This window comes from Salmo salar, chromosome ssa25, assembly GCF_905237065.1.
Source record: "Salmo salar chromosome ssa25, Ssal_v3.1, whole genome shotgun sequence".
Classification (NCBI taxonomy): domain Eukaryota; kingdom Metazoa; phylum Chordata; class Actinopteri; order Salmoniformes; family Salmonidae; genus Salmo; species Salmo salar.
The window spans coordinates 27,174,559-27,413,229 of record NC_059466.1 but is presented as its reverse complement, the minus strand read 5'-3'; the positions used below and the strand labels follow the sequence as shown (position 1 = coordinate 27,413,229).

Below are 238,671 nucleotides of genomic sequence, written 5' to 3'. Positions count from 1 at the left end.
GCCACTAAAATCACTGACAACTAAAAATAGTGTTACGCGTATTATTAATATCATAATAACAATAACAAAAGGGGAGGGGGGAGTTCAGATATTAACCCCAAAAGGTTCATCGAGGATCCATTAAGAGGGGTTCTTCTCAGAACTTATAGGGGTTCCTCCACAGTTCCAATTTTAAGAACCCCTAAAGGATACTCCAGGAACCTTTTATTTTTAGAGTGTATAAAGATTACATTTTTTATTTAACTAGGCAAGTCAGTTAAGAACAAATTCTTATTTACAATGACGGCCTAAGGAGGTCTCAGATGCAGATGGAATGTTGGATAAAAGAGTGTGAGAAAGGGAAGAGGGAAAGAGAGATTAGTGTAATGTGAGTGGAGGCTTTATTATAGCAGCTGTGTTGATAATCACTCTTTGCACTTACAGGCCTATCCACCGGATCAGACACTCAGACACTTACACCACTCATACTGACTAACAAACCCATTTGGGTTTGCATCCCAATGGCACCCTGTTCCCTATATAGTGCACTACTTGACCATATCCCATGGGTAGTATTGCACTATGTAGGGAATAGGGTGCCATTTGGGATGCAAACCTTGCCTCAAGCCAAGATACGACTATTACGTATAAGGGTGTGCTAAGCCAGGCAATTTGAAGCTGCTGCCTCTGGTCCATACCTCCTTATAAATATTTTGAAAGTGCTGATACTGCAGAACAATAGTGGATTACAGAGCAGACTCTTTCCTTTCCCTGTCTGAAATGCAGCCAAACCAACCACAGCACAGAGACTGGAGGGAAACTGAAAGGCAGCCAAACCAACCACAACAGTAGCCTCGTCGCGAACCAGGGAAGTTCCATGGCAGAAATCAGTTTGGCCCCTGGCCACGGTCAGGGAGGTGACCAATTTACACACAGAACGTTAACCTGTTTAAAAAAGGTCTTACTCACATCGGCTACGGAGAATGTGATCACACAGTCGTCCGGAACAGCTGGTGCCCTCACACATGGGTCAGTGTTGCTTGCCTCGCAGTTGGGTTTCCCTTTGTAATCCGTGATAGTTTGCAAGCCCTGCCACATCTGTTGAGTGTCACAGCCGGTGTAGTAGAATTCAAACTTGTAGTCAGATATGCCAAATGGAGGGCGAGGGAGAGCTTCGTATGCGACTCAGTGTGTGGAGTAAAGGTGATTTAGAGTTTTTGCCCCTCTAGTTGCACAGGTGACATGCTGGTAGAAATTAGGTTAGATGGATTTCAGTTTTTCAGCATTAAAATCACCAGCCACTAGGAGCGCCACCTCTTTTCTTATTTTTTTATGGCCCTATACAACTTGTTGAGTGCTGTCTTCGTGCCAGCATCAGTTTGTGGTGGTAAATAGACAGCTACAAAAATATAGATAAACTCTTGGTAAATAGTCTGGTCTACAGCTTATAATGAGGTATTCTAACTCTGGCGAGCAGAACCTTGAGACTTCCTTAATAATAGAGATTGTGCACCAACTGTTGTTAACAAAAAGACAACACCCCCTTGAGCTTACCCGACACTGCCGCTCTGTCCTGCCGATGCATAGAAAAACCAGCTAGTTGTATATTATCCATGTCTTTGTTCAACAAAGTTTCAGAGAAACATAAAATATTTATGTTTTTCAGGTCCCGTTGATAGGATAGTCACGTACAGAGCTCGTCCAGTTTGTTCTCCAGTGACTGCAAATTCACCAATAGAACAGAGGGTAGTGGTGGTTTATTTACTCCCCATCGTAGTTGCATCAGGGTGCCCGCAAGTCGGCCTCTATATAGTCATCTCTTTCTCTTACGAGAGTTGGAATTAGGGCCCAGTTCGGGGTGAGCAGTATGTCCTGCGATGCTGACCCGTTGAAGTAGAAATCTTCATCCAAATCGAGGTTAGTGATTGCTGTTCTGATTTCCTATGACTGAAAAGAGCTTCTGGACATGGTTGTGGAAACATTATGTACAAAACAATAGTTAAGAACAGCGAAAAAAATTAATAAAAAAGGAAATCGCAGAATTGGTCAGGTGGCCGTGAACTGGCCACTATATATTCCAGCACAATTTCAACAGCTAGCAGCTCAATTGAGTTAGCATACAAAGTGGCCTAATCTACAGTAGCAAGCAAGCAAGCAAGCTAATATTATATTGTTTAACATTTAAAAATTGTTTTTACTTACTTGAATAGGTTCTCCCACTGCCTCTTGTTTTTGGGTCCTTACAAAAACAAAATAATGGGCAATCTTAAAGATATTTTCGGGTGGAAGCGAAGCAAAGCGCAGCCAGCATCGGATGAACGGCGACATGGAAAAATTCTCACTCACCTGAATGCTTCAGAACATGTCGTGACGTTTGACTTTATCAGCGTATTTTTTTAGTTAAATAAAATGCAGACTGTCAGCCACACTTAAAAACAGTGCTGAACATAACACACAGCACCCCCATGTGTGGGGAGGGTTCTTGAAATGTAACATCTGGGAGCCGGGGGACCATTGAAAACGGTTTTGCAATACAAAATTCTCCAGACCTCCAAGGGAGGCGTGAAAACGATGTGATTTTGGAGGTACGGCAACGCGAAACTAGCTTAACATTGACCAAGGAAAACACCTGGCCTGGTCAAGACCTAGAGAACTATGAGTTTGAGTGTGTGTGTTACAATACATTATTTATGTCTGTGTGTGGGGGTCTGTATCCTACACCACAGCACGTCTATGCTGCTGTCCAGCTTGGTCAGAATGAACACTGTTCAGCTGTTATCAGGCCCATCAACATCAAACTCCCTTGCGACCAAACATGTTGTAAAGAGGATACTTATATTTATACTGAACAAAAATATAAATGCAACAATTTCAAAGATTTTACTGAGTTACAATTCGTATAAGGAAATCAGTCAAATTGAAAGTAAGTCATTAGGCCCTAATCTACGAATTTCAGATAACTGGGAATAGAGATATGCATCTGTTGGTCATAAATACCTTAAGAAAAAAGGTAGGGGTGTGGATCAGAAAACAGTCAGTATCTGGTGTGACCACCATTTGCCTCATGCAGCGTGACACATCTCCATCGCATAGAGTTGATCAGGCTGTTGATTGTGGCCTGTATAATGTTGTCCCACTTCTCTTCAATGGCTTTACGAAGTTTCTGGATATTGGTGGGAACTGTAACGCTGTCGTACGCGTCGATCCAGAGCATCCCAAACATGCTCAATGGGTGACATGTCTGGTGAGTATGCAGGCCATGGAAGAACTGGGACATTTTCAGCTTCCAGGAATTGCGTACAGATCCTTACGACACGGGGCTGTGCATTATCATGCTGAAACATGAGATGATGGTGGCTGAATGACACGACAATGGGCCTCAGGATCTCATCACGGTATCTCTGTATTCAAACTACAATTGATAAAATGCTATTGTGTTCATTGTCCGTAGCTTATGCCTGCCCATACCATAACCCCACCGCCACCATGGGGCACTCTGTTCACAACGTTGACATCAGCAAACCGCTTGCCCACATGACGCCATACATGTTGTCTGCAGTTGTGAGGCCGGATGGACATACTGCCAAATTCTCTAAAACATTGGAGGCGGCTTATGGTACAGAAATGAACATTCAATTATCTGGCAACAGCTCTGGTGGATATTCCTGCAGTCAGCATGACAATTGCACGCTCCCTCAAAACTTGAGACATCTGTGGCATTGTGTTGTGTGACAAAACTGCACATTTTAGAGTGGCCTTTTATTGTCCCCAGCACAAGGTGCACCCGTGTAATGATCATGCTGTTTAATCAGCTTCTATGCCACACCTGTCCGGTGGATGGATTATTTTGGCGAAGGGGAAATGCTCACTAACAGTGATGTAAACAAAATGATAGACATTTGTGCGTATGGAACATGTCGGGGATATTTTACTTACGCTCATGAAACATTGGACCAACACTTTACATGTTGCTTCTATATTTTTGTTCAGTATAGGTCCCAGTCTGCACCCCTTTCACACACCAACCTCCTGAACCCTGAACCCCTAACCCCTTTCAGCAGAAGTAAAGATGCCCAGTTTCCACATCATGGGCCAAATGTGACCCATCATCCGTCAGTTAAATCGTGACAGCCACCACGTCCCAAAGACACACAACCAGAAAGGAAATACTCTGAACGGTGGAGGTAATGGAATGGGGAGGTACTTTCTGAACTTGTGTTTAGTTGCAAAATGTTTTGCTAGTGTGCGCTATTGAACACCAAGTCCCACCTCAAAACAAAGCACTTAGTAAGAACTCCATTCAGCCAACAAGTAGTTTAAAATTGTAATAAAGTTGTCACGTCTTAAGAGAAAATATCTTGGGAAAAGTCATTACTGAACTTAAGAGTGTAGGCTACAGGAGGTTGGTAGCACCTTAAATTGGGGAGGAAAGGCTCGTGGTAATGGCTGGAGTGGAATGGTATCAAATAATTTACATGGTTTCCATGTGTTTGATGCAATTCCATTCACTCAGGTCATTATTATGAGCCTCAACAGTTGTGTAGGCTTACATAAGTTATTGAATAGTTCTTCCAACCCCTTTGGGTTGTGCATTACATATGTGGTGTGTCTCGGGGGGTTGGTTTGTAAGTAAAAATATAAATTGCCATTTATCAGCAAAGAAAATGCACAAATACAGTATCCTCCGTTTAGCTTGTCAAGGATCTTGCATCTATACGGACATACGTTGTTTTTCTTAACCAGCTATCGGTTATGACCTTCTAAAACAAACATTATAGCACAGTAGCACTACTATGACGGTTTCTTTTTTTATGCAGTGTCGCGTAGATAGACTAGTCAAAATGGGTCAACCACAGTATCCAATCCTACTACAGCTCTCTTACAAAATAGATTTTATCTCAATGAGATTACCTTACAAATAAAGCTTAAATGAAAAAATATAAATAAAGGCAACTTCTTCTGGGAAAATAGGTCTTCTATATTGGTGCCAACAAAGGCCTTTTCGTTATGCCAAACTTCTTTCATAAAGTCCAGTTCAAAGTTAAACAAATTCAAACATTCTGTGGTCAATTATAATGACGCAGCCTGCATCCCAAATGGCACCCTATTCACTATACAGTGCACTACTTTTGACCGAAGCCCTAAAGGCTCTGGTCGAAAGCTGTGCAATATATGGGAATAGGGTGCCATTCAAGAATTAATGCCGGGGTTCAGAGCTGCAATCTGGCTATCTGAACCACGACTGCTTTGTCTAGAGCGGTAACAGAATACCTTGGCCTGCCAGCCACCCCACTGCTTCGTCACGCGCACACACACGCACGAACACACACACACACGTCCTTTTCTACTGACATTGTGCAGTCAGCTACCACAGCAGCACACTGACTGACACAAACATACTCCATTCTTCATTGTGATGTTTCACAGAGCAATGTAGCGCCAGGGTGTCACCTTCCACTCCGGTGTCCTCTCTGTGTAAAATGCACTTTAAAATCCTAATTAACTTGAAGCTTGCAAACTTGGATGCAAGTCTTGAAGAAACACATACAAATTATTAAAAGGCCCAGTGCAGTCAAAAATGTGAATTACCTGGGTTTCCTATACACTCACTGGCCAGTTTATTAGGTACAACACCCCGTTCATGAAAATGGTTTGTTCTTACTGACAGTTAGTCACGTGGCCGTGGCGTGCTATATAAAGCAGGAAGACAGGTATCGAGGCATTCAGTTACTGTTCGATTGAACATTAGAATGAGCAAAACGAGTGACCTAAGGGACTTTGAGCATGATCGTTTTTTGCCAGGCAGTGTTTAGGGTTTACCGAGAATGGTGCGACAAACAAAAAAAAAGTCAGTGGCAGTCCTATTGGCAACAACAGCTCGCTTACGAGAGGTCGAAAGAGAATGACAAGAATCATGCAAGCTAACAGGCGGGTAGCAGAATGGCATCTTGGAACTCAAAACTCGTCGGTCCTCATCACGAATGGACTATTGCAGCAGACGACCACACCGGGTTCCACTCCTCTCAGCTAAAAACAAGAAGAAGCAGCTCCAGTGGGCACGCCATCACCAACGGTGGACAACTGAGGACTGGAAAAACGTTGCCTGGTCCGACGAATCCCAGTTCCTGTTGTGTCATGCTGAAGGCAGAGTCAGGATTTGGCGTAAGCAGCATGAGTCCATGGCCCCATCCTGCCTGGTGTAAACGGTACAGGCTGGTGGTGGTGGTGTAATGGTGTGGGGGTGTAATGGTGTGGGGGAAGGTTTTTCTGGTAGACGTTAGGTCCCTTGATAGCAATTGAGCAAGGTTTACATGCCCCGATGAATTCAGGCAGTTCTGAAGGCAATGGGGTTCCGACCCGGTACTAGTCGCACAAAATGGAATATAACATTGCGGATAAATTTCATCTGTACAACATCTAAAGACCTGCATCACTATACTGAGAGCTTTGCCATTTCTATAAGGACATATTTGGGTGAATTTGGAGCCTTTGTTCATATTTCTTCAGGGCTCCCATACTACACAACAAGGATGAGGAATTTGCTGTTTGGGGTAAGTTTCTCAAAAATGGGAAATCACAAAAAAAGTTGTATGGACCCTTCTATAACATGCCATTTACACCCAAAAATGATTTGATATAAATATGGCTGCATTGGACCTTTGAGTTCTAGCAAATAAAGCTGAAGAAATATCATGTAGCATTAGATCCCAAACAAGCCTGAATGACCCACATACTGTCAGACCTGACAAGTCAAGAAGAGTCTCAAACTCTCACTAAATATTATATATCCTGGATATGTCAAACAGACTGGGTTCCAATCCAAATAAATCGAAAATGTAAGACTACGTTTTATTTAAGAACAAAGTGACACATTGCTTATGATAGCATCACTTTTGATATTTTTGTGAAACTCTCATTCCGACAGGGTCGAGCTTAAGACTAAGTTTCCGTTTCAATTCAAACATAGCGTCGTTGAGGCGATTTATCCTGAGGAAGAAGAAACTGTGCTTGACCTAAAGAGGCTCCAGGACTGACAAAGGCACACACACACACACACACACACACACACACACACACACACACACACACACACACACACACACACACACACGAGCGTCAGTGTGTTCCTGCTTGGATCCAGCCAAAGGTTTCACACCTCTGGTTCCCCTGCCTCTCTGTGAATATTCTCACCACAACCTATACAAATGTGTCACTTCAACCCTCTATCCCCTAGTAGAGGCAAGCAGACCGGGGGTGACCACTAACATGCGTCCCAAATGGCACCTTCATCCCTATATGTAAAGGGCCTAGCGTGCCATTTGGGATGTAGCCTATGCCTAAATCACAGTGCCGTAGTTTAGAGAGTGACCCAGCAAAAATGATTGCTGTTGGCAAACTTGACCATGACCCTGGTTTACAGGTTATATAAACGTAAAATAGGGCAGGAGAAGTTTATTGTGTCAAGTTCAACCCATGTCTATCACTTTCACAGCTGGGAGCTGAAAAAGAGAGAGATGCAAAGTTTGGTAACAGAATGACGGTTTGTGCCATCATTTTTTAACCAAACTTTGCATCTGCACTGTTCTTCATGTAAATGTGTTTTTGTACAATTTGATGTGGTATTTGTTAAAAGTATAGTGCATAGCGTTGTCTGTTTTGTTTAACTTTACAATTGGTTTGTTTAACTTTATCATTGTTTTTTGTTTGACATACAATTTAAAGTGAAACATCTGAGTATCAAATCAAATCTTATTGGTCACATACACATGGTTAGCAGATGTTAATGCGAGTGTAGCGAAATGCTTGTGCTTCTAGTTCCGACCATGCAGTAATATCTAACAAGTAATCTAACAATTCCACAACAACTACCTTATACACACACAAGTGTAAAGGAATAAATAAAAATATGTACATATAAATATATGGATGAGCGATGGCCGAACGGCATAGGCAGGATGCAGTATATGGTATAGAGTACAGTATATACATATGAGATGAGTAATGTAGGGTATGTAAACATTATATAAAGTGACATTGTTTAAAGTGACTAGTGATACATTTACTACATCCAATTTTTAATTATTAAAGCGGCTAGAGATTTGAGTCAGTATGTTGGCAGCAGCCTCTAATGTGCTAGTGATGGCTGTTTAACAGTCTGATGGCCTTGACATAGAAGCTGCTTCTCAGTCTCTCGGTCCCAGCTGTGATGCACCTGTACTGACCTCGCCTTCTGGATGATAGTGGGGTGAGCAGGCAGTGGCTCGGGTGGTTGTTGTCCTTGATGATCTTTTTGGCCTTCCTGTGACATCGGGTGGTGTAGGTGTCCTGGAGAGCAGGTAGTTTGCACCCGGTGATGCGTTGTGCAGACCTCACTACCCTCTGGAGAGCCTTGCGGTTGTGGGCGGAGCAGTTGCCGTACCAGGCGGTGATACAGCCCGACAGGATGCTCTCGATTGTGCATCTGTAAAAGTTTGTGAGTGTTTTTGGTGACAAGCCTTCTTCACCACGCTGTCTGTGTGGGTGGACCATTTCAGTTTGTCCGTAATGTGTACGTCGAGGAACATAACTTTCCACCTTCCCCACTACTGTCCCGTCGATGTGGATAGGGGGGTGCTCCTTCTGCTGTTTCCTGAAGTCCACGATCATCTCTTTTGTTTTGTTGACGTTCCTGAAACCACACTCCGAGGGCCCTCACCACCTCCCTGTAGGCCGTCTCGTCGTTGTTGGTAATCCGGATCACTCTGTTACCTTGGAATTGCCCACAGGACTGGACAGTGACTGCCACCCTGCCAAAAATTGTCTGTGGACATTGTCCTCTGTGCTCACCTCCTGAGCCTGCCTGCCTGCCTGTCTTACTACTGAGTCATTAACCGAAATGTTGGTTATTTTCATTTTTTTTAAACAACTAATTGACCGACATCGGTTAAATTATTTGATAAATCAGATCCAGCTTGAACTGTACAATGTAGTAGGGAGTATATTCTACATAGTTTAGCGCATAAAATGTGGTAATGAACTAAAATGAACATAATCCATTGCGCATCTACTTGTCCAGTCTATTTATTTTATGACTGCTACGGAAGAGAGAAGAATGTGCGATCGTGAGGTGATATAGAGAGCAGATGCTGCTTCGCGAGGTATCTCTACCTGAAAATACATGATCTAAGTGATTGATCGTTGGTATTCAGCAGTCATAAAAGTATGCCTTACTTACTTTGATAAAAATCACAATTTTGTAGTTCTTCAGACAGCATAGGCAGCAGCACTATAGAGATTAAATAAAGTCATCAAATAAAACAAATGTAATATACACAACTGAAATATTTCGTTAAAGTAATGTTAAAAAATTATGGTTATATGTGATAAGCGGTACTTGGCAGTTATTAACATTACTTTAACAAAATATTTCAGTTGTGTATATTACATTTGTTTTATTTGATGACTTTATTCATGGGAATTGTATTAATTGTTTTATTCGGTGTTGTTCAACCAACATAATGCATAGTGCATTAAATGGTTAAAGAAAAAAAAGGACTAAAATCCATTATTATTTTTTAATAGTCGAACCGAAAGTGAACCGAACCCAAAAAGCACTAATCGCTCACCACTACTGCCTTTCTGTCCACATAGATGTCTGTCTGCTTGATTGTCTGTGTGTCTGTCTCCCTGCCTGTCCACCTGCCTGCCTTTATGCCTGGCCAGCAAAGGTACACCACCAGCCAACATGCAGGAACACAGCAACACGCAATGTACCGTCCTGGAGCATTATCATAACATTTTCTTATAACAGCTGAAAATGATTAGTTTAATAGCATCCACCTGATATTAGAAACAACAGACTACTACTATAGTACTGTAAGAGATTTGCTGGCAACATTTTACAGTGGGTCACTTCCATGTAAAAAGGACCCATGGGCACCAACGTGACATTCATAGGAGCATATCAAATTGGGTGTCAAATGAAAGCTAAGAGTCTATATTTTGAGAAACTAAGGCACATGCATAGTGCTTTCAAAAAGTATTCATACTCCTTGACTTATTCCACAATTTGTTGTGTTACAGCCTGAATTCAAAATGGATTAAATATGTTTCTCACCCATCACCCCATAATGACAAAGTGAAAACATGTTTCTAGAAATGTTTGCAAATGTATTGAAAAGGAAATAAAAAAAATATGTAATTTACTTAAGTATGCACACCCCTGAGTCAATACATGTTACAATCACCTTTGGCAGCGATTATAACTGTGAGTCTTTCTGGGTAAGTCTTAGAGCTTTGCACACCTGCATTGTACAATATTTGGCCATTATACTTTTCAAAATTCTTAAAGCTCTGTCAAATTGGTTGATAATTGCTAGACAACCATTTTTATGTCTTACAGTAGATTTTCAAGCAGATTTAAGGTAAAACTTTAACTCGGACACTCAGGAACATTCACCATCTTCTTGGCAAGCAACTCCAGTGGAGATTTGGCCTTGTGTTTTAGGTTATTGTCCTGCTGAATAACCTACTCCCAGTGTCTGATGGAAAGCAGACTAAACCAGGTTTTCCTGTAGGATTTTGCGCGTGCTTAGCTCCATTGTTTATTTTTTATCCTGAAAAACTCCCCAGTCCTTAACGATTAAAAGCATATCCATAACATGATGCAGCCACCACTAAGCTTGACAATATGGAGAGTGGTACTCAGTAATGTATTGCATTTACCCCAAACATAACACTTTGTATTCAGGACAAAAAATGTTATTGCTTTGCCACATTTTTTTGCAGTATTACTTTAGTGCCTTGTTGCAAACAGGATGCATGTTTCGGAATATTCTGTACAGGCATCCTTCTTTTCACTCTGTCAATTAGGTTAGTATTGTGGCATAACTACAACATTGTTGATCTTTCCTCAGTTGTTTTCTCTTATCACCACCATTAAACTAGAGTACGGTATGTAACTGTTCTAAAGTCAACATTGGCCTCTGAAGCGGTTTCCTTCCTCTCCAGCAATGGAGTTAGGAAGGATGCCTGTATCTTTGTAGTGACTGGGTGTATTGATACACCATCCAAAGTGTAATTCATAACTTCACCATGCTCAAAGGGATATTCAATGAATGTTTTTTTTTTTTTACCCATCTACCAATAGTTGCCTTTCTTTCTGCGAGGCATTGGAAAATCTCATTGGTCTTTGTGGTTGAATCGGTCTTTGAAATTCACTGCTCGACTGAGGGACCTTACAGATAATTGTATGTGTGAGGTACATTGAAAATGACGTGAAACAGTATTATTGCACACAGTTTGAGTCCATGCAACATGGTAAGCAAATGTCTACTCCTGAACTTATTTATACCATAACAAAGGGGTTAAATACTTATTGACTCAAGACATTTCAGCTTTTCATTTAATTAATTTGTAAACATCTCTAAAAACATAATTCCACTGACATTATAGGGTTGTGTGTGTAGGCCAGTGACAAAGAAATCTAAGTTTTATCCATTTTAAATTCAGGCTGTAACAGAACAAAATATGGAAATAGTCAAGGGGTATATGAACTTTCTGAAGATATACATTCAACCATTTTCCATCCTAAAATTTTGGAATAAGCAAAACCTTTGATTTCTTGTCAAACAGGTGGAAAATGGGTTTTAGAAAACTACCAGAAAGTCTTAAAAAGGTATCAGATATACATCTAAATACAATAATTCTGAACTAGAGACCCCTGCAATCTAATATCAACACATATTTTGTTTAGAATGGATTTTTTTGTCTCCTGTAAGTTTAAGAAACATTGCCTTGTTCCTTGAAATTCCGTTACCAAGTAAGAAGAAGTAACAAGTAAAAGGTAGACCTACCAATTAGTTTATTTTTTACTGACATACATTTTGTTCATGAAGTGATAAAAAAAGATTCTCATGACAGAATGTTTGTTATGTTCAGCAGATATGTGTTTTCATTGACATTTTACATTTACGTAATTTTCTTTCTCTGTCATCTGGTGGTTAAAGCAAGAGTGTGAAAAGTCTGGACAACTCCTCCCTACACCGGACATCGATGGACGTTGAAAAGTAGTTTAAATTTGGTCAGTCTGCCCTGGCATTGATTTCAACGTCCACAGACCTAGGTTTTTGGTCCGGTCTGGAACAACCTTGATTTCAACATCCACAGAGGTCTTGACTGGCCATCATTTGGCCCAAACATTGTTGTCCATGATTGGTTCAGATTTGGTCTGGTCCAGACCAAATCTTAACCAATCATAGATGTCCATGTTTCACTAGTTTGGACAACACACTACATTAGAGTACAGTACATTACAGTAAAGCACAGTAAAGAAAATTAGAGTATAGTTCAGTACAGTCCTATGCTGTACAGTACAGTAGAAGAGGAGTTCTGTGCATCGAAGAGCACGTCAGAGTTGAGTACACTATAATGTACTGAACTCCACCGTGCTGTACTTTGATGTCCAAACTTGTGACACTTGGGCCACGTTTAGACAGCCCAATTATGATTATTTGAAGAAAAAAAATGGCCAATCAGATCAGCTAAACAAAGCCATAGACGTTATAATTGGTTCCAATTTGGTCCGATCCTGACCAACCAAATTTGGACTCGTTTGGTGGCGGAGCGCATTAAAATAATAGCCAGAGTAGAATAATACAGAAATATGCATGCAAAGGAGGATATTGCATATTTATACCTTTGCGTACCTATTTAGGATACGTCACCATGAAGGGAATGACATTCATATCCATTTCTGTGTAGTACAGCTCAAGGATCCATGATTAAATTCCATTATCGGATGTAAAGCCACTTAACTTACTGTAGTTCAATAAAATAGAATAATCCAAATCAAAATATGGCATGGGTGATTCTTCATGAAATCAGGACAAAAAGCATTTAATCCATACAATGGTCCTTTCGAGGAATTACTGTTGACAAACTGTACAGTCATGGCCAAAAGTTTTAGGAATGACACAAATAAAAATTCACAGTCTGCTGCCTCAGTTTGTATGATGGCAATTTGCATATACTCCAGAATGTTATGAAGAGTGATCAGATGAATTGCAATTAATTGACAAGACAAACAAAATTACAAGACCATGGTGATTGCCTACGGAGCTGTGAAGGGAACGGCACCTCCATACCTTCAGGCTCTGATCAGGCCCTACACCCAAACAAGGGCACTGCGTTCATCCACCTCTGGCCTGCTGGCCCCCCTACCTCTGAGGAAGCACAGTTCCCGCTCAGCCCAGTCAAAACTTTTCGCTGCTCTGGCACCCCAATGGTGGAACAAGCTCCCTCACGACGCCAGGACAGCGGAGTCAATCACCACCTTCCGGAGACACCTGAAACCCCACCTCTTTAAGGAATACCTAGGATAGGATAAAGTAATCCTTCTAACCCCCCCCCTTAAAAGATTTAGATGCACTATTGTAAAGTGGTTGTTCCACTGGATATCATAAGGTGAATGCACCAATTTGTAAGTCGCTCTGGATAAGAGCGTCTGCTAAATGACTTAAATGTAAATGTAATTGCAAAGTCCCTATTTGCCATGCAAATGAACTGAATCCCCCAAAAAACATTTCCACTGCATTTCAGCCCTGCCACAAAAGGACCAGCTGACATCATGTCAGTGATTCTCTCGTTAACACAGGTATGAGTGTTGATGAGGACAGGGCTGTAGATCACTCTGTCATGCTGATTGAGTTCGAATAACAGACTGGAAGCTTCAAAAGGAGGGTGGTGCATGGAATCATTGTTCTTCCTCTGTCAACCCTGGTTACCTGCAAGGAAACACGTGCCGTCATCATTGCTTTGCACAAAAAGGGCTTCACGGGCAAGGATATTGCTGCCAGTAAGATTGCACCTAAATCAACCATTTATCGGATCATCAAGAACTTCAAGGAGAGCGGTTCAATTGTTGTGAAGAAGGCTTCAGGGCGCCCAAGAAAGTCCAGCAAGCACCAGGACTCCTAAAGTTGATTCAGCTGCGGGATCGGGGCACCACCAGTACAGAGCTTGCTCAGGAATGGCAGCAGGCAGTTGTGAGTGCATCTGCACGCACAGTGAGGCGAAGACTTTTGGAGGATGGCCTGGTGTCAAGAAGGGCAGCAAAAAAGCCACTTATCTCCAGGAAAAACATTAGGGACAGACTGATATTCTGCAAAAGGCACAGGGATTGGACTGCTGAGGACTGGGGTAAAGTCATTTTCTCTGATGAATCCCCTTTCCGATTGTTTGGGGCATCCGGAAAAAAGCATGTCCGGAGAAGACAAGGTGAGCGCTACCATCAGTCCTGTGTCATGCCAACAGTAAAGCATCCTGAGACCATTCATGTGTGGGGTTGCTTCTCAGCCAAGGGAGTGGGCTCATTCACAATTTTGCCTAAGAACACAGCCATGAATAAAGAATGGTACCAACACATCCTCCGAGAGCAACTTCTCCCAACCATCCAGGAACAGTTTGGTGACGAACAATGCCTTTTCCAGCATGATGGAGCACCTTGCCATAAGACACAAGTGATAACTAAGTGGCTCAGGGAACAAAACATCAATATTTTGGGTCCATGGCCAGGAAACTCCCCAGACCTTAATCCCATTGAGAACTTGTGGTCAATCCTCAAGAGGTGGGTGGACAAACAAAAACCCACAAATTCTGACAAACTCCAAGCATTGATTATGCAAGAATGGCTGCCATCAGTCAGGATGTGGCCCAGAAGTTAATTGACAGCATGCCAGGGCAGATTGCAGAGGTCTTGAAAAAGAAGGGTCAACAATGCAAATATTGACTCTTTGCATCAACTTCATGTAATTGTCAATAAAAGCCTTTGACACTTATTAAATGCTTGTAATTATACTTCAGTATTCCATAGTAACATCTGACAAAAATATCTAAAGACACTGAAGAAGCAAACTTTGTGAAAATTTATATTTGTGTCATTCTCAAAACTTTTGGCCACGACTGTATATTTGACATTTTTATCTAAAAGCATAATTGAGAAATTATTTATCAAAGTTGTGATATTTATGACATCTTGGCCTTAACCAGGTCCAGGGGTGTTGTGCTGCTTGTTAAATAAAGTTTTAATCAAAGTTGAATCAATATCTCAAAAGATCACTTAATGATGAATTAGTATTCTACAATGGTCTAACATTCGGTGCAATCGGAAAGTATTCATTCAGACCCTTTGACTTTTTGCACATTTTGTTTTGTTACAGTCTTATTCTAAAATGATTAAATAAATACAAATCTTCATCAATCTACACAAATACCCCATAATGACGAAGCGAAAACAAGTTTTTTGAAATTGTAGTAAATGTATTAAAACAAATCTGAGGAAAAACCAAGCCATGAGGTCGAAGGAATTGTCTGTAGAGCTCAGAGACAGGATTGTGTCGAGGCACAGATCTGGGGAAATGTACCAAAACATTTCTGCAACATTGAAGGTCCCCAAGAACACAGTGGCCTTCATCCTTCTGAAATGGAAGAAGTTTGGAACTACCAAGACTCTTCCTAGAGCTGGCCGCCCGGCCAAACTGAGCAATTGGGGGAGAAGGGTCTTGGTCAGGGAAGTGACTAAGAACCAGATTGGAGCTCTTTCAGAGTAACAGAGTTCCTCTGTAGAGATGGGAGAACCTTCCAGAAGGACAACCATCTCTGCAGCACTCCACCAAAGGCCTTCATGGTAGAGTGGCCAGACGGAAGCCACTCAGTAAAAGGCACATGACAGCCCGCTTGGAGTTTAAAGGACACTCAGACTATGCTTGCTAACACCATCTGCTCTAAAATTTGCTCAAATAGTAGTTACCTACATCATTCAAGAAGATCTAAATACATATTTCCATGAAACTAATTGAGATCAAATAGTTTAATGCAGACGCAGCTTGGACGTTTCACCCGTAAATAATGAATAATTATAATTTACGATTGACAGTGATGATAATTTGGTGTTCGAGGTTAAAGGGGGCTGAACTGACTGATTTAGCCTTGGTTTCAATCCTGCTCATTAGGATATGCAACTGAGAATGAGATTTGGGTCTTGGAGGCATGCTTTGATGTGGGTGTCTCTTGTGTGTTCGCACGTGGGTAGGGCTGTGAAAGTCATGGAATTTTGGATGACGGTAATTGGCCAGCCAAATGACAGCGGTCTCTGTAATTTTTACTTTTTTTTCTCTCCCTCTCCTCCGCGCCTGACTGCATGTGCTGCCATAGAAATAGAATAAAGCCTGTTCTATTCATTCTATTTCTGTGTGTGCCGGTGCTGCATTGTATGGGGCTCATTTCACACAACACCTTGCTTGTTTCAGCAAGGAGCAACAAAGTTTCATCACATTGCTAAGAGTCCATGTTACTGCAGAGACGGACTCAACCGCACGACTCATAGCCGCAGGAAGTAGGGGTGCTGAGGGTGCTGCAGCACCCCCTGAAAAATCTAACAGCTTCCTGCGGCTAAGGCACAAATGCCCGGCCATCCCGTCCTTCAGTCAGAAGTTAGTTCCAAAAATACACACATATTTGTATTTATTTTTAAATGGTTACAACAGTTATTTTATTGTCATGACGGTCTTCATCCATCACCGTCGGTTACATGGTTATACGGTAATATACTCTACAGGCATATCAAAGTTCCATAGTGGGATGTCTGCTACTTTTAGAGATTTATGATCAAATTTGTAAGCATTACCAACAGAGTGAACGTGAAAATGGATTCAAAATGGTCGCCCTCTGCTGGTGAATTGCAGGACGTGCAATGATAGAAGTAAAAGGAGGGCTGTGATTGGTTACATTGCCTACTATGACAATTTCTCTGTGTAAAATGGTTGATTACTTCAAAAACTAGCAGAGGTCGCACTCTGGAACTTTGATTTCCCCATAGAGTATATTATGTTCAACAATATATTGAAACATTTGCCAAATCAACTACTTACATATTTGTGTTTATATTTGTCAATTCATAAATTAAACTAACAAAATTGTTATTGAAATCAAAATAACACTCATCAGGGCCAGTGTTATTGGCAGGCCTTAGGGGGCCTGGCCCACCCTACCCCGCTACTGTACTTCCTTGCCCATCCAAATAAGATTTTGAAATATTGATCATTTATTTGACCAAGACGCACACTGACAGGAAGACCATCCTTAAAGTTTCACTTTAAAACGCTCGTTTACCAACTGCCTCAGACCACTCATAGAATGGCAGTGATCATTAGATCATTTTTCTCCCTAACGCGTCAACTGGTAGATAGAACATCTCCACTAAACACATAATCAATATGTTTGTCTGTCTGTGACCCTGATAACTTCAAAACAAAGTTGACTAAAGTTGCCAATGTCTTTGAAATTGTTACAAACCGATAAAAGTAGCATATGCTTCAAATGAAAACCTAGATAACTGCACTAAAATATACAGAAATACAGTAGGCCTATAGACTACAATGCTATATATTTCAATCATACTGGCTACTGTCTATAATTTTTTTACTTTATTTAGTGCATTTTTTGGGGTAATGCTTATACGCATTAGAAATAACCGCCACAATATTTGCAACAGTGATGAGTCTTCAGTATTGTGGAATAATTATAATGGTAAAGTAAGATTTGAATGGAGAAAGCTAATCCGAGAGCAGCGCTGCTTTTATTTCGATCCTACAGCGCGAACATTGTCCCTGCGTGGTGTATCTTCGACTGTTGTAGGGACGATGTAAAGTTAAAAACACTCGTAAACCTAAAATCCACCGCTATCGGGAAACTGGGACTAGAACAGTCTAAAGATAATACGGATAAAATCCAAAGCAGGACAAGTGCTGCTAAAACAAGTAGGCCACAGTAAGCAACGTGTCGGGCGATATTTCGCAAGCTGTCAATGACGGTTTATTAATTAATTAATAAATAAAAAGGTGTCTAAAGTCGAGCTAGTCTCTCACCTGAGATGTTTTGCCCTATGCTAAACTATTTATCCAAAGGCTATTCGTGTCTTACACCGCCATATCCTATGCATTTACATAGTTTTCTGACTTATATTTGCCGTGTAAATTTCCCCTTGACATAAAAGATGTTCATTTGTATCCCAAAAATCACTTCGGATAAATACGAAGAGGTTTGAAATCAGTGACAACTGAGGTCCATGTCATGTGAATTGCATCAGGCAAAGTGCGCCACAGTAAAAGTTATGCATCAGATTTCTAAACATCATCGTATGTAATGTTTCAATAAACACTTATGCCTACCATTGTGTTGTGGGTTGGAAAGGAGTTTGAAGCGTTAAACAGCAGCTCCGTGGAAATGGAATCTGACAAATTTTGTGGAACTTAATTTACCCTAGTCTTCCGCTTCCGGGCGGAGTAAAGTAACATAACAAGGGGCGCGCAGCATCTGTCTTCATAACTGGGATGAGATGAGTCTTCCACAAGGATATTTTGAAACCTGCTTGTGGCCAGGGGCGGTTCAGCGCAAATGTTTGCTAGCGTTCTTTTTTACATCCGTTATTGGACAGTGGCAACGCGGAACACTAATGATTATGAACATGGTCTTTTGCCTGCTAATGCCTGCAATGCAGTGAAGAAAACGATATGACAACAATAACGTCTAATGTAACTGGCCCCTGTAACAGTACAACTGGCCCCAGCTTGCCCCCCCCCAGTTGAAATGGTCTAGAACCGCCACTGCTTGTGGCATATGTGTAATGCAAACATCAGTGAAATACAGTAGGCCTATTGTTGACCAACGACTAATCCTGAATCTCTACATACATTCAGTCTGAAACTGCCAACCAAATAGTTTGTTGTGACTTCAAAATGAGGGGTGTTGTACAAAACGAATTCATCAGGGATCATCTCTAACAAATCTAACCAATCAGAATATCAAAGTTCATAACATCATCATGTAGGCCGGTTCTGGCCCAACCCATTGGTTTCTGGGACCAATCAAAACAGTCAGAATGTGTTTGCGTTCTAGAAATTGTCAGGGAGGAAAGCAAATCCGGACTCATTGTGGAGAAGAAATGCTAGTTTGGCTGGAGCGATGTGTATGGGTAGTCAGGCTAGGCCTATTATAGTAGGTTACAATATTAGTGAAATATTGGAATGTACAGGGCATTAGGAAAGTATTCAGACCCCTTGACCTTTTCCCACATGTTGTTACGTTACAGCCTTATTCTATTATTGATTCAATGGTTTTTTCCTCCCTCATCCATCTACACACAATACCCCATTTTTTTAAAGTCTGGGTTCTGACTGGGCCCCAGGACATTCAGAGACTTGTCCCGAAGCCACTCCTGCATTGTTTTGGCTGTGTGCTTAGGGTCGTTTTCCTGTTGGAAGGGGAACTTTCATCTCAGTCTGAGGTCCTGAGCGCTCTGGAGCAGGTTTTCATCAAGGATCTCTCTGTACTTTGCTCCGTTCATCTTTCCCTCAATCCTGACTAGTCTCCCAGTCCCTGCCTCTGAAAAACATCCCCAAAGCATCATGCTGCCATCACCACGCTTTACCATAGGGATGGTGCAAGGTCTCCTCCAGACGTGACACTTTGCATTCAGGCCAAAGAGTTCAATCTTGGTTTCATCAGACCAGAGAATCTTGTTTCTCATGGTCTGAGAGTCCTTTAAATCCCTTTTGGCAAACTCCAAGTGGGCTGTCATGTGCCTTTTGCTGAGGAGTGGCTTCCATCTAGCTACTACCATAAAAGCCTGATTGGTGGAGTGCTGCAGAGATGGTTGTCCTTCTGGAAGGTTCTCCCATCTCCACAGAGGAACTCTGGAGCTCATTCAGAGTGACCATCGGGTTCTTGGTCACCTCCCTGACCAAGGCCCTTCTCCCCCGATTGCTCAGTTTGGCCAGGCAGCCAGCTCTAGGAAGAGTCTTGGTGGTTCTAAACTTCTACCATTTAAGAATGGTGGAGGCCACTGTGTTCCTGGGGACCTTCAATGTTGCAGAAATGTTTTGGTACCCTTCCCCAGATCTGTGCCTCGACACAATCCTGTCTCAGAGGTCTACAGACAATTCCTTTGATCTCATTGCTTGGTTTTTGCTCTGACATGCACTGTCAATTGTGGGACCTTATAAAGACAAGTGTGTGCCTTTCCAAATCATGTCCAATCAATTAAATTTACCACAGGTGGACTCCAATAAAGTTGTAGAAACATCTCAAGGATGATCAATGGGAACAGGATGCACTTGAGCTCAATTTCGAGTCTTATAGCAAAGGGTCTGAATACTTATGTAAATAAGGTATTTCTGTTTTTTATGTTTAATACATTTGCAAAGATTTCTAAAAACCTGTTTTCACTTTGTCATTATGGGGTATTGTGTGTAGATTGATGAGGAAAAATAATAATTTAATTCATTTTAGAATAAGGCTGTAACGTAACAAAATGTGGAAAAAGTCAAGGGGTCTGAATACTTTCTGAATGCACCGTATTTGATTTTCCTCAGAGCAGCACCTGTCAATAGAATAACATACAATAGGATAGGCCTTGTGTAGAGTAGATAGAATGGAATAACTTCATTTTTTCCACAGTGTAGGAGCCAGTTTTGCTTATGTTGCTGTTTTGTTGTTTAGTAGATTATAGTTTGTCTATGTACGTTCTACTTAATTTGCACACAAGGCTCAGGACACAGTTTTTCTAAATGTTTTATCTGGATCAGATTGATCCAGATTCTGTAATCCATGTTTTGCTATCCAGGGGGATCAGATTGATCTGGCTGTTTTTGAGACGATTTTTCAGAAAATAATCGGATAGGATCATGCCATCTACTAGACAGGTTGTGGTACTACCTCTACACTGTCATAGGTAAACAGAGATGAGTAGACTACATGAATAGTGGTAGAGTTACCTTGATTAAAAATGATAGGGCTTGCATATCACTTCTAAGTAAGTAGATGCATTTATTTGACAATTCTCAATATAACAATTGACCACATGCCTATAATGCAGTCAATATATATGAAGATGTGAAATCCCACCTGTGCTAGACTGGTTATCAGGAACTTTTGACTAGGTCAATTAATTGCAGTAACATTTATACTTTTTAGATGTTCATAATCTAAACAACTTTAAAACTTGATGGAATAGTTTAAAGATGAAAAAGTCGTCCCTATAGTTTAAAGCTCCTCCTATGGGCCCAGTTTTTCTAAACTTTTCTAAACGGATTTTCGGCAATTGTGGATTAAATGCTCGAATTTAGTATTTCAAAACTGAAAAATGTGATTCTGATTCTTCTGATTGGGTAATCCAATCCGACCTGTGTTAAATGTTGTTTTTGCATTTCTCAGGACTCAAAGGAAGTGATTAGAATAGTTTTGATTCCCGAAAATCATGATAATCTTGATCCGACTCCAAGGGATGATTTAGATAGGCGAAAGGCACCACAACCGAAGATATTTCAATGAAACGAAGGTGGGGAGGTTTAAAAAACGTTCTTACATCTGAAAACCAAAGCGTTGTGATGTTAAATTGACTGCAGTATAGGAATGTGGTCAGATCTTATATTGAGAAGTGTCAAACAAATGCATGTAGCCTAGCTACCTACTTAAGCGAAATGCGGGGGCTAATATAATGGATTTTATGATCTTTACCTTAATTCATGTAGTTTACACATTTTTGTTTCACCATGACAGTGAACGCGTAGATAACTGTCCAGTACTAGTTGGCAATGATTAGGCCTGTTTAATACAATGAAAATAAGGTTTCTGTGATCTTTATATTTTGGTTTTTGGACCTGAATGACCCTATCCGATTATTTTCAGAAAAATTGATCGTGGATAGCGAAAAAGAGCATTATAGACTAACAGTTTTGAAAAACCCGGTCCTGGTGCCTCCGACATCATGTTTCATATCCACCACAAGACGACGCCATACTACCGCATTCAGCTGCATGCATCCGTCCAAGACAAAAAAAAGATATTGGTCTGTTTTGAGAAAAGTGACTCAGTGAAGTCACAGTCCCACTCACCAGCGCAAAACTCTAATATTCTGGACCTCATTTTAACAAATAAACAATGAAATGGGCTGATTTCATCACATTGGAGTGCTACCTCAAGTGCCACCCCTGTTTCTTAATTATGAAAACAAAAGTTATATTGTCTAGCTTATTTATGAGTGCCTGTTCGAAGAATTTAAAACAGATCGGGAAGGATATAATTGTGATCTATGGGTGACTGTTAGGCTATGTGTGTTTTAAAAGAAAAACAACAAAATTAAAGCTAGAATCCTTAATTGAAACAGTAGCTGAGGGATGGGCCTGGATAAATGTTACCACTCAAATGTATAGACAGATCTATAGATGCAAGGACTGACCATCCATGATATCAAGCATTTCGCTACACTCGCATTAACATCTACTAACCATGTGTATGTGACCAATAACATTTGATTTGATCAACATTATAGTTTTAACCATGTTTTGAGGCTATACAGTGTTTGTTTACATTTACATTGTTTACAAACATTTGAGTAAACCAGACTTATATTTTGGGTTCTGATGAGGTACGACAGTTGAACTAAGCGGATGAGGCATTTATAAGTTATATTCTTCAAGAATAAATGGGTGTAGGCCTCTATATCATTACTTTATAAGTCAAAAACTGTATGTATATCAACTAAGGATTTTTGCTTTAAAGTTCACAACATTGTACAAAATGGATTGTCTTAACTAAGTGGTGCGTTTTTGGCAAAAAATAATAGATTTGTTTGTCTTTTTTTTTTTTTATTGGACATCATTCTGAGGCCCCGGCAAATAATAATACTTGTCTGATACTTACATTGTTATTATTAAAAGCCTAGTAGGTATTGTTATATTACAACAGTGTAGGCCGTATATGTTAATATTTGTATTAGGCTTCAACGGAGTAATAATAAAAACCTTATTATTATTATTTGATTGTTATTCTTAGCCCATTGGTGTTATTGTTAATATTATGCGTTTCCCAAATAAGATAAATAGGTCATATCTGCACTCTACACAGGGGTCAGATAGACACGTGCATGCAGCAGGTGGTCACCCGCAATATGAACGCGCCGGAAGGCTTCCATATCCTAGGCCTATTATTGAAACCAAAAACCATCGCGCTATACACAGCTGGATTTCGACCCAGGACTTTATATCCGCTTCCAAAATTGTGATTTATAACACGCCAATACCAAATAACTAATCAGTGGTCTAACTAATTAATATAAATTAGCATTTTTGCATAAGCAATTAGTGCGATGAAGGTGCAATGAAATGCTACGCGGAATTAGTTCAATCTAAGCGTCCATTCAAGCAGAAGGGTAGGAGACTAGGAGTAGGGGCTCAGTATGTATTCCCTGCTCTGGGACAAGGGCTTCTAATTAGTGCTAGAGAATAGGTCAGATCATCATATTCAAATAGATACGGTGGGTTTAGGATGTTTGCAACCAAACACCAAGTTGAACACAATGCACCCCACTGGGCACACACTGGTTGAACCAACGTTGTTTCCACGTCATTTCAATGAAAGTAAGTTCTACCAATGTGGAATAGACGTTGAAATGATGTCTGTGCCAAGTGGGATGTTCTACAAACTTGGTTTATCTTTTTGCATTTAAAATGTTGTTTTACGAGCAAAACAGTAAAGTATCATATTGTTGAGCACAGAATAAACGAATAATGTTTGCAAAGATATGTTACAATATGTCTACAATATGAAGCCAATATCAGTGTGAATTATGTTTAGACATAGGCAAGTCTAAAGCAATCAGTGCATTTTCTTTAGGAATTAGTTAAATGTTTAGCCAATATGTTTAACAGATAGACTGGTCTTACTGTGTATTATTTAAACCAAAGCTAGCCTAGTAATTATGAGCTGTTAAATACATAAACAAATTGTTTTGTTAAGTCTATCCTAAAATCATATGTAGTTCTAAGTTTCTAAAAGAAGTGAGAACTGTATTCCCTCTTGTAAGAGTAGCTGTCGGTGGTGCTGAAAGCCTCGACCACGTGTGTCTCCGGCTAACACAGTTTACATGGTAACAGAAAGATGTAGTCCGGGAAGCTGCGTGCGCAGCTTGTTCTCGTAGGGGACTTTCGACTGACACAACTTGTCCTGGTTTTATGAAAGAGTCAAGATAAGGTGTTCTCTGTCAGGCAGCACTTTGAGGCGACCAGGTTATGTGGCCACTTGACGGTTACCTACATCACGGAGCAGACCCGTGCTCTGCGTTGCTCCGCCGGGCCATTAGCCTAACCGACGCTGTTAAATATATGATTCAGAGCTGAGCAAACAGTGTGAATGTGGGGTGTTTTTCTCGGGATGTCCGTGTCAGACACTACCGAGTTGAAATGTTGAAAAAAAATAAGCTATTTTAATGGACGTTTACAAGTTTAAAATGTTATGCTCATCATTTCGGCAAAATTGTTTTAATTTAGACTTTTTGTTTAGCATTAAGAATTTAGTTATTTGCGCAATTATCCATACATGTAGGCCTAGGCTGATATAGGCTATATCAATAGGTTTATTTAAAGATATTGATAATTCATCCCAAATGATGTGCTTATGGGTGTATTTCCATTTAGGACTACCCAAATGCCCAGTCGTTAGATTTTAGGCTATAGGCCTAGTTACTCATTTTGTGAATGACCAGACAGTATGGTTTTAGTTCGTGTAGCAGATTGTCTTTCTCATTCTAGGCCTATGGACTAATTTTATAGTCCCACTATAACTATTCTACTTAAATATTCAATCGTTGTCTCGTGGTTCAGTTCTCTCTTGATTGTATGTTGTTACCCCCACTTGTTACGCTGTCTGTCCAACGGTCAACACGTAGATTTTTGGGGCATTATTGAACAGAAGATAGCAGATTTTGGACGTTGGATCGAGGCAGTGAGCCGTGAAACAGGCTTTTGTTAGTGCGCGTGCGACTCGCGTGCTGACCTGCAGTTTGAAAAGAGAGGGAGACTCGATGCTCATTACTTCAGCAGCTCGAGCTCCGTCCAGATTGTACAACCACTGTTGCCAATCAACATCACGCACTGTTAGAGATGGGGACAATAACGCTTACAGATGAGCACTGATGCAGTCAGCAGTGAGCAAAAAAAGAAAGGCAAAGTATGCATTTGGTCTAAATTAATTATTTTTGTTGTTATGAAGGTCCAGTATGTGGCCTTTAATATTTCCAGCAAGGGCCTTATTCTTTCCTTGGTGACCTGACGTGTTTATTGGACTATGTTAGGTGTGTTCAATGTCCCCAAAGTAGCCTAATGTGCAAAATTACATTATTCCATAATTATGAGATTCATGATTAATAAAATCAAACCATGTAAAGAGGACACACGTGGGGAATTGGTTGGGCTTGAGTATTGGTAGTGATTGAATATGTCTTACGCACCAAAGGGTTAATCCATCCTGCGGGTCCACACAGGTCTATGGAGTCCCTAACTGGGGACAGATGGCCACTTTCTTTTGGCCACAAAGGAGCGGAATACAGAGCGCTGGCGAACACAAATGGTCCCATATCACGTGACACTTGAGGCCGTTTTTGCCTGACGTAGATGGACCATATGGCGCGTGCCGGGAGTAAGGCCTGGGTGGGTGGAGCCTGTTCCTGACTGTCATTGGGTAACGCGATGGTGATGGTATTAGCGATGCAGCCATATAAACACACAGGTTCATCTCTCTCTCCCAGTCAGTCACTCGCAGCATCAGCAGCAGCGCTATATAACCCGAGCATCTGTCGGCGCAGCCACATTACCATCCATCCACCGGACCTCACACTTCAGGAGGGGCATGCCAGAGTCATAACAAGATAATTCTGCAAAACATAGGTATTTATTTCTCAATCTTATAATGCAATAACTTATTTATGCAAATGCTTTGGGTGAAAGCAATTGTATGGAGTGCTGTGTGCTGTGATATATCTGTTACATTGCCATAAAGTATAGTTATTTAGCAGTTAAAGATTTTCTGAATAGGCATGAATTATTTATTGATACAAACCTGCTCATATGAGAGTTGATGTGACCATATGTCACCTGTTACAAAAAGGAAACGGGATTCAGATATTCTGATTGAACTCAGTGATGACATTTCATAGATGTTTCAACTGACTGGAGATATAAAATAACGTAATTGCAACAATTATTTTTATCAAGTTGTGGGCTCGTTATGTCAAGCTATTAGGTGATAATTGAATACTTTATCTATTATGCTACTATAATGTTTTTGGTTTATCCTGACCACAAAGTAGTGTTCTACATTTTGCTCTCAAATTCCTATGACGTTTATGATAGCCTATATAATCATTGGTGTTGCAAACGTAATATTGGTTCTTCTGATACAAAATTATTTTTGCTTGACCTAGAGTGAAAAAATTAGTATAGCATAATGCACATTTTCCAAAACGAACTCCTGCTGAATAGGCTATTAGTCAAGTAGGAAATTATGTCCTAAGTGAGTCTGCTCACGGTTGTCTATTTTTATTGACAGATTTCCAATATGACTAAGTCCTACACGGAAGAAACCATGATGTCATCAGATCCCCAGGATTCTGCGACCTGGACTGATGAGTGTCAGGGCTCCCAGGACGAACAGGAAATGGAGAAGAAAAACGGCGCACTCGAATCCATGAACGGGGACCTCGAGGATGACGACGAGGATGGGTTAAACAGGCTGGATGAGGATGATGATGAAGAGGAAGATGAGGAAGAAGAAGGCGACGATCAAAAGCCTAAACGTCGTGGACCAAAAAAGAAGAAAATGACAAAAGCCAGAATGCAGAGGTTTAAGATGAGGCGCCACAAGGCGAACGCTCGCGAAAGGAATCGTATGCACGGACTCAACGACGCGCTCGAGAGTTTGCGTAAAGTTGTGCCATGTTACTCCAAAACCCAAAAGCTCTCAAAAATTGAGACTCTGCGTCTGGCTAAAAACTACATCTGGGCCCTGTCAGAGATCTTGCGGTCGGGTAAGAGCCCAGACATCATGTCATTTGTACAGGCCCTGTGTAAGGGCTTGTCTCAGCCCACTACTAATCTAGTGGCAGGCTGTCTCCAGCTCAACCCCAGAACTTTCCTCCCGGAGCAGACACAGGAGATACCATCTCATATGCAACCAGCAAGTGCTTCCTTCGCCGCCCATCCCTACTCCTACCAGACCCCGGGTCTTCCCAGCCCTCCATATGGTACAATGGACAGCTCCCACATCTTCCACGTCAAGCCCCATTCATACGGAAGTGCGCTGGAGCCATTCTTTGAGACCGCGCTGCCGCTTACAGACTGCACTAGTCCATCATTCGACGGACCTTTAAGCCCACCACTGAGTGTCAACGGGAACTTTTCCTTCAAACACGAGCCTTCGTCTGAGTTCGAAAAGAACTACGCATTTACAATGCACTACCAGGCTGCCGCTGGACTGGCGGGTCCACAGGGACACGCGCCCCTTTACGCGAGCTCTGCGCAGCGGTGTGAGATACCGATGGAAAACATTATGTCGTACGAAGGACACACTCATCACGAGAGAGTCATGAATGCTCAGCTTAACGCTATATTTCATGATCCGTGAATACATTAAACCATCAAAGACTGATAAGAGTGCGTCATGATATGATATCCTAGTGCCACTGATGCAAAAGAGCAATTTATTATCCTCTTGATTCTATCATGTAGCCTATGTATTTATTGTTGTTACTGCCTTTAGGAGAAGTGCGGATACATATGCATATTCTCTTTCACTTTATGTATTGTATTCTATAGCGCTTCTATAGGTCACATTGTGGAAATAGTGGTGACTATACTCAGAATGTGTTGATTATCCATGCTACAAAATCACAAGCAATAATTTGGAAAACTATGCAATTTTTAAACGAATAACTAGGCCAATAAATTAAATAATAAAGATTTCTATATTTTTCAACCAGTATTGTACATCTCCCATACTGAATTATTTTGTTGTGATTTTGTACAGAATTATGAATTGCTTTTTTTTATAAAGTCGAGTCGTATTTCATTTCACACAACTCCATGTTGTTAATGTTTTATAAAATAGTGTTATGTCATGTTTATATGATACAACCGTTTTATAAAAAAAGTTATGTATACAGAGGCAAGTGCTAATACAAATCGGTTGCCTTAGCAATTATTTAGCCTACTGCAAGTCATGCAACGTTGCACAATATTGATAATTTTATTTTCCCCAAAACATTGATAGCCTACTTAAAAGTTTGATAATGCATAGGGGCCTACTACTTGCAAAGTATCCTAAACGCCTAATTGTGTATACAACGCTTCACCTGGAAATGCTCATTGCATAAAACGAAGTAGGCCTACTAATTATTTCATTTCAAAATTCAACCGTGGCCCATCTTCAAATTCATTATCAGTGCAGCACATTTTGGAACATATCAGGCACCTTCTTATTGCGCCATTGCATGCATGTCCAAATCAGTGCAGAAGAGCTATTTGCAGCATGATGCTTATCTTCAATGTGTGCCGACTGTATATTGTTTGTAAACATTTTATAATGTATGATGTTTTCAGGACGCATAGGGACTGAGTGCCATGGAGTTATACTCATATGTTCTTTATTTGCATTTTGTTTTTAGTTTTAAACTCTCTTCCGATGTGATTCAAGTGTACATAAGTCAGTGGAGATAAATGTATATCTCATGAGGCGCACTCAATTATTATTGTAAAATAAAGTGAATGAGTAGCCTACAATTTATTTAATTATTATCTGGATCTACAGATGTAGGATCTTAGTTTGATCATTCCTTTGTTGCGGTGAATTTCCTACACAGAAAATGCAAACCTGTAGTCTATTTTAGGTTTAAAAAGTCTTCTTAAGTTTGTAATTTCCACTTTGAAATTTCAGACTTGATTTTCCCTAACGAAAAATGTATCAACCCCTACAAAAATGTCCATTAATTATAATCCACATAATAATCCACATTTCCTATTGCTGCAGGATAATTTTCCTGCTGTAGCAAACTGGCTCAAATTGATATCCTACATCTGCATTGACAATGACGGAGCTAAACAGAAATAGCAAACTTTGAGCAGGACTGATTTGGCCAACATTACGTTGACAGGTGTGGCTCAATCATCGACTATATGGTTCTTTATAATAATAAAATTGCATAAAAACCTAAATGAAAACGTATAGCCTATGACTAAATCTGTCAAAAACCAGAGTTAAGGCACAATTAGTTTCAGTGGCTTTCCCCTCAGTCCCTCAGCCTGGTCGCAAAATAACCTCGACTTCGTTGAGACCCACATTCGACACTTCTTGGATGTCCAAATTATTGAGACATTCTCTAAATATGGGTTTCCGTCAAATCTTTATGCATGGAGATTGACTATTTCTCTGCCCATATGGATAGGCTACTAAATCAATATATCCTATATTGTCCTAGGCTATATTATGAATTTTAGATGCATGAAATGAAAAGCATCTTGATATGAGAAATATTAAGACATCCATTTGTGATTAACATTTAGGCCTAGGCTATATGAGTGAACACGAGCACATCCCCTTAGCCAGCATTTATTTACCTAACGTTGTATATCAAATACTGAAGGACAAAACGAGCGTTTTTCTGCCATGCCACGAATAGCTAAAGTAAGTCAAGGGGCATTCACATGCCACCATGGTTTCTTCCCAAATGACACCCTATCCCCTATATATAGTGTACTACTTTTGACCGGACGGAACACTATGAGCCCTGCACAAGTATAGAAGGGTATAGGGTGCTATTTAGTACGAACACCATCTCGTATGCAAACCGAGCAAGTCACAGATGTTACTTCTGCTGGGGAGGTTTTTAATTTATGAAAATGATCTTGTTTATGCATGAACACACTGGCTGCATCTATAACCCAATACTTATATCATAAGGGAAAACACCAAACAGCGAGCCAACTTCATGATAGACATTCTGAATGGTGCTTCTTTATTCACTGTTCATGTTGAATAACCATTAGAGATTTTTCCTTGGATATCCGTCCTTCCTCAATATCAGAATCTTCACTGAATCGTTTAATCATTTGATTATAAGCATACATTTAGATGGAAGTAAACACTCACAGCATGCTTTAAACTGGAATAATAAAACGAAAAAATGAAATCAATGTATGTACTCCTGAAATCTGTATATCGTGTGTCCCCAAAATACAAATTTATTATTTCATAAATGCACACAGTTTTTATTTATTTATTTGAGAGATATCCTGGTCGGTTGGCTGTATACTATGTCAAATTGGGAAACTGGCATCCCTGTGCCATCTGTAACTTTATGAATGGGTACGCAGGGTTCCTTTGTTAAATCAGGAACTGTCCATGGTGCTGCTAAGGAAATTGGCGCATTAGCCTTGTCCAGGTATATAGGCCTATACCCGTATTACTCGGTAGAATATACAAGGATATTTTATTGAATTAAAGACCTATAAAGGCCACTGTTCTATAATTACTTTGATTAGTTCGTAAACCTCCAACATTGAGGTAAAGTCAATGACATAATGGACAGGACAGACAGGGTCCTGAAAAATATAAAACCATTCCTGTGCGTAACTCAAACTTTACGCACCAGCTCTTTGGATTCGGTGCATAGGCCAAGCATGTAGACGAATTTAGAAATGAACCATAGCATGATACAAATGATGGTCTAATGACTGGCATGTTGGCTGCATGAAATATAAACACACCATACGTTATATCCCATAGGCTCTTGACAGAGATTTTCTTTTGAACTTTTCTTGTGGGCGCGTGCCCGGGAGGAACACTTCACGGGCTGCGCTCCGCCTGGTGACTTGAAGTAGGCAGGGGGGTCATGGCTAGATTGATTACAGTTTATGTCACATTTACGTCAAAACGTAACATTTTTGCATTTTAGCTAATCCTAACCATTTTCCTAACCTTAACCTAATTCTCACAACCTGCTACGTTAATTATCCCAACCTGAATTCTGACATAAACTGTATCCCATCTAGTCATCACTACATAACTAGGCAGAGTGGGAAGTTTCAACTGTTGGACCTGCCATAATAACCTTACCGTCGTGTGCACGCGCCCATGCAAGCAACCCAGTAATAGCCTACAAAGCAGGCACCATTGTGGAATAAGACTTAACCGTTAACGTTTTTAAATGTTTGAGTCCCCTCGAAAATCGATAAATGAACGGGACGCATTGTCAAAGAGCCAGGAGGAGTTGAGTGAGACGCCACCGGGGTCTCCCGTGAGTACAGGCAACCATGGGAAGAAGAACAAGAGAACGCAACAACCAAAACAACCCGATAAACGCTCGGTCTCAGCTGCACAGCTTTGCGCGGAGGAGTCGTGTGAGCAAGAACAAGAACAGTCAGAGAAACAGTACACCGATTACGACACAGACGAACCGATAGTGAGAGGGATATTTCAAATAGGGAAGAAGAGTCACGACGTCCTTCTGTCATCGACGAGGGTGACATGGAGTCTTATTCAGCCAGAGACCCCTACAGGTGAGCTCACTGTTTCACCATTATCCATGACAATTGCAGACGGGGTCTGTTTCTTCTACCAGTGCCGCATGCCGACCAACATAGCCTACATCAGACGGAGGGGAATCATAAAACATAATATTTTCACATGAAGACATAGCTAACCGTTTCTTGACTTTAGTGAAACAGAATCCCCCCATGAATTCGTGAATTTCGGACATTTCCTACATGGCTTGTAAGAAGTAACACAAAGGTATTTGAGAAAAGAGGGTTGTAAGTGTTTCATTTATCTGTAGGTTAGATTCCAGATAAGATTGACTCCTTGATACGGTAGATGAACCAAGAAAAGGTGCAACATCAATGACAGCCTATCAATTGCAAGCCATGAAGTAAACATACTTGGCTCTATGTATACAGACATCAAATATTGACAACAAACAAAACGGTATAAAATGTATTTTTGTTATAAAACAAAGTATATTTTGTACATTTTGCGTAGGCCTATACTATAGCCTACATATAGCCTATTATTCGCACAGTATGTGATGTAGGCTTATAGGCCTATTGACTGTTACTAAACCTATTATAACAGTTTGCCTTTTAAACCTATCAATATTCAAAACGTTATTGTTTGATATTTTATTTATTTGGTCTTCAAACTATGTTACACAGCAGTCTAAATCAGTTTCAGTCTCCCTTGTCAATGGTGACATAAATGGGAGTGAAACTCAATGGCCAGCCCATGCTGTAGGGTAAATGACTATTTTTTGGTGAAATGATGTAGGTCTAGGTTACCAAATATTATTCTGGAAGAAGCAGACAGATCTTACTTTGTCTTGTGTTATATTGCTGTAAATAAATTATATTATGTGCTGCCTCTTGAAGAGCTTAGCCAGCCAATAGCCTAATAAGAATTCTTTATTTATTGTTGGCCGCTCGGCCAAAGTATACGGAAGATAAAATCATTAAACCAGTTAGGAAAAATGTAGAAAGTGCCTGTTGCCAGAAAGTCATGTGTAACAGATGTGTCGGTAATAGACTCCGTCTCTGACCGGCCGGCTGGCCGACTATTGTGACCACCTAAAGCAGGGCATCTGGCGCTCATGTGGACAGTTAGTTTGCATCCCAAATGCCACCCTATTCCCTTCATAGTGCACTACTTTTGACCAGAGCCATATATACTGTAAGGAATAGGGTGCCATTTGGGGAGCAGACCTAGAACATGTCCAAGTAAATGATACTCACACATCGCCATCTGCATCTCCACACTGAAGGATGGGTACATGGGACAACGTGTGATCATCATGGGGGTGGTATAGGAGGCCCTACTTACCTTATCAGTTTCAATGGAGAGGGCGGTGGGGTTGTAGCCATGTTTCTTGTGCACAGACTTCAAACATAGAATCAGATGTGTCCAAATGGTTGATCAGATGAAACAGTTCCATCAAAACAAAATGAAAAAAAGGAAACATATGGAGAGTTTGAACTAGATATCCATCCCTTTCATATTTTTTTGTGTTGTTGTTGATTTGTACAGTATATATCGCTCAAAAGCATCAATTGCTTAGTGCAAAACAGATTGGGTTTCATTTTGCTTAATAATCTTTACAGGCAATACCTTTTGGTTATGTGTGATCCAAGCTAATGTTATTAAGCCAGCACTCTCATTACCCAGAAAGCATCAGTCTAATAACCCCCTATGGCCACTACCAAATGCTCCAACAAAACTGCCAAAAAACCACAGGCACATGTCTGATTCGCTGGCGGTTGTCTATTTGACTGGGTTTGAGATTCTGTTCTGCCCAGGGATAGCAGATCAGATCTGTACAGTGGTCTCAATTTCAATCATCATTTGAAAGATGGCTCACAGTAGCCTATATATTTGACATGCTGAAGTTATGCCAGTGTTCAAAGAAATGCAATGTTATGCTGTTTTGATAGACATAAATTAATATTAAGTTATAAAAGGCATTCTTTAGGTACTGAACATATTCAAGTAGCTATAATATACTAAATTCTTATACTTATTTATCTGATGCTCTCATATCGTTGAGAGGCAATACTTTTAATATCACAGTTTCAAACACTAAATGCATCAACTCACCACAGATAATATTCATAGTGAATTAAAATTTAATGTAAACCTACTGAAGCGTTGTGTTTGCCCAGAGGCTCCTACAATAGCTTGACCTTGAGACCCCTGGCTTTGCTTTCATTGGCCTTGTTTACTGTGATTGGACCTTGGCCTGAGGTTACTGTCTTTAGTACGTGTATGTGATCCCTGCTGGGATTGAACCCACAACTTTGGCAGTACTAGGTGTCTTGACCTAGGCAAGGAGAACAGTAGAGATTTATTTAATCTGTCTCCTGGCCACAGCATTTAAACTAGATAGCATGTTAAACACTTTTATTTGTCAAATGCCTCTTATTGGATGGATGTCTAAGAAAACAACAAGATTTAGATTGACACACAGTGAATGTTTACAAAATGCAATTTAACTTCATAAAATGTTATGCTCCCTTTTATTTCACTCTGTCCTAGATATCCTTCCATGAGGTTCAGTCACTGTGAGAGGGATATGACTTCTCTGGCCAGTTCATTTGTGGGTTGTTAGATGTAGGGTGTTGAAGTGTTAATTTGATGTTCAAAAATATCCTGTTTTCCCAAGACTCTGAGACTGTGAGGCAGATCTTGGCTCGTCAGGTCCTCTGTCACTGCTACTTGTCAGTCTGTCCTCAGTTTTCGGGAATTAATTGCACCACAGAGGTTCTTGGGTCTACAGTGCATTCGGAAAGTATTCATACCCCTTGATTTTTCCACATTTAGTTATGCTACAGCCTTATTCTAAAATAGATTAAATTGCTTTTCCCACCTCATCAATCTACAAACAATACCCCATAATGACAAAGCAAAAACAACTTTCAAGAAATTTTGCAAATGTATTACAAATGAAAAACGGAAATGTACCTAAGTTTTCAGACCCTTTACTCAGTACTTTGTTGAAGCGCCTTTGGCAGCGATTACAGCCTCCAGTCTTCTTGGGTATGACGCTACAAGCTTGGCACACCTGTATTTGAGGAGTTTCTCCCATTATTCTCTGCAGATCCTGTCAAGCTCTGTCAGGTTGGATGAGGAGCATCGCTGCAAAGCTAAATTCAGGTCTCTCCAGAGATGTTCGATCGGGTTCATGTCCGGGCTCTAGCTGAGCCACTCAAGGACATTCAGAGACTTGTCCCGAAGCCACTCCTGTGTTGTCTTGGTTGTGTGCTTAGGGTCGTTGTCTTGTTGGAAGGTGAACATCCGCCCCAGTTTGAGGTCCTGAGTGCTCTGGAGCAGGTTTTCATCAAGGATCTCTGTACTTTGCGCCGTTCATCTTTCCCTCGATCCTGACTAGTCTCCCAGTCCCTGCCGCTGACAAACATCCCCACAGCATAATGCTGCCACCACCATGCTTGACCGTAGGGATGGTGCCAGGTTTCCTCCAGGCGTGACGCTTGGCATTCAGGCCAAACAGTTCAATCTTGGTTTCATCAGACCAGAGAATCTTGTTTCTCATGTTCTGAGAGTCTTTAGGTGCCCTTTGGCAAACTCCAAGTGGGCTGTCATGTGCCTTTTACTGAGGAGTGGCTTCCGTCTGGCCCCTCTACCATAAATGCCTGATTGGTGGAGTGCTGCAGAGATGGTTGTCCTTCTGAAAGTTCTCCCATCTCTACAGAGGAACTCTGGAGCTCTGTTCATAGTTACCATTGGGTTCTTGGTCACCTACCTGACCAAGGCCCTTCTCCCCCGATTGCTCAGTTTGGCTAGGGGACCAGCTCTAGGAAGAGTCTTGGTGGTTCCAAACTTCTTCCATTTAAGATGATGGAGGCCACTGTGTTTTTGGGGACCTTCAATGCTGCAGAAATGTTTTGGTACCCTTCCCCAGATCTGTGCCTCAACACAATCCTGTCTCGGAGCTCTACGGACAATTCCTTCGACCTCATGTTTTGGTTTTTGCTCTGACATGCACTGTCAAGTGTGGGAATTTATATAGACAGGTGTGTGCCTTTTGAAATCATGTCCAATCAAATGAATTTACCACAGGTGGACTCCAATCAAATTGTAATAACATCTCAAGGATGATCAATGGAAACAGGATGCACCTGAGCTAAATTTCAGGTGTCATAGAAAATGGGTCTGAATACTTATGTAAATAAGATATTTATTTTTTATAAATTAGCTAAAGGCTCTGGGTATCACTTTTATGGTAGTTCACTCTTGTGACCAGTTTACTCAAAACATTGATATCAGCTAATTGTCAGCATAAATCTCAAGAGAAAGGGATGAGGCTTGACGGCTAATGTAACATGAGCATTTGTAGGCTACATACCGGTTGAAATATGAGCTTGTGAAGGCTACAGTGTACATACAGTGCCTTCAGGAAGTTTTCAAACTCCTTGACTTTTTCCACATTTTGATGTGTTACAGCCTGAATTTAAAATGGATTCAATTGAGATTGTGTCACTGGCCTACACACAATACCCCATAATGTCAAAGTGGAATTATTATATATTTCTTTATTAATAAAAGATGAAATATTTTGAGTCAGTAAGTATCCAACCCCTTTGTTAAGGCAAACCTAAATAAGTTCAGGAGTAAAAATTTGCTTAACTGTAACGATGTACGCTGAGAGTCGGGAAGCAAGTTCAGGGAGTGAATATTTTTAATAAATAAATGAACAAAACAAGAAACACAAACAGCGCACTGACATGAAACAGCAACAATGACGACTGGGGAAGAAACCAAAGGGAGTGACATATAAAGGGCAGGTAATCAAGGAGGTGATGGAGTCCAGGTGAGTGTCATTATGCGCGTAACGCTGGTGACAGGTGTGCGCCCTAACGAGCAGCCTGGTGACCTAGAGGCCGGAGAGGGAGCACACGTTACATTAACAAGTCACATAATAAGTTGCATGGACTCACTCTGTTTGCAATAATAGAATTTAACATAATTTTTTAATGAATACCTAATCTCTGTACCCCACACATACAATTACCTCTAAGGTCCCTCAGTCGAGCAGTGAATTTCAAACATAGATTCAACCACAAAGACCAGGGAGGGTTTCCAATGCCTCGCAACAAAGGACACTTATTGGTAGATGGGTCAAATGTATAAAGCAGACACTGAATATCCCTTTAAGCATGGTGAAGTTTTCAATTACACTTCGGATGGTGTATCAATACACCCAGTGGCTGCATTATGTTATGAGTATGCTTGTCATCGGCAAGGACTAGGGATTTTTTTCGAATAAAAATAAACGGAATAGAGCTAAGCACTGGCTAAATCCTATAGGAAAATCTTGTTCAATCTGCTTTCCATCAGACACTGGGAGACAAATTCACCTTTCAGCAGGACAATATCCTAAAACACGAGGCCAAATATACACTGGAGTTGCTTACCAAGATAACATTGAATGTTCTTGAGTGGCCTGGTTACAGTTTTGACTTAAATCTGCATTTAGATCTATGGCAAGACTTGAAAATGTCTGTCTTCAATGATCAACAACCAACTTGACAGAGCTTGAAGAATTTAAAAAAGAATAATGTACAAATATTGTACAATCCAGGTTTGCAAAGCTCTTGGAGACTAACCCAGAAAGACTCACAGCTATAAATCCTGCCAAAGGTGATTCTAACATGTGTGGACTCAGGGGTGTGAATACATTTAAATTAGATATTTATGTATTTCATTTTCAATAAATGTGCAAAAAAAATCAATTTAATACATTTGGAATTTCAGGCTGTAACACAACAAAATGTGGAATAAGTCAAGGGGTATGAATACTTTCTGAAGGCACTGCACATGTTCCCAGACCAAGGTCTTCAACCAGCTCTTATTTTTCATCTTGAGTTCAGGATTGACAGGGACATCTAAACCCATGCTGAGGCCCTATAGTCTGCTAATGTCTCTGACTGCTGATGTGTATATCTACTCCATATGCTGTGGGTTATGGCTGTATAGGGACCAGATCAATACAAGACATCTGTTGACACACAGGGTCATATATGTAACATGAAGTATCTCCTCTCTAGTCGGACTACAGATCTACATCATACGTATATCCACTGTCTCCAGAGATCTTATCAGATAGATAGATAAACCTGTAGTAGGGTCTCTCTCTGCTTTAATGGATTTACATTCTCATCTAGTGAACATATTGGGAATACCTAACAAATAGCAGCCATTCAATTTGTGTTATAATTCAGGATATAAATATTATTTTGAAGAAAAGTTGTTGGTCACCATGCACTAAATATGAACACAAAAAATATATATTTTTTATAATATCAAAGTCTGTGATATTGATGGAGTTCTATCGGAGCCAAAAATAATATAATGTGGTGTCCCATAAGGCTCCATACTATATGGTTCCTGATATATGTAGATTAAAATAATAATAATAATAATAAAAACTATGACAGGCACTCTGGTCCTTTAGAACAGTCCTGAGATATACTGTATCTTATATACATGTACAGTGCATTCGGAAAGTATTCAGACCCCTTGCCTTTTTTCACATTTTGTTACGCTACAGCCTTATTCTAAAATGGGTTAAATATATATATTTTTTCATGAATCTACACATAATACCCCACAATGACAAAGTGAAAACAGGTTTTTAGAAATGTTTGCAAATGTATATATATAAAAAATTATATATATACTTTATTTACATAATTATTCAGACCCTTTGCTATGAGACTCGAAATTGAGCTCAGATGCATCCTGTTTTCATTGATCATCCTTGAGATGTTTCTACAACTTGATTCAAGTCCACCAGGGATTTCAAGTCAATTGATTGGACATGTTTTGGAAAGGCACACACCTGTCTATATAAGGTCCCACAGTTGACAGTGCATGTCAGAGCAAAAATCAAGCCATGAGGTCAAAGGAATTATCTGTAGAGCTCCGAGACAGGATTAAATTGAGGCACAGATCTGGGGAAGGGTACCAAAAAATGTTTGCAGCATTGAAGGTCCCCAAGAACAGAGTGGTCATCATTCTTAAATGGAAGAAGTTTGGAACCACCAAGACTCTTCCTAGAGCTGGCCACCCGGCCAAACTGAGCAATCGGGGGAGAAGGGCCTTGGTCAGGTAGGTGACCAAGAAGCCGATTGTCACTCTGAATGAGCTCCAGAGTTCCTCTGTAGAGTTGGGAGAACCATCCGGAATGACAACCATCTCTGCAGCACTCCAGCAATCAGGCCTTTATGGTAGAGTGGCTAGAGGGAAGTCACACCTCAGCAAAAGGTGCATGAAACCTGGCACCTAGGCAGAGTTGCAAAGAAAAAGCCATATCTCAGACTGGCCAATAAAAAGAAAAGATTAAGATGGACAAAAGAACACAGACACTGGACAGAGGAACTCTGCCTAGAAGGCCAGCATCCTGGAGTCCCCTCTTCACTGTTGATGTTGAGACTGGTGTTTTGCGGGTACTGTTTAATGAAGCTGCAAGTTGAGGACTTGTGAGACGTCTGTTTCTCAAACTAGACACTGATGTACTAGTCCTCTTACTCAGTTGTGCAGCGGGGCCTCCCAATCCTCTTTTTATTCTGGTTCGAGCCGGTTTGCACTGTTCTGTGAAGGGAGTAGTACACAACGTTGTACGAGATTTTCAGTTTCTTGGCAATTTCTTGCATGCAATAGTCTAAATTTCTCAGAACAAGAATAGACCGACGAGTTTCAGAAGAAGGTTTGTTTAACTTTGTTTACACTGTATTTCTGAGCAATTTGATGTTATTTTAATGGACAAAAAAATGTGCTTTACTTTCAAAACAAGGACATTTCTAAGTGCCCCCAAACTTTTGAACGGTAGTGTATGTAAATGTGATATTTCCGTTTTGGGGTATTGTGTGTAGATTGATGAGGGAAAAAAATGATTGAATCCATTTTATAATAAGGCTGTAACGGAACAAAATGTTGAAAAAGTCAAGGGGTACTTTCCAAATGCACTGTATCTACAGTCGTGTGCAAAAGTTTTGAGAATGACACAAATATTAATTTTCACAAAGTTTGCTGCTTCAGCATCTTTAGATATTTTTGTCAGATGTTACTATGGAATACTGAAGTATAATTACAAGCATTTAATAAGTGTCAAAGGCTTTTATTGACAATTACATGAAGTTGATGCAAAGAGTCAATTTTTGCATTGTTGACCCTTCTTTTTCAAGACCTCTGCAATCTGCCCTGGCATGCTGTCAATTAACTTCTGGGCCACATCCTGACTGATGACAGCCCATTTTTGCACAATCAATGCTTGGAGTTTGTCAGAATTTGTGGGTTTTTGTTTGTCCACCCGCCTCTTGAGGGTTGACCACACGTTCTCAATGGGATTAAGGTCTGGGGAGTTTCCTGGCCATGGACCCAAAATATTTATATTTTTTCCCCCGAGCCACTTAGTTATCACTTTTGCCTTATGGCAAGGTGCTCCATCATGCTGGAAAAGGCATTGTTCGTCACCAAACTGTTCCTGGATGGTTGGGAGAAGTTGCTCTCAGAGGATGTGTTGGTACCATTCTTTATTCATGGCTGTGTTCTTAGGCAAAGTTGTGAGTGGGCCACTCCCTTGGCTGAGAAGCAACCCCACACATGAATGGTCTCAGGATGCTTTACTGTTGCCATGACACAGGACTGATGGTAGCACTCACCTTGTCTTCTCCGGACAAGCTTTTTTCCGGATGCCCCAAACAATCAGAAAGGGGATTCATCAGAGAAAATGACTTTACCCCAGTCCTCAGCAGTCCAATCCCTGTACCTTTTGCAGAATATAAGTCTGTCCCTGATGTTTTTCCTGGAGATGCTTCTTTGCTGCCCTTCTTGACACCAGGCCATCCTCCAAAAGTCTTCGCCTCACTGTGCGTGCATATCCACTCACACCTGCCTGCTGCCATTCCTGAGCAAGCTCTGTACTGGTGGTGCCCTGATCCCGCAGCTGAATCAACGTTAGGAGACGGTCCAGGCGCTTGCTGGACTTTCTTGGGCAACCTGAAGCCTTCTTCATAACAATTGAACCGCTCTCCTTGAAGTACTTGATGATCCGATAAATGGTTGATTTAGATGCAATCTTACTGGCAGCAATATCCTTGCCCGTGAAGCCCTTTTTGTGCAAAGCAATGATGACGGCACGTGTTTCCTTGCAGGTAACCATGGTTGACAGAGGAAGAACAATGATTCCAAGCACTACCCTCATTTTGAAGCTTACAGTCTGTTATTCGAACTCAATCAGCATGACAGAGTGATCTCCAACCTTGTCCTTGTCAACATTCACACCTGTGTTAACGAGAGAATCACTGACATGATGTCAGCTGGTCCTTTTGTTGCAGGGCTGAAATGCAGTGGACATGTTTTTGGGGGATTCAGTTCATTTGCATGGCAAAGAGGGACTTTGTAATTAATTGCAATTCATCTGATCACTCTTCATAACATTCTGGAGTATTTGCAAATTGCCATCATACAAACTGAGGTAGCTGACTTTGAGAAAATCAATATTTGTGTAATTCTCAAAACTTTTGGCCACGACTGCATACTCTGCTCACCAGCCTGGCTTGTGTCTCTCTCTGTCGAAATATGATTCTGATTTGAAATGACATGATAGGTACAGCCTTTCATTTGGGGCACAAGAAGGAGCTCAAAGATTAAGCATAGATGCAGACTTCTAGAAAACAATATTGCTGCCAGATGGAGACAAGCTTCTCTCCAGCACTGCTTCTGCTCCTGGCAGACATAGGTGGCATAGCAGCATCATATAATCTACTATAATTCATTTATGGTAAAAAAAAAATACATCCATTTAATTTGACATCCCGAAATGACAATGTCTTCAACATTGGCAGTAATACAAAAATTGTCGGAATATTCTCAGATATTCCTTTTTGTTCAAATTTGTATTGTGCATTCATAAATTAGGATCTCTCTGTTGGGTTCTTCTTCATTCAATGTGTTAATGTGTGATCTCAAGTGTGTCTTAGTTCACACTACAACGTGTTGTTATTCACTACAGATTTAACTGCTATTTGTCTCATTTCAGCTGTTGTTGTTGATTTTTGTTGTTGTTGGGACATACAGTAGAGTGCTCTCAGGCCCAGATAACTCTAGCTCACATTGTCATGTTGTCAACTGTCCAAGCATAGCCAGTCTTTGCCAGGTCAGTGTAGTGCTCCTCTTTGCCCCCATGTTGTGTGGGCCATGTGGTTCACAGTGTGGTACCTAGGATCATATTTTCCACCTGTGCCTTCAGAGGCCTGCCTGCCGAGACACACACACACACACACACACACACACACACACACACACACACACACACACACACACACACACACACACACACACACACACACACACACACACACACACACACACACACACACACAAACAGCAAAACCCAATATTTACATTTTTATATTGCTGTTGTCAAGCCCCCATGAAGCAAACAGAGCAGACGACAGGGTCTGTTTGTTCCCTTTGTGCAATTAGACTATGACACTGTCTGTCTGTCTCTGTCTGTCCCAAATGGAACCCTATGCCCTATATAGTATACTACTTTTGACCAGAGTCCAATTGACCAGGCCCATTGGACTGGTCTAAAGTAGTGCACCATATATGGCATAGGGTTCCATTTGGGAAAGACACACTTTCTATCTGTCCCTCTTGTAGTACGGAGGGGTCACACACGTTCTGAACCCTCGCTGTGGTTACTGTACTCACTGTACCGTTCAGCTAATTAACTTTAACTGTCATAAATTGTAGAGCAAATATGGGCAGAAATTAGTCCTTTCAGTCTGTCATGTGCACTTCCCACAATCATGGCGAATTGTGTTGACTCTGTGGATGAAACTACACACAATAGTATTTCTGGTAATTGCAGTCCATCACTCTAAGCATTTCTATCACCACACACACATGCCTTACAGTGAACAGCACAGGTTGTAACTAGGGCTGTCAAATGCTATTGAAAAAAAATTGAGTGAAGCGCAGGATTTGCTGTGATTAATCGCAATTCATCGCAAATTCAGAATTTGCTCAAATTCAGGTGTAATTTAAGATTTTTTCATACAAAAAAAACATTACAAGAATATTGATGTTGATTTCGTCTAATGACACGTTTAGCAAAATTAGGCAAATTTAAAAAGCACACTTTCTTTAACCTTATGTCGACTTGTTTTAACATTGCATTGTTATTTTTAGCTGTATAGATGATGTATTTGGTATGTTTTCAGTGTATCTTGAATGCTTTCAGACAATCACAATCACAAGAAAAAAAAGTGCACTAACATTAACTTGGGTTAACTGATTAACTCTGAAAGCCCTAGTTGTAACATAATGACTAGTTGTTAATAGTAGTAAGTCATCCTTTTTTTCCAATGTCTGCCAAAAAAGGGAGGGGAAAATGCACCAGTCTGTTTCACTTCAAAGACTTCAAGAAGATAGATAAAATTTGAAAAAATGTATAATTTCAAAAATACTCCACATCCTCTGCAGAATATACAAATACATGAACATTTCATTAAGTTGCAATTCAATGCCATGACACATCTCTATATATCATTATATTGCCTATGCACAGTGTGACAATACATCCCATCCAAACCAACCATTTCCAAATCCAAAACATTACACTAATTAGTTTCACAGATTCAAACCCCTGCCAAACCCCTAAATAACCCAAACTAAGTTCCAAACAACTCAGCCAACTTTATGAATGGACCTGTGCCTGAAAGAAGTCACGGGCAGCCAACCACTGTGTATGGAGTTTTTATATGGCGCGTTGCAGCACCTGAAAGAGTTGGCTTGTGCATAAACGGCGAAAACAATTAGCGTCAAGCAGATAAGTCCCCCTATAATCCTGTTTATGGTCGGAATCAGGCAGATGTGCTTAGATTGATCCAGACAGGACAGGGCGCCAGCACCAGTTTACTGTAATCCCACCTCCCCCCTCTCCTTCCCTTGTACATCACTGTATTACTGGAGGGAAGGAAACGGGTGAGGGGGACTCTCCCCCCTTTCTAAAGCCTCAAACTATCCCCCCTCTCTACCCCCTTTTCTGAGCGCCTTTTCCCTTGTACCCTAATATATCACTGTTGTTAATATGGCCCTGTTTGTCATTGGTCCCTGTCTACAGCCAGCTCATTCTGTCAATCGGGGGAGATTATCTTTATTCCCTCTAAATCAATTGGATATTTTTGTAGGGGCCAACATTACAGCCAGCACTCAAAGTATTTGAACAATTTCAAATCGTATTTGGACCCAGGTCTGGAAGAAGCCTGATCACCAGGAACAGATGGTGTCAGCCGGGGTGTCCCGCTAAGCTCAGCAATGTGAGAGGATAGATGGTAGTTAATGTTCTGAAACACTGTCTGAGGAACAGGCTGGGGCCGGGGCTGGGGATCTTCCTAATGAAGAAAGCGTTTCACATGAGGAGAGACAGACTCATTTAGAGTAGAGAAGGAGTCACAGTCAGGACAGTTGGCCATCTTGGACAAAGAACCCAGATCTGTTTAATAGGAGTTGTGTCTGATCTTGATTGTCTTCAGCAGGAGGGCCAGGGAGAATGAGACACTAAACAATCCTGTGATGTCACACTCTGTCAACACATTACCCATTAAGAGTTAAAGATCCAATGAAGCTGTTTTTATCTCAAGATCAAATTATTTCTGTGTAACAATTAAGTACCTTACTGTACTGTAATTGTTTTCAATTAAAATGGTCAAAAAGAAACAAAAATTGCTTCTTTACAAAGGGCAATTTCTCAAGCAACAATTTTGCTAGCATTGTCTAGGGGAAAACTGAAAATGAGCTGTTATTGGCAGATAGGTTTAGAACTCTATTTCTTATTGGTCTATTAACTAATTTACCACATGGTGATGTCACCATGGAAGGCCAAAACTCAATCCCACCAAAACAGGCTGACATTTCAGGCAATCTTTTCAAACAGCTTTTACACTAAAAGGGCATTATCATAATTTTCACAATTTCACATTATTATTCCAATCTCATAGTGTGGAAATAAATATTATATAAAACACAGGAAAATCACGTTTTTCACTGCACTGGGCCTTTAACACTTTTAAAGCTATTATCGCTCAGAACTAAAGCTATTTCTTTGTTCAAGTATAGGCCTAAGCCTTTATGGTGGCATTGTAGTAAAGGGTTCCTGCACTTCCAGAGCATGTCTTTGCTTCCTGTGTATCTCCAGGTCAGTCGGAGACTCTGAGGCGTACAGAGTATGTGCAGCTGAAGGATGTGTTTGCAGTGAAGGAGAAGAGACATCGGCCAGCAGACAGGGGGCACTCTCTTGGGCATCACTCTGTTCCAGTGTAAGAAGAATGGACCCAAGCTGAAGGACCATGCCATTCACTTTAACAACATGAATGTGGACCACTGTGAGATCTGGTTTTTAAAAAATGAAGGAGATACTCAGTGGTAAGTGTGCTTCACAAAAAATACTTTAAACATATGTGACTGGTTTCTCTGACAAAGATTAAGGCTAGTTCTAGACTCAGTGGCGATTCTGCTTTTAAGACTGAATCTAGGTCTGTTAAACTGGCTCATATAGTATTTGGTTTGACGGAGTAAAAAAGATGGAGAACATCAACTAATGTAGTGCATTTTTATGTGGACTCAACCTATGGCCCCAAACTTAATTGTACTACCCTAAGTGGGCTGTGCTTTTGACAAATATTTGAACACCAAACATATCAGGGAATATATGTTCTACAGCAGTTTGCAGTGATGTTGTAAAGTGCAATCAAACATTTATGATGCCAACAAGCCCACAAAGATTTTGAGACATGCTCTAATAAAGCAATACATTATCGATCACTATAGTCACTAGGATATCACAATCTTTTTACAGGTTGTCACACAAAGACATTCTCCAATATCTTCCTGTTGTGATTTTTTATGACTTTTTTAAGCAGCACCCCTGTGTGGTTATTGGCTCTGTGTGTGTCTCTAGGAAGTGACCTGGCATGATGGGGACACCTGTCTCTGAGGACCCTGCTGGGTTGGACCATCTAGGCAGCCTGTCCTCCTCCCCTCTCCACCCACTGTCTCCCCCTGTCAGTCCCGTAGAAGGAAAGATAATTACTAACTACAGGGTGGCCACCATCAACCTGTTCTTCAGGCCCTTGTGGCCAACACCTCCACATCGTTCTCCCACCCTCCTCCTCTCCAGCGTAGTCTAGGGCAATGACATGGCCATCACACAAAAAGAGTGCCCATATCCAACACCTTTCAATTAATCTACTACATGCTGCCTCATCAGACATAATATCCTTGACAATCTCAAATATCCACCCCAGAAATGTTGCCTAATATACAGTACAGTGTGTGCATAGAATGCATGTTGGAGTTTCTGTAAGTGAAAAACCTGGTTTAGAGATAGCTCTACCAGGTGCAGCTTAGACAAGCACTAGAAAGCTAGACAGTCCCAGTTAGTGACACTGTCTGCCTGTACATAATGCTGTGTTAACACAATTCAGCGTAATCCCTGTAACGTTCGTTATAGCAGCAGCCAGCTAATACTACGTGATTAGTTCTGCATTAGTCATCTGAGATTAAAGGGGATTGTTGTTATGTTAGCTCAATCTAGCCGGCATTACACCATCTCTCCTTTCACAGGCCTGTCCGCTCTGTTATAGCCCTGTACTGTTCTGTTCCTCAGGCAAACCAAGGATGTGTCCAAAATGGCATCCTATTCCTTATATAGTGCACTACTTTTGACCAGAGCCCTATGAACCTGGTCAAAAGTAATGCACTGCGTAGGGAATAGTGTGCCATTTAAGACTCAGTACAACTTTGGCAAAGCCGACTTTTAAAGTTGTACCTCCCTCAGCCTTAGGAGGATCCAAAGCCTTGGCTGTGTTCCAAATGGCCCCCTATTCTCTATATAGTGAACTAATTTTGACAAAGGCCCATATGCGTCTGGTCAAAAGTAGTGCACTATGTAGGGAATAGGGTGTCATTTGGGACGTTGGCCTAGGGTTTTCGTGTGAGAGGGCTGCGAGTACTTTGTACTTTAACATGAATTTATTAACATAATTAAAACAACATGCCTTGAGGCGGCCTACAGGACACTGAATAGCCTTATTTATGAAGAAAAAAACATACAAAAACAATCATTAATTGATTCGATATTGTCTTCTTTTAAAAAACAACAATTTGATATTATCTGGCATATTTGGGTTATTATGATGCAGAATGGATCATCTTATGAAACTAAGCCTGGGCCCGTATTCAAAAAGCATTTTAGAAGAGGAGTGCTGAACTACAAGCAGTTTCATCTTTTATCATTGTACAGAATATTTTTCTCCAAATGTAACACAGTGGCAGTGCATGTGCAATACTAAATTAAATCAACAAGAGATATTGGTTGTTATAAAACCTGCATCTCATTACACTCAGGTGCTGGGCGAATATGGTTCGACACAGATTCATATACTAAATAAATATATGGCTCTGGTTTGATCTGACAAAGATCCACTGCGGCTCGAAATATTGACCCTGTTATTAAAAGGTGGTATTAGGAGCATAATGCAGAGCCCTTAGCCTTCACCTGGCACAACAAGGCCTAAGTAAGTACAAAGTAAATTAAGGGCATAACAGACCTTGTCCTTATCAACAATAAACATATAATGTTATGTACGATTAAATAATAGCCATCAACTACATGAATCATGCATATATTCATATAGGCTCTATACAAAGAGTTAAAACATAAAGGGTAAAAAAAATCCTCTCCATTCTGTTGTTAAACAACTTAGCTAACGGGTTTATGTAGTTCTCACACTGACTTATCAATAGACATATGAATTCAGTTTAGAGGACAATGGTCAATGGATCAACTCTAAGTTGAACTCTGAGCTTTTCCCCCTCTCTTTTTCTCCTCTCTCTTTCGTTCTCTCCTCCACTCTCTCTTTTCCTCCCCCCGAGGGCCTTTAGCTACGACAACAATAAAGTTCAACTTGATGCAGGAGTGTGACCATCCACTTTGACAAGAGCACCAAGGCCATATTATCTGTCCAGAGAGGGGAGACGGCCTAGTGTGGGCTATGAGGGGCCTGGTTGGTCTGATTGACCTGCCCAACACAGGACCCACTAATCTGTGAAAGAAAGGGGGCTTTGAAAATGCCATGGAGGTGATTGTAGGATTGTAGCTCTACACAGCGTCGCTCCGCTCGCACAAGGCAAGGGTATCAGAAAGACACGGACATCCTGCCTTGAGCCTTGTACAGGTGCTGCCATTGTTAGCGCTGGCCTCTACACATGCTGGTCTGTCTGTGACCAGGCCTGTGACATTACCAGACGACTGATGGCTGGTTTAATCTGGTGGCTGACACCCTCAGCTGGACCATGCCACCTCATGTGTCAGACCACATCACATGGCTTGTCACTGCGATGGCCCAGCAATGACCACAGCACTGGCCAAGGCAATGCCTCCATTTGGTTTCCAGCATTCAGAATCCATCTCTAGGAAAGGAGAGTGAGGGGTTGATAAAAAAGGCAAGGAGGGAGACGGGGTTATACAGCAGCACCTTTTGTGTTTAACTGTCAGCTGGGACACTCCCTTCATTGTGCAACGTTATTAGAGGCTCCCTGGGAAACGAGGGCGCAGGGATACACCGTTCCCACTGTAACAGGTGAGAGCTCCTGTAATCCAGCATACCACAGTTTAAATTCCCCCTGTGGGAGAAATTATTCAGCAGCACCACTGACTTAACAACAGCCTTATAATAAAATAAAAGACACACCCCTGTGGAAAACAGAGAGAGAGAGAGAGAGAGAGAGAGAGAGAGAGAGAGAGAGAGGAGGAGCTAGAGGAGGAGCTAGCACACCGTCCTTTATGTTCCATTGTGTGAGGCTATCAAGGTATAATTTTAACAGGCAGTCATGCGCGGCGCAGACCAAGGTGACATGTGGCCCAAAGTAATGTATTTCTCTCCCAGGCAGGTAAGTCAGTTAGCTAATGTGGGAAGCTAATGTAGTAAAAGGTAGCAGGATGCATCTGTTCTTCAGGACACACACACACACACAGAACCTGGCTAAGGCTGTCTGGAGGAAGTCTAATGAAGGAGCTGAGAGACAGAGACTTCACATCTCAGAGCACACAGGAGCCTAATATCCACCACTTAATGTGACACTGAAACTGTATTATCACCTTCTATCAGAAAGGATAAAAACATCTGGGGCTGTATTTATAAAGCATCTCGGAGTAGGAGTCTCTGAGTAGGAGTCTCTGAGTAGGAGTCTCAGAGTAGGAGTCTCAGAGTAGGAGTCTCTGAGTAGGAGTCTCAGAGTAGGAGTCTCAGAGTAGGAGTCTCAGAGTAGGAGTCTCAAAGGATCTCCGCCTGTCCTTAGAACCTTATTTATCATATGCAAAATGTTTAGTACAATCAGTTGCATAAAGTTCATGAATTAAATTGCTTTACAGCAGATGACCTATTTGTCAATGTGTGCCCAGCAACCTCCCCTCTCCTGATGTGGTCATATCCTCTGTAGGATATTAGTACTCTTCCTGGTTGGATGAGTGTATGAAGGACATTACCCTGGTCCTTGCCTCGTAGCTGACTAGATGAGTGTAGAATGTTAGCCTGGTCCCTGTCTGGTAGCTGACTAGATGAGTGTAGAATGTTAGCCTGGTCCCTGTCTGGTAGCTGACTGGATGAGTGTAGAATGTTAGCCTGGTCCCTGTCTGGTAGCTGACTGGACGAGTGTAGAATGTTAGCCTGGTCCCTGTCTGGTAGTTGACTGGATGAGTGTAGAATGTTAGCCTGGTCCCTGTCTGGTAGCTGACTAGATGAGTGTAGAATGTTAGCCTGGTCCCTGTCTGGTAGCTGACTAGATGAGTGTAGAATGTTAGCCTGGTCCCTGTCTGGTAGCTGACTAGATGAGTGTAGAATGTTAGCCTGGTCCCTGTCTGGTAGCTGACTAGATGAGTGTAGAATGTTAGCCTGGTCCCTGTCTGGTAGCTGACTGGATGAGTGTAGAATGTTAGCCTGGTCCCTGTCTGGTAGCTGACTAGATGAGTGTAGAATGTTAGCCTGGTCCCTGTCTGGTAGCTGACTAGATGAGTGTAGAATGTTAGCCTGGTCCCTGTCTGGTAGCTGACTAGATGAGTGTAGAATGTTAGCCTGGTCCCTGTCTGGTAGCTGACTGGATGAGTGTAGAATGCTAGCCTGGTCCCTGTCTGCTAGCTGACAATGTAGGATGGGGCGTGTAGGATAGGGTGGCAGGTAGGCTAGCGGTTAGAGCATTTGGCCAGCAACTGAAAGGCTGCTGGTTCAAATACCCGAGCCGACAAGGTAAAAAATCTGTCGATGTGCCCTTGAGCAAAGCACTTAACCTCAATTTGCTCCAGGGGCGCCGTATTACTATGCTGATCCTGTAAAACAACAGATTTCACTGCACTTATGTGACACTAAACATATATATATCTTTGTTATGTTACTTCGGTCCCTGTCTGCTAGCTGCATGGATTAGTGTAGAATGTTACCCTGGTCCCTGTCTGCTAGCTGCATGGATGAGTATAGAATGTTACCCGGGTCCCTGTCTGCTAGCTGCATGGATTAGTGTAGAATATTAGCCTGGTCCCTGTCTGCTAGCTGCATGGATTAGTGTAGAATGTTACCCTGGTCCCTGTCTGCTAGCTGCATGGATTAGTGTAGAATGTTACCCTGGTCCCTGTCTGCTAGCTGCATGGATTAGTGTAGAATGTTACCCTGGTCCCTGTCTGCTAGCTGCATGGATTAGTGTAGAATGTTACCCTGGTCCCTGTCTGCTAGCTGCATGGATTAGTGTAGAATGTTACCCTGGTCCCTGTCTGCTAGCTGCATGGATTAGTGTAGAATGTTACCCGGGTCCCTGTCTGCTAGCTGCATGGATTAGTGTAGAATATTAGCCTGGTCCCTGTCTGTTAGCTGCATGGATTAGTGTAGAATGTTACCCTGGTCCCTGTCTGCTAGCTGCATGGATTAGTGTAGAATGTTACCCTGGTCCCTGTCTGCCAGCTGCATGGATTAGTGTAGAATATTAGCCTGGTCCCTGTCTGCTAGCTGCATGGATTAGTGTAGAATGTTACCCTGGTCCCTGTCTGCTAGCTGCATGGAGTAGTGTAGAACGTTACCCTGGTCCCTGTCTGCTAGCTGCATGGATGAGTGTAGAATGTTACCCTGGTCCCTGTCTGCAAACTGCATGAATTAGTGTAGAATGTTACCCTGGTCCCTGTCTGCTAGCTGCATCAATTAGTGTAGAATATTACCCTGGTCCCTGCCTGCTAGCTGAGTGTATAATGTTACACATTAACAGGCTTTCCATTAACTCACCATGTGTATCCATGGAGACACCACCTTCTCGTCAACTCCTCTGAATAGATACCAGTCCCTAGCTCAACCTAGCATGGTCAACAATGTTTTCTGTTGTTGGTCTTTGTATACTTAGTTTGGTGAGGTGGAGAACACTTCCCCCTGGGCGAGTCAAGTCAATCAGTTAGAGGGTGAATTGTGTGGATATAATGTAGTAATATGAATTAGTGGGTGAGTGAGTGAGTGAGTGAGTGAGTGAGTGAGTGAGTGAGTGAGTGAGTGAGTGAGTGAGTGAGTGAGTGAGTGAGTGAGTGAGTGAGTGAGTGAGTGAGTGAGTGAGTGAGTGAGTGAGTGAATAAGGTGTGTGTGATGGATACAGAAAGAAAGTGGATCAGGTAGTTGGTGATTGAGTGATTTCATTTGATCATGGAAGACCGTAAGTAAGTTAGATGAGTAGGAGAGAAAGAGAGCATTAACAGTATGTTAGATGTAAGTAAGTTAGATGAGTAGGAGAGAAAGAGAGCATTAACAGTATGTTAGATGTAAGTAAGTTAGATGAGTAGGAGAGAAAGAGAGCATGAACAGTATGTTAGATGTAAGTAAGTTAGATGAGTAGGAGAGAAAGAGAGCATTAACAGTATGTTAGATGTAAGTAAGTTAGATGAGTAGGAGAGAAAGAGAGCATGAACAGTATGTTAGATGTAAGTAAGTTAGTGTGAAAATAGTGTGTGAATGAGCATGTGTTATGTGGGAGAGCATATAATAGGGAGTGTGTGTGTGTGAGCTCTCATCACCGTGGGAGAGCGTGTGTATATATCTGTCTCCTCTCTCTCTGCGGAGGATGAAACAGAGAGAAGCAGATGCTGTCCTCCGTAACAAAGGTATCACAGCCGTATCACTTTCACTGGAGGGAGTACCAGTCCTGTCTTAATGTATCCCCCCCACAGACTGGACCCTTCTGTCTGTCTTTCTGACCGCATCTGTCTGTCTGTCTTTCTGACCGCATCTGTCTGTCTGTCTGTCTGTCTGTCTGTCTGTCTGTCTGTCTGTCTGTCTGTCTGTCTGTCTGTCTGTCTGTCTGTCTGTCTGTCTGTCTGACTTCAACTGTCTGTGTATCTGTCTTTCTCTCTGTCTGTCTGTCTGACCGCGTCTGTCTGTCTGTCTGTCTGTCTGTCTGTCTGTCTGTCTGTCTGTCTGTCTGTCTGTCTGTCTGTCTGTCTGTCTGTCTGTCTGTCTGTCTGTCTGTCTGTCTGTCTGACTTAAAACTGTCTGTGTATTTGTCTGTCTGTCTGTCTTTTTTTGGAGGCCTTGTCTGTCTGACTCACCAAACCCCACACTAGAGCTGTTATCAGTCAGTGTTGAAGCACAGAACACGTGTCGCTGTCTGACACATATACACCGCATTTATAAAAGAAAACTCACCAGCAATATAAACACAGGATTATCACCTACAGTGAAAACACACCAGCAATATAAACACAGGATTATCACCTACAGTGAAAACACACCAGCAATATAAACACAGGATTATCACCTACAGTGAAAACACACCAGCAATATAACACACAGGATTATCACCTACAGTGAAAACACACCAGCAATATAACACACAGGATTATCACCTACAGTGAAAACACATATGCTGCTATGCATCTCTTCACTGTACTTAAAGTATGTTATTTTTTTGTAATATTATGGTTTATAATGTACTTAGTGCTAATGCATATTCATAAAGTTCATAATGGTAACCTTTTGTGTTAGTAACCAGAGACGCATTCCCGTTAGTCTTTTTGGATTATTTAAGGATTTCCAAATACAGTATTTGTTTATTTTTTGTATTCATATTTTTTTATTAACCCAAATCACATGCAGATAACGATTTCTATTATATTCACAACACAGTTCTTATATTCACAACACAGTTATTATAGTCACAACACAGTTAATATATTCACAACACAGTTGTTATATTCACAACAGTTATTATAGTCACAACACAGTTATTATAGTCACAACACAGTTAATATATTCACAACACAGTTATTATATTCACAACAGTTATTATAGTCACAACACAGTTATTATAGTCACAACACAGTTCCTATATTCACAACACAGTTGTTATATTCACAACAGCTATTATAGTCACAACACAGTTGTTATATTCACAACAAGTTATTATATTCACAATTTATATTCAGTTGTTAAAGTACTGTGAATAAATCCTGAAGAATTATGGGGTATTTTTGAAATTGGCCTACATCTACAACTCTCTGTGGGTGAATTGGATTATGAAAACTAATACAGACTGGACACACACAGCCTAAATAATCCCAAATATCTAGTCAATTTATCCAGCACGGAGGGAGGATTGGGTTTGGTTGGGGGCAGAGCACATATGGAGGAAGGGATGTGTGTGTGTGTTGGCGCCAGATCCAGAGCCTCAGCACGGTGATCCCCCTGCTTGAGGGGGTAAATCTGGAGATGGCCGGGTGGGGAAGGGACTCGGTGGGGTTTCGTGGAGGGACTGGGCTGGGGGCTCCCCCACCGCTAATGCGTTCTAATGCCAGCTCCTGACACAGCGCCAGATGCTCCTGTTTGGCAGGGCATCTGAGGATCTGAAGAAAGGTCTGGGGTGTTGGGTTCGCCACCCGTATGCCATACGCCCAGGAGAAGGAGCACAAGATGGGGACAATATGGGGACAAGACAAGTTCCAGCCTACACAACTCAGTACTATGTTAGCCTGGTCCCAGATCTGTTTGTGCTGTTTGGCCAACTCCTATGGTCATTGTCATGTGGCGTGTGTCTTGACAATGACCATAGGAGATGACAAGACAGCACAAACAGATCTAGGAACCAGGCTAGTTCTCCATATCCTGTATGCCGTCTTTTAGTTCACTGCCTCTCCTGGGCCTTCCAGATCATCCAGGATCCAGCCCCTTAGAGGCCCTACGAGGCCCTGACCTTCCTCAAACCCAGGGTCCCCGGCCTGGGCTCAGCCAGGAGGATCATGGCCCCCTCACCAGCCAGGCAGCCAGCCAGTGAATCAGTCAGCCAGGGATTTTCAGCAGGGAAAAAATAAGACATCTGTTCCTAAAGGATTAGCAAATATTCTGTGCCCTTCTGAAAGCCTGTCTGTGTCCGAGTATTGTCATTGGAGCAATCACTGAGCTGCATATGTGCATTACATCTCTCTCTCTCTCTGCCTCGTGAATACTCACCCTCCCAGTGTTTTTGAACTCATTAAATGGGAGATTAACAGCTCACAGCCAAATGAAAAAGAACAGGGACAACACAACATTGGTGTACCAGGGCTGAGGCTGAGTAATTGGCCACAGCTATAATAGCCATAGGTTAAGTCCAAATGGCTCCCTCTTCCCTATAAAGTACACTACTTTTGACAAGGGCCCTATGGGGATAGGGTGCCATTTGGGACTTTACCATATTTCCCATCATATCCCCATTGTGATCGTTAGCCCACCAGAGGGGACGAGGCTCTTAGTCTTCCCGGTAGGACAGAAGCTTTGTTTTCCAATAGGAATCACTGAGAAACCTGACCTCAGCTCCAGGTAATTTACTGGTGATTATGGGAAAAGTAGTCCCTTGTGACTTGTGGCTGTCTCCAGGGGTAGAGAGAAGCCCTTAGCAGGTCTAAACAGATGCTCTGGTGACTGAATCTCGACCACAGCCACAGGAGCCACACGTCCTCTCCTCCTGGTTCTCTCTGTCTGCACTTAGTGGTGGTCAGAGACAGATGTAGTCACTGTGTTGGGTGACATTTGTGTGTGTGTGTGTGTGTGTGTGTGTGTGTGTGTGTGTGTGTGTGTGTGTGTGTGTGTGTGTGTGTGTGTGTGTGTGTGTGTGTGTGTGTGTGTGTGTGTGTGTGTGTGTGTGTGTGTGTGTGTGTGTGTGTGTGTGTGTGTGTGTGTGTGTGTTGGGTGACATTAGGCTAGCCTTATGGTCCTCAGAGGTAACACAGCATTAAACCCATGAGTCAGCGACCTCAAAGACATCATCATCGGATGCAAACTTGATGATCTCATGTTGTTTTCCACAAGTCCACAACATGGACAACATCACTCTCTAATTGCACATACAGTAGCTTGTCAATATTCAGTCAATGTAGCACCATCATTGGTTATGTCACCCAAGCTCCCGCGATTGACCAGTTTTCCATGTCATGTTAGCAACATGTAAGTTAACTCACATACACTTCATATTTTTAAGGCTGATTCTGAGGATGCTAAACGAACAATTGAAAAACATAGCTTGCAAGCCTCTTTCATCTAGCAGGAACTAGGTGGTAAATGTACCTGTTGGTGTATTTTTTGGTGTACTGAAGTGACCCAATAAATCAATTTTTCTGTTGTGTGTACACTGTGCGTGTACATGAGTTACCCAGTGTTGATGGTAAACATTTCCTAGCGGGGAGAGAGAGAGGACTTAGTTAAACCCTGATTGAAGAGAGAGATCCCTCCCCAGCCTGGCTACCCAGCCTGCCGTGTTGCTATGGTACATAATCCTCTGTAAATTCTGAAGCCTGTAGGAAAGCTCTACTGACGACTGGACTGAAACATAATATTCTGGATTGTATGGAGACTCATGTTGGTTTCATGTTGTTTTAGAAAAGAGAAGGCCAACAAGATTTGCAGTCATAGGGTTCCAGTTACCTATGGTTACTTACAGTGTAATGCATTAGTTACTTAGATACTGTACCTAAGAATAAAATGTTACTATAATGCTATACTCCACTATATGGTGTTTACTTAAAAATAATAGCTATAATGGACAATCTAGTGTTCGTGTTGCCAATTACCTAATAAATAGACCTAGCTGTAAGACCGATATGTGGATCAAAGTGTCTCTTTCGATATGATATGAAAAGCAGAGTGTTTTGTGTATCTGTCTGTGTCGGACAAAGTGTGGCTTAGTGTGTGTCTGTAGTCCCCTCCTCTCTGTGAGGCTGGGGGCTGTGTGAAGTTAGCTGGGGGGTGATGAGAAACTCCCATGGCCACCTCTTAGCCTCCTTAACTTCCCCTGTTCCTCCCCCCAGTCCCCCTAGCCTTCCCCTGGCTTCCTCACCCTCCTGAGCCTCCTGGGCTGAGCCTCCTGATCCAACCCCCTGGCCTACCCTGGTCCTCCTGAGCCCCAGCCACAGCCGAAACTCAGACAGCAGTGACAGCATCCTTCCTGCACCTGCTCCCAGCATCAGGGCCTCTGAGCCCAGTAGGAGTGGGAGAGGATAGAGAGACAGGAGTGGTACAGTGGGCCTGGAGATCATAGGGGGAGGGTTGAGAGAAGTGGAGTGCAGGGTAGGAAGGCCCAGTAAGGCTGGAGATGTGATCCTGCTCTCCAGCCTCATCTGTCTATCCTCTAGAGCAGTGGTTCCCAAAGTTTTTATTGTCCCGTACCCCTTCAAACATTCAACCTCCAGCTGCTTACCCCCTCTAGCACCAGGGTCAGCGCACTCTCAAATGTTGTTTTTTTTGTCATCATTGTAAGCCTGCCACACACACACTATACAATACATTTATTAAACATAAGAAAGAATGTGAGTTTTGTCACAAGTCAGCTCATGAGGTTGTATCGTGGGGTTGTATCTTACATATAAAACCTTATTTGTTCATCGAAAATTGTGAATAACTGTAAGGTATGCGTAACTGGCTGCAGGGAAGTCAGGCGCTGGAGAGCAGAATTTGGGTAGCAAACTGAGCCTTTTATTACATCGAACAAACACACGGCACTAAGAACACTAAACAAATACGGGTTGACATAACCCGGTGCAAACCAGTCTAAAGTGCACATACACGTAACAACAAACAATTCCACACACAGACATGGGGGGGAACAGAGGGTTATATACACGTCAAATAATGATGGAATGTAAACCAGGTGTGTGGGAAAACAAGACAAAACAAATGGAAAAATTAAAAGTGGATCGGCGATGGCTAGAAGACCAGTGACGTCGACCGCCGAATGCCGCCCGAACAAGGAGAGGAACCGACTTCGGCGGAAGTCGTGACATTACCCCCCACTTGACGCGCGGCCCCAGCCGCACGCCGACACAGGGACGACCGGGAGAGCGAGGTTCAGGGCGATCCGGACGGAGACGGTGGAACTCCCGCAGCATTGAAGGGTCCAACACGTCCTCCACCGGAACCCAGCATCTCTCCGCTGGACCGTACCCCTCCCACTCCACGAGGTACTGAAGGCCCCTCGCCCGACACCTCGAATCCAGGGTGGAGCGAACGGCCGCACCTCAGACTCCTGGAGCGGACCAGCCACCACCGGCCTGAGGAGAGACACATGGAACGAGGGGTTAATACGGTAATCGGGGGGAGCTGTAGCCTGTAACACACCTCGTTCAGTCTCCTCAGGACGGTGAACAGCCCCACAAACCGCAGAACCAGCTTCCGGTAGGGCAGGCAGAGGGGCAGGTTTTGGGTCGAGAGCCAGACCCGGTCCCCCAGTGCGAACACCGGGGCCTCACTGCGGTGACGGTCTGCGCTGGATTTCTGGCGCAGCACGGCGCGCTGAAGGTGAACATGGGTGGTGTCCCATGTCTCCTCCGCGCGCCGGAACCAGTCGTCCACCGCAGAAGCCTCGGTCTGACTCTGATGCCAAGGAGCAAGAATATCCCAGTACGCACTGGAAGGGGGAGAGGTTAGCGGAGGAGTGGTGAAGCGAGTTCTGGGCCATCTCTGCCCAGGGCACGAACGCCGCCCACTCCCCCGGCCGGTCATGGCAATAAGACCGCAGAGACTTACCCACATCCTGGTTAACTCTATCCCCCTGCCCGTTACTCTCTGGGTGAAAACCTGAGGTAAGGCTGATCGAGACCCCCAGACGTTCCATGAACGCTCTCCAGACCCTCGAAGTGAACTGGGGACCCCGATCGGACACTATATCCTCAGGCACCCCGTAGTGCCGGAAGACGTGTGTAAACAAGGCCTCCGCAGTCTGCAGGGCCGTAGGGAGACCGAGCAGAGGGAAGAGACGGCAGGACTTGGAAAAATGGTCCACAACAACCAGTATCGTGGTGCTACCCTGTGAGGGAGGAAGATCGATAAGGAAATCGACCGAACGACAGGTGCGACCAAGGCCGTTGTGGAACGGGTAAGGGGTGTAGCTTACCTCTTGGCAGGTGCCTAGGAGCCTTACACTGGGTGCACACCGAGCAGGAGGAAACATAAACTCTCATGTCCTTAGCCAAAGTGGGCCACCAGTACTTCCCACTCAGACAGCGCACTGTCCGACCGATACCTGGATGACCCGAGGAGGGTGACGTGTGGGCCCAATAAATCAGCCGGTCACGGACAGCAGACGGAACGTACAGACGCCCAGCGGGACACTGGAGGGGAGCGGGCTCTTCACATAACGTCTGCGTCCAGCTCCCACACTACCGGCACCACCAGGCAGGAGGCCGGGAGTATGGGGTTGGGATCCATGGGCCGCTCCTCTGTGTCATACTGCCGGGACAGTGCGTCTGCCTTCACATTCTGGGAACCTGGTTCGTAAGAAAGGGTGAAAACAAAACGGGTGAAAAACATGACCCACCTTGCCTGGCAAGGGTTCAGTCTCCTCGCTGCCCGGATGTACTCCAGATTGCGGTGGTCAGTCCAGATGAGAAAAGGGTGTTTAGCCCCCTCAAGCCAATGTCTCCACTCCTTCAAAGCCTTGACAACAGCCAACATCTCCTGGTCCCCCACGTCATAGTTTCGCTCTGCCGGGCTGAGCTTTCTCAAGAAGAAGGCACAGGGGCGGAGCTTTGGTGGCGTACCCGAGCGCTGAGAGAGCACGGCTCCTATCCCAGCCTCGGACGCGTCCACCTCCACTATAAACGCCAAAGAGGGATCCGGATGGGCCAGCACGGGAGCCGAGGTAAACAGAGCCCGGGAGCCGAGGTAAACAGAGCCCTCAGGTGACCAAAAGCCCTGTCCACCTCAGCCGACCACTGCAAACGTACTGGGTCCCCCTTCAGTAGTGAGGTAATGGGAGCCGCTACCTGACCAAAACCCCGAATAAACCTCCGGTAGTAATTGGCAAACCCTAGAAACCGCTGCACCTCCTTTACCGTGGTGGGAGAACGGCTGAAATGCGGTCACTCTCCATCTCCACCCCTGAGGTGGAAATGCGGTACCCTAGGAAGGAGACAGACTGCTGGAAGAACAGGCATTTCTCAGCCTTGACGTACAGATCATGCTCCAACAGTCGACCAAGCACCCTGCGCACCAGGGACACATGCTTGGCGTGTGCAGCGGAGTATATCAGAATGTCATCAATATACACCACTACACCCTGCCCATGCAGGTCCCTGAAAATCTCATCTACAAAGGCTTGGAAGACTGATGGAGCATTCCTCAACGAGGTACTCATAATGCCCTGAGGTAGTACTGAACGCCGTCTTCCACTCGTCTCCCTCCTGGATACACACCAGGCTGTAAGCGCTCCTGAGATCTAGTTTGGTGAAGAAGCGCGCCCCGTGCATTGACTCAATTGCTGTGGCTATGAGAGGTAGCGGGTAACTGTACCTCACAGTTATCTGGTTTAGGCCTCGATAGTCAATACATGGGCGCAGACCTCCCTCCTTCTTCTTCACAAAAAAGAAACTTGAGGAGGCAGATGAAGTAGAGGACCGAATGAACCCCTGACGCAGGGATTCGGAGACATATGTTTCCATAGCAGCCGTCTCCGCCTGTGACAGGGGATACACGTGACTCCTGGGAAGTGCGGCGTCTACCAGGAGATTTATCGCACAATCCCCGCTACGATGGGGTGGTAATTGAGTCGCCTTCTTTTTGGAGAAGGCGAGAGCCAAATTGGCATGTTCGGGGGGAATGCGCACGGTGGACACCTGGTCTGGACTTTCCACCGTAGTAGCACCAACGGAAACCCCTAAACACCTCCCCGAGCACTCTTGCGACCACCCTGTGAGAGCCCTCTGTTGCCAAGAAACAGTGGGGTCATGACAGGTTAACCAGGGTAGGCCTAGCACCACGGGAAATGCAGGAGAGTCAATGAGGAAGAGACTGATTCTCTCCTTGTGACCCCCCTGCGTCACCATGCCCAGGGGAGCGGTGGCCTCCCTAATCAAACCTGACCCTAATGGTCGACTGTCTAAGGCGTGAACTGGGAAGGGCATAGCCACTGGAACAATGGGGATCCCTAAACTATGGCCGAATGATTTGTCTATAAAATTCCCAGCCGCGCCTGAATCGACGAGCGCCTTATGCTGGGAATGCGGGGAAAACTCAGGAAAAGTAACATACAAAAACATGTGTGTAACAGAGGGCTCTGGGTGAGAATGGTGCCGGCTCACCTGGGGTGACGCCAGAGTGCCCTGCCTGCTGCCTCGACCCCCAGAGGAACCAACCCGGCACCGACCGGAAGTGTGATCTCTGCGGCCACAGATGGTGCACGAGAAGGAACCTCCTGGATGACGCGGTCCATGGCGGCGCCGAGATGGTGAATCAACGCCATGTGCTCCTGGACGCGCTCCTCGACTCCGCTACCAGAGGTACCTGCTCCTGCTGACTCCATACTCGGGTGTGGAATTCTGTAAGGTATGCGTAACTGGCTGCAGGGAAGTCAGGCGCAGGAGAGCAGAATTTGGGTAGCAAACGGAGCCTTTTATTACATCGAACAAACACACGGCATTAAGAACACTAAACAAATACGGGTTGACATAACCCGGCGCAAACCAGTCTAACGTGCATATACACGTAACAACAAACAATTCCACACACAGACAAGGGGGGAACAGAGGGTTATATACACGTCAAATAATGATGGAATGTAAACCAGGTGTGTGGAAAAACAAGACAAAACAAATGGAAAAATGAAAGGTGGATCGGCGATGGCTAGAAGACCGGTGACGTCGACCGCCGAACGCCGCCCGAACAAGGAGAGGAACCGACTTTGGCGGAAGTCGTGACAATAACTCACCACAGGTTAATCTAGACGTTCCGCTAGCGGAACACCTGCTCCAATATCCAATGATAGGCGTGGCGCGAATTACAAATTCCTCAAAAATACAAAAACTTCAATTTTTCAAACATATGACTATTTCACAGCATTTTAAAGACAAGACTCTCCTTTATCTAACCACACTGTCCGATTTCAAAAAGGCTTTACAGCGAAAGCTAAACATTAGATTATGTCAGCAGAGTACCAAGCCAGAAATAATCAGACACCCATTTTTCAAGCTAGCATATAATGTCACAAAAACCCAGAAGACAGCTAAATGCAGCACTAACCTTTGATGATATTCATCAGATGACACACCTAGGACATTATGTTATACAATACATGCATGTTTTGTTCAATCAAGTTCATATTTATATAAAAAAACAGCTTTTTATATTAGCATGTGACGTTCAGAACTAGCATACCCCCCGCAAACTTCCGGGGAATTTGCTAACAATTTACTAAATTACTCACGATAAACGTTCACAAAAAGCAATTATTTTAAGAATTATAGATACAGAACTCTATGCACTCGATATGTCCGATTTTAAAATAGCTTTTTGGTGAAAGCACATTTTGCAATATTCTAAGTACATAGCCCAGCCATCACGGGCTAGCTATTTAGACACCCGGCAAGTTTAGCACTCACCAATATCAGATTTACTATTATAAAAGTTTGATTACCTTTTGTTGTCTTCGTCAGAATGCACTCCCAGGACTGCTACTTCAATAACAAATGTTGGTTTGGTCCAAAATAATCCATCGTTATATCCGAATAGCGGCGTTTTGTTCGTGCGTCCCAGACACTATCCGAAATGGTAAATCAGGGTCGCGCGCATGGCGCAATTCGTGACAAAAAAAATCTAAATATTCCATTACCGTACTTCGAAGCATGTCAACCGCTGTTTAAAATCCATTTTTATGCGATTTTTCTCGTAAAAAAGCGATAATATTCCGATCGGGAATGTCCATTTAGCTAAACAGAGGAAAGAAAACAAAGCTTTCGGTCGACGCGGGCACGAGCCTGAGTCTCACAATACTGTAACCAGCCACTACCCAAACGCGCTACTTTGTTTCAGCCAGAGCCTGCAAAGCCACGATTCAGCGTTTTGCCGCCTTCTGAGAGCCTATGGCAGCCGTAGGAAGTGTCACAGGACAGCTAAGATCCTCACTCTTCAATAAACAGAGACAAGAAGAACGACACCTTGTCAGACAGGCCACTTCCTGCATGAAATCTTCTCAGGTTTTTGCCTGCCATATGAGTTCTGTTATACTCACAGACACCATTCAAACAGTTTTAGAAACTTTAGGGTGTTTTCTATCCAAAGCCAATAATTATATGCATATTCTAGTTACTGGGCAGGAGTAGTAACCAGATTAAATCGGGTACGTTTTTTATCCAGCCGTGAAAATACTGCCCCCTAGCCATAACAGGTTAATTTTGTATTTGTATTAATTATGGATCCCCATTAGCTACTGCCAAAGCAGCAGCTACTCTTCCTGGGGTCCAGCAAAATTAAGGCAGTTTATACAATTTTAAAAACATTACAATATATTCACAAATTTCACAACACACTGTGTGCTCTCAGGCCCCTACTCCACCACTACCACATATCTACCGCAATCCCAACCCCTCTCATCACCCCGAGAACACCATCGACAGGGTCTGGGAAACGGGTCAGAATTGGAGGAATGATGGATGGCGCTAAATACAGGGAAATTCTTGAGGGAAACCTGTGTCAGTCTTCCAGAGATTTGAGACTGGAACGGAGGTTCACCTTCCAGCAGAACAATGACCCTAAGCATACTGCTAAAGCAACACTTGAGTGGTTTAAGGGGAAACATTTAAATGTCTTGGAATGGCCTAATCAAAGCCCAGACCTCAATCCAATTGAGAATCTGTGGTATGACTTAAAGATTGCTGTACACCAGCGGAACCCATCCAACTTGAAGGAGCTGGAGCAGTTTTTCCTTGAAGAATGGGCAAAAATCCCAGTGGCTAGATGTGCCAAGCTTATAGAGACATACCCCAAGAGACTTGCAGCTGTAATTGCTGCAAAAGGTGGCTCTACAAAGTATTGACTTTGGGGGGGTGAATATTTATGCACGCTCAAGTTCTGTTTTTTTGTCTTATTTCTTGTTTGTTTCACAATAAAACATATTTTGCATCTTCAAAGTGGTAGGCATGTTGTGTAAATGAAATGATACAAATCCCCCCAAAATCGATTTTAATTCCAGGTTGTAAGGCAACAAAATAGGAAAAATGCCAAGGGGGTGAATACTTTCGCAAGCCACTGTATATAGTACTGTGTGCCTCCCATAGTCTGTTCTGGAGTTGGGGACTGTGAAGAGACCTCTTGTGGCATGTCATGTGGGGTATGCATGGGTGTCCGAGCTGTGTGCCAGTAGTTTACACAGACAGCTCGGTGTATTCAACATGTCAATACTTATCATAAATAAAAGTAGTGATGAAGTCAATCTCTCCTCCACTTTCAGCCAGGAGAAATTGACATGCATATTATTAATATTGGCTGTCTGTGGACATCCAAGGGCCAGCAGTGCTGCCCTGTTCTGAGCCAGTTTGTCACGCCCTGACCATAAAGAGCCCTTGGTTCTCTATGGTATAGTAGGTCAGGGCGTGACTAGAGGGTGTTCTAGGTTTATTATTCCTATGTTGGTGCTCTTGGTATGGTTCCCAATTAGAGGCAGCTGAGGTTCGTTGTCTCTGATTGGGGATCATACTTAAGGGTTCCCTGTTTCCACCTGCTTTGTGGGATATTGTTTTGAGTTAGTGCATGTTGCACCACTGATGTCACGGTTTGTTGATTGTTGCCTTGTTTTGTTTGGAAGTTCGCACTAATAAAAGATGTGGAACTTTAATCACGCTGCGCCTTGGTCCGTCTCTCCACACGTTCGTGACAGAATATCCCACCAATAAAGGACCAAGCAGCATGAACATGAGGTGAGGAAGTTTTGGACTTGGGAGGACATGAGAGGATGCGAAACCCTTCCTTGGCGGCAGACGGAAGGAAAAAATGGAGGACAGCGATGACGCCAGGGTTCGTGCCCACAGAAAGCCCAAGAACAACCCCAAGATTTTTTTTGGGGGGGCATGAGGGGTGGTTGGCGGAGCTAGCGGTCGAGCAGCGGAGAGTGCCAGAGCCTGTGTTGGAGTCGATAGAGGAATCTAATGAGAGATACTGGAGAGAGGTTTGCTGCAGCGCAGGCGCGCTGAAGAGCGCCTTCTCAGCCCGGTACCATCTGTGCCGGCTCCACGCTCCAGGCCACCAGTGCACCTCCCCAGCCCAGTACGTCCTGTGCCTGCTCCCTGCACTCGCCCTGTGTCTCCTCCTCGCACTCACCCTGAAGTGCGTGTTCCCAGTCTGGTACGTCCTGTGCCTCCTCCTCGCACTCGCCCTGAAGTGCGTGTCCCAGTCCGGTACGTCCTGTGTCTCCTCCTCGCACTCGCCCTGAAGTGCGTGTCCCCAGTCCGGTACGTCCTGTGCCTGCTCCTCGCACTCGCCCTGAAGAGCATGTCACCAGTCCGGTGCAACCTGTGCCGGCCCCACGCTTCAGGCCTCCAGTGCGCCTCCCCAGTCCGGTACGTCCTGTGCCAGCTCAACGCACTCGCCCTGAAGTGCATGTCACCAGTACGGTGCAACCTGTGCCGGATCCACGCATCAGGCCTCCAGTACACCTCCCCAGACCGGTCCGTCCTATGCCTGCTCCCCGCACTCGCCCTGAAGTGCGTGTCACCAGTCCGGTGCCACCTGTACTGGCTCCACGCACTAGGCCTCCAGTACACATTCACAGTCCAGCGATGGTTCCCAGTCCGGAGCTTCCGGTGACGGTCCACAGTCCGGAACCTCCTACAACGGTCCACAGTCCGGAACCTCCTGCGACGGTCCACAGTCCGGAACCTACTGCGACGGTCCACAGTCCGGAAACTCCTGCGAGGGTCCACAGTCCGGAACCTCCTGTGACGGTCAATGGTCCGGAGAGTCCAGGCACGACGTCCAACCCAGCTCCAAGGCCAGAGCTTTCTTCTGCGCCGGTGCCCAGTCCAGGCACGGCGTCAAGTCCAGCTCCATGGCGGGAGCCTTCCTCTGCGCCGGTGCCCAGTCCAGGCACAGCGTCCAGTCCCGCTCCAAGGACAGAGCCTTCTGCTGCACCGGTGTCCAGTCCAGGCACGGCGGCCAAGCCAACCCAGCCCAGGGTTGGTAACAGGCTGATTGGTCGGCTATTTGAGCCAGTAAAGAGGGCTTTACTATTCTTGGGTAGCAGAATGACTTTAGCTTCCCTCCAGGCCTGAGGGCACATGCTCTCTAGTAGGCATTCATTGAAGATGTGGCAAAATCGTCTGCTATTATCCTCAGTAATTTTCCATCCAGATTGTCAGACCCCGGTGGCTTGTCACTGTTGATAGCCAACAATAATTTTGTCACCTCTTCCATACTGACTTTAAGGAATTAAAAAGTACAATTCTTGTCTTTCATAATTTGGTCCGATATACTTGGATGTGTAGTGTCAGTGTTTGTTGCTGGCATGTCATTCCTAAATTTGCTTGTCTTGCCAATGAAAAAGTAATTAAAGTAGTTTGCGATATCCATGGGCTTTGTGATGAATGAGCCATCTGAATCAATGACTGAAGGAGCCGAGTTGGCTTTTTTTCCCATAATTTCATTTAAGGTGCCCCAAAGCTTTTTACTATCATTCATCTTTGTCTCATAGTGTAGTTTATTTTTATTTTTATTTAGTTTAGTCACATGATTTCTTAATTTGCAGTACGTTTGCCAATCAGTTGGGCTGCCAGACTTAATTGCCATTTCTTTTGCCTCATCCCTCTCAACCATACAATTTTTCAATTCCTCATCAATCCAAGTATCATGACACAACGCGAGACCCAGATGCAGACACAGGAGGCAGATGGTTGGAGTCTTACAATGGTTAATAATCCAAAAGGAGTAGGCAAGAGAATGGTCGTGGACAGGCAAAAGGTCAAAACCAGATCAGAGTCCAGGAGGTACAAAGTGGCAGAAAGGCTCGTGGTCAAGGCAGGCAGAATGGTCAGGCAGGCGGTACAGAGTCCAGAACAGGCAAGGGTCAAAACCGGGAGGACTAGAAAAAAAGAGAATAGCAAAGGCAGTACGGGAAAAAATGCTGGTTGACTTGGAACATACAAGACGAACTGGCACAGAGAGACAGGAAACACAGGGATAAATACACTGGGGAAAACAAGCGACACCTGGAGGGGGTGGAGACGATAACGAGGACAGGTGAAACTGATCAGGGTGTGACAGTACCCCCCCCCCCCCCCCAGGGACGCCACCTGGCGTCCTACCTGGGAGCATACCTGGTTGACCGGGGTGTTGGCGGTGATGAGGGCTGGATCCAGGATGTCTCTAGTGGGAACCCAGCACCTCTCCTCCGGGCCATAACCCTCCCAGTCAAACAGGTACTGGAAACCCCTGCCCCATGGTCGAACACCCAGGAGACGTTTTACCGTGTAGGCCGGATGGCCATCAATGACACGGGGAGGGGGGTACAGGGTAACACAAGACGGACAGCAGTGGAACTCAGGACTCTAGAGATGGGAACAGGAACAATGAAATGAGGGGACAGTTTGCGGGACTCTACCTGAAGGGGCAGGTCCCGTGTGGACAGCCATACCCTCTGTCCAATGCGGTAGCGGGGACCTGGGGTCCGGCGACGGTCCTCTTGTCGATGATACCTGGAGTTGGTCTTGCGAATAGCCGCCCTGGCGCTTCTCCACATACGTTGACAGCGGCGAACAAACATCTGGGCCGAGGGTATGCTGACCTCCTGTTCTTTTTCCGGGAAGAGTGGAGGCTGATACCCCATGGAGCACTTGAATGGAGAGAGACCCGTGGCCGAACAGGGAAGGGTGTTCCGAGCTCCAGGTAGTGGGATTGGTTGAGACCAGGCATCTCAGGGTGGTTTCCAGGTCTTTGTTGGCTCGCTCCAACTGACCGCTAGTTTGGGGATGGAATCCGGATGACAGACAGGACGACGACCCAATAAGGGTACAGAATGCCTTCCAGAACTGAGACGAGAACCCCGATTGGAGACCATGTCTACCGGGAGTCCATGGATCCGAAAGACATGCTGCACCATAAGCTGTCTTCTTGGCAGAAGGTAGTTTAGGGAGAGGGATGAAATGGGCGGCCTTGGAGAACCGATCAACAACTGTCAGAATGACAGTGTTGCCATCAGACGGAGGGAGCCCAGTGACAAAGTTCAGAGATATATGAGACCAGGGACGATGAGGGACCGGTAGAGGGTGAAGGAGACCAGAAGGAGCTTGCCATGGAGTCTTGTTCTGAGCACACACTGTGCATGCGGCGACGAAGGCAGAGACGTCAGGAACCATGGTGGGCCACCAGAAATGTTGTTGGAGGAAGGCTAGTGTACGACGGGACCCTGGATGACAGGTCAGCCTGGAGGAATGAGCCCATTCCAGGACCTGGGACTGGACTGGGTTAGGGACAAACAGCCGGTTAGCCGGGCCCCCTTCAGGTCCAGGCTGGGAGCGTTGCGCCTTGCGAACCAGGTTCTCAATACCCCAATCCATAGTGGCAGCAAGGCATGAGGTAGGGAGAATGGTTTTGGAAGTCAAGGGTGTGGCAGAGGAACTGTACAGGCGGGAGAGAGTGTCAGGCTCCACATTTTGTGACCCTGGGTGGTAGGAAATGGTTAAGTTGAATCTGGTAAACGGGAGGACCTGCCTGGAGTTGAGGCGCTTGGCTGTACGGAGGTATTCCAAATTTTGATGGTCGGTCCAGAACAAGAATGGCTGTTCTGCTCCTTCCAGCCAGTGCCTCCACTCTTCCAACGCCATCTTAACCGCCAGGAGATCTCCGTTTCCTACATTGTAGTTCCTCTCTGCAGGATTGGGACGATGGGACAGGAAAGCACAGGGATAAAGCTTTTGGTCCTGGGCAGATCGCTGGGACAGGATGGCCCACACTCCAACATCCGAAGCATCAACTTCCATCACAAATTGACACGAGGGGTCCGGATGGATGAGGATGGGTGCTGTTGTGAACCGATGCTTCAGGTCCACAAAGGCTTTGTTGACAGCAGGAGACCATTTGAACGGTACCTTGGGAGAGGTGAGTGCCGAGAGGGGGGCCGCCAGGGTGCTGTAGTCCCAAATGAAACGTCAATTGAAGTTTGCAAAACCAAGAAACTGTTGCAACTGCACCCTGGACGTTGGTTGAGGCCAATCCACCACTGCTTTCACCTTTCTTGTATCCATCTGAACATTGCCCTCAGCAATGACATATCCCGCAAAGGTGATTGTAGAGCGGTGGAACTCACACTTCTCTGCTTTCACGAACAGTTGGTTCTCCAGGAGGCACTGAAGGACCTGTCTGACATGAAGGACATGTTCTTGTGCAGATCAGGAAAAAAACTGGATGACGTCAAGGTACACAAACACAAACCGGTTTAGCATGTCCTGAAGCACATCATTGACCAAAGCATGACCCCGTACTCATAATGTCCACTGGCTGTGTTGAAGGCTGTCTTCCACTCATCCCCCCGTGTATCCGAACCAGGTAGTAGGCATTTCGAAGGTCCAACTTGGAAAATATGGTGGCCCCCTGGAGAGGTTCAAACGCCGAGGAGAGGAGAGGTAGGGGGTAACGATTCTTGACAGTAATGTCGTTAAGTCCTCGGGAGTCAATGCACGGACGCAGGGTCTTGTCCTTCTTCTCCACAAAGAAAATCCCTGCGTCGGCAGGGGATACAGACGGACGGACGGCCCCAGTGGTCAGAGACTCCTCTATGTACTCCTCCATAGCTTTGGTCTCTGGTTCAGACAGAGATTACAATCGACCCCGAGGTGGTGTAGTGCCTGGGAGAAGATCAATGGCACAGTCATAAGGACGGTGCAGGGGAAGGGAAGTAGCACGTGCCTTACTAAATACCTCCAGGAGGTCATGATACTCAGTGGGAATGGCAGAGACATACACAGTCTTGTTAACCTCTCTAGGGTAGGTGGCACCAAATCGTCCCACCTACGTAACAGCCAGTGTAATCCCGTGGCGCGTTATTCAAAAACCTCAAAAATACAAAAACTTCAATTTTTCAAACATATGACTATTTTACACCATTTTAAAGACAAGACTCTCGTTAATCTAACCACACTGTCCGATTTCAAAAAGGCTTTACAACGAAAGCAAAACATTAGATTATGTCAGCAGAGTACCCAGCCAGAAATAATCAGACACCCATTTTTCAAGCTAGCATATAATGTCACATAAACCCAAACCACAGCTAAATGCAGCACTAACCTTTGATGATCTTCATCAGATGACAACCCTAGGACATTATGTTATACAATACATGCATGTTTTGTTCAATCAAGTTCATATTTATATCAAAAACCAGCTTTTTACATTAGCATGTGACTAGCATGTGACTAACATTCCCACCGAACACTGCCGGTGAATTTACTAAATTACTCACGTTCACAAAAACGTTCACAAAAAGCATAACAATTATTTTAAGAATTATAGATACAGAACTCCTCTATGCACTCGATATGTCCGATTTTAAAATAGCTTTTCGGTGAAAGCACATTTTGCAATATTCTCAGTAGATAGCCTGGGATCACAGGGCTAGCTATTTAGACACCCAGCAAGTTTAGCACTCACCAAAGTCAGATTTACTATAAGAAAAATGTTATTACCTTTGCTGTCTTCGTCAGAATGCACTCCCAGGACTTCTACTTCAATAACAAATGTTGGTTTGGTTCAAAATAATCCATAGTTATATCCAAACAGCAGCGTTTTGTTCGTGCGTTCAAGACACTATCCGAAAGGGTAAATAAGGGTGACGAGCATGGCGCAATTCGTGACAAAAAAATTCTAAATATTCCATTACCGTACTTCGAAGCATGTCAACCGCTGTTTAAAATCCATTTTTATGCCATTTTTCTCATAAAAAAGCGATAATATTCCGACCGGGAATCTGCGTTTAGGTAAACAGACGAAAGAAAATAAAGCATGGGGTCGACTCGGGCACGCGCCTAAGCCCATAGTACTCTGATCGGCCACTTGCCAAAAGCAATAATGTGTTTCAGCCAGAGGCTGCCTCGATATCGTTCAGCTTTTTCCCGGGCTCTGAGAGCCTATGGGAGCCGTAGGAAGTGTCACGTTAGAGCAAAGATCCTCAGTCTTCAATAAAAAGAGCCAAGATGAAACACAACTTGTCAGACAGGCCACTTCCTGCATGGAATCTTCTCAGGTTTTGGCCTGCCATTTGAGTTCTGTTATACTCACAGACACCATTCAAACAGTTTTAGAAACTTTAGGGTGTTTTCTATCCAAAGCCAATAATTATATGCATATTCTAGTTACTGGGCAGGAGTAGTAACCAGATTAAATCGGGTACGTTTTTTATCCGGCCGTGTCAATACTGCCCCCTAGCCCTAACAGGCTAACATCATGAGGAAGACGACTTGGAAAAGGCTGTACTGATTGAAGGCAGTGGGAATGGCAAAATGGGCTCCAACCCAGGATGGAGCTTGTGGTCCAGTCAATCACAGGATTGTGTTTTTGTAGCCAGGAAAATCCCAAAACCACTGGAACATGGGGAGATGCAATGAGGAGGAACTGTATGGTCTCACTGTGGTTACCAGAAAACCGTAATTGAATGGGCACAGTACTATGGGTGACTTCCCATAGTACAAGTGCATGTTGTAAAAGCATTACATGGTCGCTGCCATATCATTGCATAGTGCAGAAAATACACGAGAGTTCAGGGGCCTTGCTTTAACAAACGTAATTATTTTCACAGTAGTGTCCAGCAAGAGCCTCTCGGTGGATGCTGCAGTGTACCCAAGTGGCGTCGGGAGCAACTGCTTGCACGCGCGTTACCACTCCTCTATGTCTCCCTGTCATGGCTTTTGCGCCGTCAGTACAGATACCAACATGAGCAGCAGCTACGTTTGGCTACATACGGACTGTAAGTGGAAGACCCGCGAGAGACTAATGGTTAATGTGACTGGATGTTAATTATTTGACTAGGCTACCTGTATTTGACATTGTGTTGTTATTACACTGTGTCACTAGATGGTTTAATTTTATTTTTGGCTGTGAAACGAGGCTACTCAGGCGAGAAAAAAAACTGTATAGCCAAATGTATTGCCCCATTGGAAAATAAAAATGGACTGTTTGAATTTATTTTTACTTAAAAAATATATATATTATAAAAAAAAAGAAAGAAGTGAATCACATTTTTATTTGGCGTACCCCCGACTGCATTGTTCGTACCCCAGTTTGGGAATACCTGCTCTAGAAGACTGGAGAAAGCACATCTCCAGGCTTGCTGTACCTTCCTGAGCTCCTCTCCTCTCCCGGGCTGGCAGGCTGAGGCTCAGGCTGGGGCTCAGGGGGCATAGGGCTCATTAGCGTGTCGAGGTCAGGACCTTCAGGGACCAACCACCAGGGAGCCAGTGGATTAGAGTAATGAGGGGGATAATGGAGACAATGATGGGGATGAGAGGTTCAGCATGCTGCCTCTCCCTATCGATTCCTGGGTCTCCACCAGGCTCCAGGAAAGCCAGGAAGGAACACTCCCTAATTCTGTCTAGTTCTGATCCAGTGTGGAAGCTCAGTAGCTCAGTGGCTGGGTGCTTAGTGGAGGGCAGGGTGGAGAACAGACAGAGAGAGGGCGTGGGGGAGCTCAGAGAGAGAGAGAGGGCAGAGGGAAGAGAGAGAGAGGGCAGGGTGAAGAGAGGGAGAGGGCAGGGGGAAGTGAAGGAGAGGGCAGGGGGAATAGAGAGAGAGGGCAGGGTGAAGAGAGGGAGAGGTCAGGGGGGAGAGAGGGCGAGGGTTGAGGGAAGGGGAGAGAATTAGACAGAGAGTCATGACTCCCCCCTATCTCCCTCAGCTCAGACTCTCTAGCTGCAGTTCAGGCTGTGTAAGCGAGAGCTTCAAACCTACTGACCTTTAGAAGTAGAGTGGACTCAACTCACTCTTTGTTCAGCTGATTTTATAGCAAGTGCCTCAGACAAAAGCTCAATACACAGTGATAAAACTGATCATGCCTGATAGGGATGGCAGCTTTTACTGACTAACAGATGTGCTTGACCTGGACTGGAAATCCCAGTGAAGCAGATATTTACCTGTTTGTTTGCCCTTTTTAATTCTGTTGTCCTCTGCTTCTGTTTTTGCTGTCTCTTTTTGGTGTCTACACCAGGACTTTGTGATATAAAATGGCTTTATAAATACATTTGATTGATTGATTATCCCCTTGTCTTCTTGCAGGTTTCCAGAACAGGCCCAAGTCCCTGAAGGTGTTTGTGAACCCTACCAGCCATAAGAAAGAGGCCTATCAGATCTACAGAGACTATGTTGCACCACTGTTTCAGCTAGCAGACATCAAGGCTGATGTCACCAGTAAGTGTCCCATGAGACTGTGTGCGTGTGCGTGTGCGTGTGTGTGTATAGCAGCAGCTGTACTATTCTGGTGAGTCTAAAGTGCGTCTCACACTTAATAACAGGAGCAGTGTCTCCTCTCCTTACTGAGTAACCTGACCCATGGGAGGGGCTAGGCCCATCTGTTCATCTCCTCCCCCTCTCCTCCTACCCCTCTCCTCCCTCTTCTCACCTCTCCCCATCCTCATCTCCTCCTTTCCCCCTGCTCCTCCCCCTCCTCCTCCTCCTGTTCCTCCCCGTTCCTCTCTCCTCCTCTTCTCCTCATCCTTTTCCTCCCCTCCCCCTCTCCGCTTCCTCCTGTTCCTCTTTCCCCTCCTCCTCCTGTTCCTGTTTCTCCTTCTCCTCCTCCTCTCCTCCTCCTCCTGTTCCTCCTCCTCCCCCTCTTCCTCACCTCCTCTTCCTGTTTCTACTCCTCCTCCCCCTCCCCCTACTCCTTTCCTCCTCCTCCTCCTCCTGTCTGTGTATTGTGTATGTGCGCGTGTAAGTGCTTGTGTAAGTGCGTGCATGCTTGTGTGTGTGTGTGTGTGTGTGTGTGTGTGTGTGTGTGTGTGTGTGTGTGTGTGTGTGTGTGTGTGTGTGTGTGTGTGTGTGTGTGTGTGTGCGTGTGTTTGTGTGTGTGTGTGTGTGTGTGCTCTAATGAATGCTACTATCTGATTCCAGAGACTTCTAAAAGCCAACTGTAATAGAATCTGGTTGTGTCCCAAATTGCACAATATTCACTATACAGTGTAATACTTTTGACCAGGGCCCTTAGGGTTCATAGAGCTCTGGTCAAAAGTAGTGCACTATGCAGGCAATAGGGTCCCATTTGGGACGCAGCCCTTCTTTCCTGAGGCTGTGTTCTCCCCGTGGGGAGGGCAGGGGATGAGTGGTCGACGAGGAGCCATTAAAACATACTTTACCTAATATAAATTAAATATCTCATTCTGGGCCCTGGCTGGAAGCTGGGAGCTGTTCTGGAGTCTACAATACACTGCAGTGGCAGTAGGGACCAACTGGGTTTGATGATGTTATAATTTCTGTTATTGATGATGTTATTACTTCAATGAATTGTGATGGCGACAAATGTGTCCGCAATTTACTTTAACAAGTGAATGATAATGTCATTTGGACAATATAATGACAGTTAGGTAGAAACAGAGAGAAATCCTGTTTTAGTAAGCATATAGTTGTAATATTTAGAATAATAGTTGCATAGAATATCTAATGCATGACTAATCATTGAATTGATGTGAATTTATGTATATGGGCCATTTCTTCTGGATAAAAAAAGCATCTCTGCATAGTCCCTGTTTTTACTGTATGTACACAACATACATCAACATCATCTTGATATGACAATACAACTGCAGTACTGGTACCAGGGAAGCAACATTCCTACAGGTCATTTTTGGCTATAGTATATTTCTTTCCGGATAGCAGGATATGTTCAAGTCCCTGTTTTTGCTGTACACTGAGTGTACAAAACATTAAGAACACCTTCCTAATGTTGAGTTGCACCCCCCCCCCCCCAACCTTTTATGCCCTCAGAACTGCCTCAATTCGTCAGAGCATGGACTCTACAAGGTGTCGAAAGCATTCCACAGGGATGCTGGCCCATGTTGACTCCAATGCGTCCCACAGTTGTGTCAAGTTAGCTAGATGTCCTTTGGGTGGTGGACTGCTCTTGATACACACAGGAAACTGTTGAGCTTGAAAAACCCAGCAGCGTTGCAGTTCTTAACAGAAGCCTGTGTGCCTGGCACCTACTACCATACCCCGTTCAAATGCACTTAAATATTTTGTCTTGCCCGTTCACTCTCTGAATTGCACACATACGCAATCCATGTCTCAATTGTCTCAAGGCTGAAAATTCCGTCTTTAACCTGTCTCCTCCCCTTCATCGTCACTGATTGAGGTGGATTTAACAAGTGACATCAATAAGGGATCATAGCTTTCACCTGGGTGTTTTGTACACTCAGTGTGTAATGTCGTGTGTGTAGGTGGCAGGGAAGTCAGGCGCAGGAGAATCGAACTTGGTATAAATGGAGTAGTTTAATAGCGTTCAATAAAACTCCAAAAACCAAAGTACATAATAAATAAAAGTGGGTACAAGAACCCGTCGCGCACCAATCCATAATGCACGAGCATACAAACAAAACAATCTCTGACAAGGACATGAGGGGAAACAGAGGGTTAAATACACAACATGTAATGAATAGGATTAGAACCAGGTGTGTAGGAAGACAAGACAAAACCAATGGAAAATGAAAAATGGATCAATGATGGCTAGAAGACCGGTGACGTCGACCGCCGAGCACGGCCTGAACGAGGAGAGGCATCGACTTCGGCAGAAGTCGTGACACAGTGTATATGTCCACCTAACATTTCCATGTAACAATACAACTGCAGTGTAGGCATTGGTACCAGAGACATAGACCAGGAATGAAATATCCATGTGGTCCTTCAGATAGATTTAATTTTTTTAAAGAGAAAAAGAAGTGACTTTTATTTAATTAACTGCCTTGTTCAGGGGCAGAACGACAGATTTTTACCTTGTCAGCTCGGGGATTCGATCCAGCAACCTTTCGCTTACTGGCCCAACACTCTAACCAATATGATACACATTCTCACACAACAAATCCTCATCTGCAAGTGTCACATCCGTCATGGTGGAGCCTGTGATAGTTTTTGTGTGTGTGTGTGTGTGTGTGTGTGTGTGTGTGTGTGTGTGTGTGATGGGTGTGTGTGTGTGTGTGTGTGTGTGTGTGTGTGTGTGTGTGTGTGATGGGTGGGTACAGCTGGGACTAACCTGCTCCGACAGAGAGGAGGTGCCCCAGAAATGCTAAGTGGGGCAAGGCCATGTAACGCCATCTGTGGTATAGAACCCCGTTCCCCCATATTCCTTGGCATCTTCCTTTGTGGGTGTGTGTGTCGGGTGGGGGGTGAGGTGGGGGAGGGGTGGGGGGTGATTGTATCTGTATGTGTGTTAAGGACAGCGATGCAGAGTGACAGTTACCTAGTCTCTGGAGAACTGGGTGGGGATACGGGTGCTCCTCTCCCTGGCGTGCCACCCGCTATCCTTCCTGTCTCCCCCACACCCCCACTGTGGATATGCCCACATCCCAAATGTCCAATGTATCAACTCGCTCCAGTGCTGTTGTACATCATAGTAGTCTCACTGTGTCCCTCGGATGTCCTTCCCCCCCGGAAGTTTGACCTCTTTCTGCCTGAAAAAACAGATTTAGGATTTAGAATAACACACCAACTACACATGTTATTACAAAATAATGAACATCAGTGTTGCAAAGGATTTAAAATATCCACACCAACTACACATGTTATAACAAAATAATGAACACGAGTAGTGGCGTTACTGACCTTGTTTTGCATAAGTGAGAGAAGCATTAACACTCTGGAGGCAGCCTCTTTGCATTGCTTCTCTTTTCTTCATACAAAATGCAAACAGCATGCAAGTATAAATTGTACTTTACAGCCACCCCCATATGTTCATCAGCCATGTGCCAAATGAACATTGGATAGAGATACTAAAAGCCATGTTTTTGTGCCAGCCCAGCCCTCTGATTTCATCTTTCATTCACTAACACATTTATTTATGTTCTCTTGTCTTTCTCTCTTCACAGTCACTGAAAGAAAAGGGGCACGCTTTATCCATTCTGTGCAGAATCTAACTTGGATGAATATGATGGGTAGGTTTGCTTGCCACACTATCTGTTAGATGGTCCATATAAATCCTCTCCATAAAATATCAGACAGAAAGAAAACCAACCAATACACTGATCTGAGCCAGTGCTCCCAGTACGGGAATGCAGCTGCAGCAGACTGATACATCTAATCTCATCTAAGGCAATTAATAAAGCCAATCACTTTATTCATTTTTTTTATTCAGGGGTTAGGTAGGTAAATAAAAACACAACATTGATATGGAGTTGAGTAATCAGCATGGTGAGATTCCAATGAATACAAGGTATTATACTGGGCAGTGATGTGAGGGTGGAGCGATGAGGGTGGAGGGATGGGGATGGAGGGATGAGGGTGGAGGGATGGGGATGGAGGGATGAGGGTGGAGGAATGGGGATGGAGGGATGAGGGTGGAGGGATGAGGGTGGAGGGATGGGGATGGAGGGATGGGGATGGATGATGGCACAGAGTCAAAGTCAGATGAGGAAGTAATCCCATGTCTGTGGTACGGTCTGTTTTGTTTATCCTCTTAAAGTGGCATTTACAGTAGCTGTAATAAAAAGTTAGAGAGAGATAGAAGGAGAGAGAGAGATAGAAGGAGAGCAAGAGAGAAAAGGAGAGAGAGAGGAGTGAGAGAGTAGAGAGAGAGACGGTGAGGGAAGGGAGAGTCCAGGTTTAAAAAAATTAGTGATAATACTATGATTAGAACAGTGTGCCGGGGGACCAAGTCGACCCAGCCGAGGCAGTCTCCTTTAAAGGAGTGTGTGGGTGTGTGTCCTCTCCAGTGTGGGCACGGCAGGTGGCACTTTAATTACTTGTTCTGGAAGCAGTGATGAAGTACCTTCCATCCAGCAGACTGCTGGTGTGTGCGTGTGTGTGTGTGCGTTCTCTCCCTGTCCGTGTGTGTGCATGTGTGTGAGTGTGTTTTTACACCACACTGCCACACCATAGCTCCCATGTGTCTGCATTATAGTCACAATTAGATCCTCTTAGGTAGCTCCGGACTCCTGTTAAACCAGGATTGCTGCATTGGTGTCGCTTAGCAGATCAGCACAGACTAGTCTACACCACAACCTCACACTTAGGAGGGGTAGGGGAGAGAAGGGTAGGGTGCAGGGTGGGGAAGGAGGAGGAGGGAGGTAGAGGCAGGAAGAAGATGTAGGGGCGGGAGGTAGACAGGGGTGGGAGGTAGGCAGTGGTGGGAGGTAAGCAGGGGTGGGAGGTAGGCAGGAGAGGGAGAACGGAAAGACGGAGGGATGTCTGGCTCATGCTCTGCTAGGCAGGTCTGATATGAGGGACAGATGGAGCAGGTGTGAAGGGTGACTGGTGGAAAAGCTGAGCTCATGATCCTTCTGTCCTGCTCTCACAACCTCATTACTGTGGCCCACATATATTAGACACATTACGACACGTATACACAAGCAATATCTCAATGAATATCTCAAGATTTCTTACATGATAAGAACAAATGTGTATTGTGTACTGTAGGTTGTATTGTTTGGATGTATGGTTGACGTTAAGAGTCAGACATATGTTATGCTCCTCTTATCAAAATTAAATATTCTGTTTGCATGGCAAAATCACTGGGTAAGTCCCTGAAGATTCAAGCTAAGCTACTTAACCCAACATAGCCTTGTTCGGTTGTTTGCAGACCAGGATCATCATTAAGCAGGGAAGCTGTGGTATTACTAATACAAGTGTCATGCAATGTCTAATTGATTTGCAATATCCCCAAACTATTCGGAGACAGGCTTCATAACATGCACTTCAATCAGAGTCAGAACCTGATTGTACAGGATTCACACAAGGCTTATTTCATACAACATCTGTAAGTTTTAGATGTCCGTCTCTATGGAGCTCTTTTTTACTTTGGTTAGATAGGAATTGTGTCTAGCTATATAGGAAGCTTTCACAGACTGTGTGGAAGACGTACAGTATATTCCCCATAGAGGATGAGGTTTTCTAGAGTAGTCCGCTTAAGGAGAGGCTTTCCGTGTGGAAGACATATTCCCAATAGAGTATGTGGTGTTATAGATTCAAGGTCCTTCGCAATGGTCTGATTCTAGATCATTTCCTCTTTGTCTTGTCAACACCAGCTTAATTAACCCCAGAAGACTGAGAAGTGGTGCGAAGGCATAAAACGCTAATCACGTATGTCTTCATTAATAGATCATAACTCATTAATCTCTGCTTTTAAGGAAAAAAGTATATTTTTTACCACTGTTTTTCCAGGAAGTCATGCAGGGTGTGACAGCATGACAGCCTCAGTCCCTGTTACATGGGTGGTAACCCAAATGGCACACTATTTTCTTAACAGTGCTCTACTTTTGACCGGGGCCCGTAAGGCTCTGGTTGAAAGTAGTGCACTATAAATGGAATAGGGTGCCATTTGGGACACAACCATGGAATCGTGGCGTGTGTAACACAATAGGAATGTCAGACACTACTGTAGGCTGTTGCGATGTGTGTAATTATTTCCAGATCTCACATTAGTGTTAATTATCAGCTCCTCAAATTAAAACATTGTATTAACAGAGCTTTACTGCCTTTTACCGATTTTATTACTGCCTTCCTGCTTGGGGGGGTGGATAGGAGATGAGAGGTAGTTTAGTGGAGAGCCTGTGTTCTTTAATAGAGGGATGTATTGCCAGTGTATCACCAAGCAATGACAGAACATTAGGCAGAGCGTAGAGGAGAATGATATGTCATTACACATCTTTGGAACACGATGAGAACTTGAGGTCAAAGCCTGGCTCCTATCTAATGCCTCAGCTATATAACCTGTATATAACCTGAGTCTGTCATACACTGTGAGGTGGGCCTCATCGGCTCAGGATATGACAGACGAATTCCTTGCTGCTGATTAATAATGTTTTCAGTGAGTGAAACATATAAACACTGAATCTAATAATCAGTTCAAGGAATCTTAGAATTTTGACCACATTTAGTGCTGACATTTAGGTACAAATTGCTTTGTTTTGTTACCACTGCTAGGTAAACTACAGCTCAATATCAAAACCTTAGTAACAGGCATGTCATCCAATGGGAGGGGCCAATAAAATAGCATAAAATAATTTTACACAATATAATCACCCTTTAATTACAACCAGCCATGGATTGGAGGCTAAACTAATCTTTTTAGGAGCAGTAATATAAGGTCTTGTTCAAAAGCATTTCTGAAATGAACTGTAATAAGCTTTCATCAGTGTACATGTATTAGTAATGTGCTTATTGGAGCTTAATAGGCTCAGGCTTACAGATTTGAACAAATTCCTGGAAAATGCTGCATCCATGACATAATCTGACTATTCAATACTTTAATGGGAATTATAATTTCAATTAATTGAAATGGATTCGACTTATATACTAAACAGGTCTAGGTCAACCAGCGCTGTAGTAATGATGAGTGTAGAGAGTAGGCCTGTGTGTGTGTGTGTGTGTGTGTGTGTGTGTGTGTGTGTGTGTGTGTGTGTGTGTGTGTGTGTGTGTGTGTGTGTGTGTGTGTGTGTGCGTTCTTGCATGTGTACCCACCTGTCTGTCTGGCCCTGACCTGTATTACAGACATGTTCTCTGTTCAGTCAGGTGATTAATATGATTGATTTATCTTGCTATGTCAGTATGTCATGTTTACCTCAGCTACGTAGGCTGAGAGGAGGAAATCCTTACTCAGGCATTTACCCTGAGCTGCATTGAAGTTCACTGTTTCATGCTCTGTGTGTGTGTGTGTGTAACGTTGTATTTTATCCTTCAGGGTGGTGTGTGTCAGCGTCGACAACTCGTGGCCGATTTATGCGTGTGCTGTATCTCATACATGTGTGTTTTCTCCAGGGTTGTGGCTGTCGATGGGGACGGCTCGGTGGCCAAGGTGGCCCATGGGTTGTTGCTGCAGGCCCAGATGGAGTCAGGCAGGGACACCGACTCCATGTTCACGCCTGTCCAAGCATCAATTCCTCTAGGGCTAATACCAGCAGGTGAAGAGCAATGGTGGCAGCGCACACACACACAACAACAAACACACGCACACACACACACACACGCACATGCGCAGGCACACACTCATGCACACACAAGCAGACACACACACTCCAGCAGATGAGGAGCAAGGATGGCTTGACCTCTCTGTTCTGCAGCTGTTCTCAATCCTCACCCAATATTTAGAACAGCTTATCTCCGGGTGATGAGAGGACCATGTAGTTTATGAAGTGTACATCCGCTAATGGAACACCATGTTGGTTTGAATGGTTTTAGCTTGTATGCTATTACACACCATCAGTCCATAAAGGTCATGTGGTTATAAATGTTTTCTTGAAGCATAGCAGAGGCTTCTCAAATTTGAGCATTGTGAAATTGTGTTAATAGAGCAAAGTGATTTCTTAGCCAATCAAAACATATATTTTGTAACTAGGCAAGTCAGTTAAGAACAAATTGTTATTTGCAATGACAGCCTAGGAACAGTGGGTTAACTGCCTTGTTCAGGAGGAGAACGATAGATTTTTACCTTGTCAGCTCAGGGATTCCATCTAGCAACCTTTTGGTTACTGGCTCAACGCTCTAGCCACTAGGCTACCTGCCACCCCATGATTCAGGACCATGTAATTGACAAACATCACAATATTGTCCAATGTCAATGACATTTCCATAGAGGGAGTTATTTACTTCTCCATTGAAAACAAACTGGTTGTTCAAGCAAGTGTATCAATTTCAACTTGGTTGAATTGCAATTTGGTTTGATTGCACTGGGAGCGAATTGCCTTGTATTTGAGACGGAACCACAATTATACTTTTGCTATTCCACTTTAAAATTGTGAAAATTTGCTGTCCATCAACCATTGAACATGCATGTGGCTCAGACATTGGCTGAGTGTATGCCTCATGCAGTAGATGATGGTTATAGAGCAGGCAGGTCACCCCGTGATACAAATCAGTATTCGTCATCCATCCATGTTTGAGGACGTCGGGAGATGACGTGGAAACCGGCCACTAGGGTTTTGGTTTTGCTGGGGTGTTGTGGATGGGGATGGTAGATGGTGTAAGCATCTGATTCCAAAAGTTGCATGTACGAATCCAGCGATATCAAGTTGTTTTTGACATTTTGGTTTTAAGCCTATCCAAAACCTAAGAAACTAGTTGTACCCCTTGACTTATTCCACATTTTGTTGTGTTACAGCCTGAATTCAAAATGGATTAAAAAAAAAAGAATTCTCACCCATCAACCCACAATACCCCATAATGAAAAAGTGAAAACATGTTTTTAACATTTTTTGCAAATGTATTGAAAATTCATTACAGAAATATGTCATAAGTATTCACACCCCCAAGTCAATACTTTGTAGAAGCACCTTTAATAGCAATTACAGCTGTGAGTCTTTCTGGGTAAGTCTAAGAGCTTTCCACACCTGGATTGTGTAACATTTGCCCATTAATCTTTTCCAAATTCTTCAAGCTTTGTCAAGTTGGTTGTTGATCATTGCTAGACAACCGTTGTCAGGTCTTACCATAGATTTTCAAGCAGATTTAAGTCAAAACTGTAACTCGGCCACTAATGTATTATATATATATATTTTTTAATAAAAAATTTTACACCAATAGGTGCCCTTATTTGCTAGGCATTGGAAAACCTCCCTGGTCTTTGTGGTTGAATCTGTGTTTGAAATGCACTGCTCGACTGAGGGACCTTACAGGTAATGAATTGTATGTGTGGGGTACAGAGATGAGCTAGTCATAAATAAATCATGTTAAACATTATTATTGCACACAGAGTGAGTCCATGCAACGCATTATGTGACTTCTTAAGCAAATTCTTACTCATGAACTGTTTTAGGCTTGCCATAACAAACGGGTTGAATACTCATTGACTCAAGACATTTCAGCTTTTATTTTGCAATTAATTTGGAAAAATTTGGAAAAACATATTTCCACGTTTACATTATGGGGTATTGTGTGTAGGTCGGGGACCCAAAAAATCTCAATTTTATCTATTTTAAATTCAGGCTGTAACACCACAAAATGTGTAAAAAGTCAAGGGGTGTGAATACTTTCTGAAGCAACTTTATGTGACAAAACAAGCAAGTATAGTGTAGAGAATCATTGTACCATCTAAACCGCTGTGAAATATATTTTTCATAACCCCAAATATTGTATTTTCAGCTGTTTGAAGTTGGTGTACAAAACCGAAAGTAAAAGAGGCAGAAAATAAAACATACAAACAGCGCACATAAAATAGATCTACCACTTCTTACACTTGCTTTCAATGAGAATGACAGATCTATAACTCACATTTCTATGTGAGTTTGGTCGGGTCGCCCAAAAAGTTACATATTGCAACTTTAACACTTCGAAATTTGACGTTTGCAACAACTTCGAAATTTGACATTTAAGAAACATGGATGAACGTCTAATTCTGATGTGAGACTGTGAGATCTTGTAGTACAGAGAGCTCATCACTCCAATAATTTGTGGAATAAACCCTCATAGCCACACATACACACACACACACACTCACGCATCATGAGTGGCCCTACACACCACAGCCGACAGCGAGGGTATCAACAACGCTGCCATGGGCCAGTCCGGCTTTTTGGGCCAACAGTTTGACCTTCACGTGTCATTCTAGGCTGTGGTGGTGGGTGGTAAAATGGAGTGCTGTTGTTAGCAGCCACTCTGCACTCACTGCAAATTGGTCGCTCAGAGGTCACTGTTTCTCTTCATTAGTGGGTGTTCTCAAGGGAGTATTTGTGAACAGTTTCTTGTCACAAACAGGAGAGAGAGGAGAGATAGGCACCGCTGTACCATGACTATGTCACTCCTGAGACTGAAGGAGGGATGCTATCATGTCTCCTTTGTTGAAGGAAATAATAAATAAACTCCACAGTTTATCAAAATGGCACCATTTGAATTTAGAAAATAGTTGGAATTAGGGTACTGTCAAAGTAAACCATTATATTCATAGTCTCAATAATATCCATATTTATTATATATCTTACAGTTTTTTCATTTAATGAATTTATTTGTCTGCTGAGATTTAAAAATTGAGCTAAGGGCGGCAGTCTAGCGGTTAGAGCATTGGGCCAGTAACCGAAAGGTTGCTGGTTTGAATACCTCAGCCGGCAAAGAGAAAAATCTGTAGATGTGTCCTTGAGCAAGGCTCTTTGCTCCATGAGTGCTGTACTACTATAGCTGTACTACTACTTGAGTGGATGGTCAGGGGGCCGGAACATAATGTAACGAGGGTCGTCTAAAGGAGACCAAGGCGCAGCATGTAGAGTGCTCATATTTACTTTTAATGAATATATTTTTGAACAAAACAGCAAAACGACCGACAGTTCCGTCAGGTGAAATACACTAAACAGAAAACAACTACCCACAAAACCCAGGAAGAAAAAAACCCTACTTAAATATGATCTCTAATCAGAGGCAACGAGTATCAGCTGCCTCCAATTAGAGATCAACCCAAACAATCCCAAAATAGAAATAAAAAACTAGAACTAAAACATAGAAATAGAAAACATAGAACCCAAAAACACCCCCTGTCACGCCCTGACCTACTCTACTATAGAAAATGTCATCTTACTAGGGTCAGGACGTGACACATAATTACAAATAATTTGTACACTGCAAATTGGCTGCAAAAAGCTCTAACATATATAATATTTGACTAAAACATAATCATTTCAAACCTTGCTTACATTTGTATACAATCACATACATCTCTCTATTACACGTGGGAATACTTTGGAACAGATTTACAAAATTAAAATCACTTGGAGCTGATTTGCTGGTGTTTTTACAGTATATTAAGTCCAACAATGAAAGCAATTATAAAAAAAACAAACAACTGTATTTATTTTTTGCAATCAAAAAACTCAGGGGCCAAATAAAATCCCCTGCGGTCCAAATTCGTCCCACGGGCTGCCAGTTGGGGTAGGCTGCTGTAAAACAATTAATTTCACTTTATATTTATAAAAAATAAAATAACAAATTGTTCATTTTTTACTAAGAGGACTACAAATACATTTTTGTATCTTCAAAATATGGGCTACCTAATGCGTTGTGCATGCTAATCAAGCTAGCATTTCTACATACTAGCCTATTATACACCCAATTGGTGCAGTGTATGTGACAATACATTTTTTTTATTTTTTTTTAAACAGCTGTTTTGTATGTATAGCATAGAAGCTCCGGAATTCTAATTAATTTGACTGGTTTAAAGGGTTTCAGGGGGACTGTTAATTTCTTTGAAATTCCATTGTTGGTGCCGTTAGTTTCCACTTCCTGAGTCTCTCCTTAGTCTCCCATCTCTATCTCTCTCTCTCTCTCTCCTCTCTTTCTCTCCCTCCTCTCTCTCTATCTATCCCCCCTCTCTCCCTCTCTCTCTCTCTCTCTGTCATGCTTGACTAGACTAGCGAGTCATTGCATCCAATTCATCTGCCGGCCCGGATAGGGGCGGGGAGACATTAATGAGATTATGAATATTCATGATGTCTGCTTAATTAAGTTAATTGTTCTGCAGAAGTGCCTCACACACTTCCAAGGACATTTTTTTCTCTCTCTCTCTCTCTCTCAATTCAATTCAATTTAAGGGTTTTATTGGCATGGGAACATATGTTAACTTTGCCAAAGCAAGTGAAGTAGATAATAAACAAAAGTGAAATAAACAATAAAATGAACAGTAAATATTACATTCACAAAAGTTCCATAAGAATAAAGACATTTCAAATGTCAAATTATGTGCAAATAGTTAAAGTAGAAAAGGGAAAATAAATAAACATAAATATGGGTTGTATTTACAATGGTGTTTGTTCTTCACTGGGTTGCCTTTTTCTTGCGGCAACAGGTCACAAATCTTGCAGCTGTGATGGCACACTGTGGTATTTCACCCAATAGATATGGGAGTTTATCAAAATTGCGTTTGTTTTCGAATTCTTTGTGAATCTGTGTAATCTGAGGAAAATATGTGTCTCATATGGTTATACATTTGGCAGGAGGTTAGGAAGTGCAGCTCAGTTTCCACCTCATTTTGTGGGCAGTGTGCGCATAGCCTGTCTTCTTTTGAGAATCAGATCTGCCTACGGTTGCCTTTCTCAGTAGCAAGGCTATGCTCACTGAGTCTGTACATAATTAAAGCGTTCCTTAAGTTTGGGTTAGTCATAGTGGTCAGGTATTCTGCCACTGTGTACTCTCTGTTTAGGGTCTCTCTCTCTCTCTCTCTCTCTCTCTCTCTCTCTCTCTCTCTCTCTCTCTCTCTCTCTAGCTCTGTCTCTATGTCTCTGTCTCTCTCTTTTCCTTCTCTGTCTATCTTCCTCCCCTCCTCCTGCATGTTAGCTCTCTTCATCCGTCATGCTGTTGTATGTATGAGGAAGTGTGTGTGCCTTTTGGGAAGGGGAAATTAACGAGGGTGAATTATGGAATTACAGTCGCTGTTGATAATATGAGCACCACACACAACAATGGCTAGGAACAATAGATGTGAACACAACTGATGATGGAAAACACTACATTATCATCTACACTAGTTCCGTTGTAGTATTAGGGAAATCTCATGTGGTATTTATCTGCACTGTAGATACATTGGATTATAAGGGACAAAAGCATTCCATGCAATGGAGTAAAGAATATATGAATCACACTATGCAAATGATTAGTTAATATGCATAATATGCCATTACAATGCTTACGCCTAAGCATCTAAACATTTTGAAATGTCTTAGTCCAATCAATACATTGAATGAATAACTGTAGCAATGAAGATCTAGATCACTATAAAACAAATCGTATCATTGGGAACAACTTTGTTACAGTAACAGTGTAATCGTAGCAGTGAACTGGAAGGTCAGAGGTCAGCACTATATAATATCTATTGGTGGCCAAGCTGTCTGAGTATCACCCGTGTATTCCGCGCTCTGCGCTGTCGAGGCCTCTACCACATTTCATAGGAGAGGAGGAACAAGTCAATCCCTCACCCAGCCACTCAAGCCACTCAAGCCACTCACTCACTCACTCACTCACTCACTCACTCACTCACTCACTCACTCACTCACTCACTCACTCACTCACTCACTCACTCACTCACTCACTCACTCACTCACTCACTCACTCACTCACTCACTCACTCACTCACTCACTCACTCACTCACTCACTCACTCACTCACTCACTCACTCACTCACTCACTCACTCACCCAGCCACTCACCCACCCAGCCTGTCCTATCTGTCTGTACTGTACTCCTTTACAGACATCAGTTCTCATATCCTGTTAATCTGAGCAAACAACATGGCAGATAGCAGCTTGAAAGGAAATGCCTACTCACCTAGTGACAGAGACAACCTGCTCTCACCTTCTCTCTCTGCTATCTCTCTGCTATCTCTCTCTCCATATCTTTCTCTCTCTCTCTTTCTCTCTCTCTCTCTCTCTCTCTCTCTCTCTCTCTCTCTGCTATCTCTCTCTCCATATCTTTCTCTCTCTCTCTCTCTCTCTCTCTCCTACTCTCTCTCTCTCTCTGTCTCTCTCTCTCTCTCCTACTCTCTCTCTCTCTGTTCTGTGTGTTTGTCTCTGTCTATAATCAGTACAAACACACTGACACCTGTTCTATCCCGTCCACCACTGCCAGCAAGGTAAACTCAGCCTAATTGGCACCAGACAATATTAAGTTTAATTAATAAATTATTAACCCTAGCTACCTCATCTACAAATAGTAGGATACATTGTGTTTGCATAAGGTTTCTTGTCTTTTGTGTCATTGAGAATCGTGATAGCTTGCTACATTCATATGGCTTACTTCTGCAATTATGAAGCTCAGTCATAGGTTTGGTAAATAGGAGAATTGATAGGAGAATGAGTGAATGTAAATAGTAGAAATACCTGGATGGTGTAAACATTTCCCCTTTGAGAACTACTTATTGTTTGACGACAATATCATGTGTATGGCATTCCACTGATGTTGTTCTGCATCTCCTTTTCTCCAGGCTTCACTGACACGGTGACGTGTTCTGTCCGTGGCATATGGCACCTTGTTACCACTGCAATGCACATCATCATGGGTACGTTCTCATGTTCTCCTGTATTATCCCATTTAAGATGTAGACATCACTACAATGCTATTGATAATAGAGCTGCTTCATAACACAGAGACCTTGAGCAATGGAACAGGGATCTAATACAGCTCAAATATCCACTGAGTGGATTAATATGTAAATGGTATGCATATTTACTTTACAATTCCACCAAGTTGTGTGTCTGCGTGCGTGTGCGATCCTCACATAAGGTATGGGTTTCAGTATTATATGGTGCTCCTTCGCCACAATAGAATGGTTGGTGAGGAACTAGTGGTTGGCGCAATCTGGTCCTTAATTAGCTCCATCGCTGCAATTGAGGGATGTGGGAGGCCCTGAGCAAAGCTGCTGGTATTGTCTTCTGACTACTAGATCTGGTTAACAGGCCCCCTGGAAGAATGAACAGTCCCTGGAGAACAAGGGGGAAGGGCTGTCATCCTGTCCCTCACCCGTTCTCTGTTTTTTTCTCACGGAGTAGATAGGGCTTTCTCACACTCGCTGAGGCTCTTGTGACAGACTCTTAACATAAATGTTATCAATTCTAGTAGCTGGTTTGGGCAGGTGTTATTTGGTTCTGGTGTTCGGAGATTACAAACCTTACCATACGTCTGTCTGTCTGTCTGTCTGTCTGTCTGTCTGTCTGTCTGTCTGTCTGTCTGTCTGTCTGTCTGTCTGTCTGTCTGTCTGTCTGTCTGTCTGTCTGTCTGTCTGTCTGTCTGTCTGTCTGTCTGTCTGTCTGTCTGTCTGTCTGTCTGTCTGTCTGTCTGTGAGGTTTGAAGTTCCTGGTAGTGAATTGTCTGTTGTGTTGGCGGTGCTGTGTGAGCTTCTCCCAATTTAGGTTGACAGACAAGAGGATTGGGCTGTGAAGAGATAAGAGACAATAGCAGGGTTTACTGGAAACATGCCACACAAAATATAGTTTCTAGATTGAATGCCCTCTTTTCGTGGACATTCAAACAATATGTTTATTGCATTAGCTGTATCCCTGTTATAAATGCAGTATAATGTATAGTAAAATCAGTTAGAAATGTTATGAAAAAATAGCAACTCTGCGATGGTGTTGACAGAGAGGGCTGCCTCGCTTCTAATCCTTAGGAAACGTTGCAGTAAATAGTTTTTTATGTGTTTTTTCTTACTTTGTTAGCCCAGAAAATCTTAAGTGCCATTACATACAGCCGGGAAGAACTATTGGATATCAGAGCGGTATTACAGTTTTTCTCAGTCGCTTTGGTTCATTTTTCACATCATCCCTAACATGTGCAAAATAATAAGTGCATTTCTCAGAACAATTTGTACAAACTGCAATATACAATAGATGTGTTTCTAAAGCTAGTCAGTCACTAAAAATCCTTAGTACATCTCTCAAAAGTAAATATTCATGTCAATGATCATGTCAGTGTCATCAGAATGATAAGTCATTGAGTTATTGTTCACGAACAAGGTCGTCAAAATGTTTAGGCATGTTGTCAATGGAACTGTGTACTTTGACAGTATTACCTGATGTAAACTTAGGCTACAGTTTGGATGACAGTTACTGTATTGAAAATGCACAAGGCTGCACTTCTATGGCATATATTAATTTCAACAGTACTATTTACATATTACTGTATGTGGGTTATTGATTGAAAGAGACTGGACAACCAGAGGGGCACAAAGGAAGAAAAACTAAATTAGAAAGAAACACAGGAAACCACCCCTAAAGCACAACTTTGCCTGCAGCACTGTTCTAGTGCTGTCTCTACACATCCAGACGTTCCTGTCTGTCGGCCCACATATTCTCATCCACATCACACCGGATATTTTCCCTTCCAATGCAACGTGGAAAGAATATTTTGGAATGCCTTATCCATCCTCTGCAGGCGTCTACTGTGATGTCCTCACATGCTGCATCCATTGCAGCCAGCAGGGTCATCTGTGTGTGTGGCTGACGATCGTACACCTTCCACCTCCATGCTGAAAAGAACTCCTCAACTGGGTTAAGGAATGGTGAATAAGGTGGGAGGAATTCTATGAGCATCCTCGGGTGTGTCACAAACCATTGCCTTATGATGTTTGATCGATGGAAACTCACATTATCACAAATGACTACATACTTTGGCAAATCCTCTCTAAACAGACCCCTCTCATCATCAGGGATGAGAGCCCTGTAGAGAGTCTCTAAAAAGTTGAGTAGATGCTGGGTGTTGTATGGCCCTATAAGGGGGATATGGGTTAGGACACCATGCTCCGAAATAGCAGCACACATGGTGATATTTCCTCCCCGTTGGCCTGGCAAATCCACAGTAGCTCTGTGACCGATGATATTCCCACCCCGCCTTCTGCATTTGGTCAGGTTGAAGCCAGCCTCATCCACGTATACAAAGTTGTGAGAGGGTTCACTTGATTCCAACTCCATTATACACTATATCCCAGAACACACAGTTGAATTTGTTTTGGTAAGGAAGAGTGACATAAAATGTACATATATTGCATGTTCCTTCCACAGCAATGGAAATGTGTGCAGTTTATGCTTACTGTACTATGTATCACTATAAAATGTTACTGTAAAGTAGTTACAAAGATATATGTTTTACCTGTACATACTGGTACCATAGCTCCTTAACTCTGTCCTCATTCCTTTGGAATGGTACACGGTACAGCTGTTTCATACTCATCTGGTTTCTATGGTTGAGATGCTAACCGTATGGATGTTTTCAAAGACATCGTTGTCTTCTATAATGGTCCTTTGTATTTCCCTGAGTCTCATGGCATTGTTTGCTCGGACCATGGTGCAAATAGCCTCCTCCTGTTGAGGTGTGAAAAGGCGTCCTCTGCCACCGGTTTGAGGTAATCTTGCAGTCCTATGAGGGGAAAAATGCAGTGATGCATCGCACACTTTCACATAGACAAAAACTATGCGAACACACATTTTACTGTAAAACATACAGGTGGGTGCATGTAAGGGGCAGTATGTATCTGTATAGAGTATATTTCTGTATGCTGTGAAATACAAGTGGACTACTGTAATATGAAGCATTGTAGGAAGTATACAGTATACTGCTTATATACAGTAACTGTGCACTGTACATTGGTGGACATACCTGTTCTCTCTTTGAAACGTTTGAACTATTGAGGACACGGTTGATCTCCCAATATTCGGCTGTACTCTTCGACCCGCCTCAGCCATTGTAAGGCCATGATTGACAACATGGTCTACAATAGTGGCCCTTATGTCATCAGATATGCGCCTATGTCCTCTTCTGCCTCTTCCTCTGTTTTGCCTTCCACCACGCATCCTTGCTCCTCTTCTTCCTCCTCTTGGCTGTTGACCCTGTTAGTTTCCTGGTCCATCCATTATTGGAAAATTGCAACTCTGTGTTGTGGTCTGTCTATATATGCTTGCCAATTGATTCTTCATGAGATGCACCTTTGAGCAATTTAGACAACTGGTTGATTGTTGGTTGAACTAACACTTTACATTCCTTCATGAGTGAGGGTCAATTTCACTAGCACCATTCATCAATTCACGTTTTTGTTCAAAAGGTCTAATAGAAATGTGTAAAACTATGCTTGACAGTTTATGACAAATAGTTCAACAATTTTGCATGTAATGGCTTATGCAAGGAACTAATGCCTAGATGTTTTGAGGGGTAAGACTATTCAACAGAGACCCATCTACTATATTTTGATCAACATGACATGAGCAATTGAAAATGTGGAAAAAAGCTGACACTTGTACAAAAGCAATTGCAATTTGTTCAAAGGAATAAGAAATTGCTTTAATGATGTGCACAAGTGACTAGTTGATTTGGAATTTGTACAAGTAGTATCAAGAATCGCACTTTTGATCTAAGAAATGCACCAAAGTGACTGAGAAAAACTGTACTACGACCAGGAATATGACTTTCCCGAAGCGGATCCTTTGTCCGCACCACCCAGGGCACATGAACTGATTCCAGTGGCCAACCCAAAACAACGCCGCTGGTGGAGAGCAAGTCGGAGCAGGCTTCTAGCCAGACTTCGGAGGCGCGCACACCCCCCACCGCTTCCAAGTATATTACTCGCTAATGTCCATCCCTAGATAACAAAGTTGACGAAATCAGGGCAAGGGTTGCTTTCCAGAGAGACATCAGTGATTATAACATACTCAGTTTCACGGAAACATGTCTCTCTGGGGATATGCTGTCGGAGTCGGTACAGCCACCTGAATTCTCAGTGCATCGCACCGACAGCAATAAACATCTCTACGGGAAGAAGAAGGATGGGGGTGTATGTTTCATGATTAACGACACATTGTGTAATTGTAACAACATACAGGAACTCAAGTCCTTTTGTTCACCTGACCTAGAATTCCTCACAATCAAATGCCGACCGTATTATTTCCCAAGAGAATTCTCTTCAGTTATTGTCACAGCCATGTATATCAAATCAAATCAAATTGTATTTCTCACATGTGCCGAATACAACAGGTATTCCTTATTGTCACGACTTCAGCCGAAGTCGGTTTCTCTCCTTGTTCGGGCGGTGCTTTTCATTTTCCATTTGTTTTGTCTTGTTTTCTACACACCTGTTTTTCATTCCCCTAATTATTGTTCATGTATTTAACCCTCTATTTCCCCCATGGTGTTGTGCGGGATTGTTTTATGTCATGTTCGGTAATGTTGGTGACTGGTTATTTTGACGGGTGCTGTTTTTTGCCCGTGCGTAAAAGTTGATGTTCGTGTGTTTGTGTTTGGGCAAGTGTAGTGTTTCACCTTGCAACATTCATTATTGAGTAAAGTTACGTTGCTCCCAATTCTCTGCTCTCCTGCGCCTGACTGCATACACCAGCTACACCCACCATTATGACACTTACTGTCACAGTATCCACAGAAAATGGTGCCCCTCCTCGGCCGGGCGGCGCTCGCCGGTCGTCGTCGCCGGTCTACTAGCTGCCGCCGATCTGTGTTTCTGTGTTCATTGTGTTTTGTCTGTCTAGGTCCGCACCTGTTGTCATTTCTGTCATTAGTGGGGGGGTATTTAGTTTGTTCCTTTGGGGTTGTGTGTTGTGCGGGATTGTTTGTTTGTCAGCGGGTTTACGCTGTGGCCGTTTCTTCTCTATCGTTTTTATATTGGAGGATTTATTTTCTCGCCGGGCTGCGCCCCGTGCGTGATTTTCCCTTTGTGGATTACCTGTTTCCCTTTTGGGTATTGTGCACTCCCAGTGCCTTTTGATCACCTAGTGTTTGGGTGTGAATAAACTTCGAGCTACTGGCCGATATCTCCTGCATTTGACTCTACTCCTTCCTCCTGCCCTAAGTACCCGTGACAGAATCCCGCACCAGCAGGACCCGAAGCAACTTCAGTAGCTGAGCAGGTGTCGCAGCACGCCGGCCTCCTCCACCGCCTAGGCTCGGCGATGGACCAAGTACTGACCCGACTGGAGAGCTGGGAGAGAGGTACCTCCTCCACCAGACCAGCTCCAGTGGCTCAGCTGGCGCCCCTACCGACACCCCCTGAAGTGGGCTTGAGTGGGATTCGGATTACGCCACCGAGGGAATTTGATGGGACGGCCGCTGGGTGTAAGGGGTTCTTACTCCAAATCGAACTGTACCTGGCGACCGTCCGCCCCTCTCCCTCCGACGAGGAGAAAGTGAGCGTCCTCGTCTCCTGTCTTACGGGTAGAGCCCTGGAATGGGCCAACGCGGTATGGGAGGGCCCAGACTCGGCTCGGGACGACTACCCGGAGTTCACCCGTCGCTTCCGGGCGGTATTCGATCATCCCCCGGAGGGCAAGGCGGCGGGTGAGAGACTGTTTCATTTGAGACAGGGGACGAGGAGCGCTCAGGACTTCGCCTTGGAGTTCCGGACTCTCGCCGCGGGATCGGGGTGGAATGAGCGGGCCCTGATGGATCACTATCGCTGCAGTCTAAATGAGGATGTCCGTCGGGAGCTGGCTTGTAGGGACCACGCCATCACCCTCGACCAGCTGGTGGATTTATCCATCAGGCTGGACCACCTACTGGCTACCCGGGGACGTTCTAGTCGGGGTCTGTTCATTCCACCTCCCAGCCCTCCTGCTCCACTGCCCATGGAGATAGGAGGAGCTGCTCCGAGGAAGACCGGAGGGGGGGGCCTCTCCTGCACCCACTGTGGACGCAGAGGACACACTGCGGACCGGTGCTGGAGGGGTCCCCCCAGGAGTCCGGAGGGCAGGCAGAGCACTACATCAACCCCCCAGGTGAGTCAGCACCAGACACACCCAGAGCCCCCTGTCGACCACATGTACACTTCTGTTTGTTTTCCCGATTTTTTTTTTCTTCCCCTCACTCCCAGTATAAGGCACTAGTTGATTCAGGTGCAGCTGGGAGTTTTATGGACCGTGGGGTCGCTAATAGGTTAGGGATTCCCCTGGTTCAGCTGGACCACCCCTTCCCTGTGCACGCCCTAGATAGTCGACCGCTAGGGTCCGGCCAAGTGGAGGAGGTTACTGTGCCACTGGTTATGACGACGTGGGGGGGTCATGTGGAACCTATCAGCCTATACCTCATCGACTCCCCGGCGTTTCCGGTGGTACTGGGACTCCCCTGGCTAGCCACTCACAACCCTCAGATTTCGTGGAGGCAGAGGGCTCTTAAGGGGTGGTCAAGGGAGTGCTCAGGTGTAGGAGTTTCCATCGGTGCAACCACGGTGGAGAGTCCAGACCAAGTCTCTACCGTGCACATTCCTTCTGAATATGCCGATTTGGCTATCGCCTTCAGTAAAACGAAGGCAACTCAATTACCACCCCATCGACAGGGGGATTGTGCGATAAATCTCCAAGCTGACGCGGTCCTTCCTAGGAGTCATGTGTATCCTCTGTCTCAGGAGGAGACGGTGGCTATGGAGTCATACGTCACGGAGTCCTTGAGACAGGGATACATACGGCCATCTAAATCACCCGTCTCCTCGAGTTTCTTTTTTGTGAAGAAGAAGGGAGGAGGCCTGCGCCCGTGCATTGACTATAGAGGTCTAAATTCCATCACAGTGGGGTTCAGTTACCCACTACCTCTCATTGCTACGGCAGTGGAGTCATTCCACAGGGCGCGCTTCTTCACCAAACTAGATCTCAGGAGTGCGTATAATCTGGTGCGTATCTGAGGGGGAGACGAGTGGAAAACCGAATTTAGTACCACATCTGGCCATTATGAGTACCTCGTCATGCAGTATGGGTTAACCTCTATGGGACCGGCGGGACGAATTCGTCCCACCTACGTAACAGCCACTGCCATCCTGTGGCGCGATTTTCAAAATCTTCAAAATCATATTACTTCAATTTCTCAAACATATGACTATTTTACAGCCATTTAAAGATAAGACTCTCGTTAATCTAACCACACTGTCCGATTTCAAAAAGGCTTTACAACGAAAGCAAAACATTAGATTATGTCAGCAGAGTACCAAGCCAGAAATAATCAGACACCCATTTTTCAAGCCAGCATATAATGTCACCAAAACCCAGAAGACAGCTAAATGCAGCACTCACCTTTGATGATCTTCATCAGATGACAACCCTAGGACATTATGTTATACAATACATGCATGTTTTGTTCAATCAAGTTCATATTTATATCAAAAACCAGCTTTTTACATTAGCATGTGACGTTCAGAACTAGCATACCCCCGCAAACTTACGGGGAATTCGCTAACATTTTACTAAATTACTCACGATAAACGTTCACAAAAAGCATAACAATTATTTTAAGAATTATAGATACAGACCTCCTCTATGCACTCGATATGTCCGATTTTAAAATAGCTTTTTGGTGAAAGCACATTTTGCAATATTCTAAGTACATAGCCCAGGCATCACGGGCTCGCTATTTAGACACCCGGCAAGTTTAGCACTCACCATAATCATATTTACTATTATAAAAATGTCATTACCTTTTGTTGTCTTCGTCAGAATGCACACCCAGGACGTCTACTTCAATAACAAATGTTGGTTTGGTCCAAAATAATCCATCGTTATATCCGAATAGCGGCGTTTTGTTCGTATGCGTTCCAGACACTATCCGAAATAGTAAAGAAGTGTCGCGCTTGGCGCAATTCCTGACAATAAAATTCAAAGTATTCCATTGCCGTACGTCGAAGCATGTCAACCGCTGTTTAAAATCAATTTTTACGTCATTTTTCTCGTAGAAAAGCGATAAAATTCCGACAGGGAATCTCCTTTTCGGCAAACAGAGGAAAAAATCCTAAAGGCGGGGGCGGTCGGGGTCACGCGCATAAGCTAGTGTCTCTTGATGGGCCACTTGAGAAAGGCGATAATGTGTTTCAGCCTGGGGCTGGAATGACGACATTCTCTTTTTTCCCGGGCTCTGAGAGCCTATGGACGACGTGGGAAGTGTCACGTTAGAGCAGAGATCCTTAGTAAATGATAGAGATGGCAAAGAAGTTCCAGAAATGGTCAGACAGGCCACTTCCTGTAAAGGAATCTCTCAGGTTTTGACCTGCCATTTGAGTTCTGTTATACTCACAGACACCATTCAAACAGTTTTAGAAAATTTAGGGTGTTTTCTATCCATATGTAATAAGTATATGCATATTCTAGTTACTGAGTAGGAGTGGTAACCAGATTAAATCGGGTATGTTTTTTATCCAGCCGTGTCAATGCTGCCCCCTAGCCCTAACAGGTTAAAAAATGCTCCCGCTGTCTTCCAATCCTTTGTGGACGAGGTTCTCCGAGACATGCTCGGACAGGGGGTGGTGGTGTACATCGATGACATCTTGATCTACTCCGCCACCCGTGCCGAGCATGTGGCTTTGGTGCGCAGAGTGCTTGGGCGGCTGCTGGAGCATAACCTATACGTCAAGGCTGAGAAATGTGAGTTCTCCAAACGAGCCGTCTCTTTCCTAGGATATTGCATTTCCACCACAGGGGTGGTGATGGAATGTGACCGCGTTACGGCTGTGCGTAATTGGCCTACCCCTACCACGTTGAAGGAGGTGCAACGGTTTTTGGGGTTCGCCAATTATTACCGGAGGTTTATCCGGGGTTTTGGTCAGGTGGCAGCTCCCATTACCTCACTGCTGAAGGGGGGTCCGGTGTGGCTGCGGTGGTCGGCGGAGGCGGACAGGGCCTTCCGTCATCTGAAGGTTCTGTTTACTGACGCTCCGGTGCTGGCGCATCCGGATCCCTCTTTGCCATTCGTGGTGGAGGTGGACGCGTCCGAAGCTGGGGTAGGAGCAGTTCTGTCACAGCCTTCGGGCGCTCCTCTGAAGCTCCGCCCCTGCGCTTTCTTTTCTAGGAAGCTAAGCCCGGCGGAGCGCAACTACGATGTGGGGACAGGGAGTTGTTAGCTGTGGTCAAGGCTTTGACAGTGTGGAGACATTGGCTTGAGGGGGCACGTCACCCTTTTCTCATCTGGACCGACCACCGTAACCTGGAGTACATACGGGCAGCGAGGAGACTGAATCCTCGTCAAGCCAGGTGGGCTATGTTCTTTACTAGGTTTCAGTTCACCCTTTCATACATTCCGGGTTCTTGGAACCGGAAGGCCGACGCACTGTCGCGTCTCTATGACACCGAGGAGAGGACCATCGATCCCGCTCCCATACTCCCTGCGTCCTGTCTAGTGGCGCCGGTAGTATGGGAGGTGGATGCGGACATCGAGCGGGCGGTTCAGTCAGAACCCATTCCGCCTCAATGTCCCGCGGGTCTGAGGTTCGTTCCGCTTGGTGTTCGCGATCGCCTGATCCGATGGGCCCACACTTTACCCTCCTCGGGTCATCCTGGGGTGGAACGGACAGTGCGAGGCCTGAAAGGGAAGTACTGGTGGCCCACCTTGGCTGAGGATGTAAGACACTATGTCTCTTCCTGTTCGGTGTGTGCCCAGTGCAAGGCTCCTAGGCACCTGCCTCGAGGGAAACTACAGCCCCTCCCCGTTCCACAGCGACCTTGGTCTCACCTCTCGGTGGATTTCCTAACTGATCTCCCGCCATCTCAGGGGAACACGACGATCCTGGTTGTTGTGGATCGGTTCTCGAAGTCCTGCCGTCTGCTCCCGTTGCCCGGTCTTCCTACGGCCCTACAGACCGCGGAGGCCCTATTCACCCATGTCTTCCGGCACTACGGGGTGCCCGAGGACATCGTATCTGATCGGGGTCCCCAGTTCACCTCCAGAGTGTGGAGGTCGTTTATGGAGAGGCTGGGGGTCTCGGTCAGCCTGACCTCGGGTTTCCACCCCGAGAGTAATGGGCAGGTAGAACGCATCAACCAGGATATGGGCAGGTTTCTGCGGTCATATTTCCAGGACCGGCCAGGGGAGTGGTCGAGGTTCGTGCCATGGGCCGAGATGGCCCAGAACTCTCAACGCCACTCCTCCACTAACTTGTCACCTTTTCAAGTTGTATTAGGTTATCAGCCGGTCCTGGTGCCTTGGCAGCAGAGCCAGACGGAGGCCCCTGCGGTGGAGGAATGGGTACAGCGCTCTCAGGAGACCTGGAGGGCTGTCCAGGAGTGCCTGAAGCGGGCTATCGGGCGACAGAAGGAGAGCGCTGACCGCCGCCGCAGTGAGGCTCCCGTATACAATCCAGGGGATAGAGTCTGGCTCTCGACCCGGAACCTGCCCCTCCGCCTGCCCTGCCGGAAGCTGGGGCCGCGATTTGTGGGGCCGTTCAAAGTCCTGAGGAGAATAAATGAGGTGTGTTATAGGTTACAACTCCCTTCATATTACCGCATTAACCCCTCGTTTCATGTGTCTCTCCTCAGGCCGGTGGTAGCTGGTCCACTGCAGGACGCTGAGGTGCGGGAGGTCCCTCCGCCCCCCTGGACATCAGGGGGGCCCCGGCGTACACAGTCCGGGCCATCCTGGACTCCCGACGTCAGGTAGGGGGCCTGCAGTACCTCATGGACTGGGAGGGGTACGGCCCGGAGGAGAGGTGCTGGGTTCCGGTGGAGGACATTTTGGATCCCACTATGCTCCAGGAGTTCCATCGTCTCCGTCCGGACCGGCCGGCGCCTCGGCCTCCGGGTCGTCCCCGAGGCTGGCGTCGGCGCGCTGCGGGAGCCGTGCGTCAGGGGAGGGGTACTGTCACAGTATCCACAGAAAATGGTGCCCCTCCTCGGCACCGGTCGTCGTCGCCGGTCTACTAGCTGCCGCCGATCTGTGTTTCTGTGTTCATTGTGTTTTGTCTGTCTAGGTCCGCACCTGTTGTCATTTCTGTCATTAGTGGGGGGGTATTTAGTTTGTTCCTTTGGGTTTGTGTGTTGTGCGGGATTGTTTGTTTGTCAGCGGGTTTACGCTGTGGCCGTTTCTTCTCTATCGTTTTTATATTGGAGGATTTATTTTCTCGCCGGGCTGCGCCCCGTGCGTGATTTTCCCTTTGTGGATTACCTGTTTCCCTTTTGGGTATTGTGCACTCCCAGTGCCTTTTGATCACCTAGTGTTTGGGTGTGAATAAACTTCGAGCTACTGGACGATATCTCCTGCATTTGACTCTACTCCTTCCTCCTGCCCTAAGTACCCGTGACACTTACAGTGAAATGCTTATTTACAAGCCCTAACCAACAATGCAGTTAAAAAATATATATAAAATACCTTACAAAAAATTAAAATAAATAAATACAAGTAACAAATAATGAAAGAGCAGCAGTAAAATAACAATAGCGAGGCTACATACAGGGGGTACCAGTACAGAGTCACTGTGCAGGGGCACCGGTTAGTCGAGGTAATTGAGGTAATATGTACATGTACAGTGCAAGTCGGAAGTTTACATACACTTAGGTTGGAGTCATTAAAACTTGTTTTTCAAACACTCCACAAATTCCTTGTTAACAAACTATAGCTTGGGAAGTCGGTTAGGACATCTACTTTGTGCATGAAAAAAGTAATTTTTCCAACAATTGTTTACAGAGAGATTATTTCACTTATAATTCACTGTATCACAATTCCAGCGGGTCAGAAGTTTACATACACTAAGTTGACTGTGCCTTTAAACAGCTTGGAAAATTCCAGAAAATGTTGTCATGGCTTTAAAAGCTTCTGATAGGCTAAATTACATCATTTGAGTCAATTAGAGGTATACCTGTGGATGTATTTCAAGGCCTATTTTCAAACTCAGTGCCTCATTCTTTGACATCATGGGAAAAAAAGGTTTGGTTCATCTTTGGGGGCAATTTCCAAACACCTGAAGGTCCCACGTTCATCTGTACAAACAATAGTACCAAGTATAAACACCATGGGACCACGCAGCCGTCATACCGCTCAGGAAGGAGACGCATTCTGTCTCCTAGAGATGAATGTACTTTGGTGCGAAAAGTGCAAATCAATCCCAGAACAACAGCAAAGGACCTTGTGAAGATGCTGGATGAAAACAGGTACAAAAGTAACTATATCCACAGTAAAACGAATCCTATATCGACATAACCTGAAAGGCCGCTCAGCAAGGAAGAAGCCACTGCTCCAAAACCGCCATAAAAAAGCCAGACTACAATTTGCAAATGCACATGTGGACAAAGATCGTACTTTTTGGAGAAATGTCCTCTGGTCTGATGAAACAAAAATAGAACTGTTTGGCCATAATGACCATCATTATGTTTGGAGGAAAAAGGGGGATGCTTGCAAGCCGAAGAACACCATCCCAACCATCAAGCAGCATCATGTTGTGGGGGTGCTTTGCTGCAGGAGGGACTGGTGCACTTCACAAAATAGATGGCATCATGAGGTAGGAAAATGATGTGGATATATTGAAGCAACTCAAGACATCATTTAGGAAGTTAAAGCTGGGTCTCAAATGGGTATTCCAAAAGGACAATGACCCCAAGAATACTTCCAAAGTTGTGGCAAAATGGCTTAAGGACAACAAAGTCAAGGCATTGGAGTGGCCATCACAAAGCCCTGACCTCAATCCCATAGAACATTTGTGGGCAGAACTGAAAAAGCATGTGCGAGCAAGGAGGCCTACAAACCTGACTCAGTTACACCAGCTCTGTCAGGAGGAATGGGCAAATGTTCACCCAACTTATTGTGGGAAGCTTGTGGAAGGCTACCCGAAATGTTTGATCCAAGTTAACCAATTTAAAGTCAATGCTACCAAATACTAATTGAGTGTATGTAAACTTCTGACCCACTGGGAATGTGATGAAAGTAACCTGTTAGGGCTAGGGGGCAGTATTGACACGGCTGGATAAAAAACATACCCGATTTCATCTGGTTACCACTCCTACCCAGTAACTAGAATATGCATATACTTATTACATATGGATAGAAAACACCCTAAATTTTCTAAAACTGTTTGAATGGTGTCTGTGAGTATAACAGAACTCAAATGGCAGGTCAAAACCTGAGAGATTCCTTTACAGGAAGTGGCCTGTCTGACCATTTCTTGAACTTCTTTTCCATCTCTATCATTTACTAAGGATCTCTGCTCTAACGTGACACTTCCCACGTCGTCCATAGGCGCTCAGAGCCCGGGAAAAAACAGAATGTCGTCATCCCAGCCCCAGGCTGAAACACATTATCGCCTTTCTCAAGTGGCCGATCAAGGGACACTGGGCTTATGCGCGTGACCCGACCGCCCCCGCCTTTGGGATTTTTTTCCTCTGTTTGCCGAAAAGGAGATTCCCTGTCGGAATATTATCGCTTTTCTACGAGAAAAATGGCGTAAAAATTGATTTTAAACAGCGGTTGACATGCTTCGAAGTACGGTAATGGAATATTTAGAATTTTATTGTCACGAATTGCGCCATGCGCGCGACACTTCTTTACTATTTCGGATAGTGTCTGGAACGCACGAACAAAACGCCGCTATTCGGATATAACGATGGATTATTTTGGACCAAACCAACATTTGTCATTGAAGTAGCAGTCCTGGGTGTGCATTCTGACGAAGACAACAAAAGGTAATCAAACTTTTATAATAGTAAATATGAATATGGTGAGTGCTAAACTTGCCGGGTGTCTAAATAGCGAGCCCGTGATGCCTGGGCTATGTACTTAGAATATTGCAAAATGTGCTTTCACCAAAAAGCTATTTTAAAATCGGACATTTAACGAGTGCATAGAGGAGGTCTGTATCTATAATTCTTAAAATAATTGTTATGCTTTTTGTGAACGTTTATCGTGAGTAATTTAGTAAAATGTTAGCGAATTCCCCGGAAGTATGCTAGTTCTGAACGTCACATGCTAATGTAAAAAGCTGGTTTTTGATATAAATATGAACTTGATTGAACAAAACATGCATGTATTGTATAACATAATGTCCTAGGGTTGTCATCTGATGAAGATCATCAAAGGTGAGTGCTGCATTTAGCTGTCTTCTGGGTTTTGGTGACATTATATGCTGGCTTGAAAAATGGGTGTCTGATTATTTCTGGCTTGGTACTCTGCTGACATAATCTAATGTTTTGCTTTCGTTGTAAAGCCTTTTTGAAATCGGACAGTGTGGTTAGATTAACGAGAGTCTTGTCTTTAAATAGCTGTAAAATAGTCATATGTTTGAGAAATTGAAGTAATAGGATTTTTAAGGTTTTGAAAATCGCGCCACAGGCTGCCAGTGGCTGTTACGTAGGTCCCACCTAGCCCATAGAGGATATAAAAGCTGAAATAAATCATTCTCTCTACTATTATTCTAACATTTCATATTTTTAAAATAAAGTGGTGATCCTAACTGACCTAAGACAGGACATTTTTACTAGGATTAAATGTCAGGAATTGTGAAAAACTGAGTTTAAATGTATTTGGCTAAGGTGTATGTAAACTTCCGACTTCAACTGTAGGTAAAGTGACTGTTGCATAGATAATAACAGAGAGTAGCAGCGGTGTAAAAGAGGAGGGGGGGGGGGGGTGGCAATGCAAATAGTCTGGGTTGCCATTTGATTAGATGTTTTGGAATCTTATGGCTTGGGTGTAGAAGCTGTTTAGAAGCCTCTTGGACCTCGAGTTAGCGCTCCGGTACCGCTTGCCATGCGGTAGCAGAGAGAACATTCTATGACTAGGGTGGCTGGAGTATTTGGCCATTTTTAGGGCCTTCCTCTGACACCACCTGGTATAGAGGTCCTGGATGGCAGGAAGTGCTGGGCCGATGTACTTGCCATATGCATTACCCTCTGTAGTGCCTTGTGGTTGGAGACCGAGCAGTTGGCATACCTGGCAGTGGTGCAACCAGTCAGGATGCTCTCGATGGTGCAGCTGAAGAACCTTTTGAGGATCTGAGGACCCATGTCAAAACTTGTCAGTCTCCTGAGGGGGAATTGGTTTTGTCGTGCCCTCTTCACGTCTGTCTTGGTGTGCTTGGACCTTGTTAGTTTGTTGGTGATGTGGACACCAAGGAACTTGAAGCTCTCAACCTGCTCCATTACAGTCCCATCGATGAGAATGGAGGCGTCTTCGGTCCTCCTTTTCCTGTAGTCCACAATCATCTCCTTTGTCTTGATCACATTGAGGGAGAGGTTGTTGTCGTGGCACCACATGGCCAGGTCTCTGACCTCCTCTCTATAGGCTGTCTCGTCCTTGTCGGTGTTCAGGCCTACCACTGTCGTGTCATCTGCAAACTTAATGATGGTGTTGGAGTTGTGCTTGGCCGCGCATTCATGAGTGAACAAGGAGTACAGGAGGGGACTGAGCACACACCCCTGAGGGGGCCCCGTGTTGAGGATCAGCGTGGTGGATGTGTTGTTACCTACCCTTTACACCTGGAGGCGGCCCGTCAGGAAGTCCAGGATCCAGTTGCAGAGGGAGGTGTTTTGTCCCAGGGTCCTTAGCTTAGTGATGAGCTTTGAGGGCATGTTGAACGCTGAGCTGTAGTTAATGAATAGCATTCTCACATATGTGTTCTTTTTGTCTAGGTGGGAAAGGGCAGTGTGGAGTGCAATAGAGATTGCATCATCTTTGGATCTGTTAGGGTGGTATGCAAATTGGAGTGGGTCTCGGGTTTCTGGGATAATGGTGTTGATGTGAGCCATGACCAGCCTTCCAAAGCACTCCATGGCTACGGACGTGAGTGCTACGGGTCGGTAGTCATTTAGGCAGGTTACCTTAGTGTTCTTGGGCACAGGGACTATGGTGGTCTGCTTGAAACATATTGGTATTACAGACTCAGACAGGGAGAGATTGAAAATGTCAGTGAAGACACTTGCCAGTTGGTCAGCGCGTGTTCGGGGTACAGGTCCTGGTAATCCGTCTGGCCCTGTTGCCTTATGAATGTTGACCTGTTTAAAGGTCTTATTCACATCGGCTGCGGAGAGCATGATCACACAGTCGCCCGGAACAGCTAATGCTCTCATGCATGTTTCAGTGTTACTTGCCTCAAAGCGAGGTTTGAAGTAATTTAGCTCGTCTGATAGGCTCGTGTCACTGTGCAGCTCTCGGGCTGGGCTTCCCTTTGTAGTCTGTAATAGTTTGCAAGCCCTGCCACATCCAACGAGCGATACCACGACAGCCCTCAAGGAACTTCACTGAATTTACTGGACTTGATGCAAACTGGAAAACATACATCCTGAGGCTGCATTTATTGTAGCTGGGGATTTTAACAAAGCCAATTTGAGGAAAAGGCTACCTAAATTCTATCAGCATATCGACTGTAGCACTAGCGCTGGAAAAACACTGGGCCATTGTTACTATAAAAACACTGGACCATTGTTACTCTAACTCCTATAGGAAGAAACTAAAACAGGAAGTACCCGTGCCAAGGACTATTCAACGCTGGTTTGACCAATCGGAAACCACGATTGTTTTGATCACGTGGACTTGAATATGTTCTGGGTAGCCTCAGAGAATAATATCGACGTATACACTGATTCGGTGAGTGAGTTTTTAAGGAAGTGTATAGGAGATGTTGTACCCACTGTCTATTAAAACCTACCCGAACTAGAAACCGTTGATTGAAAGCAACATTCGCGCAAAACTGAAAGTGAATACCATTGCATTTAACCATGGCAAGACGACTGGGAATATGGCAGAATACAAACAGAGTAGTCATTCCCTCTGCAAAGCAATCAAACAAGCAAAATGTCAGTATTGAGACAAAGTGGAGTCACAATTCAACGGCTCAGACGTGAGGCGGATGTGGCAGGGTCAACAGAAAATCATGGACTACAAAAAGAAAACCAGCCACGTCGCGGACACCGACATCTTGCTTCCAGGACTGTGGGCTCTCCTTCTCCGTGGCCAACGTGAGTAAGACATTTAAACGTGTTAACCCTCCAAAGGCAGCCGGCCCAGACGGCATCATGAGCCGCGTTCTCAGAGCATGCGCAGACCAGCTGGCTGGTGTGTTTACGGACATATTCAATCTCTCCCTATCCCAGTCTGCTGTCCAAACATGCTTCAAGATGGCCACCATTGTTCCTGTACCCAAGAATGCAAAGGTAACTGAACTAAATTACTATTGCTCTGTAGCACTCACTTCTGTCATCATGAAGTGCTTTGAGTGACTAGTCAAGGATCATATCACCTCCACCTCCACATTCAACACCTTAGTACCCTCCAAGCTCATCATTAAGCTTGAGGCCCTAGGTCTCAACCCTGCCCTGTGCAATTGAGTCCTGGACTTCCTGACAGGCCACCCCCAGGTGGTGAAGGTAGGAAACACTGGGGCCCCACAAGGGTGCGTGCAAAGCCCCCTCCTGTACTCTCTGTTCACCCATGACTGCGTGGCCATGCACGCCTCCAACTCAATCATCAAGTTTGCAGACGACACAACAGTAGTAGGCTTGATTACCAACAACGACGCAACAGCTTACAAGGAGGAGGTGAGGGCTCTCGGAGTGTGGTGTCAGGAAAATAACCTCTCACTCAAAGTCAATAAAACAAAGGAGTTTAGGAAACAGCAGAGGAAGCACATCGACGGGACAGCAGTGGAGAAGGTGGAAAGTTTTAAGTTCCTCAGCGTACATATCACTGACACACTGAAATGGTCCACCCACACAGACAGTGTGGTGAAGAAGGCGCAACAGCGCCTCTTCAACCTCAGGAGGCTGACGAAATGTGTCTTATCACCTAAACTTTTACAGATGCTCAATCGAGAGCATCCTGTCGGGCTGTATCACCGCCTGGTAAGGCAACTGCACCACCCACAACCGCAGGGCTCTCCAGTGGGTGGTGCGGTCTGCACAACACATCACCGGGGGCGAACTACCTGCCCTCCAGGACACCTACATCACCCGATGTCACAGGAAGGCCAAAAAGATCATCAAGGACAACAACCAACCGAGCTCCTGCCTGTTCACCCTACTATCATCCAGAAGGCGAGGTCAGTACAGGTGCATCAAAGCTAGGACCGAGAGACTGAAAAACAGCTTCTATCTCAAGGCCATCAGACTGTTAAACAGCCATCACTAGCACAGAGAGGCTGCTGCCTACATACAGACTTGAAATAATTGGCCAGTTTAATAAATGGAACATTAGTCACTTTAATAACGTCACTTTAATAATGTTTACATATCTTGCATTACTCAACTCATATGTATATACTCTATTCTATACTATATATTGCTTCTTAGCCTATGCTGCTCTGACATTGCTTATCCATATATTTAAATATATTCTTATTTCATTCCTTACTTAGATTGTGTGTATTAGGTATTTGTTGTGGAATTGTTAGATATTACTTGTTAGATGTTGCTGCGCTGTCGGAACTAGAAGCACAAGCATTTCGCTACACTCGCAATAACATCTGCTAAACATGTGCATGTGACCAATACGATTTGATTTGATGCAGAACATTTTGTGTACAGTACAAAATGTAATCCTATTGAAACAATCACGCATGCTACAATAGACTTCTATTATTAAACAAATGTTGACCTCAACTATACGAGATAACCCTACTCTTCATTAAATCCTCTCTGTCTTACATTATAGGCCATATGGTGCTGTAATCCATAGCTCTAACACAGAACTAGGAGGGACTTCTAGCAACAGCAATAGAACATGCAGTTCAGTCAGTCCAGTTCTGTCAGCGGTTATGTTGATAGATGATTGGAATTGTATTCAGATTCTTCTACACAGAATAGCATTCACACTTTATTCTGAATAACCAATATGGAGGAGAATCAGATAATTAAATGATGAACAGATTGTCTCCCTGTCTCAGCATCTTATTCAGAAAATGCAAACAAACAACATTTCCGAAGTTTTGACATGTCTGAATCTCATTTTGACATGTCTGAATTTCAAATCTCACCTGATTAGAAACAAGGCAAAAGTAAACATGTTGTCCCTGGCCTTCCCTGTGGCTCATTTGGTAGAGCATGGTGTGTGCAACGCCAGGGTTGTGGGTTCAATTCCCACGGGGGGTGCCAGCACAACAAACAAAAAAAATTCTGAAATGTATGCATTCACTACTGTAAGTCGCTCTGGATAAGAGCGTCTGCTAAATGACTGAAATGTAAATGTCCCACACTAATGATGCAGCGCCCCCCTTGGGCCAATGAGTGACAACAATTCAAGCTCAAACGAGACAGGATATATGCTTGATCAAAGTTTTGAATTTTAGTTTGGCCTATCAGTGTAATTATGTAACTGCCGGATCTATATGGCAAGATGCATCATTCACCCAAGTTTCGTCAAAATCGGGCCGTGGAGTCGGAGATATTGCGTGTGACTAATGAACAAACGTACGGACGGAGACAGATCCACAGTCCCCCTTCCGATTTAATCGTGGGGGACAACAACGATGTGAAAATAGAAATAAGAAAGAAATAAGCGAAAGACAAAGGACAGAGCCCTCCACACAACCTATCCAATTAGTTTTGCAAGAGAGAAAGCTTGGTGACAGCTTGGTAATTAAGTTCTGTCTCCTATGGCTGCTGGGTGCATCACTAACCATGATCAAAAAGGATGCAGCGCCCCCCCTTGGGCTTTTCAGTGTAATTTTGTAAATGACGAATTTCTATGGCTAGATGCATCATTCACCAAGTTTCATCAAAATCGGGCCAGTGGTGTCTGAGATATTGCGTGTGACTAACATATGTAGAGTTGATTACTATAGCACCCCCCTTGGGTCAATCAATATAATTTTGTAAATGCTGGCTCTCTATGGCAAGACGCATCATTCACCCTAGTTTTGTCAAAATCAGGCAGTGGTGTCGGAGATATCGTGTGGGTTAGCTAGACTCATGTCCCTTAGCATGTGCCCGTTACAGCACCACCATGTGGTCGATATGAATGTTCTTGCATATGTGAGTCTGGACAGTGTTTGCAACATGTGTACCAAATTGTGTTATAATACAAATATCCTTTACTGACTTATATGCACTTATGTTCCAGACCACATCCACGTGAATGTTTATTGGTCAATAGCGGCCATGTTGTTTTAGTTACTAGTCTGGAAAATATTGCGCTGAGAGATGTCCGTAGATGTCACATATCAAGTTTCATGTAGATCGGTCATTCGGTGCTAGAACAGTAGCGTTTTTCACAAAATACTAAATGGCGGAAAATCCATCATGGCGGACCTCATGGATCCCTGAGGCCAATTTCTTCCTTGTGAGGAGAGGGAAATTTCATGACTTTCGGTCAAATTTAGCATTTTTTATTTCTTGTTATAGTGCCACCATCTGGCCAATCAGTGTAATGTTGTAAATGCTGGATCTCTATGGCAAGAGGCATCATTCACCTAAGTTTAATCAAAATTGGACCAGAGCTGTCTGAGATATCAAATCAATTGAAATGTTATTAGTCACATGCGCCAAATACAACAACTGTAGACCTTACAGTGAAATGCTTACTTACAAGCCCCTAACCAACAATGCAGTTTAAAATATATGAATAAGAAATAAAAGTAACAAGTAGTTAAAGAGCAGCAGTAAAATAACAATAGCGAGACTATATACAGAGGGTACCGGAGTGAATGTGTGGGGTCACCGGTTAGTCGAGGTAATTGAGGTAATATGTACATATAGGTAGAGTTATTAAAGTGACTATGCATAGATAATAACAGAGAGTAGCAGCGGCATAAACGGGGGGGGGCAATGCAAATAGTCTGGGTAGCCATTTGACTAGATGTTCATTGCGTGTGTGACTAACGAACGTATGAACGAATGCACGGATGAGAACAGACGCACAGATCCACAGTCCCCTCCCCGATTTCATCGTGGATGACAATTAACTGACAGACAAAATGTTTGGGTTATAAGCAAAATAATGTAAACAAGAACACAGAACACTTGATACGAACAGGGAATGGCGATGCTTATTTACGGCGGGTCGATATAGGGCTTGTTGGTTTTCTAATTAAGTCATATTTATGCATGTGAATAAGGCCAACTGGCAGGATGTTTTAGACCTTCATGAATATTCATGAGTTATGAGGTCAGGAGCCATATATTATATGGGCGAGACAGAAAGATGTCAGGAATGTGTATAGGCCAATAAGATGGGACCTGTGTCTGTCCCATCATAAGCCTATATTGCCACAAGAGCAATGGCAATGACCATGGCATAGTCTGATATATTGGAAGTTATAAACCAGAGATTAATAATTGCCCATTTTGATACTGGACTAAACATAGGCCTACACCTGAAGTGAAAGAATGCCATACACGTACCAGTTACATCTCAATCTCTGACAGAGAACCCGTCACCGAGTAGAAGCATGTCATTCAAGCTGCAGCACCAGGATGCCAACTTCATACAGTACATTAATCAATATCTGTCATATCTATTCTTCTTCTCTCTTCCCTCTCTTTGTCTCCTGTCTGTGTTACTATAGGAGGTAGATGTGTGTAGTTTCAGTTCTCTGGGTCGCCTCCTGCGTTTCGGCTTCTCTGCCATGTTTGGTTTTGGCGGGCGGACGCTGGCCCTGGCGGAAAGGCATCAATGGATGCCACCTGGGCAGAAACGGGAGTTCGCTGTGATCAAAACGCTAGCAAACCTCAAGTAAGTCTCTCACTAGAACCCTAAAACTCAACTCTGGACCTCGAAGCCAGTTCCACTGTGCTTTTCATTGTTCCCCTCTAATCAGGGACTGATTTACACCTGGGACATCAGGTGGGCGCAATTCATTATCAGGTAGAACAGATAACCAGCAGGCTCTGGACCTCGTAGGGTAAGAGTTGAATACACCTGCTCTAGAGAGTCACACACACACACACACACACACACACACACACAATGATGCATCTGAAAATTTGGGGATGAAAACTTTTCTATATGTTATCTTTTATAGTGTGACACTGTCCATCACTGAAACCCTGTCTTCTCTAGAAGAGCAAGTGTTGTGGATGACCAACCAGGGTCTGTTCCTCAATGTCAGTATCATGGCCATCCCCTGTCTCTGCTCCATGACCCCCAGGGGCCTGGCCCCTAACACCAGGTATGTGGGTCTCTCTTAACACAATCACCTCCTGCATATGTGAGTACAATACATGCATACAAACCTGCATCCATGCCTGCATGTGCGTGAGTGCATGCAAGCCTGCATCTGTGCCTAGTAATGTATATATGCGTGTGGTTGACTGAGCATTGAGCAATGTGCATGAACTACGTCCTGGACCAGTGATAATGGCATGGGGTTACCGAGCTGCCATGTCGTGCTGTGTTATGCAGGGAAGGCCTGCCCACTCCAAGACCTCTCAATCACGGTTGACAACTCCACGGTGTCCCCCTCCCAGAGAGCAAAGAACCTTGACGTGACCCTGGGCAACACCCTGTCGTTCTCTGCAAAAATCAAAGCAGTGACTCGCTTCTGCAGGTTCATGCTCTTCAACATCCGTAGAGTACGACCTTAACTCACACAGGAAGCGGCGCAGATCCTAATCCAGGCACTTGTCGACTTCCGTCTGGACTACTGCAACTCGCTGTTGGCTGGGCTCCCTGCTTGTGTCATCAAACCCCTGCAACTTATCCAGAACGCTGCAGCTTGTCTGGTGTTCAACCTTCCCAAGCCCAGCCTCCATGCCCGGCCTGTTATCCCCCAGGTAGGGTGAGGAGTCCACTTCCGGTGGGGGGTCGGTACCATACATGGGACATACTAGCCAGTTCCAGGTAATCCAATGAGATTGGGATCAGTGTTTGGATCAGACTACTGAGGTCAAAGGCTTCTAACTGGACTACTGAGCACATAACGACTCTGATTTAAGGGAGTGCCAGAACTTAATTAAAGAGAATGGCAAAGCTTATTAAAGGGAGTGTCAGAGAGGGAGGACTTAAAGACAAGAGCATATGTGGGCACTGCAGGACCAGGCCTCCTAGGTGGCTCAGTCTGTGTCCCAAATGGCATCCTATTCCCTATATAGTGCACTACTATATAGTGATTTATATGGGGAATAGGGTTTCATTTTGGACCCAGCTCCAGTGTGAATCTGGCCACAGTAATGATATAGCATGTAGTAGAACAACAGGCCTCACACAGTGCAGTGGAACCACACTGTGTATTATAGCATCATCAACCTTAACTACACAAGACAGAAACAGTAGGAGTATTTGTAAATATAGCATGGTTGATGTAGACACATTTACAATAAACACATCATGTAGTACTAATGAAGTTGGAACTAATGTATACTGCTGTCTGTTCTGTTCCTGACATTATCTATTCGTCTTCATGGTGACAAATCACGAAAAATATAGGATGTGTTGCTTAATCAACCTGCTTGGATTGAAATGGCCACAGTGATGTAGTATACTGTACATATGAACTGATTTCTCTCTCTCTTTCTCCCCCTCACTCCCTCTGTCTGTGTTTGTGTGTGTGTGTGTAAGATTGAACAATGGAAGCATGGTCTTGATCGCAGCAGGAAACACTTCCAGGTCAGAGTTCATCAAACACCTGAAGAGATACAACAGTGTAAACAATCAGGCGAGGTCACCAGGGCAGGGCAGACCTTCCTTCCACACACACACACACACACACACACACACACACACACACACACACACACACACACACACACACACACACACACACACACACACACACACACACACACACACACACATACACACACACACACACACACACACACAAACACACTCCTTGAGGAGTGGCATGTGTCATTCAGTGAGTCAGTCAGTAAACACACACACACACACACACACATATGTAAACACACACATAAACACACATACACAGTAAACACACACAAGTAAACACACACATATAAACACATGTAAACAGTAAAGAGAGAGAGAGAGAGAGAGAGAGAGAGAGAGAGAGAGAGAGAGAGAGAGAGAGAGAGAGAGAGAGAGAGAGAGAGAGAGAGAGAGGAAATCCCGCTGTCACTAATGGAGTTTGCCGCCCTGTGAGCTTAAGCGGAATTAGCATACTGTCAAGTCAAATTAATCACTGACTGTCAAATTTCCCTAAAACACTTTTCAGGCTAATACAGATTAGTCCATTTAAGAGCCCAGCAGCCCACCTGTCCTGTTTTCCATCCAACACAATCTAATCTAAGCCTGTTTGTTAACCTACATTCTAAATATACAGTTGGCTGTATACAGGGTGATGCTACTGTGTGACTGGGTAGGCAGGGATCACTCACAGTGTGTGGGAGTCTACTGTACCTGAGAAGAGACATTTTATTTTATTGTTCAATAGAACAGGTTTCATAATGTTCAGGGTAAACAAATAGTTAGAGAGGGGATTTCATAACCATACTGTCCGTCCGTCCATCCTTCTTTCTGTCAGTCCTTCCGTCTGAGCAGTTCTAACTAATGTTTATGTTGTTGGGCCATTTTCCATGAAACCAAGCAGGACGTGAAAATGATAAAATGATGACTCAGACAAACAAACGACTCAGACTCTATTTATTGTCTGACTTCTATTGAACGATTTCTGGGAAACTGAGTCTGAAGGACAACTAATGAAAAACATATTTACATCCCACAAAGCTGATGGGGAGTCAGAATACATAAGCCAAACAATGTGAGTTGTGGTAGGAAATGTAGACACACCTGTACTCCATGTACTCCCTGTATCCTTCATCGACAAAAGATAGGCTGCGTCATTCATATGAACTACTTTCATGTTTCCACTGGCTTAACTGGTTTAAACTTTTGTCCAAGACCGGATGTAACCTTGGTGACCAGGGTCATATAACAGCGTCGTTGCTGTTTAGGGAATTGTGTTGTTGGGGACATGTATTCACCCTGTGCATCATCATTGCCCCCTAGTGGTTATAGTTAGAAATGACTGAGACGATGGTCTTGTTTCCTCAGCCCTTCCTTCCTCTATTCCTCACCTCCCTCTCAAAGCTTATTGGAGGTCCTAGGGAGGGGTCTTGGATCCTCCTTGTGTACAACTGGACAATAAAGTAATCTCCTCCTCCTGCTCCTCCTTCTCCTCCCAGTTCAGCTTCTCCTTCGTGGAGACACACACGGTGCGAGCTGTGAGGCTTCGCCCCCACTCTCAGAGAAGCTGGTCTGACGATGTCTGCGAGGACAACGGAGAGTGTGAATCTAAGAACACACCCATAATCTCCTCAGAGGGGACCTACCACTGGAACGTAAACGGAGACCTACTGGAGGTGCCCTCAGAGCTACTCATCAGGTACAGCTCTTGTGCTTGACCTGGCCCAAAGCACCACAGCACCTGCACTGATAAACCTCATACGTTAGTGGCTGGATTCAATCTGTATTGCTGAAGTTCAGAGCTATAGCACGATTGAAATTTAAAGGCAATGTTCCCGTGTTCACAGAGACTGAATTGACGGTAATCGCAGCATATGTCTGCTCAATCAGAAATTACCTTTACATTTCAGTCGCGCTATAACACTGAACTTCAGTGATACGGGTGGAATCCAGCCCTAGGGGTTGTATTCATAAAGCATCTCAGAGTAGAAGTGCTGATCCTAAAAGTGATCCTAGATCAGCAGTCCTACTCTGAGACGCTGTGTGAACACTGGCCGATATATTAGGTACAACTCTATCCTTCAGCTAGTCTAAAGCCCCATAGCACCTACACTGTCAGATAGACCTTCAACCTGGATACAACCCCTGTCTCAAATAACATGTTACCAAGGCAATGACCTAACACTGCTCACTAAGTATAGCCCTACCTGTAATCTCATGGCCATATTACTCTGGGTTTAATTTACACCCCACAAAGAGAGTTCTTAGAGGTCATGTTCAGTATAATTTGACCATCTTTTCGATCATGTATTTAGCAGTACTGTTCAATTGTCTGTCAGATATGGGACATTTAAAACCTCTTCAACTGATTTATTTGCTTCACCACCAGGGTACATCCCCAACTCCTGACCCTGTTTGTTTCACCACCAGGATACATCCCCAACTCCTGACCCTGTTTGTTTCACCACCAGGATACATCCCCAACTCCTGACCCTGTTTGTTTCACCAGCAGGATACATCCCCAACTCCTGACCCTGTTTGTTTCACCACCAGGATACATCCCCAACTCCTGACCCTGTTTGTTTCACCAGCAGGATACATCCCCAACTCCTGACCCTGTTTGTTTCACCAGCAGGATACATCCCCAACTCCTGACCCTGTTTGTTTCACCAGCAGGATACATCCCCAACTCCTGACCCTGTTTGTTTCACCAGCAGGATACATCCCCAACTCCTGACCCTGTTTGTTTCACCAGCAGGATACATCCCCAACTCCTGACCCTGTTTGTTTCACCAGCAGGATACATCCCCAACTCCTGACCCTGTTTGTTTCACCAGCAGGATACATCCCCAACTCCTGACCCTGTTTGGAGTGGACATCGAGGAGGCAGAGGAGGCACACATCAAGTGCAGCTGCATTTAACACAGTCTGTAGAGCGGAATCAATACCATTTAAAACTGTCTAAAGGGTGGAGGAGTCTTTACACATATCAACCTGCACTGCCACTGAATGTAACAAACAGGGTTTCCTACTGTACTCTAGAAGAAACTGTCTTCAGTTTACAGACTGTCTACAGTTAAAACTGTCTACGAGAGGAGTCTATAGACACAACCTAAAAGTGTCTCAATGTAGGGTTGATCTACACTGCTCAAAAAAATAAAGGGAACACTTAAACAACACATCATAGATCTGAATGAAAGAAATAATCTTATTAAATACTTTTTACTTTACATAGTTGAATGTGCTGACAACAAAATCACACAAAAAATAATCCATGGAAATCCAATTTATCAACCCATGGAGGTCTGGATTTGGAGTCACTCAAAATTAAAGTGGAAAACCACACTACAGGCTGATCCAACTTTGATGTAATATCCTTAAAACAAGTCAAAATGAGGCTCAGTAGTGTGTGTGGCCTCCACGTGCCTGTATGACCTCCCTACAACGCCTGGGCATGCTCCTGATGAGGTGGCGGATGGTCTCCTGAGGGATCTCCTGCCAGACCTGGACTAAAGCATCCGCCAACTCCTGGACAGTCTGTGGTGCAACGTGGCGTTGGTGAATGGAGCAAGACATGATGTCCCAGATGTGCTCAATTGGATTCAGGTCTGGGGAACGGGCGGGCCAGTCCATGGCATCAATGCCTTCCTCTTGCAGGAACTGCTGACACACTCCAGCCACATGAAGTCTAGCATTGTCTTGCATTAGGAGGAACCCAGGGCCAACCGCACCAGCATATGGTCTCACAAGGGGTCTGAGGATCTCATCTCGGTACCTAATGGCAGTCAGGCTACCTCTGGCGAGCACATGGAGGGCTGTGCGGCCCCCCAATGAAATGCCACCCCACACCATGACTGACCCACCGCCAAACCGATCATGCTGGAGGATGTTGCAGGCAGCAGAACGTTCTCCACGGCGTCTCCAGACTCTGTCACGTCTGTCACGTGCTCAGTGTGAACCTGCTTTCATCTGTGAAGAGCACAGGGCGCCAGTGGCGAATTTGCCAATCTTGGTGTTCTCTGGCAAATGCCAAACGTCCTGCACGGTGTTGGGCTGTAAGCACAACCCCCACCTGTGGACGTCGGGCCCTCATACCACCCTCATGGAGTCTGTTTCTGACCGTTTGAGCAGACACATGCACATGTGTGGCCTGCTGGAGGTTATTTTGCAGGGCTCTGGCAGTGCTCCTCCTGCTCCTCCTTGCACAAAGGCGGAGGTAGCGGTCCTGCTGCTGGGTTGTTGCCCTCCTACGGCCTCCTCCACGTCTCCTGATGTACTGGCCTGTCTCCTGGTAGCGCCTCCATGCTCTGGACACTACGCTGACAGACACTGCAAACCTTCTTGCCACAGCTCGCATTGATGTGACATCCTGGATGAGCTGCACTACCTGAGCCACTTGTGTGGGTTGTAGACTCCGTCTCATGCTATCACTAGAGTGAAAGCACTGCCAGCATTCAAAAGTGACCAAAACATCAGCCAGGAAGCATAGGAACTGAGAAGTGGTCTGTGGTCACCACCTGCAGAACCACTCCTTTATTGGGGGTGTCTTGCTAATTGCCTATAATTTCCACCTGTTGTCTATTCCATTTGCACAACAGCATGTGAAATTTATTGTCAATCAGTGTTGCTTCCTAAGTGGACAGTTTGATTTCACAGAAGTGTGATTGACTTGGAGTTACATTGTGTTGTTTAAGTGTTCCCTTTATTTTTTTCAGCAGTATATTATGCACAACCTCAGGTTGCACTGCCACTGAATGTTACCAACAGGCATGACTACTGTACAACACTGTGAATGTTAGACATCAAATAACCAAGGACAGACAGACACATTAAATAGAAAAAGTTCATTTTTACACGCCACACACTTATTTATTAAAAATAAAATTATAATTTCATTTTATTGAAATTCAAATTGGAATGTGCCCCCTTTATTTTTGTCATAACTGACAACTTGGTCAGGAAAGGTTGACTCCCTGAATTAACTGTCCTGAACCTTAAAATACAAGCAGTAAAAACATGTTACTATTCCTCATTCAACAACAAAACATCATCATCATCAAGGCATACCACATCTCCTAAACCTGAATGTTCCAATCCCTTACAGCTACAGTAAGAACACAATCCACGGATTCCAAAGATTCCAACAGGGAATCCAAAGGGATGAAAATGTAAAAATTGGAAGGCCAGTGTTCCGTGTGTTGCATTTAAGGCCTGGCATGTCTGCTATGCCTTGAGGAACATTTCTGAGTCACTGAAGAACCAGCTTTTACATTTTTTATTTCTGACTGCATTGAAAACTTCTGCTGGCATGGTGACGAGCAACGAGCTCTCACAGTCTCACTGCATAATCAGATGTTCATCTGTTCTGCAAACGTCAAATTTAGAAGTTGCTCCAAACATCCAATTTCATCCAAGACCTTCCTTCCTTCCTTCCACACACACACACACACACACACACACACACACACACACACACACACACACACACACACACACACACACACACACACACACACACACACACACACACACACACACACACACACACACACACACACTCAGGGTGCTGTCCCCTTGAGGAGTGGCATGTGTCATTCAGTGAGTCAGTCAGTGAGTTGAGTGACACCCAACAACAGCCCCTTTTTTCACAGATGACACTACACTGTCCTCCTCATCCTTCTGTTGTCTTCAGTTCTATACTACATAAATAAGCTTAAACGCCAGTCCCATCCACTTCTATATTTATATATATACACACCTATTGATGATATAGATTTGACATATAGATGTGTATATATCGATATACACTCAACGGCCAGTTTATTAGTTACACCCATCTAATACTGGGTCGGACCCCACATTGCCTCCAGACACGCCTGAATTCTTTGGGGCATGGACACGTTGCTCAATTGGTATCAAGGGACCTAAAGTGTGCCAGGAAAACATTTCCATCACTATTACACCACCGCAACCAGCCTTTACCGTTGACACAAGGCAGGAGGAGGCAATGGACTCATGCTGCTTATGACAAATCCTGACTCTGCCATCAGCATGATGTAACAGGGACCAGGATTCGTCGGACCAGGCAATGTTTTTCCACTCCTCAATTGTCCAGTGTTGGTGATCACGTGCCCACTGGAGCCACTTCTTCTTGTTTTAGCTGATAGGAGTGGAACCCGGTGCGGTCGTCTGTGCAATAGTCCATCCGTGACAACGACCGACGAGTTGTGTGTTCTGAGATGCTGTTGTACTGCACTGTTATTTGCTTGTTTGTGGCCCGCCTCTTAGCTTGCACGATTCTTGCTATTCTCCTTCGACCTCTCATCAACGAGCTGTTTTGTCCACAGGACTGCTGCTGACTGGATGTTTTTTGTTTGTCTCACCATTCTCGTTAAATCCTAGATACTGTTGTGCGTGAAAAGCCCAGGATGCCGGCCGTTTCTGAGATACTGGAACTGGCGCGCCTGGCACCGACGATCATGCCATGCTCAAAGTCGCTTAGGTCACTCATTTTGCCCATTCTAAAGTTCAATCGAAGAGTAACTGAATGCCTTGATGCCTGTCTGCCGGCTTTATATAGCAAGCCACGGCCACGTGACTCACTGTCTGTAGGAGTGAACCATTTTCGTGAACAAGGTGTTGTACCTAATAAACTGGCCTCTGAGTGTATACAGATGAAGTTCCTATGCATGAAGAAAAGCTTCAGCAGTGCATTCATAAATGTTTTGTACTGCGACCGAATCCAAGTAGTCAGGTCTGTGAGACATGGGTCATGTTCATTAGGGCACAGCGTAGCAAAATGTTTTACAATGGAAAATGAGCAGTCCTCAATTAATGGACAGGTACAGATAGTACCTCCTTGTTTCGGTTTATGCTTATTTAACAAGACAATGGAATGTTCCGTTTTCACTTCCTGAGATCTTGGTAGGAAATGAAAACAGGAATGATAAGCCTGTTTCTGTGAGATCGCTTAGCCCATGTTCTAATGTACATAATCCATGTTCTAATGTACATGACATGTTCTAATGTACATGACATGTTCTAATGTACATAGTCCATGTTCTAATGTACATAATACATGTTCTAATGAACATGACATGTTCTAATGTACATAGTCCATGTTCTAATGTACATAATACATGTTCTAATGTACATGACATGTTCTAATGAACATGACATGTTCTAATGTACATGACATGTTCTAATGTACATAGTCCATGTTCTAATGTACATGACATGTTCTAATGTACATGACATGTTCTAATGAACATGACATGTTCTAATGTACATGACATGTTCTAATGTACATAGTCCATGTTCTAATGAACATGACATGTTCTAATGTACATAGTCCATGTTCTAATGTACATGACATGTTCAAATGTACATAGTCCATGTTCTAATGTACATAACATGTTCTAATGTACATTACATGTTCTAACATACATTCAATGTAAACACTCCAATGTTTTATAGTCTCACTGCACCAAACCCAGAGGTAAAGTGTAATATAGTAATCCCACTGACAACACATTTCAAACTTACACTTGCTCAGCCTTTTCCTCTTGCATGTTTTAGGGAAATGACATTTTTTTCTTTCCTTGTCATTCTGAGCCATCACAATTTGAATGGTCCAGCAGTTCTTTCCCTTGGGTTTGGATGATCTCAGTCAAAATGTGCCTCTTAGTCCATGTTGTAGTATAGAACCATTCTGTATTAGGACACAGTCACTCTGTCTTGGTCTCAATCTTAGGATCTACTCTCAGTCTTAGTCAAATGTTTTGGCACATAGTCCCAGCTATCCCTCCTGATCTCATCCTCCTTCTTAAACTGCCTTTTAAAGAAACCACCCTGAGAAGGAAAGAGAACCGGGTTCAGGTTCAGATTACAGTATATACATTGATATACAGCTACCATCTATAAATCTAGTACTTCAAATTATGCATTTTAAGAAAAGGAAGAAGGAGGAGAAGACTGTGATTGGTTTGCACTTTGTAGTGTGTTTGCATCCTGTCTTGTGTGTGATATAAGGGAGTAGTGCTGACCTTCCAGAGGGCAAAGATGAGCAGGGCCAGGATCAGGAGTCCCACCAGTAGACTCAGTACAATGATAAACACCTCCACTGCTGCCTGAGGCTTCTGGCTGAAGTGGGCCTCCAACACAACCTGAGACAAGGAATGAAATACAACACTATTACAGAACTCGTATAATATTTCTATGACCTGCAACAGCATACCAGGTTTTTTACATAGGGCTGTCATTACCGGCGCTGTCCTATGGATACCAGTGTTTATACAGTTTGAAACTCAACAGAGGTACTTGAGGTTACAGAGCTATCCTGACACCTCACTCTACCAGGACATGGACTTGAGTGACCTCAATTGTGGAAAAGGGACATAGTATGTAAGTCGTAATAAGTGTATTCTCCATTAGACTGCTGTATGAGATTAACTTGTTACCTGAGCGATAGGGATCTGCTGTAGGATGATGGTTTGAGGGTCCTCCCTTGGTGATGTGATGATGCCAGTACTCTCCATCAGCATCACTCCATGACGTCCCTAAGAAGAGAGGAAGGAAATCAACTTGAGTAGACAATAGAAATAGAATGACTAGAGGGGGGGCACTCAGACCATCCCGTACACACACTATACACACACCGGTACATTTATGAGACTGAGACTTTGGCCATGTTATGAGATGTACAAGGCCACGTGTAACATAAGTGAAGTGTTTACAGGTGAGAGCTGTAGAACGGTAGGATTCAGCTTCACTTCCATGTGAATGGTGGCTTCTTTCCCAATGTCCATATCTCCTAGTCTACACACCAGAGTCAGGCACAGGTCATCACCATGGGCACAGAACTATGGAGAGAAAGGTTCAAATTCAAGTTGATATTTTATTTGCCATGTGTAATGAATACATTGGAAATCTAACACATCCAAGCTCTCACAATAAAAAACGGAAGGAAATATGCAAACATACAACAATCGGCAATAAAATGTTAATGCTGAAATAAGGACAAAGGGCACAACAAAATGAGTGGTATAGATAACTATATATCAGAAGGGAGGAGGAGGTAGGGGGTGATATTTACCATTTTGCGTTTGCTGGTTTTGGAGAAGAAGAAGACCAGTTCTTTGATGAAAGAGGACTGTGGCACCTCACAGTCATCCTCCACCGCAATGGAGTCGTTTCGAATGGAGCATTCTCCAAGAGACGTCTGACAGATGGAAACGAAAACAAGTTAAACATTCATTAATGTATGCCTATATCACAATGCAAACATGCACATATTAAGTAGAATAATAGAAAATTTTAATAACAGAAAAATCTAATAATATAACAATAATCTAGATGAACGTGACAAGTTATGAATATTCCCAAACATACATGGAAGTCTGTGATGTGGAGTAATCTGTATGGATATGGTGATAGGATCTTGGGAATATCAATCTCCACTATCGTGTTGAGAGATTTGCTTAGACCAATATTGACAACCTATCAAGTGGAGGAAAGTACACAGGTCAGTATAAACTCATTAATTAATTTGAAAGCTCCAACTAAGCTCTAGTGAGTCTATCAGTATCTCATAAGTGTGTACTATACTGTACATACCTTGTAAGTGTAGTTGAATGTCTCTGTGTAGCAATCAACTGGAATAGGCGCCTGGTCACCAAATACAAAGGCTGTTGGAGTCATAAACCTGCAAGGGAGAGCAGTGATTATCTTATGAAGTGCAATAAGATGTATTTAAATATATACTGCCAATGAAGAGCAAGGAACTGTCTTTGTTACTGTAAAATCAGGGGTCGACAAAAGGCGAGCCAAAACCGGCCCTCAAGTGATTTATTTTGGTCCCCCACATTTTTTGCAAAAATTGTTTTTGGTCAAAAAGACTGCAAAATCACCAGGAATTCAGCAAAAAAAGTTTAATTTAGAAAAATCTGTTCCTAAGTGTCATGTGTCAATGTAATGAAGTAATTAAACTATTGTTATTTTCAAATTCAATCTCTTTTTGGGCTTAGTTGTGGTCAGTTTGGTGTGTACAAATGATTATAATTATGTTCCGGCCCCAGACCATCCGCTTTGCCTACCACTGCTGTAAATCAGTGTCTTACCCATGGATGTTGACATCTACTCCATATCTCAGTGGTAACATCAGAGTGGCAGAGTTGTCGTGCAGAAGATCCTCGTTTTCATAATTGTCCCTGGAAAATACACAATGTAAGATAAAAAAAATGTAATTATCTATTTTGATTACATTTTATAGTGATGCAGGCCTAATAACATAGCTCATGCCATTATACTGTTAAAGGACTCAAAACCAAAGAATTTCTAAAACATAAGACTTTGCAGAACTTCAAATTCCTAGTATTGCTCACAGTGAGGAGCATTACATGACACTTAGGCCTAGATTCAATCAGATCAAGCGTTAACCGGCGACAGCCATCACCTCCATAGCTGATGTTTTGGCGATGTCGGAGGTGGAACTGCATTGGAGCTATCAAATCGGTGATAGCTCCAACGAGCCTAATTGATCATTGTCATGACGTCACACCCACCCCACTGGCGTTCAGAACGAGAAAGTTTAGGCTACATAGCAATAATGACAAGCCTAATTGAGATGTAGATTATATCTCACATTCCAGTGTTCAAACTTCTAAACAAGGCTGCATTTCTTAATGCAATTCCATGCAGCCAAGGGCAATGTCCGCTTTAGGTATAATGCTGGGAGCTGCTTGTGGATTTGACAGCTCTAACACAGTTGTTCAGGGGCAGAATGACAGATTTTTACTTTGTCAGCTCGGGGATTTGATCTAGCAACCTTTCGGTTACTGGCCCAACGCTCTAACCACTAGGATACCTGCCGCCCCAATGTATGAAGGAAGACAGGTCTTAATAACTTCACATATATTGTCTTTGAACAAAACTCCAGTTAAGTTCAAGCATGGAATGTTCTAGAGTGTTCTGGAATGGCCAAACATTCCAAAGCCATTATTTACCCAAATGACAAAACACAGACTGCCAGAAGAATTTCTTAACCACACAATCAAACAACTACGGAACAGAACCCAAAAGAGGTAACCTGCAGCACCCCCGGATTTGAAGGATTCAGCTAACTGAGACTTTGTGTTTCCTGTTCCCCTAACAACAGAACAAACACATACACTACATCATATCTCACTGTGTCTCACTGGGCTGTTTTACGATTCTCTGTTTGCCTGTTTGGTTTAATAAGGCTGGTCAGCAGCAAGACGTCACCGACGTTGTAACAAGACGTCAGTTTCAAAAACATGTCATTAGACTCACAGTAGGCTACTGAGGGGAGGACAGCTCATAATAATGGCTTGAATGGAGTAAATGTAATGGTATCAAACACATGGAAACCATGCATTTGATGAGTTTGATACCATTCTATTTAATTCAGTTCCAGCCATTTCTATGAGCCTGTCCTCCCCAATATGGGTGCCACCGGCCTCCTGTGATTTGATTATTTCATGTATTTCGGAGAGAAAATGTGTTCGTGGGTTAGGGGATCGGATCTTAGGTCAGAAGTAGTGTAAGCACATCCAGTTACTTGCAAAAATCATGAAAGAAAGATACTGACAAAGAACTTTGGGTCGAAACATTGCACTCAATAACACTGTCATTCAACAAAGTTGGGTCTGTACTTACCCACTAGCGTTTATGGAGATGCTAACGTCACCAGCACTACTACTCAGGTTCACATCCAACAGAAAACTAATATTGACCTGCAGAAAAGAAGGAAAGTCTCATTAGTTACCAAGCAAGACAACAGCATTAGTTGTGGAAAATGAGACACAGCAGGAACATTGGCACCTAACTAAATAAATTGGTCTGAGTAATTAGTTCAAATTAGTCTTCAGCTGATGGTGTTTCCAACAAGCAGTGAGAACACTCAGATCCAGTTTAATGGAGTAACTTTGGTGTAAGATTGGTGTAAGGTTAGAGTAAGGTTGGAGAAATGTTGGAGTCAGGTTGAGTGTGAAGCCAACCTTGGCCCCAGAGCTGAGGTACAGGTTTCCCACACTGCAATCCACTCCTACTATTGTCTTGTTCTCCTCTGAAATGTCACAGCTCACAAACTTCTCCTCCTGAAAACAATAACAGATAGACGATGGGATTTTGTGAGTTACTTATTGCAATCCAAGAGGGCACAGATTCTTCTGCTTTTTCACAGAGTTATGTCTGTGCAACAACGTCTAAATTACATTGGTGATCATGTGAGAATTTGAATAACTTTGGGTAATCAATACATAAATACATACATCAATCAAACACTTACTGCGTCAAGCACTTTGATGAAGTGCAGGTTACTGGGGAATCGGAGCTGGAGTCTGGGGAGGAATGCATCATCTCCCGTGTTCACCAGGGTTGTGTTCAACATGATGGTCTTCCCATTGCCAAGTGCAAAGTACGGCATGTTGTTGTGTCTCCTGCAATAATAACAGTCTTATTATAAACTGGGTGGTTTGAGCCCTGAATGCTGATTGGCTGAACGCCGTGGTATATTGCATTGTTAACCAGTTTATAATAGCAATAAGGCACCTGGAGGATTGTGGTATATGGCCAATATACCACGGCTAATGGCTGTTTCCAGGCACTGTGCATTGCGTTGTGCATATGAACAGCCCTTAGCCGTGGTATATTGGTCATATACCACACCTCCTCGGGCCTTATTGCTTAAGTATAAAACAGAAAGTCTCTCCTTATACCTGTGACTAGCAGACATCTGTGCTAAAACCACAATGAATCATACCCTCTCGTGTAGGCAATTATTGCCTTACTTCAATTGACTTTAGTCATACAACAAAACATCTTATTTCATACTTCCTTAGACTTGAGTCATATAACTTTTTAAAAAGTGCCAGCTTCATGGTTTCAGAGGAGACCAACAGACTAAACAGTGACATTTATAGAAACAACAGAGAGAAACAACATGTCCCAAATGGCTCTATGGGTCCTGGTCAAAAGTAGTGCACTACATACTGTAGGGAATTGGGTGCCATCTGGGACGTGCTGGTTTCCTGGCTTTTAGGGAATTAGTAATTACACCGTAGGGAGGGGAACTGAACTGAGCTGGCACTGAGACTAGGGCTGCATCCCAAATGGCACAATTTTCCCTACATAGTTAGTGTGACCATTACTTTTGACCAGGACCTACAGTATAGGGGGTGGTATGTGTGTGTGTGTGTGTTTCCTTGACACCACCAGCACTGAGGGCCTCACAAGCCTGCACACAAGCACACCCACACACCCACACCCACACCCATGCCTCATGAATAATCAGATCATGTATTAGCCTGACGGTTAAGCATTTAAGTGTGACCATATTGGTGTAATGGAGGCTCTACTGCCAACACTTGATCTAGGTCCCATGAAGATTGTTTTCCCTCCAGAAATACTGTTTGTTTTTAAATGCTGTACATTTCATTTGTAAAATGAACCTTTCAAGAGCTCAGCTTTGTCTACAGCAGAGATGAGAAATAGAAAGTCAAAGCTTCAAGACAAAAGGTTGTGAGAAAAAGAAAACATATTGTAATTGAACATGATGAAATGCTACTGTACTTACTGTGGTAACACCAGTTGAGCAGAGACATGCAGATTGGTTGAGCAGTTGGCCAATGAACAGTACCGAGCAAACTCTGTCTATGGATAGGAAAGGTGCAAATAAAGTGTAAGATGATGGGGCCTTCCGTACAGTTATGAATCCTCCAGAGGTGTGGACTTGAGTCACATGACTTGGACTTGAGTCAGACTCGAATCACAAATATGATGACTTGCAACTCGACTTTGACTTTAACACCAATGACTCGTGACTTAACCTGGACTTGAGCCTTTTGACTGACTTGGTACCCTCCCCAAGCCCAAATCTAAAATATTACGCTATTAAAAAAAGTGTGCAGCGCATCAACTCTTCATTTAATGGATTACAGTTTGAATCGGACAGCAGTCAATCAAATTGTGCCAGCTGAGAAAAAGTTGCGCGTGGCAGTGCAGAGGAACGTCGGGGGGTGAATTCAGATGGAGCGCTTGGAAAGATGATACCCAAAATTATTATTTTCGGCTATAAAGACTACAAAAAACGGACTGCAACTTGCAAAACATGCGGGAAGAAAATGACAGACAGAGGCGCAACAACTTCCAACTTTGTTCGACATTTGAAGCTGCACAAAGAACGGTAAGTCGAGGCTAATATAGCCGACAGCTATATAATTTATAACTTTACTAGTGTAGCATGTAGGCTAACGTAACGTTAAATCAATGAGCCTCCATACAGTCAGTCAGTGCGGGAACGTGATCATTGCACCCAAGATTGAGCTACAGCTGGCTAGGCAGTTTGTAGCCTAAATCCTGCCTGATGTTACTGCTGTTCCTAAAACCATTGACATATGTTAGCCTACTGTAACCACACAGAGAGGGTGTGGGGTGGGTGTGGGTGTGTGTGTGCGTTAAGGTTGGGCGATTGTGTACAAGCCTACATCGCCCGATTGCGCCACCCATATGTATTTCCATGGAAATATAACATTTATTTGGAAAATAATAAATATATATATTTTTAAAAGCATTCATGATTTGCATAAATGTAATATACTAACTATTACTCTTGGTAAAAATATGAAATGGTATTACATTGGTGAAGAGCACATTATGACTTGTTTAGGACTCAAAACTCAAAGTTTAGGACTTGAGACTTGACTCGGACTTGCCTGTCTTGACTTGAGACTTGACTTGGGACTTGAGTGCTAAGACTTGAGACTTACTTGTGACTTGTAAAACAATGACTTGGTCCCACCTCTGGAATCCTCTACCATACCATGCATATGAGTGGAGAACTGTAGAGCTAGTTTCCCGGACACAGATTAAGCCTAGTACCTGGGATAAAGAGCACTTTACAATGTAGATTCTCCATTGAGCATGATTCTAAAAGCTAGAATCCTTTCATTGAATCAATAACAAAACGGTCACCCCGCCTCGGTTTCGTTGAAAAGCTGAGAGACGGAGAAATGTAACCACTCTCAAATTCATAGACAGAGCTATGGATACCAGGACTGACTATCCATGACATCAAAATTATAGTTTTTCCATTGGCTGCATGGATTTGAATTAAGATAAATCCTATGCAGCCTTGTTTACAAATTCGAACACTGGAATGTGAGGCGTAATCTACACCTCGATAAGGCTGATATAAATCCTCATTATTGATTTTGTTTAATGATTTTCAATTTGAGTGTCATTATTTCTGTATAGCCTACACTTTCTCATTCTGAACTTCTAATGTGAGTGGGATGGGTGTGGATTCGTTACAATGATCTGCATCTGCTCACCGATTTGACAGCTCCAAGTCAGTTTCACTTCCGACACCGCCAAAACATCAGCAATGCAGGTGTCCGCTATCGCCGGTTAACGTTTGATCTGATTGAATCTAGGCCTTAATCTGTGTCTGGGAAACTGGCCCTATGAGACTCACCTTATTGGCCACCAGGTTACCGTGTCCCCCTCTCTGCTGCAGTATGGGTTTCAGAGCAGGGAAAGTGGATCCCCCGTTATGGACAGTGTGCTCTCTGAGGGCGTACGAAACCTCAAAATGGATGGGTGTGAAGATATCTCGGACATCTTTCTACAAGAGGTAAAGAGAAAGAGAAAATTAAAGGATCAATTTACATACAACCTTGAGAAGTGGGGAGCTTCTTGCTTGACCTTGCTAATGGATGTTCTAGGGTAGGTTGTTGTGGGGTCTGCCTGTGCTCTGGCACAATGTTACAGTGTCCTGTGCTGTCTGTCCCACTAAAAGAGTTGGCTTGTGGCCACTGCAGATGTCCCGAAGAGCCTCTCCTCCAGCTCAGACACCTGCCTTTAGCTTAAGAGGGACAGGACACTACAGTAATTTCCTAATTCTGACATAGTTATTTTTTTAAGACAAAGATATCTATTTTATCTATTGCTAAATTGTTGTTAAAAGTATTCGGACTAAGTTGTAATGCTATGATACTAAAAAAGGACTGCTATACATTTCTATGACTGAATGATTGAATACATAACATTGTAAAATAAAGAATGGTATATATAGAGCGAGACGCTTGAATGATTCCTATGTTCCACACTGTCTTATTTCTTCAGTGAGCACACATAGCAGCTATAAACCAGTGCTTCATTAGCCATGCACTCAAAGCTTTCTCCACTCTGTGAGGTTTGGTTTGTTCACAATCGAGAAACAGCATGTGGTGTTCTCTCTCTGTACACATGGAAAGCACACTCCCCAGAGGCCCTTCATTAACATACAGGAGCTCAGAAACACAACACTAAAATTACTCTACTGTATGTGGGTGGAGGTATAAACCAAAACCACAGCTGAACTCTACAGTCGTGGCCAAATGTTTTGAGAATGCCACAAATATTAATTTTCACAAAGTCTGCTGCCTCAGTTTGTATGATGGCAATTTGCATATACTCCAGAATGTTATGAAGAGTGATCAGATGAATTGCAATTAATTGCAAAGTCCCTCTTTGCCATGCAAATGAACTGAATCCCCCCAAAAACATTTCCACTGCATTTCAGCCCTGCCACAAAAGGACCAGCTAACATCATGTCAGTGATGCTGACAGCCGTCATCATTGCTTTGCACAAAAAGGGCTTCACAGGCAAGGATATTGCTGCCAGTAAGATTGCACCTAAATCAACCATTTATCGGATCATCAAGAACTTCAAGGAGAGCGGTTCAATTGTTGTGAAGAAGGCTTCAGGGCGCCCAAGAAAGTCCAGCAAGCACCAGGACTCCTAAAGTTGATTCAGCTGCGGGATCGGGGCACCACCAGTACAGAGCTTTCTCAGGAATGGCAGCAGGCAGTTGTGAGTGCATCTGCACGCACAGTGAGGCGAAGACTTTTGGAGGATGGCCTGGGGTCAAGAAGGGCAGCAAAGAAGCCACTTCTCTCCAGGAAAAACATCAGGGACAGACTTATATTCTGCAAAAGGTACAGGGATTGGACTGCTGAGGACTGGGGTAAAGTCATTTTCTCTGATGAATCCCCTTTCTGATTGTTTGGGGCATCCGGAAAAAAGCTTGTCCGGAGAAGACAAGGTGAGTGCTACCATCAGTTCTGTGTCATGCCAACAGTAAAGCATCCTGAGACCATTCATGTGTGGGGTTGCTTCTCAGCCAAGGGAGTGAGCTCACTCACAATTTTGCCTAAGAACACAGCCATGAATAAAGAATGGTACCAACACATCCTCCGAGATAAACTTCTCCCAACCATCCAGGAACAGTTTGGTGACGAACAATGCCTTTTCCAGCATGATGGAGCACCTTGCCATAAGGCAAAAGTGATAACTAAGTGGCTCAGTGAACAAAACATCAATATTTTGGGTACATGGCCAGGAAACTCCCCAGACCTTAATCCCATTGAGAACTTGTGGTCAATCCTCAAGAGGCGGGTGGACAAACAAAAATCCACAAATTCTGACAAACTCCAAGCATTGATTATGCAAGAATGGGCTACCATCAGTCAGGATGTGGCCCAGAAGTTAATTGACAGCATGCCAGGGTGGATTGCAGAGGTCTTGAAAAAGAAGGGTCAACAATGCAAATATTGACTCTTTGCATCAACTTCATGTAATTGTCAATAAAAGCCTTTGACACTTATGAAATGCTTGTAATTATACTTCAGTATTCCATAGTAACATCTGACAAAAATATCTAAAGACACTGAAGCAGTAAACTAGGTGGAAATGTATATTTGTGTCATTTTCCAAACTTTTGGCCACGTATGTACATATGAATTACAGTATTTAAAACTTTTTCAAAGTGCATACAGTATGAGGGAGTTGTGTGAGATTGATACAGAAATGGGCGACCAAAAGACAAGGCAAAAGCCCCTGAGCCACATGTCATATCAGTCACTCACATTCCCCTACCAGTCCACTTTACTGCTGTACTGTCACGTCTGTTTATAACATTCATTACTGCCATTACCTATTAATTACACTTAAAAAAATACATCAAATGTACAAACACACACAGACGCACACACACCTTCATTGGGATTTCCAGAGTCCAGAGGGGCTCCACCAGACATTTGAGTATTAACCACTCCTCCCCTCCTCTCCTTTCCTCCCAGTCCCGCTTTATTATTATCCAGTTCACTGTGCTCCTTCCCATGTAACGTGATACGTTGTTCTGGACTTCCCAACGTCACATACTGTCCTTATTAGACCCCTTTGTCAGACATAAACTGAATGAGTCATTGGTTGCTGACACAGTTGCTACCCAAATGATGGTCCATCCTGATAAAAACTAGCCAATGATTCATCGACTAAAAGGTAAAACAGGTCTATGACCATCAGACAATGCCTGATGTCCCTCTACTCTACTGACTCATAATGCTTTGAACTCTATCAGTAGCATGCTGACCAGAAGTCCTAGCAAAATGCATAGCACATGGAACAAAAAAGGTTTTTACCAGATATTGTTCATCCTGATCAGACAGGTTTTTTACATAGACAATATATTGGAGATAATATATGACAATTACTTGAAACAATTGAACATTATGAAACATCAAAGATACTTGGCCTGGTCTTCATATCAGATTTTGAAAAGGCGTTTGATAAAGTATGACTCGAATTCATATATAAATGCCTGGATTACTTTAATGGGTTAAAGTTATATACAGCAACCCCAGATGGAAAATAGTAAATAATGGTTACTTCTCAGAAAGTATTGAGCTTTTAAGAGTAAAACAAGGCTGTCCGTTATCTTCATATCTTTTTATTATGGCCATTGAAATGCTAGCTATTAAAATTAGATCCAAAAAGAACATCAAAGGGTTAGAAATCCAGAGGATAAAAACAAAAGTGTTGATGTATGCCGATGACTTTAGTTTTTTCTTAAGTCCACAATCTGGTCCCTGCACAGTCTCATTGAAGATCTTGATCAGTTTTCTAGCCTCTCTGGATTAAAACCTAATTATGACAACTGTACCATATTACGTATTGGATCTTTAAAAAATACAGTGTTTACACTCCCTTGTAGTTTACAAATAAAATGGGCAGATGGTGAAGTAGACATATTTGGTATTCACATCTCAAAAAATATAAATGAACTTACCACAAACAATTTCAATGGGAAGTTAGCAAAAATACAAAAGATTCCGCAACCATGGAGAGGGAAATACTTGTCTATTTATGGAAAAATCACATTGATTAACTCTTTGGTCCTATCACAGTTTACTTACTTACTAATGGCACTGCCTACTCCAGACGACTCATTTTATAAATCATATGAGCAAAAAATATACAATTTTACTTGGAATGCTAAGTCAGACAAAATTAAACAGGCCTATTTATATAATAAATATGAGTTTGGGGGGCTAAAGTTATTAAATATTAAAGCTCTAACCCTCTCACTTAAAGCTTCACTCATACATACATATTACTTAAAACCAAAATGGTTCTCCAATAGATTATTAAGAAAGGCTCATTCTTTGTTCAAAAATGGCCTTTTTACCTTTATACAGATTACAACTTGTCATTTCCGACTAAATGAAAATTACATTTTGTTTAAAGTATCGCCCTTTCTCAAACAAGCCATACAAAGTTGGTTACAATTTCAGTTTTGTCCTCCAGAAAAGATAGAACAAATATTACAACAAATGTTGTAGTTAAACTCAAATATACTGATTAATAAATAAAACATTCTTTATGGAAAAAATTGCAAAAAATGTATTATATTTATTAACGATATTATGAATAGAAACGGAGGAGTTATGTCACATATGCAGCTATCGAAAATATATGTGAATATCTGCTCAATCCAAATTTACAACCAACTGATTGCAGCATTACCACAAAAATGGAGGAGGCAAGGGGAAAAGGGAGAAGTAGGGAACTTGTTTGCCTGCCATATATTAAAGATACAAATTGGCTGAAAGGAACTAGCATAAATAGAAAAATATACCAGTTTCATTTGAGGACAAAAATGTTGACAGCTGCGCCATACAGGTTGCAAAATAAATGGGAAGAGATTGTTGATGTACCAATTCCATGGCACATGGTTTATGAACTGGTACCAAAAAATACACTTCATTCAACACTTAGAGTTTTCCAATTTAAATTATTATATACAATTCTTGCCACCAACAGAATGCTATATATATGGGGCATACAACAATCTCAGCTCTGTAGATTTTGCTGCGAAGAGACAGAATCAATAGATAATTTATTCTGGTATTGCCCCTATGTAGCTTGTTTCTGGTCACAGGTTCAGGAATGGTTAAAAAATCACAACATGCACTGAAAATTAACCTTACAAATAGCAGTGTTGGGCGATCTGGAAAGCCATAGTCAGTCAATAAATAATTAAATAATACTCGTAGGAAAGGTTTTCATCTTTAGCTCACAATCTGTGGATAATACATGTGATAACTAAGTGGCTCAGTGAACAAAACATCAATATTTTGGGTACATGGCCAGGAAACTCCCCAGACCTTAATCCCATTGAGAACTTGTGGTCAATCCTCAAGAGGCGGGTGGACAAACAAAAATCCACAAATTCTGACAAACTCCAAGCATTGATTATGCAAGAATGGGCTACCATCAGTCAGGATGTGGCCCAGAAGTTAATTGACAGCATGCCAGGGTGGATTGCAGAGGTCTTGAAAAAGAAGGGTCAACAATGCAAATATTGACTCTTTGCATCAACTTCATGTAATTGTCAATAAAAGCCTTTGACACTTATGAAATGCTTGTAATTATACTTCAGTATTCCATAGTAACATCTGACAAAAATATCTAAAGACACTGAAGCAGTAAACTAGGTGGAAATGTATATTTGTGTCATTTTCCAAACTTTTGGCCACGTATGTACATATGAATTACAGTATTTAAAACTTTTTCAAAGTGCATACAGTATGAGGGAGTTGTGTGAGATTGATACAGAAATGGGCGACCAAAAGACAAGGCAAAAGCCCCTGAGCCACATGTCATATCAGTCACTCACATTCCCCTACCAGTCCACTTTACTGCTGTACTGTCACGTCTGTTTATAACATTCATTACTGCCATTACCTATTAATTACACTTAAAAAAATACATCAAATGTACAAACACACACAGACGCACACACACCTTCATTGGGATTTCCAGAGTCCAGAGGGGCTCCACCAGACATTTGAGTATTAACCACTCCTCCCCTCCTCTCCTTTCCTCCCAGTCCCGCTTTATTATTATCCAGTTCACTGTGCTCCTTCCCATGTAACGTGATACGTTGTTCTGGACTTCCCAACGTCACATACTGTCCTTATTAGACCCCTTTGTCAGACATAAACTGAATGAGTCATTGGTTGCTGACACAGTTGCTACCCAAATGATGGTCCATCCTGATAAAAACTAGCCAATGATTCATCGACTAAAAGGTAAAACAGGTCTATGACCATCAGACAATGCCTGATGTCCCTCTACTCTACTGACTCATAATGCTTTGAACTCTATCAGTAGCATGCTGACCAGAAGTCCTAGCAAAATGCATAGCACATGGAACAAAAAAGTTTTTACCAGATATTGTTCATCCTGATCAGACAGGTTTTTTACATAGACAATATATTGGAGATAATATATGACAATTACTTGAAACAATTGAACATTATGAAACATCAAAGATACTTGGCCTGGTCTTCATATCAGATTTTGAAAAGGCGTTTGATAAAGTATGACTCGAATTCATATATAAATGCCTGGATTACTTTAATGGGTTAAAGTTATATACAGCAACCCCAGATGGAAAATAGTAAATAATGGTTACTTCTCAGAAAGTATTGAGCTTTTAAGAGTAAAACAAGGCTGTCCGTTATCTTCATATCTTTTTATTATGGCCATTGAAATGCTAGCTATTAAAATTAGATCCGTGGATCTGTGGATAATACATGATTAGAAAGGTTAAATAATTATGTAAAACATCACAGCACAATTTAAAAATATATGGCACATGGAAACCAAACGAGGGTGGTCGATGGTGATAGGTGGGTGAGGGTTGGAATTAAAGAGCTTATGTTTGGTAATGTATTATTATTTTATTGTTATTTGACTGCTTTATATAAAAGTATGTAAAATGTGTATTTAAAATGTCTATGTAAAATGTATGTATATGTAGCAGAAAAGCAGTAAAAAAACTAAAACATTTGTCCTCCAAAGGGGGGGTTAATAAAAATACAAAAAATACACTACAAAAAAAAAGCATGCTGACCTGACCTGAAGTCAGTTCTTTGATGCCTGGCAGTAGCATGCTGATATTTTAATAATTGACTCCACAGTCTAAACTGACTTGAGGTCAGTGCTTTGATGTCAAGCAGAATGACGCCACGCATAGGGTCTTACAATAACTGACTCTGAGTTAGTGATTATAGTGTCTGGGCTGGGGTTCTAAACTGACCTGATGTCATTGCATACCTGACAACAGTTCTCAGTGGTTACAGCTGCTGACCCTCACATCCCGACCCCTTACCCCTGACCTCTTACTCACCCTCATGAATGCCTGGTGGGGGACGCAGGTCAGCTGGTCGTGTCTGGTCTTGACCCGCCCTGTTGTAGTGTTGGACGTCCCGTTTCCGTGGAAATGGAAACGTGAGGGGAAGGACTCCTTGTGCTGCGTGTCTGCTGTCAGATTATACTGGAGCACTATGGGTGAGAGTGAGTGAGGGGGGTGGAGTGTGGGAGGGAGAGAGGGTGGAAAGGAGGGTGAGAGAGGGAAGCATTGAGGTAACAATATTATGTTTCAGAGAGCACCCAGAGTTGACATGAACCAGGGCCCCAGACATACAGACCTAGACCCAGCCTCAACCCCCAGACATACAGACCTAGACCCAGCCTCAATCCCAGACATACAGACCTAGACCCAGCCTCAACCCCCAGACATACAGACCTAGACCCAGCCTCAATCCCAGACGTACAGACCTAGACCCAGCCTCAACCCCAGACATAGAGACCTAGACCCAGCCTCAACCCCCAGACATACAGACCTAGACCCAGCCTCAACCCCCAGACATACAGACCTAGACCCAGCCTCAACCCCCAGACATACAGACCTAGACCCAGCCTCAACCCCCAGACATACAGACCTAGACCCAGTCTCAATCCCAGACATACAGACCTAGGCCCAGCCTCAACCCCAGACATACAGACCTAGACCCAGTCTCAATCCCAGACCCACTTCAATCCCAGACATACAGACCTAGACCCAGGCTCAACCCCAGACATACAGACCTAGACCCAGCATCAACCCTAGACAGCATCAACCCTAGACCCAGCCTCAGCCCCAGACCCAGCCACAACTCCAGACCCAGCCCTAATCATAAATATACTATAGATGGAGAAAACATATTTTGAATGAGGATAACATTGACTTGTGTTTATTTCGCAAGACACTTCAAATTAGTCATTTTCGTTTACTATCAAAGGACAGTGATGTTTCATAGCGATACCAGATAACTTTGAATAACTTAAATCATTTCTGTAATTCACCATTTAAAATCCCACCAAAAACATAATGTTGAGGATCATAGGCGGTTAAAAACATGGTACCCTAGATGGACAACATCATTCTATCTATCAGGACAGGGCTGTGCCAGAGCCTTACAGGCTCTAACAGACACTTTCACCACAGGAATGCTATGCAGAGATAACCCTTGTTAAGGCAGGGTTAACATACTAACCAACTGCCCATGCCTCAGGGACTAGTGATAAGATGGAAGGACTGACAGTGATAAGGAAACAGAAAAAGTCTGTCTCCGACACAACAGTGTTTTCAGTCAACTAGTCCAGGTCAGGGGCTTTCATAACTATTTCCTATACTAGACTTTGTGCATTATACCATTTTACACATACAAACTAGTAGTATAGTAATGCTCACATTACTATAGCATGTTTGAAAAATGTGTTTTTGGTCACTATTAAGTACACACACTCGAACCAAAACTGGCTTTTGTTTGTAAGTGCCACTGCACACATAACCTTCACTAATGTAACGATTAACACAATGCAAACAGACAAGTTGTTTTCACAGTGCAGGGCTATGAGGGAGCCAGGGGCACGGGTAGAGGGTCTGCTCACCTATTGAAGAGGTGAAGTGTCGAGCATGGACCCTGAAGCAGACTGTAGCATTGATGCAGACAGCAGGAAGACCGTTGTCAGAACACAGCGTTATATAGCGGTTTACACTGACAGGCAGGGGCATGAAGGCTTCTACCAATATCACTGGACGAGTCCTGGCACAGGGAGACGACAACATGTCAACAACATGAAAACAACATATCAACACTCTGTGTCAAAACAAATACAATTGTACATTTGCATTAGAATATGGGAGCTACAGTATATGGGCCAGAAGACAAACAAATCTACAACCCAAAAGGTATTACAAAAGGTACAAATGGCCAGGGAACTATACAGGTCAAATACATGGGCCAGGCCACTTTCACTGAGGTCATATTCAGAAAGTTAAATAATGAAATGTAAGATAAAATGTTTACCAATGTCCATTGAAAGCGTAACTTCTATCCGACATCTCTGACATAAATGCAGTAATTCTAGTTTCAGAGACTAGTTATCTAGTGGATGTAATGTGATATGTAACACAGTTCTTACCTCAGAACCACAGCTGAGTCTGAGAGGAAGGCCCCTACTGCTACATCTGTAGTTTAGAGAGATGCAGATAGATAGCTGTCATTACTTTGAACATGCAATTTCCTGCTATAGGCCTATCTGGCTGCAAGGCTCTCTAGACTTGTTAAAGCTCTAAACCAATTTGTTACTCAGTTTAGAACCACTCATAAGACATCAGTGGAATGTTTTTAATTTATTAATTTGTTCATTCAGTCAGTCATTCGGTTGTTCGTTTGTTCATTCAATCCACATCAGCCTGCAGACAAAATGTATTCACACAGTTTACTGCACTGTAACAAAAACTCCTATAAACTTTACAGCAATGTACTGTTAAACCAATGTTTCTTTGGAAGTTATTGTAACATACTGTACTTTTTTTCCTACAGTAACTTACAGGTAACTGTCTGCCAGTAAGCTACCATAAAAACAACAGGACTTATTTTACAGTGTGGTAATAAACTGATGCGTTTTGTTTTTAGATAAGTATTTAACACTTGCGTTACAAATCAATCTATAAAACAACAATTAAAACAAATAACACATGAAAAAAACGAATGAAATGTTTTATTGACAGACAGTACACAATACTTTACAATGTACCAGTTCTAAGAGATGACTAGCTAAGAGATGACTAACTGTCTACATCTCTCTGTCAGTCTACCATATATCCTGTTTAGTTCACAGTGTGTCACTAGTGGAAGACGCGAAGATGAGAAGCAGAGAGTAAGCAGACAACCATCACTAGTGACCCTAATTTAAACCCCAGGATATTCCCACTGCCCAATTTGGTTTTCCCCGGGTAGTAGCCAACACACACACACACACACACACACACACACACACACACACACACACACACACACACACACACACACACACACACACACACACACACACGCCCACGTGCACACATATTTTCCCGTCCCCTGTCCTCAGTTCTGTTCCCACCACCGCCATGTTTTGACGACCTTACTAATTTAAGGCACAGCATGTGTGACATAATAACAGCACATTACAGTGTGTTCTGTTCTAGTCAACAGTAGAGAAACCGAGACAGACTCAAACATTGTACTGGAGGGAAGCACTGTACACAACGTTGACAGTCAAGAAAGTGATCGTTACCTTGGTAACCGTTTTCATCAACATCGATGCCTCCTGACACAGACTGGCCGAACATCTTTAACTCATTACCCAGAACAGAGCCAGTGATCCTCTGATGATGGAACAAGAACAGCTTGATTATTCTTACAGCTAACCCTCTGTACTTTACACACTTCATACACTTCATTTTGTTTCCCAAACCAAGAGAGCTGTCAATGACTACCAGATGTAAGCTGTACAGTACACATTTCAGATTTTTTTCTAGTACGGAGCTTTGAGATTCAAGTAAGGTAATTTATCTGTATTTGGATATACAGTAACTATATTTTCTCCAAGAGGTTGTATTCCCCATTGAGATACATTTATTTACATATACATTGATTTATCTCCATGGTATTCCATAACTAAAAGCTAATTTAAATGTAACTGCTTCATGCTCAGACAGAGAAAAGCAGGAGACCAAACAGTTTAAGGAAATCGTAGCAATTCAGAGTCAGGAACTCTCTTCCGACTGTCTGAGAGCAAAGAGAGAAAAAAAGGCACATTTGATCCTCACGTCCTATCTCCCTCCCTTCCTCCCTCCCTCCCTTCAATCTATTGTCCCTGATCGTTGGTCAGAGGAGGGACACCCTGACCCCTCTTCCCTTCACTCACTCCCACCCTTCATCCTTTCCTTCCAGTAATCTCCTGTCCCTGAAGTCTGCGGACAAACAGCAGCTGGAAGGGACATAGCCATAGCTGAGTACATACTTGAGAGAAGGTCTGAGAGATCCCTGTTTTCCTCCCATTGTAGATATATATAGCCCCACGCAGCTCTTCTTCCTGCGGAGCCCCCACTGCCACATCTGGAACACATTTACAGTCAGTCAGGGGTTAACTTAGGATGCGTCCCAAATTGCACCATATTCCCTATATAGTGCACTACTTTTGATCAGGGCCCGTAGGGTAATGTAGTTAATTAGTGCACTATATAGGAATTAGGGTGCTCTTTTTTTTCCCTCTAACCTTTATTTAACTAGGCAAGTCAGTTAAGAACAAATTCTAATTTTCAATGACGGCCTAGGGACAGTGGGTTATCTGCCTTGTTCAGGGCCGAATGACAGATATTTACCTTGTCCGCTCAGGGATTCGATCTTGCAACCTTTCAGTTACTAGTCCAACACTCTAACCACTAGGCTACCTGCCGCTCCAATTCAGAAAGTAAACCAAATTCCAATTCCAGAGTATCCTAATTGAAAAGCATTGAAGAGAATTGGAATTCTAGAGTACTTCCTGAATTGACAACAATTTAAATGGAATTGACCCCAACCCTGGTGTGTGTGTGGGTGTGTGTGTGTGTGCTGGTGTTGAGGAACTGGCAGTTAGGCTAGTGTAAGTGGCAGTTAGAAGTGTGCCGGGGCCCTGTGATCAGCTGTAGGGGATGTGGTTGGTTGGTTGGTTGGTTGGTGGTATTGCCTCTGTGTTGAGTGGGGCTGGTTTATGGGGTGTTACTTCATACCCAGTTACCCAATATCACCACAGACTTTAGTGTAGTTCCTTCTGACTGGCATAGCTCGCTTTCTGTTAGTTTTAGAGCTGCCAATTGCTCATAGCCTTGATCAACCATCCTGATCTTGCAAGCTTACATTGAAACTAAATGAGAGCGCAGTGGTCCGGTTGGTGGATCAGGCTACATTGCATTCAACTGAAATATGCAGAGATTTTCTTGTGCAACAATTGGGACAGTACCGACTTGGAATATCACCAAGTTCAATTTCACTTTATTTGTATTTATTTTTTACCAAAAACTATGCAGAACATTGGCACATTAGCTAGGGCAGCTGATTTTGTCATCATAGTTTTGCTGTACAGGGTAGCTGATTTTATCATCATAGTTTTGCTGTACTGTGACAAATCATTATAACTTTAAAGATAAAGTAAGAATTGCTTTATATCTTTGCAAAAAAATATGCATAACACTCACCAGCAAAGCCATCATCATCAATATCTCCCAGATCAGTTATGGTCTCCCCAAATCTGGCAGCATACGAGTTGCTTCCCACCAACTGAAACTCTGCTTCCTTCATATTAGCCTTAAACACATTCATTTACAGTCTTAATATTCCTTCTCTCCTCTGCCCAGGGTAATGGCTTGTAAAGTTGATCCGGGAAGAAAAAACGGTAATTTGCTGATGGAGATATGTGGGGGAAGTAGCTAGCTAAGCTCCATGTAATTGCAGTCATTAGGTTGGTAATTACGTAAAGTTACTCATGTCATGCAGAGTTGCCTGGTCCTTAGTAGTACACTATAAATGTAGCAGATATCCTCTGGTTTAGCTTTCCGTAATACAAACTCATCAGTCATAGAAACAGTCCTCAGGTCCTGCTATCATCATGCTGTGTTGTTTTATATCATCTGTACAGTAATATAGTAACTCCAGACTCTTCTTTTTATAGGAAATGACAATAAAATAAAAATCTCTTTACTTGAGCATATTCATTTCTATCAAATTATCTCATTGTTCTGAAAGCTGAATAGTTAGTCTAGATGTTACAACATAGGTATCAGAGCAACTTAATGTTAAGTGATACCAATCATTGGTTTTGAAAAGTTTTTGTTATAACAGTGCACAACACCAGTATTGTATGAGATGCTTAACTACTATCATATTTAAGAACTGCAGAGTTAAGTTGTGAAGATAACAGTATGTGTGTGAGATGTGATGTGAGGTAGGAAGTCTCTATTGATGTTGTTCTCTTTTAACAAATACTGTATCTTCAGGGACAGTGTTCCATATAACAGCCTCACAAAGTTTAGAGAAACATTTCAATAGGTAATGGACCATCAAATTACATTAGATCCAAGGCTATTTGCAAAACTCACACAGCTAGACACATAATAACTGCACAATAACTTTTTTTATGATAGGGGTGAAAGAAAGGTTGTATCTCACTCAATTCGTTTTTCCTCGAATCCTCGCATCCTCACTCCTCACCTCCTTCTCAAGCCACATTGGAAGAGAAGATCCAATGTCCCTCCCCCCTGACCTTCTCCTCCAATGAGTTTTGAGAAGGCAAGAAGAGGAATCAGGGAAATCACGGTTGTCTGTCGTATACTGTATTTTTTATGTGGAGAGTGTGGATTATGATACTTGTAAGTGACATGCCTATCTTAATTGCCCCTGAGGGGACAAATATAAAGTTGTATTGAATTGAAGGAAAAACGAATTGGGAAAGATCCCAGTACTTACGGCTCCTTGGTTGATGTAGACATGGACTTGTCCTTCCTCTCTCACGGTGCTGTACATGGGAGATCCTACCAGTAGATCAGACAGGCCATCTGCATTCAGGTCCACGGCACACACACTGGCACCAAAATACGAGCCGAGCTACAGTATAGGAAAACAGGTTTCAAGTCAATACAGTCAATCAAATCAATCAAATGTATTTATGAAGCCAGCAGTTGTCACAACGTGATTTTGCAGTGAGGAGGTATGATCGAGTTCTGCGTCAAAATCAAGACATTCATTTCCGGTTTCCCAGACAAAGCTTATACCCAGTCCTAGACTAAAGAGCATGTTCAATGGAGATTCTTAGTACAAGACTAGGCTTAATCTGTGTCAGGGAACCTGGCCGTAAAGATATCTGGCTACTAATTCCCACCTTGCTGCCCTTGACTTCACTGATTATCTTCAGCATGTTTTCTTCAGCTCTGAATAGGTAGGCCTGGAGAAGAGGACAGAAACGACCTGGTCACATCAAGTCTTAAAGCCAACTAAGGATGAATGGTAAAATGCATAAACTACTTAGATTATATCACAATACCCATACAGACATGATCTCAAATCAAATCACATTTTATTTAACACATGTGCGAAATACAACAGGTGTGGACCTTACAGTGAAATGCTTACTTACAAGCCCTTAACCAACAATGCTTTAATCTGATTGCTTTCTACTGATAAAATGTCTCCCATCTGTCATCTTAACATTCCTGTGGGACATGTATTTGGTGAGGCCATTAAGAACTAGTAACTTTTACAGTCTTCAAAAAAAATAAAAAAATATTCCTCCATAAAATGTGCACAGAATTGCCACAAGACAAAATTATTCCCCACTTTCTGCAGAGAGATTCATTTACATTTACATTACATTTAAGTCATTTAGCAGACGCTCTTATCCAGAGCGACTTACAAAATGGTGCATTCACCTTATGATATCCAGTGGAACAACCACTTTACAATAGTGCATCTAAATATTTTAAGGGGGGGGATGGGGGTTAGAAGGATTACTTTATCCTATCCTAGGTATTCCTTAAAGAGGTGGGGTTTCAGGTGTCTCCGGAAGGTGGTGATTGACTCCGCTGTCCTGGCGTCGTGAGGGAGCTTGTTCCACCATTGGGGTGCCAGAGCAGCGAACAGTTTTGACTGGGCTGAGCGGGAACTGTGCTTCCTCAGAGGTAGGGGGGCCAGCAGGCCAGTGGTGGATGAACGCAGTGCCCTTGTTTGGGTGTAGGGCCTGATCAGAGCCTGAAGGTATGGAGGTGCCGTTCCCTTCACAGCTCCGTAGGCAATCACCATGGTCTTGTAGCGGATGCGAGCTTCAACTGGAAGCCAGTGGAGAGAGCGGAGGAGCGGGGTGACGTGAGAGAACTTGGGAAGGTTGAACACCAGACGGGCTGCGGCGTTCTGGATGAGTTGTAGGGGTTTAATGGCACAGGCAGGGAGCCCAGCCAACAGCGAGTTGCAGTAATCCAGACGGGAGATGACAAGTGCCTGGATTAGGACCTGCGCCGCTTCCTGTGTGAGGCAGGGTCGTACTCTACGAATGTTGTAGAGCATGAACCTACAGGATCGGGTCACCGCCTTGATGTTAGTGGAGAACGACAGGGTGTTGTCCAGGATCACGCCAAGGTTCTTAGCACTCTGGGAGGAGGACACAAGGGAGTTGTCAACCGTGATGGTGAGATCATGGAACGGGCAGTCCTTCCCCGGGAGGAAGAGCAGCTCCGTCTTGCCGAGGTTCAGCTTGAGCTGGTGATCCGTCATCCACACTGATATGTCTGACAGACATGCAGAGATGCGATTCGCCGCCTGGTTATCAGAAGGGGGAAAGGAGAAGATTAATTGTGTGTCGTCTGCATAGCAATGATAGGAGAGACCATGTGAGGATATGACAGAGCCAAGTGACTTGGTGTATAGCGAGAACAGGAGAGGGCCTAGAACAGAGCCCTGGGGGACACCAGTGGTGAGAGCGCATGGTGCGGAGACAGATTCTCACCACGCCACCTGGTAGGAGCGACCTGTCAGGTAGGACGCAATCCAAGCGTGGGCCGCGCCGGAGATGCCCAACTCGGAGAGGGTGGAGAGGAGGATCTGATGGTTCACAGTATCAAAGGCAGCAGATAGGTCTAGAAGTATGAGAGCAGAGGAGAGAGAGTTAGCTTTAGCAGTGCGGAGAGCCTCCGTGACACAGAGAAGAGCAGTCTCAGTTGAATGCCCAGTCTTGAAACCTGACTGATTAGGATCAAGAAGGTCATTCTGAGAGAGATAGCAGGAGAGCTGGCCAAGGACGGCACGTTCAAGAGTTTTGGAGAGAAAAGAAAGAAGGGATACTGGTCTGTAGTTGTTGACATCGGAGGGATCGAGTGTAGGTTTTTTCAGAAGGGGTGCAACTCTCGCTCTCTTGAAGACGGAAGGGACGTAGCCAGCGGTCAAGGATGAGTTGATGAGCGAGGTGAGGAAGGGGAGAAGGTCTCCGGAAATGGTCTGGAGAAGAGAGGAGGGGATAGGGTCAAGTGGGCAGGTTGTTGGGCGGCCGGCCGTCACAAGACGCGAGATTTCATCTGGAGAGAGAGGGGAGAAAGAGGTCAAAGCACAGGGTAGGGCAGTGTGAGCAGGACCAGCGGTGTCGTTTGACTTAGCAAACGAGGATCGGATATCGTCAACCTTCTTTTCAAAATGGTTGACGAAGTCATCCGCAGAGAGGGAGGAGGGGGGAGGGGGAGGAGGATTCAGGAGGGAGGAGAAGGTAGCAAAGAGCTTCCTAGGGTTAGAGGCAGATGCTTGGAATTTAGAGTGGTAGAAAGTGGCTTTAGCAGCAGAGACAGAAGAGGAGAATGTAGAGAGGAGTGAGTGAAAGGATGCCAGGTCCGCAGGGGAGGCGAGTTTTCCTCCATTTCCGCTCGGCTGCCCGGAGCCCTGTTCTGTGAGCTCGTAGTGAGTCGTCGAGCCACGGAGCAGGAGGGGAGGACCGAGCCGGCCTGGAGGATAGGGGACAGAGAAAATCAAAGGATGCAGAAAGGGAGGAGAGGAGGGTTGAGGAGGCAGAATCAGGAGATAGGTTGGAGAAGGTTTGAGCAGAGGGAAGAGATGATAGGATGGAAGAGGAGAGAGTAGCGGGAGAGAGAGAGCGAAGGTTGGGACGGCGCAATACCATCCGAGTAGGGGCAGAGTGAGAAGTGTTGGATGAGAGCAAGAGGGAAAAGGATACAAGGTAGTGGTCGGAGATTTGGAGGGGAGTTGCAATGAGATTAGTGGAAGAACAGCATCTAGTAAAGATGAGGTCAAGCGTATTGCCTGCCTTGTGAGTAGGGGGGGAAGGTGAGAGGGTGAGGTCAAAAGAGGAGAGGAGTGGAAAGAAGGAGGCAGAGAGGAATGAGTCAAAGGTAGACGTGGGGAGGTTAAAGTCACCCAGAACTGTGAGAGGTGAGCCATCCTCAGGAAAGGAACTTATCAAGGCGTCAAGCTCATTGATGAACTCTCCAAGAGAACTTGGAGGGCGATAAATGATAAGGATGTTAAGCTTGAAAGGGCTGGTAACTGTGACAGCATGGAATTCAAATGAGGAGATAGACAGATGGGTCAGGGGAGAAAGAGAGAATGTCCACTTGGGAGAGATGAGGATTCCAGTGCCACCACCCCGCTGGCTCGATGCTCTAGGGGTATGCGAGAACACGTGGGCAGACGAAGAGAGAGCAGTAGGAGTAGCAGTGTTATCTGTGGTAATCCATGTTTCCGTCAGCGCCAGGAAGTCTAGGGACTGGAGGGTAGCATAGGCTGAGATGAACTCAGCCTTGTTGGCTGCAGACCGGCAGTTCCAGAGGCTGCCGGAGACCTGGAACTCCACGTGGGTCGTGCGCGCTGGGACCACCAGGTTGGAATTTACATTACCTTATGGGCCCTTGTCAAAAGTAGTGCACTTAATAGGGAAAAGAGTGCCCTTTGGGACATAGTCTGTGTCTGCTAAATGACTTAAATGTAAATCGAATGTATTGACGACAAGATCCTTAAAGCTTCTCTAAATAAAAGCCTTCCGACAAGTTTAAAATGTCCTGCATTGCAGGAAAGTTCTCCTGCAACAGGGCAACCAGAGCAAAACCCACATGTATTTTTCAATAGCACATATTTCATACATTTCACCAGTAACATGAGGAATGCCCAATGCATCATATATTTAGCATCACCCTAGTTGGTGATTCAAACACACACTGTATTGTACTTACCACCTTTAGCTTGTCAGGTCATAAGAAGCGAGCCACATATAAGTGTTGGTGCTGTGCTTCTTTCTACAGGCGGGTGGTGGGTTGATAGGGATATGATGGGGGTGAAAGAAAAAACAGGAATGAAATGAACTCTTACCTTACCAGTCTGCCCGTACTGGGGCGCACCGCCAACAATCTCTGTGGAGTCAGGGTGGAGGAAGTGGCCGGCCCCAACCGAGTAGCCTGGTGAGGAAAAGAAGGATCACAATGTAGGTACAACGCCAGTACAGCATTAGTACAACTTTAATATAACCAAAGAATCAGACTAGCAGAGTAGCCCAGCAATGGAAACGTATCACAACGTTAATAGGAATGACTGCAACATTAGTATAACCTTAATAAAACATTTGTAAACCTTAGTACAACTGTACAACTGAACAGGTACTGTAGAACCAGATGGCACTGGTTGATATAAGAGATGAGAAAAACACGCCAGACATAACTGGCGTGATGATTTGCAGTAACTACAATTGAGCAAATATTTACCCCCCCCCCATACCGAGGTAACTGCCATAGAGGACAGTGCTGCTGTCATCCACATAGGCAGACAGGACCTTGCTGGAGGTGTTGTAGACCAGGACAGACCCAGTCCAGTACGATGTCCCTGGGGCTCCCATTATTATCAAGTCCTGAAGAAAAATAACACAACACATACATCAGAGTATTGTTGAGTTTTGGTTTTATGTTTGTGATTTCCCAGTAACCAAAATTGGTTCTGTGAAAGTTCGCAGAACCTTCTTTACGTTGTGGCAAATGTTTGTTCTCATAACATAAAAACGATCCAGTAGTGCTGATCATTATACCATGTTTGTATAAAACATTCACCTGATGTTAAAAGAATGTTCCCAGAACGCTGCTCTCATATTTTGTTGCAGCAGTATGTTCTTAACACATTACTGGTACATTGTGTTACTACATTACCTGGAAACCTAATGAGAACGTTTGGGGAATTTCCTGTGGTGGTTGTTTCAGATGTTGTGCACAACATTTTAGTGAATGTTAGGAAAACATCCCAAGGATATTTCATTTAAAACCTTTTCTGAAGAATGTTTGAATGTTTTTGGGATGTTATCATCCTAATCTTAGAGAGAAAGAAAATGAACTAGAACTTAAAAGGAATCTTAACTAATGTTCTGGGAATGTTCCCAGTTTGATGGGTTGTGTGCATTTCAAGTTTGTGACTTGTGTATGTGTACATGTACCTGTGTATGTGCACATGTGCATTACTAGCATATACATAAACTTTAGGTTTAAACAGAATATGTAGAGGAACTGATACCTCAGTCAGAAAGTTGGATATCCCTGCTTGGCATGATCCATAGTCCTCACCAAACTTCCGTTGGTGATCTGGAGAAAGAGTGGCAGATGCATTTTCATTTTGGCCAATAAAGCAAGCTTACTGTCAACAAGCTCTCAGACTCAGTGCAGGTTGCTTACAGGTGTGGCCTTGGAGTTAGACATGGCGAGAACAAAAACATATGGATACTCGGCCTCGGTTATTGACTGATTTATGTGATTTATAATCCACATTTTCATTTTTCTGTTGCAAAACGTTTTGCTACGGTATGCATTAATGAATAAAAACCAGATATCCTGTAAATGCAAAGCAGTGTACCTTTGTAGCATGGGATGAGTGGTTGAGCCTGTTTGAGGTCAGCCTCGTATCTGTAACAGACACCATGAGGCAGCTTGTTCAGGTTTTCTTTCCTGGAATAGAACACGTTCTTCCAACGGTGCCCACATGCCTGTGGAACGAGAAGCAACACAGATGTTGTTGGAGGAAATGCAACTATTTGAGAGGAGGAATGTAACAACAATGGAATAGTCTACACACAAAATATGTACGTTTGTGTTTAATCTAACAAGTGACATAATGCGAGCACTGTCTAGCAGCTAGTTTCCAAAATAACATTTGATATGTCTGGTAGGGTTGCAAAGGATGCAAGTCTTGTTTCTTGTTTAAGACCAGGCACTACAGGCTGAAATAAAAATGTTGCATCTACCTATCAATTCTGATATTTGTTGGTACTTTGGTCCATTAATATCGGGCGGCAGCGTAGCCTAGTGGTTAGAGCGTTGGACTAGTAACCGAAAGGTTGCAAGTTTGACTCCCTGAGCCTGACAAGGTACAAATCTGTTGTTCTCCCCCTGAACAAGGCAGTTAACCCACTGTTCCTAGGCTGTCATTGAAAATAAGAATTTGTTCTTAACTGACTTGCCGAGTTAAATAAAAAAATATGAACATTTTCAAAACATAAAAAACATCATGAAAAAATACAGTACCAGTCAAAAGTTTAGACACACCTACTCATTCAAGTATTTTTCAGAATGTTTTACTATTTTCTATATTTTAGAATAATAGTAAACACATCAACACCATAAAATAACACATATGGAATCATGTAGTAACCAAAAAAGTGTTAAATGAAAATATATTTGAGATTTTAGATTCTTCAAAGTAGCCACCCTTTGCCTTGATGACATCTTTGCACAACCTTGGCATTCTCTCAACCAGCTTCACCTGGAATGCTTTTCCAACAGTCTTGAAGGACTTCCCACATATGCTGAGCACTTGTTGGCTGCTTTTCCTTCACTCTGCGGTCCAACTCATCCCAAACCATCTCAATTGGGTTGGGATCGGCTGATTGTGGAGGCCAGGTCATCTGATGCAGCACTACATCACTCTCCTTCTTGGTCAAATAGCCCTTACACAGCCTGGAGGTGTGTTGGGTCATTGTCCTGTTGAAAAACAAATGATAGTCCCACTAAGCACAAACCAGATGGAATGGCGTATCGCTGCAGAATTCTGTGGTAGTCATGCTGGATAATTGTGCCTTGAATTCTAAATAAATCACTGACAGTGTCACCAGCAAAGCACCCCCACACCATCACACTTCCTCCTCCATGCTTCATGGTGGGAACCACATATGCAGAGATCATCCGTTCACCAACTCTGCGTCTCACAAAGACACAGCGGTTGGAACTGAAAATCTCAAATTTGGACTCATCAGACCAAAGGACAGATTTCCACCGGTCTAATGTCCATTGCTCGTGTTTCTTGGTCCAAGCAAGTCTCTTCTTATTATTGGTGTCCTTTAGTAGTGGTTTCTTTGCACCAATCGACAATACACGCAGTCTCCTACGAACAGTTGATGTTGAGATGTGTCTGTTACTTGAACTCTGTGAAGCATTTATTTGTGCTGCAATTTCTGAGGCTGATAACTCTAATGAACTCTGTAGCAGAGATAACACAGGTTCTCCCTTTCCTGTGGCGGTCCTCATGAGAGCCAGTTTCATCATAGCGCTTGATTTTTTTTGTGACTGCACTTGAAGAAAATGTCAAAGTAATAATGGACTATCTATTCTCTTAGGTTTTTTTTAGCTGTTCTTGCCATAATATGGACTTGGTTTTTTACCAAATAGGGCTGTCTTCTGTATACCACCCCTACCTTGTCACAACACAACTAATTAACTTTCAATAATGCACATCTGTTAATTGAAATGCATTCCAGGTGACTACCTCATGAAGCTGGTTGAGAGAATGCCAAGAGGGTGCAAAGCTGTCCTCAAGGCAAAGGGTAGCAACTTTGAATCTCAAATATAAAATATATGTTGATTTGTTTAACACTTTTTTGGTGTTAAATGTGTTGTTCCGTAGTTTGATGTCTTCACTATTATTCTTTAATGTAGAAAATAGAAAAATTAAGAAAAACCCTGGAATGAGTTGGTGTGTCCAAACATTTGACTGGTACTGTATATTTTCTTTAGTTTATCATACTGCTGTCATCAACATTTTAATGAATTTGAACAACTTTAAAATGGACATACATCAATCATTTCAAAGCTGACTACATTGAATTGCACTAAAGCCCATTTCATAGAGATTGTTACAAACTGGTCTATATTTAGTCATTTACTTTGAAGAGATGGTGATTGGGTCTAAATAGGCGTTTGCCGTTAGTCTAAATTCAGTGTACTTGTCTTCAACTGCCATTTTCCGAAAGTCAGATTCTTCTTACATGCCCCCCTAAAAAATTCAGCTTCAGAAGCATCTGCATTCACCAAATTGTGTTTGGTTATCCTTAGACATATTCTCCAGACTTGCTCAGAGGGAATTGTTGATATGTTGTACATTTTTGTATCCTAGATACAATTTTTTTTTTGCCGCAATATGCAAATATGTGCATATTTAAATGTTGCCTCGATTGCATATTTCAATAAAATATTTCATCAATGTTTTTATACAAAGAAAGTATTATATTTGTGCCTACATTCAACTGGCAAAAGTTGATTGTGATATGATTAAAGGAAATAAAATACCCTATAAGGGTGTGGTGCCTGGCCTTAAACAAAGTTCACCAATACAAGATGTACCCATCTCATTATTTGATTTCGGTCTCGGAATGGGCACAAAGACTGTATATCACTGGAATTTACAACAATACTGACCATCTGAGAAGGGATTGTAACGTTTGTTTACCCCTACTGGGACTAATCTACATAGCCAATACATGACCATCACTGTAAAGAACTTTATGACACCTGCTGATATAAAAAGGGCTTTATAAATACATTTGATTGATTTATTGATTGACTTAACATACCAATACATGGCCATCACGAGGCTGTCTGGACAGGCTGACTCCGAGCCACTGGTTGTCACTCTCAGAGAAGCATGTCTTCCCACAACTGTCCACACCTGTAGTACAGACACACACACATGCAAGAAAACACACCAACGAGTGAGAGAGAGAACGTGAATTGAGAGGTGGCAATGACCTTTAATAATGCCTTATAAACCCTATGAAAACAATCTGTGGGGCATCCATGTTAAACATGAAGTGGTTCTGGTTAATTTGACCAGCGTGCTTTCTTATAATCCAATGGAAATGGGTCAATGTCAGTGCACAAATCCCCAAAACCACGCTGGTCAAATAACTTGGAAGCAACACAGATTTTTTGTTTGTAAAGTCGATATTCCAAACCTGTTGATATTTGCTGACATTCTCTCTTGTCCGAGATGCTGCACTTATAAATTGCTCCTGGTTCTTTTACGGCTGGGTAGGAAGACGAATTCGCAACTGGAGCTCCGACTAATAACCTATAACAGGCAATATGGAAATTAATATCCCTAACGTTACAGTTTTATACACATGAATACCCCAGCTGTGGGATATGGAACAAAAAAATCCTTCACACTGAAAAACTCAAAAGGCAACATGGATACTCATAATGTGCAGTTTCTGGTGGTTTGTTGTGTCAAAGGGTACTTGTGTTCATAGAATCCCTAATTAACAGTTTTCACACATTTTGGGGCTGAATACCCATTTTGTTAATTCTTCAACAACTAATAGCCTAAATGTGTGTAGCCTATTCAGTTATGGTGTTCTACAGTATGAATAGAGGTTTTAAAAATGCCTACAACAATGTTTGATTCACTTACCATGTGTTTGTCTGGTTCTTGTGTAACAATACAGAATATCCAAATAAAGATCCATTTGGTCCACTGAAACTAATGGGGTGGTCTACATCCAAATTGTAACACTCAGTGAGATTACAGCACCAGAAGTACGAGAGAAGAAAGCTCCAACAGCAAGAAAGATTCCCCGGCGTTTTTCGCTCCATTTTTGTAAAACAAATACCAACTTTTCCAACACGAAGAGATAACAAGTGAAGGCAGATGAAAACAAAATAAAATAAAAACGTAGTTTATTCAAATCCACGGAAACAGAGAAAAGTCGTACATCCCAATACCAACTTTAGAATGGCATTTGGATAGAGTTGAATAGAGACTGGGCGCGCTCAACTCCTGTTGCGCTTCTTCATGCGTCGGTCGTTCTGCATGTACGCAACCTCACATCGTCAGGCTCATGACTCAATTCCGTCACGTGAAACTTCACAAAGTGAGTTAAACTTCTGGCGGACGGCTTGCATGCTGCTACCCAAATTCATCAAACGTAGAGCCCAACCCTCCAACCCACCCTGAAACCTTCTATCCACACCATTAAAACTGAGAGAGATATATGTCCCCTGGATTTAACAGTATCTTGTGCAGGTGACGAATACATTTTAATTTGAATCAAAGCCACACACATACAGTTCCTTCAGAAAGTACTGTATTTATCCACACCTTGACTTATTCTACATTTTGTTGTGTTGCCGCCTGAACCAGGTTTGCCTCTAGGATTTTGCCTGTGCTCAGCTCCATTCTGTTTCTTTTTTATCATAAAAACTCCCCAGTCTTTAACGATTACAAGCATACCCATAGCCATTTTTTTTCTCATTATTAATGTAGTTCCTTGTTGCAAACAGGATGCATATTTTGGAATATTTTTATTCTGTACAGGCTTCCTTCTTTTTGCTCTGTCAATTAAGTTAGTGTGGTGGAGTAACTACACCTGTTTTTTCCTTTCACAGCCATTAAACTCTGTAACTGTTTTAAACAGTGGTGTGAAGTACTTAAGTAAATATACTTGAAAGTACTACTTAAGTCGGTTTTTGGGGTATCTGTACTTTACTTGACTATTTATATTTTTGACAACTGTTACTTTTACTTCACAACATTCCTAAAGAAAATGTTGTACTTTTTTCTCCATACATTTCCCCTGACACCCAAAAGTACTCGTTACATTTTGAATGCTTAGCAGGACAGGAACATGGTTTAATTCACACACTTATCAAGATATCATCCCTGGTCATCCCTACTGCCTTCCTTCTTTTCACTCTGTCAATTAGGTTAGTATCGTGGAGTAACTACAGTGCACTGTTTTCTCCTTTCACAGCCATTAAACTCTGTAACTGTTTTAAACATTGGTGTGAAGTGGTCTAATTCACATACTTATCAAGAGATCATCCCCTGGTCATCCCTACTGCCTCTGATCTGGCGACTCACTAAACACATGGTTTGTTTGTAAATTATGTCTTAGTGTTGGAGCGTGCCCCTGGCTATCAGTATATAAAAAACAAGAAAATGATGCTGTCTGGTTTGCTTAATATAAGGAATTAAGAATGATTTATACTTTTACTTTTACTTTTGATACTTAAGTTTATTTTAGCAATTACATTTACTTTTGATACTTAAATATATTTAAAACCAAATACTTTTAGACTTTTACTCAAGTAATATTTTACTGGGTGACTTTCCCTTTATCTTCTGTCATATTTTTATTAAGGTATCTTTACTTTTACTCCAGTATGAAAATTGGGTACTTTTTCCACCACATGGTGAAATTCCTGAGCAGTTTTCTTCTTCTCCGGCAACTGAGTTAAGAAGGACGCCTGTATCTTTGTAGTGACTGGGTGTATGATACACCATACAAAGTGTAATTAACAACTTCACCATGCTCAAAGGGGTATTCAATGTTGATGTATTATTATTTTTACCCATCTACCAATAGGTGTCTTATTTGCGAGGCATTTGAAAACCACCCTGGTCTTTCTGGTTCAATCTGTGTTGACATTCATTGCTCGACTGAAGGACCTTACAGTGTGGGGTACAGAGATGAGGTAGTCATTCAAAATAATTTTAAACACAATTATTACACACAGAGTGAGTACCTGCAACTTATTATGTGACTTGATAAGTACATTTTTACTCCTGAACTTATTTAGGTTTGACATAACAAAGGGGTTGAATACTGATTGAATCAAGACATTTCAGCTTTTTTCATTTTCATTTAATTTGTAAACATTTCAAAAAACATAATTCCACATTATGGGGTATTGTGTGTAGGCCAGTGACACAACCTCTCAAATAAAACCATTTTAAATTCAGGCTGTAACACAACAAAATGGGGAAAAAGTCAAGGGGTGTGAATACTTTCTGAAGGTACTATAGATGCTGCTGAAATTGATTGTTGGCTATGTGGTAGCACTGGCTGCTCTACTATACATTCATACCAACATAATATTAAAGTCTAATTAGCTTTTTGTAATAGGTGAAGGAATAGAAAAAGTAACTAATACAAAACATATACATTTTTTTTTTTATCTTACTAACAATAAAGTTAATTAAAAACAAATGGAATTAGTCTACTGAAATGTTATTTTAAAGAGCAAATGAATATGGACCATGATTGAGTGTCAGTGTCTGGAGGGAAACTGGGAATGTTATCCTACAGGGCAAGACCAGGAGGAGTGTCTGTCTGTTCTGTCAACAGTATTTCCCATATTGGTCCGTCTAGAACATGACTTGAATTTAAGTTAATGACCTGCTGTGTAATTTGGTAAGAATTTAGCATCTGTCAGGTATTTTCTCCCTCCTTGTTTGTATGTTTGCGTGCATGCGTGTGCGTCTTTGTGTGTGAGTGTGTGTTTGTGTGTGTGTGTGTGTGCATACCGTAGGGCTGTAGCGGTCATGACATTTTGTCAGTCGGTTATTGTCATGCAAAAGACTACCGGTCTCACAGTAGTTGACTGTTAATTAACATAAACATATTTAGCATCTCCATACGTGCACAGGCATGTGTGTGTGTGTGTGTGTGTGTGCATGCAGAGCTAGTGTTGGTCTTGCCGGTGGTCTGCTGGGCTAATTGCCTGCTCAGTTATTGTTGGTGGAGGGCTGGATGGAGAGTTTGGGCAAAGTCCACTTGGATTAGCAGTAGGTCGGCTGATGTAACACTAGGTTGGTTGGTTTAACAGTAGATTGATTGGTTTAACAATCAACAGCACTCCTACTCCAAGATGCTTGATACGTCATTTCCGGTCACAACTTGCAGACTTGTTAACGTGCTGCTGTGCGTTTTTTGCTAACCTTACTTTGCTACCTGACAACTTTACGGTTTTAACTTTTTAATTACCGTTTATATTTTTTGTTTTTCCCTCGCTCTACTTTTTTTCATTCAACTTTTTCACTCCGGACGCTTTATCTGGACGTGGTTCGTTAGGACCGCCACCAGCCGAAGAAGTAGTAACATTAACATGATGCCTTCTAATTGCAGTCACTGTACTCATAATATACAGGAGAACGATCGCCTTACGGCGAGGATAGCTGTGCTGTAACCCCAGCTTCAGACGCAATCGTTAGGCAAGGGTAATTTCAGTGTAGGAAAGGATGAAACAGCGTCTGTGCCACCAGTAAGTACAGATAGTAACGTTAGTATAAACCCCCTCGCACGGTCCCCGCAGCCGAACGACTTTCTCGTGGCTTCTGGAGGGAAATGCTGTAGGAATGCTCAACCTGTGTCGCTCATTCAGCCGACAGAAACTTTTAACCGGTTCTCCCCATTAAGCAGCGAGTCGGAGTCAAAGGCCGAGCCTTCTTTGGTCTCTACTCCTCCCGTTACGGGGTCTGAGACACCGAAGCCTCCCACCATTAGCTCTGACAAATTGAAAACCCTAGTCATTGGTGACTCCATTACCCGCAGTATTAGACTTAAAACAAACCATCCAGCGATCATTCACTGTTTACCAGGGGGCAGGGCTACCGACGTTAAGGCTAATCTGAAGATGGTGCTGGCTAAAGCTAAAACTGGCGAGTGTAGAGAGTATAGGGATATTGTTATCCACGTCGGCACCAATGATGTTACGATGAAACAGTCAGAGGTCACCAAGCGCAACATAGCTTCAGCGTGTAAATCAGCTAGAAAGATGTGTCGGCATCGAGTAATTGCCTCTGGCCCCCTCCCAGTTAGGGGGAGTGATGAGCTCTACAGCATATTCTCACAACTCAATCGCTGGTTGAAAACTGTTTTCTGCCCCTCCCAAAAGATAGAATTTGTAGATAATTGGCCCTCTTTCTGGGACTCACCCACAAACAGGAGCAAGCCTGGCCTGTTGAGGAGTGATGGACTCCATCCTAGCTGGAGGGGTGCTCTCATCTTATCTACGAACATAGACAGGGCTCTAACTCCCCTAGCTCCACAATATGATAAGGTGCAGGCCAGGCAGCAGGCTGTTAGCCAGTCTGCCAGCTTAGTGGAGTCTGCCACTAGCACAGTCAGTGTAGTCAGCTCAGCTATCCCCATTGAGACCGTGTCTGTGCCTCGACCTAGGTTGGTCAAAACTAAACATGGTGGTGTTCGCCTTAGCAATCTCACTGGAATAAAGACCTCCTCCATTCCTGCCATTACTGAAAGAGATTGTGATACCTCACATCTCAAAATAGGGCTACTTAATGTTAGATCCCTCACTTCCAAGGCAGTTATAGTCAATGAACTAATCACTGATCATAATCTTGATGTGATTGGCCTGACTGAAACATGGCATAAGCCTGATGAATTTACTGTGTTAAATGAGGCCTCACCTCCTGGTTACACTAGTGACCATATCCGCTGCGCATCCCGCAAAGGCGGAGGTGTTGCTAACATTTATGATAGCCAATTTCAATTTACAAAAAAAAAGCGACGTTTTTGTCTTTTGAGCTTCTAGTCATGAAATCTATGCAGCCTACTCAATCACTTTTTATAGCTACTGTTTACAGGCCTCCTGGGCCATGAATTCCTATTGGACCTTGTAGTCATGGCAGATAATATTCACATTTTTGGTGACTGATATTCACATGGAAAAGTCCACAGACCCACTCCAAAAGGCTTTCGGAGCAGTCATCAACTCAGTGGGTTTTGTCCAACATGTCTTCGGACCTACTCACTGCCACAGTCATACTCAGGACCTAGTTTTGTCCCGTGGAATAAATGTTGTGGATCTGAATGTTTTCATCATAATCCTGGACTATCGGACCACAATTTTATTACGTTTGCAAATGCAACAAATAATCTGCTCAGATCCCAACCACGGATCATCAAAAGTGGTGCTATAAATTCTTGGACAACCCAAAGATTCCTAGATGCCCTTCCAGACTCCCTCCGCCTACCCAAGGACGTCAGAGTACAAAAATCAGTTAACCACCTAATTGAGAAACTCAATTTAACCTTGCGCAATACCCTAGATGCAGTCACTCCAGGAAGGCTTTGCTGGTTTAAACCCTAAAAGGACTACCTTTTGCTTGATGGTGCGAGCAGTCCTCGGAGGAAAAGTCGATCACACCTGAGTAGGAAATCACTGTTCCTTTGTTGCTTTTCATGCCACCGGGTCGAGTGCTTTTCTTTTCCCGCACAACTGCAGTTAAATGAAAATAAGTGAAGTCATCTTGCGACACCGTATACATGCAAAATGGGCCATTTAGTTCAAACCATAAAAATACTTAAAAATCAGCAACAGGATTTAAAATACATTTGGTACGCTCATAACCATTTGGTACGCTCATGACCAATGTTCCCCGTACCGTGCTTTCATTTGTGTCTATTTATAAACTAGTATGTCACAACCAGGAGATTCACAAGTTAAGTAAATAGGGAGCTCATTTTTCAGTGAGTAGGCAAGAAGCCATAACAAACGGCTCTCTATCCACCAGATGTGTACCAAACTCACTAAAATGGGCAGTAATAAAGCCTCTCTTGAAAAAGCCAAACCTTGACCCAGAAAATATTTTTAAAAACTATAGGCTTATATCGGATCTCCATTCCTCTTAAAAAAAATTGAAAAAGCTATTGTGCAGCTACTCACTGCCTTCCTGAAAACAAGCAAAGTACTGGTTTCAGTCTGGTTTTAGACCCCATCATAACACTGAGACTGCACTTGTGAAGGTGGTAAATTACCTTTTAATGGCGTCAGACCGAGCTCTGCATCTGTCCTCGTGCTCCTAGACCTTAGTGCTGCTATGATACCATCGATCACCACATTCTTTTGGAGTGATTGGAAACCCAAAATGGTCTACACGGACAAGTTCTGGCCTGGTTTAGATCTTATCTGTCGGAAAGATATCAGTTTGTCTCTGTGGATGGTTTGTCCTCTGACAAATCACCTGTACATTTCGGTGTTCCTCAAGGTTCTGTATTAGGACCACTATTGTTTTCACTATATATTTTACCTCTTGGTGATGTATTCGGAAACATAATGTCAACTTTTACTGCTATGCGGATGACACACAGCTGTACATTTCGATGAAACATGGTGAAGCCCCAAAATTGCTTTCGCTGGAAGCCTGTGTTTCAGACATAAGGAAGTGGATGGCTGCAAATGTTCTACTTTTAGAGATGCTTGTTCTAGGTCCCAAGAAACAAAGAGATCTTCTGTTGAATCTGACAATTAATCTTGATGGTTGTACAGTCCTCTCAAATAAAACTGTGAAGGACCTTGGCGTTACTCTGGACCCTGATCTCCCTTTTGACGAACATATCAAGACTGTTTCAAGGACAGCTTTTTTCCATCTACGTAACATTGCAAAAATCAGAAACTTTCTGTCCAAAAATGATGCAGAAAAAATAATCCATGCTTTTGTCACTTCTAGGTTAAACTACTGCAATGCTCTACATTCCGGCTACCCGGACAAAGCACTAAATAAACTTCAGTTAGTGCAAAACACGGCTGCTAGAATCTTGACTAGAACCAAAGAATTTGATCATATTACTCCAGTGCTAGCCTCTACACTGGCTTCCTGTTAAGGCAAGGGCTGATTTCAAGGTTTTACTGCTAACCTACAAAGCATTACATGGGCTTGCTTCTACCTATCTTTCCGATTTGGTCCTGCCGTACATACCTACACGTATTCTACGGTTACAAGACGCAGGCCTCCTAACTGTCCCTAGAATTTCTAAGCAAACAGCTGGAGGCAGGGCTTTCTCCAATAGAGCTCCATTTTTATGGAATGGTCTGCCTACCCATGTGAGAGACGCAGACTCAGTCTCAACCTTTAAGTCTTTATTGAAGACTCATCTCTTCAGTAGGTCGTATGATTGAGTGTAGTCTGGCCCAGGAGAGTGAAGGTGAATGGAAAGGCACTGGAGCAACGAACCGCCCTTGCTGTCTGCCTGGCCCGTTCCCCTCTCTCTACTGGGATTCTCTGCCTCTAACCCGATTACAGGGGCTGAGTCACTGGCTTACTGGTGCTCTTCCATGCCGCCCCTAGGAGGGGTGCGTCACTTGAGTGGGTTGAGTCACTGACATGATCTCCCCCCCTTGGGTTGTGCTGTGGCGGAGATCTTTGTGGGCTATACTCGGCCTTGTCTTGGGATGGTAAGTTGGTGGTTGAAGATATCCCTCTAGTGGTGTGGGGGCTGTGCTTCGGCAAAGTGGGAGGGGATATATCCTGCCTGTTTGGCCCTGTCCGGGGGGTATCGTCGGATGGGGCCACAGTGTCTCCCAACCTCTCCTGTTTCAGCCTCCAGTATTTATCCTGCAGTAATTTATGTGTCGGGGGGCTAGGGTCAGTCTGTTATATCTGGAGAATTTCTCCTGTCTTATCCGGTGTCCTGTGTGAATTTAAGTATGCTCTCTCTAATTCTCTCTCTCTCTCTTTCTTTCTTTATTTCTCTCTTTCTTTTTTTCTCTCTCTCGGAGGACCTGAGCCCTAGGACCATGCCTCAGGACTACCTGGCCTGATGACTCCTTGCTGTCCCCAGTCCACCTGGCCGTGCTGCTGCTCCAGCTTCAACTGTTCTGCCTGCGGCTATGGAACCCTGACCTGTTCACTGGACGTGCTACCTGTCCCAGACATGCTGTTTTCAACTCTCTAGAGACAGCAGGAGCAGTAGAGATACTCTGAATGATCGGCTATGAAAAGCCAACTGACATTTACTCCTGAGGTGCTGACCTGTTGCACCCTCGACAACCACTGGGATTATTATTATTTGACCCTGCTGGTCATCTATGAACATTTGAACATCTTGGCCATGTTCTGTTATAATCTCCTCCCGGCACAGCCAGAAGAGGACTGGCCATACCTCATAGCCTGTTTCCTCTCTAGGTTTCTTCCTAGGTTCTGGCCTTTCTAGGGAGTTTTTCCTAGCCACCGTGCTTCTACACCTGCATTGCTTGCTGTTTGGAGTTTTAGGCTGGGTTTCTGTATAGCACTTTGAGATATCAGCTGATGTAAGAACGGCTTTATAAATACATTTTATTTGATTTAATAGTAGGTCAATTGGCTTCACAGTAAATCGGTTGGCTTAACAGTAGGCCGGTTGGTTTAACACTAGGTCGGTTGGTTTAAAAGTATGTTGATTGGTTTAACAGTATGTCGATTGGCTTAACAGTAGGTTGGTGGTTGAAACAAGTTTTTGTGAGAGAGTCCACACACAGAATAGAAAATATTTGGTGTGCTCTTTGGCTTGTAATGTGGTGTTTTACCAAGAGAAGTAAAGGATAATGGCAAATAAAGGACAGAGAAGGAAAGAGAAATGAAAGAGACAGAGGAAAAGGAGATTAAACAGGTCTATATGTAATGGAATGGATTAGTGTCTGATTGCCTTAACTGCCAATGAATCAGCTGTTTTCTAACTCCACACTGCACTACCAGTTTGATTTCAACCAACTTTTTCTCTCACATATGACACCTCTAAGAACAGCGAATGCATTTCGGCAATCATAACATAAAACGTAATAAAGCAGTTCTCTCTCTTTTCAAAGACTTACTTAACATTTCCCATTTATGACTGAGATAAAGTAATAAAGTTGTGTCTTTCAGCTCAACTCACATGTCCTTATTTGGTGGGTGAATGGAATGCGTTCTGCCACAGAGCTTTGAATCAGCCCTACGCCACCAGGCTTCCCTGATAATTACTTAATTGTAGTATTACGACAATCCTGGCGACTGGAGAGATACATTCCTGTTCACTCATTCAGGGATTACGCTGATTCTCATAAACACAGTACACACATGGCTGTGTTTAAACACTTACAGTGGCTTGCGAAAGGATTCACCCCCTTGACATTTTTCCTATTTTGTTGCCTTACAACCTGAAACTAAAATATATTTTTTGGGGGGGTTGTATCATTTGATTTACACAACATGCCTACCACTTTGAAGATGCAAAATAATTTTTATCATGAAACAAACCAGACATAAGACAAAAAAAAGAAAACTTGAGCATGCATAACTATTCATCCCCACCCCCCCAAAAAAAATATCAAGACTTTGTAGAGCCACCTTTTGCAGCAATGACAGCTGAAAGTTTCTTGGGGTATGTCTCTATAAGCTTGGCACATCTAGCCACTGGGATTTTTGCACATTCTTCAAGGAAAAACTGCACCAGTTCCTTCAAGTTGGATGGGTTCCACTGGTGTACAGCAATCTTTAAGTCATACCACAGATTCTCAATTGGATTTAGGTCTGGGCTTTGACTAGGCCATTCCAAGACATTTAAATGTTTCCCCTTAAACAACTCAAGTGTTGCTTTAGCAGTATTCTTAGGGTTATTGTCCTGCTGGAAGGTGAACCTCTGTCCCAGTCTCAAATCTCTGGAAGACTGAAAAAGGTCTCCCTCAAGAATTTCCCTGTATTTAGTGCCATCCATCATTCCTTCAATTCTGACCAGTTTCCCAGTCCCTGCCGATGAAAATCATCCCCACAGTAGGATGCTGCCACCACCATGCGTCACTGTGGGGATGGGATTCTCGGGGTGATGAGAGGTGTTGGGTTTGCTCCAGACATAGCGTTTTTCATGATGGCCAAAAAGCTAGATTTTAGTCTCATCTGACCAGAGTACCTTCTTCCATATGTTTGGGGAGTCTCTCACATGCCTTTTGGTGAACACCAAACATGTTTGCTTATTTTTTTCTGTAAGCAATGGCTTTTTTTCTGTCCACTCTTCCGTAAAGCCCAGCTCTGTGAAGTGTACGGCTTAAAGTGGTCCTATGGACAGATGCTCCAATCTCCGCTGTGGAGCTTTGCAGCTCCTTCAGGGTTATCTTTGGTATCTTTGTTGCCTCTCTGATTATTGCCCTCCTTGCCTGGTCCATGAGTTTGGTGGGCGGCCCTCTCTTGGCAGGTTTGTTGTGGTGTCATATTCTTTCCATTTTTTAATAATGGATTTAATGGTGCACCGTGGGATGTTCAAAGTTTCAGATATTTTTTGTAACCCCTAATCTGTACTTCTCCACAACTTTGTCCCTGACATGTTTGGAGAGCTCCTTGGTCTTCATAGTGCCGCTTGCTTGGTGGTGCCCCTTGTTTAGACTCTGGGTGTCTGAAGGTGGGTGTAGCTGGTGCATGAAGTCAGGCGCAGGAGAGCAGAATGAGTGAACAATGTACTTTACTCAAAATAAAGGCACAAGGTAACAATACACTTGACCAACAATAAACGGTAATCAATTACGCATGGGTGAAAACAGCACCCGTCAAAAACCAGCCATAACGTACCGAATGAACATAGAAACAATCACGCACAGAAACATGGGGGAAACAGAGGGTTAAATACATGACAATGTAATTGGGGAATAAAACCAGGTGTGTAGAAAACAAAGACAAAACAAATGGAAAATGAACGGTGGATCGGCGATGGCTAGAAGACCGGTGATGTTGACCGCCGAACGCTGCCCGAACAAGGAGAGGGACCGACTTCGGCGGAAGTCGTGACAGCACCCCCCCCGCCTCTTGACATGCGGCTCCAGCAGCATGCCGACACCGGCCTCAGGGACGACCCAGAGGGCGAGGCGCAGGGCAATCCGGATGGAGACGGTGGAACTCCCGCAGCATCAACGGGTCTAACACGTCCTCCACCGGCACACAGCATCTCCTCCGGACCGTTCCCCTCCCACTGCACTCGGTACTGAAGGCCCCTCGCCCGACGCCTCGAATCCAGTATGGATCAAACTGCATATGCCGGGGACCCCTTGATGTCCAGAGGGGGCGGAGGAACCTGACTCCTGGAGTGGACCAGCCACCACCGGCCTGAGGAGAGACACATGGAACGAGGGGTTAATACGGTAATCGGGGGGAAGCTGTAACCTGTAACAAACCTCATTTAGTCTCCTCAGGACTTTGAATGGACCCACAAACTGCGGGCCCAGCTTCCAGCAGGGCAGGCGGAGGGGCAGGTTTCGGGTCGAGAGCCAGACCTGGTCCCCCGGTGCGAACACCGGGGCCTCACTGCGGTGGCGATCTGCGCTGGTTTTCTGGCACCTCACTGCCCGCTGAAGGTGCCCATGAGCGGTGTCCCATGTCTCCTCAGTGCGCCTAAACCAGTCGTCCACCCCAGGAGCCTCGATCTGGCTCTGATGCCAAGGTGCCAGAATCAGCTGGTACCCCAGTACGCACCGGAAGGGGGAGAGGTTAGTGGAGGAGTGGCGGAGCGAGTTTTGGGCCAACTCTGCCCAGGGCACGAATGCCGCCTACTCCCCCGGCCGGTCCTGGAAATAAGACCGCAGAAACCTACCCACATCCTGGTTTACTCTCTCCACCTGCCCGTTACTCTCGGGGTGAAAACCCGAGGTAAGGCTGACCGAGACCCCCAGACGTTCCATGAACGCCCTCCAGACCCTTGACGTGAACTGGGGACCTCGATCAGATACTATGTCCTCAGGCACACCGTAGTGTCGGAAAATGTGTGTAAACAGGGCCTCCACAGTCTGTAGGGCCGTAGGGAGAAAACAAAACGGGTAAAAAACATGGCCCACCTTGCCTGGCGAGGGTTCAGTCTCCTCGCCGCCCAGATGTACTCCAGATTGCGGTGGTCAGTCCAGATGAGAAAAGGGTGTTTAGCCCCCTCAAGCCAATGTCTCCACGCCTTCAAGGCCTTGATGACAGCCAACAGCTCACAGTCCCCCACTTCATAGTTTCGCTCCGCCGGGCTGAGCTTCTTCGAAAAGAAGGCACAGGGGCGGAGCTTTGGTGGTGTACCCGAGCACTGAGAGAGCACGGCTCCTATCCCAGCTTCGGATGCGTCCACCTCCACTATGAACGCCAAAGAGGGATCTGAATGAGCCAGCACGGGAGCCGAGGTAAACAGAGCCCTCAGCTGACCAAAAGCCCTGTCCGCCTCAGCCGACCACTGCAAACGCACCGGTCCCCCCTTCAGCAGTGAGGTAATGGGAGCCGCTACCTGACCAAATCCCCGGATAAACCTCCGGTAGTAGTTGGCAAACCCTAGAAACCGGGGGATAGAATCGACAGACTCCGATCTGGACGTCCGCGGGTAGCCAGCAGGTTTGCCAGCTGGATGGACAGGTCCACCAGCTGGTCAAAGGTGAGAGTGGTGTCCCTGCAGGCCAACTCCCGACGGACGTCCTCGCGCAAACTACAACGGTAGTGATCGAACAGGGCCCTGTCGTTCCATCCTGCGCCGGCGGCCAGGGTTCGAAAGTCCAAAGTGAACTCCTGTGTGCTTCTCATCCCCTGCCTAAGGTGGACGAGATGTTGACCCGCCGCTCTACCCTCAGGCGGGTGGTCGAAAACTGCCCGGAAGCGGCAGGTGAAATCCTCGAATTGGTCCAACACCGCTTCTCCTTCCCCCCATATGGCGTTGGCCCACTCCAGGGCTTTTCCTGAGAGACAGGAGACGAGGGTGGACACGCTCTCACGGCCCGAAGAAGCCGGGTGGACGGTTGCCAGGTAGAGCTCCAGCTGGAGTAGGAACCCCTGACATCCAGCAGCCCTCCCATCATACTCCCTCGGAAGAGCGAGTCGAATCACACTGGGACCAGGTGAAGGAGGGGTGAGTAGTGGTGCCCTTGGTGGTGCTTGTGGAGGCGCTGGAGGAACTCCTCTTCTCTCCCAGCGATCCATAGTCTGCAGGACGCGATCCATGGCGGTGCCGAGATGTTGTAGCATGGCCGCATGCTGCTGGACGCGCTCCTCAACCCCTAATATGGGGGTGTCTGCTCCTGCTGACTCCATATGGTTGGGGTGCGTGATTCTGTCAGAAGGTGGGTGTAGCTGGTGCATGAAGTCAGGCGCAGGAGAGCAGAATGAGTGAGCAACGTACTTTACTCAAAATAAAGGCACAAGGTAAAAATACACTGACATGTAATTGGGGAATGAAACCAGGTGTGTAGAAAACAAAGACAAAACAAATGGAAAATGAAAGGTGGATTGGCGATAGCTAGAAGACCGGGGACGTTGACCGCCGAAAGCCGCCCGAACAAGGAGAGGGACCGACTTCGGCGGAAGTCGTGACACTGGGGCCTTTCAGAACAATGTGTATATATACTGAGATCATGTGACAGATCATGTGACACTTAGATAGCACACAGGTGGACTTTATTTAACTAATTGTGTGACTTCTGAAGGTAATTGGTTGCACCAGATCTTATTTAGGGGCTCCATAGCAAACGGGGTGAATACATACGCACGCACCACTTTCCCGTTTTTAAAATCTTTTATCTAATTTTTGGGAAACAAGGAATTTTTTTCATTTCACTTCACCAATTTGGACTATTTTGTGTATGTTAATTACATGAACTCCAAATAAAAATCCATTTAAATTACAGGTTGTAATGCAACAAAATTGGAAAAACGCCACAGGAGTGAATGCTTTTGCAAGGCACTGCAACCTGACCTTCTACCCAAGAATGATGGCTGCTGTTTTACCATCCCGTAATCAATTGTGCTATTGTTGTCACATCCTGACCATTGTAAGAGGTCATTTGCCATAGTGGAGTGGTCAGGGGTGACAGGTGGTTGTTTGGGGTGTTTTTGGGGTTTTCTGTTTCTAGGTGGGATTGTGCTAGAATTCTATTTCTATGTTTCGTTTTCCATGTTTTGGCCGGGTATGGTTTCCAATCAGAGGCAGGTGTCTTTCGTTGTCTCTGATTGGAAGCCATACTTAGGCAGCCTGTTTTCCTTTGGGGTTTGTGGGTAGTTGTTTCTGTTTAGTCTAGTGTACCTGACGGGACTGTTGTTGATCGTTTTGTTGTTTTGTTGTTAAAGTGTATTCATTAAAGTAAAAGAATGAGCACTATACATGCTGCGCCTTGGTCTCCATTCATCGACCCCTATGACAGAACTACCCACCGTAAAAGGACCAAGCAACGTGAGAGAAGGTACCTGGAGTCGTGGATGTGGGAAGAAATCCTGGATGGGAAGGGACCCTGGAGCCAGGCTGGGGAGTATCGTCACCCGAAGGAGGAATTAGAGGGAGCGATGATATTATGAGGCGCTGTATCCTCCAATAGGCAAGGTGGAGAGGCAGCCCCCCCAATTTTTTTTTGGGGGGGGGTCATACGGGGAGTTTGTCGAGGTCAGGGGGAGCCCTGACCTAACTTCCCGGGCGTATCGGAGAGAGCCATGGAGTAAACCGGAGCCAGTCAGGGAGTCAAGCGCGGAGCTCGACGCTCGATTCCGGAGAGAGGTACTGGCGGAAAGGGCACTGCGGAGCGGGCGTGCAGAGGGGCGAGCAATGCAGTATGGTGTGATGCGCACTATGTCGCCCATACGCACTCACAGTCCGGTGCGGTCGGTACAAGCTCCTCAACGTTGCTGTGCGAGAGTTGGCTGGCAGCCAGGAAGAAGTGCGCTGGCTCAACGTATCTGGTCACCAGTGCGGCTCTTCAGCCCAGGTTATCCTACGCCTGCTCCACGCACGGTACCCCGCATTCCCCAGCACAGCCCAGTTCGTCCTGTGCCAGCGCTCCGCCCTTGCTGGGCTAGAGCCAGCATCGAGCCAGGACGGGTTGTGCTAGCCCTAAGCGCCAGACCTCCAGTAAGCCTCCATGGCCCAGTACGTCCGGTGCCTGCTCCGCGCATTCTTCCTCCAGTGCGCCCCCCTATCACAGGCAGCCACGAGCCTCCAGCGACGCTCCTCAGCCCGCAGCCTCCAGCGACGCTCCTCAGCCCGGAGCCTCCAGCGACGCCTCTCAGCCCGGGGCCTCCAGCGACGCCTCTCAGCCCGGGGCCTCCAGCAACGCCTCTCAGCCCAGGGCCTCCAGCGACGCCTCCCAGTCCGGAGCCTCCAGCGACGCCTCCCAGTCCGGAGCCTCCAGCGACGCCTCCCAGTCCGGAGCCTTCAGCAGAGGTCTGCAGCCCAGGGCCTTCAGCGGCGGTCTGCAGCCCAGGGCCTTCAGTGGCGGTCTGCAGCCCGGAGCCTCCAGCGGTGGTCGGCAGCGCAGAACCTCCGATAATGATCCACAGGTCAGGGTTACAGAAGCGGAGGGATCTGCGGGCAGAACAGGGGTTACACCCTGAGCCGGAGCCCCCTCCATTGCTGGAGGATGGGTGGAAGGTCCTGGGTGTAGCACATGAGCCGCCATAGACGTTGCCACCCTCCCTTCCCTCCCTTTGTGTTTGGGGTTGTTTTTGTTGGTTTGGCTTGGGGTGCAGTCGAATGTCCAGGTGTCTTGTAAGGATCCGTCGCCGAGAGGGTAATCTACCTTTACCATCGGTCCTATTAGCCAACATACAATCAATCTATAATAAAATAGACAAACTATGATCACGTATAACCTACCAACGGGACATTTAAAAACTGTAATATCTTATGTTTCACCGAGTCGTGGTTGAACGACGAAATGAATAACATATAGCTGGCGGATTTGAAGCTTTTTCAGCAGGATAGAACAGCGGCCTCTGGTAAGACAAGGGGTAGGGGTCTATGTATATTTGAAGCAACAGCTGGTGCACAAAATCTAAAGAAGTCTCAAGGTTTTGCTGAGGTATAATATAGCTGTAGACCACACTATTTACCAAGAGAGTTTTCATCTGTATTTTTCATAGCTGTCTATATACCACAACAAACCGATGCTGGTACTAAGACCGCACTCAATGAGCTGTATACGGCCATAAGCAAACAGGAAAACATTCATCCAGAGGCGGCGCTCCTAGTGGCCGGGGACTTTAATGCTGGGAAACTCAAATCCATTTTACCTAATTTCTACCAGCATGTTAAATGTGCAACCAGAGGGAAAAAACTCTAGACCACCTTTACTCCACACACAGAGATGCATACAAGGCTCTCTTTTGCCCTCCATTTGGCAAATTTGACCATAATTCTATCCTCCTGATTCCTGCATACAAGCAACAACTAAAGCAGGAAGCACCAGTGACTCAGTCAATAAGAAAGTAGTCAGATGAAACAGATGCTAAGCTACAGGACTGTTTTGCTAGCACAGACTGGAATGTTCCGGGATTCTTCCGATGGCATTGAGGAGTACACCCCATCAGTCACTGGCTTCATCAATAAGTGCATCGATGACATCGTCCCCACACTGACCGTACGTACATATCCCAACCAGAAGCCATGGATTACAGGCAACATCCGCATTGAGCTAAAGGGTAGAGCTGCCGCTTTCAAGGAGCGGGACTCTAACCCAGAAGCTTATAAGAAATCCCTCTATGCCCTCCGACGATCCATCAAACAGGCAAAGGTCAATACAGGACTAAGATTGAATCGTACTACACCGGCTCCGACACTAGTCGGGTGTGGCAGGGCTTGCACAGCCGCAAGCTGCCCAGTGACGCGAGCCTATCAGACGAGCTAAATTACTTCTATGCTCGCTTCAAGGTGAATAACACTGAAGCATGCGTGAGAGCATCAGCTGTTCCGGACGACTGTGTGATCACGCTCTCCGCAGCCGATGTGAGTAAGACCTTTAAACAGGTCAACATTCACAAGGCCACAGGGCCAGACAGATTACCAGGACGTGTTCTCCGAGCATGCCCTGATAAATTGGCACGTGTCTTCACTGACATTTTCAACCTGTCCCTGACTGAGTCTGTAATACCAACATGTTTCAAGCAGATCACCATAGTCCCTGTGCCCAAGAACAATAAGGTAACCTGCCTAAATGACTACCGACCCGTAGCACTCACGTATGTAGCTATGACATGCTTCGAAAGGCTGGCCATGGCTCACATCAACACCATTATCCCAGAAACCCTAGTCCCACTCCAATTTGCATAGTGCCCCAACAGATCCAAAGATGATGCAATCTCTATTGCAGTCAACACTGCCCTTTCCCACCTGGACAAAAATAACCCCTATGTGAGAATGCTATTAATTGACTACAGCTCAGCGTTCAACACCATAGTGCCCTCAAAGCTCATCACTAAGCTAAGGACCCTGGGACAAAACATCTCCCTCTGCAACTGGATCCTGGACTTCCTGACAGGCCGCGTGCTCAGTCCCCTCCTGTACTCCTTGTTCACTCATGACTGCATGGCCATGCACGACTCCAACACCATCATCAAGTTTGCCGATGACACAACAGTGGTAGGTCTGATCACCAACAACGATGAGACAGCGTATAGGGAGGGGGTCAGAGACCTGGCCGTTTGGTGCCAGGACAACAACCTCTCCCTCAAGGTGAGACAGGGGACGATTGTGGACTTCAGGAAATGGAGGACAGAGCACGCCCCCATTCTCATCGGCGGGGCTGCAGTGGAGCAGGTTGAGAGCTTCAAGTTCCTTGGTGTCCACATCACCAACAAACTTTCATGGTCCAAACACACTAAGAAAGTTGTGAAAAGGGCATGACAAAGCCTTTTCCCCATCAGGAGACTGAAAAGATTTGGCATGGGTCCTCAGATCCTCAAAAGGTTCTACAGCTGCACCATCGAGAGCATCCTGACTGGCTGCATCACTGCCTGGTATGGCAACTGCTCGGCCTCTGTCCGCAAGACTGTACAGAGGGTAATGCGTTCGGCCCAGTACATCACTGGGGTCAAGCTTCCTGCCATCCAGGATCTCTATACCAGGTGATGTCAGAGGAAGGCCCTAAAATTTGTCAAAGACTCCAGCCACCCTAGTCATGTACTGTTCTCTCTGCTACCGCACAGCAATCGGTACCGGAGTGCCAAGTCTAGGTCCAAAAGGCTTCTTAATAGCTTCTACCCCCAAGCCATAAGACTCCTGAACAGCTAATCAAAGGGCTACCCAGACCCCTCTTTTATGCTGCTGCTACTCTCTGTTTATTATCTATGCATAGTCTCTTTACTTAGTCTCTTTACTTGTACATATTACCTCAATTACCTCGACTAACCGGTGCCCCGCACATTGACTCTGTACCGGTACCCCATGTATATCGCCTCACTATTGTTATTTTACAGCTGTTGTTTCATTATTTGTTACCTTTATTTTCAATTTTTTACTTATCTAATTTTTACTTAACACTTTTTTTCTTAAAACTTATTAAAGCATTGTTGGTTAAGGGCTTGTAAGTAAGCATTTCACTGAAAGGCCTACACCTGTTCGGCGCATGTGACAAATACAATTTAATTTGATTTGATCAGTGTTGTCTGTGTCCAGATATCCAGTTCCCTCAGCTGTCTACTTTATCTTACCTCGTGTTCCAGCTAGAGAGAGCAAGGAGACCTGCTTAACACAGGGAGCATGAAGGTCACTTTGATTTTTCCTGAAGAAAAAAAAGAAATCCCACTTTTTGACTGTTTCCTTTACAATATATCCATTTGAGGTTGTTCTCTAAAGCCTGGATGTTTAATGTGGGGTTTAGGTCATCTGAGGTATTTTAATACCTGTAGTAAACTGTAATACCTCTGGTGCTATGGCACATAATGGCAGGGTGGGGACCTTCCCATTGGAACACTGATGATGATCTGAAATCTCTGTGACATCTCTGATACAGTGGGATGTGGAACAATATCAGGGTTGTGTTCATTAGGGCACACAAAGGAAAAATGAAAATTAAAATGTTCTTATTGAACAAGTCCAGGTAGTCCCTCCATGTTTCAGTCTGTTTTCTTCTATTTGGTGCCTAATTAACATGATCCAGGTAATAATCTTGCTTACGATCGATGCACAAGGTCATTTAACCTCTTACCTGTGTGTGCTAGTGGCGGTGGGGGCCGTTTAGGACCAGGAAGGACCATTTCTTTTAATGAGCATGGCCTTATTTCAATTACAGCATATTGGATGACTGTCATTCATATTCCATTCACCCAGTTCAATGTAACATTGATAGGTTTAGGCTACTACATGATACTCAAAATGTCCCTATACCCATCATGAGGTTGCTACAACCTAGCCTATAAATGAAATTTTACAACGTAGGTTCAGACAGTTCGAGAGAAAAATTTGAAGTGACAGACAGTGACACATGGACAGACAGTGGCACATTCAATACCGCCTTGCACCCTCTTGCCTGCATCTAGCTATTCTAGGGTGTAATCATTAGTCCAACAGTTACAAACAAAAGTTACTTTTGGACAAATTCAGGTATGTAAAGTATATCACCGTAGACGTGTAGACACAGTTCACTTTCATAGCAGCCACGTTGTATTCCTTCTCGCATCTACGCGCTCTCCTCCTCTCAACTTTTCTCTTCGCTTTTGGACTTAAATGCACAACACATCAGCTGTATGTGACCAGGCGAAAAAACCTTTCCAAGCCAAACCATATCATAAGCGTTATACACAGCCTACATCGTTGCCACCATATTAGCTAAAATAATGCCGTTACAATCATGCAGTACAGTGTACAGTCAGCAAGCAGTTTAGCAGTTACACTGCCGGGCCCCCGGGGCAATAAATTAGTAAAACCAAAAGCTTGCCTTGCCTTGGAAGAGTTCCATTTTTGTGTTGGATTGTCATAGCCAGCTAGCTAACATAGCATCTGTTTGAGCCGGTTGTTTTTGTAGTCTAAACTAGCTAGCTGCATTTGATAGCTAAGTAATTGAAAGCAAAAAAAACATGAAATACGTCTCTCTCTCTCTCTCTCTCTCTCTCTCACTCACTTCTCCTTCTTTTTAAATAAATACATTTGTTCCAAACTGTTCAACTATTGTTTTTCTCTCTTTTTTTATCTAAAAATGATAACTTTTTAAATGTTTCACTTTTTTAATTTGTATGAAATTCAGTGAGGAGGGTCATAGCAGGATGTGGATAATCTACTTTACGAGGTACAGTATGTACCCTACAGTATGTATGTACCCTACCACAGTATGTACCCTACCACCCCATGCCACCACCCATCTCTGCCCTAACGCTTTATCACTCCCCTTATTAAAATAACTAAATTATAGAGAGCTACATCAGTTTGTAATAACTGAGGTTGTAAGAGTACGTCTGTGGCATTATGTGCTGGCTGTTGAATGCCCACCCACTCTCTCCAATGCATGGTGTCAGGAGGTATGTGAACTCATTCCATAGCCCAGAGCTTGTATGCCACTGTAAACCATTAGCAAGGTGGCATCATACAGGGGAAAAATTAAGTGTTTTGCTTCTGAAATGGAAGTCAGTGTGCTTCTAACAGTATAGCTTCCTCCACTGTCCTATCCCCATACTGGGCTCAAACCAGTGATCCTCTGCTCGCAGACATTTATGACCGCCCTCCTTGATAATGTACCAACCATTTCAGCTATCAAAAAAATATCAAATTCGATAGCAACATCGGCGACATTTCAAGCTAGCTGGTTGTATACAGTTGAAATCATTAAAACTCGTTTTTCAACCACTCCACACATTTCTTGTTTAACAAACTATAGTTTTGGCAAGTCGGTTAGGACATATACTTTATGCATGACACAAGCAATTTTTCCAACCATTGTTTACAGACAGATTATTTCACTTATAATTCACTGTATCACAATTCCAGCGGGTCAGAAGTTTACATACACTAAGTTGACTGTGTCTTTAAACAGCTTGGAAAATTCCAGAAAATGATCTCATGGCTTTAGAAGCTTCTGACAACCGTTACAATGGGACCACGCAGCCATCATACCGCTCAGGAAGGAGACGCGTTCTGTCTCCTAGAGATGAACCTACTTTGGTGTGATAAGTGCAAATCAATCCCAGGACAACAGCAAAGTACCTTGTGAAGAGGCTGGATGAAAACAGGTACAAAAGTATCTACATCCACAGTAAAACGAGTCCTATATCGACATAACCTGATAGGCCGCTCAGCAAGGAAGAAGCCACTGCTCAACAACCGCCAAAAAAAGACAGACTATGGTGTGCAACTGCACATGGGGACAAAGATTGTACTTTTTGGATAAATGTCCTCTGGTCTGATGAAACAAAAATAGAACTGTTTGGCCATAATGACCATCGTTATGTTTGGAGGAAAAGGGGGGGCTTGCAAGCTGAAGAACACCATCCCAACCGTGAAGCACGGGGGTGGCAGCATCATGTTGTGGGGGTGCATTGCTGCAGGAGGGACTGGTGCACTTCACAAAATAGATGGCTCATGAGGCAGGAAAATTATGTGGATATATTGAAGCAACATCTCAAGACATCAGTCAGGAAGTTACAGCTTGGACGCAAATGGGTCTTCCAAAGGGACAATGACTCAAGCATACTTCCAAAGTTGTGGCAAAATGGCTTAAGGACAACAAAGTCAAGGTATTGGAGTGGCCATCACAAAGCCCTGCCCCCTCCTATAGAAAATGTGTGGGCAGAACTGAAAAAGCATGTGCGAGCAAGGAGGTCTACAAACCTGACTCAGTTACACCAGCTCTGTCAGGAGGAATGGGCCAAAATTCCCCCAACGTATTGTGGGAAGCTTGTGGAAGTCTACCCGAAACGTTTGACCCAAGTTAAACAATTTAAAGGCAATGCTACCTAATAGTAATTGAGTGTATGTTAATTTCTGACCAACTGGGAATGTGATGAAAGAAATAAAAGCTGAAATAAATCATTCTCTCTACTATTATTCTGACATTTCACAATCTTAAAATAAAGTGGTGATCCTAACTGACCTAAGAGAGGGAATTCTTACTAGGATTAAATGTCAGGAATTGTGAAAAACTGAGTTTAAATGTATTTGGCTAAGGTGTATGTAAACTTCCGACTTCAACTGTATCTGTCTTACTACCACGTGCCTGGCTGGTTGTATATCTGTCTGACCACCATGTGCCTGGCTGGTTGTATATCTGTCTGACCACCATGTGTGAAGCATTCCATTGATTTAAAGCATCTTCCCTGTGTTTACTTTGAATTAGAAACCACTCATCAGAAACATCAGTTCTCCCATCAAAGGAAGTAATGAAATCCCAATGTTTGTGTGGATAAAGTTAAGACAATAAAAACTATCTGAATACCCCAATATGTTCCTCTCTTCTCCTCACATACCATTCCTGAGCACCATCCACATGGCTGTCAGAGGCCCTAGTGTACAGTATCTCAGGACACGCACACGCACACGCACACACACCCTGAACTCGATCCACATGGTTGTGAGAGGCCCTAGTATCTCTCAGGAGAGGAGAGACATAATGAGCTGCCTGTGAATTGCACCCAGGGCAGCAGCTCAGGACAGACCCCAGCTGTTGCCAAGACATGCACCGGTTCCACAGGACCTACTACAAAACCTCTAACGGTGCTCTTCAATGGGCCAGGAGGAGAGGGTATAGGGAGCGGTAGTTCTGCATCATTGGCAGGAGACGCACTACCTTGGTTCTGTGTTAGCATGAGGATCAACTACCAGCAGTAAATATATGATGGGACTGGGTGGGTTCAAGGGCAATGCACAACACTGGTCTTTACAGGTGATGTTTATTGTCAGGAGGGAGATGAAGAAGAAGTGGAAGAAGGGGAAGAACAAGAAGAAGTAGATTACCAACAGACACAAAAACACACACACAGAGGGTGATGCTATTCCAACTGGAGTGACATTAGCCCTCTCTTGTCAGACGAATCCTGAGATCCTAATTGAGACTCCAGCTTAGTGGATAAATGCTTGTCATTGTCAAAAACTGGGCGACTCCACAGCAAATGTTTAGCCATTCACAGCCGATCATGAGAACAGTCAGATAATAATGCAGGAGAGCTGTCAAAATAACAAATGAGAGGGAGAATTGATGAGTAGATCCCTAGCAACAGAGTCTCCTCAGGACAAACAAACCCCCTAGCAACAGTCCCAGCGGGTGCAGATACACTGTAGCTAATTGAATCCATCAGCAGATGTGTGTGTGTGTGTGTGTGTGTGTGTGTGTGTGTGTGTGTGTGTGTGTGTGTGTGTGTGTGTGTGTGTGTGTGTGTGTGTGTGTGTGTGTGTGTGTGTGTGTGTGTGTGTGTGTGTGTGTGTGTGTGTGTTTGTGTGCATATATGTGTATGTGTGTATGTGTGCATGCATGAGTGTGTGTGTCAGCAACCATGGACAATCTAAACCACAACCATGAATAACAAATGGCTTGTTAAATCAAACAACAGTCATCTCAAATGGAACTTTACAGTGATTTTCTGTCTCTCTCTCACTGAACATGCCTGTCCTGTGGTGGTTTCATTTTGCTTTGTTTCCACCTAGCCCTCTTGTCCAATGTCCTTTCCTTTCTCTTGCCTCCATCGTCTTCACCTCCACACTCTTTTTATTTTGCCTCTATCTCTCTCTCTCCTAGTCCTGCCTGGCTCAGCAGTGGTCCAGTGATTTAGCTGAATCTGATCGTCCACCCGCTCCATCATCCCGATATGAAATGAGCCTGATCTCATTTCCATGCCAAACAGGACATTTGGCATGGAGCAGTGCAACCCGGGCTGAGCCTCATCCTTGACATCTTCATTGGGGGGCCAGGCAGGCAGCAGGCACCAGGCTGAAAGAGAAAGTGGGGCATTGCTGCCTCCCCTTGTTTCTGCACAGGGCATCACTGCTGAGGGTGGTGTGTGTAAGCATGTGTGAGGTGTACTTGCCCTTTTAGGAAGGTTACTACGCCCCCACCTCGGCCCGTCAAGCCTTCCACAGGGAGAGGCCTTCATGGGTATGGTGAGGAGCAGTAAGTGTGAAGTCTAGCCTAGCGAGCCAGAGAAGCTCAGCTGTAACTGAGGTTTGTAACCAACCAGCAGCCCAGGCATCATATACTGTACCTGCACCATCCTGGGATTTTAATTGGCATTCAGTGGCTTGAAAAATGGATTGGCATAATGGGACGATATACTTGACATATGCAGGGCTCTCCTGAGACTGAGGGATTCATCTTTTGTACTTCACACATCGTTTGCTCGACATGCTGCAGATACCAACACAGAGAGAGAGGCGCCTCTCACTCCACTACCAGCTGCGTCCCTGTCACCGATGCACCCCCCGCTCTACCCCCCTCTGACTCTCCCCTACCCCCTGCTCACCCCAGCCAATCAGATCTTTGCCAAATTCGAAGCCCAGTGCCTGGGGGTTATAGAGAGAGGCACAGCCAAGATGCCACACCACAGAAGAGTAGAGTACTGATTCGCTCTTTCTCTCTCACATAGTCTGTCTTCTCTTGACACGCAGGTCTGCCTACGGTAGCAAGGCTATGCTCACTGAGTCTGTACATAGTCAAAGCTTTCTTACATTTATTTTGGGTCAGTCACAGTGGTCAGGTATTCTGCCACGGTGTTCTCTCTGTTTAGGGCTAGATAGCTCCGTTTTTTTGTTTAATTCTTTCCAATGTGTCAAGTTATTATATTTTAGTTTTCTCATGATTTGGTTGGGTCTAATTGTGTTGCTGTCCTGTGGTGTCCGTTTGTGTTTGTGAACAGACCGCGGGACCAGCTTGCTTAGGGTACTCTTCTCTAGGTTCATCTCTCTGTAGGTGACAGATTTGTAATGCAAAGTTTGGGAATCGCTTCCTCGCAGATGTTTGTAAAATGTAATGGCTCTTTTATGGATTTTGATCATTAACGGGTATCGTCCTAATTCTGCTCTGCATGCATTATTTGATGTTTTACGTTGTACACAAAGGATGTTTTTGCAGAATTCTGCATGCATAGTCTCAATTTGGTGTTTGCCCCATTTTGCCCCATTTGGTGAAGGAACCCCAGGCCTCACAACCATAAATAGCAATGGGTTCTATAACTCAAGTATTGACCTAATTGGGATGTCAAATTTTATGTTCCTTTTGATGGCGTAGAAGGCCCTTGCCTTGTCTCTCATATCGTTCACAGCTTTGTGGAAGTTACCTGTGGAGCTGATGTTTAGGCCGAGGTATGTATCGTTTTTTGTGTGCTCTAGGGCAACTAGATGGAATTTGTATTTTTAGGTCCTGGCATCTGGACCTTTTTTGGATCACCATTATTTTTGCCTTACTGAGATTTACTGTCAGGGCCCAGGTCTGACAGAATCTGTGCAGAAGATCTAGGTGCTGCTGTTAGTGACAGAAGCACCAGATCATCAGCAAACAGTAGGCATTTGACTTCAGATTATAGTAGGGTGAGGCCGAGTGCTGCAGGTTGTTCTAATGCCCTCACCAATTCGTTGATATATATGTTGAAGAGGGTGGGGCTCAAGCTTCATCCATGTCTCACCCCATGGCCCTGTGGAAATAATTGTGTTTTTTTGCCAATTTTAACCGCACCCTTGTTGTTTCTGTACAGTACTGTACAAGGATTTTATAATGTCTTGTGTTTTTTCCCCAACCACACTTTCGATCAATTTGTATAGCAGACCCTCGTGCCAAATTGAGTCAAAAGCTTTTTTGAAATCAACAAAGCATGAGAAGACTTTGCCTTTAAAAGTTAATTCTAAGAATTATATTTGATCATGTACTGTATATGGTTTTGCTGTTTGTTCTTTGTTATAGAACCAAAAAGATTGGAGAAGTGGTTTATCCATACATCTCTGTTTTGGATAGATAACTCTTTGTGTTGTTATTTGTTTAGTGTGTTCCAATTTTCCCAGAAGTGGTTAGAGTCTACGGGTTAAATTGAACAATTGTTTTAATGATTCACCATAGTGAAGGCATAGGCTCAAGTTTCTGGGTCTCTATTTTTTTTGTTGAAAAGATTTCTTTATTTATTCTAAGGTTGTTGCATTCTTCATTAAACCATTTGTCATTGTTGTTCATTTTCTTAGGTTGTCTGCTTGACATTTTGTTATTTGATAGGAAAGCTGAAAGGTCAAATATACTGTTTAGGCTTTCAATTTAAGTTGTCTACAAGGGAGTGAATTTGTTGTTGCCCAATTGTTTTTTTGGTAGCATTTATTAATATTATGCAGTTCTTTTGGCTTTGATGCCTCATGATTGAGTATTGCTCTGTTCAAGTAGACTGTGATTTTGCTGTAATCTGACAGGGATGTCAGTGGGCTGACTGAACTGAGAGAGTCTGGGTTAATGTCAGTGATAAAGTAATCTACAGTACTACTGCCAAGAGTTGAGCTGTAGGTGTACCTACCATAGGAGTCCCCTCGAAGCCTACCATTAACTATGTACAGACCCAGCGTGTGACAAAGCTGCAGGAGTTGTGACCCATCTTTGTTGGTTGTTTTGTTGTAGTTGTGTCTAGGGGGTATATTGGGCAGGGAATGGTGTCACCTCCAGTGTTTGTCCCCCATGTGTGCTGAGAGTATCAGGTTCTTGTCCAGTACTGGCATTTAGGTAACCACAGACTAGTACATGTCTATGGGCCTGAAAATGGTTGATTTCCCCCTCTAGGATGGAGAAACTATCATCGTTAAAGTATGGGTATTCTGTTGTCATCGTTAAAGTATGGAGATTCTATTGTCATCGTTAAAGTATGGGGATTCTATTGTTATTGATAAAGTATGCAGATTTCTGTTGTCACCGTTAAAGTATGGAGATTCTATTGGGAGGATACACTGTAGGTAGCACACAAGGACATTTTTCTCTGTTGAGATCATTTCCTTATTCATTTCTAGCCAGATGTAAAATGTTCCTGTTTCGACTAATTTAATAGAGTGGGTTTAGTCTGATCTATATCAAGTTAGCATACCCTCTGAGTCTCTTCCCTGTTTCACACCTGGGACTTGTTTCACACCTGGAGGGTTCTGTCCTAACTAACTTTCTTGATTCTTTTCTTGGTCTTTTCTTTCAATTTTATTTTCTATGGTGGAGGGTTAATGCAATATTTGTTTTAGCAGTATCCACAGTTTTTTCAAAGTTAGGGTGGAAGAGGGGACCCAGCACCTCTCCTCCAGGCCAAAACCCTCCCAGTCAACCAGGTACTGTAAACCCCTGCCCCGTGGTCGAACCCTCAGGAGGTGTCTCACCGTGTATGCCGGATGGCCATCGACGACACGGGGAGGAGGGGTGGGCCTGGAAATGGAAGACAAGGGACTGTGAGACACAGGCTTGATACGGGACACATGAACGGTGGGGTGTATACGAAGGGTACAGGGCAACAGAAGATGAACAGCAGAGGGGCTAATGACCTTGGAGATCCACCTAGACACTCCCAGCAGAGATGATGTAACCCAGTAAGTGGATGGTGGAGCGATGGAACTTGTACTTCTCCGTCTTCACAAACAGCTGATTGTCCAGAAGGCGTTGAAGGACCTGCCGGACGTGGAGCACATGTTCTTGAGGGGAGCGGGAGAAGATGAGGATGTCATCAATGTAGACGAAGACGAACCGGTTTAACATGTCGTGGAGAACATCATTCACCAGAGCCTGGAACACAGCAGGGGCATTGATGAGGCCAAAGGGCATGACCAGATACTCGTAGCGGCCACTGGCCATGTTGAAGGTGGTCTTCCACCCGTCCCCCTTTCGTATCCGCACCAGGTGGTAGGCGTTCCGTAGATTCAGCTTGGAAAACAGTGGCCCCCTGGAGTGGCTCGAAGGCCGAGGAGATGAGTGGTAGCGGGTAATAGTTCTTAACCGTAATGTCGTTGTCACGTCTTGACCATAGTAAGATGTTATTTTCTATGGTAGAGTAGGTCAGGGCGTGACAGGGTGTGTTTTGTGTTTTTCTATATCTATGTTCTAGTTTTCTATTTCTATGTTGTTGTTTTTTGGGATGATCTCCAATTAGAGGCAGCTGGTCCTCGTTGTCTCTAATTGGAGATCATACTAAAGTAGGATTTCTTTCCACCTGTGTTTGTGGGTAGTTGTATTCTGTTTAGTCTATGTACCTGAGAGAACTGTGCGCTTTCATTTCTCTCTTTGTTATTTTGTCTTTAGTGTTTTTGAGTTAAAATAAATATCATCATGAGCAATCAACACGCTGCGCTTTGGTCCCCTCTCTACGACAGCTGTTACAGTCGTTGAGTCCCTGGTAGTCAATGCACGGGCCAGGGTCTTGTCCTTTTTCTCCACGAAGAAGAAGCCTGCGCCAGCGGGAGAGGAAGAGGGATGGATAAATCCAGCATCTAGGGAGTCCCCAATGTAGGTATCCATAACCTTGGTCTTCGGTCCCGACAGAGACTACAGACGTCCCCGGGGCGGCATGGTGCTAGGGAGAAGGTCAATCCTGCAGTCATATGGTCAGTGCGGTAGAAGTGAAGTGGCCCAGGCCTTGCTGAACACCTCCCGGAGGTCCTGGTACTCCGTGGGAATGGCAGAGAGGTCCGGGGCACCTTCCGAGCACCCAGGAAGACGTCCCGGGTCAGGTTGTGCTGATTTCAGGCAATGGGCGTGGCAGAACGGGCTCCAGCTCATGATGGCATCAGTAGACCAGTTATTGACCATTTGACCATCGATTCGGATGGTCAAAGCGATGAGGGAATCGAGAGCCGGAGGTAACTCCTGAGCAGTAAGCTCGTCCTTGACCATAGAGACGCAGTGCAGGAACATATCGAACAGTGCTTCCTGGTTCCAAGAACTCTCCGCTGCCAACGTGCAGGAAATCCACCACATAGTCAGCCACACTGCAGGAGCCCTGCCGAAGCTGGATTAGCCTCCGGGCAACTTCTCTCCCGGAGAACGTGATGTAAAAACCTTCTTCACCACTACCACGAAGCCCTCCAGACTAACGTATATGGCGGTTCCCATACAGAAGTAGCCCAGGTGAGAGCCCTCCCGGACATCAGCTAGATGAGATAGGCTATCTTGGAGTGATCCGAGGGGAAGGAGGAGGGCTGAAGCTCGAAGGTGAGGGCACACTGAGCTAGAAACGCTTGACAGGTGCTCGACTCTCCATTGAAGCGTTCCGGGGGGAGGGGGGTAAACGGGTCTCCCGAGAAGGTGGAGTGGCCAATGATACGGCGCTGATAGCAGCTAGGTTACTGAGGGGCTGTGGGGTTACCACCGTGGTATGCTGCCTCCCAGACAACCCGCAGAATTGCTCCAGCAAACCGTCCAATGCCTGGTCATTGCGTTCAGCCAACGTTTGGACCACCTCCATAAGGCCATGAAGCAGTTCCTCGTGCCTCTCAATGGTGGATGCTTGGGAGGAGATGACTTTGCGCAGCTAACCCGGGTCTGCTGGGTCAGTCATGACCAGTTCGTACTGTCAAGATAAGGTAAGACCCAGATGCAGACCGTGACAAAGTAACAATGTTTATTACAGCAACAGAGTCAATGGTACAGGATGGCAGGCAGGCTCAGGGTCAGGTCAGGCAGAGGTTGGAAATCCAGATAGGGGCAAAGGCTGGTTCGTCGGGCTGGTTCAGGGTCAGGACAGGCAAGGGTCAAAAACCAGGAGGGCGAGAAAAAGAGAGGCTGGGAAAAGACAGGAGCTGACAGGACAAACGCTGGTAAGCTTGACAAACAAGATGAACTGGCAACAGACGAACAGAGAACACAGGTATAAATACACAGGGGATAATGGGGAAGATGGGTGACACCTGGAGGGGGGAGACAATCACAGAGACAGGTGAAACAGATCAGGGCGTGACAGTGTAGATGGGTGAGATTTTTTATTTATTTCATCCATTTTGAATTCAGGCTGTAACACACCAAACTGTGGAATAAGACAAGGGGTATGAATACTTTCTGAAAGCACTGTATGTATCTGGGTATATGCCATAATGTGTTTTTTTATAAATCAAATCTAGATAAACAAGATTGAATCAGCAATGAAGCACCAGCCTTGTTTGTCTCTGGGGCAGTGAATAACAATAAGCGTGGTGCAACAAACTTGCATATCCAAAACAAATTTGCATATCAAATGAAACACAAACTGGTCACATCTGTGAGTGCAACGCATCACGACACTCTCAGAGGTTGCCATGGTGACAGATGAATGAATGGCTCTCTCTTCTCTCACACACAATAAATTACGCAGTTTATGTTTTATTTATTTTATTTAAAATTTCTCCCAAGCCTAATTAATTAAAACCAGCTCAGTCAGTAAATCATGAGTAAACAGGGTGACCAGCAGGTAACTGAAGACATCAGATATGCCCTCTCATGTTGAGGACCACCAAGGATATAATCCTATTATACTGCAGATGCCCAGGGATGAAGAATCCTGCTGGGGCGGAGAGACGGGGAGATGCGGTCACTGTCAGAGAGTTTACCTGTAACCAGAGAGGAAGAGGAGAAGCAAGTGGGTCCAATCCCGTCAAAATCTGTCCACATGGGAATACAGCGATAAGCAGACATATAAGCAGACCTCCTGCCTTCCCGCCTTTGGGACAATGACTCCCATTGTTAGGGCGGAGACAAGATCATCTTGTCATTATAAGCAGTATCTCTGCTGTAACTTTCCGCAAGGTTAGAGTTCAAAGCAGGGCAGCAGGCATGTGGTCATAAGCTGGGTATTGGCAGGATCTAGAAAGCCCTATCAGTCTGGTACATATGGAGAGAGAGAGAGAGAGAGAGAGAGAGAGAGAGAGAGAGAGAGAGAGAGGAAGAATGAGAGAGGAGGGAGGGAGAGAGAGATTGAGAGTGAGAGAGAGATTGAGAGAGAGAGATTGAGAGAGAGAGAGAGAGAGAGAGAGAGAGAGAGAGAGAGAGAGAGAGAGATATCTGAGATAGCCATCAAAGGAGTTGACCTGGATAATGTGGTTATATATGTCACTGGAGACTTCATAGGGAACGGGAGCCAATGATTTGCCTCTAGGCATGATGGTGAGGGAAACCATCCTGGGATGTATAATCCATACACATTTACCAGATTGTGTGTGTGTGTGTGAGAGAGGGAAATGGGGGAAAGCGAAGAGAGAGAGAGAGAGAGAGAGAGAAAGAAAGAGAGAGAGAGAGACTCAGTGTGTGACAGATTCTAATTACTGTGTAAAAACAACATATGGAATCTTCATTGTCCATTTCATCCCTCAATGTGCCATTAAGTCACCTCTCCTCTTCGATCACCATCAGTAGAGATTGTGTGGGGGCTGCTATGTTTGTCTGGGTGTGTGTGTGTATGCATGCGTGCTTGCATTCCTGCATAAGTCCGTGTGTGTGTGTGTGTGTGTGTGTGTGTGTGTGTGTGTGTGTGTGTGTGTGTGTGTGTGTGTGTGTGTGTGTGTGTGTGTGTGTGTGTGAGAGAGAGAGGAGAGAGAGAGAGAGAGGGAAAGAGAGAGAGAGAGGGAAAGAGAGAGAGAGAGGGAAAGAGAGAGAGGGAAAGAGAGAGCGAGAGAGAGCAAGAGAGAGAGAGAGAGAGAGAGAGAGAGTGTAACATCAAAACGACTATGACAATATTACCCAACATATTGTACAATTAACTCAATTAGAAAATGGAAGAGGAAGTGGAGAATTAACTGTAGTGTATTCTTCTTATTGCAGATTTACAAATAGAGGACAGATGCTATCAACAATGGACAAAGACTCTTATATGAAAATGGCAAAGCATTATTTTCACCCTTATCCATCCATCTGTCCATCCACTGAACAAAATGTTATGTGACAAAAGGAATATACAAAGAAGCAATTTCTAAAATTGAACTCAAACATCATTATTCAGCCTTTAGTAGAGTCATCCAGTCAGTAAAAGAGGACATTTGATTCACTTGACTTGAATCTTTCTCTACTCTGTCACTTCAGGTTTCTTTAAGGGATTAGCATCCAATTTAATCAACCTGACTGAGTGGAACTACATTTCAGTTCATGTTTATTTCTTTTCAAATCTGTTTGGTGATGATTCATAGAGATGAACACTTATATTTTATTTAACTAGGCAAGTCAGTTAAGAACAAATTCTTATTTACAGTGACGCCTTGCACCAGCCAAACCCGAACAACGCTGGGCCAATTATGTGCCGCCCTATGGGACTCCCAATCAGAGCCAGTTGTGATACAGCCTGGAATCGAACCAGGGTGTCTACAGTGACGCCTCAAGCACTGAGATGCAGTGCCTTAGACCGTTGCGCCACTCAGGAGCTGTGTGATGAAAACCTCCTAACTCAATTTTTGCACTTTAAAAAAAAACATTTATTGAAAGCAGTACCTCCCCTCAATGCACTTTGAACATTTCATGACTTTAAGACCAAGAAAATGTATTCAAGATAGCTTCTGAAGTTTCATAATTGTATGTTTGTTAATGGGAAAATATGGTCATTTTGACCATTTCCTAAAAAGTTTCTGTTTTGAAGATAAGGTTTTCATCAGACAGCGGCGATATGTGTTCGACAAGCGTGTAGCAATGTTTAGTGGATCTGAATATCTTTATATATATCCATATTACATAATAATATATACATATTACATATGGATAATATATTATTACATAATAATATATACATATTACATATATACATTATACATATGGAATCATGTAGTAACCAAAAAAGTGTTAAACAAATCAAAATATATTTTATATTATTCAAAGTAGCCACCCTTTGCCTTGATGACAACTTCACACTCTCTCTGTTCTCTCTTTGCCTCTGTGTTATTCAGCCAAACATCTGCGCCAGGATTCTGGTTTTGAGCTGATAAATGGAGGTACATGTGACACAGACAGAGCTGCAGCTGAAGAAGGGAGGAGTGGAGATGTGCCGTTCTCTCTCTCTCTCTCTTTCTTTCTTGCTCGCTGTTTGTTGTTCTGTCTGTTGTTCTGTCTGTTGTTCTCGCTCTCACTCTCTCACTCCCTCTCTCTCCCTCGCTCCCTCTCTCCCTCTCTTGCTCTCTCGCTCTCTCGCTCTCTTGCTCTCTCGCTCTCTTGCTCTCTCGCTCTCTTGCTCTCTCGCTCTCTCGCTCTCTTGCTCTCTCGCTCTACTTGCTCTCTTTCTCACGCTCCACTCTCTCTCCCTCTCTCCCTCTCTCACTCTCTCTCTCGCGCTCCACTCTCTCTCGCTCTCTCTCACTCTCTTGCTCCTCTTGCTCTCTTGCTCTCTCTCCCTCGTGCTCTGTTTCTCTCTCGCTCTCTCTTTCTCATTCTCTCTTTCTTACTCTTACCCATGGAATGCCACTACAGGCCTCTATGCTGTGTGTGATCAGGACATCTGGTAACCAGCTTCTTTTCTGATTCATTAGCTGATGTCGCTGCTGTGGCCAGAGGGCTTTACAGTGGAGAGGAGAACTGAAGAAAGAAGATGGGGAGAGTGGGGGTGAGGGATTTTGGGGAGGTGAGGGTAGAGGGGGGTAAGAGTGAACATGCAGACGTGGGGTAACGTGGGAGGTGGGTGTGGTGGGGAAGTGAGTTCGCAGCCTGGGAGGTGTTCTGTGAATACCTCATCCCTTACATACGTGATGAGGACCACGTAGATTAGTATTCACAATACATAATGTGAGCTCAGAGAGAACCCTTAGCAGGGGAAAAAGACATACACACACGCTTGCAGGCATACTAGCATGTGAACACACACACACATTATGACAATTCCCAAGTTGCTCACATTTGCGTTGCCAATATATAGAGATACATTTACTTCACGCTTCACTAATAAGTATGCTATTACTATAGAAACCATGCATCTCACACCTGCTTATTGATTTCTACACAATGCAGAACGATTGTTCCTAACACTCTCAGTGTGTCTTGTATAATTTATTTCCTAACAGCACAGTACAAATCTGCGAAAGCATTATTTATTCCAGCATTAATTAATTATGCAAATTAGTTGCAATTAACTAATCTCTTTCTAAAACGCCATTTGCATGTTAATGAACTACATGGCTGTGACATGATTTAATTGGGTAGATACTGTAGGTGCATTAAAAGCAGTGTTTGTAGTAGACTATCACAGTGTGTGTAGCTAGCAGTTCTCCAGTCAATTTAACATGAAACTATTACAAGTGTAAATGACATTTGCAGCGTAGCACATAATACAAAATGATCCAGATGAATAATAATGTAGCCTACATTTCCTCTATGTTTAATTTATAAAGCAGTGACACTAAGACGTAATCTTTGATAGTGTCTTTCTGTCAGGAAGTTGGCTTCAACATGGCTTCTACAAGTCAGTGGAAGAGTGTACTGTAGAAGGAGGGTTGTAATATAACAACAGGGTCCAGGTGATGGTCCAGGTGATGGTCCAGGTGATGGTTAGTATCTCAGTGACCATCATCTGACCTCTCCTCTCCAGATGAGGTCTGAAGTCTGAGGAGACCCTGCCCTGTGTAATGAAGGGATGAAACCCTTTAAAACTACTTGCCTGGCTTTATCTTAGGTTTAGAAACCTGCGTCATACACCACATGAAAGTAGTTTAGACCGTTAGAGGTTAGGGTTAGAGGTTTTTGAGGGAGTGAAGAAAGCCAGGGAGTTGTAGATTAGCCTTTACAGCCAAATAACTGTGAACATTACTCTAGACAGTTGGCACAAGACAGTAACACAATTCTAGACCAGTGGTATTCAACTCTTACCTTACGAAGTATGGAGCCTGCTGGTTTTCTGTTCTACCTGATAATTAATTGCACACACCTGGTGTCTCAGGTCTAAATCAGTCCCTGATTAGAAGAGAACAATGACAAAATGCAGTGGAACTGGCTTGGAGGTCCAGAGTTGAGTTTGAAGGTTGGCAGTTGGTACTAGAGGGTATAGGCTTCCACATGCTTTGGTTCGGCTGGTATGCGAACCAAACCAGTGTGCTTAACTTTGAGGCAATCGTACTGTTTGTCCATCTTGAGATGCTGTAGCCAGTACCCTTCTTAAAAATAGTCAGAATGAATCTATGAATCTAAGATAACTCAATGAATCTGTCATTCATTTTGAATTTTTTGCAGAGGAGATCTTAGTTGCACAATTTTACATCTAACTAAGATGTTCGGTGCAGTACTTATAAAGTAAATTTTTTTCCTGAAAAAACTGTTTCCCCTGTGTATCAAGAATGGTCCACCACCCAAAGGATATCCAGCCAATTTGACACAACTGTGGGAAGCATTAGAGTCAACATGGGCCACCTCCCTGTGGAACGCTTTGGACACCTTATAGAGTCTATACCCCGACAAATTGAGGCTGTTCTGAGGCCAAAAGTGGGGGTGCAACTCAATATTAGGAAGGTGTTCTTAATGTTTTGTACACTCAGTGTAGAGAGTAACACTCTACATTACTCTAGACAGTTGGTACTAGAGAGTAACACTCTACATTACTCTAGAGAGTGTGCTGTCTGCATACGCCAGGGAAATTACCTTTAAAAGTCTAGTACTGTTCGCAGGTCATTAATCTGCATTGGAATGAATCCTGGCGTTAGTTTAGGTCAGAGGAGAGAAGTTGATAATGATGGAAACCCTACAGTTTTTGTGACTGTGAATGAAGCTGCCTCTCTATTGGCTCTCAATCTCTTGACCCTGCTGTCCTGCTGAAGGACAGCAGGGTCAAGGCTTCCCTCCATCCCTCCACCCCTGCTGCTAATCTTATCAAAGACAGGACAAAGAGGTTACGGTGTGGGTTTAGTATTAGCATTTTATTGGCCTCCCCATTAGCTGTTGCTAATGCAGAAGCTACTCTTCTTGGGGTTTGGACTACCTAACTTGGAACCTGGCCCTATATCTCTCCTGATTGGGTGGAGGGTTCAAGAGTGAGAGACAGGACAGGACAGAGAGGTTACGGTGTGGGTCTGGACTCCTGATTGGGGGCCTATCTCTCCTGATTGGGGGCCTATCTCTCCATAGGATCCCACCATGCTAATGGACGACTTTAACGTCCTCCCACCCCCCACCATCCTCCTGGCCTGCATTTGCATCTGTGTCCACTCTGACCTCGATGTTCTGTATCTCTGTGTCCATGTCAGACAGAGAGCCTTGGCCCGCTGTGGTTTCCTCTGCAGACAGGAAGGGATCTGCATCCACCTGGAAGCAATCAGGGAGGAAAACACAGGACACAGCTGGGACAATAGCAGTCAACCAACGACTCTGTGTGACCATAGCAGAGTCAATGACTCAGTGACTCTATTGCTCTACTAGAATATCCCGGGTCCTCTAATCTCTTTGTGTATGTAGAAGTAACAATACAGCCATACAAAATGGAAAGCAAACAGTCTGATTCCCAACAGAAACATTGTGAATGAATTAATATTTGAGTGTATTTAACTCCTTAGTTAGTCCGTGGTGTATTGTTAAAAACAGGCTTTAGGAGAAACCTGGTCCGTATAATGAGTTCCGCCTGTTATATGACGTGATGGTGTATAATTAGCAAAGCCGTATTAATTATTATGATTAAAACATTAGCCATGCGGATCATGAATGCCGTGGTTTCAGTGTGATGAAATGACTCTGGGTCCTCCTGACCTAAAAACCTCTCCTCCTATCCCCTCCCCTCCCTTGCCCTCCTCTCCTCTCCTTTCCTTTCCTCTCTCTTCTCTTCCGATTCTCTCCAAGGCACCAGAAGGAAGATGTGTAAATGTGTTTTCATCCTCAGATGGCCCTAGTATACTAAACACACTTCTCGCCCCTGAAAGAATAGAGGGGTGATTTGGAAGGCGGCCAAATTACAAAGCCTTAATGAAAAGAAGCCGCCTGTGTTGGTTGAATGGTAGTCTGTCAAAAGATGGTAAACTTCTCTAGGGCAAAATGTGTTTCTGTGACTTGGCCATGTTTAAATGGGATCTATTAATCCCATGCAGAGGTAGAGAAAGAGGGGAGAGGAGGGGGAGGGGGGGGAAAGAGGTGGTGAGGAGGGGGAGGAGAAGAGGAGGTGAGGAGGGGGAGATAGGAACTGGTGGGGAGGAGGGGAGGGGAAAGAAAAGAGGAGAAGGTGGAGGGGAAGAGGAAGGAAAGAGGAAAAGGTGGAGGGGAGGAGGAAGGAAAGAGGAGAAGGTGGAGGAGAAGAGGAAGGAAAGAGGAGAAGGTGGAGGGGAAGAGGAAGGAAAGAGGAAAAGGTGGAGGGGAGGAGGAAGGAAAGAGGAGAAGGTAGAGGAGAAGAGGAAGGAAAGAGGAGAAGATGGAGGGGAAGAGGAAGGAAAGATGAGAAGATGGAGGGGAAGAGGAAGGAAAGAGGAGAAGATGGAGGGGAAGAGGAAGGAAAGAGGAGAAGGTGGAGGGGAAGAGGAAGGAAAGAGGAGAAGGTGGAGGGGAAGAGGAAGGAAAGAGGAGAAGGTGGAGGGGAAGAGGAAGGAAAGAGGAAAAGGTGGAGGGGAAGAGGAAGGAAAGAGGAGAAGGTGGAGGGGAAGAGGAAGGAAAGAGGAGAAGGTGGAGGGGAAGAGGAACGAAAGAGGAGAAGGTGGAGGGGAAGAGGAAGGAAAGAGGAGAAGGTGGAGGGGAAGAGGAAGGAAAGAGGAGAAGGTGGAGGGGAAGAGGAAGGAAAGAGGAGAAGGTGGAGGGGAAGAGGAAGGAAAGAGGAGAAGGTGGAGGGGAAGAGGAAGGAAAGAGGAGAAGGTGGAGGGGAAGAAGAAGGAAAGAAGAGAAGGTGGAGGAGAGGAGAAAGAAATAAAGAAAAGAGAAGGTGGAGGGGAGGAGGAAGGAAAGAGGAGAAGGTGGAGGAGAGGAAAAAGAAAAGAGAAGTTGGAGGGGAGGAGGAAGGAAAGAGGAGAAGGTGGAGGGGAGGAGTAAGAAAAGAGAAAGTGGAGGGAAGGAGTAAGGAAAAGAGAAGGTGGAGGGGAGGAGGAAGGAAAGATGAGAAGATGGAGGAGAGGAAAAAGAAAAGAGAAGGTGGAGGGGAGGAGGAAGGAAAGAGGAGAAGGTGGAGGAGAGGAAAAAGAAAAGAGAAGTTGGAGGGGAGGACGAAGGAAAGAGGAGAAGGTGGAGGAGAGGAAAAGAAAAGAGAAGGTGGAGGGGAGGAGGAAGGAAAGAGGAGAAGGTGGAGGAGAGGAAAAAGAAAAGAGAAGTTGGAGGGGAGGACGAAGGAAAGAGGAGAAGGTGGAGGGGAGGAGTAAGAAAAGAGGAGAAAGTGGAGGGAAGGAGTAAGAAAAGAGAAGGTGGAGGGGAGGAGGAAGGAAAGAGGAGAAGGTGGAGGAGAGGAAAAAGAAAAGAGAAGTTGGAGGGGAGGACGAAGGAAAGAGGAGAAGGTGGAGGGGAGGAGTAAGAAAAGAGAAGGTGGAGGGGAGGACGAAGGAAAGAGGAGAAGGTGGAGGGGAGGAGTAAGAAAAGAGGAGAAAGTGGAGGGAAGGAGTAAGAAAAGAGAAGGTGGAGGGGAGGAGGAAGGAAAGAGGAGAAGGTGGAGGGGAGGAGTAAGAAAAGAGGAGAAAGTGGAGGGAAGGAGTAAGAAAAGAGAAGTTGGAGGGGAGGAGGAAGGAAAGAGGAGAAGGTGGAGGGGAGGAGTAAGAAAAGAGAAGGTGGAGGGGAGGACGAAGGAAAGAGGAGAAGGTGGAGGGGAGGAGTAAGAAAAGAGGAGAAAGTGGAGGGAAGGAGTAAGAAAAGAGAAGGTGGAGGGGAGGAGGAAGGTGGAGAGCAAAACTAAACAGATTTAGAGCCAACAAGTGCTCTGTGGTAAAAGTTTAATGGTACAATTGAAATGATAAAACATCATGATCCATGCTGTATGGTGGTGATGTCACTGTTGTGACAAGAGCTCACTGAGAGCCCCTGCTTTTCTAGTAACAAACCTCAGAACTACCAGTAGACAATTATACTGTAGGTTTTCTCTTTTGGACTCCAATATTTTGTCATCAGTCTATCATTTTTTGCATATTCAGCTCTGAATGAGGCATACATCCTATTCATAAGGGATGTGAGCAGAATAAGTTATCACAGGAAATGAAGAGAGAAGTGCAGCTGGGTCCAATGAGAGAAAGTCAGTCAGTGGTCATTTGTAAGTCGCTCTGGATAAGAGCGTCTGCTAAATGACTTAAATGTAATGTTAAATGTAGAGAGAGATGCTGAAAATGTATATAATTTATCTCTCATTTGAAAGAGGCCTGAGTCCTGCATGGTGAGCATGAGTTTGAAGTGGAGAGTTTTCTTTGAAACAAAGGAACCAAAGACAGTCCAAGTAGAGGGGGACAGATTGAAGATGTACACCATCTACAACTCCACACACACACATTCCCGCTGTCTCTGTGGTGGTGTAGTTCTGGTTCAAATGAAGACAGTCTAAACATAGATACACCCCCCCCCCCCAGCTATTCATGCTCACACCTCCCAATTAACACTCCCCCAGTATGCAGCCTCCTATTACCTAGAAACTGAGCAGGCAAAACACGCCGGCATCACTCCTCCCTTCCTCTCCCTCTTTCCATTTCTAATGGAAAATAATGTAGGAGTTAAAGGTTGTGATTATTCAGACAGTAAGGCAACTCATGGTGGTGAGCAGCCACACACAGACCCCAGCTAGGCTAACACCTCGGTTCATCTTCACAAAATGCCTTTCAACATAATTAAATTGGCTTCCAACTGATGATTATTCATTAACGCTTTATTCTTTTTGTGAAAGATTATTTCACAACCTCCACCACTTTTCTTCCCTCTCCTTCTCTCTCTCTCTCCCTCTCTTTCTCTGTCTCTCTCTCACTCTCTCGCTCTCTTTCTCTCTCTTTCTGGATTCGAACAGCAAACGTGCGTCGTGGAGAATGAGCTAATTGCTGAGAGGCAGATTGAAATCCAATTAGCAATGATAGTATGGTTGACACTTCTCTGTGGTTAGTCGATCGGCCCAATGCCTGCAGGAGACCACACTCCTCATCACATCACTCTTCAAAGACATCAGGAACTTTGGAGCAGATGCTCCATTATCTAATGAGAATTAGAGTTAGAGTGGGACATTATCAGAGCAATGTTAGAGTGGGACATCGTTAAAGTAGTATTAGGGTGGGAATCCAATTCAGTTTGTTAAGTCAAAGAGATTGTAGACTAGACACTAGACTACCATTTGGTTGCAGGAGAACAGCCAGACATGAAGATGGCCATCACATATAAATAGATATTCCAATTCAAGTCAATATTCTGTGACAGTGGTGTAGACAAGACAATAATTTGGTCAGTGGTGTCAGCTGGTGACTTAAAGGGTTAAGGAGGATTGAGACTCCTCTGAATTTGGTTGCAGGAGAACAGCCAGTCAAAACCAAATCACTGTAGACCTTACAGTGAAATGTTTACTTACAAGCCCTTAACCAACAATGCAGTTTTAAGAAAATGAAGTGTTAAGTAAAAACTATATAGTAAAATAACAATAGCGAGTAGGTAGAGTTAAAGTGACTATGCATAGATAATGAACAGAGAGTAGCAGCAGTGTAAGGGTTCCTGTCTTTGGGGGGGGGCCACCGTGATCCATCCTTGTGTGAAAAAATCAAATTATTCTCATAATATTCTCAGCTGGTTAGGTAGGTATATGCTGTCTTTATACTGTATTTAGTCAACAACATGTGAAATAAACATACACTGTTCACAGCCCACAGATCAACCACCAGCTTGTTGTCAGCAGACCAGAAGCACCATTAAAGGAAAAAAGACAGAGAGTATAATACTGACACATGCATACAAACACAAAATGACATACGCACTATACACACACGTACACATGGATTTAGTGTTGTAGATATGTGGTAGTAGAGTAGGGGCCTGAAGGTACACACTTAGTGTGTTGTGAAATCTGCTATGAATGTATTGTAATGTTAAAAAAAATGTTATAACTGCCTTCATTTTGCTGGACCCCAGGAAGAGTAGATGCTGCCATGCCAGCAGCTAATGGGGATCCATAATAAATACAAATACAAATACTGTGATACTTTCTGTATTTTGAAAGTTCTATATCTTGAAAACTTGATTGCTGACATGAAAAACATATTGGGACTGCATCAACAGTGGACTAATGAAACAAATACCAAAAGATAGTTTTGAGTGGTATTTTCACACGGCCTAGTAATGTACAGACCTGAGTGTTCTGCGTCCCACAGGACCCTAATGGGTTTCGTTTATTACTTCTTTGCGTTCCCATTAGTCTTGCTTCTGCTTAGAAAACAGCGCCAATGTTCAATTATACACATGCTGGCTCAAACTATCACCCCCAAGCTTATCCTGAAGCTGCAGCACATGATTGTTTTGTCATCGGAACAGTCTCCATAACTCCATAAGTGGGTCAGTGTAGACCTTTACTCTACTCTGCTTAACTCAAGTCCTTTCACTCAGGCAGATAACCTATTTACGCTCACTTAAGTTATTGTACCATATATCTCATGTCAAACAATATTTGGTGCCATGTGCAAGCCAAGGGCTTTTTAAAATGATATCAATGTAAAATGCTGCCACAACCATCAGATATAAACCCACAGATCAGATTAGTTAACAGGACATATTTATCTAGTAAATATTCCCACTGTCTTGGCAACAACAGCACTTTTCCCTTTTTATGTCACAACAGATGTATATCAGTGTTCTTTAGTCATCATTCATGGTGAACCCATCACCTCGCGACAGATGTTTACTGATTCAGATCCTTGTTCCTTTTCTTTCACTCAGTTTTGCTATTTTCTCTACTCCTGGCCGCCATGCCCCCTGTCTCTGTGAGACAACTCTCGTAACGCATGGAGAACACAACACAACATGCAGTCGGAACCCTGTCACATTGGATGGGCCTCACATCCACAACAACAACTCCCGCCCTGACATAGAATCACAACATCTTGACGGTCTCTATTTTATAGAGATCCTTTTATTTGCAGCAACTGGGGAAGCTCCTTTCAACAAGTCTACAAATTATAGCATGCCCACCTGACTCCCCTGAAACGCAGCTCTACCATGAGTATCATAGCACAGGAGAGCTCATACAATAAAGCACCTTGTCAAAATATAGCAATTATTGGAACGGTACATACCAGATACTAATGCCCTCCATCGAGGCCTTAGTTGTCTGAACAGAGTAAAGATACTACAGTATAAAAAATGCCAGGTTTTTAATGAATTGGGGTTCCTGCCTTGGTAATACAAAATGCACAACAAGACGTGTTCAACTCTTGTTAAAATTCATTCTTTGAATGATGTAAATGAGTCTTTGGGTGCTGTAGCCCAGCAGTAATCTGTTGTGGTAGCACATCATTCTCTTTTGTCCTCTCAGATACCATCTTATGCCATCTGTGAAAACTGTTTCAAAGCTATTTATGATCTCCTAAACGGGAAGTGAAAATAATGATTCTGCTTCCCCACTACAAGGACTTATTTCTTATCTCAATGAGTAATGCTGAGAGTACACGTTTTTTTTATGCGAGTGAAGTCAAATCTATAAAAAAATAAAAATCCCCACAGCTGTGATGGAAACAGAAAGTTTAGGTTTAATTTTGTAAATGCTGACAAATAATTTGTTCCTTCAATATGATGGGATCTTTTTGTGTCGGTAAAATGAATTATGCAGGAAATGGCGGTGGAAATGCCCTTATGCACAAATGTTGATATAATAACCATCCTATCGAAGTAAATATTGAGTTATGCGATGATATGTTGTGTGGTCCTCCCACTACGACTCGGGAAACCACGCAGTTTATTAGGCTACAGATGAAATAAATTGCGATGAACTTCACAGGGTGGTGAAAGTGCATGGTGATGTGCTTGATGCTCCTTTACAATAAATATCCAGGGTCTTATTCTGGTAATTCATCCGCATTAAATGATTAGATGGAAACCAGGTTAGTGGTGGGAATATTCACATCAAAATCTGTTGCCAATTGAATGGAAACCTATCTACTGTTGATGATAAAAACAGGAAAAGAGGGAACAAATTAATTTGATTGATTCTCCATTAAATTCACGTTATGAAGTTATTATACTGATAGACAAACAAGGTGTTGACACCACAAGTCTACTTGGCATCTCACCAATATTTTCTGTTCATGTGTCATTGTATTTTAAGCCAGAGAAAAATCCATTACTAGAGTAGCACTGCGGTCAGCCCATAGAGTCAGCCCAGAGCCTACAACCCAAACCAGTGTATGATTCAATCAGGTTCTGAAAGGTTAGTCTTTGCATGGCTAAAGACGCCGCTGCCTTTCTAAGCCAAGCCACACAACACCATGGAGCTATTGAGCAGAGGAGAAAGAGGAGAAACAGAGGAGAAAGAGAGTACTCAGTGAAATGAGACTGGAGTTCACCACAGATAAAGGGCCTAGTATTCAGCTGACTAGTTCACTCTTAATGAGGATAACACTGGACAATAGTGTCCTTGATTACAGCTCAACCTGCTGCTACTGCTTCTACTGCTGCTGATACTGCTACTTCTGCTACTGCTGCTACTACTGCTTCTGCTACTGCTACTGCTACTGCTGCTACTTCTGCTACTCCTACTACTACTGCTGCTACTACTGCTTCTGCTACTGCTTCTACTGCTGCTGATACTGCTACTTCTGCTACTGCTGCTACTACTGCTTCTGCTACTGCTACTACTACTGCTGCTACTACTGCTTCTGCTACTACTACTGCTGCTACTACTGCTTCTGCTACTGCTAGTGCTACTACTGCTGCTACTACTGCTTCTGCTACTGCTACTACTACTGCTGCTACAACTACTACTGCTGCTACTACTGCTTCTGCTACTGCTACTACTACTGCTGCTACTACTACTACTACTGCTGCTATTACTGTTTCTATTGCTACTACTACTGCTGCTACTACTACTACTGCTGCTATTACTGCTTCTACTGCTACTACTGCATCTACTACTGCTACTGCTGCTACTGCTACTACTTCTTCTACTACTGCTACTGATGCTACTGCTACTGCTACTGGTACTACTGCTTCTACTAGTGTTCTACTACTGCTTCTACTACTGCTACTACTACTTCTGCTACTGCTACTACTACTGATGCTACTACTACTGCTACTGCTGTTGCTGCTACTGCTGCTGCTCATTCTAAGGTGCTAGACATCTCCCTAGTAAAGTAGAGCAAACTAACAAATCAATGAACTCTCTATTTGTGTTGTGTATTGAGAAACAGCTTTGGTCTAGAAGGCAAATTCATTTATAATACATATAGTACTGTTATTTTTTGCGTCTGAAAACAGATGGCACATAGCAAACCACTGAATCACAACTCCAGTATCATACATATGCATAGCACATCTGAAGGCCATAAATGTTATTTGCTTAATTAAACACCATGTTTGATTCATCATCAAAACCTACAAAGAACTGGTCCAGCAGAATACCATGTTCTCACGAACACAAATCATACAGTTAAGTTTGTTTAAACGTAAATGTCACAATACTGTTAACTAAATAATGTAAAACAATCAGCTTGATGGTTGTCCCTTTCTAGGCTAGCCAGGCATGTCACTGTGCCTGTGACGTTAGTCAGAACAGCACAATCACACACACACAGACACATGCACCTCCCCCCACAGACACACACAAACTACACACAAATTGCACTAATCACAGACGACTCACACATTTCAATGACAAGCTGAACATCAAAGAGATTCTCCTCAACAGCTCCTTCCTATGAGAAAAGCTGTCCCCTTTTCAAACAGAATCGTATCATCTAGATAGAGAATAACTCAGCAATCACACACACATACACAGCAATTACACAAATTATCTCTGATGACAATCTAAAACTGCCTTGGCACGCCTTGTATGGCCCAGTCATTAGGGCAACAGTTATCTGAGCTGGAAAATGCTTGATGTCTATCGTAAAACTTAAATAAAACTTCAACAATGGATTTAAAATATGAAAATCAAGAACTTGGAAGCACAGATCAAACAAATCCTCATGTAGCTACTGTGATTCTGTTATTCTGTGATTCTGTTATTCTGTGATTCTGTTGTTAAGAGATTCTCTTATTCTGTTATTTTATTAATCTGTTATTCTGTGATTCTGTAATTCTGTTATTCTGTGATTCTGTTATTATGTGATTCTGTGATTGTTATTCTGTGATTCTGTTATTCTGTGATTTATGTGATTTGTTATTTGTGATTCTGCTATTATGTGATTCTGTTATTCTGTGATTATGCGTGAAAGAAAGAGTCCTGAAGAGAGATTTTCTGAATGATCAAGGTATGAAGTTGACATGTACATGCACACACACAATTACTGTACATTAGGCTTCAGGCCGGGGGGGGGGGGGGGGATCGGCCATCATGAATGGGTTGCATAGTTCTGGTATCTTTCTGAAATTATCAATGTTTGCCAAGGAGGGAATAAGTACAAATCTGGAATACATCTGGAATTCCCCAGCCAGGATTTCTGGAAAAGCTGGGAATTTGGGGGAAGTTGCCTGAATTTTGCAACCCTAGTTCTACTTCCATTACTAAACACAGCTACAGTACAGTACTGTAGACCTGGGTTCAAATGCTATTTGAAATGATTTCAAATACTTCTGCGCTGTGTTTTATTGAGCTTGCATGCCAAAATGGAACCCATTGAATTGTCCCAAAACGGTAAATCCCGCCCATTTGACGGTCCAGACAAGCCAAAGTAAACGCTCAAAGTATTTGAACGATTCAAATAGTATTTGATCCCAGGTCTGCAGTACTGTATGGGTGTGGTTATATCCCTGACTCAGTAGTTGACTTGTGTTAAGACAAAATAGCCTCCCATGGCACTATTATGGAACATCTAACGTCTTCTGTTTCTGCTCATATTCAGTAATTAAACCATATACGTTTCGCTCTAATGACAAGAAGGAAGCTGTGTCCCAAATGGCACCCCATAGCGCTCTTGTCAAAAGTAGTGGACTATGTAGAGAAAAGGGTGCCATTTGAGACGCAAACTTAGTCATGGAGCTCTTGGTTAGTAACAACCCACATCATCCAATAACTCAACATTAGCCAGGAGCTTTTGAACCACAATGTCTGGAAAGTGATTGAAGGAGTGCCATATTGGTTTTCTTACTGTAGGCTACACATGAAGTCACCTCAATAAAGAAGCTTGCTGGATATCAGCACAGCAGCAAACATGGGTTCAAATACTATTTTAAATCTTTTAAATACTTTGAGCATTTGCTCTACTCTGCCTAAATTGCCAGATAGGTGGATTTGCACTTTTGTGCCTATTCTATTGGTTTCATTGCACCAGTTAAGCGCAATCTATCCCAGATAAAGTATTTGAACACAGGTCTGCTCAGCAGTGGTAGTAATAACGTAGAAAGCTAGCCAGGAGAGGTATAAGCAGGAGACCCACATGCGGTAGAGCACAGCTAGATGTACAGGGCTATTGATGAGGGCAGAACACAGAGCACTTCTGTGAAACATTAGACACGGGCTAAGCACATACCCACATGTGCACACACACAAACATGCACATGCACGCATGCACGCACGTACACACACACAAAAGTACTGATGATGGGTGTACTGTTGCTTCATGCGTTGTATACATGTGTTTACTGTGACTATCACCCTGATATTGGCTACTAGGTCGCTACAGTACGGGAAAAAAGTGTGACATTTTAGTCATTTAGCAGACACTCTTATCCAGAGCAACTTACAGTAGCAAATGCATACATTTCATTTTATGCATTTTTTTAGTACTGGCCCCCCGTGGGAATCGAACCCACAACCCTGGCGTTGCACACACCATGCTGGCGTTGCAAACACCATGCTCTACCAACTGAGCCACAGGGAAGATGTGAAATGTATGAAATGTATGCATTCACTACTGTAAGTCGCTCTGGATAAGAGCGTCTGCTAAATGACTAAAATGTAAATGTAAATGTACTTCCCATAGGTTGGGTTAGTAGTGCTTGGCAAGCGGGAAAAAAGTGCACTGTGTCCAGGTTTTGTTGCCGTTCATGCCTCCCTATTGAGTAGTAGACTGTATATACTGTATGTATCAAGGGGCCCTCTAGATGGTTATCAATATTAGTTATTTCTTGTGTAGGCTGCTATTCTACTTGAAATAAAATCATGGAAGGGAAAAATGACCATGTTAGCTTTGCTGGTGACCATGATACAGCTGCCGGCAGGCACACCTATACAACACCACGCTGGTCGCCGACTTATCAACTGATTGTGCAGCCCAATCAGCCATGCAAAACGGTCTTAAGTGGCGACAAATCTGCCCAATTAGCTAATTCGCTTTCCATACACCCACTCCTTTTGACACACCTACTCGCCCCATACTCTGGTCGACATCTTGGACGACCCATACATTGTGCTGAGGGCTAACTGGAGAGAATAGTGTTAACATGAGATCATCATACTATCAGATCCCAGTCAAGCTACACATTACAATGCTCATTCACAATCACATAGTCAGCACAGGAGTGAGGAGAAATCCTTTACATTTTATACATCATTTCTTAAATACATGAGACTATCAGATAGCAGCCTCTACAACACATTAGAGTGAATATTTATTCACATGATAAGCATGATGAGTAGAAATGCTTTCACAAGGTCAATGGCATTTCTTAAGGTCAGATGTAGGTTTTGCTATTCACTTATTCCCATCTGAGTGGTTTTTAGGAGTGTCAGCATAACAGAGAATGTTGGTTTTCCAATTAGCATTTGACCTAAGTGATGATTGATCAAATATTTATGAGATGATGAATCCAGCTGAACAGATTGTTCCCATTGTCCCAGAGTGGCATTTAGAGAGAGAGAGAGAGAGAGAGAGAGAGAGAGAGAGAGAGAGAGAGAGAGAGAGAGAGAGAGAGAGAGAGAGAGAGAGAGAGAGAGAGAGAGAGAGAGAGAGAGAGAGAGAGAGAGAGAGAGAGAGAGAGAGAGAGAGAGAGAGAGAGAGAGAGAGAGAGAGAGAGAGAGAGATGATGGAATTGGATAAAAGCAGATAAACATGGATTTTTTTATACTTATACAGGATACTACCCTCTACATCAAAACCTTCACTCCAAATTCCAAACCTACAACCTTGATTTTGGACAAAATTACCTGGAAGGATTCCAAAAACTTGGGGTGGCAGGTAGCCTAGTGGTTAGAGTGTTGGGCCTGTAACCAAAAGGTTGCTTGATTGAATCCCTGAGCTGACAAGGTAAAAATCTGTCATTCTGCCCCTGAACAAGGCAGTTAACCCACTGTTCCTAGGCTGTCATTGGGGAATAAGAATTTATTCTTAACTAACTTGCCTAGTTAAATAAAGGTAAAATAAAAACCTACAGCAGAAACCTAGAAATACCATCCAACCCAAAACTGGGTGAGTAATGTTCAGTCTGAAGCTACTTCTGAAGCCAAAACGTTAACAACAATAATCTCTAGGTCATTTTGTTATATAAAGCGGAGTAGAAAAGGCTACTAAGCTACCAAGTTTCTAGGACAGAACAGACCCGGCTGCAACTTCAATTAGCACTGAAGTGTGAAGTTAGATGTGTGAAAACTCTCAAGCCCAACAATGGCAGCAGAGTTTCACAGCCTCCCCCACCCAAATGCAGAGGCCTTTGAAGCTCCCTGCTCCATGGCTTCCCCTGTGCAGAAGTCACCACAGTACAGTACCCCTTGGATATAAAAAATAACACTGCACGCAATAAGTACAAAAAGAAGCTCCTCACGGACAATCCAGAGACACTATTTGTTGACTGGTACAAAGAGGGGAATGTAAGCAACTTAATTGTCCACACAGACCATCCCCTGCCATGGCACAGGGTATAAGACTACACTACTGCTATATCAAGAGAGAGGGTAGGGGGTCCAGGGTGGAAACTCAGAATACTAGACATTTAGGAAATTGAAACAACCTCTGTCAACGTGTACAAGTCTGGGACAGTAATGGTGCAGGGAATCCTTATACAGTTTCAGCAGGACTTTCACGGAATCAAAGAGAGAGCACAGCAGGAAAAGCTTTCTCTTAGTGAAGACTCCCCCATCCTGAGTGTGTCTGATCACACCTTATCCTACAACTGCCCTGCAGACGAACAGCCCCAAGAGGAGAGTCACTCCCTCCCAGCACAACTGCACTGCTCCTCCATTGTTGAGCGAGATAAATTCACAGAGCTGGAGAGAGAGATGGTGGAGCTTCAGACAGAACAAACCCACAAAACAGACCAGCACAACAATACACTGCCAACAAGACCCGGAGGTCTGAAGGTGGAGATAGACGGCTGTCTGAGAGAGCTGGCTGCACCCCGCACTGAGGTGAGAGAACTCAAACAAGAGAGAGAGGAACACACAGCACAGCTAACAGCACTGAAGGAGGAGAGAGAGGGACACACAGCCCAGCTAACAGCACTGAAGGAGGAGAGAGAGGGACACACAGCCCAGCTAACAGCACTGAAGGAGGAGAGAGAGGGACACACAGCCCATCTAACAGCACTGAAGGAGGAGAGAGAGGGACTCACAGCCCATCTAACAGCACTGAAGGAGGAGAGAGAGGGACACACAGCCCAGCTAACAGCACTGAAGGAGGAGAGAGAGGGACACACAGCCCATCTAACAGCACTGAAGGAGGAGAGAGAGGGACACACAGCCCATCTAACAGCACTGAAGGAGGAGAGAGAGGGACACACAGCCCAGCTAACAGCACTGAAGGAGGAGAGAGAGGGACACACAGCCCATCTAACAGCACTGAAGGAGGAGAGAGAGGGACACACAGCCCATCTAACAGCACTGAAGGAGGAGAGGGACACACAGCCCAGCTAACAGCACTGAAGGAGGAGAGAGAGGGACACACAGCCCAGCTAACAGCACTGAAGGAGGAGAGGAACACACAGCCCATCTAACAGCACTGAAGGAGGAGAGAGAGGGACACACAGCCCATCTAACAGCACTGAAGGAGGAGAGGAACACACAGCCCATCTAACAGCACTGAAGGAGGAGAGAGAGGGACACACAGCCCATCTAACAGCACTGAAGGAGGAGAGGAACACACAGCCCATCTAACAGCACTGAAGGAGGAGAGGGACACACAGCCCAGCTAACAGCACTGAAGGAGGAGAGAGAGGGACACACAGCCCAGCTAACAGCACTGAAGGAGGAGAGGAACACACAGCCCATCTAACAGCACTGAAGGAGAGAGAGGGACACACAGCCCAGCTAACAGCACTGAAGGAGGAGAGAAACACACAGCCCAGCTAACAGCACTGAAGGAGGAGATGAACACACAGCCCAGCTAACAGCACTGAAGGAGGAGAGAGAGGAACACACAGCCCAGCTAACAGCACTGAAGGAGGAGAGAAACACACAGCCCAGCTAACAGCACTGAAGGAGGAGATGAACACACAGCCCAGCTAACAGCACTGAAGGAGGAGAGAGAGGAACACACAGCCCAGCTAACAGCACTGAAGGAGGAGAGAAACACACAGCCCAGCTAACAGCACTGAAGGAGGAGAGGAACACACAGCCCAGCTAACAGCACTGAAGGAGGAGAGGAACACACAGCCCAGCTAACAGCACTGAAGGAGGAGAGGAACACACAGCCCAGCTAACAGCACTGAAGGAGGAGAGGAACACACAGCCCAGCTAACAGCACTGAAGGACGAGAGAAACACACAGCCCAGCTAACAGCACTGAAGGAGGAGAGAGAGGGACACACAGCCCAGCTAACAGCACTGAAGGAGGAGAGAGAGGGACACACAGCCCAGCTAACAGCACTGAAGGAGGAGAGAGAGGGACACACAGCCCATCTAACAGCACTGAAGGAGGAGAGAGAGGGACTCACAGCCCATCTAACAGCACTGAAGGAGGAGAGAGAGGGACACACAGCCCATCTAACAGCACTGAAGGAGGAGAGAGAGGGACACACAGCCCATCTAACAGCACTGAAGGAGGAGAGAGAGGGACACACAGCCCAGCTAACAGCACTGAAGGAGGAGAGAGAGGGACACACAGCCCATCTAACAGCACTGAAGGAGGAGAGAGAGGGACACACAGCCCATCTAACAGCACTGAAGGAGGAGAGAGGGACACACAGCCCAGCTAACAGCACTGAAGGAGGAGAGAGAGGGACACACAGCCCAGCTAACAGCACTGAAGGAGGAGAGGAGACACACAGCCCAGCTAACAGCACTGAAGGAGGAGAGAGAGGGACACACAGCCCATCTAACAGCACTGAAGGAGGAGAGGAACACACAGCCCATCTAACAGCACTGAAGGAGGAGAGAGAGGGACACACAGCCCATCTAACAGCACTGAAGGAGGAGAGGAACACACAGCCCATCTAACAGCACTGAAGGAGGAGAGGGACACACAGCCCAGCTAACAGCACTGAAGGAGGAGAGAGAGGGACACACAGCCCAGCTAACAGCACTGAAGGAGGAGAGGAACACACAGCCCATCTAACAGCACTGAAGGAGAGAGAGGGACACACAGCCCAGCTAACAGCACTGAAGGAGGAGAGAAACACACAGCCCAGCTAACAGCACTGAAGGAGGAGATGAACACACAGCCCAGCTAACAGCACTGAAGGAGGAGAGAGAGGAACACACAGCCCAGCTAACAGCACTGAAGGAGGAGAGAAACACACAGCCCAGCTAACAGCACTGAAGGAGGAGATGAACACACAGCCCAGCTAACAGCACTGAAGGAGGAGAGAGAGGAACACACAGCCCAGCTAACAGCACTGAAGGAGGAGAGGGACACACAGCCCAGCTAACAGCACTGAAGGAGGAGAGAAACACACAGCCCAGCTAACAGCACTGAAGGAGGAGAGGAACACACAGCCCAGCTAACAGCACTGAAGGAGGAGAGGAACACACAGCCCAGCTAACAGCACTGAAGGAGGAGAGGAACACACAGCCCAGCTAACAGCACTGAAGGAGGAGAGGAACACACAGCCCAGCTAACAGCACTGAAGGAGGAGAGAAACACACAGCCCAGCTAACAGCACTGAAGGAGGAGAGAGAGGGACACACAGCCCAGCTAACAGCACTGAAGGAGGAGAGAGAGGGACACACAGCCCAGCTAACAGCACTGAAGGAGGAGAGGAACACACAGCCCAGCTAACAGCACTGAAGGAGGAGAGAGAGGGACACACAGCCCAGCTAACAGCACTGAAGGAGGAGAGAAAGCTGAGGTGTGACAGAGAGCAGGACACTCCCTCAGAGAAGCCAGCAGAACAGCCCACCTCAGACCTGGACCAGAATCTCAATACCACAATGGGACAGACAACACAGGACCCACCAACCCAACAGACCCCAATCCCTCCTAACAGCCCCTCAAACAGCTCCCCCGATAGCCCTCCTGACAACTCCCACACATCCACCGAGGACAATGACTCAAATGTGACCCGTTTCAGGAAACTAGTCGTATGTCGCGGCTCACTACTTCACACGAGAGTCATTTGAACGTAATCTTTTTTTGGGGATCAAAATGCGTTTTTTGGCAGAAATGCCTTCTGGAACATGTGAACTTTCATGTGCCTTAATATCAAACGTTTATGCCATCTGTAAATACCAATACAATTGTTAAATTACGAGCCTAGAAAATGTCACACCCTGATCTGTTTCACCTGTCCTTATGCTTGTCTCCACTCTCTCCAGGTGTCACCCATATTTAAACCTGTGTTTTCTGTCTGTCTGTGCCAGTTCGCAAGCATTTCCTGGGACTGTTCCTCAAAACCGAATGTCTACCTGGCCCATCACTCCACCCTGGAATTGAACAGTCTTTACGACTAGGTCGGTCTATGCAAGGCAGCATTCCCAACCTTTGCCAGGACCCTGAAGGACGTCACCCTTACCCTCAGCCCCAGCCCTAGCACATCACACAGGAGCAACAGAGCAACGGACACCTCACCCAGACCTGCGAGACCCCCTCCCAGACCTGCGAGACCCCCTCCCGAAGGACCTGGACCGAGAGAACCCATGTGAAGAGGACCTACACCCAGACCACAGCATCAACAGCCACATCCTCAACCCCACCCAAAATAGCCGAGGCCTCCCCCCAAAAAACCTGGCTCAACAGAGAAAAATGTCCTCATCTGTGCTACCTACAGTATATCCCCCAATAGAATCCCCATGCTTTAACAATGACAGCTTCTCCATCCAAGAGGGGGAGATCAACCATTTCCAGGCCCAGGGAGATGTACTAGTCTGTGGTGACCTAAATGCCAGAACTGGACAAGAACCTGACACTCTTAGCACATGGGGACAAACACCTACCTGGAAGTGAGAGCATTCCCTCCCAAATATGCCCCCCCTAGACACAACTACAATATGACAAAACAACCAACCAAACAGGTCACAACTCCTGCAGCACTTTCTCACGCAGGGTCTGTATATATTCAATGGTAGGCTTCGAGGGGACTCTTAGACTAAGTACAGCTACAGCTCATCCCTTGGCAGTAGTATTGTAGATTTCTGACCTCAACCCAGTGTCTCTCACAACGTTCACAGTCAGCCCACTGACACCCCTATCAGATCACAGCAAAATAACAGTCTACTTGAAAAGAGCAATACTCAATCATGAGACATTAATGGGGCGGCAGGTAGCCTAGTGGTTAGAGTGTTGGACTTGTAACCGAAAGGTTGCAAGATTGAATCCCCGAGCTGACAAGCTAAAAATCTGTCGTTCTGCCCTTGAACAAGGCAGTTAACCCCATGTTCCTAGGCCGTCATTGAAAATAAAAATGTGTTCTTCTGCCTAGTTAAATAAAAATGTAATCCAAAGGAATTGCATAATATTAAGAAATGCTATAGATGGAAATAAAGTGGTGTAGAAACCTACCAAAAACAGTTAGGCAACAAGTTCAATCCCTTTTAGACAACTTCCTGGACAAAACATTTCACTGAATTAGTGAAGGTGTAAACTTGGCAGTAGAAAATCTAAATAGTATATTTGACCTCTCAGCTTTACTATCAGATCCAAAAACTTCAAGAAGACACCATAATTAACATCAATGACAAATGGTTTGATGAAGAATGCAATTGAGAAACCTATCCAACCAAAAACATAGCGACCCAGAAAACCTGAGCCTACGCTGTCATTATGGTGAATCACTAAAACAATACAGAAATAGACTACGGAAAAATAAGGAACAACACGTCAGAAATCAGCATCCATTGAATCTAACCATTTCTGGGAAAATTGGAACCCACTAAACAAAGAACAACACGAAGAGTTATCTATCGAAAATGGAGATGTATGGATAAAAAAAAACTTCTCCAGTCTTTTTGACTCTGTAAAAAAGAACAAACAGCATAAACATATACATGATCAAATACAAATCTTAGAATCAACTATTAAAGACTACCAGAACCCACTGGATTCGCCAATTACAATGAATGAAATACAGGACAAAACACAAACTCTCCAACCCTAAAAGGCCTGTGGTGTTGATGGTATCCTAAATGAAGTGATAAAATATACAGACCATAAATTCCAATTGGCTATAATCAAACTCTTTAACATCATCCTCAGCTCTGGCATCTTCTCCAATATTTGGAGCCAAGGACTGATCACCCCAAAACACAAAAGTGGAGACAAATTTGACCCCAATAACTACTGTGGGATATGCGTCAACAACAACCTTGGGGAAATCCTCTGCATTTCCATCCTCAGTGATAACAATGTACTGAGCAAATGTCAAAATGGCTCTTTACCAATTTACTGTATGACAGACCACGTATTCACCCTGCACACCCTAATTGACAAACAAACCAAAACAAAACAAGTCTTCTCATGATTTGTTGATTTCAAAAAGCTTTTGATTCAATTTGGCATGAGGGTCTGCTATACAAATTGATGTAAAGCAGTGTTGGGGGAAAAAATACGACATTATAAAATCCATGTATACAAAGAAAACGCACTAATTTAATTCCATAGGGCCGTGGGGGGAAACAGGGATGCAGCTTGAGCCACCCTCTTCAACATATATATCAACAAATTGGAAAGGGCACTAGAACAGTCTCTAGCACCCGGCCTCACCCTACTACAATCTGAAGTCAAATGTCTACTGTCTACTGGTGCTTCTGTCCCCAACCAACAATGGCCTACAGCAGCACCTAGATCTTCTGCACAGATCTGGGCCCTGACAGTAAATCTCAGTAAGACAAAAATAATGGTCTTCCAAAAAAGGTCCAGTTGCCAGGACCACAAATACTAATTCCATCTAGACACCGTCGCCCTAGAGCACACAAAAAACGATACATATCTTTGGCTCCCGAGTGATGCAGCGGTCTAAGGCTCTGCATCTCAGTGCTAGAGACGTCACTATAGACCCTGATTCGATTCCAGGCTGTATCACAACCGGCCGTGATTGGGAGTCCCATAAGGCGGTGCACAATCGGCCCAGCGTCGTCTGGGTTAGGGTTTGGCCAGGGTAGTCCGTCATTCTAAATAAGAATTTGTTCCCTACTGACTTGCCTAGTTTAATAAATGTGAAATTAAAAAAATACAAACAATAAAAATACAACTCTAAAGTCAATGCCACAGGTAACGTCCACAAAGCTGTGAACGATCTGAGAGACAAAGCAAGAAGGATCTTCTACGCCATCAAAAGGAACATAAAATTTGACATACCAATTAGGATCTGGCAAAAAATACTTGAATCAGTTATAAAAACCCCTTGCCCCTTATGGTTGTGAGGTCTGGGGTCTGCTCACCATACAAGAATTCACAAAATGGGACAAACACCAAATTGAGACTATGCATGCAAAATACATCCTCCGTGTATAATGTAAAACACCAAATAATGCATGCCGAGCAGAATTAGGCCGATACCCGTTAATCATCAAAATCCAGAAAAGAGCCGTTAAATTCTACAACCACCTAGAAGGAAGCGATTCCCAAACCTTCCATAACAAAGCCATTACCTACAGAGAGATGAACCTGGAGAAGAGCCCCCTAAGCAAGCTGGTCCTGTGACTCTGTTCACAAACAAAACAGATCCCAGGAAAGCATCACAATTAGACCCAACCAAATCATGAGAAAACAAAATATAATTACTTGACACATTGGAAAGAATTAACAAAAAACTGAGCAAACTAGAATGCTATTTGGCCCTAAATAAAGAGTACAAAGTGGCAGAATACCTGACCGGTGTGACTGACCCACAATTAAGGAATGCTTTGACTATGTACAGACTCAGTGAGCATAGCCTTGCTATTGAGAGAGGCTGACGTAGGCAGACCTGGTTCTCAAGAGATGTGCACAGTGCCCACAAAATGAGGTGGAAACTGAGCTGCACTTCCTAACCTCCTGCCAAATGTATGACCATATTTGAGACACATATTTCCCTCAGATTACACAGATCCACAAAGAATTTGAAAAACAAATCCAATTTTGATACATGCCCATATTTGTTGGGTGAAAAACTAGTGTGCCATCACAGCAGCAATATTTGTGACCTGTTGCCTCAAGAAAAGGGCAACCAGTGAAGAACAAACACCATTGTAAATACAACTCATATTTATTTTCCAATTTGTACTTTAACTATTTGCACATTGTTACAACACTGTATATAGCGATAATATGACATTTGAAATGTCTCGATTCCTTTGGAACTTTTGCGAGTGTAATGTTTACTGTTAATTTTTTATTGTTTATTTCACTTTTGTTTATTATATATTTCACTTGCTTTGGCAATGTAAACATACTATATGTTTCCTATGCCAATGAAGCTCTTTGAATTTAATTTAATTTAATTGAGAGAGAGAGAGAGAGAGAGAGAGAGAGAGAGAGAGAGAGAGAGAGAGAGAGAGAGAGAGAGAGAGAGAGAGAGAGAGAGAGAGAGAGAGAGAGAGAGAGAGAAAGAGAAAGAGAAAGAGAAAGAGAAAGAGAGAAAGAGAAAGAGAGAGGAAGAGGGAGGAAGAGAGTAATAAAAGTGGGAGCTGAATGATAAAAGGTTGAGTTTGAAACTAGCGATGACTCATTGAGTGAAGTCATGCTCTGTTGGTCTGTGAGGGAAGGGAGCGGTTTCCATATGTGAATTAGGATAGCTATCCCTAGTATTCCCCATTCCCCCATTCCCTGTTTCCTACTGTTGGGGCTGGATATGTGTTATGCACAAATGTGCTGATCTAAGATCAGGTCCACCATGTCCATATAATGTTATTCATTATGATCTAAAAGGCAAAACTAGATCAGTAATACATCTCTGAGACTTTAAAAAAAAGAGAGCCCTTTGTAGGCTACATGTATGTGTTGTTGGGATGCAGAAGAGGAGACATTAATGTGCTTTAGAGTCACAGTATACACTGAATGTACAAAACATTAGGACACATTTATACTGGCCCATGTTGACTCCAATGCTTCCCACAGTTGTGTCAAGTTGGGTGGATGTCCTTTGGGTGGTGGACCATTCTTGATACACACGGGAAACTGTTGAGCGTGAAAACGCCCGCAGCGTTGCAGTTCTTGACACAAACTGGTGCACCTGGCACCTATTACCATACCCCGTTCAAAGGCACTTAAATCTATTTTATTGCCCATTCACCCTCTGAATTGCACACATACACAATCCATGTCTTAATTGTCTCAAGGTCTTTAAGAGAGTCTCCTGCCCTTCATCTACACTGATTGAAGTGGATTTAACAAGTGACATCAATAAGGGATCATAGCTTTTACATGAATTCACCTGGTCAGTCTATGTCAGGGAAAGAGCAGGTCTTCTTAATGTTTTGTATAGCCAACAGTATTCAGTATATTACTTTTAGTTCATGGACACCCCACTTTCAGCAATAGTAACATTCCATAACAGCAGCACACATGGAAGGAAAGCTATTGTTACTGAATTGCGCAAGGAAAATAAAAATAGAATAAGGGAACACAAATAAAGATCAATACAGATGACCATGGCTGTTTTTCGTCTGTTGTCTATAAGACCTTGTTTCATTTCCTCAAGACCATGAAAGAGGCTTGGGGGAGTTAGGCAGAGGGTTTGGAGGGAGGAAAGCATGGGATGGGGGGTCCTTGCCTTTCACAAAAAGCTAAACAATAGGAGAAAGAAGGAAGGGAGAATTGGTTAAGTTGCGCACAAACCACTCCAGTACGATGCGTGCGAGCGTAACATAATGTAATATCAGGACGACAGGGACACAAAAAGTTTACACTGTTTTTCTTGTTTGTGACATTTGTTAGTTGAGCTGTGTACATTACTCTCAGATGAGTGTGGCAGCTGTGACTAAGATGTGAATGACTGGGAGCAGTGTCCCAGCTCTGAGCACACAACATCCCCAGTGGTGCCCATTGGTGCCCAGACCCTAGAACAACTGTCCCGGCCTACAGGCAAGAGACTGTCTGAACTGGAAGAGGAGGAGAAGGGGAAGGAGGAGGGAAGAGGAGGGAAGAGGAAGGAAGAAGAGGAAAGATGAAGGAGGAGGAGGGAAGAGGAAGGAGGAGGAGAGGAGGGAAGAGGAGGGAAGATGAAGGACGTGGAAGGAAAAGAAGAATAGAGAGGAGGAGGGAAGAGGAGGGAAGAGGAGGGACGAGGAGGGATGAGGAGGGATGAGGGACAATGAGGGAAGATGAGGGAGGAGAAGGGAAGAGGAGGGAAGAGGGAAGAGGAGGGATGAAGAGGGAAGAGGAGAGAGGTGGAGGAGTAGGATAAAGATGGAGGAAGGGGGTCCAGCCCCAAAGCCCTAGAGAGAAGAGACAGCAAGTTGCTGGCTGGCTGGCTGGCTGGCTGGGTGTCTCTACCACTCTCACTGGAACCCTTGGAGGGAGGTAGGAATAGATAATGCTGTCTCAACATCCATGGGTACATGTCATAGAGGAGAGGATCCACCTCTGGAGTGTTGGCCTGGCTTGCGTGCTGGCTGAGGGGCAGAAACATCATTGCAGCTGCTTCCCTTTATAGTTACAGAGAGAGAAATGTCCTGTGTTCGAAAGGAGGCAGAGGGAACACTATCTCAGTGAGTAGTACAGAGAGGGAAATGTCCTCTCTGTCAGAGAGTTAGTCAGACAGGAGGAAGGGGGTTTCTATCTCTGATGACTGGGGGAAGAGGAAGCACTTTTGAGCTGACCATGACTTCAGAGAATTTGACTAGCAGAGTTCAGGGGTCGATCATGGGTGTATTTTCCCTGTTTCCGATAAAGCCATTCTCTATGATTAATGTACTATACATTACTGTACTACACCAAGACACCAGAGAGTATGACTCTTCTGTGAGGAGTACACTCAGGGAAATGTCCTGACTCAGACAGACAGGAGGAAGGGATCGGGGCCACTGCCTTTGATAACTAGCCCTCTGAAAGAGGAAGTGCTGAGTTGACCGATGTGACCATGACCCCATAACATGAATAGCAGAATTCAGACCAGGTTGTAAGTTCCTCAGACAGAAGGAAGGGAAGAGCCCCTGAAAGAGGAAGATTTGCTGACCATCCCTTATGGTAAAACCAAATGAATATCACAGAACATGTGACGTTTTCCAAAAACACACGTTTCACAATGTGACTGTCAGAGTTCAGACCAGGGGTGTATGAACTAAAGTTCCTTCAGAAAGTATTGGGACCCCTTGACTTTTTCCACATTTTGTTAGGTTACAGTCTTATTCTTAAATGTATTACTTTTTTCCCTAATCAATCTAAACACAATACCCCATAATGACAAAGCAAAAACAGGATTTTAGACATTTTTGCTAATGTATTAACATAAGTATTCAGACCATTTCCGCAGTACTTTGTTGAAGCACTTTTGGCGGCAATTACAGACACGAGTCTTCTTTGGTATGACGCTACAGTATATTGTATTTGAGGAGTTTCTCCCATTCTTCTCTGCAGATCCTCTCAAGCTCTGTCATGTTGGATGGGGAGCGTTGCTGCACAGCTATTGTTAGGTCTCTCCAGAGATGTTCGATCAGGTTCAAGTCCGGGCTCAAGTTGGGCCACTCAAGGACATTCAGAGAACTGTCCCGAAGCCACTCTTGCATTGTCTTGGCTGTGCTTAGGGTCGTTGTACTGTTGGAAGGAGAACCTTTACCCCAGTCTGAGGTCCTGAGCATTTTGGAGCAGGATTTAATCAATGATCTGAGGAGTGGCTTCCGTCTGGCCACTCTACCATAAAGGCATGATTGGTGGAGTGTTGCAGAGATGGTTGTCCTTCTGGAAGGTTCTCCCATCTCCACAGAGGAACTCTAGAGCTCTGTCAAACAGACCATCGGGTTCTTGGTCACCTCCCTGACCAAGGTCCTTCCCCCGATTGCTCAGTTTGTCCAGGCAGCCAGCTCTAGGAAGAGTCTTGGTGATTCCAAACTTCTTCCATTTAAGAATAATGGAGGCCACTGTGTTCTTGGGGGCCTTCAATGCTGCATACCTTTTTTGGTTCACAAGTTGTAGAAACATCTCAAGGATGATCAATGGAAACAGGATGAACCTGAGCTCAATTTCAAGTCTCATAGCAAAGGGTCTGATTACTTATGTAAATCCATTTTTTTTCTATCTATCTAATATATATATATATATATACACATTTGCAAACATTTCAAAAAATCTGTTTTCGCTTTGTCATTATGGGGTATTGTGTATAGACTGCTGAAGATTTGTATTTATTAAATCCATTTTAGAATAAGGCATAACATTACAAAATGTAGAAAAGTCAAGGTTTCTGAATGCTTTCCGAAGGCACTGTATGTGTATGACTATGGTTGTATGTCCCCTGTCTCCCCTGTCTCACTACTTAAAACACATCACTTGAGACGGAGTGTCCCAAATGTGTCCCAAATGGCATCCTATTCACTATATATTGCCCTACGTTTGACCAGGCCCCAATTTCAGGACACAGCCTGAGACTGAGCTGTTGACTGTGGCAGCCAACATCCTAATGGGTTGATTAAACCGCTTCAGAATGACAGCCTTTTCCTTGAACATGCCTCTATTCACATTCTTTCATATAAAAAACAGTCCGTTTTTAGATAACTGAAAAACTGAAGTTGAGCAATCTCTCAAAAGCACAGCTTCAGAACTTCAGAGCTTTTTAGTGCAAAAACACAGCTTGTTATTGTAAGCCTTTTAAGTCAATGTTTGTTTCAAAAGTCAATGCTTCTGCTAAACTAACACTTTTGCACTGAATAACCACAAGTTTTGCCAAAGTATATTTCACACTATTTGCTTCTAAGAAATGACAAGACAGCTCACTCCAGAACACAGGATGTGACTGCATTGCTACAAAAGGTTTGAAGTGCTCTGTTGATGTCTGTCTGCATATACATAAACTCAGCAAAAAAAGAAACGTACTCTCACTGTCAACTGCGTTTATTTTCAGCAAACTTAACATGTGTAAATATTTGTATGACATAACAAGATTCAACAACTGAGACATAAACTGAACAAGATCCACAGACATGTGACTAACAGAAATGGAATAATGTGTCCCTGAACAAAGGGTGGGTCAAAATCAAAAGTAACAGTCAGTATATGGTGTGGCCACCAGCTGCATTAAGTACTACAGTGCATCTCCTCCTCATGGACTGCACCAGATTCGCCAGTTCTTGCTGTGAGATGTTACCCCACTCTTCCACCGGGGGCACCTGCAAGTTCTCAGACATTTCTGGGAGGAATGTACCTAGCCCTCACCCTCTGATCCAACAGGTCCCAGATGTGCTCAATGGGATTGAGAGCCGGGCTCTTCACTGGCCATGGCAGAACACTGACATTCCTGTCTTGCAGGAAATCACGCACAGAACGAGCAGTATGCTGGAGGGTCATGTCAGGATGAGCCTGCAGGAAGGGTACCACATGAGGGAGGAGGATGTCTTCCCTGTAACGCACAGTGTTGAGATTGCTTGCAATGACAACAAGCTCAGTCCGATGATGCTGTGACACACCGCCCCAGACCATGACGGACCCTCCACCTCCAAATTGATCCCGCTCCAGAGTACAGACCTCGGTGTAATGCTCATTCCTTCGACGATAAACGCGAATCTGACCATCACTCCTGGTGAGACAAAACCGCGACTCGTCAGTGAAAAGCACTTTTTGCCAGTCCTGTCTGGTCCAGTGACGGTGGGTTTGTGCCCATAGGCGACGTTGTTGCCGGTGATCTCTGGTGAGGACCTGCCTTACAACAGGCCTACAAGCCCTCAGTCCAGCCTCTCTCAGCCTATTGCGGACAGTCTGAGCACTGATGAAGGGATTGTGCGTTCCTGGTGTAACTCGGGCAGTTGTTGTTGCCATTCTGTACCTGTCCAGCAGGTGTGATGTTCGGATGTACCGATCCTGTGCAGGTGTTGTTACACGTGGTCTGCAACTGCGAGGACGATCAGCTGTCCGTCCTGTCTCCCTGTAGCGCTGTCCTAGGCGTCTCACAGTTCGGACATTGTAATTTATTGCCCTGGCCACATCTGCAGTCCTCATGCCTCCTTGCAGCATGCCTAAGGCACGTTCACGCAGATGAGCAGGGACCCTGGGCATCTTTCTTTTGGTGTTTTCAGAGTCAGTGGAAAGACCTCTTTAGTGTCCTAAGTTTTCATAACTGTGACCTTAATTGCCTATTGTCTGTAAGCTGTTAGTGTCTTAACGGCCGTTCCACAGGTGCATGTTCATTAATTGTTTATGGTTCATTGAACAAGCATGGGAAACAGTGTTTAAACCCTTTACAATGAAGATCTGTGAAGTTATTTGGATTTTTATGAATTATCTTTGAAAGACAGGGTCCTGAAAAAGGGACGTTTCTTTTTTTGCTGAGTTTATTACTGTGTACAATATATTATCCAAACAAGTCTTTCGACATAACACAAGCACTTCATACCACATTATCTTGATACAGGTGTAGGATCTTAATTTGATCACTCTTTTGTTGCTGAGAGTCTTCCTGCACGATTTACATAAATTCACTGAAAACCCATACTTGACACACAGTTATATTAACGGTATTGCAGTTTTCATGTAGGCTAATTTTGTCCAGCTAGTAGCCTGATCATAATTCAAGCAACATTATAGACTAAATATTCAAATCCTGTTGCTGCAGGATTATTTTGCTGTGGCAATACTGGTCAAATTAAGATCCTACATCTATATACGGGTCTAAGAATTTCTAAGGACTTTGATAGAACAAACTTGATAATCACGTTGTAATTAATGGTTCTAGTCAACATTAGAGTGTATTGTACCAAACAGCTGAATGTGATCCAGGTCAGTGTGACCCGAGGGGAAGAAGCCAGCACTGGCACATGATCTCACTATCAGAGTTATCTACCTCCTCTCTGGCTCCTGGTCTGGTCTGGTCTGGTCTGGTTCACCTTACCCATGTGAAATAAGTCAGTCTGCAATGCTACCTTAAAAAGACATCTAGACTTTATTTAAGTACATTTTTTACAGTGAAAAATATAGAGTGATCCTGTCCTGTCTGAGAGAGTTCTATAGACTAGATTCTGAATGTTGAAGGGCAGTCTGGACCTCAGCTGACCTGCCCTTGTCCTCTACAGTGATGCCTGGCGCAGAACCCATAGACTGAAACACACAGCAGTATACAGTAGATAGCAAAAGCAGGTTCCCAGACCTTATAGCCATGGAATCGTTGTCTTCATCTCACATAATATTTGATGTTATTTCTCTGTATGGAGAGAGAAGGGGTGGGGTGGGGCCCTCTATGACAAAGGAAAGTGAGCACGGTTACAGCTCATTGATGTAATATTTTTTCTACTCACTAACTGTATAAAGATATAAAGCAACAGCAGCAGCGTTATCAAAGGCACTAGCTAGCAAACAACAGGGAGCTAAATGCAGAGATCAAAAGATGACGATGAATCAATCTGATTACAGACCATTTATATTTGGCTTGCTGTCCTCTGCACAAACAAACAGAGTCTCAGTGCCCTACAAAGGCCATTATGCATTTAACTTTTGTTACAGTCCGACCTGGGTTCAAATACTACTTGAAATCAATCCAAATACTTGAGCTGGTCTTGATTGAGTTTGTCTGGTGCAATGGAACCAATAGAATAGTCACAAAAGAGCAAACCCCACCATCTGGCACTCCAGGGTGGCTAAAGCAAACGCTAAAAGTATTTGAAAGATTTCAAATAGTATTTGAACCCAGGTCTGGTTACAGTACAGTGTTTCAGTGGTCTTGATATAAATGTAAGCTTCAATTGTAGTCCAAATACGCTCTTCCTGTTTGCAAAGTTCCCATGCACAGCTGACAGAAACCATGGGAGATTTCCCCACCAATAGGAGAAGGCCTTTGAAGAAGCTTTACTACATTAACAATGCATGGTCATACTTAAATGTTATTACTATGCTGCTGTAAATAGCTGAACTTGAGTGATGTTTTGCAAAACTCTAAATTAAAGTTCAAAAGGTGAACTTGTGGGTTTTTAAAAATGACCTGACATTCTATGTCTAGAGGTCTTTTGACCTCAAATGGAGCCAACTGAGTCAGTAACTGAGCACGTTGCCGTGCAGAGATTCGGAACACTATTCTCCATATTTGGAGTTGTTTATAGGACGTGTGCCGTTGATTCTTTCAAGTTCGGAGGCCACCCCAAACCGAAACACAGGTGTTTATTTGGACAGGCACCTTCTGGACTGTCCACACTTTACAACTGATGTAAAACACTTTTAGAGCTCTTATGTGCTTACAGTACAGTAGCATGTTGACTGTTCCACAGATATGTTTTACAGCCCAGACTTGCAAGCTAAGTGAAGTGTTTATATGCATGATGTGAGTTCCACCACTGCAGTAGCCTTGCTTATGCTTAAAGTAGCTAGCTCCCATGTTCTCCACGATGACTGTTTCATACGTTTTATAGCTCAGACAAACTACAGTATAGCGTGTGTGTCACAGGAGGCTGCTGAGGGGAGAATGGCTCATAATAATGGCTGAAATGGAGTAAATGGAATGGTATCAAACACATGGAAGCCATGCGTTTGAGTTTGGTACCATTCCATTATCCTCCGTTCCAGCCATTACTATGAGCCTGTCCTCCCCAATTAAGGTGCCACCAACCTCCTGTGGCATGTGTGTAGTGTACTCTACTGCTGGAATGAATAAGGCTACTACTCTCCACTGCTAGAAGCAGCCTCCAGTACTGTTCATAGGAGGGCATCATCTGTTTCTTCTGGGTTATGTGTAGGAGCTGCAGCTACGTTGTTTGTTGCTGATGTTTTTGGATGCTCCAGCTCAGCTTGGTCCTCTGGAGGAGGGAACCCGAGTGGAAAATGCAAAGTGATGCATGTTGCCTCTCCCAGCCTCTTTGTCTCCAGCTAACGGGACTACAGTGAGGCTGCCAGGTGGGAGGGTGTCTGTGGCTGGCTGTCAGGGGCCCTCCCTGGGCTTTGTGCTTTGTGTTAGCAGGGACCACAAGCACAGAGATCCACACTCCATGTCAACCAGCTGGATTTGCAAGTCCTCTTCTGCTCCATGACTCACATGAACTCACATCAGCCCCAGACACACACATTAGATATGTGATACAATACACAGACAAACAAAGCAACATGCCTAATAAGCATTGTCAGACTGTAATGCTCATGTGGCAGAAGTCAATCACGTAAAATAAGTCATTCGTGCTGGCATTTTGTAGGTATCTTCATATTTCCACAGATACTGTGCAAGCTTTAATTGAACACAGACTGACAGCCACACAATGTACTGTATTCCTAAGTGGTGTGGTGTACTATTTGAACAAAGTTTAAAAACAAAGGGGAACTTGTGGCTTGTTCATAATTGCATTCTTTCCCAATCGCCACAAAATCTAACTTAACAGGAGTGAGTTGTTTCCCAGTCTATGGTTATATCCTGAATAGCACCCTATTCCCTACACTGCGTTTTACCAGAGCACTATGGGCCCATGTCAAAAGTAGTGCCCGATATAGGGAATATGGTACCATTTGAAATGCAGCCTTGATTCTTTCAGATCTCAATCCAGATACAGTGACTGCCTGGTATTAGGAGCCAACACAGGCAACACAGGGGGTGTCTCCAGTAGGAATGTCCCAGGTTCCATTGGAAGACATGTTCCATTGGAACACCAGAATCTCTCATAAATGACTCAATGAATGGTTGTCGATGGGTTTTCCTCTCTCCTCTTTGTCTCCCTCTCTCACCATTCCTCAACCCTTCCTCTCCCAATCCTCACCTCTTCATCTCTTCCTCACCCCTCTCACTCCCCTTTCCCACCCTTCCTCTCCCTTCCTCTCCCTTCCTAACCCTTTCTCTCCCTTCCTCTCCCTTCCTCACCCCTTCCTAACCCTTCCTCTCCCTCCTTTCACCTCTCCTAACCCCTCCGTCTAGTTTCTTAACTGAATTCTTGGTCAGTCTGGTCCTGGGGCTGCCCTTGTTCGGGCCTAATAGGGTCAGCCTGGGAGTGAACCCAGCCCAACCCAGGCCAGAGCCAGAGAAGCCCTGCTCTCTGTTCCCACTGCCCATGCAGAGTAGACCAAAGCCAGCCTCACCAAGGAACATTTCTACCTCCCTGCTACAGGCCAGGCAGATCCAGAGGACTGGGGGAAACAGAGGTGATTTGACCCTTTCATCGGCTCTATGTTAGCAACAGAAATAAAGATATACTGTAGGTCTTATAGCAACATTGTTATTCTAAGACGCCCCCAGACCCATGTGGATTTGTCACATCTTGGGCATGAAGGACCTCCCAAGAACTGAGCTTTAGACACGTTCTTACAGCGGCAGAAGCCAGCCTCACTGAGGAGGATCCCTCCTTGTTACAGGCCATGGCAGGCTAGGCTGAGAAAGGAGCTGGTTAAATGTACAGTAGGTCATGGACCACACTCACCTCCTCATTAATAACAAGAGCAACTTTATACCAACAGACCACATATTTATCAGTGAATAATGTGTGAAGGGGAGAGAACTCTTAAGAGACAGCACTCAATCTCCCAGCATGACAGAGTCAAAGATCTGGCAAGAGTTGACTGCCACAGCACTGTAAGACGTATGCTTCGTTAGGACTATATGCACTGAATCTTGTCTTACTTTGGGTTGATTCATGATTCACTACTGGAAAACCGACAGAATTCCCAGGTTTTCCAGAAATCCCGGTTGTAAGGTTTCTGGAATACGAATTGGATGACGACATGGGCTTCGGCCTGTTGACTAGACGACAGCTAACTCCACTTCGATGATTGCTGACCAAATTCAACAAGATCATTGAATTTAAGAAAAACATCAACAACAAAAAAATCTAATAATAATCCTAGATTTGACAGAAATCCCATTTGAAAGCGTCCTTGAATCAGGAGAGAATAAGCAGAAGTTCCGGAATCCTCCAACCAGGATTTCAGGAAATCTGGGAATTTGGAGAAAGTTACCAGAATTTTGCAACCCTACGTATAGCTTTACTTGATTAAATCCATTACTCCTCAGGGAGCATAGGTGTAACGTCGGTTGAAAGGAGAGGACCAAGGTGCAGCGTGGTGAGCGTACATATTATTTTTATTTGAAAAGACGCCGAACAAAACAATAAACACTATCCAACCTGCCGTGAAGCTAAAGGCTATGTGCCCTAAACAAAGTCAACTTCCCACAACCCAAGGAGGGAAAAAGGGCTACCAAAGTATGGTTCCCAATCAGAGACAACGATAGACAGCTGTCCCTGATTGAGAACCATAATCGGCCAAAACATAGAAAATAAAAAACATAGAAAAAAGGAACATAGAATGCCCACCCTAGTCACACCCTGGCCTAACCAAAATAGTGAATAAAACCCTCTCTATGGCCAGGGCGTGACAATAGGCCATCGATTACTCCTGTCTATTGCACTGTTCTGGGCAGTCTTCTCCAGCTCATTCCACCCCATGACAGTTTTCTCTAGCTATGGCCAACATGAAATAAAGTGGATATCCAAATCCCACACAGGATACCCCAGCGGGTTTTTGAGGTCTGAGCAGGCTGGTTTGTGGGTGCCAAGACTGATGCCTGTATAATTCCACATTAAGCCTTCTATGGCACATAAGGCTCCTGGAAGGACCCAATTCTGTTTATTTTAGATTACAATTTGTGGGTGTAGGCTTCGAAAACCTGCATATTGTTTATGTTATACTGAAATGTCAACATGAAAGTCTCAACTATATCCCCTCTTCTTGCTTTTCCTATATCCCCTCTTCTTGCTTTTCCTATATCCCCTCTTCTTGATTTTATCTTATAATCTTTTCAAAACAGCACATTTGATCCTATAGTGTACCACATATATATTTTCTATAGTCTCATTTCAAACTACTGGTTCTCCAGCTGTCAGATAACCTTTCATTCATTCCTTCTAACACTACTTAAGCTTTGACAAAACTAGACATAACAAGGGTTTTCAGAGCATTTCTGAAATACACATGATTTTGGCATGTCAAATCGAGATTTTCCAGTGATGCTGAATTCCATTTCAGTGAGTAGGCTACTATCAGTATGTTTACTTTACAAAATGGTAATTTACTCCATCCCTCCTCTTTCTGCCATTGACAGAGAGCAGGATTCTCTCTCTCTCTCTAATCATGGACTACAGGAAACGGAGGGCAGAACACACCCCCATTCACATCGACAGGGCTGTAGTGGAGCAGGTCGAGAGCTTCAAGTCCCTCTGTGTCCACATCACAAAGGACCTATCATGGTCCAAACACACCAACACAGTCTTCCCCCTCAGAAGGCTGAAAATATTTAGCATGGGCCTTCATCCAAAAGTTCTAGAGCTGCACCATTGAGAGCATCTTGACTTGCTGCATCAAATCAAATCAAATTGTATTTGTCATATGCTTCGTAAACAACAAGTGTAGACTAACAGTGAAGCGCGTACTTACAGGCCATTCCCAACAATTCAGAGAGAAAGAGAATAGAGAAATAATAGAGAAGTAAAACACCCAGTAATAATGAAAGTCATAATAAATACAGAATGAGTAGCGATAACTTGGCTACAGTGGGGGAAAAAAGTATTTGATCCTCTGCTGATTTTGTACGTTTGCCCACTGACAAAGAAAGGATCAGTCTATAATTTTAATCGTAGGTTTATTTGAACAGTGAGAGACAGAATAACAACAAAGAAATCCAGAAAAAAACGCATGGCAAAAATGTTATAAATTGATTTGCATTTTAACCTGTTAGGGCTAGGGGGCAGTATTGACACGGCTGGATAAAAAACGTACCCGATTTAATCTGGTTACTACTCCTGCCCAGTAACTAGAATATGCATATAATTATTGGCTTTGGATAGAAAATACCCTAAAGTTTCTAAAACTGTTTGAATGGTGTCTGTGAGTATAACAGAACTCATATGGCAGGCCAAAACCTGAGAAGATTCCATGCAGGAAGTGGCCTGTCTGACAAGTTGTGTTTTATCTTGGCTCTTTTTATTGAAGACTGAGGATCTTTGCAATAACGTGACACTTCCTACGGCTCCCATAGGCTCTCAGAGCCCAGGAAAAAGCTGAAGGATATCGAGGCAGGCTCTGGCTGAAACACTTTATCGCGTTTGGCAAGTGGCCATTCAGAGTACTATGGGCTTAGGCGCGTGCACGAGTCGACCGAATGCTTTATTTTCTTTCCTCTGTTTACCTAAATGCAGATTCCCGGTCGGAACTTTTTTACGAGAAAAATGGCATAAAAATGGATTTTAAACAGCGGTTGACATGCTTCGAAGTACGGTAATGGAATATTTAGATTTTTTTTGTCACGAATTGCGCCATGCTCGTGACCCTTATTTACATTTCGGATAGTGTCTTGAACGCACGAACAAAACGCCGCTATTTGGATATAACGATGGATTATTTTGGACCAAACCAACATTTGTTATTGAAGTAGCAGTCCTGGGAGTGCATTCTGACGAAGAACATCAAAGGTAATCAAACTTTTGTAATAGTAAATCGGAGTTTGGTCAGGGCTAAACTTGGTGGGTGTCTAAATAGCTAGCCGTGATGGCTGGGCTATGTACTCAGAATATTGCAAAATGTGCTTCATCCGAAAAGCTATTTTAAAATCGGACACCTCGATTGCACAAAGGAGTTCTGTATCTATAATTCTTAAAATAATTGTTATGTTTTTTGTGAACGTTTATCGTGAGTAATTTAGTAAATTCACCGGAGGTTTGCGGGGGGTATGCTAGTTCTGAACGTCACATGCTAATGTAAAAAGCTGGTTTTTGATATAAATATGAACTTGATTGAACAAAACATGCATGTATTGTATAACATAATGTCCTAGGTGTGTCATCTGATGAAGATCATCAAAGGTTAGTGCTGCATTTAGCTGTCTTCTGGGTTTTTGTGACATTATATGCTAGCTTGAAAAATGGGTGTCTGATTATTTCTGGCTGGGTACTCTGCTGACATAATCTAATGTTTTGCTTTCGTTGTAAAGCCTTTTTGAAATCGGACAGTGTGGTTAGATTAACGAGAGTCTTGTCTTTAAAATGGTGTAAAATAGTCATATGTTTGAGAAATTGAAGTAATAGCATTTCTAAGGTATTTTAAAATCGTGCCACGGGATTACACTGGCTGTTACGTAGGTGGGACGATTTGGTGCCACCTAGCCCAGAGAGGTTAATGAGGGAAATAAGTATTTGACCCCCTCTCAATCAGAAAGACTTCTGGCTCCCAGGTGTCTTTTATACAGGTAACGAGCTGAGATTAGGAGCACACTCTTAAAGGGAGTGCTCCTAACCACAGCTTGTTACCTGTAAAAAAGACACCTGTCCACAGAAGCAATCAATCAATCAGATTCCAAACTCTCCACCATGGCCAAGACCAAAGAGCTCTCCAAGGATGTCAGGGACAAGATTGTAGACCTACACAAGGCTGGAATGGGCTACAAGACTATCGCCAAGCAGCTTGGTGAGAAGGTGACAACATTTGGTGCGATTATTCGCAAATGGAAGAAACACAAAAGAACTGTCAATATCCCTCGGCCTGGGGCTCCATGCAAGATCTCACCTCGTGGAGTTGCAATGATCATGAGAACGGTGAGGAATCAGCCCAGAACTACACGGGAGGATCTTGTCAATGATCTCAAGGCAGCTGGGACCATAGTCACTAAGAAAACAATTGGTAACACACTACGCCGTGAAGGACTGAAATCCTGCAGCGCCCGCAAGGTCCCCCTGCTCAAGAATACATATACATCCCCGTTTGAAGTTTGCCAAGGAACATCTGAATGACTCAGAGGACAACTGGTGAAAGTGTTGTGGTCAGATGAGACCAAAATGGAGCTCTTTGACATCAACTCAACTTGCCCTGTTTGGAGGAGGAGGAATGCTGCCAATGACCCCAAGAACACCATCTCCACCGTCAAACATGGAGGTGGAAACATTATGCTTTGGGGGTGTTTTTCTGCTAAGGGGACAGGACAACTTCACCGCATCAAAGGGACGATGGACGGGGCCATGTACCGTCAAATCTTGGGTGAGAACCTCCTTCCCTCAGCCAGGGCATTGAAAATGGGTCGTGGATGGGTATTCCAGTATGACAATGACCCAAAACACACGGCCAAGGCAACAAAGGAGTGGGTCAAGAAGAAGCACATTAAGGTCCTGGAGTGGCCTAGCCAGTCTCCAGACCTTAATCCCATAGAAAATCTGTGGAGGGAGCTGAAGGTTCGAGTTGCCAAACGTCAGCCTCGAAACCTTAATGACTTGGAGAAGATCTGCAAAGAGGAGTGGGACAAAATCCCTCCTGAGATGTGTGCAAACCTGGTGGCCAACTACAAGAAACGTCTGACCTCTGTGATTGCCAACAAGGGTTTTGCCACCAAGTACTAAGTCATGTTTTGCAGAGGGGTCAAATACTTTTTTCCCTCATTAAAATGCAAATCATTTTATAACATTTTTGACATGCGTTTTTCTGGATTTTTTTGTTGTTATTCTGTCTCTCACTGTTAAAATAAACCTACTATTAAAATTATAGACTGATCATTTCTTTGCAAGTGGGCAAACGTACAAAATCAGCAGGGGATCAAAGACTTTTTTCCCCCATTGTATATACGCAGGGTACCAGAACCGAGTCTATGTGCAGGGTACGAGGTAGTTGAAGTAGATATATACATATAACTAGTAATAGTGACAGATGATAAACAGTCGTAGCAGCATATGTAATGAGTCCAAAAGATTAGTGCAAAAAGGGTTGATGCAAATAGTTAAAGAGTTAACCAAATAGCTACCTGGACTAACTATTTAGCAGTAGTATGGCTTGGCGTTAGAAGCTGTTCAGGAGCCTTTTGGTCCCAGGCGCTTCGGTAACCACTTGCTGTGTGGTAGCAGAGAGAACAGTCTAAGACTTGGGTGGCTGGAGCCTTTGACAATTTTGAGGGCCTTCCTCTGACACTGCCTGATACATCTAGTAGCCTGGACCCTCTCTTCGTATTTCAAGGCCGCATTAAGATATTGACTCAGACACATGTTACATGCCTCGCTCAGGTAATACCTCCCATCCTTTCTAAGCATTGTTGTCGTACTGTTGTCTATACTGCCAGGGATGTCATCAGTAATCTGGCGCCCATTCATGTGAACTCCACTCTTAGATCTGCTATTGTTAGCTCAAAAGAGAAGCCCACTGTGGTAGGCTCACCCAGTACTATTAGTTGAAATGTGAATTCCATGAATTTGAATACCTCCTCGGTTTTCAAATAATGTAGAGGGCTTGGGCTGTTGCACGATAGCAACCAAAGCCCATGTAAGTCAGTTTATAAAATTCCATCATTGGTTCTTCTGAGAGTGCCAACCTTGAAAAAGCAATTTCTACTCTCCTATTACATATAGGGATAGACCAAATGGTGCAGTTCTATGAAATTGTATAGCCATACCAACTACATCCCTATCAAGCATTAGACAGGGCCTGCAAGCGCCTATTGAACACAGCTTGTTTGAGTTGGAGACTCCCTGTGACTTTAAACATTGTAAAGTACTTGTGTTGATGCATCTGAACATGAGGAGCTTACTTCCTAAACTGGATTACATCAAGATCTGGGCTATGCAAATGAATCTGGACATTCTAGTATTGACTGAAAATTGGATCGATGGGGATCTTCTGATATTAAAATTGATTGTTATAATGTGTTCAGAGCTGACAGACAGGGTAGAGGTGGTAGAGTGGCCATTCTTATACTGAAAATTGTTCTACTATCTTTAAGCCTTTGTATGACTAAAAATGTATCCATAACTGTTATAGGAGTCTACAATACCATCCTCCCTCAGCTAACCTTTGTGCACTCAAGGATTTAACTAGTTTGTTGTCTTCTTTTACTAAATCAGAAGTTATTATCCTGGGTGACCTAAATTATGATTGGGAAATACAGGATTCAGACAATCTAAAATACATGTGTAATGATCTAAATCTAACCCAGCTGGTGACTTAGCCTACACGGCCCAACCCTAAAGTTCCTTCAAAGTCAATTATAATTGATCTTATTTTAACGAATACACCAGAGAAATATGTTTCTACTGGTGTCTTTGCCCAGTATATTAGTGACCATTGCCCAGTTGTTTGTGTTAGAGATGTGAGAATATGTCACAACTTCCGCCGAAGTTGGTCCCTCTCCTTGTTCGGGCGGCATTCGGCGGTCGAAGTCACCGACCTTCTAGCCATCGCTGATCCTCTTTTCATTTTCCTTTGGTTTTGTCTTGTCTTCCATCACACCTGGTTCCAATCCCATCAATTACATGTTGTGTATTTAACCCTCTGTTCCCCCTCATGTCCTTGTCAGTGATTGTTTATTGTAAGTGCTTGTGCACGTCTGTCCTGGTGTGCGGCGGGTCATGTACCCATTATTTGATTGTTCTGTTTTCCGGTGGGTTTTTGTTATTAAACTGCGCCGTTTGGAAACACAGTTTTTGTTCTCCTGCGTCTGACTTCTCTGCCGCCAGTACGCACTCCTTACAGAATACAAAAATGCTTTTTTACACGATCATTATTTTTGCGACCTTGATTGCATTTAATCTCTGAACCTGATTTAGCTGTCAGACCTTTTTCAGATGCCTTCAATACTACTGTGGATAATTATGCTCCCTTCAAAAAGTGAAGGGTTAAAGGTAGGTTGAATGCCTTGTATACTCCGGAATGATCAGAAGTCCTTCATAAAAGAGATAATGCTTGGGTCAAAGCCAGGAACACAGGCTTAGGCCTAGACTGGCAAGCTTGTCGCCCTTTCCTGCAGTCAATGACCAAAAGCGCACTCTTTGGCCTCATGGGTGGAATGTTATCAATATTTTTCATAATTTCAATTTTTTTTTTTTTTTTTTTTAACTACAAAAAATATGGTGTTTCTATGTCAAACTGTTTTGTTATATTTACATTTTCTGTGATGTATATAAAGTGTAATATTGGGACGCAAACTCAAAATGTAATACATTTCAACTCTATATCTGACATGGTGCAGGTGTCTTCTTTTTTTATGCCCCTAACCATGTGTGTGAGGTGTATACTTTTGATTCAAAGTAGATTTGTTTAAGATTACCAAGAATTATTCTGTGTGACCCTGATTTAGCCAACTGCAGTAAGAGGTTAAGCAACTGAGGAAGACACTGTGTAAGACAAATCAGAAAGGCTAAATCTAATTATCATATAACTGCTTTTTCAGATTGTCATGGCTTGGCTAAATTCTAGAAAACTGTCAAATCCCTGAAACGTTCTACTTCCTCCTCTATGCCACAACAAATTAATTCAGACACTGGTCTCATTAAATAAAAAAATGCCATCATTGATGCATTTAATCACTGTTTTATTAAAGCAGGATATCTTTTTTAAATAACTTCTACACCTATTCACAATGATACTGGGCTGGATGCTGATAGGGGAAACGGAGAGTCAAAGCTTTCTTTTAGAAAAATAAGTCTTGGATGAAAGAAATACACAGGTCTGCTGAAGTGTGCAGCACCCATCATTGGCTCAATAACCAACATTTTTTATTTTATTCAACATTGTTATCAGGAAATATTCAAAAAGTATGGAAATCAGCTCTTGTAGTGCCCTCCATAAGGTCGGGGATAGTAGTGATCTTAATAATTAGCGACCCATTTCAAGGCTCCCTTGTCTAGATAAGATTCTTGAATCCTTGGTAAATGTATTTAGAATGTAAACCAGTGAGTGTTTAGGCCTGGGCATTGCACTATTACAGCAACCACTTTAGTTGTTAACGATCTTGTCAATGCTTTAGACACTAAAATGAAATGTGCTGCTTTGTTTGTGGACCTGTCAAAAACTTATGATACTGTTGATCATGATATTTTATTGAATAAATTGTCATCGATAAGCCTGAGCTCTGAAGCCTATTCACGGTTTCATGATTATCTTAGTGACACAACTCAGCTCCAAGACAGAATTGTGTTGAGGCACAGATCTGGGGAAGGTTACCAACAAATTTCTGCAGCATTGAAGTCTCCAAGAACACAGTGAACACAACACAATATTCTTAAATGGAAGAAGTTTGGAATCACCTAGACTCTTCCTAGAGCTGGGTGCCCTGCCAAACAGAGCAATCGGGGGAGAAGGGCCTTGGTCAGGGAGGTGACCAAGAACCCAATGGTCACTCTGACAGAGTTCTTCTGTCGAGATGGGAGAAACGTCCAGAAGGACAACCATCTCTGCAGCACTCCACCAATCAGGCCTTTATGGTAGAGTGGCCAGACGGAAGCCACTCTTCAGTAAAAGGCACATGAAAGCCCACTTGGAGTTTGACAAAAGGCACCTAAAGACTCTCAGACAATGAGAAACAAGATTCTCTGGTCTGATGAAACCAAGATTGAACTCTTTGGCCTGAATGCCAAGCGTCACGTTTGGAGGAAAACAAGGCACCATCCCTACGGTGAAGCATGGTGGTGGCAGCATCATGCTGTGGGGATGATTTTCAGCGGCAGGGACTGGGAGACTAGTCAGGATCGAGGCAAAGATGAATGGAGCAATGTACAGAGAGATCCTTGATGAAAACTCAGGACCTCCGACTGGGGTGAAGCATACTACTCCGACCTTAAGCACACTACAAAGACAACACAGGAGTGGCTTTGGGACAAATCTCTGAATGTCCTTGAGTGGCCCAGCCAGAGCCCGGACCTGAACCCGATCAAACATCTCTGGAGACACCTGAAAATACCTGTGCAGCGATGCTCGAGGCTGCTCTTCACATACGCTGCTGCTACTCTGTTTATTACCTATCCCAATTGCCTAGTCACTTTTACCCCTGAACACTTTTCTACATGAACAGATCACTTGAATTACCTCAACTACCTCATACCTCATTTAATCCACATTGGGAAAAATACAATTTGATCTGTCAATCTCACTCTCTCTCAAAGTGTATATATATATATACACACTTGAAGTCAGAAGTTGACATACACCTTAGCCAAATGCATTTAAACTCCTTTTTTCACAATTCTTGACATTTAATCGTAGTAATCGTAGTAATTCCCTGTCTTAGGTCAGTTAGGATCACCACTTTAGTTTAAGAATGTGAAATGTCAAAATAATAGGGGAGAGAATTATTTATTTCAGCTTTTATTTCTTTCATCACATTCCCAGTGGGTCAGAAGTTAATTAGTATTTGGTAGCATTGCCTTTAAATTGTTTAACTTGGGTCAAACGTTTCGGGTAGCCTTCCACAAACTTCCCACAATAAGTTGGGTGAATTTTGGCCCATTCCTCCTGACAGAGCTGGTGTAACTGAATCAGGTTTGTAGACCTCCTTGCTCGCACACGCTTTTTCAGTTCTGCCCACAAATTGAGGTCAGGGCTTTGTGATGGCCACTTCAATACCTTGACTTTGTTGTCCTTAAGCCATTTTGCCACAACTTTGGAAGTATGCTTGGGCCATTGTCCATTTGGAAGACACATTTGCGACCACGCTAACTTCCTGACTGATGTCTTGAGATGTTTCTTCAATATATCCACATAATTTTCCTCCCTCATGATGCCATCTATTTTGTGAAGTGCACCAGTCCCCCCTGCAGCAAAGCACCCCCACAACATGATGCTGCCACCCCCGTGCTTGACGGTTTGAATGGTGTTCTTTGGCTTGCAAGCCTCCCCCTTTTTCCTCCAAACATAACGATGGTCATTATGGCCAAACAGTTCTATTTTTGTTTCATCAGACCAGAGGACATTTCTCCAAAAAGTACCATCTTTGTCCCCATGTGCAGTTGCAAACCGTAGTCTGGCTTTTTTATGACAGTTTTGGAGCAGTGGTTTCTTCCTTGCTGAGCGGCCTTTCAGGTTATCTCGATATAGGACTTGTTTTACTGTGGATATAGATACTTTTGTACCTGTTTCCTCCAGCATCTTCACAAGGTCCTTTGCTGTTGTTCTGGGATTGATTTGCACTTTTCACACCAAAGTACGTTCATCTCTAGGAGACAGAACGCGTCTCCTTCCTGAGCGGTATGACGGCTGCATGGTCCCATGGTGTTTATACTTGCATATTTTTGTTTGTACAGATGAACGTGGTACCTTCAGGCGTTTGGAAATTGCTCCCAAAGATGAACCAGACTTGTGGAGGTCTAAAAAAAAAGATTCTTAGGTCTTGGCTGATTTCTTTTGATTTTCCCATGATGTCACGCAAAGAGGCACTGAGTTTGAAAGTAGGCCTTGAAATACATCCACAGGTACACCTCCAATTGACTCAAATGATGTCAATTAGCCTATCAGAAGCTTCTAAAGCCATGACATCATTTTCTGGAATTTTCCAAAATGTTTAAAGGCACAGTCAACTTCGTGTATGTAAGCTTCTGACCCACTGTCTGTAAACATTTGTTGGAAAAAATTGCTTGTGTCATGCACAAAGTAGATGTCCTAACCGATTTTCCAAAACTATAGTTTGTTAACAAGTAATTTGTGGAGTGGTTGAAAAACGAGTTTTAATAACTCCAACCTAAATGTATGTAAACTTCCGACTTCATCTGTATATGTGTGTGTATCTCTCCCTCCCTCTTCCCTTCTCTCTATCTAATATGGAGATGACACAAACAAATGAAGCCTGCAGGGCGAGCAATAAATGCTGCCAATCGAGCACACGATGCCACAGCCCCAGTGGTCAGTAACAGCTGCGATAACGAGGGGAGGGCCGGGGGACGAACGTACGTGTGCATGTGTATGTGTTTGTGTGTGTGTGAGAGAGAGAGAGAGAGAGAGAGAGAGAGACAGGAGGAACATATGGACGCTGCCGCCAAACATCAAGCCTGCAAGCAGGGCAGAAAGGAGCATAGAACTCACACAGACACACACACACACACACACACACACACACACACACACACACACACTGTACCAACAGCTGGATGTTGTTAACCAATAAGCGAACTAATAAGCTACAGCACCTTATCAAATCTAACAAAAAATCCATCTTCAAGCACAAAACTAGCTACAGTGAGGGAAAAAAGTATTTGATCCCCTGCTGATTTTGTCGTTTGCCCACTGTCAAAGAAATGATCAGTCTATCATTTTAATGGTAGGTTTATTTGAACAGTGAGAGACAGAATAACAACAAATAAATCCAGAAAAACTCATGTCAAAAATGTTATAAATTGATTTGCATTTTAATGAGGGAAATAAGTATGTGACCCCCTCTCAATCAGAAAGATTTCGGGCTCCCAGGTGTCTTTTATACAGGTAATGAGCTGAGATTAGGAGCACACTCTTAAAGGGAGTGCTCCTAATCTCAGCTTGTTACCTGTGTAAAAGACACCTGTCCACAGAAGCAATCAATCAATCAGATTCCAAACTCTCCACCATGGCCAAGACCAAAGAGCTCTCCAAGGATGTCAGGGACAAGATTGTAGACCTACACAAGGCTGGAATGGGCTACAAGACCATCGCCAAGCAGCTTGGTGAGAAGGTGACAACAGTTGGTGCGATTATTCGCAAATGGAAGAAACACAAAAGAACTGTCAATCTCCCTCGGCTTGGGGCTCCATGCAAGATCTCACCTCGTGGAGTTGCAATGATCATGAGAACGGTGAGGAATCAGCCCAGAACTACACGGGAGGATCTTGTCAATGACCTCAAGGCAGCTGGGACCATAGTCACCAAGAAAACAATTGGTAACACACTACGCCGTGAAGGACTGAAATCCTGCAGCGCCCGCAAGGTCCCCCTGCTCAAGAAAGCACATATACATGCCCGTCTGAAGTTTGCCAATGAACATCTGAATGATTCAGAGGACAACTGGGTGAAAGTGTTGTGGTCAGATGAGACCAAAATGGAGCTCTTTGGCATCAACTCAACTCGCCGTGTTTGGAGGAGGAGGAATGCTGCCAATGACCCCAAGAAACCCATCCCCACCGTCAAACATGGAGGTGGAAACATTATGCTTTGGGGGTGTTTATCTGCTAAGGGGACAGGACAACTTCACCGCATCAAAGGGATGATGGATGGGGCCATGTACCGTCAAATCTTGGGTGAGAACCTCCTTCCCTCAGCCAGGGCATTGAAAATGGGTCGTGGATGGGTATTCCAGCATGACAATGACCCAAAACACACGGCCAATGCAACAAAGGAGTGGGCCAAGAAGAAGCACATTAAGGTCCTGGAGTGGCCTAGCCAGTCTCCAGACCTTAATCCCATAGAAAATCTGTGGGGGGAGCTGAAGGTTCGAGTTGCCAAACGTCAGCCTCGAAACCTTAATGACTTTGAGAAGATCTGCAAAGAGGAGTGGGACAAAATCCCTCCTGAGATGTGTGCAAACCTGGTGGCCAACTACAAGAAACGTCTGACCTCTGTGATTGCCAACAAGGGTTTTGCCACCAAGTACTAAGTCATGTTTTGCAGAGGGGTCAAATACTTATTTCCCTCATTAAAATGCAAATCATTTTATAACAATTTTGAGATGCGTTTTTGTTTTGCAGATTTTTTTGTTGTTATTCTGTCTCTCACTGTTCAAATAAACCTACTATTAAAATTATAGACTGATCATTTCTTTGTCGGTGGGCAAACGTACAAAATCAGCAGGGGATCAAATACTTTTTTCCCTTACTGTAGATGTAAAATATGTATAGACTTGATCTAGAAAAAAACAATGTATTATGCTTAATTATTTTAGTTAGAAAAGTTCTGATGAAAAGGGTGTGAATTCGACCGTAAAAATATCCCTCTTCTTTTTATTTTTCTTGTCACTCCTGTCGGCTGTGCCACGTAGCTCTCTGATTGGCTAGAGTCAAGTTGTCGGCAGCTGCCGAGAATTGTGATTCTTCAAGTTGAAACGGCAGGTTCGTCGGTACAAGATCAGTAAGCAGCAGGTACGTCTTTTTGTTCTAGCAAGAGAAGGAACTCCTACTGTGATAAGTACCTATCGGCAGTCTATCGGCAGTCTATCGGCAGTCAGATTCTCTGTGTGTTTCAGGCTTTACAGCAGCACCCCCATGTCCAGCTACAGGAGTATGGATACAGGTCTTACAGTACCAACATTATCCTAACTAAACTCCTTACCTTGCTGATTTCACAGGTCTCAGTCACTAAGGACTTCCCAGGAACTGAGCGAACTGAGCTTTAGACACTTCTTGGTAAGCATTCTCAAAAATATACATTTGAACATGTGCATGTATTTCTACTGTAGTCTCACAGTCATGTTGGAACAGGAAGTTGTACGTTCCTGGATTACCTTAAGAAAAATAAGTTTTATCATGACTGGAAGATACAGTATTATTTTCCTTTATTGAACCAGGAAAATACCATAAACCTTAGCATGCCGCATCACTCCATATGGTTTCAGAATTAAGCATTTTTAAGCACCTGTAAATGTAACATTCAAGAATTAGCTTTTTCATATATTACTGTTTCACTGTGTCACAGAAATACTTTTGATTAAACATTGTTCTCCCAAAAATTGACAGCATCTGGAGAAGGATGAGATTGAGAACAAGTGAGAACCATTAGCTTTTACTACATGAGGAAATGCAAACCAAATGTCAGTGTCCCTCTGCAGTGCTTGCTCCTCTTCCCTTACACACACACACACACACACACACACACACACACACACACACACACACACACACACACACACACACACACACACACACACACACACACACACACACACACACACACACACACACACACACACACAATGTTCCAGGGGTCATAAGGCCAGACCCGAGCCAGAGGAGAGAGCCTCCAGTGTGGACTAATATCTGAAGAGTAGAGCCTCTCACATTGAGGGCTGAATAAACTCCACCCACTGCCTGGGACTCCCGGGGCTCTGAGCAGCTCTAACAGCTCTAAACGTGGCCCTGTGGGCAATCAATTGACCACTCTCTTTGAAGAGACCCTTCCAGTGTTTCATTCACATGGACATGGAGCTGTTTAGATCAACATGGTCTCATTGGAATATGTCAAAAAATTGTGACATTTGACTATTGTTCTTATACTGTATGTCAATGGACCACTCTCCATTGAAAAAGTGATGCACTATATAGGGAGTAATGCAGTGTGAAGTTGGCTAAGATACATTAGGTCTGCTTTAGACAGGTATCTGCAGGTTAGCATGTGTGCTAGTTCATATCATGATTGGTAATAGAATAGCCAGGGTTGATTCCATTTCAACAATGTCACTTCGGGCCTTGAAATCAGGCATAAACAGCAGGTGTTTATTGCTGTAAGATTGTTGCATAGTTACAAAAAGCTCTCTTGAGGTTGATGTGGCGTGGATAACATGTGACTTTGAGTTAGATTATTGTGTTAGATACCAGTTCTCTCAGCGTATACAAACAATGTTCTCTGCTTTGATCTGCTTTTCATCAAATCTAGATCATACACCACATTTAAACCAGAAACAAATCAAATCAAATTTTATTTCTCACATGCGCCAAATACAACAATACAACCTTACAGTGAAATGCCTAGTTACAAGCCCTTAATCAACAATGCCATTTTAAGAAAATACCTAAAAAAAAGAAACAGATAATAATTAAACAAATAATTAAAGAGCAGCAGTAAAATAACAATAGCGGGGCTATATACAGGGGGTACGGGTACAGAGTCAATGTGCGGGGGGCACCGGTGTCGAGGCAATTGAGGTAATATGTACATGTAGGTAGAGTTATTAAAGTGACTATGCATAGATAATAACAGAGAGTAGCAGCAGTGTAGACAAGGGGGGAGGGGGCAATGCAAATAGTCTGGGTAGCCATTTGGTTAGATGTTTAGTAGTCTTATGGCTTGGGGGTAGAAGCTGTTTAGAAGCCTCTTGGACCTAGAGTTGGCGCTCTGGTTCGGTAGCAGAGAGACAAGCAGTCTATCTTTAGGGTGAAGTGAGACAGTATTCCCCAGTACCCTTGGCCTTTTGAAAGACCTCACCTCTGTCCTCTCTGACTCTCCAAATCCCTTTTGTAAGGAGGCCGGGTCAGTAGGGCGACAAACACACACACACACACACATACTCACATACACACAAACACACACACACACACACACACACACACACACACACACACACACATACTCACATACACACACACACGCACACACACGCACACCTCACCCCAAATTCCTATTCTAAGAGGGCCTGTAGGACCAGTCAAAGGAGAGGAGAGCCAGGACCTGTGGCTTCCCTCATTAATTCAGTTTGACAGGGAGATTGGTCTGTGAAATACAACCAGGCTCCGAAAGCACAGGCAGAAATATCTGATAAGTACTGATGGCCAGTCAGCAGAGACATTCAACAGGACAGAAGCTGCTGTTACGACAGAGAGGGGGAGGGAGAGAGAGAAAGAGAGAGAGAGAGACAGCCAGAGAGAGAGAGAGAGAGAGAGATTCTACTATATTAATGCTACACAGACTAGACAGAGAATAATTGTAATCGTGTCCTCCTAACATTAAGTTGCTTAAGAATAGTTGCTCAATATCACATTTGTTTGGCTATGCCAAAGCATGCTAGCCCCTGTTGCTAGAGAAAGCAGTGTGCAATAATCAGAGCCAGAACCTTCTTTCACTTTTCATACATTCCTTTGGTTAATTAACAAAAGAACACTCTGCCATAGGAATCAATTTATGCTGTTCTTCTCTGTGTCAGAACGACTCTAGCTGGAGGTGTGGTAAATGGCTGATATATGCTGTGTGTGTGTGTGTGTGTGTGTGTGTGTGTGTGTGTGTGTGTGTGTGTGTGTGTGTGTGTGTGTGTGTGTGTGTGTGTGTGTGTGTGTGTGTGTGTGTGTGTGTGTGTGTGTGTGTGCGTGTGTGTGTGCGTGTATGTTGCTCTCTGTCTCTGAGTCTGGTAAGTAACTGACTGATAGAGCGTGTCTGCACATTACGGTATAAATAACTTCACTGGTACATTCATTACCACCTCTGACTAGACTTTGCCTCGCAATCTCACCGTGCACACAGCAATCACACCGCACACACAGCTAATGACAACCACAGCTAATGGTAAACCGTGTCAAAGCCTCGGCTTGATCGGCAGGAACCCTTTACACCTTCCTGTGAAGAGAAGGTGATGAGCTTGAGAACAGTAAGTATCACTAGAACAGAGAACTGAAGTGTGTAAATGCACCGAAATGACAAGTCGAGGTGACAGGAGGTGTAAAGCTTGCCACCTTCCTCCGGTAGACATGTTAGCATTCATCTGTCATCGTTGCTGACATTTAGAGGAGTTAGAAAGAAAAGAGAAAACACTTTTTCTAGCCAAAGAATGCTCAGGGTATTAACACTCAGTATGGTCTTCCGGTCATCGTCTGATTAGCATCACAGCTCAAACTCGTTGTAAGAAGCTTACAGATCAAATTGTATTTGTCACATGCTTCGTAAACAACAGGTGTAGACTAACTGTGAAATACGTACTTACAGTCCCTTCCCAACAATGCAGAGAGAAAAGTGGAAAAAGGATAGAAAAATAATAACACAAGGAATGAACACACATGGAGTAATGGTAACTTGGCTATATACATAGATAATAGATAGATAATAAACAGTAGCAGCAGCGTATGTGATGAGTGTGGAGGTGTGGATGTGTGTGTGTGGCAACAGTATGGTTGTGTTGTACACACACATATCCACACCTCCACACTCATCACATACGCTGCTGTTACTGTTTATTATCTATCCTGTTGCCTAGTCACTCTACCCCTACCTATATGTTCATATCTACCTCAATTACCTCACATCCCTGCACATGGACTCAGTACTGGTACCCCATGTATATAGCCAAGTTACCGTTACTCATTGTGTGTTCATTCCTTGTGTTATTATTGTTATGAGTGAGTGAGTGTGTACAGTTGAAGTAGGAAGTTTACATACACCTTAACCAAATACATTTAAACTCAGTTTTTCACAATTCCTGACATTTAATCCTAGTAAAAATGCCTGTCTTAAGTCAGTTAGGATCACCAATTTATTTTAAGAATGTGAAGTGTCAGAATAATAGTAGAGAGAAGGATTTATTTCAGCTTTTATTTCTTTCATCACATTCCCAGTGGGTCAGAAGTTTACATACACTCAATTAGTATTTGGTAGCATTGCCTTTAAACTGTTTAACGTTTAACGAATTTTGGCCCATTCCTCCTGACAGAGCTCGTGTAACTGAGTCAGGTTGTAGGCCTCCTTGCTCGCACACGCTTTTTCAGTTCTGCCCACACATTTTCAAAAGAATTGAGGTCAGGGCTTTGTGATGGCCACTCCAATACCTTGACTTTTTTGTCCTTAAGCCATTTTGCCACAACTTTGGAATTATGCTTGGTCCCTCCTGCACCCCCACAACATGATGCTGTCACCCCCGTGCTTGACAGTTTGAATGGTGTTCTTTGGCTTGCAAGCCTCCCCCTTTTTCCTCCAAACATAACGATGGTCATTATGGCCAAACAGTTCTATTTCTGTTTCATCAGACCAGAGGACATTTCTCCAAAAAGTACCATCTTTGTCCCCATGTGCAGTTGGAAACCGTAGTCTGGCTTTTTCATGGCGGCTTTGGAGCAGTGGCTTCTTCCTTGCTGAGCGGCCTTTCAGGTTATGTCGATATAGGACTCATTTTACTGTGGATATAGATACTTTTGTACCTGTTTCCTCCAGCATCTTCACAAGGTCCTTTGCTGTTGTTCTGGGATTGATTTGCACCTTTCGCACCAAAGTACATTCTTCTCTAGGAGACAGAACGCGTCTCCTTCCTGAGTGGTATGACGGTTGTGTGGTCCCATGCTGTTTATACTTGCGTACTACTGTTTGTATAGATGAACGTGGTACCTTCAGGCATTTGGAAATTGCTCCCAAGGATAAACCAGACTTTTTGAGGTCTACAATTTTCTAAGGTCTAGGCTGATTTCTTTTGATTTTCCCATGATGTCAAGCAAAGAGGCACTGAATTTGAAGGTAGGCCTTGAAATACATCCACAGGTACACCTCCAATTGACTCAAGTAGCCTATCAGAAGCTTCCAAAGCCATGACATAATTTTCTTGAATTTTCCAAGCTGTTTAAAGGCACAGTCAACTTAGTGCATTTAAAATTCTGACTCACTGGAATTGTGATACAGTGAATTATAAGTGAAATAATCTGTCTGTAAACAATAGTGTCATTCACAAGGTAGATGTCCTAAACAACTTGGCAAAACTATAGCTTGTTAACAAGAAATTGGTGAATTGGTTGAAAAACTAGTTTTTATCACTCCAACCTAAGTGTATGTAATTTTCCGACTCAACTGTATGTGTTGGAGTGTCAGTGTAAGTATGTGTGAGTGTATGGGTAGAATCCAGTGTGCATGCATAGAGTGAAAAGTTAGTCCAAAAAGGGTAAATACAGATAGTCCAAGTAGCTATTTGGTTAACTATTTAGCAGTCTTATGGCTTGGGGGTAGACACTGTTTAGGTCCTGATGGTTAGAGACTTGATGCTTTTCAGCCTCCTGAGGAGGAGGAGGTGTTGTCGTGCCTTCTTCACAACTGTGTTGGTGTGTGTGGACCATGTTAATTCCTTAGTGATGTGGATACCGAGGAACTTAAAGCACTCGATCCGCTCTACTACATCCCCGTCGATGTGGATGGGGGCATGCGTTTCCTGTAGGATCGTCGTCGGTGATCAGGCTTACCACTGTCGTGTCGTCAGCAAACTTGATGATGGTGTTGGAGTCGTACGTGGCCACACAGTTGTGGGTGAACAAGGAGTACAGGAGGGGACTAAGCACACACCCCTAAGGGGCCCCCGTGTTGAGGGTCAGCGTGGTGGATGTTGTCTATCCTCACAACCTGGGGGTGGCTAGTCAGGAAGTGAAGGATCCAGTTGCAGAGGGAGTTGTTCAGTCCCAGGGTCCTGAGTTGAGTGATGACCTTGGCGGGCAATATGGTGTTAAACGCTAAACTGTAGTCAATGAACAACATTCTCATATACAGTACCAGTCAAAAGTTGGGAGACACCTACTCATTCAAGGGTGTTTATGAATTTTGACTACTTTCTACATTGTAGAATAATGGTGAAGATATCAAAACTATGAAATAACACGTGGAATCATGTAGTAACCAAAAAAGTGTTTTAGATTTTACATTTTTCTAAGACGCCACCCTTTGCCTTTATGACAGATTTGCACACTCTTGGCATTCAACCAGCTTCACCTGGAATGCTTTTCCAACAGTCTGTTGGAGTTCCCACATATGCTGAGCACTTATTGGATGCTTTTCCTTCACTCTGTGGTCCAACTCATCCCAAACCATCTCAATTGGGTTGAGGTCAGGTGATTGTGGAGGCCAGGTCATCTGATGCAGCACTCCATCACTCTCCTTCTTGGTCAAATAGCCCTTACACAGCCTGGAGGTGTGTTGGGTCATTGTCCTTCTGAAAAATAAATGACAGTCCCACTAAGCGCAAACCAGATGGGATGGTGTAACGTCTGTCGTCGGAAGAAGACCAAGGTGCAGCGGAGTTAGTGTTCATAATTTAATTCAGAAAGAACACTATATAACTACAAAACAAGAAACAACCGACAGCTAAACAGTACTGACAGCTTACACACTGAACAGAAACAATTACCCACAACCCCAAGGAAAAACACACACTACTATATAGGACTCCTAATCAAAGGCAACTCAACACACCTGCCTTCAATTGGGAGTCCAACAATCAACTCACAAGTAACACAAAATCTCTGCCACGTCCTGACCAAAACTAATACAATTGCTCCCTCTGCTGGTCAGGACGTGACAGATGGCGAATCGCTGCAGAATGCTGTGGTAGCCATGCTGGTTAACTGTGCCTTGAATTCTATATAAATCGCTGACAGTGTCTCCAGAAAGATCCCCCACACCATCACACTTCCTCCTCCATGCTTCATGGTGGGAGCTACACATGCGGAGATCATCTGTTCACCTACTCTGCGTCTCACAAAGACACGGCGGTTGGAACCAAAAATCTCAAATTTGGACTCATAAGACCAAAGGACAGAGTTCCACCGGTCTAATGTCCATTGCTTGTGTTTCTTGGCCCAGCAGGTCTCTTCTTCTTATTTGTGTCCTTTAGTAGTGGTTACTTTGCAGAAATTTGACCATGAAGGCCTGATTCACATAGTCTCCTCTGAACAGTTGATGATGAGATGTGTCTGTTACTTGAACTCTGTAGCATTTATTTGTGCTGCATTTTCTGAGGCTGGTAACTCTAATGAACTTATCCTCTGCAGCAGGAAGACTCTGGGTCTTCCTTTCCTGTGGCGGTCTACATGAGAGACAGTTTCATCATAGAGCTTGATGGTTTTTGCGACTGCACTTGAAGAAACGTTCAAAGCTCTTGAAATGTTCCTGATTGACTGGCCTTCATATCTTAAAGTAATGATGGACTGTCATTTCTCTTTGTTTATTTGAGCTGTTCTTGCCATAATATGGACTTGGTATTTTACCAAATAGGGCTATCGTCTGTATACCACCCCTAACTTGTCACAACACAACTGATTGGCTCAAATGCATTAAAAACAAAGAAATACCACAAATATACTTTTAGCAAGCCACACCTGTTAATTGAAATGCATTCCAGGTGACTACCTCATGAAGCTGGTCGAGAGAATGCCAAGAGTGTGCAAAGCTGTCATCAAGGCAAAGGGTGTTTACTTTGAAAAATCTAAAATATATTTTGATTTGTTTAACACTTTTTTGGTTAGTACATTGTCCAGGTGGGAGAGGGAATGTGGAATGCAATAGAGATTGCGTCATCTGTGGATCTGTTGGGGCAGTATGCGATTTGGAGTGGGTCCAGGGTGTCTGGAATAATGGTGTTGATGTGAGCCATGACCAGCCTTTCAAAGCATTTCAGTGCTACGGCATGATAGTCATTTAGACAGGTTACATTGGCATTCTTGGGCACAGGGACTATGGTGGTCTGATTGAAACATGTATGTTTTACAGACTGGGTCAGAGAGAGGTTGAAATTGTCAATGTAGACACTTGCCAGCTGGACAGCACATGCTCTGAGTACTCGTCCTGGTAATTCATCTGGCCTCACAGCCTTTTGAAAGTTAACCTGTTTAAAAGTCTTACTCACATTGGCAACGGATAGCGAGATCACACAGTCGTCCGGAACAGCTGATGCTCTCGTGCATGGTTCAGTGTTGCTTGCCTCGAAGCGAGCATAGAAGACATTTAGCTTGGCTGGTAGGCTCGCGTCACTGGGCAGCTCGCGGCTGGATTTCCCTTTGTAATCTGTGATATATTGCAAGCCCTGCCACATCCGACGAGAGTCAGAGCTAGCGTAGTAGAATTCGATCTTAGTCCTGTACTGACGCTTTGCTCTTTTGATGGCTCGTCTGAGATCGTAGTGGGTTTTCTTGTAAGTGTCTGGATTAGTGTCCCATTCCTTGAAAGTGTCAGCTCTAACCTTCAGTTCAGTACAGATGTTGCCTGTAATCTATGGCTTCTGGGATATGTACGTATGGTCACTGGGGGAACGACATAGCTGATGCACTTATTAATGAAGTCGGTGATTGACGTGGTAACACCTCATGTTATTGGATGAATCCTGGAACATATTCCAGTCTGTGCTAGCAACATCTCTCTCTCTCTCTCTCTCTCTCTCTCTCTTTCTCTCTCTCTCACTCTCGCTTTCTCTCTCTCTAGCTTTCTCTCTCTCCCTCTCTCTCACGCTCAAATTTTTCAGCGTTGCCTGGGACTGTGTACTGTCTCTCCCAAATTGGCGACCCGTCATTCAGGGCAGGTGGGGCAGAGCCCCACCTATTTTGAGCCCCACATTTTTAGCCCCAAAAAATGTGTTATGTTATGTTATGTTATTTTGCCATTAAAATGTGTCACATATCAGTTAATAAAGCTTCATGCAAACATGGTCTCTTTTTTGCTTTCTTGAGTAAGGCAGCTCCAAAATGCAGGTGTTTCAGCCTAGCTCAGTGCTTTCTGTGGTGGTGGGGCAACCAGTGGAAATTATGGAGCGTATGTGTTGGTAATGTTCTCTAGTTGCACCATGATTAGCTCAGTGTTCTGTCACTCATGTGGACAGTACGAATTCCCGACTTACAATTCCAAGTCTAAGGGTAGACTTCGAAAATTCAAGCCCCTTGGGTGCTGCCATAGAGTTACATTAGAAGTGCCCATCCAATAAGGCTCAAGATCATTGGCCAAAGATAAAATTATGTCAAATCATGTTATACTGTATCTACAGTAGCTTTGATTGGACTGATGTCAAAATC

The 238,671-nt window shown here is 43.8% G+C and overlaps 2 protein-coding genes and 1 pseudogene across 2 annotated transcripts; 2 read left to right on the top strand and 1 right to left on the bottom strand.

Moving 5' to 3' along the window:
- The first annotated feature begins 25,587 nt into the window (after positions 1–25,587).
- On the top strand, positions 25,588–28,620 carry ndf1 (Neurogenic differentiation factor 1). Its single transcript, NM_001139808.1, has 2 exons — positions 25,588–25,736; positions 26,398–28,620. The coding sequence occupies exon 2, from the start codon at positions 26,407–26,409 to the stop codon at positions 27,469–27,471; it is 1,065 nt and encodes a 354-aa protein (NP_001133280.1). The 5' UTR covers positions 25,588–25,736; positions 26,398–26,406; the 3' UTR covers positions 27,472–28,620.
- Positions 28,621–30,591: 1,971 nt separating this feature from the next.
- LOC106586405 (ceramide kinase-like protein) lies at positions 30,592–113,936 on the top strand (annotated as a pseudogene).
- A 1,521-nt stretch (positions 113,937–115,457) lies between these two features.
- On the bottom strand, positions 115,458–149,802 carry LOC106586464 (integrin alpha 4). Its single transcript, XM_014173813.2, has 28 exons — positions 149,357–149,802; positions 148,899–149,014; positions 148,518–148,612; positions 145,529–145,658; positions 145,193–145,260; positions 144,413–144,542; positions 144,011–144,096; positions 140,034–140,096; positions 139,622–139,759; positions 138,355–138,463; positions 137,142–137,236; positions 136,413–136,503; positions 135,273–135,318; positions 134,739–134,893; positions 133,153–133,307; positions 126,108–126,257; positions 124,209–124,285; positions 122,922–123,072; positions 122,632–122,730; positions 122,291–122,367; positions 120,733–120,822; positions 120,230–120,317; positions 120,005–120,112; positions 119,709–119,834; positions 119,350–119,475; positions 119,074–119,172; positions 118,660–118,779; positions 115,458–118,465 (listed from the first exon to the last, which is right to left on the bottom strand). The coding sequence occupies exons 1-28, from the start codon at positions 149,536–149,538 to the stop codon at positions 118,364–118,366; spliced, it is 3,072 nt and encodes a 1,023-aa protein (XP_014029288.1). The 5' UTR covers positions 149,539–149,802; the 3' UTR covers positions 115,458–118,363.
- Between the last annotated feature and the right edge of the window lie 88,869 nt (positions 149,803–238,671).

What these genes read in the sequence shown, in the direction of transcription:
- LOC106586464 (XM_014173813.2), bottom strand. Translation starts at nt 149,538, where the DNA reads ATGGAGCGAAAAACGCCGGGGAATCTTTCTTGCTGTTGGAGCTTTCTT. An exon ending in ACTCATCCCATGCTACAAAG is followed by an intron (nt 145,261 to 145,528) that starts GTACACTGCTTT and finishes CTCTTTCTCCAG; the next exon opens with ATCACCAACGGAAGTTTGGT. An exon ending in GACTCAGCTGTGGTTCTGAG is followed by an intron (nt 134,894 to 135,272) that starts GTAAGAACTGTG and finishes TCCCTGTGCCAG; the next exon opens with GACTCGTCCAGTGATATTGG.
- ndf1 (NM_001139808.1), top strand. Translation starts at nt 26,407, where the DNA reads ATGACTAAGTCCTACACGGAAGAAACCATGATGTCATCAGATCCCCAG.